General features: G+C 39.3%; 1 protein-coding gene across 1 annotated transcript; it reads left to right on the plus strand.

The window, feature by feature from the left end:
• Positions 1-18,662: 18,662 nt before the first annotated feature.
• On the plus strand, positions 18,663-145,020 carry LOC135715410 (inactivation-no-after-potential D protein-like). Its single transcript, XM_065238692.1, has 9 exons — positions 18,663-18,850; positions 40,229-40,323; positions 40,376-40,445; positions 43,786-43,836; positions 44,949-45,050; positions 68,661-69,059; positions 69,177-69,335; positions 114,900-115,034; positions 144,662-145,020. Exons 1-9 carry the CDS (start codon positions 18,770-18,772, stop codon positions 144,839-144,841), a joined length of 1,272 nt encoding a protein of 423 aa, XP_065094764.1. The 5' UTR covers positions 18,663-18,769; the 3' UTR covers positions 144,842-145,020.
• The last annotated feature ends 75,020 nt before the right edge of the window (positions 145,021-220,040 follow it).

Consider the following 220,040-nt stretch of genomic DNA (forward strand, 5'->3'; position numbering starts at 1 on the left):
CGTAGAATTCAAATCAAATTTGCATTCCGCTCACTCAAATTCGCTAAAACCCAGGATATTCATAGACTGAGTAAAATTTTTCTCGGTTTTCCTCAAATGAGGATTTTTCTCGATTTTGAGGAAAATCGAGGGAACTTTTGCTCAATCTAGGAGTATACCTGAAGACTGTTTTCATTATTATTATAATTATTACTCAGTCTATAAGTAACCTGCTTTCTAGAAAATATAAGTAAATGGAACTCAAATTTGAGTTGAATTCTACAGCCATGTGTATCTCACTTGTGAGAATATCAATAAAGCAGTACACCACAGTTTTACAAGCACCTATTTAAAATATCCTTCTGATACGGATATGAACTTAGTTTAACAGAATAATTAGTATTCCTTAAGTATAATCGCTTATTGCTTTACAATGCATATTATATGGGAGTATTCATTCGCCATTAAGCAGTGGTAGTGGTTAAGTAGCATTGTCATCACGGGCAGCATCCTTCCCACAGCCAGAGTAATAATACGCAGCAGTAGCGTCGAAATACACTGCTCGGGCAGAAACACCATGAAGCTCAAGAAGTGGTAAAGAAACGGAGAACGGAAAACGGCGAAAGTAAACAGTAAGTTCACGTGAGTCCAGTACCCACGATTCAGACTACGAAATATCCATCATCTTAGGTATAAGTTTGATCATTTATTCCCTCCTCCTCGTATGTACTAGCGAAGCTCTTACCCTTATTTATGTATTTACCTGAATAAACGTAACCCTAGCAGCGCTTTTGTCGCAAACGGCAACTCCTATGTGATTTATTCCGGTTACAATCAAGTTGCCTCAACCTTTAGAGACGGAAGTGTATTGCTTGGGAAATTATGCTTAGTAGGACTAATACACATTACAACCTGATCACCCAGTCAGCGTACTAAGGATGCAAAGCACGTGACGATGCTGTGAACAAGCATGGTTCTCAATAACGGGACAGTCATGCAGTGTTACAGCATCGTCATGCATTTTGCTCCCTTGGTCTTCTGACTGATTAAATAAATAGTACCGTAAGACGGGGTGACATTGAAACTAGGAAGTCATATTGGGCCAAAATTGAAAAATGTTTATTGATGCAAATATCTTGAATATACAGAAAATGATGTCTAGTATATGTTTCTTGAGCTTCTGGAGTAAAGTGTAGATAACATTAACTAGTTGTTTTATTTAATTTGTGCTGTAAAGTAAAGTGTCATAAATAGTAGTAGATTTTTTTAAATGTCCACAGGCAAACAAATGTTTGAACACACTTTTATGAATATAGACGAAGGCTACAAGCGATCTTTAACCATACATACGAAGTACATTGTGATCAAAACCAAGTGTACTCCTAATAGCTACGATAAATTTACATATTTTATGATATGTTAAGATATTTAATTAAATTTATGTGTTGGCCCAATGTCAGCCGCCACAAGGTTTTACATTGATCTATTTTTTAATTAATTTTAGTAAAATGAGCTTTCAATTTCAATCAACCATTTCCATGACAGTCGTAAATATATCATTGATGAATATATTCACATGCTTAACATTGTTTTCCTTGCTAAAATGTGAACGTTGTTAGGTAGGGAACGAATTTTTTTGATTTTTTGGCCCAATGTCACCTTCACTCACAGTATCACTGAAACACTTACCAAACAAAATCTTAGACTATCCCATTTAGTTTAAGGGTAGTGTCAAAATGTGCCCCCGAAATTACATTTGAACACTACCCTGAAATGAAAGGGGATAACTTAAGGCTTCGTTGGATGTGTGGCTCAGATATACTGATTTTTTTTATTATCCTGAAATATTTTGTTTGATGATGAAAATGTGTGTCAACCTGTTGGCCAATCGATTTAAATACATGCGATGTTTGTGTGACTTACACACCTACACACTTGCTAACGACTACGCCGGAGCTGTCCTCATACGAAGCAATTCTTTTTACTGATGTTACAATGAACAGCTAATATATAAAAAATCACAATTTTACCACATTCCATATAGTTGCAGAGAAAAAGCAAGGCCTACTTCATAAAAATTTACACAGAAATCAATTTTACGAATGTTCCAGATCTTATGACGGACCATCTGGTGACTACTCAGAGCCAGGGTTCTACAAATTCGAAGCTCTAAAATGAACTCGTGTTTTGTTTCTCTCATACATACGTGTTCGACGCTTCATTTCTATAACGCCTAGCTAGACTATCAGCAAGAAACGAAAATAAAAAAGAAGGACGCTTAGAAGGAAAGGCTGGCTGTGGAACTTCTCGTCGTTGCTTTGCTCATCGCTTTCAATGTAACTAACGTCGATTTTCTAGTTAAACGAACTTCATTATGGCTTTCAATCCCCTTTCACGAACACTCTATCACCGCTCTTTCAATTTGTTTAAAATGCGTTATGTCCCGTTTTCGATCATTTTTTTTAGATAAATATATGGATGGAAGATAAATTAGAAATATGACGTGTAATCTTCAAGTGTTTTGACGTGAGAAATGCTTTAAATGTGTTATTTCATTTTCCGTCATATACGTCATGAAACCTCTGTTGATGTGTTTCATGAAAGAGAAAACTATCAAAGTCGAGCGCTCTTTCGCTCATCCATTTCGACGAAGCTTGAAAGGAAGACCAATGGAGCGACGGGAGAAAGAGAGACAAGCGATTGAACATTTGTTTGTGCACGCCGACTGAGGTTCTAGAATGCTGCGAAGCTGTTCGACTTTAACAGAAAAAGAAAGCCAGCAGTCTCTTCGTCGCATCGATTTGGTCGATTGAAGCTGATATTGTGACGCCCTGCTCAGAGCCATTGAACAGCTAGTGTATCTATAATTATTATTTTACTTCATTTCACATAGTTGCAGAGCAAAATCAAGGCATTTACGCAGCAATAAATTTTACGGATTTTCCGTATTTTCTGGACCACCTGGTGATAACTCGAAGCCAATGACCAGCGAATATATAAAAAATCACCATTTTACTACATTCCATTGAGTTGCAGGGAACAAGCAAGGCCTGCTTTGATAAAATTTACACATAAATCAATTTTACGGATGTTCCGGATCTTCTCACGGACCATCTGGTGACTACTCAGAGCCATTGAACAGCTAATGTATCTAAAATCACAATTTTACTACACTCCACATAGTTGCAGAGTAAAATCAAGGCCTACTTTGATCAAATTTACACAGCAATCAATTTTACGGATGTTCCGTATCTACCAGCGGGCCATCTGGTGATAACTCGGAGCCATTGAACAGCTAACATATTAAAAATCACCATTTTACAACATTTCTCATTGTTGCAGAGAAAAATCAAGGCCTACTTTGATCGAATTTATGTAGCACTAAATTTTACGGATGTTTCGGATCTTCCGGCGGATCATCTGGTGACCACTTGGAGCCATTGAAACGCTTATATATCTAAAATCATTAATTTACTACATTTCATATAGTTGCAGAGAATAATCAAGGCCTACTTTGATAAAAAAAAAATACATAATAATCCAGATTAAGGTTGATCCGGTTCATCGGAAGGCCTTCCGGTGGACGCTCAGTATTGGTATGTTATGTATTGGTAGTATTGGTATGTTCAGATGAATTATTCAAAAACAATTTTTCAATCTCATAGACATATTAAGAGTTGAGGAGGGGCTAACTATGACCCCGCCCCTTACTGATTTAAATGGAAGTAAAGCTTCAAACTGCAATAAATCCGGTGTTTCTGATCTTGTCAAGTTGGTATCATATGTATTCAAAAACATATGCTCCATTTAATAGGCGTAGTTATATGCTCCATTTAATAGCGTAGGGGGGGGGGGCTTACTGTATTCTTTCCGCCCCTCACTTATATCAATGAAAGTAAAGATAAAGATTAAAATAACTTCGGAGTTTCCCATCTCTCGAGTTGTTCGGATGGGTTATTCAAAAACATTTGCTCAATCTCAGAAGAGTAGTTGTAAAGCGAGTACCCCCAGTCCCTTCCCTACTCTTTTGGTGTAATGTACAACGTCAAAAATATTCACACAAATGTGATTGGATTGTAATGATTAAACTTCATTTTAATATATTCTGCGATTTCTCAGGGTACTTTTTTGATGCTGTTTTATCCCCTGAAGCAAATATTGCTGTTGAACTAGGTCTCGGGTGGATTTCTTGATAAGTAAAAAATTAGCTTCACCCTTCATTCAGCCATATCGTTAATGACCATCAAGGAAGCAACTCGTTGTATCGCATTGACATAATCTGTATCATTACTCCACTCGTTTGCCGGTTCTGCATAGTTTAATGCAAATCGGAGGTCGAGCCAAAAATTCGATATTTTTTGTGTACAGTTTAGAAATGAAAAACGCCGGAATGTATGTTTCTCCTAAGTGATTTTCGATAGTCAATCTATTTTTTTGTGATTTTTGAGAAGTTTAATGGTTATTTGAACTAACTCTTAGATTATTTTGGTGCCACATTAATCTTAGACATGCTAGATCGTGCTTCGAAAATTAACAATTTCCCATACATGTTTTATGGCGTCCTTATCTTTATTTCCAAAGGAGAATATTACATTTCCATATATTTCTCCTACGTACATGATGCAATTGGTTCTTTCTTAGGCTAATATTGTAGCATGATAATGTTGCTTCCAAACACACCAAATTATTCTGATCCTTCGAATTGGGAGGAGCCATGCTTTTTTAAGTGTCATTATATTAATTTACACTTGTGTATATCATAACAAATATGATTGGTAAGATACTATAGTAGCTGGAGCACCTAAGATAATTTTTTTTAACTACATAGTTCGTTTATTTGGAAGGGTCAATCGCGTTAGTTTTACGGAGCCGATAGTTCATTGTCTTTTGTTTGTAACAAAATTCACTTAATTCTATGTCTAGAGGAATTGGGCCGAATACTCGCGGCTTACTCGAGGTTAGAGAGGTACATTGTCGAAGGATAGGATCAGGGGAGGAGGTAAGGTTTCGTTGTCTCATCAGAGCGTTGTCACCAGTATGAACGGTAGTGCGATTCTAGTTTCGTCTGGAGTTCGACCGGCTATGGTGACCAGTGGGCTACGATGAGACTCATCGAGACGGGGGACAAGACAAACAAAAACTAATAAAGAGAGACAAAAAAGACAAAGGAATTAAATTCTTATACTAGACATTTGAAGAAACACATAAACCGACTGCATATAGCAGATATCGCGAGTTCCCAACACGTCTTCCTTGGGCCTCAAGGGTATTCAAAAGTTGCTCTCTGGCGGCGTCATTATCCGTACATTGCCAAACTGCGTGATCGATGTCATCGTAACCGTTTCCACACCGAAAGATGTTGCTGTCCACGAGATTTATTCTATTGAGATGAGCATCTAGCGAGTAGTGGTTGGACATAAGTCTACTCATCACGCGAATGAAGTCACGACTTAAGTCCAAGCCTTTAAACCACGCTCTCGAAGAAACATTTGGAATAATTGAATGTAACCACCGTCCACGATTTCCATTGTCCCAATCGGTTTGCCAACTCGAAATGGTACTCTGACGCACTAAATGGTAAAATTCATCGTGTGGAATTTGCCTGTCATAAAATTCGCCTTCCTGCGTGCCTTTGCGAGAGAGTCCGCTTTCTCGTTTCCTGGGATTGAGTAATGTGAGGGGACCCATACAAAGGTAATCATATATGATCTTCCATCAGCACACTCATCTGCTCCCTTACCTTTGAAAGGAAATAAGATGAGTGCCTACCTTGTTTCATCGACCGAATAGCCTCAATCGAACTGAGACTATCCGAGAAGATGATGTAATGGTCTGCGGGCATGTTTGAAATCATCCCCAATGCGAAGTTGATTGCTGCCAGCTCAGCAACAAAAATGGAACAAGGTTCCTGGAGTTTGCAGAAGGCGCTAGAGTTTTCATTGAAGACACCGAAGCCAGTGAATCCACTGAGACGAGACCCGTCTGTAAAATATCTGTTCACGCAATTGACGTGTTGGTACTTTTCAGTAAAAATACGTGGCATAATTATAGGTCGAAATTGATCGAGAATCCCATGAGTTGCTTGTTTTATGGTCAGATCATATTCAATTGAGGAACTGCGATTGGTGAAGTGAGCACGGTCTGGAGTGTAACAAGGAAGACACATATCTAACGATATGTAGTGGTGGTAGATTCTCATAAATTATGTGTTCAGCCCAAGAATTTCTTCAAAATTAGCAATTATAAGTGTGTTCGTAAGTGTGATTAGTATTCTGAGATAGAGCTCCCAGAAATGGTTCTAGAGGGGTGTTACTCCTGCCAGAACCTCGAGACTCATGTTATGCGTTGAGCGCAGACAACGATATTGAATTCGTTCCACTTTTTTTTAGGCGACATTTTCTTGCCGAGAGAAAGCAGAAAGAGCCGTACTCTAGAACAGAGAGAATAGTTGTTTTATAAAGCGTTATGAGGTCTCCCGGATGAGCACCCCACCATGTGCCGCAAATTGAACGGAGAAAGTTGATCCTCTGTTGACTTTTTTGCTTCAAATACATAATATGGGTATTCCAAGTGCACTTTGAATCAAACCAGACCCCAAGGTACTTGAAAGACAATGATTGAGTAATGTTTCTGCCCAAAAGATTAGGATGCATTTGGGCTGGGTACCGCTTTCGAGTAAACACTACCAGTTCAGTTTTCTGCGGCGAGAATTCGATCCCTAGATTCCTAGGCCAATACGAAAAGTTACCTAAGGAACTTTGCAATGGTCCTTGCAAGTCCACGGCATATGGACCTCTTACGGAAACCACACCGTCATCTGCAAGTTGTCTTAGCGTGCATTGTTCTGCCAAACAGTTGTCGATATCTTTGACATAAAAGTTATAAAGAAGAGGGCTGAGACATAAGCCTTGGGGCAGGCCCATGTACCTAATTCTGGAAGTTGTCAGTTGTCCAAAGGAAAAGTTCATTTGCTTTTCTGACAACAAATTGTACAAGAAATTATTTAAAATTCCAGAAAGTCCACATCTGTGCAGATTGTCTGACAGAATTTCAATGGAAACTGAATCAAAAGCCCCCTTAATGTCCAAGAATACTGAAGCCAATTGCTCCTTGTGCGCAAAGGCTAGTTGAATATCTGTGGAAAGCAGCGCTAGACAATCGTTTGTTCCTTTGCTCTTGCGGAACCCAAACTGTGTATTTGATAGCAAGTTATTTGTTTCGACCTACTGATCGAGTCTTCGAAAGATCATTTTCTCCAACAATTTCCTAATGCACGAAAGCATAGCAATCGGACGGTATGAGTTATGGTCAGACGCTGGTTTGCCAGGTTTTCGAATGGCTATTACTTTGACCTGTCCCCATTCAGGCGGTATAATGTTATTTTCTAGAAAGGAATTGAATAAGTCTAGCAAGCGTCTTTTAGCGATGTCTGGAAGATTTTCAAGAAGATTGAATTTAATCATATCGCTTCCCGGTGAGGAGTTGTTCGATGAAAGAAGACCCATAGATAATTCCAGCATGGTGAATGGTCTATCCAGAGAGCCGCCTCTCGGAGACACTTCTTGAAGAATGTGTTGTGCTGGAACTGAGTCCGGACAGACCTTTTTAACGAAATCGGATATCCATCGGTTGGAGTATTCTTCACTCTCATTAGAAGATGAGCGGTTACACATGTTGCGAGCCACCCTCCCTCGATGAAATTGCGCCAGTAACCGCGTTTTTTTGCTTTGATTAATTGTTTCAGCTTTGTCTCAAGCTTTGAATATTCCTCGAAGTATGTGGAGGTTTTGTGTCTACGAAAAGCTTTGAAAGCATCAGATTTTTCTACATACAATGTTGTGCATTCTTCGTCCCATCCAGGTGTGGCTGGTCTCCTTTTGAAGGGCGCACTTGGAACTTTTCTTTTTTGTGCTTCCAGTGAGCTTTTGTATATCAAATCGGCGTGGAATCGATATTCTTCTAATGGTGGAAGCGTATCTATTGATTCGGCACCAATTGTCACCGCCGTTGCATATTTCTGCCAATCTATGTTCCTTTTAAGATCAAATGAAACTCGAGATGGTTCGGCAGAGTGAGGGGCACACTTAATTGAAATGATGATTGGCAAATATATATAAATAATCTTCTTGAAAGTCTTTGAATACAAATTAGCAGACTACGAAAAAATAAAATTTAAATTAAACAGTGTCAATTGGCAATTAATTTTAAGGAATGTAGGAAATGTCGAAATTGGTATAGACGTGTTCTACAAAATTTTAACAGAAATAATTTCGGAACAAATTCCTTTGAAGAAAAAAAGACGCAACAGAAACACACAAAATCCAATCTGGTATAACAGACAAATAAAAAACTTGAAAAATCGGAAGCAAAAAGCACATAAAATTTATAAAAAACACAATAGTAGTAATAATTTATTAATTTATTTGGATATATGCGATCAACTGAATTTAGCTATCAGTACTGCATTTGAAGAATATAATGCAAAAACAGAACATGAAATAAAGTCCTGTCCAAAGAACTTCTTTAATTACGTAAAAACCAAATTAAAATCTGACAATTTTCCTTCAATAATGCAACTCGACGAAAATGTCGGTGATAGCTCGGAAAAAAACTGCAATCTATTTGCAAATTTTTTTCAAGAAATCTATACGACATTTTCTGAAGAAGATCGCGACCGCGATTATTTTGCATTTTTTCCAGAATTTTCAAGGGACATTGGCCTCAATCAACTTCAAGTGCAGGATATTTTGCAGGCTTTAAAAAATTTAGACGCCTCAAAAGGTCCTGGACCTGACGGAATTCCTCAAGTTTTTATTAAATGTCTAGCAATGGAACTTACTGCTCCATTGTTCTGGATTTTTAATATGTCCCTGGAATCTGGAACCTTCCCAAAAACTTGGAAAAGCTCATTCCTAGTGCCTATCTTTAAATCTGGCCGAAAATCTGACGTACGTAATTATCGTGGTATAGCCATTATCTCTTGCATTCCTAAACTTTTCGAGGCAATTGTCAACGAAAAATTATTTCTCCAAATCAAAAATAGAATTACTGACATGCAACACGGCTTTTTCAAGGGTCACTCGACCTCGACAAATTTACTTGAATTTATAGACTATTCATTGAATGCAATGGATAATGGAAACCACGTAGAAGCTCTCTATACAGACTTTAGCAAGGCATTTGACCGCATAGACATACCAATGCTACTTTTTAAATTGCAAAAAATTGGAATTGAGTCAGGGCTCCTAAAATGGATTGAATCATATTTAACTAACCGCCAACAAATAATTAAATTCAACGGAAAGAAATCGAGTCCAATTCAAGCCACTTCAGGCGTCCCCCAAGGCTCTCATTTGGGACCTCTTCTTTTTATTCTATACGTAAACGACATTTCTTTCATTCTCAAAAAACTTAAATTGCTTATTTATGCCGACGACATGAAGCTCTTTTTAGAAATAAGAAATGAAGAAGACATCAATATATTCCGGAATGAAATACACATATTCTACATATGGTGCAAAAAAAGTCTACTGAATGTAAAAAAATGTAACTTAATATCATTTAGCAGGAAAAGAACAACTTCAAATATTTCAATTGCACTAGGAAATCAAAATGTAGAAAAATGTGAAAGAGTTAGGGATTTAGGAATTATCTTAGACTCTAAACTAACTTTCATAGACCATTACAACACAATTATTCACAGGGCAAATAACATGCTAGGCTTTATCAAGCGCTTTTGCTATAACTTTCAGGAACCATACACAATTAAAACACTATATATCGCCTATGTGAGGTCAATACTGGAATATTGCAGCATTGTATGGTCTCCTTTTTCAATCACGCACGAAGAAAGATTAGAATCCGTACAAAAACAATTTCTATTATACGCTCTTCGTAAATTAGGTTGGACATCATTTCCTCTTCCATCATATGAAGCACGCTGCATGCTTATAAACATACAAACATTAAAAGAGCGTCGTGAATATGCAATGGTTTCATTTGTAAACGATATCGTTTCGCAACGCATTGACTCCACAGAACTTTTATCAAATTAAATTTCCATGCACCTACTCGGCAACTCCGAAATCGAAATTTATTTGCCATAAAACATCATCGTACAAATTATGCAAAATATGGGCCATTAAACCGCATGATGGCCTCTTACAATCAATACTGCGAAACCATTGACTTTACAATGTCTCGGCATAAACTAAAACAATATTTTTACTCCATAAGGCATTATAACTCATAAAAAATAGGAAAGCTGACACTGCTTAATTTTTATTAAAGAAAAAATTATACTTTTAACCTTTTGTCCAAAGTTGACGAAATAAATAAATAAATTTAAGAAAACAAAACTGTATTCTAATATGTACTAGTCTACGTTGGTTGACGAAATAAATAAATAAATAAATAAATAAATAAATAAATGATCGCTACCATGCGGATCATTAATAACCTTCCACAGACAATCCAATGATGGCGATCTTGAACACAAAGATAGGTCGAGTCGGCTTTCTCGAGCCGGAGGTTTTGCTATACGTGTCGCTTCACCAGTGTTCAAAATAGTCAAGTTGAAATCGTCGCATCAATCGTAAAAAATAGCCGCTCTATTGTCATCGTATAGATCGCCCCACCCAGTACCATGGGAGCTCATATCACCCAGAATTAATACTGTGGATGGAAGAATCGAAACTAGATTCCAGAGTTGACTACGGCTAATGGAGGTTCTTGGTGGAACATAAACTGAAGCTATGCAAAGGTCTTTGTTCTTCACATTTATTTGGCAAGCAACGATTTCGACGCCTGATAGAACAGGAAGGGAAATTTTGTTGAAAGGGTAGCACTTTTTGATCCCTAAAAGTACTCCTCCATAAGAATCGTCTCTAAAATCGTTGAAGTTGAGTTCTTTATCGGAATAAAGCCATGTTTCACAGAGAGCAAATGTATCACAATCAGAATTGTGAAGTAAAAATTTGAACGAGTCTTGTTTAGGCACAAGACTACGGCAGTTCCACTGTAGCACAGTGATCATATCTTCAACCTCGTTTGACGAATTATCCATCGAAAGATATGATTGATGCAAGGAGGGGCCATGAAACAGTTAATTGCTTAAGATATGATTCTAATGTTGGAAGCAAGGCAGAAACTAAGCTTCTAAGAGGGTCTTGTATGTTGAACATATTTAATATGAATTCCACAATGTCCGAAAAAGCTAGCAAACCTCGTTCGGACCTGGATTTTTTTTGAGAAGTTCGAAGAGCAGCTTTATTATTTTTCTTATCTTTGTTGGGCAATGGTGGAAAATTCCTGCTGCATTCAGGGATTGGTTCAGCTGGAGCCTTCGGTTTCGTTTTTTCATCCCCATTACCCTGGGAATTTGCCAATCTTCTGGAGGTGACTTTAGTTTTCTTACGGCGAACTTTCGGGGAGGGGTATTTTCTTTTTGTGGATCCGTCCATTTTTGAAGGTGCGTGTACCACCTTCATCGGATGAGTCCGATTCTTCAGCTGACAAAATCGAAAATTAGTTTGCGTCTTGGACGGCTGATGCAGCCTTCACCATTTGAGCATATGTCTGCTTGGAGCGTCCTGAGATTGAACGCTGCACTTTATCGGAGTGCTGCTTATACATCGGGCACTCCTGCAAGGGGTGAGGATTCTCGACACAGTAAGCGCATTTTACTGATTCTTGCCATAAGTGTTGCGCAAAAGCGGTGCGCAACCGCTTAAGAAGGAAAAAAAAAAATAAAAACCTTCTCCAATTGATTAATTTTAATTACTTTAAATTAAACTTTTTTGCACGGGTACAAGAAAATTAAAGAGAAAAAAAAAATCGAGAAAAAAAAACTTATAGGGGAAATGTTGGCTTCGGCAATACCTTAACCTATTATCGTCAGGGGGGTAAACAAAGTCCTAGAGCACTCAAATTTGGCCAATAGTTGCTCTGAAACACAATGTATCCACATGTCAAAATTGAGCTCTCAAGGACGTTGTTTACCCCCCTGACGATAATAGGTTAAGGTATTGCCGAAGCCAACTTTTCTCCTATCTAGTTTTAACAAGTTGTCTCACTATGAAGCATACTCCCTTACCAGAGGTGAGAGACAGAGCCACGCGCCACGAGGCAAAACAAAACTACAATAGGGAGGCAATGGACTTGCAAAATGTATTGTCTAAAGTGAACCCCACATGGTAAGAAATATTGTCAATACCTACAAGTATTGACAATAATATTGATGATGTGAATGAATAAATATTGTCAATATCGATGTATTCACGTCAATATAGAATGTATTGACAATACGATTATTGTCAATAAAAATTATCGTGTGGGGTGGACTTAATACTTATACCGGTTGTGTAAACAACCTATCAGCCGGTGCAGCTAGGTATTCCGTTTGCTGCTGCTACGATGCGGCTATTGATGGAGATGGTGCGATGATGATGGTGATGATTGTATGATGATCGATCACTGGGTTAAAGATGGACGTAAGACTCAGCTTACGATAGCTGCTTCCGAAAACCGTGCGCGATTCACTTGAACACTTTTTTTTAAACAACGAGAGCGATGGAAACGCGGTAAAAAAAAACGAGTGTCGTTTGAAGAGGCCAGGACGCTGTTAACTGGCTCAGCGCTCGATACGGAATGAGGGATAAAATATGAATGTACATTGTTTTGCATTTGGAACAAATAATGAGTTAAAAAAACGTCAGCACGTCTCAGAAGCTTAGCGATAACTAACAACTTCAAACCCGTCCCAAATATCGAATGGCATTCAGTAGATTGCATGGGGTTTCATCCCAATTAGCTAATGATAACTGTATTTTAGAGCTCTCATTTATTTAAATTGTTTTAACACGCAAAATAGTCGTTTCTACACATAGTGGGAAATCAATATTCAACCAACTGGAACTCTGCAATTTTTCAACCAGATTTCTAAATAATTTCACAAGCATTTTTTTTAATTCGGTCCATACCTCATGGTGAAGGAATTTTGAAACCATCATGATTTTGATAGTTCTTACTTTCGCAACGAGGTCCAATTTCTATTCGTGAGTCACTAATATAACGATAGCCAACCGAGGTGGATTGGTCATCGTATATGTACACACCGCTCGAGTGTTCATCACTGACTGTGTTCTTTATTCAAAGTTCTTTTACTTAAAAATAGTTCTCGTCCAGAAGTGAACAGCAATATCCAAGTCATTATAATAATAATAAGACAAAACCTAGACGTTGGCGAACCCTGAGGAAGGTCACAAGGGAAGCATAATAATTTATTGCCTCTCACTCGGAGTGTGGCAAACAAACCATAACAACTTACTCGCGCACTCTCGGAAGGTCGTGCATAAATGGTGACGAATAATAATGTTTACCACCCGCATGCAATGAAGGTCGCACACGAAGCAAACCTAAAAGTTGTCTGAGCTGGCGATTGTATGTTCTAGAGAAACATACACATCTGCTCAGCACATTGAGGAATTTGAAGGAAAGTTTATTGTCGACTTCAAACCGTCCGAATGCAAATGGTATGGAATAGCAAGGATGCTACACTAATTATAATTCATTTGACTGCCATCCGATGCGTTATAATTATAACGCAACCACTGTTATGTACTTTCATATGTTAATATTCACTGGTCGAAGTCAAGTAATGATTTCTATTATCGCTATTGGATACAGTCACCCCAGTATATTGGACCAGCTAGTAACTATTATGGGTCAGTCAGTTCTGCGTGTTAATAAAATAGAATTGGCCCATAATACTGAGGTGACTTTTTTTTTGACTTTGAATGATCTATATTTCTTGTATTTGTTTGGTTTACGTGTATGAATTTTCAAGTGACACAGATGCGTCTTTTCAACTTTAGTTATTTTGAAATTTTTAATTATTATTTACTTTTCCTAGTCCTATCAGGCCTGTTAAAGTATGACCACCTTAGTGGGATTGGTTTGTTTTGAATTGGAAAAAGGAGACTACTTAAAACTACTATTTACAGCTACAACTAATCTACAACTACTATATACACCTAACCTACTATATACAAATTGCTTATCAAAGCATGTTCTGATGTATTGCATTTCTGTACAAATTTGTTCCTAGTTTCGTTAATTTGAAAATCTACTTTCGGGATGTTAGCCTCTTGATGGAGGTCGGAAATGCGGGTATCGAAAGGACGATCTAGGATCATCCTCAATACCCTGTTCTGCGCTACCTGTATTTTGTTCCTGTGAGTTTGTGCACATGATTCCCACACCGGAGCTGCGTAGAAGATCGCAGGCGCAATGATTTGTTTGTAGACAGCCAGTTTGTTCAGCCTAGAGAGACGAGATCTGCGGCAAATAAGTGGATACAAGCACCTAACTAGATTGGAACACTTAACTACTGCCCTATCTATGTGCGAGCGGAAAAGGAGCTTTTCGTCAAATAACATACCAAGATATGTTACTTCGGTGGACCACTCAACCCTTGTGCCATCCATTATTACAGTACAAGAGGGAGCCGGTTTTAGTTTGGGAGATTGTCGATGGAGGAACATTATTGATTGGGTTTTGGAGGCATTGATTTTGATTTTCCACGTGTTGGCATAATCAGCAAAGGCGTTAAGGCATCGTTGAAGTTTGTTTGTTATTTCACGAGGCCTCCTTCCCTTGACCGTTATAGCGGTATCATCTGCGAACAGGAAGAACACGCAACCGTTGCCCAAGGGAGGAATGTCGGAAGTGTAGATGCTGTATAGCAAAGGGCCCAACAGGCTGCCTTGCGGAACACCTGCTGGGATGGAAAAGGTGTTTGAATTGCAACCATTCAACGATACCTTAAACGACCTTTGCTGGAGGTAGTTACGGGTGATTTTTACAAGATGTGGTGGAAAGTTGAAGTTACAAAGCTTGTACACAAGTCCGTCATGCCAAACATTGTCAAACGCCTTTTCAACGTCTAGCAATGCCACGGCTGTGGACTTGGATACAGCTTTGTTACTTCGAATGTTATTCATCACCCGAACTAGCTGGTGATTTGTGGAATGCCCTTTCCTAAACCCAAACTGTTCAGGTAGGAGAATGTTGTTCTCCTCGACAAACTTGAGCAAACGATTGAGAATTAGTTTCTCGAACAATTTGCTCAGCGCTGAAAGGAGGCTGATTGGTCTATAGCTGGAAGGTAGTGATGGATCTTTACCGGGTTTGCGGATTGGTATGATTTTTGCTATCTTCCAGATACTTGGAAAGTAGTGCAGTTCCAAGCATCTGTTGAAGATAGCAGTCAAAAGCGAGTACACTTTCGTGCTCAGCTTCTTCAATACCAAGTTGAATATACCGTCAAACCCGGGAGCCTTCATGTTCTTGGTGTTTTTCAGCGCTGAGCAAATCTGCTCCACTGTAATATTTTCTGCCGGAGGGACGACACAAGCGGAGGCATCCAAGTTTTGTACGCATTGCGTCACCTGATTTTCGAGCGGACTTTGGATAGTTGAGCCAAGCAAATGCGATGCAGCAATATGATTGCCAATCGCATTTGCTTTCTCTTGTGGGGTAATGAGCCGATTGTCATCATTTCCGACTCTGAGAGGAGGAATGGGTTTGGGATGAGTTTTCAGCACCTTGGCTACCTTCCAGAATGGACGAGAGCGGTCATCCAGATTCTGGACAACACGCCCGAAACTTTCATTTCGGAGTGAGTCCATTCTGGAAGCAATCTGCCTGTTCAGATCGGCCATTTCATGTTTTTTGCTCAGATCTCCAGTCCTCTGAAACTGGCGTCTACGCACATTTCTCAAGCGAATCAGTAACTGGGTGTGGGAATCAATAGCAACAAACTTACCCCTCACAGGAACTTGTCGAACGCATGTCTCGTCAGCCACGGATATGGCCTGGTGGAGTCCTTCCAGAGCCCGGTCGATGTCCTCTACGGTGTCAAGCGGCGGATTTTCGTTGATGTTCAGGTCTACCACACGTCCAAACTGGACCCAGTTTACGTGGTGGTAGTCTTTTCGTAGGATTGGAGCAGGAGCTATGTTGATGCCGACCTCAGCCACCACCGGTTGGTGATCGGAGCTTAAGTCGTTAATTGCCACCGGCTTGGATAGCCCGAAGTTCGTCAGGAAGAAGTCCAGCGTGGAAGGGTTTCCCGCCGGAGAGATGAATGTCGGTTCATCCGGAAATTGCACTGTATACAGCCCATGATGCGAGTGGTCGAAGAGCAGACGTCCATTCTGATTCCGCTGATAGTTCCGCCATGCTTCGTGGCGGGCATTTAGATCGCCCCCAATGACGAATCGTGAGCTCGTGCGAGTGATAGCGGTGAGGTCGTTCTTGAATTTCATCCTTAGTCCGTTGCTGGCAGCACACTGACGAGGGCAGTATACGGCGATGAACCGGACGTTTCCGGTTGATGATTCCACCTCCACACTAAGGGCCTCGATGATAGAAGTGCGGATATGCGGCAGCGTGTAGAACTTTATTCCTTTCTTGATGATGATCGCAACACCACCCCCCCTGGAGTCGATACGATCAAGCCGGATAATGTGGTGATCAGGTAGCCAAAAACTGTCACCAGATTTAAGGTGGGTCTCTGTTAGGAGGCCCACGTCGATACTTTGCTTGCGGAGAAAGTCAGCAAGCTCGAGTCTTTTTGCTCTTACAGAGCATGCGTTCCATGTGACGACAGTTATCGGTTTAGACACCATACTGAATAATAAACTTACCGAGCACTTGGATCTGTTCGGGCTTGCTGCGGCACTGACGAAGAGCACCGGTCATGTCGACGAAAATCTTCATCAGCTCATCCGCAGAAAAGAGATCAGGATTGGCGTTTTGTGCTGGTGGTTGTCTCCAGAATCCAGGGGGGGATGGAGAGCTTTGTCCAGCTGAGGCACCAGACGTTTCTTGACGGGGGCCGGATTGCACCCGTGGATTTGCTTGACCGTGTTGCGTATCACGAAGAGGCGGGAAGTACTCCACCCTGAAGGCCGGAATGTTTTCCTTCTTCCGTCCTGGTTGACTTCTTGTGGACGCCTGCTTTCGGATGCGCTTGAAATCCTCGCGTTTGGGGCACTGTTTGTCGGACCCTTGATGAGCTCCACCACAGTTGGCGCATTTGCACGTGTCCGACTCGTCGACAACGCACTCGGAGGAGACATGATTTTGGGCGCATTTGCCACAGTGCGGCTTGATATAGCAGTTTCGGGTGCCGTGCCCGAAATTCAGGCAACGCTGACACTGGGTGACGTCGTGACGGCCGCCACGGTATGGCTCCCATCGGACAATGATGGAATTGATGGAGCGAATAGCCTTCAACGCATTAAGCGTCACCGTTCCCTTCTGGAAATGCACCAGGAAAAGGCAATCCGGATATTTATTGACGTTCTCGTCCCTCCTTGTCATCCGGAAGACGGCAGTTGGGGCCAGCTTGTAGCGGTTCTTGATTTCCGCTTCGATCAACTTCGGGTCAAAGTTCGGTAGACCCCTGATGACGACCTTGAATGGTTTCTCACCGGGAATGTCATGGGTGAAGAATTCCACCTTGGAAGTCCTCAGGTGGGCGATGACCAAGTCATACTCCGTTTTCGTACGGAGCACCACCTTGGTGCCGACTCTGCCCAACTTGAATTCGGCTTTGACGCCCAGCGACGCCAGATCCGCGATGAGCTCGTTAAGATGGGCATTTTTCACTACCAGCGGAGGTAGCTTCACTCTTGCCGTGCACCTTTCAGCAGCATTTTCTATTTCGGCAGCGTCACCGAAATCTTCGTTTGTCGCAGAGGCATCCTCACGACCAATTGTGCCATCGGACTGGCCCCGATTCTTCTTCCTCTTCTTGCTGCGTTTTTCCGTCACAGCTGGTTGGATATTCCCATCCATGGGGAGAACAGCAAACCTGTTGGATGTAGGTACACCCGAACTTCCTTCACCGGGGTTCTTGTCCTTCACCGGGCTTCGCGAGCGATGCTTCCCCATATCGGGGCACGCACACACACAAAAAACACCGCGAAAGAGAGAGAGCGCGAACACTTCACCACGAACTTTTTCGAACAACTCGTCAGAGCGAGCAAGAGCCGAACTATACTGCTTGACGATCAAGCAGAGAATGATAATACTGAGGTGACTGTAATCTGCCCATAAAAGCATAACTGTCCCATATGAATATGAAATCAAGCAAAGATGGGACAATTATGCTTTTATGGGTAGTACAGCAAAACTAAAAAAAAAAAAATCAACTGGATGCTCTACAGTTAAGTTAAGTTACAGTAAATGGACACTTTCTGCCAAAATTGTGAAATACCCAAGAAAGGGCAGTTATTGAAACGGAATATTATAACGATGAAACGCTGCTTAAACCTAAGAAAAATGCTCCTTTACTGCAGCTACTCAGATTTACTGTCCTGCTCGTGTTTTTTAGTCAGATGATTGGAGCGACGTGCAAGCGTCTAGAATGAGCTTCCAAAAGAAGCTTCATGTAGAATCTTCTTATGAAGCTTCTTTTTCCTTTGAATCTTCTTTTAGAAGTTTATTCTAGAGGGCTGGTATTAGAAGTTAATCCGGGTAAAGTGGATAGTCATAATCTGTATGCTATTAATACGTGTTTTTATATAATTTTCTGTTAAAACTTACATTATACAATTCGTCTATTAGGCAGATATTACATTCCAACATTATTGTTCCTTTGTTTTTAGAGAAAATCAAGAAACGTTATGGGGCACTTGGACAAGTGCTTCATTATTCTGTTGAACGAAGTAGTGGTAGTGCCTTGGGTATATCACTAGCTGGTCATCGAGATAGGACTAAGATGGCATGTTTTATTGCTGGAATTAATCCCAAAGGTTCTGCATCCGCTGTTCCATTCGCGATTGGAGATGAAATTCTAGAGGTATGTAAATGTAAGAAGCCAACTCTCCGATAAAACCAATAGATGTAGCAAATTATAGTCAATAAAAAAATTATTTAATCTTCCTAATGTATAAGTAAAAATTTACACAGCGTTAGCAGCGCCAGTGGTGTAGTGGTAAGCATAATTACCTCTCACCCCAGCAGGCCTTGGTTCAATCCCAGTCGGCGCTGCCGAGATGTTCTTTTTTTATGAATTGATTTATTTGTACAGGCTCAATCGAATAAACTTTACAGAGCCAAGTTATCATTTTCGTTATACATACTCAATCCTAATCTTAAATCTAGAGTTACAGGGATTGAACCGAATACTCGCGGTCGTCTCGAGGTTAGAGGAGATTTACAATTTTATGGATAAGGAGAGGGAGGAAGAGATTTCACTATTTCTAAAACATAAACTTATTTCAATTCAACTTGTTATCAGCTGTATAATTTTAAAATTATAACCAAAAAAAATTAAAAAAATATAGCCATCGTCCCAAACTCCCTTCACTCCATTTATTCTGCCAGCTGGCGAGCGAATGTTGACGATAAATGAAGAAAATTAATTGAAGGCGATTTGTCGATCGTAAATATCGCCTTGCATAGCGCCCACCTTAGCAAGTGAGTCCGCCATCTCATTACCCGGAATCGAGCAATGAGATGGGACCCATGCAAAGGTTTTTATGTACGTCCAAACGAAGCAAAGGGCAAGTTAGGCGGACTGCGGAACCGAAATAAAAGTCACCGTTTTCGTTGTACTTCCAGAGTAAACTGAGCTCAGCTCTATGTATTCAATGTGTTTTTATGCAGCTGGTCGTGCTGCCAGTTTAAGGTTTATAATCATAGTTTCGTCAATTGACGTTTCGTATCTCGTGAAATGTGCACGTATACAACAATTCTTCCCCTTTCGAAAGTTAACAAATTCTATATAAAAAAAATTGACCATTGTCAAACATTTCAAGATTCAATTTATACAATTCCTTAGTCGTAGTAATAATCTTCGAGCTTTTTTTTCTTTTCTAGCCCTCTTTGACCTTCTTGGTTCCTCCTCCATTGTTCCCAGCTGCTTCCTTTTTCTTTCAACGTCTACATCCAATTCTTTAGGAACACCCTGCTGTAATGGGAATCTTGAACAAAAGTCGGCGTTTCCTAACTTGTTTGACGGCCTATAAATGATATATATATATTGAAGTCATATATTGTCAAGTCCAAAATAATACATTGAAGTCTGGTAACATATATCGAGTTTTTACCCACCTTCCTAAACATTCCTAACAATGGCTTATGATCCGTGTAAACAGTAAAAGGTTGTCCATCAAGGTACTTATGTTTTTTTTTTTTTATAGTGCATACTAAAGCTTACGCTTCCAAATGTAAAATGGGTTATTTTCTTTGTGTCTGATTCAATGAAAAGGACGTGAAGCTCATTGGTTTCTCAACTTCATCCACTACATGAGCTATTAATCCTCCTAGACCATAACTTGAAGCATCTGTAACAACCACTACTGGTTTCTTTCGGTCAAAAAATTCCAAAAGGTTTGCCCTTATCAATGAGGTTTTACTTTCCTCAAAAGCCCTTTGGCAATTGTCATCCCAGATACACTTGACATTATTCTTCAGTAAATTGTATAAATGATATAATTTAGATGATAATTGAGGGATGAACTTATGATAATAATTAATTAAACCTAGAAAAGATTTCAATTCAGATTCATTTGTCGGAGCACTCGCTTTTTCAATAGTAGAGATTTTGTCAGGACAAGGCATCAATCCTTTCTCACTTACAATGTGCCCCAGATATGTGAGCTCCGTAACAAAAAAATTGCATTTTTTTAAATGTACCTCTATGTTAGCAATGGCTAATCTCTCTAAAACTAAAAGGAGCTTGTTCTTGCATTCTTCCCTCGTTTTTCCAGCAATTAAAACATCATCTATATGCAATCCCTTCCAACACTTTATCCATTACCTGCTGAAAAATAGACGCACTGGAAGAAGCGCCTTGTGGCAGTCTATTGTAGGTGACAAACCCTTCGTAGTATTGATCACCACAAAACTCTTGGACCTTTCCGTTAGTTCTAGTTGCGTATAAGTACCTTCCAAATCGAGCGAGCAAAAAAAAAATTGCATCCCGCTAAATTGGCAAAAATGTCCTGTGCTGTTGGTAAAGGATAGGTGTTGGGTACGATTGACTTGTTAATTGATACTCTTCAATCAATAACCAGCCGTATATCATTATTTTTCTTCATCACAATAATGATAGGTGATGCCCATTCGCTGGTATCTATAGGTGTAATGACTCTTTCTTTTTCTAATTTGTCTAAATATTCACCAACTCTGTCCCTCAACCTATATGGAACATCATACGCTTTTTTAAATATGGGAGTCTCATCTCTCAGCACCAATTCTGCTTTAAACCATTAATTGATCTACAAAAATCCTTTTCAAATACATTACCGAAACGCTCTCTTAAATTTGTTACAGTACTTCCCCCAGATTCCAGATTCAAATGATTGATTACCAATGATTCAGTGAAGAAATTCCTCCAACTGGGATAAAAAACGTCTAGCCAAGTTCGACCTAATAATGGAAAAAAATCATTTTCACATTCGAGTACCAGCAAAGGCGTTGGCTCCTTCTTTCCATTAAATTTTACCAAAACTGTTGCTTCGCCCATAATTTTCAACTTAGCACCATTTAAAACAATAAGCTGTTTCCCATATCTCCTCATAGGATTGTCAAAATTAGTTAGATATCTCTTTCTACTAATAACGGAAACGGAAGAACCACAATCTACTTCCATTTCAAGGTCACACATTTACTTGCACTAAACTAGGATTGCTTATTTTGTTAATGGACGAAACCAACATACATTGCAAATCACCTGAGTCACTATCCTCTTCCTCCGACTCGTTTGTGCGCATCCGCTCGAGCACCTCCGTGATGTGCCTATCCGCTGAAGGTCCTGGTCTATAGGAATCCACGAGATTCACTGCGTCTCTGTGAAGGTTTTTCAGTTTAAAACACTTCTTCTTTATATGACCCTTCATCCCGCAGAAATGGCATATCATCTCTGAATAATCCAGCCGCTGTTCCTGTCTACATTTTTGTCCATATCGGAATTCACCAGACCCCGTTGTTGTGTTTCTTCTGTCACTCCTTTGTGGTGTCGTTTGGTAAGGCGTGTACCCTAGACGGTTTTTTACCGGTTTCCTGTTGTTGCCTGCCTCGTGACGCGCCCAATCGTAAGTCCTTTCTAAATTTCCTTTGTGCATAGCCTTTACCAATGGCTCCTATCAGTCCTTCATCCTTATGACCGTCTGCTGTTCCGGCATTTGCTCTAGCAACCTCCCACGTGGCTATCAATTTCTCAGCATTTTTCAAAGTCAGTTTTTCCTCACTTAATAGCTTTTGTCTTAGGCCTTTGTCCCTCATTCCCGCTATAATGCGGTCCAAAATGGACACTTCCTTTAAATTGTTAAAGTCGCAAAATTCAGCTTGAAGCTTGAGAGATAAAACAAAATCTTCCATAGTCTCAGGGTGCATCCATTAAGTACGTCACGCAAATTTTGAGCAAAATTGTCACATTTCGTCGCGAGATCTCAACCCCCCCCCTGGAAAAATACGTCACGCTGAGGAAACCCTCCCCACCCTTTATTGAAAAAAAAAATGCATTTTCATACACTTGGTTTACACTTGGTTTAATATTACTTTAAAACTAATATTTTATGTAAGGTACCGGGAAATCAATAATATCTGCATAGCATAACCATGTTGTTTGCATCTGCGTACCATAGACCGCTATTTAATTTTCTTTTAAACCGGCAATTGTAGATAATTAAAAAAGACAAAATTACGAACTAGATTTAAGAAAACATTGAATACACGAAAAGGCTTGCGCCATTCACTGGTGGATTAATCTGATTTATTTTATTGAACATTAATATTAATTCAGAATCAATGATTTGCATCACTTTTAAGAAACATTTTAAAAATATTGATTGCTCTAATCCTCGATCCAAGGATTCTGCAAATGCTCTTCGATTGCTACACGAAACGAAAATCAATTATTTTATTCATGTGTTTCACTTATACATTTTTGCCAAAACATCAACCTTTTACATTCCATAAGACAAACTACATAGGTTCTATAAGAATGCATAAAAGGTATGTGTGACCGCTTGCTTATACATTTCATTTGACACATGATCTTCATTAACTTTTTGCAAGGCGTCTGCTTATTAGTTGACTTATACATTTAATGAATAATCAGCAATAGAAATTTGCCAAAAGGTATAAGGAGATTTCTATCCGTGTATGATCGGATGACTTGGTGCTTCAGCATCTTCGTAGTTGTCAAACGGCACTTCTTTCAAATCAATGTCGATTTCATCAAGCCACTCGAAATCACCAGTTTCATCTGCAAGCACCAGCCGTTCCTTTTGACGTCTTGCGGCAATTCGTGTCGGACGAACCTTTTTTATAGTTGTTGTCATTTTGTGTACCTTCTTGTGATCCTTCAACATAACCAGAGATGCAAAATAGAGACTGCAAGTGGCACAAACTCTATCCTTCAAAGAGTTCTTAATCGACGGACAATAAAGATTGTAAGGAACAATCTTAAAACCAGTCAGTCTTCGGCAGTATTTTACTGATGTCTACTGAATTCAGGACGAAGACTGAAGGGAAGTGTTGCGGTTCGTCCCTCGTAGCACCTCTTAGTCCATCGGATGATTGCGTGAGCGAAATTGGTGGAGGCAAAAACCTATTAGGAAGTACTTTGGCCAGAGTGCTTCTCAGTGGTGAGCATCATTTCTGAAAACAAAATGTTAGGAACGCATCAGTTGAATGATAAAGTGATATTATCAAAATGATTCTATTACCTATCATCACATTCGATAATTTGCAGACAGTACTGGCTGGTTCTTACGTGGATATCGAACAAATTTTGATCTCAGCTTTCGAGTGCTGCTGGGTCCACTTCAGAAAATTCCGGATCAACGTACTCAGCCACCGTAGGAAACCCGTCAATGGAATATATATTTCATCTGCATACTTAAAATTTTTCCATTCAAGTTGCTCGTCCGTTGTGCGAAGTTGAGAGTCCAAGTGCGATCCGAAATGATCGTGCGGAATGATCAAGCCAGCAAGTTCTTTGCTGAGAGGAGCCATTCTCCTTTCCACGCGATTGAACACAGGCATTCGTGGCAATGAAGATTGCATTCAAATTATGCTCTAAAAAGTGGTGAACCGCAACTTGAATGACTTTTCGATATCGGGGATTTTCGTCCGGACCGCCGTCTACAGTGATCATTACGATCGGTTTAACGAATCCATTCAGCTTCATAACCGAATCGAATTGTTCCAATTCCAACAAACGTTTGAAATCAACAGCATGCGAGTAAGCAGTGGATGATGCGTGTTTTCCCGATCGGATTCCGATGTAAGTGGGACCTGTGTAGTCCACAGCTTCTGCTTTTCCCAATCCATTACGCTTCACCTCGATGCCTGCTGTAACAGACGGGATAAGCTTATGACGTTAGCCACAACCCAATCATGATCCGGTAGAGTCACTTTGTATTCAACGTTCATAAGCATAGGTGCTTGGTTGTTGGCTGCTGTAAGTCCGATTACGACCCTAGCTTTATCATCTTGGCTGAGAAAAGTTATTTCATCCGGTCCGAGTAATGAAGCAACCTGCTCTAGAGAGGTGATAGTTGCGGTACAAAATCGCCCATCCTGGTGGTCATTATGCTTGGTATTACTGGCACGGAGCAGCTTCACCGGTACTGTCTTGATGTGACGTTTTCCTTCATCCCTGTTGACTCGACGAGGAAGCAAACGGAGATACATTGCTGATCTGCTGAGATAAAACCCTCTCTCGTGTAAAACCGCTCTTAGCTCTTCCAATGTTTTGACACTTCGAACACTGTCATATCGCCGCTTTTCTTGAGCTGCTGATCCGTGTAAAGCTATATCACAGCTCGACTTCAACAGCTCCGGTTGTTGTTCCTCCAGGCGTGGGCGACCGATTGTTGTTCTGGCAGTGAGAAAGTTCGCTGGTAATTATATGAAAAGTAAAAATGCATATCATGACACATATTCAGCATTAAAGATACCTGATTCTGGCATTGCTTCTATTAACTTTTCATTTGAACTCTTCACCAAATCCCTCCTCTTCTGCTGCCTTTGCTTTTCACTTATTTTTGTTTTCAAGTCTTTCTCTAGCTTCACTTTTTTTATTAGTAAGCTCCCTGAGTTCATCAAATTCGTCGTTTGTCATTAGGCCCGCTGAGTTTCGCTCCTTAAGACGTAGAACCTGTGCCGTCACATCGTTCAACTCATTTCTGATTTGTTCCTGCACAGGACCGGGACGCTTCAGACAACCGGATGTACTAGGGTGGGATCTCGAGGGGTTTTTTCTCACACACGGGTGGTTCCGGATGATCAACAGCACTTTTCGGTGGTTTGATAGCAGCTTTGCTCCAGAACTGTAGCAGTTTTCCTTGGCGGCCTAAAGCTAGTGCCTCCAATTCACGAATTCTGGACTTTACCTGCTCTTCTTGTTTGCCTCCTGATTCTTTATCCTTCGTTTGATTCCAGTAGCTGACTGCATCAGCCTGGCATATGGATTTTTTTCTTTTCCGGATAGGCTTTGACGAACGCTGTGTACAACGCACTAAATAATTAGTTTTTGTTCATTTTGCAACAGGTTTCGTTAACTTAATGTTCTTTAAACACTTTAACTCGTATGAAGCACCCTGGCCATCACACTGTTTTGATGAATGGATAAATTAACTGACACTTGTCATTCATAAACAAATGTGACAAGGGGTGTTCACATCAACTGAGCGGTGTATGCTCATAAACTGTGTTATGTATTTTGTGCCTTTTAGCGCTTATACTTAACGCTTCACCTCGGTTCCTGCTGTAGCAGACAGGATAGGTAAATAATGTTAAAAAATACGAACAAAAAGGATTTTATTTTGCAATGAATGTTTATTGAGTGACGTCACGCAGTCTTGAGCCCCCCCCCCACCCCCATTCGTCACATTTCGTCACGGTTTATAACAACCCCACCCCCCCTAAAACCGTGACGTACTTAATGGATGTCTCCTCATCTGTGTTTTGCACCGCTAAATTTATAGCGCTGGACCAAATCTGGGTCTATTTTGTCAAGACAACTTTTGAGCTTGGAAATCAAGTCATTAAAATTCGCCTCCTCAAAATTACCCGCGGGATAAAGTAGCTTGATCTCTTCAAACATGTCTGGCCCACTTAACGTGATGAAGTAAGCCATCTTGTCCTCATCTTTCACTTTATTTACCCCGAAAAAATATGTCAGCCGAGTGAACCAATCGCTGAAGGAAGCACCACGACGATATGGTTCAATCGTGAAAGCCACGTTAGAAGAACTCATGATATATGGAAATATTCGAGGAGTTTTTTGATTAGAACACAATTTCAGGCACCAATCTTTGATAATATAACAAAAAAAAAATTATATTTGGTTTTTGCCTAATAATAAAATGATCATATAATGAATTTCAATGCCGAAAACACAATATAGTCGTGATAATAAAAGGGAGAAAAAAAAATAAAATGGACCCTCTTTGAAATATAACTTAGACAAAAAGGATCAGGGAACAAAACGTTTTGACTCACCAAACGATGCACATTTGTTTACAAACAAATAATGTTGATCTGTCAAAGACTCGCGCTTATTCCTGCTTACACTACACCAGTGCTACACCGCAAAAACGAAAACGACATTAACCTCAAGTTCCACCTCCACCGGTGTACTTTGACTGGCAGGTCATAACTAAAGTCGGTATATTTATAGTCTGGCGGATAGAATTTAGATCTATCAAAAAGTGGAACCAATTCAATATATTATAGACCAATAATTGAAAAGGTACTATCATTTTTTTATAATGAAAACTTTTAATGTTGTTCGCGATTGGAGCGAACGTAGTGTAGTAGTAGTAGTAGTAGTAGTAGTAGTAGTAGTAGTAGTAGTAGTAGTAGTAGTAGTAGTAGTAGTAGTAGTAGTAGTAGTAGTAGTAGTAGTAGTAGTAGTAGTAGTAGTAGTAGTAGTAGTAGTAGTAGTAGTAGTAGTAGTAGTAGTAGTAGTAGTAGTAGTAGTTTTATCTCTACTAACCCCGAGGCGATCGCGGGTAAACGGTTCCCAACACTAACACAATGTGTAATTTGTGTCAAGACCCTACAAACAAGCTTTTATCATTTCCTTACGCTGCCGCTGGCTTGGCACGAGCATGCAAGCAGCAGCACCGACCGACCGACTGCAAACCAACGAGTGCGCAGCGAGCACTGATCGGTTTGTGCATGAAAGGGGAAAGGTAGGAAAAATGAAGACAGCCAAACATATTTAAGGCAACGCATTTAGCGCGTCGCGATGATACAGTCCACAAACCTTGTAAAGAAAACACCGAATTATAGCGCCGTTGAAATTATAAACCATAGTTTTTTCCTTCTTGAACAAGCCGAAGTCAAAACAGTCCTTTTCAGGGCTATGAGTTAAGTGTAATTTTCAGTCGAGCTTTTCTGTGTGTTCCTGTTGGCATTCCCACAGGGGGAATTGGCTAAATCAGCTGGAATCCTTCGAGCCGAGGATTGCCACACCATCTCCAGTGTCCGTGGCCGGACAATTTTGGTCCTGCTGAACCGGATCCGTGTGATCCCATCCGTTTCTGTTGCAACCGCAACAGCGTGTCGACAATCTGACGATTGTCGAAAAGTTCCTGCCTTTCGCCTGCCTGCTACTACCTCACGAAAAGCTCGCAGAGTTTTGTTTTAGAATTTTCTTGTGGTTTGGCTAAGAGGGAAATCGAAAGTTTCTTCGAAAGTACAGTCGAGAGTGAAATCGAACCTGTTCGTCGTCGCGTGTGCAAAACAAAACGTACGCGAGCGTCTTACGTCGTGCGCAAGTGGTGGAACGTGTTCGTTCCTGTTCGTTCCTGCCTTCCGTTGTGCATGTGATCGCTGTGCTTGATGCCATTTCAACACACACCTGGGAAGAACGAGAAGGAGAAAATGGCTGAAGTGAAGATTGCTGTTCACCTGCGTGGACAAGCAAAGGCCAAAGTGACGAGGATCCGGAAGGCCATCGAAGAAGCGTCTGGAGCTGGAGCAAGACAATTAAGTTGGGTGCAGCTCAAGGTCTTCACACGCAATTTGGAAACGCACTACCAGGAGTATTGTGATTACCATCGGCAAATCGTAGCTTTGACTCCCGCCGAAAAACTAGTGGACCAGGATGAAACGTACATCACATTTGAAGACCAATACAACGAAGATTGCATGTTGGTCGAAACATTAATTCAGTCGATGACCGAACCGTAACCTCGTCCGATGCCATTGTCCCAGCGAGAAGGGATTCCTCGATTCATCGTACAGCAGCAACCACTAAAGGCTCCCATTCCCTCCTTCGATGGGAAACCCGAGAACTGGCCACGTTTTAAGGCCATGTTTTCCGACGTCATGATAACATCCACCGATTCCGACACCATCAAACTTTACTACCTAGATAAAGTGCTGATTGATAATGCCGCTGGAATCATCGACGTCTGCACCTTGAACGAGAATAATTATGTCGGAGCGTGGGAGCTGCTGGAAGAACGTTTTGAAAACAAGTTGCTTATCGTGGACACACACATCCAGGGGCTGCTTAGCTTGAAGAAAATGAACCGAACAGTGCCAAGGATCTTCGGGAATTAGTCGACGAAGTATCCCGACACATCGATGGACTGAAGCTCATGGATGAAGTGATGAACGGTATGTCGGAGCGTTTCGTTGTCCACCTCGTGGCAACAGCTTTGGATGCCAAAACCCGGATGGAATGGGAATCAACCGTTTTCCACAAGCAAATTCCCGCCTACAAGGACACGATGGAGTTCCTGAAGAAGCGCTGCTCAATCCTGGAGCGGTGCGAGGATGCGATCGCGAAGCCGCCTGTTATGAAGCCATCTGTACCAAGCAAGAATCAAGTGAAGACCATCTCTACCAAAGCTTTTGCTGTAACCGGAAAGGAGTCCTGTGACATGTGTGGAACCGGAGCCCACCCGAACTTTAAGTGCGAGATCTTCCGAGCAAAGCCCTTCATGCAACGCCACGCCAAGGTAAGAGAGATCAAAGCTTGTTTTAATTGTTTGAAAGTGGGTCATTTAAGTAGTTCGTGTACATCGTCATATACGTGTTCTAAATGCAAGGGTAGACACCATACCCTTCTGCATAGTGATAAACCGGTTTTCCAGTCCACCTCGAAATCCAATGTCTCAAACGCTTAATCCCAGTCTGTTTCTGAGGTTTCACAGTCAACTTCAAAGTTTCAACCTTTTCCTAATCTTTCGCAGTCCGTCTTGAAATCGAATGTTCCAAATGTGCAATACCCATCTGTTCACAAGGAATCCCAGTCCAATAGTGCAGTCTCGTGTTCACTAAAGCAACCCCCACGTCTGAGTAATAGTTTGTTGATGGCCGCTAGGGTTCAGATTAAGGATTCGGATGGAAATCTGAAATACTGTCGAGCATTTATGGATTGTGGTTCCCAGGCTCACCTTACTTTTCGTAGTCTGGTTAAGTCTTTAAATCTACCCCGTTTCTCCACTAATGTTGAGGTAGTCGGAGCAAATGGTCAGCGTTCAACGCTATCTGAGATGGTTTGAATTGAGATATGTTCTTGTAATTCTAACTATGCTGCGAAACTTAAGTGTCTTGTTGCTGACAAAGCTACTGGCTTAATGCCATCTGTTCCATTTGATATAAGCAATCAATCTCAATCTTCCACTTGCAGATCCGGAATTTCATAATCCTGGTGAAATTGACTTGCTGATTGGAATTCAGTTGTTTTTCAAATTATTGCTGCCAGGTCAATTCAAAATTACGGATGAACTTCCAATCCTCCAAGAAACTCGGCTTGGATGGGTTGTTGCTGGTTCTATCGATGAGCCTCATGTTTCACAGCATTGTTACTCTGTAGGTCTGCAAAGTCTTGCTGATTCTATGGAAAAGTTTGGTCGTTTGAATCCGTGGATTCATGTAACCCTCTCACTAATGAAGAACAGTTGTGCGAAGAAATTTTCTGCTCCACAACCCATCGCGACCAGGATGGTCGTTACATTGTTCAATTGCCCCTGAAAGATTCTGTTCATCAGGTGGAAGACAATCGTTCGATTGCTCTTCGTCGATTCTTCATTCTGGAACAACGGTTCCAGAAAAACCCTGAGTTGAAAAAACAATATGTAGAGTTCATCAATGAATACAAATCCCTCGGGCACTGTGTTCAGGTTGATGAGTCTCAAGATCCTCCAAATCTTTTGAAGTATTATGTCCCTAACCATGCGGTGTTGAAGCCTACGAGCTCTTCAACTAGTTGTGTTTGATGCTTCGTCGAAGGGTAATGGACCTTCCCTCAATGATGTCTTGATGATTGGACCGGTGGTCCAAGATGATATCTTCTCGATCAACCTGCGTTTTCGAAAGCATCGATATGCCTTCTCTGCTGACGTTAGTAAAATGTACCGGCAGATAGCACTTTCCAGAATCCACACTACTTTGCTTCGAATTTTCTGGAGAGAAAATCCAAATGATCCCTTGCAAGTCTTGGCATTAACGACAGTAACTTATGGTACATCTTCTGCGCCATTCTAAGCCACAGGGGCTCTTCAGCAGCTTGCTATTGATGATGGTGATCAATTTTCACTCGCAGCTAAGATCGTTCTTGAAGATTTTTATTTTGATGATGTCCTGTCTGGGTCTAAATACATAGAAGGAGCCATCCAATGTCTTCTCGAGCTCACGGAGCTTCTCCGTAAAGAGGGATTTCCCATTCATAAGTGGTGTGCGAATAACCCAGCGATTTTGGAGTCGGTTCCAGAAGAAGACAGGGAAAGGTTCCTGTCTTTTGAAGATGCGAACATTAACCAGGCCATCAAGACACTTGGACTTCTTTGGGATCCAACTGAGGATGTCTATCGATTCCACGTGGAACTTCCAAGTCTTTCCAACTCTTCTCCTACGAAACGGAATGTTCTTTCGCAGATCTCTAAACTATTTGATTCCCTTGGTCTTGTGTCACCTGTCATAATAGTTGCTAAGGTGATAATGCAGCAAATCTGGATGAGTAAGCTGAATTGGGATGATGTTCTAGATGGCCAGTTGTTACAAAATTGGACCATATTTCGTGATTCTCTAAATCACATTCACCAAATCAGAATTCCCAGGTATATGTGTGCCTCTGATGCTGTTTATGTTGAAATTCATGGCTTTGCCGACGCATCTGCCTATGCATATGGAGCATGTCTTTATATCCGAACCATAACCCAGGATGGGGTCAAAGTCTCTCTTGTCTGTAGTAAGTCAAAGGTTATTCCAATAAAAGAAATTAACGATTTCCCGATCCGAACTGTGTGCCGCATTGTTGCTAATCAGATTGGCCATGAAGGTTCTTCCGGCAATCAAGATGAACTTCCACTCAATTCATTATTGATCGGATAGTCAGATCGTTCTTGCATGGCTAAAAAAGCCCCTATCTAAACTTGATGTCTTTGCTCGCAACCGAGTTGCAGAAATTGTTAATCATTCTGTTGATGCTAATTGGAATTACATCAAGTCGTCCGAAAACCCAGCTGATGTGGCTAGTCGTGGTCAACCCTCCCAACTCTTTGCTTCGAATGAACTTTGGTGGAACGGACCTCCGTTTCTGCGTAGTCATAGCTATCAGATTGATGAGCCTAATCCGCTTTCCGATGATAAATTACCGGAATTGAAACCAGTAACCGTGTCTAATGCAGTTCTTGTCCCTGAAACCCTTCCAGGTATGAGTGCCTTTAGTTCATTCCGAAAGCTTCAGCGAGTGATTGGATACGTCAGAAGATTTGTTGTGAATACAAGGTCTCCAAAGCCGGAACGTATCACTTCGGAATATCTGACTGTGCGAGATTTGAAAGAGTCGTTGAATGTGATTGTTAAGTATGTTCAAAGAGTTGAGTTTTCAGACGAAATTCGTCGGCTTGAATCAGGTGAACCTTTGCGTGGACTCAGTAGTCTGTAGTCTTCCCAACACTAACAATCCGAGGTTGCTTCAACCATCTATGGGTGATCTACGCCGGATCAGATTCAATTGTTAGGGTTGCAGATGTCCAAACCTCTCATGGTATTTTCCGCCGCCCAATCTCGAAGTTGGCCCCTTTACCTTTTGAATCAACCCAATCTGTTGTCCACCAAGTATCTCTTTGCCCGGGGGAGAATGTTCGCGATTGGAGTGAACGTAGTTTAGTAGTAGTAGTAGTAGTAGTAGTAGTAGTAGTAGTAGTAGTAGTAGTAGTAGTAGTAGTAGTAGTAGTAGTAGTAGTAGTAGTAGTAGTAGTAGTAGTAGTAGTAGTAGTAGTAGTAGTAGTAGTAGTAGTAGTAGTAGTAGTAGTAGTAGTAGTAGTAGTAGTAGTAGTAGTAGTAGTAGTAGTAGTAGTAGTAGTAGTAGTAGTAGTAGTAGTAGTAGTAGTAGTAGTAGTAGTAGTAGTAGTAGTAGTAGTAGTAGTTTTTGTTTTATGTAAATCACCCTACCCGATTACCCAATCTTTTTAAAAACCTCTACTAACCCCGAGGCGACCGCGGGTAAACGGTTCCCAACACTAACATAATGTGTAATTTGTGTCAAGGTGCTACAAACAAGCTTTGATCATTTCCTTACGCTGCCGCTAGCTTGGCACGAGCATGCAAACAGCAGCACCGACCGACCGACTGCAAACCAACGAGTGCGCAGCGAGCGCTGATTGGTTTGTGCATGAAAGGGGAAAGGTAGGAAAAATGAAGACAGCCAAACATATTCAAGGCAACGCATTTAGCGCGTCACGATGATACAGTCCACAAACCTTGTAAAGAGAACACCGAATTATAGCACCGTTGAAATTATACGTTTTTTCCTTCTTGAACAAGCCGAAGCCAAAACAGTCCTTTTCAGGGCTATGAGTTAAGTGAAATTTTCAGTCGAGCTTTTCTGTGTGTTCCTGTTGGCATTCCCACAGGGGGAATTGGCTAAATCAGCTGGAATCCTCCGAGCCGAGTATTACCACATCATCTCCAGTGTCCATGACCGGACAAATGTTCTTTCCTTGTCAACCGCAAATTACCAGCATCATCGGATAGGGGAAACTTTTCTCAATCCGTTGAGTTATTGGTTTGCGTAAGCGAGTCTAGAGTCACGAGTTTCCGAATTTTTGTTCGCAAAAGCTGATGTGCTCTTTTCTGTTGTTGGTCATGATATGCTCGATTGGTTGCGCTATTTGACAGCACAATTGGTACTCGAGACTTTTTTTTATCTAGTTCGTTTATTTGTAAGGCTCAATCGCGTTAGCTTTACGGAGCGGATAATTCATTGTTCTTTGTTTGTAACAAAATTCACTTAATTCTATGTCTAGTAGGAGTTGGGCCGAATACTCGCGGCTTACTCGAGGTTAGAGGGGTACATTGTCGAAGGATAGGAAAAGGGGAGGAGCTTGGGGTAGGGTTTCGTTGTCTCATCAGAGCAATGTCGCCAGTATGAATGGTAGTGTGGTTCTAGATTCGTCTGGAGTTCGACCGGCTATGGTGACCAGTGGGCGACAATGAGACTCATCGAGACGGGGGGATAAGACAAACAAAAACTATTAAAGAGAGACAAAAGACAAAGGATTTAAATTCTTATACTAGACATTTGAAGAAACACATAAATCGACTGCATATAGCAGAGATCGCGGGTACCCAACACGTCTCTGATAGGGATATTGGGTTGTCTTCCTTGGGCCTGGAGGGTATTCAAAAGTCGCTCTCTGGCAGCGTCATTATCCGTACATTGCCAAACTGCGTGATCGATGTCATCGTAACCGTTTCCACACCGACAGATGTTGCTGTCCACGAGGTTTATTCTATTGAGATGAGCATCTAGCGAGTAGTGGTTGGACATAAGTCTACTCATCACGCGAATGAAGTCACGACTTAAGCCCAAGCCTTTAAACCACGCTCTCGAAGAAACATTAGGAATAATTGAATGTAACCACCGTCCAAGATTTCCAGTGTCCCAATCGGTTTGCCAACTGACGCACTAAATGGTAAAATTCATCGTGCGAAATTTGCCTGTCATAAAATTCGCCTTCCTGCGCACCCACCTTTGCGAGAGAGTCCGCCTTCTCATTGCCTGGGATTGAGCAATGTGAGGGGACCCATACAAAGGTAATCATATATGATCTTTCGACCAGCACACACATCTGCTCCCTTACCTTTGAAAGGAAATAAGATGAGTGCCTACTTGGTTTCATCGACCGAATAGCCTCAATCGAACTGGGACTATCCGAGAAGATGAAGTAATGGTCTGCGGGCATGTTGGAAATCATCCCCAATGCGAAGTTGATTGCTGCCAGCTCAGCAACAAAAACGGAACAAGGTTCCTGAAGTTTGCGGAAGGCGCTAGAGTTTTCATTGAAGACACCGAAGCCAGTGGATCCATTAAGACGTGACCCGTCTGTAAAATATCTTTTCACGCAATTGACGTGTTGGTACTTTTCAGTAAAAATACGCGGGATAATAATAGTTCGAAGCTGATCTGGAATCCCATGAATCACTTGTTTCATGTACAGATCATATTCAATTGAGGAACTGCGATTGGTGAAGTGAGCACGGTCTGGAGTATAACAAGGAAGACACATATCCGACGATATGTAGTGGTGGTAGATTCTCATAAATCGAGATTGTGTGTTCAGCTCAAAAATTTCTTCAAAATTTGCAATTATAAGTGTGTTCGTCACTTCGCATTTGATTAGTATTCTGAGAGAGAGCTCCCAGAAACGGTTCTGGAGGGGTATTACTCCTGCCAGAACCTCGAGACTCATGTTATGCGTTGAGTGCATACAGCCGAGAGCAATACGCAGACAACGATATTGAATTCGTTCCAATTTTATTAGGTGACATTTTCTTGCCGAGAGAAAGTAGAAAGAGCCGTACTCTAGAACAGAGAGAATTGTTGTTTTATAAAGCGTTATGAGGTCTCCCGGATGAGCACCCCACCATGCTAGACAATCGTTTGTTCCTTTGCTCTTGCGGAACCCAAACTGTGTATTTGATAGCAAGTTATTTGTTTCGACCCACTGATCGAGTCTCCGAAAGATCATTTTCTCCAACAATTTCCTAATGCACGAAAGCATTGCAATTAGACGGTATGAGTTATGGTCAGACGCTGGTTTGCCAGGTTTTCGAATGGCTATTACTTTGACCTGTCTCCATTCAGGCGGTACAATGTTGTTTTCTGTAAGGAATTGAATAAGTCTAGCAAGCGTCTTTTAGCGATATCTGGGAGATTTTTCAGAAGATTGAATTTAATCATATCGCTTCCCGGTGAGGAGTTGTTCGATGAAAGAAGAGCCATAGAGAATTCCAGCATTGTGAATGGTCTATCCAGAGAGCTGCCGCTCGGAGACGCTTCTCGAAGAATGTGTTGTGCTGGAACTGAGTCCGGACAGACCTTTTTAGCGAAATCGAATATCCATCGGTTGGAGTATTCTTCACTCTCATTAGAAGATGAGCGGTTACGCATGTTGCAAGCCACCCTCCACAAGGTGTCATTGAGGTTTCTCGTGAGAGTCCCTTGATGAAATTGCGCCAATAACCGCGTTGTTTTGCTTTGATTAATTGTTTCAGCTTTGCCTCAAGCTTTGAATATTCCTCGAAGTATGTGGAGGTTTTGTGTCTACGAAAAGCTTTGAAAGCATCAGATTTTTTTGCATACAATTTTGTGCATTCTTCGTCCCATCCAGGTGTGGCTGGTCTCCTTTTAAAGGATGCACTTGGAACTTTTCTTTTTTGTGCTTCCAGAGAGCTTTTGTATATCAAATCGGTGAGAAATCGATATTCTTCCAATGGTGGGAGGGTATCTATTGATTCGATACCGATTGTCACCACCGTTGCATATTTCTGCCAGTCGATGTTCCTTGTAAGATCAAATGGAACTCGAGATGGTTCTGCAGATTGAGGGCCACACTTTATTGAAATGATGATTGGCAAATGATCGCTACCATGGGGATCATTGATAACTTTCCACAGATAATCCAATAATAGTGATCTTGAACACAAAGATATGTCGAGTCGGCTTTCTCGAGCCGGAGGTTTAGCTATACGTGTCACTTCACCAGTGTTCAAAATAGTCAAGTTGAAATCGTCACATAAATTGTAAAAAATTGCCGCTCTATTGTCATCGTATAGATCGCCCCACCCAGTACCATGGGAGTTCATATCACCTAGAAATAATACTGGGAATGGAAGAATCGAAACTAGATTCCAGAGTTGACTACGACTAATGGAGGTTCTTGGTGGAACATATACTGAAGCTATGCAAAGATTTTTGTTCTTCACATTTATTTGGCAAGCGACGATTTCGACGCCTGATAGAGCAGGAAGGGACATTTTGTAGAAAGGGTAGCACTTTTTGATCCCTAAAAGTACTCCTCCATAAGAATCGTCTCTATCCAGGCGAATAATGTTAAAATCGTGGAAGTTGAGTTCTTCATCGGAAGAAAGCCATGTTTCACAGAGAGCAAATATATCACAATCAGAATTGTGAAGTAAAAATTTGAACGAGTCTTGTTTAGGCACAAGACTACGGCAGTTCCACTGTAGCACAGTGATCATATCTTCAACCTCGTTCGACGAATTATCCATCGAAAGATATGATTGATGCAAGGAGGGGCCATGAAACAGTTAATTGCTTAAGATATGATTCTAATGTTGGAAGCAAGGCTGAAACTAAGCTTCTAAGAGGGTCTTGTATGTTGAACATATTTAATATGAATTCCACAATGTCCGAAAAAGCTAGCAAACCGCGTTCGGACTTGGATTTCTTTTGAGAAGTTTGAGGAGCAGCTTTTTTGTTTTTCTTTTCTTTGTTGGGTAATGGCGGAAAATCCTTACTGCAGCCAGGAAGTGGAACAGTAGGAGCCTTCGATTTAATTTTTTCATCCCCATTACCCTGGGAATTTTTCAATCCTCTGAGTGACTTTAGTTTTCTTACGGCGCACTTTCGGGGAGGAGCATTTTCGTTTTGAGGATCCGTTCGCTTTCAAAGGTGCGTGTACCACCGTAGAGTCACCCTCATCGGATGAGTCAGAGTCCGATTCTTCAGCTGACAAAATCGAAAATTGATTTTCATCTTGGACAGCTGATGCAGCCTTCACCATTTGTGCATATGACTGCTTGGAGCGTCCAGAGATTGAACGCTGCACTTTATCGGAGTGCTGCTTGTACATTGAGCATTCCTGCAAGGGGTGAGGATTCTCGCCACAATAAGTGCATTTTACTGATTCTTTGTGGCAAGAATCCTCTTTGTGGTTTTCACCACATTTGCCACAACGAGTTTTGTTGCCGCAATGGCTGGCTGAGTGTCCTAGTCTTTTGCAGTTGGTACAATGATATACCCTCTGTACAAACAACCGCACCGGAAAAAAAGCACCATCAACTTTGACAAAGTTTGGGAGAACACTACCAGCGAAAGTCACCCGAAACGAGTCTGAATGCTGATAAACTTTCTTGCCATCTTTCAAAGATACTGAATGCAGTTGCCTTACATCCAGTACCTGTACCTGCTCACCGATTTTCGAGTTTTTGAAGCAACCCGATGCTTGTTTTAAGTCCTCGACACTCAGACTCGCGTCGGAGACCACACCTTCTATCTCCACATATCGAGAAGGGATGTAGAACCGCTTAAAAAGGAAAAAAAAAAAAAAACTTAAAAAAAAACCCTTCACCAATTAATCTACTTAACAACTAGTTGTTAATATTTTGTTGCCCAGTGTATGAACAACCAAGCAAAACAAAAACAAAATTATCAAAAAAAAAAAACTTTTCACTAGTTGCAAGAAGTTGCACCACTATAGCCCTCACAACCCTATCAGGGGAGAGGGCAAAGCCACGCGCAAAATTTTATAACAAAAGCGCGGCAATGGGCTAGAGAAGACTATTGTATAGTATAGTGTATAGTGTGAGCTGGTGCAGCCACTCCGTTTGCTGCTTTGTTGTTGTTGCTTGCTGCTATGGAGTGGTGATGAGACGATGACGGTGAGATGATAGTCCACCTATAGCGTCGCTAAAGGTGGCTACTTCCTCTGCTGACTGCGGTTGCCTTGGGCACTGAACTTCGTCCATGGTAGGTAAAACGCGCGATATAAAAAAACAACTATGGTGGAAAAAAAACTCCACCGGCTACGAAACCAATACCCGCAACGGACACACGAACAAACTACGTCCGGCTACTTCAAGCTATCGGCGAGGAATGAACCGAGACTCTTTTCGTAAGGCTATAAATATAGCCACTATAGTCACAACTTCTGAAACCAAAATATGCTACGTCATTTATGCATATTCCGTAATTCAATGATCTTTAAGATAAAAATATTCATTAAGAGAAAAGGCTTGTATAATATGATCAAATAAAAATAAACAATCAAATAAAAATATAATATTCTACAAAGATTTTTAAATTTATTTCTTAAAGAAAGCTGAAGCATGCCCATAATTCTGGTGAAGATAAAATACTAAATAGATATACTTTTAATCTATTAAATTGTTTAATGTTATATAAAATTGTATAACACAACCATTTTTTTTTTATAATGCTAAAAATTGAATTCTACATATCATTTTTTATGAATTAGCTGGAACATATTAACATTTTTCCTATGTTCAACCATTATCGACATATTACGAATTATAAAAGTCTGAAATTATGTATTTCAGTTATTAGCCATAGTATTTTAATATCTAGCATTCTTCTCCAGATACATGCCTTCAGATTTCTTCATAAACAAATTTGAAGTGGGAATTTTATGAGATATTCACCTTTTAATATTATAAAAAAAATTTATAGTGAGTTGGTGAAGTCCATGTTTCAAATCCAGGTGGCAACTTTTTTATTCGACATGGAACGTTATCATGCGATCATTTTATGACTTACTTTCACTAAAATCGTACGATTATTCGCACGGTAAGAAAAAAGTTCTCAAAATTGTGTTCCTTTCACCCAACTCGTAGCTTCCATGGAGCTAGTCAAAATTGAGTAATATATTATAACTCAATATTGAGAAATCTTGATCATGAATTCAATGGGTGTAAATTTGCCATCACATTATCGAAGGTGAAATTTACCCAACGTTGGAAGGATAAAAATATCGATGGTTAAACATATCAATAATCATTTTCTTTTCTGAATAGGTTTCTGAACATAAAAAATAAACGAAAAAATAAAAACAAAAATATTATTTAATTTATTTTAACCATGATTATGATTGAAGAACATTTTTACTCAATATATTTAAATTAAACTAGACTTAAACGAGCTCTAAAAATTCTAAACAAAAAAAAAAAAACGGCCACCATTTCCGTAATTGATTGCTGCTTCAAACGCGTGTTCATCTCCGTGGTGGGGAGAATATATATCCGGACAGCTATTTCACCAACTTGCAACCATCATCATACCATTCCAACACTACCACGAACCGCCTTGTAATCTAGAATCTAGTTTTATCATCCGGATATGTAGATACGTTGCCGTCTACATGCAGACAATATCACCAAATACTCTGATTGATTATCAGTACCAGCCCGTGGATCTGTCTAGTGGGGACATTCTTCGGATCATATCGGAAGCAGCAAATGCATATTAGGAGGAATTCTGAAAACAACAATATAATAAAAACAATCATTACTCGCCTACAAATTTCCAACATACACTTTGGCGTGTATCTTTTTTCATATTGCTACGTGCAAACTTAACAGACGATATTAATTTAATATAAATCAGCTTATTTAATCAAACACAGACCCTTTTTACGAGTGTCACTTCACGGTGAAAACGAAGTGAAGTGACCACTTGTCACTCATTTCCGGACCTCAAATGACAGTAACCAACGTTGAGTTTATTTAAACTCAATTTTGAGTACTGTTTTTTTTTACCGTAACGACAGTCAGTGGAGCAGTAATGCTGGGTTTAGACTAGGCAAGTCAAATGATCAACTCAGTTGAATTCAATTGGCTTGCAAAGTTGAGCCTGGTTCAACTTTTTTCAATTCAAGTGAGTTGATCAAGTCAGTTGAATGGCATGGTTTACACGTTCAATTCGCGTTCAAGTCAGTTGAATTCAACTGACTTGATCAATTGACTTGCCCTGTTTAAACCCAGCTTAAGAAAATCTCCTTTTTACGAGAAGTCCCATCCGCTAGAGCGGGAATCGACCGTCGCTCCATTATACGCTTGAACGATAGGTGATGCCGCTATCCACACGACCATAAAGCCCACAGACCACAACAAATTTCAAAATCAATATTTTTTATCTTCTCTTTGCATGCAGGTGAATGGATTAGTTCTTCATGGGCGGTCGCATCTAAATGTTCCTACAATAATCAAAGGTCTTGTAGGCTCATCAGTTAAGTTTATTGTTTTGAGGTAAGCAAGAATATAAATTTCACAAACTGCCAATAATGTTTGCATTCCATAGACGATCAAGCGCTACGGAGGATTTAGCCGTCAAGCCAGTAACTCAATTTCCAGTGTGCATAGATGAGGAGGTAACTTTATTAAAAATAACTTTAGATATAATTTGTTTTTTTTTTTATATTTACTGCTTGCTATTTAAACCTACATGTTCAATACAAATCCAAAAAGTCTTCCTATCATAACATACACACTCCCAATTTATCATTATATTATTGGTGAACGATTGGTAAAATTTTGACCTTCATTTTAAAGCTTTTACTCAAAAATAATTTCATAACACGTTCAATTTTGTTCAAATGATCAAATGAAGATTTAGATTTAAAGTAACTTTATAACCATTTAATTGATTTGCCCAAATTGAGATTTCGGTAAAAATTACCAAAGTCGACGAAAATTTCGAAGTGTTATGTAGAACCACAAATGAACGTCATGCAAAAAGTGATTTATTTATTACTGTCATACTGGTATAACTGCACGGCCAACCGCAACAACTCAGCGACTGAATTCAATTGACTCAGAGCATTTTATTTCCATATGAAATTTACTCATATTTGGGAAAACCTGCAGATACACACAGCTAATGCATAATTGCAGGTTTTTCCAAAATATGAGTAAATTTCGTTTGGAAAAAATGCTCTGAGTCAATTGAATTAAGTCGCTGAGTTGTTGCGGTTGACCGTGTGGTATAACAAGGAACAGGCATTGAAGTGCTGCTTATCGGTAGGTAGCATCTAGAGCAAAGTCAGTCGGCGCCGGTGGTGTAGCGGTAAGCGACTGCCGAGGTCGGTGCGATTTTTCAGAGACATAAAATCTCTGGTCACGCCTTCTCTCAAAAGAGAAGTAAAGTCGTTGGTTCCGGCCCATGTGTATTGATAGTTGCCACATCCTACGCAGGTGTGGAAACTGCCTCGCTGCAGATTCGATTATCGTCAATGGATGGCAATCGATGCCCGTCGGTGATTGGCACTAGATTGCGGAACAGAGACCGACGTTAAATAATGAAATTAAGAAGAGAATAAGAAGAAGAATAAGAAGAAGAATAAGAAGAAGAATAAGAAGAAGAAAAAGCCTACATCTGAGCTTATGGAGTTCTGCGGTCCAAACATGTCATACAGAACGTCGCGATAAAATATGTCAAACATGTCATACAGAATATCGTGTAAAATATGTAACACATACTATATAAAAACTGTATACGATATCAACGGAAATACCCTAAGCTACAATATCGAACCAATGTTTCTAGTTTGGAAAAAGCGCAGCGACTAAATTTAATCTTTACATTATACTATCAAAGCTACCCACATTATCAAAGATACCCCGTTTTACGGAACCTAAAAATTTCCACAAGCGCTAAATACTGGACCAATGGCCACTTACCCTATGAGCAAAAAAAGTCTTGAGGAATAATTTTCAGCGCAGGAGTCTACTTTGGCGCAAAATGCGCACTATTCTTCAGAATTAAAAAGTGCAACTATTAAAAAAAAATTAATGCTGTTGATTTTTAACAACATTTTTTGTATGATTTCGATAATTTTGGGCTGCATGGAAAAGGTATTGTTCTAGCATTTTTTTAAATCTATTTATGCATTTCAAAATAACAAAAAATCTGCTGAGCTGGTTGCACTGTTGGGTCTGTTCAGCCTCTTTGATTTTTAAATGTTATATAATTGTGCATTTTTACATTGGATTCAATAACGCTAAGATTACAAATAATATCGTGGTGATTGTTATGATTAATATTAACAAAAAGTAAATATAAGGATGGAATGCGCAGAATTTGACGCGATCACGGTACTCACCTTTATCTTCTATCATGTTTTGACTGAGATTAATTGAACGAAGGGCAGGATTTGAATTGGATATCACAGAAACTGCAAGCTTGTGTATAAAATCCGATCTATGAAATGAGAAAACAAAAATAACTTTTTACCGTAACGCAAGTGCCTCAAGATGCAGTTTCTCTAACCACATGGATCGTTTTAAAACATGAAGAACTCTCTCCAGGGTTTCCGACGCGTATTGGTAATTTTTAGTCCACAGAAAAATGTGTTATATTCCAATGCCGACACGATAGCCATCAAATCTTTCTGCTCAAGATGATCAAAATCTCGCAGATTTAGGATGCGATTGTCATGCGATAGATAGATGGTATCGATGTCCCATGCGACTTCCTCACGGTACTGTGCGGCATGAAAATCGCACATGCATGCATATTGCATGCTGAACCCTGCTGATAGGATTTATTTCGATCTAGAATAATACAAAGCATATTTGGTATTGTTACAGAGGTATGAAAAGTGTCTTTCCTTATGCTTCGTTAAGTTGGTAGTTTAGAGATTTTTAATAGAATAAAATTTAAGCTGTGGTAAATCGTCTTTTTATTTAGTGTTCACTGTTTATTAATCACTTCATCTGAATAAGAAGCCTGTTTGAGTTGGCTACTAATATGATTGGCCATGCTCAAATAAGCATAGAAACCTTAAATCTGTTCGACACATCATTACATAGCACACCACAAAGTAATCAGGATTACATAATAGAAACAAAACGTTCCTATACATATTAAATACTCACATTTCACAAATGAAGAAACGTAAGCATGCCGTGAAGGTAAAAATCGATGCCCACTAAATTGCTCATGACTGTTCAAGGTTATAATCCAAGTTATAGTTCCATAGTTCCAAGTCATAGCCATAGTTCATCGCATATAGAGTAAATGCCGGCTTCGAAGTGCTGTGGGTAGTGCCGACCGATACGGTCGTGTTTTGTGTTAGCTAGGGGCCTGAAGCGTGAGAATTTATTTAAATTAGCTGTTCGCACACATTTTGTTCGCGAGTGGGTTATGAGTTTTTCGGTTGTGTTTTTGTGGTACGATGATCGATTTTCATTAGCTCCAAACTCCGTAGCGATATTTTAAGGTGAAAGTGACTTAGTGAGTAAATACACATTTCGAAAATGTTTATCTCTGTGACATCACTTCAGATTAGAAAAAGCTCTCGATGTTTTGTGTGAAATAATAAAAGGAAAGCATCGACGAGAACTTTTTTTTGCCTGAATTAAATGTTAAATTCAACGAGATACCAGAACATAGCTTTAATGGATTATTTAATTTTTAATGCAGTAAAGACCTGATATTGTCAGCTCTCCTTTTGAAAATCTTTTTCAATGTTCTGCGAAAGTCATGAGCTTCTTCAGTGGCCTTTTCCTCCAAAGTATACCTTAAAGATCCATCTTGAAGATGAATGAGAAAGATTCTGAATCGAGGCTATGTGAACTTATTAAAAGTATTATGCGCATCGGATAATTACTGTACATATATTGCTTTCAGCTCATTGGAGAAATTTTCCATGTTTTCAGCAATAATCTGATATGCATTGTTAGTATATGACAATATTTTTTTTTTTTCAGGAAGAGCTGTTTTCTGCTTATAAGAACGTCCGGGTGGTTTCAATCAAAAAGGTAAGAAAATCCCATATGGTGTTTTAAATTATCGATAAAAAGTTACTTCTCGTAGAGGACATAAGAATTATCGAAATGATGATGGTTGAGTGATGATGTAATTGTATAAATATATTTTCAAACCAAGCTTTTTTAAATTTTCTTGAACTTTTAGTACAACAAGTCCAGGTGTTTCCAATGGCTTTATGAACTTTATTTTTTTTCCATGTGCTTTGATGTTACATGATGGGTTTTTGTTTTTCACCGTAGGTGGATTAATTTTATTTAAGAGAATTTCTAAAAAAAAAAATGTTTTGTAAGTTTTTTTTTCGTTATTTGACATATAGGGAAATGGATGCAATGTCGGCTTAAATGCCTCTGATTTTGGCCCATACATAAATTCGGAAATCGACTAAATTTTCAATAGCGACCAAAAATATCTATTAGTACCGTCCCAATGACGCGTTCATCTAGATAAAATTGATAAAAGCAGATTTTTAGCGATGGCCCAATCTTAGATCCTTAGGCAAACATTAGAGCCATTTCCCCATTTGATAAAATGATGGATCAAGTCCCCCTGAAGGGCAAACGTGCGGTGCCGGTGGTGTACTGGTAAGCGTGACTGCTTTCTCACTTCAATGGGTTTGGGTTCGATCCCAGCTCAGGTCGGGGGGATTTTTCTGAGGCATAAAAATCTCTGGTCACGTCTTTGGAAGGGAAGTAAAGCCGTTGGTCCCGAACCATGTGTATTTAAATGGGTCTGATATCCTACACAGCTGCCTTCCTGCACATTCGATCGCCGTCAATGGATGGCAATCGATGTTTGTCGGTGATAGGCACTAGATTGCGGAACAGAAACCGACGTTGAATAAAGAGAAAAAAAAATATCTATTAAAAATAATTTTAATGAACTGATATGCACAAAGTGCGTTTTTGGATTTTTTATGTGGATTTCCGCACTTTTATCCGTACTTATAATGTGCGCAATGTGCAGTATGATTATGCATGGATGTAATTATAGGTGTAATTATGATGTTCATAGCATACGGGGTATGATAGAATCGATTTAGCAGTCGATTAAGAATTTAATGTTGTGATAATTAACCTAGTCAACACCTTCAATTTATTTTTAGGGATCTTCTGGATTGGGTATCATGATTATTGAAGGAAAACACGCAGAAGTTGGTCAAGGTATATTCATCTCAGATATCCAGGAAGGATCAATGGCAGATAAAGTATGTGATGTGCCTCAAAACTGAGTAATGCAGGAATAGTATATCTCTACTAGCATTAAAGTTGTGAATATTTTTGAAATTTTATTTACTTATTTACTAAATTTTAACCATTGAAAACGCAGGCATAGCTCTTCTACACACTTCATGTAAAGACATGTAAATTTAAGTGCCTCGAGACCGACACATGCAAGTTCAGTTGAAAAGGACGAGAAAATCAATTTAATAAAACGGCAAACATACTTTTGAACATAAAAACCAATAAATGATCCATAAAATATTGGAAAACGTTCCATAAAAATCATCCAAATGTTCCATAAAACTTCGGAGAAAATCCTTAAAAAAGTGTGAATGATCCATAAAAAATATCAATATGATCCATATTTAATGTAAAATTTAGCAACACAATTGTAAAAATGTACCGCTAAATTTCTAAATAATGAGCATTGAAATGTACGAATTACCCATAAACATATTGCAATTGATCCATAATACATTCAGCAGTGAACCTTAAACTAAAGAAAGTGATCCATAGAAAATCATGTTTGCGCACTTAAAAATATAGCCATGTTCGTATTAATGAAAGCAACTTCCTCAGAGCAGTCTCATTTTGGACAGTTTGAAGCTGAAATAGGTTTTATTAAACTAATATAAAATCAAAACCAATCTTAATGCTTATAAGGTGGCAAAAGGAACCAAGAAGTCTGTCTCAAATAAACCACCTAGCAGAAATAATAGAGTGAGGAGTGATGCCGCAACCGAATCTGGAAAAGGAAGTACCAATGTGGTCAGCCTGGAAGAATCCCTAGACCAGTTGCTGCAGGAGAAAAGCGCAAATAAGAAAGCGCTGGAGGAAGAGAAATTCCTCCATGAAAAGCGATAGGAGGCTGAGCGGGAGATTTTCAAACCGAGAGTTATCTTCCGTCACTCTTTCAACAAAGATTTGGCTAGATTTAGCATTTAGGGATTCAATTATTATTTTAGTTAAGCACGCAAACGATGTAGAATGAGCTACTTACTAGTTACTTAGGGTAAATCATGTATATAGCGTTTAGGAACAAATTGTAGGTTACCAGATTTTAGGATCAAACTGTAGTATCTAGATTAAGCAAATATAGGGGGGGTGACCCGGGCGTAGTGGTTAGCATTCATACCTCTCACGCCAAAGTCACGAGTTCAAATCTCAACCCGGACAAGTCACGAATGACCCAAGAGCGTTAAAGTGACTATAATTAAAAAAAAAAAAAAAAATCAAATATAGGGTTATTAAATTCAATATTTGCACGCATTCCACCTCCAACTAACCTACTTCAGTAGCTACATAGAGGTAACTTCAAGACCAGAAGGTCCCGAAGAAATGTGCTCAACTTTTTGGCTAAGCTCTGGTACTATCTTCGGTCCCAAGCTTATCGATGCACCCCTATAAAACACGAGAAAATCCACGAACCCCTCATTTTACCTGTCAAACTTTCATAGCGAATCAAAACAAACATTGTGTAGTACTAAAATTTTGACTAGAATGAGGTACGTTAATCGATTTGCTTGGGACCAATAGGCAAGTCAAGTAGTGAGCCAATTTAAAATCGTTAGTTTCGTATTGATTGTTGGTAGCTAGTTCACTACAAATAACTACAATTTGATTAAACGATAGGTATATTAACAAATTTAGGCAATTAAAATAATTTAGCTGTAAAACGTTTTTTAAATGGTTTGGAATTGTGTCTTCTTTTCCTCTTTTTTTCTCGTTCATACTCCGACCTATCTAAGGTTTGGTTCAACGGAACTGTGAGTTCACAGTTCCGTTGAACCAAACCTGACGTCTGTCATTTCTGACAGCGACCGTTACCGTAGCTCTCTGAATCCCCCACAGGGTTGTCACTAGACTTGGCGGTACAGTGTTATCCCGATATTCCGAACAGCCATGATCCATAAATTAGACGTATATTATTCACGTTTTGGACACTGTATTATTAATTTTGATCCATAAACCATGAAAAATTGCTCCATTACTGCTTAACTACTTAGATTTACTGTCCTGCCGTGTTTTTAGGTAGATGTGCGGAGCGATGGTCAAGCGTCTAGAATTAGCTTCCAAAAGAAGCTTCTATAATAATCTTCTTAAGAAAAAATGAAAAAAAATGTTACTTTTATGGATCATACCTAGGGTAGGTGTTCCAGTTGTTGGTAGACGTGCTTATTTTGGTGTGTTCCAATTATAGTCTATATCTCGGTCTATATACATATGTTTTTTTAATTTGATCAATAAACCTTGGAAAATTGCTACATTACTGCGTAGCTACTCAGATTTACTGTTCTGCCCGTGTTTTTTTTTGTCAGAAGAGCAGAACGATAGGCGAGCGTCTAGAATAAGCTTCTTAAAAAGTTTCTAAATGAAGCTTCCACAGTAAATCTAAGTAGATAAGCAGTGGAGCAATTTTTCAAGGTTTATGGATCAAAAAAAAAAAATAGTGTCCTAAACATGAATAATATACGTCTAATTTATGGATCATGCCTATATTTTTAAGTGTGCAAACTTGATTTTTTATGGATCACTTTCTTTAGTTTAAGGTTCATTGCTGAATGTTTTATGGATCAATTGCAATATGTTTATGGGTAATTCGTACAATTCCAATGCTCATTATTTAGAAATTTAGTGGTACATTTTTACAATTGTGTTGCTAAATTTCACATAAAATATTGATAATATTGATATTTTTTATGGATCATCCACATTTTTTTAGGGATTTTCTCCGATGTTTTATGGATCATTTGGATGTTTTTAATGGAACGTTTTTCAATATTTTATGGATCGTTTTATCAATTCTAAAGGTGCAAACTTAGGGCTGCCTAATAAAACGCATTTTTCGTCGATTTACATATGTTTCAGTTTCAGGACACTTAATTTTACATGCCATGTTTGTTTACGTTCCATGATTTAATAATAATTTCTAAGTGTGTAAATTTAAGATTGTCATGTAACTCAATAATGACATTACGACACCTTAGCCAGCCAGTATTGGTATGTTTCATGATTGTAACGTATTGTGATATTTTCTCTATTTTCCCATTCACTAATTAATAATACTATACCTATCTACATTTTCATCTCAATTCAAATTATTGAAATTTATCATGTTTTTCAGCATTTTATTCTAAATGAGTAAATGACCGGCTTTGTGTTCGGTATAGCAAAATACGCTACGAGGTGGGAGTCGTAGCGTATTTTGCTATACCGAACACAAAGCCGGTCAAAATTTATGCAGACCCTTCCCCTTTCATTTAAAATTCTACGTCATTTATGAATCGTTCTCTATATGGTTCTCAATAAAAATATCGAAAAAGAATGAGATTTCAATTTACACACTAGTCTTGTTGCTTTGCAAAAAAAAAAGACTCCGATGGTTTGGCAAAAAAAAGACACAAATGGTTTGGATGATACCCAGAACCCGTCGTTAAGCAAATTAACCATACAATTTTAATTAGGGAAATCAGCAAGCTGCCCTAATAAAAATTGTATGGTTAATTTGCTTAACGACGTGTTCTGGGTATCATCCAAACCATTTGTGGAATAGTTCAATGATTTGGGTTATCGTTCGTTTATGGTTATTTTTTATTAGGGTGAGCAAAACGTGGCTTGATGTTCATTTCTTACCATTGCATCTTATGTAATGGGGCAACTGATTATGGTGTGTTTCAAAACATTTTCTGAACAAAGCTATTGAGTTTTTCCAAGATTTTGAAAATATAAGTGATATAGTACCATTTCTAAATTTCAATTATGACGAAAACTCAAATGGGTCGACATACGATGAGCACCCGCATAAACGCGAATAATAACCAGACCTTACCAAAAATGGTTAAAAATTGTTTATAATCTCTGCTAAACTTTAACTGAAATGGTGATGGAACTTTACATGAACGTTTGTGTGATAAAGTTTTAACCTTATGTATTATGGTTCTTTGGAAGTGAACCTCACAAATAATGGGTTGTTAAGAACCATTACCATACAAAATAGTTGTTTTCTCCATATGTTTTCGGAAAGAGAACTATATTAGAACCTTTTTACTTATGGTATGAGAATTTTAATGGTAATGGTTATGGTAGTTAGTAAGTTTCATGTATGGTTTTGTATCGTCGGTCAACTTTACGTGGAATAAATCGCGAATAGGTTGCCTATAAATTAAATATTACCAATTCACGATATATTTCACGTAAAGTTGACCGACAATACAAAACCATACATGGACCTTACTGAAAATACCTATGTATTTATGGGGTATTTGAAACTGGAAATCCAATATGGTGGCTACCGCTATGGCGCGCCATATTGGATTTCGAAATTATGTTATAAACTGACGATATTTTTTTTATATGCTTACTGCTACTATTTTGGCCGTAAACACATTTTTGTCAAATTCCTGAAATTTTAATTTTTACTACTAATGCGCAAAATTTTAGTAAATTTGGTTGTATTGCAAGGTCGCCATCGACTGCCCACGAAGCTTCCCATCACTGTATAATTATTTTTAAAAAATTTCTCGTCACTTGTATATTATAGCAAATGATGATCAATTTTTTTTAACAAGTTTGTTTATTTACATGGCTTAGTCGGATTTGCGGAGCCAAAAATCAGTAATGTAGTTTAGTATTGGGTACCAATTACTCGTGGCGGGCTCGAGGTTAATGGGTAACAATTGGTGATTGGAAGTTCCTAAAAAGCGAAGTGCCCAAGTAGCAATTTTGGTTTTATAAGGGTTCTGTAGACCATGATTTGGACTTGTAGCATGCTTTAAAACTACTATAAAACTTGCAATGTAACTTGGGTGGTTTCCTAAGCCTTCTTCAGATACTACTCTCTGACGGCGGGAAATTGTTTGGAAAGGAGGGGATGATTACATCAAACTCTAACATCAGACAAACAAAGGAATTTGTAGAACGCCTGCATGCAGGGAAGATCTCGTGATCCCAATACATCTCTTATTTCATGGAAAGGCTGTCTGCTTCGGGCCACTAGGGTATCCAACAGTTGTACTCTGGAGGAATCATTACCCGGGCAATGCCAAACTGCGTGATCAATGTCATCATAACCGGTAGTGCACCTACATATATTGCTGTCGACGAGGTTTATTCTGTAGAGATGAGCGTCTAGCGAGTAGTGGTTAGACATAAGTCTTGACATTACGCAAATGAAGCCCCGATTTACATCCAGACCTTTGAACCACGCTCTCGAAGAAACATTTGGAATAATGGAATGTAACCACCGCCCAAGAGATTTACTTGTCCAACAGTTTTGCCAACTTAAAATTGAACTCTGACGTACTAGTGGGAAAAGTTTATCATGTGAAATTCTTCTATTGTTGCCGTTGCAGTCAGGTCTGAAAGGGTTGCGGTAGTATAGACTTCTCTGACGTTTGTGAATTGCTCAAGTATTAGTGCAGAACTTTGAGTAAATTCATCGGTTTTCTTGCACTAATACTTTAAATTCACCCAAAATACTGCACTAATACTTGTGCATTTCATAAACGTCAGAGAAGTCTATAACTACCGTAAACGCGCCCCTTTGATGCGCCCGTTTTTGACGTTTCTTGCCGTCGCTGTAGCAGTGAGGCGCATAGATGAATGTACACGAAACGAAAATCAATTATTTTATTTATATGTTTCCCTTAGAAATTTTTGCCAAAACATCAGCCTTATATACATTCCATAAGACAAACCACATAGGACCACAAGGACCTGAGAATGCAAAAAAAATATGTGTGACCGTGTATGTGATACATTTCATTTGACACATGATCTTCATTAACTTTTTGCAAGGCGTCTGCTTATTAGTTGACTTCTAGATAGAGCTGGAATTAGGGCGTAACATCCTTTGTAAACAACAACTTTTAAAGATGATTTCTAGGAACTCAAGGCATGCCCACGTAAACCATCATAGCCGTCGGGTAGGGGAAGTCGTCCTCTACCCGATGGTGTTGTTGATTTGCGTTGCCGAGCCTTAACTTTCTAGAAATCGAAAGAAATCATTGTTTACAAAAGCTGTTACGCCCTAATTCCAGCTCTATCTAGACTTTTAGATTTTATGAATTTTCAGCAACAGAAATTTGTCAAAAGGTATAAGGAAATTTCTATCCGTGTATACACACAAAGGTGCGATAGTGAGTTGGATACGCTGAACACGACCATCGCTTTCGCAATACAGTCAGGAATCTTTATTGCCGGATTCCTTATTGCCGGTATCCCTTATTGCCGGATCCTTATTACCGGGCTATCCGCGAATAAGGATACCCACAGCTTATGGGATTTTCACTAATGGGGCTGTAGTGGATTATCTCATTTGTTTCAATACATAAACTATACTGTTTTCGACAAAGTTGCTGTACTGGGTTAGACCAACAAGCCTGTGCCATTGGATTCAGGTTAAATTGGGAACTACGCCGCTAGAGGCGCTTCACTTTTATGTTACTTATGACGGGCGCTATAATGTATGGATCCTATTTCAAACATAGAATATTTCGTGATCCTGACCATATAGAAAGTTACTGTCTTCAGAAAAGTTGTTCAAGTGACCAAGTCCTTTTGGATGGTGGCCATATTAGTTCAGAACTATCTCACTACGCAGCGCTAGTGTGCATGTGCAATTCCTATATAAACTGTATCTCGAGAGCCTGGCCATATAGAAAGTTGTTGTTTTGAGCAAAGTTGTGCAGGTGATCAAGGCCTTTTGGATGGTGGCCATATTAGTTCAGAACTCTCTCACTACGCAGCGCTAGTGTGCATGTGCAATACCTATATAAACTGTATCTCGAGAGCCTGGCCATATAGAAAGTTGCTGTTTTCATCAAAGTTGTGCAGGTGATCAAGTCCTTTCGGATGATGGTCATATTAGTTCAGAACACGCTCACTACGCGGCGCTAGTGTGCAAGTGAATTTCCTGTATAAGCTGTATCTCGAGAACCTGGCCATATAGAAGGTTACTGTCTTCAGCAAAGTTGTTCAGGTAACTTAGTCCTTTCGGATGATGGTCATATTATTTCAGAACTCTCACACTACGCGGCGCTAGTGTGCACATGAACTTCCTTAATATGTTATGTCTCCAAAGCTTCTCCATATAAGATGATGCTGTGCAATATGAGAAAAGGAACCGGAAAAAGGATGACGTGTAGAGGCCGGAAATCGATGTCAGATGCCATTTTGGAATCCAAGATGGCGGCCATCGGTTCAAGAAAAACTGTCAAATACCCTACAATGTGGATATTTTTGGAAAGGGGACGACGTGTAGAGGCCGGAAATCGATGCCAGACGTCATTTTGGAATCCAAGATGGCGGCCATCGGGTCAAGAAAAACTGTCAAACACCCTATAATACAGGTATTTCCGGAAAGGGAAGTGTGAGGAGACCAGAAATCGATGCCAGATGCCATTTTGGAATCCAAGATGGTGACCATCATGTCGAGAAAAACTGTCAAATACCCTACAATGTGGGAATTTCCGAAAAAGGACGACGTGTAGAGGCCAGATATAGATTCCAGACGCTATTTTGGAATCCAATATGGCGGCAACATGTTTTCCATGGTCACCATAGCGAAGTTGATTGCTGCTAGCTCAGCAACATAAACGGAACAAGGATCCTGAAGTTTCCGGAAGGCGGTTGAGTATTCATTGAAGACACCGATGCCAGTGGATTTATCAATGCGTGATGCATCAGTGAAAAATATTATATTGCAATTGACGTGTTGGTACTTTTCAGCAAAAATACGGGGAATTAAGATAGGTTGAAGTTGATCTGCAACTCCTGTTTCATGGAGAGATCATGTCAATGTGGAACTGTAATTAGTAAAGTGTACATGAGGGGGATTATAGAACGAAAGGTTAATATCTGAAGACATATCATTAAGATAGATTCGCACGAATCTACGCTCAACTCAAGCATTTCTTCAAAGTTTTCAATCACAAGGTTGTTACTGGCACTACATTTGATGAATATTCTTAATGACAGCTCCCAGAAACGGTTCTGCTGGGGTTTTACTCCCGCTAGAACCTCTAGGCTCATATTGTGTGTTGAATGCATACAGCCAAGGGATTGCCCTTGGCTGTATGCATTTTTTGATATTGAATACGTTCCTATTTAATGAGGTGCCTTTTTCTTGCCGAGAGGAAGCAAAAAGATCGATGCTCAAGACCTGAAAGAATAGTTGTTTTATACAGTCTACCCAAGTAGCATTTCTTGTTTTATTGCACTCTATTAGTGGTTATTGAGATCAATTTCATAAAACCGCCAATAAAATTAATAGCTCCAGCACAACCTTTTGATAACCGCTATAAGATCGTCATACAGCTGTGGACCACTCTTGATAAGGTTTATAATGCATGTTTGAGAATTACAATAAAGCTGTCTTAAAACCTTTTGTCAGGAATCCTCATACTCTACAAAAGGTTCTCATAGCCTCTATAAGAGTAATATTGTTTCCAAGCAGTTTTATTACGCTTTGGTGAAAATCAGTTATAAAGCCAATTTAATTTTTATTGGCTTCAAAGCAACCGCCATAAATTAGCTTGTTGTTGTTCTGTTCTGCTGAAACTTTTTTTCCAAATGGAAATCTTTAGCGGTAAAAATAGGTTTGAGTGTTGGTGTCAATATCACCATGCAATCAATTTTGTTTCATGGCGACATTAGTGAAAATCTTAAAGAAAATATATTACTTTTTAGAAGTTCCAAAACATATGCGCTTGAAATCTTATCGTGTATGTTGAGATAATATGAGCGTTAAATAAATGCGCCTCCAAAATAACTCAAGTTAACAAAAAAGATTGTTTCAGAAATCAAATGAATTTGATGGAATCACCATAATTTTACAGAAAAGAGATCTCAATACATAAATTCATACCAATGCACACTGGAAATCATTTCGGATCTCTTATTTAGCCATTATTTTATTGAAATTTCTTGGATTTTATTCCAAGGCTAATGGCATTTTCATAATGACAATATGGCGACAGAGGACAGCAGACAAGAAAAACACCAAGCGCAATTTCTTAAAATGTTTAATGCTTACATTGCCAACTGGGTCAGGAATGCAACCTAGCGGAGCAAAATTAATAACTCCGAAACGAAGCATTTCCGCGACTTGGTGTCTTGGGCCAAATTTCTCGTCATAATAAGGACCATCTATTGACATAAACAAATAGTTCAAAACTCTTCCGCAAAGATGGTGCCTCAATCTAACTTCTTTCTCTGACGTTTTGGAGACTTGATGTCTTGGGAAAAGTTGGTTATCTTGACAAAATGAACAGCTCTTTCAAAGACGTTAAATTTCCACTGTCTACTGGTTCCAAGTTATATGGAGTTAAAGAAAAAAATTTCGAAAACATGGTTTTATTTTTGGCAACCTCTTACGGTTACCTTTATTAGGTAGCCGCGGTGGAATAGATGGAGCAGCAATTACCAATTCGTTCCAAGATATTTGCAACCTTTTCTGAGTGGGTTTATTTTTTTTCTGGTGCACTCCCAGGGAGCTAGGCGGCTTCCTTTTACTGGAGGCGTGTACCTCCGGAGACTCACTCTCATCTGCTATGTCAGAGTTCAGTTTATTGTAAGACAAAATCTCAAAAATGTTTCCATTTTGTGTGGCTGATGCCGACGAAGCAGAGGTTCCGTTTTGCAATTTGACCATTTCTGCATACGTCAGCTTGGAGCGTTATTTATGGAACGCTTCACATTGTTAATACGCTTCTTGTACGCAGGACAGCAAAGCATGAAGAGGTTCTTTGCCACAGTAAGCACATTTAGTTGCTTCCTGATGGCAAGCACCCTTCAAGTGATCTTGGTTACATTTGCTTGTATTCACAAAAAGCAGCTGAGTGTCCTAACATTTTGCAGTTAGTACAATTATACACCCTTGGTACACAAATCCGCACCAGGAAAAACACATTTCAATATCTAAAAAACTTTGTGAGAACCGATTCAGCGAAAGCCTGATGGGGAATAAATCTTTTCGCCATCTACCGTGGTCGATGAATACAATATCGTGCAATCCAAAACATCCACGGTAGATGTAACAGCATTTTGAAGGCGCTCCATACTTTCCATGACGTCATCATACATCAGGCTCGCTTCAGAACCACGCAGTCTATCTCCACATCTCGAGATGGAATGTAAACGTAATACACTTCATTATTACCCTCGTCGTCAGCAATATCATTTGCGATTTTATATGATAGCGCAGTAACACGCAGTTTGTTCCGATTGACCTGATGAAACTAGGTCCCTAAAAAGTTAGGGGTTTTCTCTTTCTGCCGAAAATAGACAACCCTAAGCGAGGCAGAGGATGGTGCAAAACCGATACGTCCTACTATTTGCCGTTGCCGTTTCTGCTGCTCGAGCCAGCTCGTGTGACTCCGACTGGATTGTTTGCCTATGCGGTGATCTAAAACATCATATGCCGGTCGTACACACCATCAGGGTAACTTCCACTCACTTGCTATAAAAAAATGTTCTTCAGAATTATTAAATCATTAGATGTTATAATGATAATTATTACTTGTAAGTTACAAGAAGAGATTGTGAAGTATGTGTTTGACTCATAAAATCTGTCAATATTGCTTTCAGTGCGTCCCGATTAGCCATCTTACGATATTATTTGAGTCTGTCACTTATCGTTCCGTTTCTTTTTCCGTTTTTTTTAAATTAAATCATTTTATAATATCTTCATTAAGAAGACTGTCAGCCCTGAGCTGGGTTGTCTCCGTTGTATATATTTCATCCCTAATTAATTTTTTTTATCGTTATTCAGGGTATCATTCAAACCATTTAAGGAATATTTATATCATTTGGATTATTGTTCGGGTATGGTGTTTTTTTTATTAAGGAGATTATAAATTATATTAAGTAATTAAATACTTATTCCATAATCCAGCCACGTTTTACGGAATATAATATATTGTTTTTAGTTGATCCATTGCTATTATCCAAAATAAATCATCAACTCTTTATCATCAATAATCTCAATAAACTATCATAACATAACTTTTCAAAATACATTTTCTTATTGAACATCATCACTTTTGAGATAAGTATGCAGTCATTTTCATAATCCATGATAGTTAATGATCTATCATCAGCCATAAAAGTTAATGATTAAAACATCTTTCTATGATTCTACCGTTATTACTAATCACTATCATCATTATTGTCCTTCATCCATCACCATGCTCATGTTTTTCTTCATTATTAGCACATTAATTTTCCATGATTATCATTATTTGCATTTTCAACATCATTTTCATCGCCATTCATACTTTCATGAAATCAGTCTTCCATAAACATTTTTCCTTCAAAAATTCCTTCCGCGGACTGAGAGACCTCTCACTCTTTCCTTTAATTGAATAATGGATTTTTTTATGAATGCCCAAGCCCAAGTGCAAAAGTCCAAAGCATAAGTGCAAGATAACCGTGCATACAAACGATCTGACACCATTCTTGCACTCACACTTCAGCATTCAGCAAATGTCAGAAAAGTCTATTCTAGTCTATTTACCTGGGAGACCTCCAGTACAGTACTGAGTACGGAAAACAAGATCGAGGGAAAAAAATCAAGGAAAAAAATAAAGAAAAACTGTTTATATTTCGCAACTGCAGCATACTTACTTACCTCGAGATTTTCGGAAATGTTGCACTTATTTCCCGAAATTCACTGTTAAAAACAATATTTACGTCGAACGCGAAAAAAAAACTGAATCAAACGAGAACAGTTTTGTGTTATTGTTTACATTTTTGTCCGGGACGAGGGAATAGTTGGTAGTTATTTTTGCAATCATGGTCCGGGGAACGCACCCAACAAATAAATGCTAAATTAAAATGAACTATTGTTGGCTTAATAAAAGAATATTGTTATTTTAACAATAGTTGCAGTTGAAGAGTGGCTTATTAAAATAAAAAGAATCTTATTTTGAATTTATTTGAATAAGTATTATCGAAACAATAAAACGCAATATAATTTCACCCGGAATTGTTTGTTTAAATACAAATCAAGTTTTTTTTTGGTTCAATGCAAACAATTTTCTGTCCGTGTAGGACTACGTCTTTCTTTACTATACTGGGGGTCACAATAAGAAATCGAAAATGAGGCATGTAACGAAAAAAAGGGGATGTTTTCTATCGCATATTTCTCCAAAGAATTAATGCAATATGCCATTCGACGGTGAAGTCAGTCAGCAATTTTGAGGCATATAATACAAATAGTGTAAATAGCTCAAATCTAAGAAATTTACTCTAGCTATTTGTTTGTTTTACTTCTGCGTGAAGTTAACGATTTACATAGTTGAAGATGCTAATTTCAAATAACAGACTAAAGTGGTAATTTTTATACGATAGATGAGGAGATGAAAGTATAGAGTTTTTAGTTCCGTTAGAGTACGGCAGTGTGAAAATTGTATTTAGAGAGTAGAAAGCGAGCAAGGACAACTTTTTACGAAGGCACAAATCGGTTTGATCATCTCTGTTTACCAAATTCCCTCGTTGGAGAGGGATGGTGACGGGTATCTAACTCGCTCACTGTATCCGTGCAGCAACGCCTACAGATCTCAGTATTTCCTAATCAAGACAAAGAACAACCCGGAACCGTGAACCAAACCCGCCGCTACTAGAAGAATACGAACTTGTGTGTAATTCACACTAAGTGTGTCTTCATCATCTCAAAAAACCTCCAGCTCGTTACTCGTATTATCATCCTAGATCGAAGTGAAGTGAAAATCTCATTAAATACTCGATTTTTACCAGCGTGACCTGTTCACAAAAATTTCACTTCGCTTGGAACTATAAACAGATGGTCCAGTGAAACTGAACTTTGTGGATCCACGCATCCAGCTGCTCGTGAAAAGAACCGTAGCTAAGCGAAAAGTTAACGATTCGAGAAAGAGCTAATCTGTCAGACTTTCAATTCACCAGAGCACTGCGGTCTAAAACGGCAAAAAGTGGAACTTTTTAGCCATATAGCGTCTTTGCAAAAAAAAAATTAATAATAATTTCCATAATATAAAACTCTCAAAAATTAGGCATGTTGTAACGGGGTTACAAAAATGTATTTACAATGATATAAATATAATTTAAATTTAAATTTAAATGTACAGAATTACAATGGGACAAGTCCCCTCGAGCACGTTGGTAGCGAGTAGCGACAAGCTAAAAAAATTCATGACGTTCATATGGGGTTACATTCAACCAATAAAAAACGAACACGTCCTCGCGGTAGCATGTACAATAGAACCCAAAAGGGGTTTGGGAAAAAAGTTCGTATCATCGTTCTCAGTCCGGTTTGATCATTTCGATAGAAAGGGTGTAAGTGGATACAGAAAAAAAAAACGTGGTGAGAAAAGAACAATCAATTGTATATTGAACAGTAACTAATTGTGTGAACAAAATTGAAACGATTAAGTGAGTTTAAATAACCTGATATCAATTTTACAAAACCTAAAAATTGTAATAATTTTTCTAGTCAGAAATTAAAGGCAAGAAATTAGTGCGAACAATTAAATGCCAAAGATACCTCTGCGAGTAGTGCAAAACGTTTATCAGGTAATTCTTTTGATACAATTTCCACCAAGTGTTAGATTTTAAAGTACATTCGTCGTTTGAAGATTTCCTTCAAACGAAGGTCGCCGGTTAGGGCATAACCTGGTTTGCCGCCGGAAGTCACCACGGGCGAGATCCCACCCTAGAAAGCCGGAGAGTACCGTCAGGGAACGGTCACGTCGTATACCCGTCATTTCCTTACGACCGCCGTGAGAGAAGATCGTTACATCCCCGGAAGCACGCCATCGGTACGGAAAATTGCGGTTCCCCTGTACTCCACCATTCGGTCCGTCATACTACCGTACGATACTGAAGGTATCCAGTGACGTCACGCTTTCAATCCGTGCTTCCCTTCTCGAAAACGGCATACGAGGACCTAGTAAACGTCCTTATACACCCCGAGAATATTAGCGGTCGAGAAAACGGTCACCTGCTGTACTTCGACCGTCAAGCACCGCCCGCTGCCAGCATAAAGCACACGGGGAGGCGAGTTCATCGCATCTATCGCACCGAGACTTCTCAACATAGTGTTCATCGTCTCGTCGCATCGTACCGGTACGCAACGCTACACCTCCGGAGTCATCGAGTGTAACCAGCCACCTACGGTTCATCAGCCGCCGGAAAAACCCGTTCATTCAGGTGATGTACTAGATTATAAGACAATAAACGAAGAGGAAATTAATCCCATTGGAATAGACGTGTTAGGCTGAGAAGTATAAACGCAGGCGAACGTATTAGGCGTCTTGACTAGACTGATCGAGAATATATGCTATAAAATTTTAAACTTTCTGGGGCTGTCGTATTACTCGTATTTAATGATTTCAGTTAGAATTCTGGACTAGTTTGTTGGATATTTGGTTGCATGTGTTCTAGGTGTTCGGAAGTGATCCTACCAGCAGTCTCATCGGGCATTCGTCACATCGCGGCTTTGCGACAGCTTTGCTGTCTGGCGCGGAAGCAAGGTTCGTTTTTGTTGAGCTTCCACGCTTGTTACAATGTCTTACTATGCAAGAAATAAAAACACTAATTTTTTCTTTGAGGAAATGTAAAAACAAGCAATTTCACTGAAAACGTCAAAATTCTGAATCCTGTATTTTCAGAGCTAAGGAGCTTTTTCTATGGAAGTTCCCTTAAATTTAGTTTTTCATACTTAACTTCTTTAAGTTTCATTTTTCACGTATACAATATTCTAGATAATTATTAAAACAATCAAAACACACGTTTTTGCTGAAAATCATGAATCATTACAATTATTTCTTGTAAAGTTATAACAACTTTTATCTTTATTTTTCCATTACTTTATAACCTTTTAAGAAATAATGGGGCAAGTGAGGACACAAAACCAACTTTTTTTTTCTTGAAATTTCAACTACTATAAAGTTGCGAAGGTTTCATTTGTCGCTCTCTTCCCAATAACCTTATTATTTATGGTTTTCATATATTTTTCACTTTTTTTTTAGGTTTTTTATACATATTTTTTTACTCTTTTATATTTGAAGTATATAATGTTCTAAATAATCTTAAAAACAGTAAAAACACATGCATTTGTAGAAGACCGTTAGTCTCTACAATAATGCATTGCAAAATTATAGCATATTTTAACTTTATTTTGCTTTAATTTTTTTGTTTATATGGGAGAATGTGGTAATGGGAACACAAGACGAGGCTCGGTAGCTCAGTGGTTACCGTTTCTGCTTACTGAGCAGAAGGTCGGGAGTTCAATCCCAGGCCCGTCCCCTTCCTTGCAATTTTTCACTTTGTTTTATTCTATACCCACTAGATTTTGATGAAAACAAATTCTTCTTTAACACCGATCGCATCACTTACCACAGTGTGGGTCCTGATCTAAAAATAGAAATTGGATGAGTGCGCGCGTGTGTGTGTGTGTGTGTGTGTGTGTGTCTGTGTGTGTCTGTGTGTGTGTGTGTGTGTGTGTGTGTGTGTGTGTGTGAGTGTGTGTGTGTGTGTGTGTGTGTGTGTGTGTGTGTGTGTGTGTGTGTGTGTGTGTGTGTGTGTGCGCGTGTGTGTGTGTGTGTGTGTGTTTGTGTGTTTGTGTGTGTGTGTGTGTGTGTGTGTGTGTGTGTGTGTGTGTGTGTGTGTGTGTGTGTGTGTGTGTGTGTGTGTGTGTGTGTGTGTGTGTGTGTGTGTGTGTGTGTGTGTGTGTGTGTGTGTGTGTGTGTGTGTGTGTGTGTGTGTGTGTGTGTGTGTGTGTGTGTGTGTGTGTGTGTGTGTGTATTATAATAGCTCTACCAAAAACGATCCCTGCGTGTGCGTGCAACCTTTCCCCACATCCAACATCCCAGTGATTTCTCGTGGAAGCGCAGAGGATTTCTCGGTTTCCTTCACAGCGAGTACCACGTCAACACATTCCTTCCCATTCCCTAGTTGACCTGCATTCGGACACAGCCGGCGCTGGTATTGCTAAATATTAGATCTCCAGTTCTTACACATTGAGGATGAATGTTAGTCCCAAGCATCATCTGTTGGTTCTCTGTGTAATTGCAGCTGATCTGGTAATAACAGAGCAGCAACCGTGGGCGGTCAATCATGCATGCGAGAATGTGGTAATGGGAACACAGCATCATCTAGCCTTCTTGAAGTCCAAGTACCAAAAAGCTATGCAGATTCAATTCACCCTCCCCTCCTCCTATTTGAGTATGACAACTTTACACTTTTACATATTTTCTTGTTTTTATAGAAAACTTAATATATTGAACATTCGCTGCAATAAAATTATAGCTCAAAAATAATACACAATGTACTCAAGCGAATAGCATAATCAGTTTCTTTCTTTGTCCATCTGCGCACGACACGAAAAGAGGAAATTGAAAAATGTTCCACAACCATTTTGACGTAGAACTACGTCTTTGTCGACTATACTGGGGTGCAAATCAAAAAATATGTGTGGTGAAGGGGTGTTAGGTTTTGAGCGCTTGTATCTTTGTCATTTATAGAGGAAATTAAAATCCAAATAAGCCAATCGATAGGATATTACATTACAAACCTGTTGAAATAAATATTTTTTCCAATTTTTCTGTAATTAAACTTTTGAAACTGTACAAATGATAATTTTTCACTGATTTCATGAAATAAGCCTTTTTCCCAAACCCAGTCATCATAAACGAATACCACTTGGTTGCAAATCATTCTGCTTGAACCTGAAAAGATATAAATCAGCACTGCTCTCATGCCTCTGCTCATTACCGCTTCGGACGGCGTGGCACTAGGTCCTGCGTCAAGCAGGACTAGCTCAGCGGCTAAAGGTGGATCATGGCGTGTCCACCACAATGAGGAATGAGACTTGAAAAAACGTGCATGTAAAACCCCCTTCCGCTTAACAACCCCCTCCCCTCCCACTTAACAACCCCCTCCCCTCCCACTTAACAATAACCCGAAAAAGACATGGACTTTGACGATCATTTTTTTTTTCGGATAATAAAATTTAAGTAAACCCTAATGATGTATGAATAATTAATTTTTTACATGCAGAGCCAACATTTTCAAAAAAAAATATTGCTTAATAGGAGACATAAACTGGATGAATTACCAACAACTGACTGTTAAACATATCTGGTACCTCTATATATCCAATTTTATTAACATCCAAAGTCCATCCTTTTTTACATATTCTGCGCAAAAGAAACTTTTTGCTCCGCCCCATTCATAAAAAACGGCGGGAAATCCTGAACCTGAAAAGATATAAAACAGCACTGCTGTCATGCGTTTACTCATTGTCGCTTCGGACGGCGTGGCACTTGGTCCTGCAGTAAGCAGGACCAAATCAGCGGCTAAAGGTGGATCACGGCGTGACCACAATGAGGAAAAATAATGATGTAAACCCCCTCCCTCTTTCACAACAACATCTCCCCCTCCCCCCTTCACAACAATCTCTCCCCCCCCTGAACAACCTATCCCTACCCCCCCCCCCCACTCATCAACAACCTTTCTTAACCCCCCCCCCTCTCAAATACCTCTCCTAAGCCCCCCCCCGCAACAATAACCCGAAAAAGACATGGACGTTGACGATCACTTTTTTCCGGGAAATAAATTTTAAACAAACCCCAATTATTAGTAAAAACAAGTGTTTCCCTTAATTTCTTCCCACACCGAAACTTTCAAATTTGAACACAAATTGCTTGAAAGACATGTTCGATGACATTCAGTTGGTGAATTACACACAACTGACGGTGAAATTTTTTGGCCATTTAAATGATCTTTATTTCTTCTGTTTGTGTGGTTTACATGTATGAATTTTTTAAGTGACACAGATGCGTCTTTTCAACTTTAGTACATTTGAGATTTTAATTATTATTTACAGTTCCTAGTCCTATCAGGCCTATTTTAAAGTATGACCACCTTGGTGGGATTGGTTTGATTTGAATTGGAAAAAGGAGACTACTTATAACTACTATTTACAACTACAACTAACCTACAACTACTATATACACCTAACCTACTATATACAAATTGCTTATCAAAGCATGTTCTGATAAATTACATTTTTGTGCAAATTTAGTCTTAATTTCGTTAATTTTGGAATCTATTTTGGCAATGCCTGCCTCTTCATGTAAATTTTTTATTCTAGTGTCGAAAGGACGATCAAGAACCATCCTCAGCACTCTATTCTGAGCTACCTGAATTTTGTTCCTGTGAGTCTGTGCACATGATTCCCACACCGGAGCTGCGTAGAGGATCGCAGGTGCTACGATTTGTTTGTAGACGGCCAGTTTGTTCACCCTTGAGAGGCGGGATCTGCGGCAAATCAGCGGATACAGACACCTAACCAAGGCGGAACACTTGACTACGGTTTTCTCCACATGCGAGCGGAATAGAACCTTTTCGTCAAACAACATCCCGAGATAGGTTACTTCGGCGGACCACTGAACCCTTGTGCCATCCATGATTACAGTACAAGAGGGAGCTGGTTTTAGTTTGGGCGATTGCCGATGGAAGAACATGATCGCTTGTGTTTTGGAGGCATTGATTTTGATTTTCCACGTGGTGGCATAATCAGCAAAGGCGTTAAGGCATCGTTGAATCGTTCGTTATTTCGCGAGGCATCCTTCCTTTGACGGCTATTGCGGTATCATCTGTGAAAAGGAAAAACACGCAACCGTCTCCAAGGGGAGACATGTCGGAAGTGTAAATGCTGTAAAGCAAGGGGCCCAGCAGACTGCCTTGCGGGACTCCTGCTGGGATGGAAAACGTGTCTGAAAGACAACCATTCAACGATACCTTAAACGACCTTTGCTGGAGGTAGCTACGGGTGATTTTAATCAGATGTAATGGAAAGTTGAAGTTACAGAGCTTGTATACAAGCCCATTGTGCCAGACATTATCAAACGCTTTCTCAACGTCTAACAAGGCCATGGCTGTGGACTTGGATACAGCTTTGTTACTTCGGATGTTATTCATCACCCGCACTAGCTGGTGATTGGTGGAGTGCCCCTTTCTGAACCCAAACTGTTCCGGAAGGAGAATGTTATTTTCCTCGACAAACTTAAGCAAACGATTGAGAATGAGTTTCTCGAACAATTTGCTCAGCGCTGAAAGGAGGCTGATTGGTCTGTAGCTTGAAGCTAGCGTTGGGTCCTTCCCGGGTTTGCGGATAGGTATGATTTTCGCTGTCTTCCAGATACTTGGAAAGTAGTGCAGTTCCAAGCATCTGTTGAAGACAGCAGCCAGCAGAGAGTGAACCTTCATGCTGAGATTTTTCAACACTAAGTTGAATATTCCGTCAAACCCGGGGGCCTTCATGTTTTTGGTGCATTTCAGCGCTGAGCAAATCTGTTCCACTGTGATTCTATCCTCCGGAGGGATGGCACAAGGGAAGTATTCAAGGTTGAGTACGCATTGCTCAACCTGAACTTCGAGCGGACTTTGGATGTTGGAGCCAAGCAAGTGCGATTTGGCAATATGCTCACCAATCGCATTTGCTTTCTCCTGAGGGGTGATTATGAGCCGATCGTCATCATTTTCATCTTTTAGTGGCGGAATGGGTTTAGGGTGCGTCTTTAAGACCTTGGCAACTTTCCAGAATGGTCTGGAGCGGTCGTCCAGATTCTGGACAAGCCGCCCAAAACTTTCGTTCCGGAGTGAGATCATTCTGGAAGCAATCTCCTTGTTCAGATCGGCCATTTCACGTTTCATCGGTTGATCTCCAGTCCTCTGAAACTGGCGTCTACGAACATTTCTCAGGCGAATTAAGAGTTAGGTGTGGGAATCAATAGCAATAAACTTACCCCTCACAGGAACTCGTCGGATGCACGCCTCGTCAGCCACGGTTATGGCTTGGTGGAGTCCCTCCAACGCTCGGTCGATGTCCTCCACGGTGTCAAGCGGCGGGTTGTCGATGATGTGCCTGTCTACCACGTGTCCAAACTGGGCCCAGTTTACGCGATGATAGTCCTTGCGCAGGCTTGAAGAAGGAGCCACGTTGCAGCCCAGCTCAGACACTACCGGTTGGTGGTCGGAACTGAGTTCGTTCAAGGCTACCGGCTTGGACAAGCCGATATTTGTCAGGAACAGGTCTAGCGTCGATGGGTTACCCGCCGGTGAGATAAATGTTGGCTCATCCGAAAACCAAACGGAGTACAGCCCATGCTGTGAGTGGTCGAACAGCAGACGACCGTTCTGGTTCTGCCTGTAGTTAAGCCAGGCCTCATGGCGAGCGTTTAGATCTCCTCCTACTACGAAGCGGGAACCGTTACGGGTGATGGTGGAAAGGTCCTTCTTGAATTTAGCAGCTAGTCCACTGCTGGCGGCACACTGACGATGGCAGTAGACGGCGATGAACTGGACGTATCCAGTCGACGACTCCACCTCCACACCAAGGGCCTCGATGATAGTGGTGCGGATATGGGACAGAGTGTGGTATTTTATTCCTTTCTTGACGACGACCGCAACACCACCCCCCCTGGAGCTGGTGCGATCAAGCCGGATAATGTTGTGGTCAGGCAACCAGAAGCTGTCGCCGGACTTTAGATGGGTCTCGGTTAAAAGGCCCACGTCGATGCTGTGCTTGCGAAGGAAGTCGGCAAGCTCAATCTCTTTTGCTCTTACAGAGCAAGCATTCCAGGTGACGATACTTAGCGGTTTAGACGCCATACTGGATGATGAACTTACCGAGCACTTGGATCTGTTCAGGCTTATTGCGGCACTTACGAAGAGCACCGGACATGTTGACGAAGATTTCCATCAGTTCATCCGCTGAGAACAGATCGGGGTTGTTGTTTTGCGCTGTTGGTTGTCTCCAGAATCCAGGGGGGATGGAGAGCTTTGGCCAGCAGAATCACCGGAAGTTGCTTGAGCGGAATGCACCCGCGAATTCACTTGCCTTTGCTGAGGAGCACGAAGGGGTGGGAAATCCTCCGTCCGAAATGCCAGGACTTTGTCCTTCTTGCGTCCTGGTTGGTTGTTAACTGACGGTGAAACAAATCTGGTGCCTCTATATATGCAATTATATTAACATCCAAAGTCCATCCTATTTTACATATTCTGCACAAAAGAAACTTTCTGCTCCGCTCCATTCATAAAAAAACTGCGGGAAATCCTATCAGGTTCTGAACCTGAAAAGATATAAAACAGCGCTGCTGTCATGCGTTTGCTCATTGTCGTTTCGGACGGCGTGGCACTTGGTCCTGCAGTAAGCAGGACCAAACCAGCGGCTAAAGGTGGATCACGGCGTGACCACAATGAGGAAAAGTAATTATGTAAACCCCCTCCCCCTTTCACAACAACCTCTCCCCCTACCCCCTTCACATCAATATCTCCCCCACTCATCAACAACCTCTCCTAAACCCTTCCCCACTTATCAACAACCTTTCCTAACCCCCCCCCCCCACTGATCAACAACCTCTCCTAACCACCCCCCCCCCCACCCATCAAATCGCACACATGAGTAATTGCAACGTGATCAACAAATCAATATCTATGTGTCGGCCACATACTTAATATACGTACATATAAAAACCATGCGTGACCACACATACTATTCATTTGCGTTTAAATTTCATGTGTTCTTCTGAGTGGATTCTGTTTATGTTTGGTCAAATGAAAATCATGTGGAATTTCACATGGATATTTGTCAAGAAAAATGTGTACATTGTTTTGAGTCAACCATAACCGAAACATTGAAATACTTGAAAATTTTAAGATGAAGTATAAGTCAAAAATGCATAAAAAACATCAATTTTGTGTGGTTCTACGTCATACTGCGGTCGTGTCTAGGGCACAACCCTTTAATTTTTTTCGCAACCTTTTTTGCCTGTGTAATTTAATTATTTTTCACTTGCTTCAAATGTCACTTCGCTTCGATCTGTATAGTAGGCTAAACCAAACGGCCCTTGTCAAGGCCATCAACAGTGTTTGGAAAAAGAGTAAATTTTAAATTCAAGCTGAACAATGCAGTAACATTGACAGATTCTCTTCTCCTACTTTCTCTTTGCATCCTCACGGACAGCTATGTTCAGCACACAAATCCATGAAAGAAGCTGTTATCTAGCTTCTATACGTACACAACAAGTAATGGTTCTGTACTCAAGTTATTAACGAAAGAGAAAGTCGATGAAGAGAATCGATCAATGTTACTTAGGACGTAATATATTGTTCAGCTTCAATTCGACAGTGATTATTCATAAGGGCGGAAACACGATGATCGATTCTCTTCGTCGATTTTCTCTTTTGTTAATAACTCGCTAGAATTAACGTTTCTCGGGGCGTTTGCTGTTGCTTTTGATAGCCAATACAACCTGTTACAACTCTGAATTGAAAAAATTCTCGAAAATTGTTTCGCTTAGCTGTATCAATGCAAAGAGAAAATCGATGAAGATAATCGATCATTGCGTATACGCCTTTAGGCATGTTCACTGTCGAATTGTTTATAACGTCCGTCCACCTCGCTGCCAGACATACACGTCATCACGCCCAACGCTCGTAGGTAGTCAACCAAGGACAAACAAGTTTGTGGACAGATGTCTCCAATAAATTTGCCGTACCTTCATTGATGGAGCATAAGTAGTAGTAACATTTCGATTATTTCCATTGGCTATGCTATTTTAGCATGGATTTTACATTGCAGTTGATTTGTCTAATGAGATCTTCGTCTTTTATTGAACGGTTGATTTATTTTTAATTTAATTTTCTGTTATTCAATTAGTTTACATTACCTACTCATTTGATTTGAAATTTTGTATATCCTACCAAGTAAAAGAAAATATCTCAGTCATACAAAATTATGAACGTGATACCAGAAAACGATATCGATGGGCATGACATAAGAGGTAAAATATCTCAACATAATACCGAAAACTTATTTCCGCAATTTCGCTTCAATATCAAATTAAACACTAATTACTCTTATCTATCGATTGAGCAAACCAAAATTTACAAAATATGCTATTTTTCAAGATTTCGTAGATTGTGGACGCACATCAATCATGTTGCATAAGAAAACGGTGGGAATTGATTTATCTATCACAGATTTCAGTACCTAGCACATAAGAAACCGAACGGTACCTCTATTTAGGCTGCTCTCCTACATGGAGAATAATGCTATGAAACGGCTTGCCTCGCCCCATCAGCAAAAAATCCGGAAAATTATAATTGAGGCGGGGCCATTCTCCAAGTAGGAAGGACTTACAATGCTAATCTAAAAACATAAATAGAGGTACCGTCAGATAATGTCAGTGCTTGGTACTGAAATCGTCGGTTCCATGCAATGCTGTCACAAGTCAAAATTGTTCATTTTTGAGATTTTTATGGCAAATGCCGGCAATCCAATGTAATCAATGTAATGAAATGTGAAGTTTCATTCAACGTATTTTGAAATTCGTGAAAAAATAAAGTTTATGCTCGAAAGATACAGTGATTGAAAAATAGTGAAATTGAATAAATCTATAGAAAGCGGTTTTAGTTTAAACCATCAGAACAGAATTTTTATCTATGGATTTTATGTAGGCTAACGGGAGGTTTTCCTGTGTTACTCTGGTTTGAGGTATTGTTGTTTTTGAGATTATATTTTTGCATATATAATATTTTTTTTTCAGGCAGGGTTGAATATTGGAGAAATGATATTATCTGTTAACAAGGATTCTTTAATCGGCTGTACTTATGAAACAGCAGCTTCTCTACTAAAAAAAACAGAAGGAGTGGTTTCTTTGAAGATATGTAATCCTAGTAAAACTAATGATACCGATGCCTATGCCAATAATTTGGATCCTAATGTGCCCAACACTGTGTCGGGTAAAAAATCTCCAGTTCCAACTACTGATGTAAAAATACCAAGTAGACCAGTTACGCCAAAACCTCAAGCATCGCCTGCAAAAGAAGTTGTTGATCCATCGAAAGCTGAAATCGCAACAAATGAAAACACTACTATTGAAATCAATACTGAAAAAAATCCATCAGGAATATGCGTCATTGGTGGATGCGATTCTCTAGTTAATGTAAGCTATGAGCAGATAAAGAGATTTACAATTTGATGAACTTTTTTGTTATTCAATTTAGCCAGAAAGAAAATCGTAATGAAATTATTTAAACTAATATTTTTATTCTCCTTTCAGACGGGAGCTGTGATAATTGATATTTTACCCAACAGTGTCGCATGTAAAGATAAGCGACTTCAGGTTTTTGATCAAATATTGGAGATAAACGGTACAAAAATTTCACTTGATCTTAGTGCGAAGCAAATACAAAAGGCTGTGAAGCAGTTGCTACCAAAAGTGAGTACCTTGTATACTATTGATCAACTGATGGGTTAAGGTGATTCTTGTTGAATGATGTATTTGGAATCTAATGGGCTACCCTCCAGTTTGATTCATAACCTCATAAGTCTGTGAAAAAGGTTAATGACGAATCCTTTTAATTTGTCGAACCTCTTAACGGAATCCCTTTATGAAGTGCTTTGAGTGGGTTGGTTTATTTCCTTTAAATTCCGTTATAATTGCTTATCTTTTGAAAGATACGCGTATTTCGTCTACTCGTTACGGTCAACGGTACGGAAAAGGCCAAGTAACCGATGACGAAACACGTCAGCTGATACATTGAAGTCGAACATATAAAAGAAGTTGTTGAATTGCCGGCTGCTTGCTCGAATTGGCTCGTGTTGTGTATAATTTCGGCACCGATTTTCCAATAACAGAAAGTCGCGTTGACGAAGAGGTCTCTCAGGGGCATACATATTTAGCTGAGCCAGCAGTGTTTGACAGTCAATGTCACCCGTAAGCAGCTTTCCAGTGAACATAGCTTGAGCGACCGTCCATCTCACCTCTAATGGTTCAATTCCCAGGAGACGGCAACGCTCCTCGTACGGTGGCAAGTTTGTAGGGTCACACCAGTTGAGGAAACGAAGAGCATATCTCACAAACTTGCGTTGAACGGATTCAATTCTAGTGATCGAGCTAAACTTGACTCCAATAAGGATCGCACAAGCGAGCAGTAGAGTGACCTGAGGCATAGCGGGTCACGGAACTCGTCGGCAATTTTGAAAATAAAAGCTCAATTTTTGATTAGCTCTGGAGATGATGTCATTGTAGTGGATTCTGAAAGTGAGTCTGCAGTCCAAGGTAACGCCGAGATCCGTTATGTGCTCTACACGAGCAAAACAGCGTCCGTAGAGAACATAGTCAAACATGATTGGTTCGATTTTTCGGTGATAGAAAATAATGTTATAATTTTCGATGCTTAGACTCATCAAATTTCTTGAGCACCAGTCAGCAAAAATACCTAACATATTCTGGAGATCCATTCCACATCGAACGCTCAACTGTTTCGGTCCAGTATTGCTTGCACTCCGTAATCGGTACTAGTTTTTTTTTTCCCCTATTGAGGTTTTTTTTCAATCCACTTTCATACGTGGTGTTGTAGTATACAACAGTGTAGTGAGCATCGCGGAATTGCAATTGTCGCTCAATCGTTCGAGAAAGGAAGCAGTCATTTCCGGCCGAGTCCGGCAGATGAGCTGTACATCTCTAACCAATAAGTTTCATCGCATCACGAAACGGCAAAATCGAGGTCATCGAGTTCACCACCTGGCAAGCCAGCCGGTGTTTTGTTGCAAACACTCGAGGGCAACAATAGAACGATCATCACCATCATCCTCACATCAGGATAGATCATCGTCATCAGCCACACTCCGTGCGCTTATGTGGAGAGTTAAGTAAAAAACGGGTATCTTCCGTTCTCCGCAACCTGATTAATCTCCATCCAGTGTCGATTAAATTTTCTGACACCTTTTTGTTTTTTTTTCCTGAGAAAGTTTTCATTTTTTTCTTTTTCTTTTGCAACTTGATTAATCTCCCTAGAGTGTTGATTAACTGTCCTGGCATATTTTTTTTTTCCATTTTAAAGGTTTGTTTTTGCTTTGTTGGATTAAGTATTATTTTTACCGTTATATTTTTTGGATAAGCTTTTTTTTTCATATATATATTTTTTATTCATTTTTATTATTATTTTTTCTTTACGCATATATAATATATTATATATTATATATAGGGGAAATGTAGGTAAAGTCGGCCTACATGTCCCTAATTTGGGCCCATCGCTAAAAGTCTGCTATTTATCAATTTTATCTAGATGAACGCGTCATAAGGACGGTACTAATGGATATTTTTGGTCGCTATTGCAAATTTAGTCGATTGCTGAATTTATGTATGGGCCCAAATTAGGGACATGTAGGCCGACATTACCTACATTTCCCCTATATATATATTTTCCTTTTTTATGTCGAAATCTGTTGCGGAGGTACTTAAGACCCCGCAATGGATGAAACCAATGATGGCGGGGGTATTTCGCTAGCAAATATCTCCGATGATGAGTCTGTTAAATCTCCATCATTCGAAAATCTGCTTCAAACTGAAGAGAAAATGGATACCTCAGGGTATTCGGACCCCAAAAACGAGCACTGGGTGCCAGTGCTGTAAATTTACATATCATTCGATTGAAGATGAATCATTACAACCATTCAATCAATTCTGTGTAAACGAATTCTCACATAACCATAATTTGAAGAGCCCCTTTCTCATTCGAAGCTCATTGTCACTGTCAATTGAGTCACTCACTATCATTTCCAGTATTTTTTTTTCCTTTGATTTTTTTTTTATCTGGTTCGTTTATTTGGAAGGCTCAATCGCGTTAGCTTTACGGAGCCGATAATTCATTGTTCACTGTGTGTAACAAAATTCACTTAATTCTATGTCTAGTAGGAGTTGGGCCGATTACTCGCGGCTTACTCGAGGTTAGAAGGGTACATTTTGGAAGGATAGGATCAGGGGAGGAGCTTGGGGTAGGGTTTCGTTGTTTCATCAGAGCGTTGTCGCCAGTATGAACGGTAGTGCTGTTCTAGCTTCGTCCGGAGTTTGACCGGCTATGGTGGGTGACCAGTGGGCGACGATGAGACTCATCGAGACGGGGACAAGACAAACAAAAACTAATAAAGAGAGACAAAAGACAAAAGGAATTAAATTCTTATACTAGACATTTGAAGAAAGACATAAACGGACTGCATATAGCAGAGATCACGGGTTGCCAACACGTCTCTGATAGGAACATAGGGTTGTCTTCCTTGGGCCTCGAGGGTATTCAAAAGTCGCTCTCTGGCAGCGTCATTATCCGTACATTGCCAAACTGCGTGTTCGATGTCATCGTAACCGTTTCCACACCGACAGATGTTGCTGTCCACGAGGTTTATTCTATTGAGATGAGCATCTAGCGAGTAGTGGTTGGACATAAGTCTACTCATCACGCGAATGAAGTCACGACTTAAGCCCAAGCCTTTAAACCACGCTCTCGAAGAAACATTAGGAATAATTGAATGTAACCACCGTCCAAGATTTCCAGTGTCCCAATCGGTTTGCCAACTCGAAAGGGTACTCTGACGCACTAAATGGTAAAATTCATCGTGCGAAATTTGCCTGTCATAAAATTCGCCTTCCTGCGCACCCACCTTTGCGAGAGAGTCCGCCTTCTCATTGCCTGGGATTGAGCAATGTGAGGGGACCCATACAAAGGTAATCATATATGATCTTTCGACCAGCACACACATCTGCTCCCTTACCTTTGAAAGGAAATAAGATGAGTGCCTACCTTGTTTCATCGACCAAATAGCCTCAATCGAACTGAGACTATCCGTGAAGATGAAGTAATGGTCTGCGGGCATATTAGAAATCATCCCCAATCCGAAGTTGATTGCTGCCAGCTCAGCAACAAAAACGGAACAAGGTTCCTGAAGTTTGCGGAAGACGCTAGAGTTTTCATTGAAGACACCGAAGCCAGTGGATCCATTGAGACGGGACCCGTCTGTAAAATATCTTTTCATGCAATTGACTTGTTGGTACTTTTCAGTAAAAATACGCGGAATAATAATAGGTCGAAGTTGATCGGGAATCCCATGAGTTGCTTGTTTCATGGTCAGATCATATTCAATTGAGGAACTGCGATTGGTGAAGTGAACACGGTCTGGAGTATAACAAGGAAGACACATATCTCATGATATGTAGTGGTGGTAGATTCTCATAAATCGAGATTGTGTGTTCAGCCCAAGAATTTCTTCAAAATTAGCAATTATAAGTGTGTTTGTCACTCCGCATTTGATTAGTATTCTGAGAGAGAGCTCCCAGAAACGGTTCTGGAGGGGTGTTACTCCTGCCAGAACCTCGAGACTCATGTTATGCGTTGAGTGCATACAGCCTAGAGCAATACGCAGACAACGATATTGAATTCGTTCCAATTTTATTAGGTGACATTTTTTTGCCGAGAGAAAGCAGAAAGAGCCGTACTCTAGAACAGAGAGAATTGTTGTTTTATAAAGCGTTATGAGGTCTCCCGGATGAGCACCCCACCATGTGCCGCAAATTGAACGGAGAAAGTTGATCCTCTGCTGACATTTTTGCTTCAAATACGTAATATGGGCATTCCAAGTGCACTTTGAATCAAACCAGACCCCAAGGTACTTGAAAGACAATGATTGGGTAATGTTTCTGCCCAAAAGATTAAGCTGCATTTGGGCTGGGTACCGCTTTCGAGTAAACACTACCAGTTCAGTTTTCTGCGGCGAGAATTCGATCCCTAGATTCATAGCCCAAGAAGACAAGTTATCTAAGGAATTTTGCAATAGTCCTTGCAAGTCCACGGCATGTGGACCTCTTCCGGAAACCACACCGTCATCTGCAAGTTGTCTTAGCGTGCATTGTTCTGCCAAACAGTTGTCGATATCTTTGACATAAAAGTTATATAGAAGAGGGCTGAGACATGAGCCTTGGGGCAGGCCCATGTAACTAATTCTGGAAGTTGTCAGTTTTCCAAGAGTAAAGTTCATTTGCGTTTCTTACAACAAATTGTACAAGAAATTATTTAAAATTCCAGAAAGTCCACATCTGTGCAGATTGTCTGACAGAATTTCAATGGAAACTGAATCAAAAGCCCCCTTAATGTCCAAGAATACTGAAGCCAATTGCTCCTTGTGCGCAAAGGCCAGTTGAATATTTGTGGAAAGTAGCGCTAGACAATCGTTTGTTCCTTTGCTCTTGCGGAACTCAAACTGTGTATTTGATAGCAATTTATTTGATTCGACCCAGTGATCGAGTCTCCGAAGGATCATTTTCTCCAACAATTTCCTAATGCACGAAAGCATAGCAATCGGACGGTATGAGTTATGGTCAGACGCTGATTTGCCAGGTTTTTTAATGGCTATTACTTTGACATGTCTCCATTCAGGCGGTACAATGTTGTTTTCTAGCAAGGAAATGAATAAATCTAGCAAGCGTCTTTTAGCGATATCTGGGAGATTTTTCAGAAGATTGAATTTAATCATATCGCTTCCCGGTGAGGAGTTGTTCGATGAAAGAAGAGCCATAGCGAAATCCAGCATTGAGAATGGTCTATCCAGAGAGCCGCCGCTAGGAGACGCTTCTCGAAGAATATTTTGTGCTGGAACTGAGTCCGGACAGACCTTTTTAGCGAAATCGAATATCCATCGGTTGGAGTATTCTTCCATCTCATTGAAAGATGAGCGGTTACGCATGTTGCGAGCCACCCTCCACAAGGTGTTCATTGAGGTTTCTCGTGAGAGTCCCTCGACGAAATTGCGCCAATAACCGCGTTTTTTTGCTTTGATTAATTGTTTCAGCTTTGTCTCAAGCTTTGAATATTCCTCGAAGTAAGTGGAGGTTTTGTGTCTACGAAAAGCTTTGAAAGCATCAGATTTTTCTACATACAATTTTGTGCATTCTTCGTCCCAACCAGGTGTAGCTGGTCTCCTTTTAAAGGGTGCACTTGGAACTTTTCTTTTTTGTGCTTCCAGTGAGCTTTTGTAAATCAAATCGGCTAGGAATAGATATTCTTCCAATGGTGGAAGCGCATCTATTGATTCGACACCGATTGTCACCGCCGTTGCATATTTCTGCCAGTCGATGTTCCTTGTAAGATCAAATGGAACCCGAGATGGTTCTGCAGAGTGAGGGCCACACTTTATTGAAATGATGATTGGCAAATGATCGCTACCATGGGGATCATTGATAACCTTCCACTGACAATCCAATGATAGCGATCTTGAACACAAAGATAGGTCGAGTCGGCTTTCTCGAGCCGGAGGTTTTGCTATACGTGTCGCTTCACCAGTGTTCAAAATAGTCAAATTGAAATCGTCACATAAATCGTAAAAAATAGCCGCTCTATTGTCGTCATATAGATCGCCCCACCCAGTACCATGGGAGTTCATATCACCCAGAATTAATACTGGGGATGGAAGAATCGAAACTAGATTCCAGAGTTGACTACGGCTAATGGAGGTTCTTGGTGGAACGTATACTGAAGCTATGCAAAGATCTTTGTTCTTCACATTTATTTGGCAAGCAACGATTTCGACGCCGGATAGAGCAGGAAGGGAAATTTTGTAGAAAGGGTAGCACTTTTTGATCCCTAAAAGTACTCCTCCATAAGAATCGTCTCTATCCAGGCGTATAATGTTAAAATCGTGGAAGTTGAGTTATTTATCGGAAGAAAGCCATGTTTCACAGAGAGCAAATATATCACAATCAGAATTGTGAAGTAAAAATTTGAACGAGTCTAGTTTAGGCACTAGACTACGGCAGTTCCACTGTAGCACCGTGATCATATCTTCAACCTCGTTCGACGAATTATCCATCGAAAAATATGATTGATGCAAGGAGGGGCCATGAAACAGTCAATTGCTTAAGATGTGATTCTAACGTTGGAAGCAAGGCAGAAACTAAGCTTCTTAGAGGGTCTTGTATGTTGAACATGTTTAATATGAATTCCACAATGTCTGAAAAAGCTAGCAAACCTCGTTCGGACTTGGATTTCTTTTGAGAAGTTTAAGGAGCAGCTTTTTTATTTTTTTTATCTTTGTTGGGCAATGGCGGAAAATTCTTGCTGCATCCAGGGATTGGATCAACAGGAGTCTTCGGTTTTGTTTTTTCATCCCCATTACCCTGGGAATTTGGCAATCGTCTGGAGGTGACTTTAGTTTTCTTACGGCGCACTTTCGGGGAGGAGCATTTTCTTTTTGAGGAACCGTCCATTTTTGAAGGTGCGTGTACCACCGTAGAATCACCTTCATCGGATGAGTCAGAGTCCGATTCTTCAACTGACAAAACCGAAAATTGGTTTGCATCTTGGACGGCTGATGCAGCCTTCAACATTTGAGCATATGTCTGCTTGGAGCGTCCAGAGATTGAACGCTGCACTTTATCGGAGTGCTGTTTGTACATCGGGCACTTCTGCAAGGGGTGAGGATTCTCGCCACAGTAAGCGCATTTTACTGATTCTTTGTGGTAAGAATCCTCTTTGTGGTTTTCACCACATTTGCCACAACGAGTTTTGTTGCCGCAATGGCTGGCTGAGTGTCCCAGCCTTTTGCAGTTGGTACAATTATATACCCTCTGTACAAACAGTCGCACCGGAAAAAAGCACCATCAATTTTAACAAAGTTTGGGAGAACTGAACCTGCGAAAGTCACCCGGAACGAGTCTGAATGTTTATAAAAAATTTTACCGTCTAGCAAAGATGCTGAATGCAGTTGCCTTACATCCAGTATCTTCACTACCGCGGTAGCGAATGTCGAGTTGTTAAAAGTTCCCGAGGCATGTTTCAAGTCCTCGACAGTCAGACTCGCGTCGGAGACCACGCCTTCTATCTCCACATCTCGAGAAGGGATGTAGATGTTATACTCAACACTAAAAAGCTCGTGTTCAGCAATTTTATTTGCCACATCATAAGTCGGTGCTTCTACACGCAGTTTGTTGAATCTTTCTTTGTGTACCAAGATTCCCGGATACTTACGCAGCAAATCTCTCGTTATGTCGAGAGTTTTCAAAGGTTTATTTTTGGGCCGAAAAAAGACAACCCATGGTCCTTTCGAAGACGGTTCATAGTATCTGGTTCGCGTAACGTAGGTATCGGAAGATGCCATAAGTGTTGCGCAAAAGCGGTGCGCAACCACTTAAGAAGGAAAAAAAAATTAAAACCTTCACTAATTAATTAATTTTAATTACTAGTAATTAAATTTTTTGCCCGACGTACAAACAAATCAAAAAGAAAAAAAAAATCGAAAAAAAAACCTAATATCTACTTGCAAAAAGTTGTCTCACTATGACCCATACTCCCCTACCAGGGGTGAGAGACAGAGTCACGCGCCACGAGGCAAAATTAAACTACAATAGGGAGGCAATGGACTTGCAAAATGTATTGTCTAATACTTATGCCGGTTGTAAACAACCTATCAGCCGTTGCAGCTAGATGGTTCGTTTGCTGCTGCTGGTGGTGATGGTTGGTGTTGGTGGGTCGGCACGATGATGAAAAAATGGCTTGACGACCGGATGGATTACCGGGGTGAATTAAAGCTGGATGGCAACTCCAAGGGGCTCGGCCCATGGAATTCCACTTCCTCTGTTGCACACTGGTCACTTGGGGCACCCAATGGGGGGTAAAAAAACCGCTCGGGCGGAAAAAACACCGAAAAAAAACTAGATGCCGCGCGACTGAGACCGGGACGTTGTTAACCGACTGAGTGTTCAACTAGGAATGACCTAAATCCTTTGATTTGTTTTCCGTCGATCTTGTTTTCCGTGCTGAGCACCAATGCTACCGACGCCAGGAAGGCAGCTCCCACACCTGGACCCTATCTATCGACCCATCAACTCATGAACCGGAGATCAACGGCTTTACTTCCCTTCCGAAGGAAGGCGTGATCAGATATGTTATGTCTCAGAACATCCCGGCGGCGCCGACTGGGATTGAGAGGTAATTACGCTGGGGTGAGAGGTAATTACGCTTACCACTACACCACCGGCGCCGCTTCGTTTATGAGTAGGTTACACTCAATTGAATGATATATAGCGTTTCTCAAATGAGAATGATCCATGCCTTCGTCAAATGACTAAGCAACTGATATCACCCATTCGAAGCAGGTTCCCTTTGATAGCGAATAGCTACTTTTTCCATTTTCATCAAAAATGTTCAAATGATTTTGAGAATTTACAGCACTGACTGGAGCTAAACCAAAGGTGATGTCTAAACAACAGCCTCCTTCACCCCTGCCCCCCCCTCCCTTTCCCTATCATCGCCCCCTCGTCCACCTGTTCCCCCTACTCCAACCATTCCCTTAAAAATTTCTGCAACCCCCCGCCATAAAGCTTACCCAAGCGGCTCTAAAGGTCCGTGGGTTGTTTTTTTTCCGGCCTAAAAAAAAACCTTTGAATATTTCTCGGATTTCGACAAAACATTTTTCGGCCGTATCCGATATCTTTAAGGTGACGTCAAACAAACTGCGCGTTACCGTTGATGACCTGAAACAGGCAAACCGGATTGTTGCCTTTGAGCTTTTTTTTCGATCGAATATCGAGTCTACGTCCCCAGTTGTGACGTAGAAATTGAAGGAGTGTTCACCGAATCGACTCTGACTTGTGAGGATTTCCTACAAGTCGAATCTTTCGGCATTTTCAAAAACCGTGCTCTCTCGAAAGTCAAGATACTGGACTACATTCAACTGCAGTCAGTGGCGCTCATAGACACAAACAAAAAGTATACCCTCTCAGATTTGTTTCGTGTGACCTTTTCAGGATCGGCATTACCTGACTACACGTCACAATTGTGAAGGTTCGACTACCTGTACCCTTGATTGTACCAAAGGTAATGAATTGCTTGAAATGCAAACAACTTGGTCACACCGCGGACTTTTGTTCCAACAAACCGCGGTGCGATCAATGTGGGGAGAAGCATACGGTGGGTCCTTGTCATGCTACCCCATAATGCGTTTACTGTAAGGATGCTCCGCATGCTCTGAGTGATTGCCCGAAGTACAAACAGCAGGGAGAAAAACTAAAGCGGTCTTTGCTAGCTCGCTCTAAGCGCTCGTTAGCAGAAATTTTGAAAACGATCGCTTCATCTTCCCAAACCACCCCAAAAAGCAACAACACATTCCACCTCCTGCCAGATGATGATCAGGGCTCTGACTCACAGGTTGGTGAGAGTAGTCCGTTTGTCTTTAACGGCAACACGAGAACGGCAACACCAAAACAAACGTCACCCAAAAACTTAGTAAGGCCTCTCGTCTATAATGATTCATCTTCCACTCGCTCGGTTGACATCGCGTACGGCCTTACGAAAAACATCGACTGGCAAAAATTTGCGGCCACCGTTCTCGGTGGAATTGAATCGAATGAGAAACTCCCTCCGCTGGATGAGTACTCCTTTTTATCGCGACTTATCGTTGACTGTGCTCTTCAAGCACAGACGAAACGCATTCCGGGTCTTTCCGTTCGCAAACGACCTCTCACTCCCTGGTGGGATAAGGATTGCACTGACGCGAACAGCGAGTGTCCTCCGCGTTTAAACGCTTCTGTAAACACGGTAAGGTCGAGGATTTCGAGCGATACACCGACCTCGAGAAAACTTTTAAGGACTTGATTAAAGCCAAAAAACGCGGTTACTGGCGTCGGTTCGTCGATGGTTTGTCGCGAGAGACTTCCATGAGAACACTCTGGAATGTCGGCAGGAGAATGCGAAACGCGTCATCACCGGTCAACGAAGACAAGGAGTACTCAGACAGATGGATATTCAGCTTCGTGCGGAAAGTTTGCCCGGATTCGGTGTCGGATCAAACCAACGTTCGTGATCGTCCGTCGGGTAGTAACGAAATAGATTCCCCGTTTTCGACTGTGGAATTCTCACTTGCTCCCCTCTCATGTAACAACTAAGCTCCAGAATGGAATCAAGTTTAACTTGCTCAAAAATCTCTCAGACGTCTCGAAGAGACGCTTGTAGAACTTATTCAATCAATTTCTGGAGCACAACATTGTTCCGGATGACTGGAGGCAAGTAAGAGTTATCGCCATTCGAAAACCTGGTAAACCCGCGTCGGATTATAACTCGTACCGTCCCATCGCGATGCTGTCCTGTATACGGAAATTATTGGAGAAAATGATTCTTTTTCGTCTAGACAAATGGGTCGAGTCGAATGGTTTACCTCCAGATACACAATTTGGATTTCGGAGAAGCAAAGGAACGAGCGACTGTCTTGCGTTGCTTTCAACTGAAATTCAACTGGCCTATGCGCAAAAACAGCAAATGGGTTCAGTTTTCTTGGATATTAAGGGGGCTTTTGATTCTATTTGTATGGATGTTCTTTCGGATAAACTCCACCATAGTGGGCTTTCACCAATTATGAACAATTATTTGAGCAATGGAAATTCGACAACTTCACGAATTAGTTACATGGGTCTCCCCCAGGGCTCATGTTTAAGCCCCCTTCTTTATAACTTTTATGTAAAAGACATTGATGGTTGTCTTGATGAAAATTGCTCACTAAGGCAGCTTGCAGATGACGGCGTTGTGTCCGTTATAGGGCCAAGTGCACCGGACCTGCAAGAACCATTGCAAGATACCTTAGACAATTTGTCTACTTGGGCTATGAAGTTGGGTATCGAATTCTCTCCGGAGAAAACTGAGTTGGTTGTTTTTTCTAGGAAGCATCATCCTGCACAGTTACAGCTTCAGATAATGGGTAAAACAATCACTCAAAGTATTTCTTTTAAGCATTTAGGTGTCTGGTTCGATTCCAAATGCACATGGGGAAAAATATTGCGTATCTGAAACAAAAATGCCAGGAGAGGATTATTTTCTTGGTACAATTACCGGAACTTGGTGGGGAGCCCACCCGGAAGATCTGATCAGGTTGTTTCGAACAACCATCCTTTCGGTTCTAGAGTACGGTAGCTTCTGCTTTCAATCCGCGGCGAAAACAATACCGGCGTTCAATACCGTTGCCTCCGAATCGCGCTTGGCTGTATGCACTAGACGCATACGATGAGCCTCGAAGTACTCGCGGGTGTTCTCCCACTGACAGATCGTTTCGCGGAACTGCCCTTCCGGTTTCTTATCCGTTGTGAAGTAATGAACCCATTGGTAATAGAAAGCTGCTCGACCGAAATCCTCAAACAAGATTCATGAGTTTGTACTATGAGTACATGACGCTGGAGGTTGGTCCTTCTTCATTGATCTCCAATCGTGATTGCTTTCAAGCCTTCTATAGCTCCTCTGTAAATTTTGATCCGACCATAATGCAAGAAATCCATGGAATACCAGATCACCATCGGTCGATGGTTGTTCCCTCAATTTTTGCAATCAAGTACCACCATGTAAGTAACGATAAAAGTTTTTTCACAGATGGGTCAACCATAAATGCTTCCACTGGGTTTGGTGTATTTAATCAATTTCATAGTGCCTATAACCTATAAACTGCAACAACAATGCTCCGTATACGTTGCGGAACTCGCAGCTATATTTTACGCAATAAAGCAAATTGCCTCACTACCTTCTGACCATTATTTCATTTATACAGATAGTCTTAGCTCATTGGAGGCTATTCGTTCAATGAGGCCGATGAAGCACTCCTCGTATTTCCTGCCTGAAATACGATCTAAACTGAGTGCTTTATCTAACTGCTTCTATACTATCACCTTTGCTTGGGTTCCATCTCATTGCTCAATTCCGGGTAATGAGAAATCGGGCTCGTTGGCTAAGGTGAGCGCTATGGAAGGCGATATTTTTGAACGACAAATCGTCTACAACGAATTTTTCTCCATTGCTCGTCAGCAAGTCCTCATCAGTTGGCAACAAAAACGGAATGATGGTGAATTGGGAAGATGGTTACATTCTATTCTCCCAAAGGTGTCGAACAAACCATTGTTCAAAGGGTTGGACATGAGCCGCGACTTTATCCGCGTTATATCAAGGCTTATGTCCAATCACTGCTCGTTAGACTCGCATTTCTATCGAATTGGGCTCTCAGGCAGCAAATTATGTGCGTGTGGCAGTGGTTATCAAGATATCGAGCTTGTTGTTTGGTCATGTACCTTACACCGTGTTGCCAGATCTGAGTTATCCACATCCCTCAGGGCCCGAGGAAAACAACCCGCGATACCCGTTAGAGATGTCTTGGCGAGCCGAGACCTCGACTATTTGAATTTAATGTATGTGTTTTTAAAACGGATAGATTTGAGGATTTAGTACCTAGTGTCATCTTGTGTTCTCCCAAGTTGTTAGCTGCCCATCGGTGTACCCCCATGTTTGTCTTTTTCATCAGAGTGTCGCCTAGTTCGAGATCAAGAGCACATTGCTCTCCAAACCTTGTGTTCACGATCCCTACCCAAGCAACACGGCTTGTCATAAAGAAGATGAAAATACTTTGTAAGGACTAACGCAAAGAATCACTAATACTTTAAAATACATCATTTAATACATTTATATAACCTAAAAAGCGCAAGACGCGGAGCTTATAAAACTAAATACTGGTCTTATAACATGTTTTGAAAACATCATAAAAACCAGCGACAAAAAAAAAACAATAAAAAAAAACTTGAGCATGGGATTCGATCACTGGTCCTTGGCGGGGTAGACTTGTTACTACCTAACTAGACCAACACCGCTTGATGAAAGGTTTGTTATAAGTATCTATCATGTTCTTGCCAATGGCATGAAAATTGTTTTCTCGTTCAACACGCCTTCGATCCATCATGAAGACGTTTTGTTAATAGCAAAGCGTACATCTAATTGCCAGAATGTTATTTAAACGTATTTTCAACTCCTTATAAGACAACCTGCGCATTTTCAGTTGTATTAATTTATGAGATGTCATAAAAAAGTATTTTCAACTTTCTTTATAACAAACTTCCGAATACCTCATAAGAAACTGTCAATCAATGCATGTGCATGACAGTCCGGTTCAATGGCACCGTCAATGTTTACGTCAATCTGGATTGATTTTGCATACGACAAGTTTTATAGTGGTATTAAAACAGTAAGATGCACGTTCAAATAACATATAAAGATTAAAGCAAAAGAAAACTATTTTGGAAAATGTTGAATCAAAGAAGTATGAAGAAAACATCTTTAAACCTCATATATAATGTGGGATGTCGATCCTTCAGATTCTTATAGTAATCTGCTTGGAAGTCGATTTGGATAAAAATTTACTGCCGCCATGGCGCCTAAACGCAAAAGAAAGGGGCAAACTCTTGACCCCCCTTCTGATGAAATTAATTTGAGTAATCAATTTGATTTGCTCACGGATGATGAGAATGATCCATCATCCAAGAAAAATTCTAGTAAACTTTCCCGGCTAAATGCCAAGAAGGAAAAGATTCCCCCTATTGGGATAACCACTACCGATTTCCATGCTCTTCGCATGGAACTTTTGAATTTCGTGAAAGTTAAGTTTTCACTACAAATTGGACGTCGGGGTGAATGCCGTGTATTGGCTGAAACCTTGGACGGATTTAAATGTCTTCTCAAGTATCTTACTGAGAAGAAGCACAAATTTTTTACTTACGACACCAAAACTGAACGTGTGTTCAAGGTTGTCATGAAAGGACTGCCCAGTGGTGAATCCCTGGATCAGATCAAAGATGAACTGGCAAAATTACTTGGAGTTGTGCCACTCCAAGTAATCAAAATGAAAATGAAATCCCGTCCTGGCGATTCGCGCAACGGGATTTCTAATGATTTTTATTTAGTTCACTTCAAGTCTAGTGAACTAAACAACCTTAAGGCCTTAGAAAAAGCTAGCCTTATGCTCCATGTCCGAGTGAAGTGGGAACACTTCAGGAAGACTGGAGGAAATTTCCAAAACCTCACTCAGTGCCGTAAGTGCCAGGGATGGGGTCACGGAACTAAAAATTGCTACATGCCAGCTAAATGCATGAATTGTGGTGATTCCTCTCACGCAAAGGACGACTGTCCTGTGAAGGAAGATCCTAAGAAATTTAAATGTTCAAATTGTGGTGAAAACCACAAATCCAATTTTTGGGAATGTAAGACTCGCAAAGCGATCCTACAATCTCGTTCTAACCGACAGGTAGGAAACGCTCCACGTTTCCGACCAGGTACAAATTCCTCTGCTGTTAACAACGGTCAGCGAGGAACAAATTCTACATTCGTACCCGTAGGTACAAATATCACCCCTGCTTCAAATGTTTCATCTATGCCTACTCCCCTCGCTGCTAACAATGTTCAGCGAGTTAATGGAGCTACCTATGCTGCTATTGCAGCGGGTAGAAATCAAAATACTAACCAACGTTCTAACGGAAATTTTGACAATTTTGACTTAGGAAGCATTACTGCTCCTAAAATGGAATTTTTACAGAATTCATTAATTGACATGATTTCTGATATGCTTAAATCTAACTCCATGTTTGATGCTATTCAAACTGGAATAAAATTTGCTAATAATATTGTCATGACTTTAAAATTCAGTAATGGATTTTAAAGCATTAAACATTTTAAATTGGAATGCTCGATCTCTTAAAGATAATGAAGACGAGCTATTTAATTTTTTGAGAGTTCATAACGTACATATTGCCGTTATAACTGAAACGTTCCTTAAACCTGACCATAAGGTTAAGAAGGACGCAAATTACTTGATTTATAGAAATGATCGTCTTGATGGACCCTGTGGTGGCGTTGCCATCATTATTCATAGACGAATCAAACACAAAATACTTTCTTCATTTGAAACCAAAGTTTTTGAAACTTTGGGAGTTTCTGTTGAAACAAAATTTGGACAACTTACGTTTATAGCTGCCTATTTGCCATTCCAATGCGTAGGCCAGCAAAAGAATTTTCTCAAGGGTGACCTTCAGAAACTTACCCGTCATAGGTCTAAATTCTTCATTATTGGTGATTTTAATGCAAAACACCGCTCATGGAATAATGCTCAAAGCAATTCCAATGGTAATATTCTGTTTGATGATTGTTCTGCAGGTTATTACACTATTCAATATCCAAACAGCCCAACATGCTTTTCTTCTGCAAGAAATCCCTCAACTATTGATTTGGCCTTAACTGATTCATGTCATCTTTGTAGCCAATTGGTTACCCATGCTGACTTCGGTTCTGATCACCTTCCAGTAACTTTTGAAATATCCCAAGAAATAATTTCTAATCCCAACAGCTTTACTTTCAATTACCATAGGGCTGATTGGGAGCAATATCGAACATTTATGGAATATAACTTCGATCCAAACATTCCTTTGCAAACCAAAGATGAAATTAATTATGCTCTTGAATCTCTGACTACTTCTATAGTTGAAGCAAGAGCTGCCTCAGTACCAAAATGCGAGGTTAAATTCGATTCAATTATAATAGACGATGATCTTCAGCTCTTGATCCGTCTTAAAAATGTCCGTAGGAGACAATATCAAAGAACACGCGATCCTGCCATGAAAGTTATCTGGCGGGATTTGCAAAAACAAATTAAAAAGCGATTCTCTGCCCTGAGGAACAAAACTTTTGAAAATAATGTTTCTAAATTAGACCCGAGTTCCAAACCCTTTTGGAAACTCACAAAAATTTTGAAAAAACCTCAAAAGCCAATTCCAGCGCTTAAAGAAGGTGGTAAAATTTTGATCACAAATTTGGAAAAAGCTCAGAAACTTGCTAAGCAATTCGAGAGTTCCCATAATTTCAGTTTGGGTCTTACTAGTCCTATTGAGAATCAGGTTGCTCGGGATTTTCGGAATATTTTCTCTCGGGAAAATATTTTTGATGATTCCTGGGGGACTGATTTGGACGAAGTAAGGTCTATAACTAAAAAATTTCAAAATATGAAAGCTCCAGGTGATGATGGAATTTTCTATATCCTCATCAAAAAACTCCCAGAGAGTACCTTGTCTTTCTTGGTAAAATTATTTAACAGATCTTTCCATTTGGCATACTTTCCTGATAAATGGAAAAATGCAAAAGTTGTTCCAATTTTGAAGCCGGATAAAAACCCAGCTGAAGCTTCTAGCTACCGTCCAATAAGTTTGCTTTCTTCAATAAGTAAACTTTTTGAAAAAATAATTTTGAATAGAATGATGCTTCACATCAATACGAACTCAATTTTTGCAGATGAGCAGTTTGGATTTCGCCATGGGCATTCAACTACTCATCAACTCTTGAGAGTTACCAATTTAATTCGTTCAAACAAATCTGAAGGCCACTCAACTGGAGTTGCTCTTCTAGACATAGAAAAAGCATTCGACAGTGTTTGGCATGAAGGTTTGATTGCTAAATTGAAAAAGTTTAATTTTCCACTTTACATTATGAAATTAGTTCAAAATTATTTAACTGACAGAACTCTGCAGGTAAATTATCAAAATTCGAAATCTAATCGACTACCTGTTAGAGCAGGAGTTCCTCAGGGTAGCATTCTTGGGCCTATATTGTATAACATTTTCACTTCGGACCTCCCTGATTTGCCTCAGGGTTGCCACAAATCTTTGTTCGCTGATGACACAGGCATTTCCGCTAAAGGAAGAAGTCTTCGTGTTATTTGCAGCAGACTTCAGAAAAGTTTAGATATTTTCTCTTCTTATTTACAAAAATGGAAGATTTCTCCCAACGCTTCCAAAACTCAACTTATAATATTTCCACATAAGCCCAGGGCTTCCTTTTTGAAACCTAGTAGTAGTCACATAGTCACTATGAACGGAGTTCCAATTTCCTGGTCAAACCAAGTGAAATATCTTGGATTAGTTCTTGACCAAAAATTAACTTTTAAAGATCACATTGAGGGCATTCAAGCCAAATGTAACAAATATATAAAATGTTTGTATCCTCTTATAAACAGGAAATCCAAACTTTGCCTGACGAATAAACTTCTAATATTTAAACAAGTTTTTAGACCGGCCATGCTTTACGCTGTGCCAATATGGTCTAGTTGCTGCACTAGCAGGAAAAAAGCACTTCAAAGGATTCAGAACAAAATTCTGAAGATGATTTTGAAGTTGCCTCCCTGGTACAGTACTACCGAAGTACATAGAATTTCGAATGTTGAGACTTTAGCACAAATGTCCAACAAAATAATTAATAATTTCAAGCAAAAATCGTTACAATCCTCAATTGCAACAATTAATTCCCTTTATACTTAGATAAGATTTAGTTTTAGTTATTTAGTTTTAAGCTATCAATTGTTATACTGACATGCAGGTTTAAAAAACCTGTTTAAAATACTGAATTGCCAAGACAGGAACAATGTAAAAACACTTAGATATATATCATAACAATTAAGGCTGGTAAGTTACTGTAGTAACTGGAGCACCTAGGTTAAAAATGAAATGTAATTTATTTTGAATTTGGAACAAATAAAGAGTTAAAAAAAAAAAAAAAACATTTCAATTGATTAGCCTATCTGGCTCTTCATCTTTGTTCATTGGATATTCTAACTTAGTATTTGCGTATTTCATCTAGTTAACAGAATACCCCTTGGGGGGGTGTTTTGTTTTAATTGAAAAATTTGATAACCTACCTAACTACGAGTCTAACTTAACTAACTTGCCAGATCAAGTATGATCTGAAGATCTGATCTCAGACAGGTGCCTTTGAACATTTCCAAGGAGACCGTTCGTCGCTATTCGAGAGGCTCAAGGCCAGCCAGGCGGTGAACCTCAGAATTTCGGGTCCTGGACTGTTTAGGATCATCCTAAGGATCTTGTTCTGGAGTTTTTATGTGTTCCACACATGAATTGTTGCAACGTGATCAACAAATCAATATCTATGTGTAGGCCACATACTTAATATATGTAAATATAAAAACCATGCGTGACCACACATTCGCGTATAAATTTCATGTGTACTTCTGAATGGATTCTGTTTATGTGTGGTCAAATGAAAAACATGTGGAATTTCACATTAATATATTTGTCAAGAAAAATGTTAAAATTGTTTTGGGTGAACCATAACCGAAACATTGAAATACTTGAAAATTTTAAGATAAAATATAATATTAAAAAATGCATGAAAAACATCAATTTTGTGTCGTTTTACGTCATACTGCGGTCGTGTCTAGGACACAACCCTTTATTTTTTTCATCAGAGTGTCGCTTAGTTCGAGATCAAGAGCACATTGCTCTCCAAACCTTGTGTTTACAATCCCTACCCTGTCATCCATTTGTAACAATTTGTTACCCCTAACCTCGAGATTGCCGCGAGTAATCGGGCCCCGCTTTACTAACGTTAGTTTTAAGTAATTTTGTAATCCAATCTATGAATATTGGTTCCGCAAAGCGACAGCAAATGAGCCTGGAAAAATAAACGCATTATATAAAAAATCTGGAAGTCACAACAGTCCGAGAAACTTTTAATAATTTTGTAGATTTTCGTATCGTCTGCATAGAAAACGCGGCATCCTGATGGTATCAGAAAGGCGACGTCGTTTAAAAATATCGAAAACAGTAGCGGTCCTTGGTTATTAGCAGAGTCATTCCTGAGAAACATGGAACAAGGGAACCCGGATTCTTTACGTTTGGAGTTGACAAATGACCAAAAACTTTTCGGATTCGTGCGAAGGGTTTGCTTCCGTGCGTCTCACGTGTCGATTATAGAGAAAACTATTGTAATTTTAATAACTACGACTCGCAAAATTGAACAGTCGTTTGTTGTACGGCGAGCGAGAGTTACAATACTTTCGGAGGGCACCAGAGCGTTGAGGACACCAGAGCGTTCGGAGGGCACCAGAGCGGACAATGCGGAAAATAGTATCTTTCAGTGCAGCACTGAAAAAATCCACAGCATCATTCACGCTAGCGGCTGTTTCCATAAATTGCCAATCAATTTCCGCAAGCGCATTGTTCAATGCAACAAATCAGCTCGACGAAAGTCTAAAGAGTAGCACTCAGATGACGACGACGGTTGCGAAGTTCATTTCATGGAGACGCATAGTCGTATAGATGACGGAAGGTATGTTGTTATGCTACCTCTTCGAGAGAACGTCGGTGATTTGGGGATGACTCGAAAGCAAGCTGAAAGGCGTTTTGAGCTCCTGGAAAGAAGATTAGACAAGGATCCAGAGATGAAGCGAATGTATAGGGAGTTTATTGAGGAATACTCGGGCACTGTGTAGAGGTTGAATGCAGTGACGGAGATGATACGGACTTCGCTTATTTTCTTCCTCACCACTGTGTGATGAAACCGGACAGCTCCTCAACAAAATTGAGAGTTGTTTTTGATGCCTCCGCAAAGAGCGAATCAGGTCTGTCACTCAACGACGTTATGAAAGTTGGACCAACTGTCCAGAGCAGTCTCTTCGGCATCACACTTCGGTTTAGAACATTCAAGTACACCTTTACAGCAGATGTACCTAAAATGTACAGACAAGTTCTGATACATAGATCACATAGGAAGTATCAGAAAATTCTATTTCGAAAGAAAAGTTCCGAACCATTGAAAGAGATAGAGCTGAATACGGTTACCTATGGGACGGCTGCTGCACCGTTTCTGGCAACACGATCGTTGAACCAGCTAGCCGACGACGAAAAGGACGATTTTCCAGAAGCCAGTGCCGAAATAAAGAAGTCGTTCTACATTGATGATGTCTGATGGATGATAGAACGGCTGATATGAAGCTTATGTGTGGTAAATCGAGGATCGCTCCAATGAAAGAACTGCAGAGAAGTGTAAAATCAGATGCAAATCCTACTGAGATGACTATTCCACGACTTGAGTTATGTGCGGCGTTGCTTTTGGCACGACAAATGAAGCCAGTTTGTGAAGCTTTGGACTTTACACCAGATCAAGTGGTGTTGTGGTCCGACTCCAGCATTGTGATTTATATTTATTTTGTTCATTTATCACAGCGCTTGACAGTTCGATTGATACATATGGCTTCATTTTTAACGGGACTCTCACGTGAACTTTAGAGGAAATCAACCACTCCTCCCCCTCTCGTCAAGTTTTTCCTATACCTAATTCATTGCTTTTCACATATTCGTACCCCTTCCCCCCCCCCCCCTTATACCTTGTTGCACTTAATGGATGCACCCTCGCTTTAATTTGCATTTGAAACTGGATTCCTCAAAGTACGGAATCACTAATAAAAGTGCACTTTTACTTTACTTTGTATCGTCTTGGTGTTTTTGCACACTTACTTCTTATGAACTAAGAAATAAATGCGCCGAAAACACCGGCATTATTTTACTTAAGGTGAAAGTTAATGGTTTTCCGTTGATACTGAATCCACACCTGTTCAAACCACACCCAAATTCGAAATGCAGCAATACCAACGCATTGCAAAATAGAAAAATTGAAGTTTTGAAATTTTGAACATATTCGTAAACACAATATTATTGTATAATTATAATAATTCTACTATTGAAATGACAACTTCAATTCCAAGATTCCAAGTTCAGGGTAGTCCTACTCATGCTCAAGAAAGTCTGGCCGTAGTTCAGGGAAGGCCTGTCGAACTTCAGTGAAGTCCAGATGAAGTTCAGGGAAGCCCTGCCGAAGTTCAGGAAAGTCCTTCCGAAGTTCAGGGAGGCCTGACCGAAGTTCAGGGAAGTCTTGCTGAAGTTCAGGGAAGTTCTGCGGAAATTCAGAGAAGTTCTGTTGAAGTTCAGGGAAGTCCTGCCGAAATTCAGAGAAGCTCTGCCGAAGTTCAGAGAAGTTCTGCCGAAGCTCAGGGAAGGGCTGTTGAAGTTCAGAGAAGTCGTTTCATTTCAATTCTTGGAAATCAGGGAAGTCCTGATGAAGTTCAGGAAACTCATGCCGAAGTTCAGAGAAGGCCTGGTGAACCTCAGGGAAGTCCTGTCGTAGTTCAGGGAAGCCCTGTCAAAGTTCAGGGAACTCTTGCTGAAGTTCAGCGAAGTCCTGCCGAAGTTCAGAGAAGTTCTGCCGAAGTTCAGGGAAGTTCTGCCGAAGTTCAGGGAAGTTATGCCGAAGTTTTATAAACATAACCTCAGAATTTAACGATTAGTAATGCACTAAATTTGTCGTTGAATACACTATCTAAACCGTATATTTCACACGCTAACATTTTTTTTAGCCTCCGCTTTAGCCTTATACTTCTTTGAAGCCGTGATTTTTGACACTAATGCAACAAATGTTGACTTTATTATGTGTAACACTCGAGTTATCAACAAGACATTTCGCGCATAAGTTTTTGTATCCTTTCAAGGAAGAAAATTGGTAATAATGTAGATGAATAGGATCAAAGCAATTGATTTTTGGGTATTGATAAATTCCGAATAAACCATCAAGCAGAATACCACAACCATAACAGTTCTTATGAAAAAAAAAAACGTTCTGTTTTCGATACTTCCTCCTTATCCAAGTATAACTCAGTTTTCTCTACAATTGATCGTGCTTCAAAAAATCTAACTGTATGGATTCAGGAAGGTCTATTCAACAAAATCCAAGCGTAATATTCAAAGAAAGGAGCCTAAATCCATCTTGGCTGACCATAAAACCAAATTTTAACAAAAATACGTAGTTTTGTCAATTTACACCTGGCTTTGGGTGTGCTTAACAAAATAACCACCACATATGAATTCAGCAAGGTCAATTCTATAAAATCTAAGCATAACTTTCAAAGGACAGTATCCAAATCCAACTTAGCAGAAAAGGAAAACCAAAAAAAAACCTTTTGGAATTACAAACCCGGTTTAACCTTCACGTATGGATTCAGCAAGGTCCATTCTAAAAAATACAAGCCTATTTTTCAAAGTTATGAGCCAAAATGTAATTTAGCCGAACCGAAAAACCAAATTTCTATGAAAATACGGATGGACTGAGCAATTTGGTAAAATCCACTCCTATTTTTCAAAGGAAGGAGCCGAAATTCAACTTGGCTGAACAAGAAACCCAAATTTCTATAAAAAAAAACGTACTTTTGAGAATTCAAACACAGTTTTCTAAAAAATTGTGCATGCTTCAAAAAATTTACCATCACGTATGGATTCAGCAAAGTCCATTCTATAAAATTCAAGTCTATTTTCAAAGATCGGAGCCGAAATTCAACTTGGCAGAACAGAAAATCAAAGTTTTTATGAAAATACGTACTTTTGAGATTTTTTTTTTTTTTTGTTATTTATTATAGTCACTTTAACGCTCTTGGGTCATTCGTGACTTGTCCGAGGGTGAGATTTGAACTCGTGACTTTGGCGTGAGAGGTATGGATGCTAACCACTACGCCGGGGTCGCCCCCACTTTTGTGAATTGAAGAAATTCAACCCTCACGTATGGATTCAGAAACTTCTATTAAAAAACAAGCCTATTTTTCAAAGATAAAAGCCAAAATTCAGTTCGCAAAAACAGAAAAATTAATTTTCTATGAAAAAACCTTTTTTTTGTGAATATTAACCAAGTTCGTCCTTCTGGTATTCAGCAAGTTCCATTCTATAAAATCCAAGCACAAATTTCAAAAGATTAAACTGAAATCCAACCTGGCTTCAAAAAAATCTACCATCACGTATGAACTCACAAAGGTCTATTCCATAACATCCAAGCCTGTTTTTCAAAGGACGGAGCCAAAATCTAACTTGGCTGATCAAGAAACCCAAATTTCTATAAAAATACGTACTTTTGTGGACGTAAACCCAGTTTTCTCAACAATTGTGCTTGCTTTAAAAAAAATCTACCATCAGGTATCAGTGATGGAAAAGTTCGCGAAAACTCACTATGACTCGTGAACTTTTCCCTTGGTGAACTTCGTGAAATATCGCGAACTTTTCCAACACTGACAGGTATAAACACACGAAGGTCCATTTTTTTAAAATCTCAGCCTAATTTTCAAAGGATGTGAATCTCAAAAGAACGAGGAAGGGATCTAAGGGAGCGGAATCTACCTTAAAAGTTAGGTAAATCACTGCAGAAAAGCTCAAACTAACAATATAATTCAATCAATCAACAGAAAAGTTTGGACTCCCTAAGGAAGGTTTTGAACCACTTCAGAAAAGGTTGGTCACCATTTGGAAAATTTAAGCTCAAAACATTTTCGGTTTACTTCGGAAAACTTTCTACACTTTCACTAAGCATTCTTTATTACTTCAGGAAGATCATTAATGTACAATGAGAATAAGATTGGCCCCAGAATAGAACCCTGGGAACCCCATATGTTATGGAAATAAATTGAGAAAAAACTCCATTATTAAATACAGCCTGTGTTCGCATACTTAAATAAGAATTAATCAAGTTTGCGGAATGATCGGAAAAACCAAAATTTGATCTGAGTTTTTGACATAAAATTCTATGCGACACAGTATCAAACGCTTTAGAAAAATCTAATAGTATTAGAACAACCGGGCGACCCTTGTCTACTACTAGACCTATATCATCAATTATTTTTACCATAGCTGTTTTAGTACTATGTTTCGAACGACAACCTGACTGAAATTGATTCAGAAGATTGTGTCTATTGATGTGATCGCAAATGTTCATCTTAACAATTTTTTCAAATACTTTTGATAATGCGCAAAGGATGCTAATAGGTCGCAAGTTTTCTAAAGTGTTCAAATTAGCCTTTTTCTTAATTGGTATAATTTTTGATTTCTTCCAAGCATCTGGAAATACACTTGTAGTTACAACAGTGTTAAATAAGTGTGTTATAGGCTCAATTAATAGAGGACAAATAGCCTTTAAGAATTTCATTGGTAGCATGTCGACTCCAAGAGCATTTGATTTGATGGAGTACATGGCATTTATGACATCTACTTGGTTTATTCTATCAAAATAGAAAACATCGTGGTTAAACCCGTTTGAACCCGTGGAACTAAAACTTCGAATATTATTGTCGGAAAAATAATTGCTAAAGTTACGGTTTATTTCATCAGCCGTAAAGCTGTTCGATGATTGTTCATTTGCTTGACCGAATCCAAGTGCCCTGAGATGTTTCCACAATTCCTTAGGAGAAACCTTCGGATCAAGACGAGAAGCAAAATAATTTTGTTTTGCTGTGCGTATCATCTTATTTACGTGGTTTCGTGCTCTTTTAAACTCATGATGATCAACCACGTTGTTACTTAATTTCCATTGTTTGTATAATAAGTCACGATTAACGATGGCCCTACATATGCTAGAATTGAACCAAGGATTTTCCTTTTTCTTACTAATAGTAGTTCGGATTGGAACGAAAGTGTTATGGAGACCTGTCAAAACATTGTTAAAAAATTCTAACTGCAGGTTGGAGTCATCAACGTGATAAAAAGAGCTCCAATCAACCGAGTTAAAAGCCTCCACCAATGAATCAACTTGAATAGCATTGTAGTCACGATATTCGATTTTTTTGAAGTATGCATGACACTGAAATCAAGGGATGCAAAAATTAAGTCATGGTTGGATAATACAGGTACTTCAATTTGGTTAAATCTCAACACTTTTGATGAATCATTAGCAATAATTAAATCCGATTGCGACGCTCCACTTCTGTTGGCTCGTTACCCAATGAATATAGAGAGTGAGTGGTGAGCAGGTTACAAAGCCTTGCAGACTTTCCTGAATGATTGGTCAACAAGTTCGTGTTGAAATCACCCATAAAGAAAACATTTTTATAGGCAAAACCATAAGACGACAGTAAATTATCCATTGTATCCGAGCAGTCAATTTCAGGAGGGTTGTAGCATGCAGTCATTAGAAGTTTTTCATTTTGTACGATAACTTCGACAGTAATAAATTCTGTGCAGGTTACTCCTGTCTGGTTATTTGACTTGGTTATAATATTGAAGGCAATGCCATTTTTTATGTATAGTAGTACACCACCTACACCATTGCAGAAGGTTTGTAAGTTAAGAAATGTAGATCGAATGCAAAAATCTGGCGACTACGATGGGCTGGGCACATCGTAATAATGTCGGATAACGACCCACTGAAAATGGTTCTTTGTAGTGATCTGACTGGGACAAGACGAAGATGTGCGCAACGAACAAGAGGGATCGATCAGATTGAAGGTGGCTTACCTCGTGAGTTGCCAAACAAGATTAGGAAGGATGTTCGATAAAATCCGTTTTCAACAACTGAAACCGGCTGATCCGATTTCAAGGACCTGTCATTGCGTACTGGTCAAGTACAAATTTATGTGAAAATTCTTTAAAAGAACAAGGTGATACAACAACAACATCAAAAACATAATAAAATCTAGCAAAGCGAGTATCTATATCCAAATGAATTAGCGAAAAATAAATATACACTGAAAGTTTTATTTTATTTCCCCCTTGGTGATGTTCCAAAATTTTGAAGGGGGGGGGGGGGTGTGACAAAAGAAAAACTTGATATTTGTTCCGGCGTAAATAACACTTAAAAAAACTGACTGGGGAAGAGTTTAACAGCCGGTAGTGTAGTCGTAAGCGTGGCTGCTTTCTCACCCCAATGGTCTGGGTTCAATCCCAGCCGAAGTGGATGGGATTTTTCTGAGGCATATACATTGCTGGTCACGTCCTCCTTCGAAAGGGAAGTAAAGCCCAAATGTGTTGAATGGGTGCGATATCCTACGCAACTGTGGAAGCTGCCTTCCTGCATATTCGATTGCCGTCAATGGATGGCAATCGATGTCCGTCGGTGATTGGCACTAGATTTCGGAACAGAGACCGACGTTAAATAAAGGAAAGAAGAAGAAGAAAGAGTTTGACCTATCTTACGAAAATTTGTTTGCCCTGCAGCAGTATAATAATATTCAAAACGACAGATTGTGCGCTTCCACCTCGCTCCTATGGTTTTCTGGAGGAATATGCAAGAGCGGAAAATTACATCAGTTTTCATATAAAAAAAAACGTTAAAGTTAACGTTATATGTTATGAAAAGGATTTTTTGAACATATTTGTCAATCCAAGTATATAAGTAACGATTGGAAAAGATGATGGAGAGATAATTTGACCAAATATTGAGCCAAAGATAATTGGTCTCCCAGTTCACCAGGTCTAAATCTCTTGGATTATCTCTTGGATCAGGTGGTCATAAATACTGCCGAAGGTAAACGAATACAGGGTATATAATTTGATCCAATTCAAAGTCATAATGAAACAAATATGGGACGAAATGACTATGAAAGTCGTGCGTGCCATCTGGGACGCTTTTGAGAAACGTCTGAATCTGCTCAAGGAGGTTGAAGGCAGGGTAATTCCAAAACATACGCGGTAATTGATTAATATTATATTGCCTTTCAGTTATTACTATAACTAATCAAATTATGCGATAAAAATAAAGCTTGAATTTGTATGAGAATACATTAGACACAGTGTAAATTGCAATTTTTTTTAATAAAGTATTTTAACATCATAAAGACAAACAGCTGTTACAGTGAAGGTCATCCAATATTACATATGTATGATGTATGATAATTGTCTACCACTAATTGTAACACGGAAACTAAGTCCGATAGCAATGGGCGTTCCTCACTGTTTGATTTCATCAAGCTAAATAACCTCTGATAGTCCTCAACATGTCACTGTATCAAGGGCCAAAAACGGGTTTGGTGGATCGATAGGTAAATTCACCTATACGCCTCCACGGAATGGTACAGAATCTCTTGCCAGCCACATGTTCATACAATTGGTCAAAAAACGAGGCGTCCGACAAAAGGATACTCCAATGAGTGTGGCCGCCCTTTTTCCACGTGATGTGTCGACGGATATTTTCTTAACGAGCATCACTCCATTATCGTACCGGAAACGATATAGCATTATAAGCAATGATTTGATATAACCACAATGGGATGGCCGTTCAGAATGGTTCAACGGATGTGAAATGAGAGAACATTTAAATTTAACACGATTTAACGGTGTATTTCTATTCAACATTACATTTATTCACTAACAATTAACGCATTTTTCAATATGTTATCCTAACTAATTTCTGGAAGAAATTACTTGTGTTTTATACAATTAGTATCAATGTTCCATCATATCGCATCTTCAAGTGATTTTCGCAAGTGCCACATTTCGTTCAGGCTTTTTGGAACTACATGTGATGAAATAATGAACGCACTTTTTAAAATGAATTGCACATAACAATGTTTATCATTCCGTCTCGCACGCTGAGCCGGTCAAGACGTACTGGTCTCGTTGTACGACACTATAGTCCGATATTTTTTGAGTTTTTCCCCACGCGAGGGTTTTTTTTTCTCACCAAAGTTATTTGGCATAGTGTTATAGACAACAAGTGCGCGAGTGAGGAAGCCGTTAACCATACGCCGAGCGCTTTGATTACGGTCCAGCTTTATTCATCATCATCGCAACACCAACATCAGCAATATCATCACCACTATCGGCACATCACACCATCGATAGCAGCAACGAAATTGCTTACCGAGTGGACCGAGGCACACCAGCTACGAGGTTATTGACCCATTATTGGGTCAAACAATTTCATCTCCCCAGTCTGCTGCTGCCTCAGAGTAGAAGGTATAAATTGTTTCGCTGTTGTTTTGTTCTCGTCAGTATCGCATCTCTCTTGTTCCTCTGATCAAATATTAGGTTGGTGCATAATTAGGGTGAGCAAGTTCCGGTAATTGTACGAAGAAAATTGATTCTTTGCTGGCAGTTTTGTTTCACATACGCAATATGTTTTCCCCACGTGCTTTTGGAATCGAACCAGACACCTAAATACTTGAAAGATATACTTTGAGTGATTGTTCTACCCTTTAGTTGAAGCTGTAACTGTGCAGGATGATGCTTCCTAGAAAAAACAACCAACTCAGTTTTCTCCGGAGAGAATTCGATACCCAGTTTCATTGCCCAAGTAGACAAATTGTCTAAGGTATCTTGCAATGGTCCTTGCAGGTCCGGTGCACTTGGCCCTATAACGGACACAACCCCGTCATCTGCAAGCTTCCTTAGCGAGCAATTTTCATCAAGACAACCATCAATGTCTTTAACATAAAAGTTATAAAGAAGGGGGCTTAAACATGAACCCTGGGGGAGACCCATGTAGCTAATTAGTGAAGTTGTCGAGTTTCCATGAGAAAAGCTCATATATTTCTCAGACAACAAGTTGCTCAAATAGTTGTTCATAATTGGTGAAAGCCCACTATCGTGGAGTTTATTCGAAAGGACATCGATACAAACAGAATCAAAAGCCCCCTTAATGTCCAAGAAAACTGAACCCATTTGCTGTTTTTGCGCATAGGCCAGTTGAATTTCAGTTGAAAGCAACGCAAGACAGTCGCTCGTTCCTTTGCCTCTCCGAAATCCAAATTGCGTATCTGAAAGTAAACCATTCGACTCGACCCATTTGTCTAGACGAAAAAGAATCATTTTCTCCAACAATTTCCGTATACAGGACAGCATCGCGATGGGACGGTACCAGTAATAATCCGACGCGGGTTTACCGGGTTTTCGAATGGCGATAACTCTTACTTGCCTCCAATCATCCGGAACAATGTTGTGCTCCAGAAATTGATTGAATAAGTTCAACAAGCGTCTCTTCGTGACGTCTGGGAGATTTTTGAGCAAGTTGAACTTGATTCTATCCATTCCTGGAGCTGAGTTGTTACATGAAAGGAGAGCAAGTGAGAATTCCACCATCGAAAACGGGGAATCTATTTCGTTACTACCCGACGGACGATCACGAACGTTGGTTTGAACCGGTGCCGAATCCGGGCAAACTTTCCGCGCGAAGCTGAAAATCCATCTGTCCGAGTACTCCTTGTCTTCATTAATCGGTGATGACGCGTTTCGCATTCTCCTGCCTACATTCCAGAGTGTTCTCATGGAAGTCTCTCGCGACAAACCATCGACGAACCGACGCCAGTATCCGCGTTTTTTCGCTTTAATTAAGTCCTTAAAGGTTTTCTCGAGGTCGGTGTACCGCTCGAAATCCCCGACCTTACCGTGTTTGCGAAAGCGTTTAAACGCGGCGGACTTCTCACTGTTCGCGTCGGTGCAATCCTTATCCCACCACGGGGTGGGAGGTCGCTTACGGACGGAAGCACCCGGAGCACGTTTCGTCTGTGCTCGCAGCGCACAATCGATCATGACACGCCCGAGAAAGGAGTACTCGTCCAGCGGAGGAAGTACGTTAACCGATTGACTGGCATCAAGAACCGCGGTCGCGAATTTTCGCCAGTCAATGTTTTTCGTAAGATCGTACGCGATGTCGACCGAACGAGTAGAAGATGAACCATTGGTAATAGAAATTTTGATTGGCAAATGGTCACTACCGTAGGGATCTAGAATTACTTTCCACGAGCAATCCAACGATAGTGAACTCGAACAAAGTGAGAGGTCTAATCTGCTTATTTTTGCTGGAGGTTTGGCTGCTCGTGTTGCTTCCCCGGTGTTCAGAATTGTCATTTTGAAGAAGTCGCACATGTCGTATATCAAGGTTGAGCAGTTGTCGTCGTACAGTTCCCCCCAGCCTGTACCGTGAGAGTTAAAATCTCCCAAGATCAACCGTGGCTCCGGCATAGCCGTGCAGATATCCGCGAAACTTTGACGAGAGATCGCGGTTTTCGGTGGAAGATATACTGAGGCAATACTGAGGCATTTACCTCGAATATTAACCTGACATGCAACTACTTCAATGCCTGTCACTGAATGCAGATCGATTCTATAGAAGGAATGGAGCTTGTTGATCCCCAGAAGCACCCCTCCATACGAATCTGCACGGTCAAGGCCCATAATGTTGAAATCGTGGAAAGCAAGATCGTTGTCTGAAGAGAGCCATGTTTCACAAAGGGCAAATGCATCAGAAAGTGAGTTGTTAACTAAAAATTTAAATGTGTCAAGTTTTGGCATAAGACTTCTACAGTTCCACTGAAGAACAGAGATCATATCCCCGACCTCATTCGGAGAATTATCCATCAAAGGATATGATCGATGCAAGGAAGGACCACCTAGAAGCTAGTTGCTTCAAAAGAGTTTTCACCATTGGCAGCACTAAATTAATAATGCTCCTCGTTGAGTCAGAGATATTGAATATACTGAAGAAGCTATCCACAATACCAGAAAACGTGAACATGGGAGCATGTTCTTGCTGATTATTCAGCTGATTTTCTGGCCGAAAAACTGGAACATCTGGGGTTTCAGATGATCCTGGAAGTGACGGAAAGTTCTTGTCATAATTACAAGGTTTATAACCCGGTGGAATGGGTTTCGGTGAATTTCCGCTACCTTTTGATTTTTCCAAGGTGGAAGGGTGGTCCGTACGAGTGGTCTTACGAGGCTTTTCGGTGGTGTGTTTTTTTGCTCGTTTTCTCGTATTGCCTTTAAAGACAAACGGACTACCCTCACCGACCTCTGAGTCAGAGTCTAGATCATCAACTGGCAAAATGGAGAACGTGTTACTGTTTTTTGGTGTGGTCTGAGAAGATGAAGCGGTATTCTTCAAGAGTTCTGCTATTATTCTCTTGAAGCGAGCTTGCAGAGACCGCTTAATTTTGTCTCCCTGCTGTTTATACCTCGGGCAGTCAGTCAGGGTATGTAGGCTTTCCTTGCAGTACACGCATTTTGGAGGAGCACCGCAAGGGCCCTCTTGGTGTTGCTCGCCACACTGATCGCAGCGTGGTTTGTTCGAGCAGTAGTCCGATGTATGACCAAGTTGTTTACATTTCGAGCAGTTCATTACCCGAGGTACAAACAAACGTACAGGCAGCCGAACCTTGCCTATAGCGACGTAGTGAGGTAACGCTGAACCCGAAAAGGTCACACGAAACGAGTTTGACAAGGAATAAGTTTGTTTTTTCGAGCCTACTACGGATACTGACTGCATTTGAAGGCAGTCCAATATCTTCACCTTCGGCAGGGCACGGTTTTTAAAGATTCCGAAGGAATCGGGACCCAAGAAATCATCACTAGTCAAACTCGCTTCGGTGACCACTCCTTCAATTTCTACCTCACTACTGGGTATGTAGACTCGATATTCCAATGAAAAAAGCTCGCACGCAACAATTTGGTTAGCCTGCTTCGGGTCATCAACGGTAACGCGCAGTCTTATTGGTGTTACCTTGATAATATCGGTAACGGCCGAAAAATGTGTTGTTAGATCCTTAGAGATCCTCGGAATGTTCAAAGGTTTTTGTTTGGGCCGGAAAAAAACAACCCATGGGCCTTTCGAGGCTTCTGGGTAAGCCTTTAGGCGGGGGAGCGCAGAGGTTTTTGGGGGCAATGGTGTGGGGGGTGCAGGTGGACGAGGAGGAGATGGTGGGGGAGAGGGTTGTGGGCGATATCTTTTCTTGGGATATGCTCCAGTATTTTTGCTGGAGAGCGAGTCAACTGGAACGTCAAGGGTTTCCATTTCCACAACTTCCTCGAAACTTTCGTGTGAGGTGGAATTAAGAGTTTCGTCGTCTGAGATGGAAAGCGACCATCCCCCGCCTTTATCATTTTCATCCATTGCGGTTAAATATCGCCGCAATGGTGTTTTTGGTACATATTTTACAAATAATTACAGTAATTTCAAATAATACCAAAAATAGAAAAAAAAAATGCAAAAAAAACAAAAAAAAAATTGATATAGTTTTACCACAGACAAACAGACATAACACATTGAATATTTCTCAATGTAAAACATCGTCGCTTAAACATTACCGCCATCTGTTGAGTACACTGTGGTGGGTAGTACGCTGAACAGATGGCAGTAGTGTGTAAACGTCAAACGCAAGGAAATTGACTATGCGCGCCACAGGTGGCGATACTACCAACTACGATACTTTTAAATTGACCGTTAAATGCTTGTTCGATAAACAACTTGCGACTGTTATGTCTGTTTGTCTGTGGTTTTATTCTACTAAAGAGTAATACAAAAGAGAGAAAAAAAACCAAGAAAAAAAATATGTAAAAAATATATATATATACTGAAAATAAATTGGATCACCCTAACTATGCTCTACTTAAAAATAGTACGAGAAAAAAAAATCAAGAAAAAAAAATTATAGATATATACTATTTACAAAATTTTGGATCACCCTAATTATGACCCAACCTAATCTAATATTGGACCACCCTAACACGGAAATGGTCACCCTAATGGCGCAATAAAAAAATACGAGTCTAATATTTTTTCATAAGGAAGAACTATACCAATTTTCATGAAATTCTGAGACCCACTATAACTTTATTTTTTTTTATTTCTATTTTTGATAACCTTATTTTTTTTATTTCTATTTTTGATATTATTTGAAAGTAGTGTAAAAAAATTTACCTAAAGTAGTGTTTAAAAAATAACCTAAAACAACAGCAATGGATGAAAATGATAAAATGGTCGCTTTCCATCTCAGATGACGAAACTCTTAATTCCACCTCACACGAAAGCCTCGAGGAAGCTGTGTAAATGAAAACCCTTGACGTTCCAGTTGACTCGCTCTTCAGCAAAAATACTGGAGCATATCCCAAGAAAAGGTATCGCCCACAACCCTCTCCCCCACCATCTCCTCCTCATCCACCTGCAGCCCCCCACACCATTACCCCCAAAAACCTCTGCGCTCCCCCGCCTAAAGGCTTACCCAGAATCCTCGAAAGGCCCATGGGTTGTTTTTTTCCGGCCCAAACAAAAACCTTTGAACATTCCGAGGATCTCTAATGATCTAACAACACATTTTTCGGCCGTTACCGATATTTTCAAGGTAACACCAATAAAACTGCGCGTTACCGTTGATGACCGGAAGCAGGCTAACCAAATTGTTGCGTGCGAGCTTTTTTCATTGGAATATCGAGTCTACATACCCAGTAGTGAGGTAGAAATTGAAGGAGTGGTCACCGAAGCGAGTTTGACTAGTGATGATTTCTTGGGTCCTGATTCCTCCGGAATCTTTAAAAACCGTGCTCTGCCGAAGGTGAAGATATTGGACTGCCTTCAAATGCAGTCAGTATCCGTAGTAGGCTCGAAAAAACAAACTTATTCCTTGTCAAACTCGTTTCGTGTGACCTTTTCGGGTTCAGCGTTACCTCACTACGTCGCTATAGGCAAGGTTCGGCTGCCTGTACGTTTGTTTGTACCTCGGATAATGAACTGCTCGAAATGTAAACAACTTGGTCATACATCGGACTACTGCTCGAACAAACCACGCTGCGATCAGTGTGGCGAGCAACATCGGTGCTCCTCCAAAATGCGTGTACTGCAAGGAGAACCTGCATACCCTAACTGACTGACCGAGGTATAAACAGCAGGGAGACAAAATTAAGCGGTCTCTGCAAGCTTGCTTCAAGAGAACAATAGCAGAACTCTTGAAGAATACCGCTTCATCTTCTCAGACCACACCAAAAAACAGTAACACGTTCTCCATTTTGCCAGTTGATGATCTAGCCTCTGACTCAGAGGGCGGTGAGGGTAGTCCGTTTGTCTTTAAAGGCAATACGAGAAAACGAGCAAAAAAACACACCACCGAAAAACCTCGTAAGGCCACTCGTACGGACCACCCTTCCACCTTCGAAAAATCAAGAGGTAACGGAAATTCACCGAAACCCATTCCACCGGGTATTAAACCTTGTAATTATGACAAGAACTTTCCGTCACTTCCAGGATCATCTGAAACCCCAGATGTTCCAGTTTTCGGCCAGAAAAACAGCTGAATAATCAGCAAGAACATGCTCCCATGTTCACGTTTTCTGGTATTGTGGATAGCTTCTTCAGTATATTCAATATCTCTGACTCAGCGAGGAGCATTATTAATTTAGTGCTGCCAATGGTGAAAACTCTTTTGAAGCAACTAACTTCAAGGTGGTCCTTCCTTGCATCGATCATATCCTTTGATGGATAATTCTCCGAATGAGGTCGGGGATATGATCTCTGTTCTTCAGTGGAACTGTAGGAGTCTTATGCCAAAACTTGTCACATTTAAATTTTTAGTTAACAACTCACTTTCTGATGCATTTGCCCTTTGTGAAACATGGCTCTCTTCAGACAACGATCTTGCTTTCCACGATTTCAACATTATTCGCCTTAACGGCGCCGGTGGTGTGTGGTAAGCGTGATTACCTCTCACCCCAGCAGGCCTGGGTTCAATTCCAGTCGGTGCCGCCGGGATGTTCTGAGGCATAACATCTCTGATCACGCCTTCCTTCGGAAGGGAAGTAAAGCCGTTGGTCCCCGGTTCATGAGTTGATGGGTCGATAGGTAGGGTCCGGGTGTGGGAGCTACCTTCCTGGCGTCGGTAGCATTTGTGCTCAGCAAGGAAAACAAGATCGACGGAAAACAAACCAAAGGAAAAAAAAAACATTATTCGCCTTGACCGCGCAGATTTGTATGGAGGGGTGCTTCTCGGGATCAACAAGCTCCATTCCTTCTACAGAATCGATCTGCCTCCGGTGACAGGCATTGAAGTAGTTGCATGTCAGGTTAATATTCGAGGTAAATGCCTCAGTATTGCCTCAGTATATCTTCCACCGAGAACTGCGATCTCTCGTCAAAGTTTCGTGGATATCTGCACGGCTATGCCGGAGCCACTGTTGATCTTGGGAGATTTTAACTCTCACGGTACAGGCTGGGGGGAACTGTACGACGACAACCGCTCAACCTTGATATACGACATGTGCGACTTCTTCAAAATGACAATTCTGAACACCGGGGAATCAACACGAGCAGTCAAACCTCCAGCAAAAGTAAGCAGATTAGACCTCTCACTTTGTTCGAGTTCACTATCGTTGGATTGCTCGTGGAAAGTAATTCAAGATCCCTACTGTAGTGACCATTTGCCAATCAAAATTTCTATTACCAATGGTTCACTTCTACTCGCTCGGTCGACATCGCGTACGATCTTACGAAAAACATAGACTGGCGAAAATTCCCGACCGCGGTTCTTGATGCAAGTCAATCGGTTGAAATACTTCCTCCACTGGACGAGTACTCCTTTCTCGCACGTCTTATCATCGATTGTGCGCTGCGAGCACAGAAAAAACGTGTTCCGGGTGTTTCCGACCGCAAGCGACCTCCCACCCCGTGGTGGGATAAGGATTGCACTGACGCGAACAGCGAGAAGTCCGCCGCGTTTAAACGCTTCCGGAAACACGGCAAGGTTGGGGATTTCGTGCGGTACAGCGACCTCGAGTAAATTTTTAAGGACTTAATTAAAGCAAAAAAACGCGGTTACTGGCGTCGGTTTGTCGATGGTTTGTCTCGAGAGACTTCCATGAGAACACTCTGGAATGTAGGCAGGAGAATGCAAAACGCGTCATCACCGATTAATGAAGACAAGGAGTACTCGGACAGATGGATTTTCAGCTTCGCGTGGAAAGTTTGCCCGGATTCGGCACCGGTTCAAACCAACGTTCGTGATCGTCTGTCGGGTAGTAACGAAATAGATTCCCCGTTTTCGATGGTGGAATTCTCACTTGCTCTCCTCTCATGTAACAACTCAGCTCCAGGAATGGATAGAATCAAGTTCAACTTGCTCCAAAATCTCCCAGACGTCACGAAGAGACGCTTGTTGAACTAATTCAATCAATTTCTGGAGCACAACATTGTTCCGGATGACTGGAGGCAAGTAAGAGTTATCGCCATTCGAAAACCTGGTAAACCCGCGTCGGATTATAACTCGTACCGTCCCATCGCGATGCTGTCCTGTATACGGAAATTGTTGGAGAAAATGATTCTTTTTCGTCTAGACAAATGGGTCGAGTTGAATGGTTTACTTTCAGATACGCAATTTGAATTTTGGAGAGGCAAAAGAACGAGCGACTGTCTTTTTTTTATCTAGTTCGTTTATTTGTAAGGCTCAATCACTTAATTCTATGCCTAGTAGGAGTTGGGCCGAATACTCGCGGCTTACTCGAGGTTAGAGGGGTATATTGTCAAAGGATAGGAAAAGGGGAGGAGCTTGGGGTAGGGTTTCGTTGTCTCATCAGAGTGATGTCACCAGTATGAACGGTAGTGTGGTTATAGATTCGTCTGGAGTTCGACCGGCTATGGTGACCAGTGGGCGACGATGAAACTCATCGAGACGGGGGACAAGACAAACAAAAACTAATAAAGAGAAACAAAAGACAAACTAATTAAATTCTTATACTAGACATTTGCAGAAAAACATAAATCGACTGCATATAGCAGAGATCGCGGGTACCCAACACGTCTCTGATAGGAATATAGGGTTGTCTTCCTTGGGCCTCGAGGGTATTCAAAAGTCGCTCTCTGGTGGCGTCGTTATTCGTACATTGCCAAACTGCGTGATCGATGTCGTCGTAACCGTTTCCACACCGGCATATGTTGCTGTCCACGAGGTTTATTCTATTGAGATGCGCATCTAGCGAGTAGTGGTTGGACATAAGTCTACTCATCACGCGAATGAAGTCACGACTTAAGTCCAAGCCTTTAAACCACGCTTTCGAAGAAACATTAGGAATAATTGATTGTAACCACCGTCCAAGATTTCCATTGTCCCAATCGGTTTGCCAACTCGAAAGGGTACTCTGACGCACTAAATGGTAAAATTCATCGTGTGAAATTTGCCTGTCATAAAATTCGCCTTCCTGCGCGCCCACCTTTGCGAGAGAGTTCGCTTTCTCATTGCCTGGGATTGAGCAATGTGAAGGCACCCATACAAAGGTAATCATATATGATCTTTCGACCAGCACACTCATCTGCTCCCTTACCTTTGAAAGGAAATAAGATGAGTGCCTACCTTGTTTCATCGACCGAATAGCCTCAATCGAACTGAGACTATCCGAGAAGATGATGTAATGGTCTGCGGGCATGTTGGAAATGATCCCCAATGCGAAGTTGATTGCTGCCAGCTCAGCAACATAAACGGAACAAGGTTCCTGAAGTTTGCGGAAGGCGCTAGAGTTTTCATTGAAGACACCGAAGCTAGTGGATCTACTGAGACGAGACCCGTCTGTAAAATATCTGTTCACGCAATTGACGTGTTGGTACTTTTCAGTAAAAATACGTGGGATAATAATAGTTCATAGTTGATCTGGAATCCCATGAATCACTTGTTTCATTGACAGATCATATTCAATTGAGGAACTGCGATTGGTGAAGTGAGCACGGTCTGGAGTATAACAAGGAAGACACATATCCGAGGATATGTAGTGGTGGTAGATTCTCATAAATCGAGATTGTGTGTTCAGCTCAAAAATTTCTTCAAAATTTGCAATTATAAGTGTGTTCGTCACTTCGCATTTGATTAGTATTCTGAGAGAGAGCTACTCCTGCCAGAACCTCGAGACTCATGTTATGCGTTGAGTGCATACAGCCAAGAGCAATACGCAGACAACGATATTGAATTCGTTCCAATTTTATTAGGTGACATTTTCTTGCCGAGAGAAAGCCAAAAGAGTCGTACTCTAGAACAGAGAGAATAGTTGTTTTATAAAGCGTTATGAGGTCTCCCGGATGAGCATCTCAACATGTGCCGCAAATTGAACGGAGAAAGTTGATCCTCTGCTGACATTTTTGCTTCAAATACGTAATATGGGTATTCCAAGTGCACTTTGAATCTAACCATACCCCAAGGTACTTGAAAGACAATGATTGGGTAATGTTTCTGCCCAAAAGATTAAGCTGCATTTGGGCTGGGTACCGCTTTCGAGTAAACACTACCAGTTCAGTTTTCTGCGGCGAGAATTCGATCCCTAGATTCCTAGCCCAAGAAGACAAGTTATCTAAGGAATTTTGCAATGGTCCTTGCAAGTCCACGGCATGTGGACCTCTTCCGGAAACCACACCGTCATCTGCAAGTTGTCTTAGCGTGCATTGTTCTGCCAAACAGTTGTCGATATCTTTGACATAAAACTTATAAAGAAGAGGGCTGAGACATGAACCTTGGGGCAGGCCCATGTAACTAATTCTGGAAGTTGTCAGTTGTCCAAGGGAAAAGTTCATTTGCTTTTCTGACAACAAATTGTGCAAGAAATTATTTAAAATTCCAGAAAGTCCATATCTGTGCAGATTGTCTGACAGAATTTCAATGGAAACTGAATAAAAGGCCCCCTTAATGTCCAAGAATACTGAAGCCAATTGCTCCTTGTGCGCAAAGGCCAGTTGAATATCTGTGGAAAGCAGCGCTAGACAATCGTTTGTTCCTTTGCTCTTGCGGAACCCAAACTGTGTATTTGATAGCAAGTTATTTGTTTCGACCCAGTGATCGAGTCACGAAAGCATCGCAATCGGACGGTATGAGTTATGGTCAGAAGCTGGTTTGCCAGGTTTTTGAATGGATATTACTTTGTCCTGTCTCCATTCAGGCGGTATAATGTTGTTTTCTAGTAAAGAATAGAATAGCAAGCGTCTTTTAGCAATATCTGGGAGATTTTCAGAAGATTGAATTTAATCATATCGCTTCCCGGTGAGGAGTTGTTCGATGAAAGAAGAGCCATAGAGAATTCTAGCATTGTGAATGGTCTATCCAGAGAACCGCCACTCGGAGACGCTTCTCGAAGAATGTGTTATGCTGGAACTGAGTCCGGACAGACCTTTTTTGCGAAATCGAATATCCATCGGTTGGAGTATTCTTCACTCTCATTAGAAGATGAGCGGTTACGCATGTTGCGAGCCACCCTCCACAAGGTGTTCATTGAGGTTTCTCGTGAGAGTCCCTCGATGAAATTGCGCCAATAACCGCGTTTTTTGCTTTGATTAATTGTTTCAGCTTTGCCTCAAGCTTTGAATATTCCTCGAAGTATGTGGAGGTTTTGTGTCTACGAAAAGCTTTGAAAGCATCAGATTTTTTTGCATACAATTTTGTGCATTCTTCGTTCCATCCAGGTGTGGCTGGTCTCCTTTTGAAGGGCGCACTTGGAACTTTTCTTTTTTGTGCTTCCAGTGAGCATTTGTATATCAAATCGGCGAGGAATCGATATTCTTCCAATGGTGGAAGCGTATCTATTGATTCGGTACCGATTGTCACCGCCGTTGCATATTTCTGCCTTGTAAGATCAAATGGAACTCGAGATGGTTCTGCAGAGTGAGGGGCACACTTAATTGAAATGATGATTGGCAAATGATCGCTACCATGGGGATCATTGATAACCTTCCACAGACAATCCAATGATAGCGATCTTGAACACAAAGATAGGTCGAGTCGGCTTTCTCGAGCCGGAGGTTTTGCTATACGTGTCGCTTCACCAGTGTTCAAAATAGTCAAGTTGAAATCGTAAAAAATAGCCGCTCTATTGTCATCGTATAGATCGCCCCACCCAGTACCATGGGAGCTCATATCACCCAGAATTAATACTGGGATGGAAGAATCGAAACTACATTCCAGAGTTGACTACGGCTAATGGAGGTTCTTGGTGGAACATAAACTGAAGCTATACACAGGTCTTTGTTCTTCACATTTATTTGGCAAGCGACGATTTCGATGCCTGATAGAGCAGGAAGGGAAATTTTGCAGAAAGGGTAGCACTTTTTGATCCCTAAAAGTACTCCTCCATAAGAATCGTTTCTATCCAGGCGTATAATGTTAAAATCGTGGAAGATGAGTTCTTTACCGGAAGAAAGCCATGTTTCACAGAGAGCAAATATATCACACTCAGAATTGTGAAGTAAAAATTTGAACGAGTCTAGTTTAGGCACTAGACTACGGCAGTTCCACTGTAGCACAGTGATCATATCTTCAACCTCGTTCGACGAATTATCCATCGAAAGATATGATTGATGCAAGGAGGGGCCATGAAACAGTCAATTGCTTAAGATATGAATCTAGTGTTGGAAGCAAGGCAGAAACTAAGCTTCTAAGAGGGTCTTGTATGTTGAAGATATTTAATATGAATTCCACAATGTCCGAAAATGCTAGCAAACCTCGTTCGGACTTAGATTTCTTTTGAGAAGTTTGAGGAGCAGCTTTTTTGTTTTTCTTATCTTTGTTGGGTAATGCGGAAAATCCTTACTGCAGCCAGGAAGTGGAGCAGTAGGAGCCTTCGATTTAAATTTTTCATCCCCATTACCCTGGGAGTTTTGCAATCCTCTGGGAGTGACTTTAGTTTTCTTACGGCGCACTTTCTGGGAGGAGCATTTTCGTTTTGAGGATCCGTTCGTTTTCAAAGGTGCGTGTACCACCGTAGAGTCACCCTCATCGGATGAGTCAGAGTCCGATTCTTCAGCTGACAAAATCGAAAATTGATTTTATCTCGGATGGCTGATGCAGCCTTCACCATTTGTGCATATGATTGCTTGAAGCGTCCAGAGATTGAACGCTGCACTTTATCGGAGTGCTGTTTGTACATCGGGCACTCCTGCAAGGGGTGAGGATTCTCGCCACAATATGCGCATTTTACTGATTCTTTGTGGCAAGAATCCTCTTTGTGGTTTTCACCACATTTGCCACAACGAGTTTTGTTGCCGCAATGGCTGGCTGAGTGTCCCAGCCTTTTGCAGTTGGTACAATTATATACCCTCTGTACAAACAGCCGCACTGGAAAAAAAGCACCATCAACTTTGACAAAGTTTGGGAGAACTGAACCAGCGAAAGTCACCCGAAACGAGTCTGAATGCTGATAAACTTTTTTGCCATTTTGCAAAGATACTGAATGCAGTTGCCTGACATCCAGTATCTGTATCTGATCTCCGATTTTTTGAGTTTTGAAGCAACCCGAGGCTCGTTTTAAGTCCACGACACTCAGACTCGCGTCGGAGACCTTACCTTCTATCTCCACATCTCGAGAAGGGATGTAGATGTTATACTCAACACTAAGCAGCTCATGTTCAGCAATTTTATTTGCCACATCATAAGTCGGTGCTTCTACATCTCTCCTCATGTACCAATATTCCCGGATACTTCCGCAGCAAGTCTTTCGAAATGTCGAGAGTTTTCAAAGGTTTATTTTTAGGCAGAAAAAAGACAACCCATGGTCCTTTCGAAGACGGTTGGTAGTATCTAGTTCGCGCAACGTAGGTATCCGAAGACGCCATGAGTGTTGCGTAAAAGCGGTGCACAACCGCTTAAAAAGGAAAGAAAAAAAAAAGATAAATTTAAAAAAAGACCTTCACCAGTTAATACTTAACTACAAGTTGTTAATATTTTGTTGCCCAGTGTATGAACAACCAAGCGAAAAAAAAAACAAAATTATCAAAAAAAAAAAAACTTTTCACTAGTTGCAAAAAGTTGCACCACTATAGCCCTCACAACCCTATCAGGGGAGAGGGCAAAGCCACGCACAAAATTTTATAACAAAAGCGCGGCAATGGGCTAGAGAAGACTATTGTATAGTATACTTAACACCGGCCGGTGCCGGCTGTGTGAGCTGGTGCAGCCACTCCGTTTGCTGCTTTGTTGTTGTTGCTTGCTGCTTTGGAGTGGTGATGAGACGATGACGGTGAGATGATAGTCCACCTATAGCGTCGCTAAAGGTGGCTACTTCCTCTGCTGACTGCGGTTGCCTTGAGCACTGAACTTCGAACACGGTAGGTAAAACGCGCGATATAAAAAAACCACTATGGTGGGAAAAAAAAACTCCACCGGCTACGAAACCAATACCCGCAACAGAGACACGAACAAACTACGTCCGGCTACTCAAGCTATCGGCGAGGAATGGAGCGACTGTCTTGCGTTGCTTTCAACTGAAATTCAACTGACCTATGCGCAAAAACAGCAAATGGGTTCAGTTTTCTTGGACATTAAGGGGGCTTTTGATTCTGTTTGTATCGATGTCCTTTCGAATAAACTCCACGATAGTGGGCTTTCACCAATTATGAACAACTATTTGAGCAACTTGTTGTCTGAGAAATATATGAGCTTTTCTCATGGAAACTCGACAACTTCACTAATTAGTTACATGGGTCTCCCCCAGGGTTCATGTTTAAGCCCCCTTCTTTATAACTTTTATGTTAAAGACATTGATGGTTGTCTTGATGAAAATTGCTCGCTAAGGAAGCTTGCAGATGACGGGGTTGTGTCCGTTATAGGGCCAAGTGCACCGGACCTGCAAGGACCATTGCAAGATACCTTAGACAATTTGTCTACTTGGGCTATGAAGCCTGGTATCGAATTCTCTCCGGAGAAAACTGAGTTGGTTGTTTTTTCTAGGAAGCATCATCCTGCACAGTTACAGCTTCAACTATAGGGTAGAACAATCACTCAAAGTATATCTTTCAATTATTTAGGTGTCTGGTTCGATTCCAAAATCACGTGGGGAAAACATATTGCGTATGTGAAACAAAAATGCCAACAAAGAATCAATTTTCTTCGTACAATTACTGGAACTTGGTGGGGAGCACACCCGGAAGATCTGATCAGGTTGTATCGAACAACCATCTTGTCGGTTCTAGAGTACGGTAGCTTCTGCTTTCAATCCGCGGCGAAAACACATATCTAGAAGCTGCAACGGGTTCAATACCGTTGCCTCGGAATCGCGCTTGGCTGTATGCACTCGACGTATACGATGAGCCTCGAAGTACTCGCGGGTGTTCTCCCACTGACAGATCGTTTCGCGGAACTGTCCTTCCGGTTTCTTATCTGTTGTGAAGTAATGAACCGATTGGTAATAGAAAACTTTGAGAAGCTGCTCGACAGAAATCCTCAAACAAGATTTATGAGTTTGTACTACGAGTACATGACGCTGGAGCAATTCCACTCGTGTTTGCCTCCAAGACTTTTACAGTTCCTCTGTAAATTTTGATCGGACCATGTTGCAAGAAATCCATGGAATACCAGATCACCATCGGTCGATGGTTGTTCCCTTAATTTTTGCAAACAAGTACCACCATGCTAGTAACAATAAGAGTTTTTTCACAGATGGGTCAACTATAAACGCTTCCACTGGATTTGGAGTATTCAACGAATTTCATAGCGCCTCATATCAACTGCAAAAACCCTGTTCCGTATACATTGCGCAGTAGAGCAAATTGCCTCAGCTCGTTGGAGGCTATTCGATCAATGAGGCCGATGAAGCACTCCTCGTATTTCCTGACCGAAATCCGAGCTAAATTGAGTACTTTATCTAACTGCTCCTATACTATCACCTTAGCGTGAGTCCCATCTCATTGCTCAATTCCGGGTAATGAGAAAGCGGTCTCGCTAGCTAAAGTGGGCGCTATGGAAGGCGATATTTTTGATCGACAAATCGCCTTTGCGGAATTTTTTCTATTACCCGTCAGCACGTCCTCACCAACTGGCAACAAAAATGGAATGAGAGTGATCTGGGAAGATGGTTACATTCTATTCTCCCACAGGTATCGAACAAGCCGTGGTTCAAAGGATTGGACTTGAGCCGTGACTTTATACGTGTCATGTCAAGGCTCATGTCCAATGACTACTCGTTAGACTCGCATTTCTTCCGAATCGGGCTCGCAGGCAGCAATTTGTGCGCTTGTGGTAGTGGCTATCACGATATCGACCACGTGCTTTGGTCATGCACCCTCCATTGTGTTGCTAGATCCGAGTTATCCGCATCCCTCAGGGCCCGAGGAAAACAACCTATGCGGCCCCTTAGAGACATCTTGGCGAGCCAAGATCTCGACTATTGCAATTTAATTTATGTGTTTTTAAAACGGATAGATCTGAGGATTTAGTAGTTAGTGTCATCTTGTGTTCTCCCAAGTTGTTAGCTGCCCATCGGTGTACCCCCATGTTTGTCTTTTTCATTAGATTGTCGCCTAGTTCGAGATCAAGAGCATATTGCTCTCCAAACCTTGTGTTCTCAATCCCTACCCTGCCATCCATTTGTTACAATTTGTTACCCCTAACCTCGAGATAGCCGCGAGTAATCGGCCCCCGTTTTACTAACGTTAGTTTTAAGTAATTTTGTAACGTAAACAATGAACATCGGCTCCGCAAAGCTACGGCAAATGAGCCTGGAAAAATAAACGCATTATAAAAAAAATAACAATGTTCATCACTTACTCACACATGAAATCTGCCTCGAGCAACCAGGCAGAACGCGCCCTAACCCTCACTGAACCAAAGGGCAGGGAAGGCCATCCAATATTACATATCTGCCAATATCTCAGGAGTTTTGCATTAAAATTATTCTGAGGAACCATATTGTCGCCACCTAGCTGAAGTGCAACCTCTGCATAAAAATTAATTTGTTGTTTTTACCAATAATTACACGTCGCATCCAGAGCATTATTTGTCTCGTACCTATGTCCACTCAGCTGTTTGTAGTCCAAAGTCGAATGTGTTCTGTTTTTTTGGGATATCGACCCTCGTGGCTCTGCAGTAGCTCTATTGTCCTGATACCTACTGTTTTACGTTGCACAATGTTCACAGTGTTTGCGAACAAATTTACATCCACCGATGCAATATTGCATCAGTTTCATGCAACTACACCAATATTTGGTACATCGGTGTGAATAACGTCTGACGAGAGCATACTTTTTTGTTGTGTACCTTTCGTAGAACAAAAACTTAGTAATATTTGTGGGTACACATTTTGATTCTATTCATGATTCTAACTGTAAACAAATTTTGATTACTGTCAAAAATTTATTAGCTTACAGCATATTTTTCACAGTTGTCAAATTTTGAACCTTATAAAAGGTGACTTACATGATATTCTTCGGTTCACAGCAAAAAAAAAAATATTTTAGTATCTCATCAAAATGGATGCACTTCAATCGTGTTGAAAATATGATGTAATATTACTTGCCAAAAAGAATAAAATTATCATTGATACAGTACATGAACTGAAATTCCGCTGCTTTAACTGCATTTGTTTATTTTTGTGGCCATAAAAATTACATGAGATTTTCGACATGATTGAAGTGCATCCTCTTGGATGTAATTTTAAAATTTATTTTTTGTTGTGTTGACATTTTTTGACGATTTCCGGGTAATCATAGACTATTGAAGAAAAGAGACCTACTACTATATTTTTCAAATAGTTTAAATATTATAGCACTTTGAATCGAAGAGTGCATACTTCGTGCGAAGTTTATAGATAAAACTTTGATTTAAAAGTAGTTACGGAATTTGTTTTTGTGTCAATAGAGCTATTTAAAGCTTGAAATCACTCAAAAATTATAACATTGATAGCCTTGTTATCTTCTAAGATTGTATTGCAAATTTTCACAGATGCTTATTTTGACATAAGATAATAATTGTTCCTTTTTCCTAAAAGACTGCATAGAATATGGAAATGTTGAATTCCTTGAAATGAAAATTCTCTCCATAAATGACATTCGTTATATCATACCTTTCTTTTTATTTTTTATAGGTGCGGCTTGTAGTGTTTCGACCGAACACAGCGGAAACTGAAAAAGTAGAAATTGAATTACTCAAAAAAGCTGGAAAACTACTTGGTGTAGGATTTCGAACAAATCATCCAAATGGAATAGTAGTTACTGATATGGTAAGCAATTATTTGAAGGAAAACAACCTGAATTCATTCACATATTAGGCTACGTGCACAAATTACGTAACGCATAACAGGGGAGGTTGAACTTGCATTACTTATTGTTATACGGGGGTGAGGAAGGAGCAATGGATAATGATACGTAACTGATTGACCAAACTAAAAAAAAAAAAAAAAAACAAATCAAAAACGAAAAAAAAAAATTATTAGCTGTTAAATATATCCACGTGCTCCTAGCATGAATGCTTTGTTTTCTTGAAGAAGAGGGAGTGAGTTAGTGTTAATTTTTGGATGAGGTTCTTGCTAAGCGCTACTTATTGTTAGGGGGGTTAGTCAAAAAATGTTTCACTACGTGATTTGTGTCCTGGCCCTTCTTATCAATATTTTGTTAAGGTGAAAAATAGTGAGGTATGTGAATAATTTTTAATTTCAGTGACTCCAGAATGGTGTCTGTGTCAGGTTTATTGTACACTGAGACAAACAAAAGAATTCCATATAGTATGACTGGAAAATTTTGGTTTAATAAGATATTCCATAAGCACAACTTGTGAATGTTTATCGTTCTCCAAGGTGTTTTTTGTAGCCTTAACGCTATTCAATTCCCCAAGCGTCGGTAGACGTGACTGCAAATCATAGCCTCGATAATCTCGACCAGGGTTGCTTCAAAACACTTCGCCGCAACGCGTCCGATCCGGATCTAATGTGCGTTGGCCTTAAGCCTTTTTGAAATTATTCGTATCATCTCGCTCACTTCGCATATTATGCTCACTTCGTTTCGAAGCCGAACATCGAGTTTCATAAGACGAATTATATTCGTGTATTTGGAGCTTTCCGAAGCTCAAGTTCAATCAACCTCAGCGCATACAGGACATAAAGTTATTTCAGCTTCCAGTGATGCCAAACACATTTTTGCGACTTCACACCAAATGAAGGTTTATCAAATCTACATTTAATTACTACCATGTCAAAGATACTACATTCTTCCCTTTCTCTACTCAATTAATTAAAGTATATTAATTTCAAAATATGTACCGGCCAGTCTTCAAACTCCATTTATGTGAATATCATACTAAGTTATCCTAGTTACCATATTACACAATTCTCATTAATACACTGTAGAATATACTCATAAATGTTTAATTTTTTTATTATTATTATTATTATTATTATTATTATTATTATTATTTCCTGCCGTAATAATAAATACCTGCAGAATAGTCGCGAAGAGAGCAAAATGGAACGTCAAATGCAGCTAGACGGCTGCTGTCACGAACTGTCATTGGGAGCCAAGCAAATTTATTTTCTTACAGTTGAACAAAAATACAAAACGTGGTATTGAAATCTTGCGTAAAGTAATCTTTGACAAACTGTTGTGTCCAGCTATTGTACAGAATGGGACACAGTTTTTTTTTTTTTTTTTTTTTTTTTTATTGGGTATCAAGCTGGAGCTGCGTGACAGCTTAGTTTTCAAGACTTGACCCATTTGAATAAAATTTGCTTCTATCTTTGACAATACAGCAGAAGGACTAGCCTATGTTGGCCGCTTGAACACTGGATTCCGTATGTATTGTTTCAAGATAGTTATAGAAAATATGCTGTGATGTGTGCGCGTAGATACATTCGCTTAGTAAACCGATTGAATAAGTAAATCAGTTTCGAACGAAATAGAGGAATTTACGTATTCTCGGCAACCTAAGCAGCGACCTTCTTTCTATAGCCTTTTTCTCTAAGGAACGCACACATATGCAGTATTGGTTTGTTTGCAATCTTTTGCTGCCATCTGCTCTAACAATTTCAGTCGAAAGAATTGTCAAAAACTGTTTTGAAACGCTTTTACAAAGCTCCAATCTTCTCTAGTGAGAGCGAGTATTGTCGGCAACCAGTTTTTCTTCGGCAACCGTTCCATTTGAACTGCATGTAAATCTGCTGTTCTATTATCGGCAACTTGAAATCAGCTACAATTTGTAGTGCGTGTGTTGCATTTCAAGAAAACCTTACTAGATTGCTTTTTCTCAGTGATAAAAATATAGTCAAATTGAAGCTGAAAGCATAAAGAATCGTTTGCATGCATTCAGCGAAGTGTTTTCGTAAGAAAATCCAGTGAAAATAGTGTTTCAATTTGTGTTGCCGAAAATAGTCTGTCATGCCGAAGCCGTCATTTCCCCTATCTAAATTATGTAAGTTTCGAAAACAGCGCGAATTCCGATAGCCGTGCGAGACAACCGAAGCGAGAAAAAAGGATTATTATCATTTAAAGAGTGCCACCAAAATAAATGTGATAGCCTATGTTGGCAAGTTGATTAATTTTGGTTTCCTCCCTAGATATTCTACTTATTTACTACTGAGCTTTGTATCAAATTAGTTAATTTAAAGAACGTATCAATCATTTCAAGATTTCGCGACCGCACCGAAAAAAATCTATACTACATAAGCTCAAAGCGTTTGACAAGCTCTTCCGAATTACGTATCACTTCTGCGTAAGCTCCGTAGACGTAGGCGCGTTGAATCCGACAGTCGTCAAAGGTTTAACCTGTACGAACATCGCTTAAGGAACGACCTTGAGTCAGTAAAACCGTTTAGAGCTAAACATCTAAATTACGTAAGATACGAAAATCGCGCAAATTGTGAACGCCACGCGAAATAACCGTAGAGAAAAAACAGCTTATTATCAATTAAAGAGTGCCACCAATATAAATGTGATAGCCTATGTTGGCAAGTTTGGTTTTATACTATTAAGATATAGCAAGATTAATTTTGGTTTCCTCCCTAAATATTCTACTTATTTTACTGTTGAGCATTGTTTCAATTTAGTTATTTTACCGCACGTATCAATCATTTCAAGATTTCGCGACCGTACCGAACAAATTCTATACTACAGAAGCTCAAAAAGCTTTTGGTGAGCTCTACCGCATTGCGAATCACTTCTCTGCGTAAGCTCCGTAGACGTAGGCGTGTTGATTCCGACAGCCGCGAAAAGTTAAACATGCATCAATACCACATAAGGAAAGATCGATTTTACGTATGGTTTTAGATCATAGATTAACATTGACTGCTGTTTAAAAATGTAAGTACTTAAACACTAAGAAATAAGTTAACTCAAATGCTTTAACTGCATATATAAGAGATTTCGCGTATTCAGAGAATAATATAGTAATCGAGTACAACAAACTCAGGGGAATACAATACCTCCAAAAGTTTAAAAGTTATTAATTGTCACATACCTCTACTTTTACTTATTTCCTAAACTCCTTGTTAATCTGCTTAATTCTATTGGTCTGCTTGCGTTTTCTTATTAAAGTTCAAGACTAAATAAGAAGATTTATTCTACAATTTTAAAGGTAAGTTGCCTGCCTAAGCTGACCCCCGCATCCTAATTCTTTTGTTAATCTACCTAATGTGATTAGACTTTCTTAAGTTCATTTGATGATTATGATATCTCGTTAGTCTAATTTAATAAATTATTAAAAGCTATAATTCACCTAATCAATCATAACCCGAGCCTTATTAACCCTCCGTTACTCGCGCCAACTTTCATAACACGAGTACTCGCGCGTTGTACTTTGTACAACAGTGTGAGTTTTCCATTGCCATTTTGCAGTCGAGCTACCAATCGATATGAAACCAACGGGTATTCATTAAAAAACTTGTTTTTAACTAAACAAGCTAAAATTTTATCACAGTTAACCCACAAAAATGCGGATAATAGAGAAAATCTGAATGGAAACCGCGTAAACGGTGTCCGTACTACGTAGGATTTGACTTAATTGGTTACAACATGGAAAATCTCGAGATAGAAAATTACTGTCTTCGGCAAAGTTGTTCTAGAGATCATAATCTTTTTGCTGGTGGAGAGTAGTTCAGAATTTTCTCACTATGTAGCGCTAGAATACATGTGATATATCCCGAGATTATGACCAGATAGAAAATTACTGTCGTCGACAAAGTTGTTCAGAAGGTCAAGGCTTTTTCGTTGGTGGACAGTAGTTCAGCGTTTTCTCACTTCGCGGCATTAGTATACATGTAAAGTTTTTCAGGAAGTCCAGATCTTTTCGTTGGTGGAGTAGTTCAGAAAATTCTCACTACGTGACTTTAGTATATACATGCAATTTTCGCATATACAATAGCTCGAGATCCTGAGCAGAGAGAAGTTACTGTCTTCGGCAAACTTGTTCAGCGTGTCAAGTAGTTTTGGCTGGTGGACAGTAGTTCAGAATTTTCTCACTACACAGCCCTAGTATAAACGTGAAATTTTCCCATATAAGATATCTCGAGATTCTGATCAGATAGATTTCTCTAGTGGACAGTAGTTCAAAATTCTCGCATATATAAAATATTTCTAGATCCTTCCCATATAAAAAGTTACTGTCTTCAGCAAAGTTTTTCTGGAAGTCCAGATCTTTTCGTTGGTGGAGTAGTTCAGAAAATTCTCACTACGTGGCTTTAGTATACACATGCAATTCTCGCATATACAATAGCTCGAGATCCAGATGAGCAGATAGAAAGTTACTGTTTTCGGCAAACTTGTTCAGGGGGTCAAGACTTTTTGGCTGGTGGACAGTAGCCTAGAAATGTTTCACCACATAGCGCTAGTAAACGTGTACAATTCTCGCGTATGCCAAGCTTGAGATTCTGAACAGGTAGAAAATTACTGTCTTCGAAAAAAATGTTCATGAGGTCAATGCCTATTGCTTGGTGCACAATAGTTCAGAATTTTCACACTACGTGGTGCTAGTATACACGCGAAATTCTCGCATATAAGATATCTCGAGATTCTGATCAGATAGATTTCTCTAGTGGACAGTAGTTCAAAATTTTCTCACTACGTAGCGCTAGAATACACGTGAAATTCTCGCATGTGGTTTGTTTCGAGATCCTGACCAGATAGAAAGTTACTGTCTTCGACAAAGTTGTTCAGGAGGTCAAAGCATTTTTGGCTGGTAAACAGTAGTTAAGAATTTTCTCACCACGTGGCATAGATGTACACCTCTCGCATATGCTATATCTCGAGATTCTAATGTAAGCTACTGCTTACAACAAAGTTATTCAGGAGGTCAAAGTCTTTTGGCTGGTGAACAATAGTTTAGAATTTTCTCATAAACTCTAGGCTTTAAACTCCTGGACAACTTTGTTCAAGACAGTAACTTTCTATCTGATCAAGAACGTGCGATATTTTATATGCGAGAATTTCACATGTATACTAGCATCATGAAGTGAGAAAATTCTGAACTACTGTCCACCAGCCAAAAGACCTTGACCTCCTGAAAAATTTTCTATCTGATTAGGATCTCGAGATATAGCATATGCGAGAAGTGTACATGTATACTAACGCCACGTGGTGAGAAAATTATTAGCTACTGTTTACCAGCCAAAAAGTCTTGACCCCCTAAACAACTTTGCCCAAGACAGCAACTTTCTAGCTGATCAAGATCTCGAGCTATTGAATATGGGAGAAAGGCACGTATATACTAGCTCCGCATAGTGAGAAAATTCTAAACTATTGTCACCCAACAAAAAGATCTTGACTTCCTGAAAAACTTTGCCGAAAACATTTACTTTCTATCTGGTCAGGATCTAGAGATATTTTATATGCAAGAGTTTCACATCTATAGTAGCGCCGCAAAGTGAGAAAACTCCACCTGTGAAAAAGCCTTGACCTCCTGAACAACTATGCCGAAGACAGTACCTTTCTATCTGGTTGGGAACTCGAGATATTTTATATGAGAATTTCACGTGTACACTAGCGTCGCGTAGTGAGCAAATTCTGAACTATTGAGCACCAAGCAATAGGCTTTGATCTCCTGAAAAACTTTGTGAAAGACAGTAACTTTTTATCTGGTCAGAATCTCGAAATATATCACATGCGAGAATTTCACATGTATACTAGCGCTACGTAGTGAGAAAATTCTGATCTACTGTCCGCCAGCGACAAGGCTATGATCTCCTGAACAACTTTGTCAGAAACAGTAACTTTCTATCTTGTCATAATCTTGATATATTCCATGTTGTAATCAATTAAGTCAAATCCCACGTAGTATGGTCACAGTTTTCGCGGTTTCCATTAACATTTTCCCTATTATCCGCATTTTTTAGCTGTTTACTGTAATCAAAGTTTAGCTTGTTTAGATCAAAACAAGTTTTTTGAGGAATACTCATTGGTTTCAGATCGATTGGTAACTCAGCAACAAAATGGCAATGGAAAACTCATGTGTGTTGTACAAAGAACAACAGTGCGAGTAACGGAGGGTTAATTACCTGCACTTGTGCTTGTAATCTAAAATTAAACGTGTTTCAAGTACTTTTGAGTTTGGCCTATACCTATTTATTATATCTTAGTTCGACCCAGGTAACACCTTCATGTGACTAAAATGCTTCATTTTGAAGTTAGTTTCCTAACTGATTTTTAAATTATATAGGGTATATGCTCCAACTATGCTCACACGCTTCCACTATGTCGTACCACAAAAATACTTATGGATATGTCACAATAGAAGCACACCACAATGGAAATCCCGAGTCATAGTTCAAACACTTATCCCAAATCAAAAGGAAGCACATATAAGATTACAATACCATGTACAAAAATGGTGTTTACATTGTTCCCTGAGTAATACCTTAATGAAAACAACAATGAAAGCTTGTCACGCAAGTAGAAGGAGCACTGTTGGACACTTTCTGAAATATTTCAATAGTATAATTCCCTTGCAAACCCAAATAAATCTATCTGCGTTAAAATAAATAAAATAAGAATGATTTGCGGCAAAACCCGCCAGTATCACACCCAACGTCAGTGCCTATACGTAAGCGTACTACGACGCGGCTCTCAATCAAAGGAGTAACAAGTGTGATACTATCACTGCTAGACTAGATCTTTGGTTCTCTCATGCAGTGGTTTATCAGAGAGGGGAAGCTTAGTAATCCCCATTGCCTGCCCATGACGCCATTCTATCGTGGCATGAGCCAGCAACGCCGACCATAAACCTACCGTCTCCAACACTCCACTATAAAGCATGAAATTAAGCCCGCCCACCAACAGCAAGGTGCAAAAACTAGCCAAGGGGAGGGGGACACAGTTTCTTTTTAATTCATTCAAAATACACACAAATTAATATTGAAAGATACCATAATCAAATTTTTGTTAAAATATCTAGTGGCATACTAAAATACCAACAGAAAAGTACAGTTTATCACTGCACTCTGAACAATCTCAAACAATCACTACACGCTCAAAGCAAAACACGCTATTTTGCTACGCCTGTTTTGATTTGATTTCAATGCACAAATTTTCATGGCAAGAAAAACAATTATGCAATGAATACCATACTCGAACGATAATCCAAATTATAGATGTATTCCACCAATGGTTTGGATGATACCCTGAACGCGTCGTTAACCAAAATAAGCATACACATTGTATTGGGGTGTGCCAAACGTGATTTTATCAATTTACAAATAAACCATCATTTTATATGATTGGTTTCAGTTTAGTTAAGTTTTCTTTGCTATCGAGAATTTCAGTCGAAGGCTGTTTCATTTCCTATTATTGGTTTTCATAAATATTTATAATATTAATAATTTTATCCGGCCAACAAAGAGCGGCGCCGGTGGTGTAGTGGTAAGCGTGATTACCTCTCACCCCAGAAGGCCTGGGTTCAATCCCAGTCGGCGCCACCGGGATGTTCTGAGGCATAACATCTCTGATCACGCCTTCCTTCAGAAGGGAAGTAAAGCCGTTGGTCCCCGAATCATGAGCTGATGGCTCGATAGGTAGGGTCCAGGTGTGGGAGCTGCCTTCCTGGCGTCGGTAGCATTGTTGCTCAGCACGTAAAACAAGATCGACGGAAAACAAATAAAAAAAAAAAATTCGGCCATCAACAACTTTTTTTGTTTGTTTAATATTTCATCATATTAATCAACTGAATATTTCTTTCCACCATAAAATCCAATAGATGTCACCTCGCCAGTGCAGTATGTATTTTTTTTTTGAAAATCGTCAGGGAAAAAATGTTTATTTTTTTTTTTTTTTTTTGATAATAGCGACATTGATTAATTTAAATAAAAGCGACATTAATCCAAGCATTAATTCATTAATGCATTGAGCAAATCATACTATTATTGATATTTTTTATTAAATTTGAATTTCGTCATACATTCTCAAGTCGACTTCTACCTCTCACTCGCCCTGTGGTGGTGATGTTAGAATCATTATGATTTACCTAATTATGACCATTTTCTATCATCAATTTGCAGTCTCTAACTTTACTTTGCTTTTTATTTATTTAGTTAAAAACAGTTTTATTTATTTATTTATTTATATTTTATATATATTTTAATCAAGCAACATCATTCCCAAACTATACTGTACTTTTCCGTTTCCAAACTTGATTCTAATATGTATGTAATACATATATACGCCCCTTATATATTTTCGTAGTGAGACATCGTTTTCCATAATATTATATTAATTACAGGTATACCTCGATATAACGTAACTGTCACTTGTGACTCCATCGTCAATATCTCGCAAATTATAATTCAAACAAACATAGTACCATCACTATCGGACAGATGAGATAATCCCCCATTTATGCGTAATATTAATTTGTATCATTTAATTGTTTTTTGCGAGATATTGACGATGGAAGTCAAAAGTGACAGTTATGTTACATCGAGGTATACCTTTATCACAAATACACTGAGTCAAGCGTAAATCTTCCATATGAGCAACTGAGTTCTTAACTTATTTCAAATGTTTTGCAAACAAATGAAAACCGTAATCCGAGCACCATTCAACTGCGGATGTTCAAACATCGAATGCTAATGGTAATCTAAAAAAATGACATAAATAAATTCGTCCTCAATGATTTTTTTTTTTTATCCAATAGGGGAAATGGCTCTAATGTTGGCCTATGGATCTAAGCTGGGTCCATCGCTAATACTCTGCTATCTATAAATTTTATCTAGATGAATGCGTCTTTGGGACGGTACTAATGGATATTTTGGGACGCTATTGAAAATTTAGTCGATTGCTGAATTTATGTATGGGCCCAAATTAGGGGCATTTTTTCCTCTGTTCAGGACATAAAACCACTGCGACCAGTAATGTGATCTATTGTAGTATATCCCGTGTCCTTAGTTTAGGGCATGTCGTATTACTCCATCTTTATTAAGAAATGATGAAGTATACGGTTTTGATACAGTTGTCATTCTTGCCTTCATCGCAAGGAATCGATTCTAATTGAAAGTTCCCGCTATTTATACCCTTCGGAGTGTTGAAATACTCTCCAAAGGCGCGCCCCTTTGTCAGTCAAAATAAGATTACTTAGCAACAAAAACAAGCAATGACACCGATAATGACCATGCATCAGAACCCTAGTCTTAACCACTTCAATCTAGGGAACAACGAATATAAGATTAGAAATCATATAGGTGAAGACTAACTAACTCATTTTTTCCTTGTTTCAAGAACATCCTCGGTCCAGGTAACCCGAGGACTTATCACTATCAACAAGGCATAAAATTCGATCGATCGTCAATCGGTTTGGACGCGTCTTTTAATCGTTCCTAGCAACGTGCGTTCTGTGCTTTTTTTTTGCGTTGGGTAGATAGGAGCAATATGGTCCACCTAAGAAAAACACATCATAACACATGAAAAACATTCATAAATGTATGATAGCTGTGATCATGCTCATGGTTTGGAATATGTTTGATAATTTACAATGTTCAAAATATGAATAAAATATGATAGACTCAATAAATTATTATGTTTCAGTTTTTGCTCCGATCAACAACCATACGGAGCAATATGAGCACCCTAGTAAAAGTTAACGTTTTGACAGGTTTTCACTAGAAAATAAAATTTAGGAATCATGTGAAATAGAAACATAAGTTCTTTTAGCAACAGTTACGTGTATTGCTCGCTGTAGAACCAGCGGATTAGTAAAATGTAATATAGTGAATGCAATGCTTGTTTTATTGACTGCATATCTTATAATATTCTAGAGATTTAGCTAATATAACGTAAGTTTCCATTATTATCTTAGACATGTAATTGAATTTTGCTACGGTTTTCATGGAGCTGCATATAAGAAACATTTTCAACAAATTTGTAACAAAATTAGATTCAGTTAATAGGTATTATGCCCAACTATTTATTTATTTATTCGTCAATCAAAAACGTAGACTACATAATAACATTATAACTTATGATCTATGATTTCGCAGTGTTTGGAAATATCGCTCCGTATTTCGCACGATAGCTGTTGGTTCCGTTCATTTCAATATGAATTGTGAAATTTGTTGATTTGACTCTTCCGTTGATTCACTTATCTGGAAATGCACTGACTGCATATGCACATTTCATGCAGCCTGCGTAGGAGTGACCGTGCAGAGGAATTCACTTCACAGGAAGGACAATAAAAAAGTAGGGGATTTTAATTCTTATCTTCTACCATGCTGCGACTCGACTCAAGAGCATCAGCAAGCAAAGTTAGAATTCAATCGATTAGCGGCTCAACCAAAAATTTCTAACGGAGCAACTGCATGCCAACACAGAGGTGACACATCGTTTCACGATGCAGCAAGAAAATCCTCGAATTGTTCACGAAGCTGTCGAAGCGGCGCCGGTGGTGTAGTGGTAAGCGTGATTGCCTCTTTCGCCCCAATGGGCCTGGGTTCAATCCCAGTCGGCGCCGTCGGGATTTTCTGAGGCATAAAATCTCTGGTCACGCCTTCCTTCGGAAGGGAAGTAAAGCCGTTGGTCCTCGGTCCATAAGTTGATGGGTCGGTTAGCTAGGGTTCAGGGTGGGAGCTGCCTCCCTGACGTCGGTAGCATTGGTACTTCAGTACGGAAAACAAGATCGACGGAAAACACATCGAGAAATCGAAGGCCTGGAGGTACTGCTAGTAGGCATAAAAAATGAACTGTCCGCAATTAACAGAAACAGCACCTTACATTACATTACATTGCTTTTCGATACAGCAATGATGGCAACGAAAGACAGTGTGTCTACGTCATTGAGAACTGTAACGTCAGATATATCCACCGAGCTCCGAAATATCAGTAATGAAATAAATCAACTGAACCAGCTGTAGCTCGACATTGCGGCAAGTTGTACCATGAGCTCTAACTCTGTGCTGAAACTCGATATTCTTGACGAGCTGAAGTCACTGTCAGCAAATATAGCCTCAAAACGGAGCGCTGCACCTTTGCAATCGCTATCTGACTCGTGCCTTAGCTCGGAGGTGGAATTAAATAACAACAATGATGACTCAGGCTGGCGTCTACTTGGTACCAGGAAGGTATGGAAGGTAGACTGGACCGAGTACGATGACCGAAAATCACGCCGTTTGATACAGAAAAAAATAGCTGGAAAGGCTAGAAGGCGAAGGAAACAAAACTTGCTCAACAACAACAACAAAAACAAAAACAACAATAACAACATCCACAACAACAACCACAACAACAACCACAACAACAACAACAACAGCAAAAATAATAATGTAAATAATAGCTAAAGAATTCGAACATGTATGGGTAAAAGCGCAAGTAGCAGACGAAACACATGTCTTTGCTTCGGCATACTTTCCTCCAAACAATGCTCATAAGGACACGTATGATAAGTTTTTTGGAAAAGCAGAAGAAATTTTGTCTAGTTTACCCCCTGAAGCAGTGATGCAAAATATCATGACACTCACGTGACACTGGTCTTCGCATCAACCGACTATCGCTGACAGATCGTTTTGTCACGCAGTGAGAGTTAGAGCCATGCCAAACAACAATCACCAATAATGGTCGCTGCAAGCAAAACGTTACACTCGCTGCTGATGATGAAAAGCACAACGAAAACAGTGAAGACTTCTGCAGTACAATCATGAGAAAAAACGAAACGACAGAAGAAAATGAAAACAATGCCTACGCATTCCAAGTTTGTCTCGGCAGGCGCGACTGTGTGAGTTACAATCAAAGCAGGCAAATTTAATCGGAAGCTGTTGGGCTCACTCACCAACACACTCACATAAGCAAGCAAAGCAGCAACTGTTTCAAAACGAGCACAGATGAGTGTCGTGATTGTCGGGAATTACCAGATCGGTGATGGATCACAACAGAAGAGGACATTCACCAGTTCTTTTTACTTCTTTCGTCAACTTTATGGATGGTCATGGAGAGAGCTTCGACGATCACATTGATAGGAATGTACAAAGCGTTACTACCATCAGCTGTTTGACGATCATGATTGTGATAGGTCGCAACTCTGCCCTGAAGTAAAAGTTCATATAGGGGAAATGGATGTAATGTCGGCCAAAATGTCCCCAATTTGGGCCCATATATAAATTCAGCAAAATGACTAAATTTTCAATAGCGACCAAAAATATCCATTTGTACCGTAGATACAATTGATAAATAGCAGATTTTTAGCGATGGGCCCAATCTTAGATCCATAGGCCAACATTAGAGCCATTTCCCCCATATGACTTTAACCAACGCAATGTTGATTTTATTTCTGATATGGACAATGAAAGCATCTTACTTCCAGTCATTGGGGAAAATGAAACACTCAATTTCATTTTTGACAAAATTGCAAATTTAGGACTTAATCAAATTAACTATGAGAAAAATCAACAAAATTGTTATTTAGACCTTTTATTAACAAATATTCATGAAGATTTCTGTGTGACTGAATCTTTAAGTCCCATATGGAGAAATGAATTCGTTCATTCGTTCACATAAATGAAAGAACCAACGACTGCGAATTTGATGAAATCTTTGATTACAATTCAGCAAATTATGATAACTTTCTCTAGAAATAGATTGAACATTGTCGATTGGCAAGCAATATTAAGAACTGCAGGAAATGTTGAATGTGCAGTTGACGTATTCTACAATGTGTTGCTTGAAATAATACTTGAATGAGTGCCAACTAAAAGAAGAAGACGTCAGAGTCATGCAAAACATCCGGTTTGGTACAACAGGGAACTGAAAAAAAAAAAAAAAAACGAAAGCAAAAAGCGCACAAATTTTATAAAAAAATTAATAGTGAAGAAACTTTGGCATACTACTTGGACATTTGCGATCAGTTAAGTTTGGCCGTTAATATGGCATTTGAGGAGTATAATTTAAAAACTGAACTTGAAATAAAATCTTGTCCTAGGAACTTCTTCAACTATTTGAAAACCAAATTAAAATCTGATAATTTTCCATCAAAGAGCATTTGGACGATGGTGAGAACTCGGATGATATATGCAATTTGTTTGCAAATTACTTCCAAGAAATCTATACTACGTTTTCGGAAGAGGACCGTGACCGTGAATATGTTGAATCTTATCCAGAATTTTTAAGTAACATCAGCGTAAGTCAAATCAAGGTTCATGATATCTTAAAGGTCAATTTAGATGCACCTAAAGGTCATGACGGTGTTCCGCCAGTTTTTATGAAAACTTTAACAACTGAACTTACTGCTCCATTATTTTGGATTTTCAACATGTCACTGGAATCCGGAAACTTCCCTAAAATATGGAAAAACTCGTTTTAGTGCCTATCTTTCAATTTTAGCCCGATTTCTGACATACGTAATTATAGTGGTAGGGTGGATGGGGGCAAGAAGACCATACGGGGCTAGATGGGCCACCGTTCGTTAGGCCATAATAACTATTAACTCAATCTATTTTTTTTTACAAACTTTTGAAAATGCTTCTTATATGCATCTCCATGAAAACCGTATCAAAATTCAATTACATGTCTAAGATAATAATGGAAATGTAACATTAGCTCAAAATCTCTAGAATATTATAAGATATGCAGTCAAGAAAACAAGCATTGCCTATATTACATTTTACTGATCCGCTGGTTCTACAGCGAGCAATACACGTAACTGTTTCTAAAAGAACTTATGTTTCTATTTCACATGATTCCTGAATTTTATTTTCTAATGAAAACCTGTCAAAACGTTAACTTTTACTAGGGTGCTCATATTGCCCCGTATGGTTATTGATCGGAGGAAAAACTGAAATTTTTCAAACATAATTTATTGAGTCTATCATATTTTATCCATATTTTGAACATTGTATATTATCAAACATATTCCAAAGCATGAGCATGATCACAGCTATCATATATTTATGCATGTTTTTCATGTGTTTTTCTTAGGTGGACCATCTTGCCCCTATCTACCCTATAGCTATTATCTCTTGCATTCCGAAACTTTTCTTTTGTAAATGAAAAACTCTTTCTTCAAATGAAAAACAGAATAACTACATATTATACAAGACATATTATAAAAACAAAACTAAACAAAGACAAAATTGTAAAATTAGCACTTAATACAACAATTGTAAAACGGTCTACACTGATTGACGGCAATTAAAATAAATTAATAAATAAATAAATAAATAAATAAATAAAATAAAGTAACAAGGACTAAGATGTGTTCCTTTGATTAATGAAAAATCCTGTTCCCCTAGTTTTAAGTAGTCAAGACTAGGAATCGGTAGTAGATCTTACATCCCGTAACGTACCACGGAAAGGTGATCTACCCCCGTTTTTTTTAACTAGTTCGTTTATTTGGAAGGCTCAATCGCGTTAGCTTCATGGAGCCGGTAGTTCATTGTTCTTTGTTTGTAACAAAATTCACTTAATTCTATGTCTAGTAGGAGTTGGACAGAATACTCGCGGCTTACTCAAGGTTAGAGAGGTACATTGTCCAAGGATAGGATCAGGGGAAGAGCTTGGCGGTAAGGTTTCGTTGTCTCATCAAAGCGTTGTCGCCAGTATGAACGGTAGTGCGGTTCTAGTTTCGTGTGGAGTTCGACCGGCTATGGTAACCAGTGGGCGACGATGAGACTCATCCAGACAGAGGGACAAGACAAACAAAAACTAATAAAGAGAAACAAAAGGCAAAGGAATTAAATTCTTATACTAGACATTTGAAGAAACATAAACCGACTGCATATAGCAGATATCGCGAGTTTCCAACACGTCTCGGATAGGAACATAGGGTTGTCTTCCTTGGGCCTCGAGGGTATTCAAAAGTCGCTCTCTGGCGGCGTTATTGCCATTGCCAAACTGCGTGATCAATGTCAACGTAACCGTTTCCACACCGACGGATGTTGCTGTCCACGAGGTTTATTCTATTGAGATGAGCATCTAACGAGTAGCGGTTGGACATAAGTCTATTCATCACACGAATGAAGTCACGACTTAAGTTCCAGCCTTTAAACTACGCTCTCGAAGAATCATTAGGAATAATTGGATGTAACCACCGTCCAAGATTTCCATTGTCCCAATCGGTTGCCAACTCGAAAGGGTACTCTGACGCACTAAATGGTAAAATTCATCGTGTGAAATTTGCCTGTCATAAAATTTGCCTTCCTGTACGCCCACCTTTGCTAGAGAGTCCGCCTTCTCATTGCCTATGATTGAGCAATGTGGGGGACCCATACAAAGGTAATCATATATGATCTTTCGACCAGCACACTCACCTGCTCCCTTACCTTTGAAAGGAAATAAGATGAGTGCCTACTTTGTTTCATCGACCGAATAGCCTCAATCGAACTGGGACTATCCGAGAAGATGAAGTAATGGTCTGTAATGGGCATGTTGGAAATCAACCCCAATGCGAAGTTGATTGCTGCCAGCTCAGTAATATATATATATATATATATATATATCACAATCAGAATTGTGAAGTAAAAATTTGAACGAGTCTAGTTTGGGCACCTGACTACGGCCGTTCCACTATAGCACAGTGATCATATCTTCAACCTCGTTCGACGAATTACCATCGAAAGATATGATTGATGCAAGGAGGGGCCATTAAACAGTCAATTGCTTAAGATATGATTCTAATGTTGGAAGCAAGACAGAAACTAAGCTTCTTAGAGGGTCTTGTATGTTGAACATATTTAATATGAATTCCATAATGCTCGGACTTGTATTTCTTTTGAGAAGTTTGAGGAGCAGTTTTATTTTTTTCTTATCTTTTTTGGCAATGGTGGAAAAATCCTGCTGCATCCAGGGATTGGTTCAGCAGGAGCCTTCGGTTTCGGTTTTTCATCCCCATTACCCGGGGAGTTTGCCAATCTTCTGAAGGTGACTTCAGTTTTCTTACGGCGCACTTTCGGGAAGGGGCATTTTTTTTTGAGGATCCGTCCATTTTTGAATCACCTTTCATCGAATGAGTCAGATTTCGATTTTTCAGCTGACAAAATCGAAAATTGGTTTGCATCTTGGACGGCTGATGCAGCCTTCACCATTTGAGCATATGTCTGCTTGGATCGTCCTGAGATTGAACGCTGCACTTTATCGGAGTGCTGCTTGTACATCGAGCACTCCTGCAAGGGGTGAGGATTCTCGCCACAGTATGCGCATTTTACTGATTCTTTGTGGCAAGAATCGTTTAGTTGCCGCAATGGCCTGCCGAGTGTCCCAGCCTTTTTCAGTTGGTACAATTATATACCATATGTACAAACAACCTCACCGAAAACAAGCACCATCAACTTTGACAAAGTTTGGGAGAACTGAACCAGCGAAAGTCACGCGAAACGAGTCTGAAAGCTGATAAACTTTCTTGCCATCTTGTAAAGATACTGAATGCAGTTGCCTAACATCCAGCAGAAACAGCAGCTACAGAAACAGCAGCAGCAGAAGCAGCAGCAGCAGCAGCAATAGAAGCAGCCACACCCGTAAGAGCTGCATCGCTAATTCGTGTAGCCGTGGCCAAGGCTGGAAACCTCGGTCCTGTCACGACAATGGCGCAGCCGGTAGCAGCATATGGTGTAGAAGTGAGTATAGTGAAACAATAAAAAAAAGAGAAAATTTTCGCAGCATAATTACCATCACCTAATGGATGGTAATTAATAATTGCTATGACCTGATGGATGGTAATTAAGAATTACCATGTCCTGATGGATAGTAAACAAGAATTGCCATGACCTGATGGATGGTAAATAAGAAATACCATGACCTGATGGAGAGTAAATAAGAAATATCATTACCTGATGGATGGTAAATAATAATTACCATGACCTGATGGATGGTAAATAAGAATTACCATGACCTGATGGATGGTAAATAAGAATTACCATGACCTGATGGATGGTAAATAAGAATTACCATGACCTGATGAATGGTAAATAAGAATTATCATGACCTGATAGATGGTAAATAAGATATAATGGATGGAAATTGAAACTGAAGAAATTTACCATGACATAAAGGATGGTAAACTATGCTAATAATAATATTACACTGAAACCTCCATTTACGAACCAAAACGGGGGTCCGTAAATCGAATTAGTGCGTAAAAAAACCTCGTTATTTGGGATTTACTTCGTAAAAAGAAAACTCGTTATTTGTGATTTACTTCGTAAAAAGAGGTTTTTTAAAACATTGTCAAATACCCCACAATATGGGTATTTTTGGAATCAGGGTGACGCCATCTTGGATTTCTAAATGGCGTCAGACATAAATTTCCGATTCTTAAACTTCACTCCAATTCCAAAAATACCCATATTGTGGGGTATATGACAGAATTTCCAAGCTTTTCTGTTACCGGAGCCGCTATCTTGGATTTCAAAATGGCGTCAGACACTCCGATTCCAACAATACCCATATTGTGGGGTATTTTACAGTATATCCCAGTTTCCCAAAATCACAAAAAAAAACTCGTTATTTGGAATTTACTTCGTAAAAAGAAAACTCGTTATTTGAGATTTGCTTCGTAAAAAAAAAACCTCTTTATTTGGGATTTACTTCGTAAAAAGAGGGCCGCAAATTGAATACTGCGTAAAAAAGACTTCGTAAACGGAGGTTTCAATGTAATAAGGATTCTTGAAAATTTCCGGAGTGAAAAGTCTCCGAGGCAAACTATGTATTATTTTACGAAGTGAGAAAATTCAAGGCAAGATAGATAGTATAGTGGATGGTAAATAAGTATTACCATGACCTGATTGATGATACATAAGAATTACCATGACCTGACGAATGGTAAATAAGAATGACCATGACCTGATAGATGGTAAATAAGAATTGATACGACATCATGGATGGAAATGTAAACTGAAGAAATTTACCATGACATGAAGGATGATAAACTAAAGGGTAATACGGTCAAAATTTGGTCAAGGGAAAACGCGTGTAAATCGGTGAAATCGTTTATTTAAAAAATCAAATTAAATTTCTTTTTCAAGTTCAATTAGTATAAAATTCAGGAAAAATATTCAGTTAGACTTCCGCTTTTCCAAATCCGAATTGCCGGGCCTTACGCTTGACCCCTGCCATCAGATTTTGTACAGCCACCTTGTCCACCTTCTTCGCCGCAGAAAGCCAGTTTGCCTTGAACTGCTGCTGGCCCTTAGCAGTTTTTTTGGTCTTCTTTAGGTTCCGCTTGACAATAGCCCAGTATTTCTCAATTGGGCGGAGCTCTGGCGTGTTGGGAGGGTTCTTGTCCTTGGGAACCACCTGCACGTTGTTGGCGGCGTACCACTCCATGGCCTTTTTACCGTAATGGCAAGATGCCAAATCCGGCCAAAACAGTACGGAACAACCGTGTTTCTTCAGGAAAGGCAGCAGACGTTTATTCAAACACTCTTTCACGTAAATTTCTTGGTTGACAGTCCCGGAAGCTATGAAATTGCTGCTTTTCAAGCCACAGGTACAGATGGCTTGCCAAACCAGATATTTCTTTGCGAACTTTGACAGTTTCATGTGCATGAAAACATCTGCTACCTTTCCCCTTCCTTTTGTCGTATAAAACTCCTGTCCCGGAAGCTGCTTGTAGTCGGCTTTGACGTAGGTTTCGTCGTCCATTACCACGCAGTCAAACTTCGTCAGCATCGTCGTGTACAGACTCCGGGATCGCGCTTTGGCCGCCGTATTTTGTTTATCATCGCGATTTGGAGTCACTACCTTCTTGTAAGTCGATAGTCCGGCTCGTTTTTTGGCTCGATGCACGGTTGTAGACGATACACCCAGCTTATTTGCGGAATCTCGGAGAGAGAGGTTAGGGTTTCGCTTGAAACTACCGGCAACTCTCTTTGTCGTCTCAGCGGCTTCCGGTTTTCGATTTCCCCCCGATCCAGACTTCCTGGCTGTCGACAAACGTTCCCCAAACACTTTAATTACATTTGTAACGGTTGATTTGGCAACTTTTAGCGATTTTGCCAACTTTGCGTGCGAGTAGCTCGGATTTTCGCGATGCGCGAGCAAAATTTTGATACGCTGCTCTTCTTGCTTGGACGGCATTTTGACAACTGAAGAGTGAATTCCAAAATCAAAATAGGAGCAACATTCTACACGCACACACCTTCAAAATGAGGGGTGTTCAGGTTTTTTAAATGCAAAATTGAAAGAAATACGTCAAGTTGATATTGACCAAATTTTGACCGTATCACCCTTTATGCTAAAAAATATTAAGAATTCTTGAAAATTTCCGGAGTGAAAGGTCTTTGAGGCAACATATGTATTTTTATGACTTTTCGTCGTCAGTCAGTGTAGACGCGTTTTTAATTCGTTCCCCGCCACGTGCATTTAAGCGTTTAATATATTTTTTTGTCGACGCTTTGTTTTTTTTTGTTTGTGTACTGTTTGTATTGAATATGAGCTGTGAAATTCACTCGCCCGATTCTACCGTTGATACGGTAATGTGGACCTGCGTCGGATGTCCGCGTTTCATACAGCATGCGTGGGAGTAACCGTCCTGCGCGGTTCTATTAGAAAAAAGGGTAAGAAAATTGATCCGCAGTCATATGTGCTGCCTTGTTGCAGCTCATGCCAAACGCTCGTTGCGTTAAATTTCGGCATAAAATCGCTGACGGAGCAACATACACACTAACTTTAGATTACTGGAGTCAGTAAAATTTTACTGGGTTTTTGAATTGCGGATCGCCCAGTAATCATCACAGAAATAATTTGCATTACCGAACTGTCCGTAAAGTCAATCTGTCAAAAATAACTGTTCATTCAGTAATTGGTTCTAGTTGCGTATACTGGAAAACCCAGTATTTTCTTTTTGTTTATTTCGCTGCAATTTAACTGAGAAGACAGTTATTTGGTTCATTATTATACCGAGCTACCCAGTTATATTAAAAGTAGCGAATGTGCAGTAATAAAAGCATGAATCCTGGTGCAATTCACCGTTTATAATATGCCAATTAATATGACGACTTAATCCCTTGACGTACCCCGGAATAGCGCGTCGACAGTGAAAGCAAACAATGCAAACATCCATTTTGTTAATCAAAATTTGTTGGAGATCAAGGAACTGCAAAAAGAGTAAATAATAAGTGTTGGTACCAACGAAATAGGTCTTCAATTTCGCTGTCGAGCTTTCCCAGTTCCGTCATGATATAATTCATGATATTATTCAAATTTTAACAAAACTGCGCGATTCAACATTTGCTCCCGGATTTTACTGAAGCTAAAATGGCGGCGGGAATAAAATTGACAGGTTAGAGTTTACAATTCGTGGTCGGTAAAACAAGGTGGCTATTTTGCTGACCAGTCGGTAAAAAAATAAAGACTACTTTGTGCACAGTAATCCAGCATTTAGTTGTTCGGTATTTTTTTGTACTGGGCTTACACGGTAAAACGAAAGATGTACTGAAAATTCAGTTTAAATCAGGTGAATAACCGACGTTCTGTAAAACACAAACTGAACTTCGGTATCGTTTGATGCAAAATACTGTACACAGAACATTTATTTACTGAGAAAGTCGTTAATTTCCAAATTTTCGTGATTTCACGAAAAGTCAGTAAAAATAATTACTGTGCACATGGCGATGGCGACTTCTGGGTAACAAACGAATATGGAAAGCGGACTGGGCGCGGACCGGACTGCTCGAAAGTTGCATCGCTTGAATCAGCAAAAAAAAAAGGCTGATATGGCTATAAAGCGGAAGAAGCAACAAAAAGCAGACGCACATTTCAATCATAGTCACAGTCGTAATCAAAATCACAATAATTACACATATAAGCACAATATCATCAACTACAGAATGGATCATCACCAGACAGAATACATAAACAGACAGAATGAAAACAACCGTCTTCCTCATGATAGAGTCCTTCTTGCGGCAGCGTTCAGAGTAAGGCTCTTATTTTTATCAAGAGAGCTCTTACTCGTCAATTAGATTGGTTAGAGTTTAATTAAAAATAACTTACGTTCAGTTTGTTGGCGATATCCACTCGCTGTAGATTTTGCGATATCCACTCGCTGTAGTTTGCTGCGATATCCACTCGCTGTAGTTTGCTGCGATATCCACTCGCTGTAGGTTGCTGCGGGTTTTCCAGAGTATTTCCTCACTAATCGCGTGATGTTCACTCGCGGATGCACTAAACGCGGGGGAAAATTACCTCAAAAAAAAATCCTACCGACTGCGCCACTTAAAACCGTTCTACGGAATTTCGGGTTTTTTAAAAACTAAACTACGAACTACACTCGTCGATGGAACATCCGTAAAAGTGGTCAATTCAAACTGATCCTAGAGCTCCTCGGTTTTTTCTTAACAACTCATAAATGTCTTACTGAGTGTTGACCAGAATATGAACCCTGGGAACCAGGGTCCCTGGGGACCCTGGGACCAAACACTGATTGTCGGGCAATTTTTAAGAGATAACTTCCTGATGCCTTCTGAGAAGTTGTTAAGCAGAAAGTTTGCCACCTTTTGTGACGATTCAGTTTCCGGTAGGACACAAGTCTGATCGTATGGAAGATCCGGAATATCGGGTAGAGTGGCCAATTCATGAAACTGATCCTAGAGCTCCGCGGATTTTTCGAAACCACTCATAAACGTCTTATCTGAATGTATTCGAAGTTGTAACCGGAATATGGACCCTGCGGACCACGAGATGGTTCACCGGAAGATCCGGAAGATCAGAAAAAGTGGTCAATTCATGAAACTGATCCTAGAGATCCGTGGATTTTTCAAACCAGTTATAGACGCCTTATCAGAAAGTATTCGGAGTTATGACCTTAATTTGAACTATGGGGACTACAGGATGGTCCACCGGAAGATCCAAAACATCCTTAAAAGTGGTCAATTCATAAAACTGATCCTAGAACTCTACGGATTTTTCGGAACCATTCAATTCGGAGTTGTGACCAAAAAATTGACCCTGAGGCTACGGAATGCCCAAGTAACCATAGGCACGTTATTTCGCCTTTTTGGCTATATACGGGCCTCATCAGAACTTGCAAACACTGGTGTAGCTGTTGTTCAGTTGTATATAGCCAAAAAGGCGAAATAACGTGCCTATGGTTACTTGGGTGGTCCACTATAATATCCCGAACATCCGTTAAAGTCTTCAATTCATGAAACAGATCACTCATAGACGTCTTATCCGAATGAATTTGGAGTTTTGACCGGAATATGGACCCTGGAGACTACAGGATGATTCACAAGAATATCCGGAACATCCGTAAAAGTCTTCGATTCAGGAAACAGATCCTAGAGCTCCACGGATTTTTCGAAACCACTCATAGACGTCTTATCAGAATGAATTTGGAGCTGTGACCGTAATAAGGGCCCTGGAAACTACAGGATGGTCCACTAGAAGTTCAGGAATATCCGTAAAAGTGGTCAATGCATAAAACTGATCCTAGAGCTACACGGTTTTTTTCAAAACCACTCATAGACGTCTTATCGGAATGTATTCGGAGTTGTGTTTGGAATAAAAACTCTTGAGACTACGGGATGGTCCACCGGAAAATCTGGAACATTCTTAAAATAGGTCAATTCATGAAACTGATCCTACACACTTAGATTTTTTTGCCGAGATGGGCACCACCGAGCAGCTCGGCATTTTATTTTGCTGGAAATTTAGCAAAAAATATGTTTGTTAGCTGAGATCTCGGCAAAATTCCCGTTTGTTAGCTGAATCTCGGCAAATTTTTCACTGAGATCCAGCAAAATAAAATGCCAAGATTTTCGGTGGTGCCCATCTCGGCGAAAAAATCTAAGTGTGTAGAGCTCCGCGGTTTTTTCTAAACCACTCATAAACGTCTTATCAGAATGTATTCAGAGTTGTGACCGGAATATGGACCCTGGAGACTACAGGATGGTTCAATAGAAGATCCGGAACATCCGTAAAAGGGGCCAATTAGAAACCACTCATAGACACCTTATCAGCTGAATTCGGCGTTGTGTTTAGAATATGGACTCTGGAGACTATGGGATGGTCCATCGAAAGATCTGTAACATCCTTAAAAGTGCTCATTTCATGAAACTGATCTTAGGGCTCCACGGTTTTTTAGAAACCACTCATACACACCAAACTTCTTAAATCTCGATCGGTACTTTTTTTGTTGGGTTTTTTCGGTGAAATATCATTTTTACCGAATGCTTTGTAAACAATATTACATTACCAATTTTCCGCAATCATAACTGCTGAATTTCCGTAATTTGCAGAAATTTACCGAAAACTGTAAATCAAATTTGCTGATTGAAACTGTAAATGGCTGCGATTCCGCAATTCTGTAAAAATTGTAACGAATGTACTCTAAAAATAATCTCTTACAAAAACAAACAGCAATAAAGTACAGCATTTCCGTAAAATTTACTGATCAGATTTGTAAACCTTGTACAATCAAACTCAACCTTTGTTGCCTTTTCGATGTTGAGTGTTCTTCGGTTCTGTTGTGAAACTTAAGTACCGTAATTTTGCTAGATTCTGTTCAATTAACACTGAAAATTTAATTAGTTTTCATTTCTGGGTCAATTTATTCCAGACGCCAACTCAACTCAATGTCCACCTCAAAAGTGAATTTTTGTACGGTTTGCTGAGTCCGGCTTCACTACTGATTTTTTTTATGATGTTTGTACGAACGCAATATTGAAATGTCTATTAAAAACATATATGGTTTAATAGTCGAATGAATTTTTGGGTTGGTGAATGAAAGAAACAAATAATTAACCAATAAAAATTTTAATTTTCATGATTTATTCTGAAAAAAGTACAGTAGATTCTGCAAAACATATACTGAGCGCTATGGTAAACTTTAATGATCGTTAAGGAAAATTTACAGTCTGTACACGGTAACCGCAAAATACCCAATAATGACTACAAAGTAAGATTTTTTTTACAGTATACTGTAAATTTTTACCGAATATGGAACAGCACGGACCTACACGGTAGCCGCAAAATACTCAATAATGACTACAAAGTAAGCATTTTCGAGGGAGACTGGGACTACACATAAGTGTAAAATTTTACCCATTTATGAGTAATTACAACTACAAAAATAAGTAGTAAGTATTCATTTTTGAGTAACAAATACTCATAAATGGGTAATATGTTTACTCATTTAATGGGTAGTCCCAGTCTCCCTCGAAAATGCTTACTTTGTAGTCATTATTGGGTATTTTGCGGTTACCGTGTAGGTCAGTAAATTTTGACAGCCCACAAGCGAAGAAAATTTACCGAACGGATTGTAAATTGAAAAATTACCGAATGGATAACCGAATGTTCAGCTGTTCCATATTCGGTAAAAATTTACAGTATACTGTAAAAAAATCTTTGTGTGTATACGTCTTATCACAATCAAATCGAAGTTTTGACCAGACAGTTTATACTGGAGACCACGGAATGGTCTATTAAAATATCCGGAAGATCATTGAAAGTGATTTATTCATGAAACTGATCCTAGAGCTACAAGGTTGTTTTTTTTTTCAAAACCACTCATAAATTAATATTAATAATAACTCAATAAGACGATTTTTTTTTTCAAATGGCTTATTGATTAAATGCAGATGTGATTAATTAAAAATATAAACATTGAAGCTAGCCCCTCGTTAACTTGTTACTCCAATGAAACATCTCCAAGAAGTCAAGAGAAATAAGCTAATGAAATCCAAGGAACAATATTCAAAAATTCCGTTAAAAGTGTCTAGAATTATTAAATACTTAAATACCACCTGGAAATCATCCATGATAATAAATAAAAAATGTGTCTATGAGCAGTTCCAAAAAAACCACAGAGTGCTTAGATCAGTCCTATCCACTTGACCTATCCACTTTAACGGATGTTCCGAATATTCCGGAGGACCATCCAATGGACAATGTGGTCCATTTTCCAGTCACAACTCTGAGTTCATTCTGATGAGTTGTCTATTATTTTCCAGAGGAGCGTTTATGAACTCCAGGGTCTATTAACTCCGATTCATAATTATAAGACGTCTATGAGAGTTTACGAAAAAAAAACGGAGTTCACTCATAATCGCCAAAAGTGCAGGAACGCAGTGATGAGTTAAATTTGTCTCATGATTTTTCTGTGGAAAACCTAAAAAATCTGCCGGAAAATGAGGAAATTGACGAAAATTTTATTCAGTCTCGGAGTAGTACCAATAGACTGAGTGAATCCAATCTTTACTTTTCTCAAATTCGGGATTTTTTCCCTGGAAAAACCTGGGAAAACCTGGGAAAACATGAGGCAAATTTACTCATCGCTGAATTCCTGCACTTTTGGCGATTATGAGTGAAGTAAACGCAAATTTGAGTCGTTCTCATTCGCCGTGTTCCTATACACGTAACGATAAAATGTGATGTGCTTGGGCAAGTAAACTTAAACTCAGGAGACCACAAAAACGTCCACTACGTTTATATATTGTCTGTTCTAGAAACTCGTGTTATAGTTTAAATAATTAAACACTTTTTATGTTTAAAAAATTAGCAGAAGAACAATAAAATTATTGAGAATATCCGATTTTGAGTGCTTTCAATCATATAAGTTGTTGAAATTGCCATCACATGAAATGTTTCGTTTGGAAGAATACGACCAAAACCGTGCAAACATACCAAAATTCATAAAGAGGCAGTTCCTGAAAAATGCCACAAAAAAGTAAAGTGTGGTAAAACTTTTCCGCACAAAAAAAATTGTTGCACAGTGTAATCATTGGAGATCATTGTTAGTAAATCGGGCTCCTAGAACAAAATAATTGATTTCAATGTTTATCATTTGAATCTCATTGCTGAACATCAATAGTAAGACTAACATGATGTTAAAAGCACAAACGAAGTGACAGACGACTAACTGGCGAAGAAATCAATTAAAATAATGTGGTTCGCTGTAATAGAATTTTCTTAGAAGCTTGTGCCATCAGCCACCAGATGGGCTAGTATTTTTGTTTTGATTTGAACATAGTTGATTTTGTGTGCAATATGATCTTTGACAGTGTGCAAAGAGTGTATCATTTTTGTCATTTTTTTATGCATTTCAGTTTAGAGTAGAGTGAAAGAGATAGAACCAAAACATTCTAGTACATTTAGTGTTTCCATGTGGTACAATCCATTAGTAGTGTTGCCATGTGGTACAATCCAGTAGTAGTGGTGTTGCCATGTGGTACACTGAAAAATTGCAATAGCAGGTGCGTCACCAAAGTTTTCGAGCCGCTCCGTCTGTCACTTCGTTTGTGGTTAAAAGGGTCAGTTACACTAGTCTTCGGTATTGAACATACAACGTAGTGTTCGAGATGAACGTGTTTTCGCTGTGTTGCTGCTTTTCATGTTTGCACTCACACAGAATCTTTTGAACCTTGTGTTCGATCAATGCGAATGAGCGATCTTTTCCTACTTTCCAATTTACAGTATTTTTCAGTATACTCCCAGTGCCTGTAAATAACAAATCTCACGCAACACGTGAAAAGGGCCCATCATTGTTGATCGATTCTCTTCATCGATTTTCTCTTTCGCGAATAACCCGACTGCAAATGAATTTCCAATTGAGTGTGTTGTTTCACGCGCAAGCTAACATTATCATCTGTCGAACTATGCTGCGAGCTTAGCGAGAAATTCGTTTATGTTGCCGTAGTAAACCAAAAAGATTGATGAAGAGAATCGATCAACGCGGATAGGCCCTTTTCAAATGTTACGCGAAAATAATAGATAAAGTTAAAGACTTAGTGCGATTGTGTCAGTCATATCAATACCAACAATTGAAATGGCCTTAACTCCATTTTGTAAACAAACCTTGTAAGGCCATTTCAGGCATAACATTTGATAACGACACAAAAGCATTTGTAAACAAACTTTCTAAGGCCCTTTACACGCGAACCAAAGTACGCCCATGCAAACCAACAACATCATCGGATAGGGGCAACTATCACCTTTCCGAAAATGGTATTGGTTTGCGTGGGCGTACCTTGGTTCGTGTGTAAAGGGCCTTAGAAAGTTTGTTTACAAATGCTTTTGTGCCGTTATCAAATGTTATGCCTGATTTTCTCGCGAACCGAAGTCCGCAAAGGCAAACTAACATAATGAACAGGTAGGTCAAATTCTCCTCTACCCGATTGTGGTTTAGGTTTGCGAATGAAGGTTTCGGTTCGTGAGAAAACGGCCTTACAAGCGGGTTGCTTCCACTCACTTGCTATAAAAAAATGATTTCCTGAATTTTGAAATCATTAGATGTTATAATGATGTTTTGCACTTGTTAGATACAAGAACAGGTTAAAAGGCAAGTCTTTGCCTCATAAAACCTGTCAATTTCACTACCAGAGTGTAACAATCAGCGATCTTATGATTCGTGAGCGTTCACTCAGAGTGAGCGCTCGCGAGTCGTAAAATCGCTGATTGTGACTATCTGAGAGCAAATTTGACAGGTTTCATGTGTCAAACACTTGCTTTTCAACCTCTTCTTGTATTTAACAAGTACAAAATATAATTATAACATCTAATGATTTCAAAATTCAGAAGATCATGTTTTTATAGCAAGTGGGTGGAAGCAAGCCTGCTTACAAGGTTTGTTTACAAAATGGAGTTAAGGCCATTTCAATTGTTGGTCTTGATATGTTTTAATCAGGAAAGTATTCTACCATAGTCTACCCGCACGAGAATTGATAGTCCGAAAGTGAGGATAAAAATAACAAACTATCATTTTTGGCTGTAGCAAAAGTGAGGATAACAAACTTTGCACTTGAACATGGGACTACGCAAGTGTGCGTGTTATAAACGTCGGAGAGGTCCATGGAAGAAGATTTCCAGATGAAAACATTGATATATACCTACGCCTATCTCGAACACGACACAAGAGGAGGAAAGATTACCGTGTAAGCACCAAATTCCACACTGTGTCTACTTCTGCGCATCAAATTATTTTTTTTTATGTTTCAACATTATTTTTGAATTGTTACCACTTTAAATATTACTTCCCGTGCATTAGAGCTGTAAGTACATGGATCATTTTGAAAATATCTCATAATATGTTGATGATTTTTAAACACTTGAGTTCACGGCACGGTAATCCGTCCAACAAAAGCAATCCGAAGAAAACAAACATCGTGTTCAAACTCCGTGTTTGCACATATGAAAAAGAACACGTGGCTTCAACAAAACGTTCATGCGTGTGTATTGAACAGCATGTTTGAAATGAACATAACAACACAAGGAAGAGCGTGTACGTGTTCAACAAAAACGTTATGTTTTTACATCGGGTGCGAATGTGCGCGTGTTTTTCGGAAGACTGGACACCAATCAAGAGCAAATTTTCATTATGTCGTAAGTAACATTCGTACCGATCCGAGAAAAATAAAGTTTTGTTTTGATGACCGAAAAGTTATTCCTATTTCCAATTAAACACATATAATCTCATAGTGATAGCAATGTTAAACATATTTAGCCGGGTTTTAATCATACAAATGCAAATCGCTAGCTTTCATGCTAAGAAATACTGGTTTTTGAGTCAAAAGTTATTATTCGTCGTTTGGTGGCCCCTATTGTTACTTAAGTCAAAGTGTATTTACCAGGATATTCGAGAGAATTATCAATTACGTCTCCTTGCTTGCAGCCCATTTATCATTTTAGGACCACCGAAATCATCTTAGTAACAAACAGTTCGATTTATTCACTTTAATAATGAGAAAGCGAAACGACGAAAGTACAATTTTCACGGGTTTCTCAGTGCTGTTACTTAAGGCAAACGGCATCTCCATAGAAATCGGGTGACTTAAGTAACATCGAAAGCTATTTTGATCGGAAGGTGATTACGTCAAAAAGCAATTTGACTGTTAAATAAATTTAAAAATGGGATGTGATCCTATATTTGGACAGTATATAGTGTAATAGCAGGAGCATCGATTGACACTGATAGCTCGACTTTGTTTACCTTTGTTACATTCGACGTAATGAAAATTTGCCCTTGCAATATAGTTTTTTATGGAAAATAACGTCTACATCAGCTGCTCTACCCAGGCATGGAGAATCATTTACATTCATTTAAATTCATTTGCCTCTAACTTTTTTCATCAACAGCATTCCGCAAAATGATGTTTAGAGCTTTTGTAGGTTTGGTTATTAGCTACAACTTTGGCTCATAACTCAAATCTGTATCTCTTATGCCTATACCTATTATGGCTAGAAATTAAGTAAAATCCTTTTGCGTTTACTTCTCACAATGCATCACGTGTATTCCGTTGATGGATCAAAATTTATTTTAATATTTAAAAAACAAATAACTGCCGCAAATAGGTACGATAACCGACGAATTCGTACATAATCATAGTTAGATATACCAGTCATGCCTATTATGCTCAATGGACATTCCATATGTCAGAATTGGAACACACCATAATAGGAGCGTTTAGCCATAACTTTTACATCCTATCTTTATATAAATTATATATGCTTGACATTTATTTCACAGCTACCAGGAGGAATAGCGGAATCTGACGGAAGAATACAGAAGGGAGATATCATAAGTAATTTAAATTCAGAAAGCATAAGCAATATGTCATTTGAGGATTGTTCAGTTCTCATGAAGACAACTCAAGGAAAAATCACTTTCACTATAGTAAGACCAAAGCCAAAAACACGTTTATTGTAGATAAAGATAGAAAGTATTTTGTTTACCTATGCAGAATTTTAAAATATAACAAAATATGAAGTATATCAGCATGTATATTTTGAGTTTTTATGTAATGCTTTACGTAAATATGTATGTAGAAGTTTAATTGTAAGAATGTTATACTACGTTTTATTTTGATTGGAAGGTGAAATCAATCAAACCGCTTTTGTTATTAAAATATAATATTGCAAAAATAATCCAATTTTTATGAGAAATATTTTTATGAAAGAACTATACCATAAATTCTATTATTCGTGTGAGAGCTACCAAAAATATATATTTTTTTTTTTTTTATAGTCACTTTAACACTCTTGGGTCATTCGTGACTTGTCCAGAGGTGAGATTTGAACTCGTGACTTTGGCGTGAGAGGTATGGATGCTAACCAGTACGCCGGGGTCGCCCCCACCAAAAATATTTTTATTTTTTATTTAAAAGTCTGAAAATGGCTATTGAAGCTTTGTTATTGGATGGCATATGAAGTGTTTGTTTGTTTACATTCATTTGCGGCTCAGGGGCTGTTCATAAACTACGTAGAACAATTTTGAGAGGTTTTAGACCCCCGCGTAAAAAATCGTCCATAAAATTTGTTTGAAATTTGTATGGACCGTAGATACTCGCGCATTCGGTCCTGTCGGCTCGTGTTGAAATTGTTATCACCAGACACCAGCTATTCCACACCATGCACCGAGATCATGCGCTGTCTTCAGCTGGAATCCTTGTCCTGTAAACTGTCGCCTGTGTTTTTTTCCTCTGCTCGGGAGAGTAGTTTTATCTATTGTAGTCGCCTGTGGTTATTGCCGCCATTGCACCACTTGCTATAGCACTGTCGATTTGTATTTGACTGTCATAGCTCTGTTGCACTCATGAATATCTTGTTGCCAGTTATGGTCGTTTTGAATGCAACTGTTAACATAATGGAAAGTTCAGTAGATGATGGTGTTACCGTATTTCGTATTCTGTGTTCATCATGATCCAGACTTGCTGTGACCTCAGTATTTGGTTCATTTTTGATTCTACTGGCAAATGAAAAGATTTTTTCCGTTCTTGACTCATTGTCGATATGTATTTCTCAACCTCTTCCAGTAACCTTTTCACAGAACCCTGTGCAGTGCATTGGCTCTAAAGCGCACAGATACATTCTCTTGCATCTAACAGGCTAGATGGGACTTGGTAAGTCTTCGTGGCTGGGAACGTCAGCAATGTTTGGATTCTTTGTCGGGAAGTGCCTAACTCTACCTAACTTTTCCACTTTTCAAAGACTCATGAATCAATTTTTTTGTTTATATGGATGACGTTATTGTCTATGCAAATTATTTAAAGAACACAATGAAACAATATGTGAAGTTGTTGATTGTTTAAGAAAGTTCAATCTTAAACTTAAAACCGATAAATGTAATTTTCATGAAAAATAATTTTTATATTTAGGACACCGAAGATGCCAGATGAAACAAAAATATGTGCCATTAAAAACTTTCCAGTGCCTAAAACCCCAAAGGAAATCAAAATGTTTTTAGGATTTTTAAGTAACCATCGCAAATTTATTCCAAATTTGGCAAATCTAGCAGATCCAATCAATAAATGACTAAGGAAAGGTCAAAGATTTGTATGGAGTCAAAATTTTCAACAATCTTTTGACGAGTCAAAATCGTTGTTGATAAGATATCCAATGTTACAATATCCTGATTTGGAAAAGAAATTTGTGTTAACAACAAACGCAAGTAATGTAGCTATTGGAGCAGCCCTCACAAATGAAGGTTCAAACTTGCCCATATCCTACGCTATTAGAATTTTAAATCCAGCCGAAAGACATTATTCTACAGCCGAAATAGAGTTACTCGCTATAGTATGGGCAGTAAAACACTTTAAGTCTTATATATATCCCAGCCAACAATTGTGTTAACATTACTGAATTGCTATTCTGCTAAGTGAATTCAACTATACGTACAAATCTCGAAGTCATATACGTACATGTACTCCTACATTGTATGATTTCATAGTATAACTTGATCTTGCATCTAATATAATTTGTATTTGCCGATATGTAACTTAAAATATTATTTGAGCGACTATCAAACTACATCTCTAAAATTATGGCAATCCATATAGTCAGACCAAAAAGCCAAAACCTAGAAAAAATATCTTTTTAAATGATCCTTCAATTTTTTAAGTTGGTGGTACCTGGTGATATTGGTTTGAATAGAAGATGGAAATTGAAATATAATGAATTATCTTTTGAAATTATGAACACATTTAAAGCTTAAAGTATATATTACCTGTATTATTATCATTGTGCTTGCCACACAATGTACAAATTCATGTATTGGTAATTGGCATCGAAAGCTCTCAATTAATAACTGAGGAAGTGCATTTAGAACACTAAGTTGTAAGCACGCAATAAGCTTATATGCACTAAGCAATAAGCTTGAAATGCGAATAAGAAGAAGAAGATATATTACCTGCAATAACTAGTTTGGAACCAAAGATAATTAGCTCCGTAGTCCGGCTGCGATCCTCGCTGTCATATGAGCACGTATATTCGGAGCAATAAATTTCAAATTATGATGCCTCGCGTGTATACGTGATTAAATCTAATTCGATCTGGCGTATTATATTATATCATTTCTCCCCTAGCTGAAACTACTTAGAGCAGCGCAGATTGCATTATACAATCTTGTTCTGCATGATATATGACCTTGTATTTAAAAATCATTTTCGTGTTTTTCGCCTTTTTTAAAAAGCACTCAAACCATCACTTATTAAATGTATTTCCGATACAGCCATCACAAATTCAATGTTGTATTCTTATTGTTTATGAAGTTTTCTGATTATATACTCATTCAAAGTTTCATATTTAAAGAACTAAATTGTTTGAGTTTCACTCATTTTTTTCTAAATTCATCGAGCATTACCAAATCAAAATACTGAAGTTCGGTCACAAAACTAAAAAAATTGTGAAAATGCTTTAATTTTCGTTCAACATATTACTAACAAATTAACTCTTGGATCTTCAGTACTTGTTTTAAAAAAATAAAATTTGAAAAACATTAGTTGCTGTAAAAAATATTTAGAATATACTTTAAAAAACTATCAATGTTACCCCGTTTTACGGTACTCCAGAATGCAAAAGTAGTAGTAGCTCTTGTATCATCGGCGACAAACATTCATCAGCATCCACGGGTTTACTCACTCCATAGTAAATTCCGATAGTCATTGGCTGCATGTGAGGAAGCTCATGCATATTGGCAACAATTGCCTAAAAATGATTTGCACTACTTTTGTAGATGAGAAGTCTATCAATATTTATGTTGATGGATACAAACATATAGGTGGTTACGTGTTTAAGTCGATTTTGAAGACTTTTTCCTAAGCCGTGGTGCCAATTATTCCCGTTATCCTTCATATCTATTATTTCTAGATATCTAGGAGCTCTCATCAGTGTCCTAGGCTATTTCCTTTGAGTGTTGAGAATATCAGTCAAGGATTTTAATGTGGACTGTGATATTTGGAATTGAGATGCCTATTCTCGGATTGCCGACGTTAGGTTTGTTGGAAAATGTTAACACACAGTTATTGTTAATTGGTAAAATACCTTCAGAAGGTTGATGTTTAAACGTCATATCAGTAAGCTCATCAAGTGTAGGCAAATCATCCACACGACCGTTGAAACTTACTGTTGTGGTTGAGGTGAAAAATCGAAATTTTCTTTTTCTGTATTCCCCCCTCTATTTTTTTGTGCTTTTGCAGCAATCGGCTGTATTCTCCATTTTTTTTCGAACACGTGCCAATTTATTTTTCATCACAAAGGAATACATTTGGCTGTAATTTTTTTTTTTTTGTTATGGTCCAATAAATTGTTTTGACAACAAACGATATGATTGAAACTAATCTTATGTACTCATATGTATGATCTTCAACATGTTTAAAATAGAATGCGTTAAATAACTCCTTATTGACATCAAACGAACTCATATACAATTCCGCAAAGAGGATTATAATCTAATCATTATTTTTCTTCTTTAAACAAATTACATCCAATTTGGAATTGCATCTTATGCATTTTCAGCTTGATTTGGATATTTATACGATTTTAAACGAACATCATTATACGATTTGTGGTTTCCTGAGATATATATATATATCTATATATAACGGCGCCGGTGGTGTAGTGGTAAGCGTGATTACCTCTCACCCCAGCAGGCCTGGGTTCAATACCAGTCGGCGCCGCTGGGATGTTCTTAGGCATAACATCTCTGATCACGCCTTCCTTCGGATGGGAAGTAAAGCCGTTGGTCCCCGGTTCATGAGTTGATGGGTCGATAGGTAGGGTCCAGGTGTGGGAGCTGCCTTGCTGGCACGTCGGTAGCATTGGTGCTCAGCACGGAAAACAAGATCGACGGAAAAAACAAACCAAAGAAAAAAAAAATATTTATATATATATATATATATATATATATATATATATTTATATATATTTATATATATATATATAAATATATATATATATATATATATAAGTTAAGCCGTGATATCTCGGGTTAACACAACAAAAAACTTTATTTCACTTAAACATTTGTTTAATTACCGTTCACTACCATGTCACACTCAAAACTAAACTTAATTGTCCTATCATTAAACCTTTTATAAACTAAAGCTACCTATTCAGCAAAAGCCAACAGTCTGTCTTCCACGTTGATCGTCCACGTTGCCTTCACGGGTTGTTGCCAAGCTGCATTCCTCCTGGCTCATCATTTCTGCGGTGCATCGATCAATGCGTTCGGTCGATGTGGCGCGTTGGCGTCGGTCGTCTCCGTCGTTCATGGTTTGTTGCTACGCTGCAGAATCGGTTCTGTTGCTGTGGCTCTGGATGAATGTATTGGTGTTTGGCGGTTGCTCCGGTTCCTTTGATCCACCGTTTTATAACTCCTCCCCTTCAGGATGGTTGACCGTCCTCGGTTGACTCCTTGAAGAATTGAATTTCGGTAGATTAATGAATCCAGTTACCTTCGTTTTTCCTTCTGTAGTCTCCTCTATTGTATTTTCGGAATCTCCTCCAGGATTGCTGGTCGTCTTCAGTTGGCTTCTTGAAGAACTAAGTGCTGGTATCTTGATGAATCTTATCGTTTTCGGTTTTCCTTCGTCTGTCTTCTCTCTTGCATGTCCGGAATCATCTTGAGGTTTTCTGGTTATGTCCTTGGCCTGTTTATGTTTCTTCTTTCTAATGGTGATCACTAGGAAGAGAAAGCTTATCATGATTATTGCTATGATGATGGTTGTACCTCCGGCGATAGTGGTCCTCTGGTACAACTGGGTTGTTAGCTGTATTTCCTTTAGATATTTCAAATTATGGATGCTAATATCTTCAGGTTGGTCGTAAACGTTGTTGACTGTTTCTGGTTGTTTGTTGTAGGTTGGCACAAGATACTCTTCTTTGGGTATAAATCTTTCCTCGCTATGAAAAGTATAGTTCAGGACATTTATGGTACAATTCTTTGTTTCAATAACAGTGGGTTCTGATAACACCCTGGAGTCTCCACAAGAGCTGTAAACTTCCAAATTGGTTTTGGTGTCAATGAATATTATACCTCTCATGATTTCCTTTATGCTAGTTTGTTGTTCTGTTCTGATCATCGAACATTTTGGCTTTTGATGTGTCAAAATATTGTAGATGCATTCGTCCTCTAATGGTGTTGATTCATCGCAAATTTTGCACTTTTTCTTCTGCCGTATTATAATGTGCTGTTTTTTTGCTACCCATTGGATATCCGTGTTGATTTTGGTTTGGTTGATGCTAACGGTTTGGAGCTCTAGTAGTTCGTAAGGGTCGTCGTCTAGTATCGGAATCTTCACCAGGATGATGACGTTGTCTTTGCTGATTGTTATACTCCCTGAACTATATTGAAAAATTTCATCTATAAACTTTAAATTCATGTCCTGCTGTACTAATTTTTCGAAAATATATTGTTTGTCGTCTAACGAAAGTATGTTCTTATTTATCATGTCTTGCTTTGAAAATTCAACTTGTTCTTCTATGTCTTCTAAAGCATGGATAATCAAATCAGTATTGAATATTAAATTTATATGTTCCATAGCATCATCTTGTCTTAATGTGTTATTAATAAATGAGATTTTAGAGCTTATTTTCCTGAGAGTGTTTGAAATGTTATTTATTCTACCTTGGAAACTATCGTTTATAATAATTTGTTTCATCTGATTGCTGGTGAGTTCGTTAGCACGGGTTTGTAAAGTTCCTAGGCTTTGCTGTATAATTTGTAAATCTTCTTGGTCTGGATTTCCTGCTATATATTTTACTACTGTCCCTAGTGCATTTATAAGTCCTCGTTTTCGTCTGTGAGGCTGAAGGCTTTTTAATTTTCCTCTAGCAATTTCGATTTTTCTGCTTAGTGTTTCGTGTAAATGATCTCTTATCTTAAAAGACGAAGCTATTTTTTCTATATGGTTGAGATTTAGTTCGATTGTTCCAAGGTTGATTTTCTTTATTATTCGCTCATACCCTAGCCTTATCCTGGCAGTATCTATTTTGAATACAACTAACCCATTGTCGTTTGTTACGTCTCTGTAGGTTGTCGAGTATGTGTAGTGGAAGAGGATTAATCTGAAAGGGATGTCCTTGATTACTGTTTTAGTCGATTTTTGTGTATTTTTACGTTGTTTGCGTCAGTAAACGTTAACATGTCATTAGTCTTTACTTTAGTCGTTTTGTACGGGTCTTTGTCTTTAGTCTGTCTCTGTGAGTTTTTTATGTACTTTACTTCGTTTGGTTTCAAGTCAGGTGGTTTTTGCTTATTTTCGTGTTTTTCCTCGTGTCTCTGTTTATTTTTTAGTAATTGTATTTTAACTGCTGATTGAAGATTATCGGCAGCTTTCTGTAGTTCTTCTACGTTAGTGGAATTTGAGGAATTAAAAATAAGATCCCTCGGTTTCCGTTTCGTAACCGAATGTATTGTATTATTATAAATGTCGGTTAAAAGGTTCATAGTCTCAAGTGTTGATTTGTCGGGAAATTTTGAATTGAGGGTTCGAAAAAGTTCAATCATTGTTGAATGAAATCTCTCAACTATCCCGTTAGATTGAGAGTTGCTGGCATGATGAAGTGAAATGCCAAGATCATTCAAGAAACCTGTAAAATCAATTGATGTAAAAGAAGGCTCTTGATCGCTGACAATAGTTTGTGGTCTTCCAAAAATTCTTATGTGTTCGCTAATTGCACGCTTCATATCAACTATAGTTCTTGTTTCTAATGGAATAATATTTGCAAATTTGGAAAATGAATCAACTATTGTCAACCATTTTTGACCTTTCATGAAAAATACATCTATATGGACTCGTTCAAAAGGTTTTTCGCCAAAAATGCTTTTTTGAATTAGTTGCGGTGGCTTTCTGTCGTATTTACTTCTCTTACATGTATCGCAACAATCTATAAGAATTTTCACCTTTCGATCGAGCTGTGGGAAATAATACCTTTGTAGAATTTGCGCTTTATTTTCTTTTATACCTCGGTGCGCGAATTCATGCGTTGCCTTCAGCAGCCTGTCTTGTTCTGATTCCAATCTCACGTCCTCAAGAAAAATTTCTGAAATGAAAATCTTGTACGTGCGGTTAGATTCGAAATGTTTTTTGTATGTTTCCTGAACCAGTTGCCTTAGTTCTATCGGAACTCTTAAGCAATTTATCCCTCTAGGGTTGAGGAACTTTTTAAAGATGTTGACTACATCCGTTTCTGTGTAAGCTGGCTTAAGAATTGTTGTACGATGACGTTTCGGGAATATTTCCTCTGTTACTTCTGAGTCAATATTTGAAATTTTGAAAATTATTTGGGTTTTGAACATGTTTATTGGTTTTTCTGTCCACCAGATGTAGTAATTGTCACTAGAATCAGCAGAATGTACAGTTACTGCGTTGGATTTTGTTTCGTCGTCATTTGATTCATTTTGAGAGTTGTTATTTATTTCGTCTAATTTTATCCTTGATAGCGCATCTGCTACCACGTTATTTCTACCCGGTTTATATATTAATTCATAATCGTATCCCTCGAGTTCTAGTTTTCCTCTGAATATGCGTTTATTTGTGTTCTTAAGCGAGTATGTGAGAGGTTGGTGGTCTGTTACAAGTTTAAATTTTCTACCCCACAAGTAGTGTTCAAAATGTTTAACTGCCCAATACATCGCCAAAAATTCTTTTTCCGTCGTCGAGTAATTCTCCTCTGTTTTATTTAAGGTTCTAGAGGCATAAGCGACTGGACGGTCTTTACCAATGGGTCCTTGGGAAAGAACGGCCCCTATTGCGAAATCACTTGCGTCTGTCGTCAAGATGAATTCCTTCGAAAAATCTGGATGGATAAGAACTGGATCTGTCATGAGAATCTGTTTGCATTTTTCAAAACAAACCTTTATCTCGGAGGTAATTACAAAATCGTTGTCTTTTCTTAAAAGGGCGGTAAGTGGTTTTACTAACTTAGCAAAATCTTTTATGAATCTTCGGTAGTAACCTAAGATGCCAAGAAATTGCCTCACTTCCTTTTCTGTTGTTGGTAATGGCCAGTTCTTAATTGTTTCAATCTTGTCTTTATTTGGTCTAACACCGTCTTCAGAAACCGTGTGTCCCAGAAACTGGACTTCTTTTCTGAAGAATTCACACTTGTCGAGTTGTATCTTCAAGTTTGCTCCCTTTAATTTATTCAAAATTTTGTTCAAGTCAATTTTGTGCTGTTCGAGTGAGGGAGAAAATATGATTATGTCGTCCATATATACAAGACAACATATTCCTAATTCTTCTCTCAGCACGCAATCCATCACGCGCTGAAAAGTCGCAGGTGCGTTTTTCAGCCCGAATGGCATACGTGTAAACTCATATTTTCCTGAGTTTACAGAAAATGCTGTTTTTTCGATGTCTTCATCATCAAGTTGAATTTGATGAAAACCTGAGACCAAATCGATGGTAGAAAAGTAGTTTGTTCTACCCGATTTATCGAGAATATCGGTTATTTCCGGTATCGGGTATCTGTCGCTGATGGTTTTCTCGTTCAGCTTACGATAATCGATGACCAACCTAAATTTCTTTTGACCCGAAGCGTCTGACTTCTTGGGCACTACCCAGACGGGTGACGTATACGGAGAGATTGATTCCCTCACAATTCCGTCTTTCAGTAGTTTATCCACTTGTTGCTTTACTATTTCCTCATAAATCTTTGGGTATCTGTATGATTTTGTATGTATTGGTAGATTGTCCGTTGTCCTAATCTTGTGTTTAATTGTATGGGTGAAGCTAAGGTTATCCTCTTCGCAGTAAAGAACTTCTCTGTTATTGTCAATAACTTCTTTCAAAGCAGTTCTTTCTTTTTCATTCAGATGTTCCCCTCGAATATTGTATTTGAAATCGTTGTTTTTCGATGGTATTTTTTCAATTTCGTAGTAATCTTGTCCAAATTCGAGCTCATTTACGTTTATTTCGGCAAGATATTCATTTAAATTTTTACGTATAGCCATGAAGGCTTTACCGTTTTTCCCTTGATATAATCCTGGTAGAATTGTAAAATGATTCAATGTAACCTCTTTATCTATTACAAAAGGTCCACTTTTCTTCACGGGAACATGAATAAATTGAAATTCTTGTTCAGTCAGATTTATTCTTTGTTCACCGGGAATCATTTTCTTCATAGTGATAATCTTCTTTCCAATTTTTAGAGTATTGTTTGAAGTGTTCAAAATTGCCTTTAGGTCTCGGAGCGATTCATAGCCAATGAGACCATCGAAAAATTTGTGAAATTTGAATACATAAAATTTTAGTTTTTTCTTAATTTGGAAAATATCTATGGAGGCTGATTTATTTATTGAATGCTGTCCTGAAATGTTCGTTACAGTAGATGTTGGTTCGTCTTGGCAATTTTCTATGTTGACATGCATCGGAGAGATATAGTTTTTATTTGCACCTGTGTCAACTAAAAACTTAAGCTCTCCTTTTGTTGTTTGGATCGAGATATAAGGAATGAAGCTCGCATTTTTTATCATCGCTTTTGATTTTTTCCTAGGGCAAGCTGAAAATTTATTTCCTCTGAGATGAGGTATTCATCGTCATCGGAATCAAGTTTTGAATTTTCTGCTGCTTCATTAATAGTGTTATATTCGGGTTCGTCATCTGAGTTAGCTTCGGATTCTTTCTCTTTTTGGCTATGGTTATTAACCTGCATTTTTAAGATGTGTGTTCGCATTGACACGTCGCCATCTGTTTGCTGACGGTTTTTAAATTTGCCCGATGGTGTCTTATCACCATAACGTGAATAAGAGCTAGACGTACTTGGTTTATTTTGTTCCCCATTCTGCTGTTTAATGTAAGGTGTCGGGTGATTTGTTATTCGATCCAACTTGTTCCGGTATGCGGCATTGGAGTATTGCTGTGTGATTTCGTAAGCATGCTCCAGTGTTTCTGGTCTACAACTTCTCACATGCATTGAAATTTCCTCGTTTAGCCCATCTACGAAACGGGTAAGTGTAAGCAAATTCACAAAGGAGTTAATGACTTTTGTGGAGGCCTTGTAATCTTCCATGTTGGCTGCGGATGATTTAATAGCTGTGTCTATGGATCTGATTTTGTTATAATATTCTGCAAGAGTTTTCTTTCCTTGTCGGATATAAAACAATGATTGTATATGGCTTGTAAGATCTCTACGATCACCATAGGTGCTTATCAAAATTTCTTTAATTTAGTCCCAGGTTGTGGGATTTCCCGAAGCGATTAAGATTTCTCGAGCTTCGCCGATCACTTTATTTTTAATACTGCGAACTATTTGACTGTAGCAAATGTCATTTTTATAATCTTCAAACAATCCGAGTGTTTGCTCTGTGTCTTGCACCCACGCAAGAACTTCTTTCCTACTTCCGCTAAAATTTGGAATATTCCTGATCGGGTCAGGAGTGGTAAAGTTGAAGAATGGATCCTTTGCTCGGGTTTCCATTGCTTTAATTGTTAGAATTAACTGTTCTTGATTTTCGGTTAGAGATTTAACCTGTTCAAGTAATAATTGAGCATCCACTACTTGTGGTTTCCCTGGATTCGACATTTTTCGATTTTTGTCGAAACGCTCACTTTTTTTTCACAATTTTGATTCACCTGTCTTGGGAATTTAAACGGTAGAATATCGTACAAGGTTTATGACCGCCAGTGATATGCGCTCACGGTGGGGGTCTAATAACACGTTTCCGATTTCTACACTTGTGTTTTCTTCAACACTGTTTGTCACTTATTCTCGAATCGAGCCACTCTGTAGCATTCGACCGTATTTAGTTTCACTTTAGGTAGTTATGAAATGTTACTTACAAGATGATTCCTTTCATCAGGGAGTCTGAAGATGGTGTGCGTAGCGATGGTTGGGGTAGGTTCCAAATGGCGGGATCAGTCCTCCTGACAATCGCGAATTCTGGATGTGCCCTCCAAAATAGCTGCTGCTGGATTATCCGGTGTCCGGTTGAACGTAGGAATGGTCCTCTTTGTAAGCTCGGTGAATGTGATATTAGATATTCGCTCCACTAACACTTTACACTAAGCTTAACCACTTGAACTACACGACTGCGCCAGTTAAGCCGTGATATCTCGGGTTAACACAAAAAAAACTTTATTTCACTTAAACATTTGTTTAATTACCGTTCACTACCATGTCACACTCAAAACTAAACTTAATTGTCCTATCATTAAACCTTTTATAAACTAAAGCTACCTATTCAGCAAAAGCCAACAGTCTGTCTTCCACGTTGATCGTCCACGTTGCCTTCACGGGTTGTTGCCAAGCTGCATTCCTCCTGGCTCATCATTTCTGCGGTGCATCGATCAATGCGTTCGGTCGATGTGGCGCGTTGGCGTCGGTCGTCTCCGTCGTTCATGGTTTGTTGCTACGCTGCAGAATCGGTTCTGTTGCTGTGGCTCTGGATGAATGTATTGGTGTTTGGCGGTTGCTCCGGTTCCTTTGATCCACCGTTTTATAACTTATATATATATATATGGTCGAGAATTTTCCGTTAACTCTGATCACAAACCGCTGGTTTGGTCCTAGCAAGAAGTACGGTCGACTTAGTTCGCGCTCCGCTATTTTGGAAGTTTTCTCGCTATTCGCTTGATTTAAATTGTCAGTTTTTTCTCGCTTAGAGTTCCCAGCAAAATAATTAACTAAAAGTGAGTTTTTTTCTGAGAAGAAAGTGTGTTTTCGGCATCATCGGAAGGAAAATTGTTTTTACGATTGCCAATTCGCCAACCATTTTGCGCACCATCGGTGCGTGGTAACGCACACCTGCACACGGATCATCGTCATCGAGTGTCAGCATCTGCCTCCGCATTTACACCGCTCATCTATCATCGTGTGTTCAGCTGAGTGCCGACCCTCACATAAGCACACACCAACGAAGACCGCCCGCACACGCTGATCGAAGATCATCCACGCTGCGCGTCGCTCCGCTGCTGCCGTTTAAACTCGGTGGTAGTAGTATAGGATTATCAGATAAGTTTTTGTTCTTGTTTCTCTCTTTCGCCCACAGTTAAATTTTAAGTTTGTGTTCTGTGTTTGTAGTTTTTTTTGTGTATTGTGTCCGAGTGATTATCGTTTCAGTGGTAGAGCGTTTTTCGCTCCCACTAGTACGGCAAAATGGACATTTTGTCGCAAGACGAAATGGACGTTTTGTCGGAAGATGACACCACTTTGCCACGCGATGGCAAGAAGGGTCGAAAACGTACGTCATCTCTCCCTGGTTCATCGTCTCAGTCTGGCAAAGGACAGGCTCAGATAAACCCCCGATCGCGAGCCTATCCAGATGACTCGACTGGCCCATGGGTTGTCTACTTTCAGCCCAGAAACAAACCTTTGAATGTAATGCAAATTACTAATGATCTGACGAAGCGATACTCGGCCGTGACTGAAATCACGAAGGTTAGGCACAATAAACTTCGTGTCTCCGTCTCTAACCTGAAGCAGGCTAACGAGATTGCTGCCTCCCAGCTCTTCACGCTCGAGTACAGAGTTTACATCCCAGCTCGTGATGTGGAGATCGAAGGTGTGGTCACCGAAGCGAGTCTGACCCCCGAGATCTTGGAGAAGCAGGCGGTTGGCCGTTTCAAGAACCGTTTGCTTCCTCCGGTGAAGATACTGGATGTCCAAAAACTGGGCTCAGTATCTGTCAGCGAGGGTAAAAAGAGTTTTACCCCCACAGACTCGTTCCGTGTGACCTTTTCTGGTTCAGCCCTTCCTCACTACATCGAGCTGGGAAAACTTCGACTACCTGTGCGTTTGTTCGTTCCCCGGGTCATGAACTGCCAAAACTGTAAGCAGTTGGGACATACGGCCTCCCACTGTGGCAGCAAGGCACGCTGTTCCAAATGCGGAGAGAAGCATGGGGATGACACCTGTGCAGCTACCGCACCAAAATGCGTGTACTGTAAGGGAACTCCTCATGGTATCTCGTCATGCCCAGTGTACAAACAACGCGGGGAGAAATTACAACGCTCACTTAAGGAACGTTCCCGGCAGTCTTTTGCAGAAATGCTTAAGGCGGCCACGCCATCGACCAACGACAAAAATCCCTTTTCTCTTTTGTCAGATGACGAGACTGACTCTGACTTGGATGAGGAGGGAACTTCTTTCTGTTTTTCAGCACGGAAACGAAAACGCATCCGTTCGCGGAAAGTTGAGAATGAAGAACCCCAAATCAGCTTGCCCAGATCAAGGAGTGGTGGAAAAAAGGAAGTTTCTACTCCTCCTGGATTCAGAAGAACTGACTATACCCAGGATTTTCCACCTCTCCCGGGGACATCCAAAACCCCTGATGTCCCATTTTTAAGAACAGAAGCCCCTTCTTCATCTGGGTTGTTCTCATTTGATAAAATTGTGGACGATATTCTCAAGTACCTGAATATTTCTGATCCTCTCAAAAGCATTGTTCTGGCAATGCTTCCTACTGTGAAGACCCTCTTGAAGCAATTGACATTGAAGTGGCCCCTCATTGCAGCAATCATTTCCTTCGATGGATAATTTTCCAAACGAGGTCGGGGATTTGATCACTATTCTACAGTGGAATTGTCGAAGTCTTATTCCTAAATTAGACTCTTTTAAGTTTTTAGTTCACAATAATGATTGTGATGCATTTGCTCTTTGTGAAACTTGGCTCTCTTCAGATATAGATCTTCCTTTTTATGATTTTAACATTATTCGACTGGATCGTGAGGATTCGCGTGGAGGAGGGGTACTTTTGGGGATCAAAAAGTGCCATTCTTTCTATAGAGTGAATCTTCCACAATTTACAGGTATTGAAGTTGTCGCATGTCAGGCTATAATTAAAGGTAAGAGCCTTTGTATTGCTTCTGTTTATATTCCTCCTAGAGCCGTTGTTAATCGAAAACAACTTTCAGATATATGTTCAGTACTTCCTGCTCCACGGTTGATTATGGGAGATTTTAATTCCCACGGTACAGGCTGGGGGGAACTGTATGATGACAACCGTTCTACTTTTATATATGACCTCTGTGATAACTTCAATATGACAATTCTTAACAATGGAGAAGTAACACGTTTGGCTGGACCATCTTCGAATGGAAGTAAATTAGACCTCACACTTTGCTCTAACTCATTATCGTTGGATTGCACGTGGAATGTGATCCAGGATCCCCACGGTAGTGATCACTTGCCGATCAAAATTTCGATTGCCAGTGGGTTCAATCCGTCGGAATCCGTTAACGTCGCGTACGACCTCACCCGTAATATCGATTGGACAACGTTCAAGACCGCGATAGAGGAAGCCGTGTCGTCGGTAGAAGGGCTTCCACCGTTGGAGGAATATAACTTCCTCTCCAATCTGATCTTGGACAGCGCGCTTCGAGCTCAAACTCGGCCGGTTCCTGGAACGTCTTTGCGTAGGAAACCTCCTTCCCCTTGGTGGGACCACCAATGCACTGAGGTTTATCGTAAAAAGTCTGACGCGTTTAAGCTTTTCCGGAAACGTGGAACACCCGTGTATTTCGAAGCGTACTCGGCTCTTGAACGCGAACTCAAGAGCCTCATCAAAGCCAAGAAACGCGGATACTGGCGGCAATTCGTGGACGGATTATCGCGCGAAACGTCGATGAATACGCTTTGGAACGCGGCGCGAAGGATGCGTAACCGGTCTTCGAACAACGAGAGCGAGGAGTACTCAGATCGTTGGATTCTCAAGTTCGCGCGAAAAGTATGTCCTGATTCCGTGCCGGCACAGATGATTCCTCGCGAAACGACGAATTCTGTAGACGAGATCAGCCAGCCTTTTTCAATGCTAGAACTCTCACTCGCGCTCCTTTCGTGTGGCAATTCGGCTCCGGGGGCTGATAGAATCAAGTTCAACTTGTTGAAGAACCTCCCAGACGTCGCTAAGAGGCGCATGTTGAACTTGTTTTGTCAGTTCCTGGAGCTCAATATTGTTCCGGATGATTGGAGGCAAGTGAGAGTTATAGCCATTAAAAAGCCTGGAAAACTCGCTTCAGATCATAACTCGTATCGTCCCATCGCGATGTTATCGTGCATTCGAAAATTGTTGGAGAAAATGATCCTTTTTCGCTTGGACAAATGGGTTGAGACGAACCACCTACTCTCAGATACTCAATTTGGATTCCGTAGGGGCAAGGGAACGAACGACTGTCTCGCGTTGCTTTCCACAGAAATTCAGTTGGCTTTTGCTAAAAAAGAGCAAATGGCTTCTGTATTCTTGGATATCAAGGGGGCTTTTGATTCAGTATCCGTTGAAGTCCTTTCAGACAAACTCCACGCTTGTGGCCTTTCTCCATTAATAAATAACTTTTTGTACAATTTGCTGTCAGAGAAACATATGAGCTTTTCTCATGGAAACTCTACAGCTTCACGATTTAGCTACATGGGTCTCCCCCAGGGCTCATGTTTAAGTCCCCTTTTGTATAATTTCTACGTCAGAGAAATTGACAATTGTCTAAGTGACAACTGCACGTTGAGACAACTTGCAGATGACGGCGTAGTGTCTATGACAGGGCCCAAAGGGGTCGACCTGCAAGGACCCTTACAGGATACCTTAGACAATTTGTCTACTTGGGCTATTCAGCTAGGTATCGAATTCTCCACGGAGAAAACTGAGTTGGTCGTTTTTTCTAGGAAGCATAGCCCAGCACAACCAAAGCTTCAACTTTTGGGTAAACCGATCACTCATTCTATGTCCTTCAAATATCTTGGGGTCTGGTTCGATTCAAAATGCACCTGGAGATCCCACATTGAGTATCTGAGACGAAAATGCCAACAAAGGATCAATTTTCTCCGAACAATTACCGGAATGTGGTGGGGAGCCCATCCGCAAGATCTTCTAACGTTGTACCGGACAACGATTTTATCGGTTTTAGAATACGGTAGTTTTTGTTTCCAGTCGGCGGCTAAAACTCACATCATCAAACTGGAACGTATCCAGTATCGTTGTCTTCGTATCGCATTAGGATGCATGCACTCGACTCATACGATGAGTCTAGAAGTTTTGGCGGGCATGTTGCCACTATCGGATCGGTTCTCGGAATTGTCCCTCAGGCTCCTCACCCGTTGCGAAGTTATGAACCCACTGGTAATCGAAAACTTTGAAAAGCTTCTTGAGCTGAACCCTCAAACTCGTTTTATGTCATTGTACTACGTGTACATAACTCAGGATGTCAGCCCTTCACAGCATAATCCCCATCGTGTATGCTTCTCCGACTTCGGCAATTCAGTTAGTTTTGATTTATCTATGACGCGGGAGATTCATGGGATCCCAGAACATCATCGTTCCATGATTGTTCCGTCAATTTACGCTGCAAAGTTTGGCCAAGTTGATTCCGCAAGATCGTTCTTCACAGATGGATCACTAATAGAGTCGTCCGCTGGTTTTGGTATTTTTAACGAATTTCATAGCGCCTCTCGAATGCTTCAAGCTCCTTGTTCCGTATATGTTGCTGAGCTGGCGGCAATACATTATACGCTAGAAACGATCGCCTCACTTGCACCAGATCATTATTTTATTTTTACGGATAGTCTCAGTTCTGTCGAGGCTATTCGCTCTATGAGGCCGGTAAAGCACTCCTCGTATTTTCTCATGAAAATACGAGAGCTTTTAAGTGCTTTATCTTTAAGATCTTTTGTCATCACCTTTGCATGGGTCCCATCTCATTGCTCGATTCCGGGCAATGAGATGGCTGACTCACTTGCTAAGGTGGGCGCTATGGAAGGCGATATTTACGATCGACAAATCGCCTACGATGAATTTTTCTTCATTTATCGTCAACAGTCACTCGTCAGCTGGCAGAATAAGTGGAGTGAAGGGAGTTTGGGACGATGGCTATATTCAATCATCCCTAAGGTGTCGAAGAGTTCTTGGTTCAAGGGGTTGGATGTGGGTCGAGACTTCATTCGTATGATGTCTCGCCTCATGTCCAATCACTATTCGTTAAACGCTCACTTGTTCCGTGTTGGGCTCAAGGACAGCAATCTCTGTGAATGTGGACAAGGTTACCAAGACGCCGATCATATTATTTGGTCTTGTGCTGAGCATCGCGGAGTCAGATCTGAACTGTACGATTCCCTTCGGGCTCGAGGTAGACAACCTAATGTTCCAGTTCGGGATATTTTGGCTAGACGCGATCTGGAGTTTATGAAACTCATATATGTTTACTTAAAGAATATTAACATTAGGTTGTAAGTTTTATTAACCTTGTGTTTAGTTTGTATTTTGTACGTGTGGGTTTTTTTTATGTTTGTTTTCAAGATGAATAGGAATTAGTTCATGTTTTAGGATTAATTAAATATTTGTATCGTAAACCACATTTCAAACCTCCCTCTCCCTTTTCCCATCCAAAAAAAATTGTAAATCCCCACTAACCTCGAGACAACCGCGAGTATCCGGTCCAGCTCCTTTAACTTTAAATATAAGAAATCAATAATGTATAACAAAAATGATAACTCGGCTCTGTAAAGTTTATTCGATTGAGCCTGTACAAATAAAGTAATTAATAAAAAAAAAAAACAAACCGCTGGTTTATTTATTCAATATAACGTAATCATCCCATTAATGAGACGGAGGATGCAAATAGAAGAATATGACTTTAAAGTCATGTTTATACCCGGGAAAGGCAACGTTGTAGCAGATACGTTAGGCACGTAATCTAGACCCTGCAGGTCATATTACGGAAGAAATTAGTGACGAAATCAAATCACATAAAATTAAGATTTCAAAGCGCATAAATGTGAAAAAGCGCAAAAAGAAATCAGGCGAGAAATGCTAATCAAAATCCAGACAATAATAATGAAAATGGAATAGTCGAGGATTATTCATGTTTTTAACTACACAATATGAAATTAAAACTGGGAGGTCATGAAGGGTTAGAGACAACAATGAAACGCATTAAGGAAAGATATGTTTGGAAATTTTACACAGATGTAAAAGGTTATATTGAGAAATGTGAATCTTGTCAAAAGAATAAAATTTAAAGGAAAAACAAAATTTCAATGAAGATAACATCTACATGTTCCAAACCTTTTGATAAAATATACCTGGACGTTCCTCTACTTATTACTAAAAATAAAAACAATTATATTTTGACTATTCAGGACGATTTAACATAACATTTTTTGGCAAACCCAATTCCTGAAGCTACTGCAGAAATAACATGCAGAGCATTCTTAGAGATAGCAATTTGCACATACGGCGTTCCTAAGGAATTAGTAACACATCGAGGAACAAATTTTGCAAATTACTTAGTGTAGAACAAAATCAAACAAGCTCTTACTATCCTCAGAGCAATAGTACTCTTGAGAGATGCCATAGAACAATGAAAATATTTATTCGATCATTTGAATGTACGCAATTAGATGATTGGGATGAAATATTCGATTTTTTTGCGTTTAACGCCTGTACTCGAAAAAAAAAAGCACCAGACAAAAGTGTTCGCCGAAAATTTATTTTAAGTCGGATTCTCTTAAAACTTTCAGGGAATGAACTAATACATATGGATTATGTTTCGGCATAATTACTTTATTCAATTTCCTTTCCATCACTGAAAGCCCGCCCCTTTCCCTTAAGACCCCTCATTACATTTTGTGCAATCGTGGAGCCGACCTTTTTGGTCACTTTCATCCATTATTTCTTCAACTCCAGCTCGTTCTTAAACACCTTGGACTATTTTCGAACTTCGGCCTTCAATATGGCCCAAATTTTTTCCACCGGACGAATCTCTGGTGAATTTGGGGGTTGGCGGTTTTTGGTACAAAAACAACGTTATTGTCTCTGTACCAATCCAACGTCAATCGCGCGTAATCTCATGATGCCAGGTCCAGCCAAAATAATGTCTCGCCTCCGTGGGACCGCAGGAAGGGTAACAGACGCTTCTGGAGGCACTCGGTGTGGTAAATTTCGCTGTTGGTGGTACCCATTGTGATGTACGGTTTACTCAGTTTACCGCATTGTCATATGGCCTGCCAGAGCAAGTATTTTTTGGCGAATTTGTCTACTTTCTTCTTCTTTATGTCTTCCGGAACATCAAACCGTGATTTGGCAACGTAGAACTCCAGCCCCGGTATCTGCTTGCGTCTGCCTTGATGTAGGTTTCGTTATCCATAACTACACACATCGGTTTCGTTAACCACTCTCGATACAGCTTCCTTGCGCGGGATTTGGCCACCGTGTTTTGTTGATCACGCCGGTTCGGTGCCTTCGGGACCTTGAATACACGAAGCCTAGCTCGTTTCATGGTTTGCTGAACGAACCAGGCGGAACACTTTGCCTTCAGAGCCGCGTCGCGAATCGAAAGGTTCGGATTACGCTTGAAATAATCCAACACCTTCCGGGCCTTCACAGGGTCAGCTGTCTTCGATTTTCTTCCACTTCCAGCCCGCCGTTCGGTCGTCTGGGACTCCTTAAACACCACCCGAGACACAATTGTATGGGTGATTCCCAGTTGTCTTCCGATCCATCTCATGGTCGCAGTCGGATTTTCCATGACGGCGCGCAAAATTCTCCGGCGATTTTCTTCTTGTTTCTATGACATCTCAATAACCACTGAGCCGATTATTATGCAATTTTGCATATGTAAACAATTCACTCCAAACTATTTATACCCAGATTTTCATCAATTTTTACCCACGGATAAAAATTTACACACGGATAAAAATGCCAAGTACAAACCTTACAAGCCTTACACAACCGTTCATTCTTCAACTGGGTTCACACCCCATGAGCTGATGCTCATGGAAGCTGACTTCCTCCATGCATATAATTTCTGTTTACCAAAGGAAGGAAATATATATTTCTTACCTTGAAGAATTGAGGCGTAGTTTAGAATCTATGCATAAAATAGCAAAAGAAAACTTGTTAGATAAAAAAGCAAAACGAAAAGATAGTAATGGCAAGCTGTCTAATAATTGGGTTCCTTTATGGGGAGACAAAGCTCTCCTAGAAAATGTTGCAACTGGAGCTGGCAAAAAATACAAGGAATATATAATGGTCCTCATTAAGTAATTGCCATAAACAATCCACAAACCTGCACTATTTTTATCAAAGGAACAAATAGGAAGGTAACAGTTTACAATGCTCGTTTGAAACGATACATTGAATAAATTAAACTGTTTCTTCTTCTTCTCTATTTCATAAATCGTAGTAATTGTGAAAAATTATAAAATCACATTTTCTATATCTTTTGTCTTTGCATGCAATGGATACACTATTCTGGTTCATCATGCTGTTCATCGATAACCAGATGGCATAAGGAGCAAAATCAGTGGAAAATGAGCCCTTATACAATCATGGGCTGTATTATGAAAAAATGAAAAACGTAAAATTCCGATTTGGAGAATGGATGTTTCATTCTTCACTTAAACTTGATGTTCTAACAAAAGAAATTCGCGTTGTTGAAATTCTGTCCACATATATAAACGAATCATGTTCCAAATTGGATCCTGATTTCGGTATTGATTGTCAACAAATCTTGAATGAAGTTAACTACGAAGTTAATAATTTTGATGGCACCAAAAACATCATTGGCGCTCAATGCAACATTGATGTTTCGTCTCGCACAAAGATACAAATACATTTTATTGGACATATTTTTAAAGAAATAACTGGAATTATGGATAGTGAAGATTCTAAAAGAGTAGACAATGATGCGATGAAAATTCGTACTAATAAACAACAGTTAATGGAGCAATTGCACAAACAGACAATTGCTATCGATTCCATTTTTGGAGATACGAATCACACGATTTTCAATGTCCAAAATAAATTGTTAAATTTCTTGATTCGCTTAATAAACAAAAAATAAAAAATAAATTTAAATGTGGCAAGAAATCATTTAAATGATTTGCTTAGTAAGAAGAATCTAATTTTAACACACGTCAAAGAAAAGATTTAGTATTGACATTATTGAAAACTGGGGAAATGGATCTTACTCCGAATCTTTTCAACTCAACAGCTTACATGTATGAAATTTATAAAGCACAAAAGGTATTGACAGTCCATTCCCGGTTTTTCTGGATTATAACAATATAATGAAATTTTATAAATTCAGTAAGGTTATAACTGAATTTAATGGATGTGAGTTACTAGTGAACATACTTGTTCATATTTGTAGTAATGTTATTTTTTAAGTGTATAAAAGCACAAGTGTGCCAATGATTAAAAATAACAAATTATTTATTGTTGCCATTGAAAATGACGTAATTTTAAAGGCTTTCAATAGTAGTATGGTTACTACCATGACATTTTCGGAATACGAATCATGCATATCTTTGAAAGATTTCAAACTCATACTTTTGAATCAATTATTAAATCTGAAAATTGTAATATTCAAATGTTTGTTAATATTGGCAGCCCTATGTGTTTATCAACCATTGAATTTGAAGCATCAATTTTGGATACAGATGGCAAATAAAAATTCATGGGTATATGAATTTCTAAACTCCACAGTTATAAATGTTCTTCCTAACAATAAACTGTTAAATTTAGAACTTTCTGGAGTTGGAATTCTGAGAATTATAAAACCATGCTATGTATTTCCATTATTTTGCAAGCGGAGATTCTGATTTTGAATTTGAGAAAATGAAAATAGATTTTCCTCAAGCTCCACAAGACACCAAACTAATTGATGAGAAAATCCCAAATACCATCATAGATAATACCATATCTAGATACAATTAAAAAAAAAACACTTTTTGATGTAATTAACGATTTGAAGGCAATGAATGCAGGACAAGTCCAATTAATGAATATTGAACTAGAAAAAAACATCCATTTTCCTTTTGAAAAACGGTTTTTATCATAACATTGATCTCAATTTTAGTCTGGATGATTTTTTAGCTATACAAATATTTGAAATTCAAATTTTGGGGAGGAGGATACTCGGTAATTCGGCTCCACCCGTTTAACAGAACCTCTTCAAGTTTGTTTTTACACAAAATGATAGATCAACGGAAAGTTATACTGACAATCCTAGAGCTATCGTTTCTTTGAAGCAAACGAGTATTAGGCCCACCAGACAAGTGCTGGGACAAATTTAGGTTATACATCTCATTAATTTCAATACTTCTATATTTTTTTACAACAATTTATTACATGTAACTGAAATTATCATGCCGAAGGTAGCAAATAACTGAAAACAAACTCAACAAAAATTAGGAATTTTTCTATATAAAACCTTTTTCTCTCAAGGGGATAGTGATGTGGTGAGACGTTGCCGCATCCTACCTTCCTAGAAAATGTATCATTAAAGGACAATAAGGCGAGTCGCGTCGCATTCCTATGCTTCGGTATAATAAACTCTTTTATGCTAGAGCAGGCGCAGCTGCATAAGCATCTACGCCGTTGCTTATCTATTTCTCACGTCAAGCGCATTCGTTGTATGAGTGCTGTGCTTTTATCCATCCCTATTCTTGGAAGGAATAGAATAATCAAATAAAATAACAACGAAGCGTGGGAATGTATGAACGGATCGCCTCCAACCGTGGTAAAGGGCTCTTAGAATAAGTTTTCTTAAAACCAAAATATGTTAATAAAAACTAGTTCCAACCCAACCTCTGTCGAATTAACTTCTCTTCATATCACATTCCACAATTGGGTAGTTATTGCGTCGTTGTATGTGATAAAGTTCACAAGAGTATTTTCACTGAAAGATAATTCCAAAATTGGAAAAGTGATTTACATTGGCTAAAAAAAAAATATTTAAAATTTATTGTGAATTTATAGAGTTCGTAAGGAATTGAAATTTTTGAAACAAATTGGAATTTGATAACGACTAACAGTAAATCAGGTAATCCTCAGTGATATCAGTTGGACCAATGCCTGCAAGAATATAGTTAGAAATTATTGGTCCTTGTATGTTAAAGTCCTTAGGACAATTGTTGCTCAATTAGTCAAATTCAAAAGCTAGGTTTGTCCTGATCAAAAAAATTAGGAATCGAACTTTGAATAAATTCTGAATATTAGGCCTTTGTGCAACTCCATAAATTCAAATTTTTAAATGATTCCTTTTGTTGCGAATAAATGGTTTGAATCTATTTTATTATTTCTAGTTTTGTTTTGACCAGATCGTGGTCGTCAAATGCTGAATATTGTCGGAGTTGTTTGTGTGTGAGACACTTTTCTACCATTCCATTTTGGAGTTCGTTTGCCTTTAGATTACCGTGCCTTTACAATAGAGAAGATGCCACACGGACCAATCACCCGATCGGGAAGGGTGCAGAGAGGTGACCGTTTATCAGCAGACGAAACAAAGAAGCAGTTGCTATACGAGAAAGCAAACCTACAATTAATCATGTTTTGTTGTTTTTGACATCATCTACATCCAGAGGGCCAGTCATTTTCGAATGTATGGGAATGGTAAGAAACCATTTGGAAATGCATGAAAATTTTAAGTTTTTAGTAAAATTATGTTTATTTCTGTTGATTATGGTAGTACATTGATTTACCATTTTAATTGATTAGCCTACCTGGCTCTTCATCTTTGTTTAATTTGATATTCTAATTTAATATTTGCGTTTTTCAACTAGTTTACAGAATATCCCTTTGGGGATGTGTTTTATTTTAAGTTTTTATTCATTATCGTCTTTATGAGCAGATTTAGATGCACAAAAATTGCACGAGCACATTACTATGGTGATAAGATAAACACTCGTTTATTTGTTTCCTTCTGTGAAAGCATGTTTAGTCACAAATCGTGGATTTTCTGATATTCTCCATACTGCAAAAAGTTTTTTCCTACCACTGAAGGGGCGACATCTCTCGGATCTCACAGTTCGTAGAAGCCCGTGGAGCCGTTGTTTTTCACGACTGAAATCTTCGAAAGCGAGCTTTGATTTCCACCTGAAAAAAAGATTGTGTTGGGCTTTGCGCACGGTAGCCACCATTCCATCCATGACGTGAAATTGCGACGTTGGCGAGTCCAATATTGCCACCGTATTTGGAACTCGTCAATATTTTCAGCTGTCAGTGGATGGAGACGGAGCGACCAGAAACCACGACCATGCGCTCTGTCAGGGAGAGGAAGGCATATTCTTACAGTGACGGCTTTATCATCCGAGAAGCAGCACACATGAACAGCTCCCAAGCAGCACAGTTCCATCGAAATAAGCTGTTTAAACTTGATGGTGACTGGAATAAGTTGCACACAAGTAACCACAATTGTTCAGTCACAAGTGTGCTGCTAGGGCTGTTGTCGAAGACCAGCACTTAAGTAAAGTCGCTCGAGCCTGGACGAAGGGTTGTGCGTGATATACATGTATTCCATCTCACTCGGTTGGAGCTGCTGCCATAAGTCATGCAGATGAAGTTGCTGATCGGTGGCTTGGAGAGCGGAATTCGTGTCACACAGTTGAAATCGCCTCCTAGGACGATATGATCGCTGCGATAACGAAGATAGTATGCGATTATGTTGTTGAAGAACCGCTCTCGTTCGGCACGCAGAACGGAACCCGACGGGGCATATACATTGCAGAGCGTAGTGTTGTGTACACGCAGCGCAAGCAGTCTTCCATCGAGGCTCTTCTTTACTTGGGAAAACTTGGTCGACGTTGCAGACAACGTTGTAGCCGGGCAAGGTCAGCTGGTCGTTTTCCACTTCCTGCAGGAATGGACACAGTTCCATCGTGTGAACGAATGTGCGAAGGGCGTTTAGCTTGGTTGAGTTGGTGATTGTATTGATGTTGATGGTTCCGATATTGCAGCTCACGTACTCCATCTTTGTTGCATATCTTTATCGGAGACGACGTGTTCGTGTTCGGTGCTGGTGATTGCTTCTCCAGAGTGTCGCATTTTCTTGCCCGGTGGTTGTCTACGTGAACGTCGGCTGCCGTTTGAAGTTTGCGAGCTGTCCGTTTAGTGTGCTGTTGTAACTCGCGTCTCACTTGCTCCAAGGAGATGTGGAGCCATGCCTGAAGCACCTGGCTGTTCGATTACAAGCGGACCTTTTCTCGCCAGTTTGCGTTGCTCCGTTACGTACGGTAGAGGTTTGCTCGGAAGAGGTTTGTTTGGTTTACCTTTTGTAACGTTAGCGTATCAACGGCGCCGGTGGTGTAGTGGTAAGCGTGATTACCTCTCACCCCAGCAGGCCTGGGTTCAATCCCAGTCGGTGCCGCCGGGATGTTCTGAGGCATAACATCTCTGATCACGCCTTCCTTCGGATGGGAAGTAAAGCCGTTGGTCCCCGGTTCATGAGTTGATGGGTCGATAGGTACGGTCCAGGTGTGGGAGCTGCCTTCCTGGCACGTCGATAGCTTTGGTGCTCAGCACGGAAAACAAGATAGACGGAAAAAAAACAAACCAAAGGAAGGACGTTAGCGTACGATTGATCTGCTGCAAGCTTCTGTACCAGAAGTTTTTTTGTTTTGCCCACGTGGGATGCCAATGTGCGCAAATTCATGGCAGTGTAAACTGGTTTACCTCTGCCCCTTGTATGTCACTGCCAGAGCTGGTAAATATCACCACCGTCATATGAGAATGAGAAAACAGGTCCTCTCACTATCACGAGACGAAACTACCTACCATTCGTTTTATTGTCATTTTCCAATGATCAAGCACTGATGAGAATAATTCTATTGCGGTTTTTACATCCACATTTCTAACTGATTTAGATTATTTCAAGCATGTGACCGTATGTTACCGGTAGAGTGAATATAATATTACGATTTTCTCGGTACAAGTAACTTTAAAGGTATTAAATGAGCTAGTAATTACGATTTTGAAGAAAATCTTTATCATCGCTTTCTCATCCGATGGATGTATCTCTGTAAATATCGCGTGAGATATTTCATTGAAAATGACATTTACCAGGGCTGGTAACCGCACCCAAGTAACCAAAAGTTCTGATAAAAGGCTTTTTAAGGCTTAAGCAGCTTGGTTGAAGGTGGTCTTTAGAATTCTTAGCAGCCTCACTTTTAAGTCGTTATAAGAACTTGAAAGTTCCGGTACCATAATTGAAGAGCATTCTAAGCAGCCTCTGGCGGAACTTGAATGGAACTTTCAGAAAATAAATTAAAAAGGGTTTTTTTTTGTCGTCTACACCAATTCTATATTTAAGTTCGCACTTTTATGAGAGTTATTTCTAAAGACAGGTATTAAATGTGTATTGATTATTTATCAGCATTAGTAGTAGTAATGGAGCTATTTGAAGAATTAAACCCAGTCCTTCTGCGTGAGAGTCTCAGCACGAACCGCTACGTCATCTGAGATATATTAAAGTGAGCTGTTGTCCCGCCTATTGTTGGAGCTTTCTGAGCCACCTGACTGACTTGAATACGACACACAACACCTTGATGAATTTTAAAATGGTGTTTGCCCGCATAGTATTCCATCACAATTGTGGCGCAGTGGTGAGCAATCGTAGATCGCATGCCCGAATACACGGGTTCGAATCCAGGGAATTACTTTTTATTTATTTATTTTTTTTGATAGAATGTTGCATAAATATAAGAAAAATGATTTTTTTTTTTTTTTTTTTTCTTTATTATAGAGATTTTTAGCCTGAGGCTAGTTCATCTCTTTAAGAAAAATGATTTATTCGGGCTAATCATTTCATATTTACGTACATTTAATTTTGTTACAAATAAAGACTTGTGCGGATTGCTTCATGTGGCTTGAAAGTTCTTTCGGAACTTTATTTGAACTTTATGGAACTTGATAGTTCTGTCAGGACTTTATTCGAACTTTATGGAACTTGAAAGTTCTGTCAGAACTTTATTCGAACTTTATGGAACTTGAAAGTTCTGTCGGAACTTTATTTGAACTTTATGGAACTAGAAAGTTCTGTCGGAACTTTATTTGAACTTTATGGAACTTGAAAGTTCTGACAGAACTTTATTCGAACTGTATGGAACTTGAATGTGCTGTCGGAACTTTATTTGAACTTTATGGAACTTGAAGGTTCGGTCGGAACTTAATTTGAACTTTATGGAACTGGGAAGTGATTTTAATCGTTGAATGCGGAACTTTTGGTTACTTGGGCAGTTTCTTCGCCCTGAATCGTAACGAGAGAAGGAATGTTCTTCGTTACCACTACACGCGTGACACGAACACTGGTTTTAACACCACCAAAGCCATTATAACGAGTATCCCATTGTAGGTCACGAAGTTGTTATTACGGTTATAAATTATACCTTCATCGTTCGATTGTCTGTTTATGTGCTACTGCATTCAAGTGCCGTTAATTTCTTTCGGTGTGTTGTGTTTTCGTGGTGCTGTTTTAAAGTGAAAGTGAAGCATTTTGAACATTGTTTACAAACACTTTCATAAGCAAACGCCACGCGATTTTTTTTTCAAAGCGCCATCTACCAGCAAAATCTTGAAGCTTGCGAGCTTTTGTTGAGCTCGTGGTGAAACTGTTGCAAACATTTTGGCGCATTGCTATCGCCTGGATTCTACCGTTGTATTGCACTTTCGCCGTCAAGCTTACCTGCTCTGTTGTTGCATACTACTCTAGGCGCATTACATTAAACTGTGTAGTAGCGCTGCTTTGGCAATCGCATCAAATCCTGAAAATGACTTCTACTTGCCACTCCTGTGCTACTGATGTCATTGACGATTCCATTTCATGCAGCGGCTTCTGCAAGGCGGAATTTCACCTCAAATGCGTCAATATCACTTCAGCTGTTAACGATGAGATGAAAATGAACTCGCAATTGTTCTGGATGTGCAGGTGATGTACCAAATTAATGGATGACATTCGTTTCCGCAATTCCATTTGAGGCGCTTATGAGGCTGGGCAAGAACATGTCCTTGGCGATTATAATGAGATCGTTCAAGAATTAAGTCGGAAATCATGAATGAACTCAAAAGTGAACTTCGTCTGAACTTCACCGCTTTGATCAATTCCAGTGCACTTACACCAAAATCATCAACTCGTAATACGAATGCCGCTGGGTCTTTGCGAAGCCGACGATTGTTCCGTAAACCTGAAGCTGCTGAACGCCATCAACAGGATCTGATGTGTGGAACTGCAAGCTCAATATCTCCATCTATCGGCACTTTTGCTGTACCACCTCCAAGGCATAAGTTTTGGCTCTACCTTTCGCGTATCTCTCGTGACGTCACAGTGGAGCAAGTATGTGAACTGGCGATGCAGAGGTTAGGAATAAATGACGTTGAGACATTCAGACTAGTCGCCAATGGTAAGAATGTCAGCAGTCAGTCATTAATTTCGTTCAAAGTCGGTATGAGTCCTGAGCTGAAAGCAAAGGCTCTTTCGACTGCAACGTGGCCAAAGGGAATACTATTCCGTGAGTTCAAGGACAACAGGAATGTTACAAATTTTTGGAATCCTTCTCGAACGCCAAATGCCAATTTATCCCCCAGCAATAACCCGGATCACCAAGACAACACCATGAAATAATAAATGACAAATCACATCGCTGCACATAGCTCGTCAACCAACCTGTTCCTGAATGGCCGGTTTTGTCATTGCCATCTTCTTTGACACATGTTTCACTTGTCTCTACCGAACTTCATCCAAACTCTTTGCCAGTCCAGCAAATTCCATTTGGCTTTTCTTATCAGCCACAGTTAGGCAGCTGTACACTGGGACGCACTGAAGTTGGCCTCATGGAAGCCCTTGTACTTCCCACCGCAGTCGAGCCATTCCAGCCAGCGCTCAGCAGTCGTCCCGGCCCTGCGTGTGGGAGTAGTGCAGGGGTCTTCCAACTCAACGTCAAAGGCAAGTACTCGATGATTCCTGATCCGTTCATCACTTGCAGCCAATTTCCGACAGCCTTACCTCTTCAGCCATCACAATTCAACCGAACACTGGGACGCACTGAAGTTGGCCTCATGGAAGCCCTTGTACCTCCCACCACAGCCGAGCCATTCCAGCCAGCACTCAGCAGTCGTCCTGGCCCTGCGTGTGGGAGTAGTGCAGGAGTCTTCCAACTCAACGTCAAAGGCAAGTCAACTTCTGTTATCGATTCAACGACTCCTGATCCGCTCATCGCTTCCAGCCAATATTCGCCTACACCATCAATTGATTTGAAACTATACCTGCTCCTTCAGACTTGCTGCTGTATTATCAGAACGTCGGTGGTATCAACTGTGATGTCGACAATTTTCGCGTAGCTACCTTGGATCTTTGCTGCGACATCATTATTCTCACGGAGACATGGTTGGATTCACGCACGCTCTCTCGTCAGGTGTTCGGCGACGATTATGAAGTTTTCCGTTGCGATAGGAATGCTGCTGATAGTCGGAAAGTTAAAGGTGGAGGTGTTTTAATGGCTATAAATTCTAGGTTTATGATGATGATGATGGTCCCACCTCTTACCCCTACAAAGGTTTGAGCTGGACGAGTTATCTTTAAGATAATTATATATACACATTTTAACCAGGTTTGCAAACAAAATCGAGCTGGTTACAATTACAGATATAAATGTCCTGTTAAATATGCTATAGGCATCAACCAAAAACATTCAAAGGTGTAACTAGTTATCAAAAGTCCAAGTATAGTCCTCGACAATACTTCCATTTACACGTGACCTGGGATTTACACGTTTAAGCTTCCGCAGTGCCAGGACTATATCCAAGGAAACGACTTCCAGCCAACCCTTTACTAATTCAAGGCTTTTGCCACAATTTCCACGTATTAGTCATTTATACCTGTATTCCGCGCGCGAGGAGACTACTCAAAGCTATTTTTACTATTACTACTACAAAATCAAAAAACTAAAAATCCATCATCACCATCGAGGCGAACAATGTAGTTTTTTGTTTATGCTACACAAATTACTAAAATGTCTTTATGACAGTCTCCATACAAAATAATCCGTTAGAGATAACTTTGTCAAGATGAAAGATTTATCCATTCATAAAAATTTAACTGCTCAATAAACAGCTTTTACATGTGAAATGCAGCGTCTCTTGAATTCTGTAAGTGTAGTTGCACGCTTGATGTGTCTAGACATCGAATTGAAAACATTTATACACGGAGAACAAATTATAGCAGACGCAATTATTTTTCCGGTCAAAATAACTATATTGTTCAATTGTTTTAGAGATAACCCGAAACTATAGTTGATTTGACTATATATAGAGTATAATGAGAGAGAGAAGGTTTAGTATTTTCCATTTAATTCCACTAGTAGTGGAATTAAATGGAAAATACTAATCCTTCTCTCTCTCATTATACAGGTATTCCACTAAGACGCCCACATTCATCAGGATTTATATATAGAGGGCAACAACTATAGTCCATAGTTGGCTCCTCGGTTGGCTCAACTATATTTTTCAGTAGATGAACAAACGCCAAACTTCAAAATACAACTATGCGTTAGTTGATTAAAGAAAACTATTGTTAGAAAAGCAAAATTTTACAATGTTCATTAAACGAACTGCTCTTCATTATCGACATATTAAATAAAGTTTGTTTTGCTTCTTTATCGATCTCAAAAACACAACTGCAAAATCATAAAAAAGTGAACAAGAACATTCAACTTAGATTTGAACCGTGTTCATCTGCGTGAGAGCCAGCTATCTTATGGCCTGCTCTACGCATCACAAGTTAAAAGTATGTGGATTTATGATGATCACTTGAAACCAAATTATATAAATAAATTAATTTGACGGTTGTTATAATTGATCAAATTATAGTTGAATTGAGTATAAGATGAACAGTTGAATCTATTAGGTAGATAAGATTGATTTGACGGTCAGAGCACCGTAGAGAGTTCGTTTGCTTCACCGGGGAGAATCACCCCAGTGAAGACTTTGGTTGTTAGTTTGTTGCATACAAAGATTTTATAAAGGTTACTTTTTATATTAACGTCGATACTGAGGTATGGAGGTCCAGTCTAGGTTGCAGAGCTGGAAACGAAGCACAACCAAAGGAAACCAAGTAGTACGTTCCGGCTCATGGCCATGCAAGCCGTGAGTGCGTACAGAACCACCTTGTCGGAAGATCCCTATCGGCATCACCCTGGCGGAGGACAGCGAGTGCTACAGTTGGAGATAAACCGGAAGAGTACGGAAAGCTGTGAGAGCGGAGTCGTTGGCTAAGTGGCAACAGGAGTTTGGGAACACAGCCAAGAACAGTTCAAGTTGAATACCGTGTCCACCGTGTCGTCAAACCGTACTTTTTTCTATGTGAAAAAAAGTTCGCACTTTGTCCCCTCACGTCAAGCTCTGCCGGAATCTTTGGAGAAACAATAACGCATTTGCACTGGCATCTTTCTCACGGAAGTGAGTGTATAAAGAGACAAACAGTGAACTGTCAACTCATCACTCTCTCGTGCTGTGACTAACAATCTCTCCAGTGGTGCCACGAAAAATCTCCGAGGAGACAAGTGATTCTCCCCAGAGAATATTCAACCCTGAATTGGACCTGTAGCTGGCCAGCCGGAACGGAAAAAAAACCGTTAAAGTCCCGAGCAAAATGCGCGTCGATTCATGTTACTACATGAAAATCTCCTACACACTAATCCAGCATTTAGTTGTTCGGTATTTTTTTGTACTGGGCTTACACGGTAAAACGAAAGATTTACTGAAAATTCAGTTCAAATCAGGTGAATAACCGACGTTCTGTAAAACACAAACTGAACTTCGGTATCGTTTGATGCAAAATACTGTACACAGAACATTTATTTACTGAGAAAGTCGTTAATTTCCAAATTTTCGTGATTTCACGAAAAGTCAGTAAAAATAATTACTGTGCACAGAGTAGTCTTTATTTTTTTACCGACTGGTTAGCAAAATAGCCACCTTGTTTTACCGACCACGAATTGTAAAACTCTAACCTGTCAATTTTATTCCCGCCGCCATTTTAGCTTCAGTAAAATCCGGGAGCAAATGTTGAATCGCGCAGTTTTGTTAAAACTTGAATAATATCATGAATTATATCATGACGGAACTGGGAAAGCTCGACAGCGAAATTGAAGACCTATTTCGTTGGTACCAACACTTATTATTTACTCTTTTTGCAGTTCCTTGATCTCCAACAAATTTTGATTAACAAAATGGATGTTTGCATTGTTTGCTTTCACTGTCGACGCGCTATTCCGGGGTACGTCAAGGGATTAAGTCGTCATATTAATTGGCATATTATAAACGGTGAATTGCACCAGGATTCATGCTTTTATTACTGCACATTCACTACTTTTAATATAACTGGGTAACACGGTACAGTAATGAACCAAATAACTGTCTTCTCAGTTAAATTGCAGCGAAATAAACAAAAAGAAAATAATGGGTTTTCCAGTATACGCAACTAGAACCAATTACTGAATGAACAGTTATTTTTGACAGATTGACTTTACGGACAGTTCGGTAATGCAAATTATTTCTGTGATGATTACTGGGCGATCCGCAATTCAAAAACCCAGTAAAATTTTACTGACTCCAGTAATCTAAAGTTAGTGTGTGTGTACTTTATAGATAGATGGGAACCATACACAAATCAGATTTTTGTGCACGCTAAAACGAGACACTCAATTTTTGAAACCATTTTTCTTACACGCTAAAACCTACACACTAATCCAGCATTTAGTTGTTCGGTATTTTTTTGTACTGGGCTTACACGGTAAAACGAAAGATTTACTGAAAATTCAGTTTAAATCAGGTGAATAACCGACGTTCTGTAAAACACAAACTGAACTTCGGTATCGTTTGATGCAAAATAATGTACACAGAACATTTATTTACTGAGAAAGTCGTTAATTTCCAAATTTTCGTGATTTCACGAAAAGTCAGTAAAAATAATTACTGTGCACAGAGTAGTCTTTATTTTTTTACCGACTGGTCAGCAAAATAGCCACCTTGTTTTACCGACCACGAATTGTAAAACTCTAACCTGTCAATTTTATTCCCGCCGCCATTTTAGCTTCAGTAAAATCCGGGAGCAAATGTTGAATCGCGCAGTTTTGTTAAAACTTGAATAAAATCATGAATTATATCATGACGGAACTGGGAAAGCTCGACAGCGAAATTGAAGACCTATTTCGTTGGTACCAACACTTATTATTTACTCTTTTTGCAGTTCCTTGATCTCCAACAAATTTTGATTAACAAAATGGATGTTTGTATTGTTTGCTTTCACTGTCGACGCGCTATTCCGGGGTACGTCAAGGGATTAAGTCGTCATATTAATTGGCATATTATAAACGGTGAATTGCACCAGGATTCATGCTTTTATTACTGCACATTCACTACTTTTAATATAACTGGGTAACACGGTACAGTAATGAACCAAATAACTGTCTTCTCAGTTAAATTGCAGCGAAATAAACAAAAAGAAAATAATGGGTTTTCCAGTATACGCAACTAGAACCAATTACTGAATGAACAGTTATTTTTGACAGATTGACTTTACGGACAGTTCAGTAATGCAAATTATTTCTGTGATGATTACTGGGCGATCCGCAATTCAAAAACCCAGTAAAATTTTACTGACTCCAGTAATCTGAAGTTAGTGTGTATACACTCAGGTCTTTTTTTACACGGGGAATACGGTCCGTGTAAAAAAACCGTGTAAAAAAAACCTACGAGATTTTGATTTTTCGCATGCTTAAATGTTTTTAAAAATCGGATTTTGATCAGATTTGTAATTAAAGCATGATATGGTCCATATAGACATATTTTAAAAATTTCTGTATTTACACCAAAAATTGTGATTTTTGTTTAAGTATGCCATTCGATTACAAATAGCTTGAAACGGATAATGTGATTGGAATCAAGTCGATAGGTTGTATCGTTGTCGAGAAATCGTTAAAAACGTACCGTGTAAATCGTGGAAAACCGTGTAAAAAAAACCGTGTAAAAAAAAACCGCGTAAAAACAACCGTGTAAAAAAGACTTCAGTGTATACCTAATTTTGAATTTTGTATAAAGACGTACCCACACACTTAGAAATTACTATTTTTAAACGTGACGTAATTCATCTTTGACGTAAAGCATGGGACGTAAACAAACATGTCATGTAAAATTAAATGTTCCCAAACCGAAAAATATGCAACTCGTCAAAGGGGCCACTTGCATGTATCGGTGCAGAGCACCGAGATTTCTGAATACTCGTCTATGAGAGGTTTCGAAAAATCTGCGTATCTTCCGGTGAACTATTCCGTGATCCCCAGGGTCCATATTCTGATCACAACTCCGAATTCATTCTGATAAGTCGTCTATGAGTGGTTACGAATAAATCCGTGGATCTGTAGGATCAGTTTAATATATAAAAATTAATAAATTCACCATTTTTAAGGATGCTCGGGATCTTTCGGTGGCTCATCTCGTGGTCCTCAGTGTCCATATTCCGATCACAACTCTGAATTCGTTCTGTTAAGACGTTTATGATTGGTTTGGAAAAAGCCACAGAGCTCTAGGATGAGTTTCATTAATTGGCCTCTTTTGCGAATGTTCCCAATCTTCTAATTGACCATCCCATAGTCCCGAGGGTTCAGATTTCGGTCACAACTCTGAATTCATTCTGATACAATGTTTCGAATCTTCCGGTGGACCATCCCGTGGTCTCCAGTGTCCATATTCCAATCACAACTCCGAATTCATTCTTATAAGATGTCTAGGAGTGATTTCGAAAAATCTTCTGAGCTTCAGGATCAGATTAATGAATTGACCACTTTTACGGATGTTCCGGATCTTCTGGTGGACCATCCCATGGTCTCCAGTGTCCATATTGAAGTCACAACTCCGAATTCATTCTGATAGGAGTGATTTCGAAAAATCTGCTGAGCTTAACCACTTTCAAGGATGTTTCGGATCATCCGGAGGACTATACCGTGGCGTCCAGGGTCCATAATTGGATCACAACTCCGAATTCATTCTGATAACATGTCTAGGAGTGATTTCGAAAAAATTGCTGAGCTCTAAACCACGAAAAAATCACTGAACTCTAGGATCAGTTTCATGAATTGACCACTTTTACGGATGTTTCGGATCTTCCGGTGGACCATCTTGTGGTCTCCAGTGTCCATATTCCAGTCACAATTTCAAATTCATTCTGATAAGACGCCTAGGAGTGATTTCAAAAAATCCGTTGAGCTCTAGGATCAGATTCATGAATTTACCACTTTTACGGATGTTCCGGATCTTCCGGAGGACCATCCTTTGGCCTCCAGTGTCCATATTACAGTCAGAACTCCGAATTCATTCTGATAAGATGTATATGAGTGATTTCGAAAAATCTGCTGAGTTCTAGGATCAGATTCATGAATTGACCACTTTTACGGATGTTCCGGATCTTCCGGTGGACCATCTTGTGGTCTCCAGTGTCCAACTCCACAGTCACAACTCCAAATTCATTCTGATATGATGTTTAGGAGTGATTTCGAAAAATCTGCTGAGCTATAGGATCAGATTCATGAATTGACCACTTATACGGATAATCCAGATCTTCCGGTGGACCATCCCGTGGTCGCCTGGGTTCATATTCAGGTCAAAACTTCGAATTAATTCTGATAAGACGTCTATGAGCGGCTTCGAAAAAAAACATGAAGCTAGAATCAGTTTCATAAAATGACCACTTTCACGGATGTTGCGGATCACCTGGAGGATCATACCCTGGCTTCCAGGGTCCATAATTGGATCACAACTCCAAATTCATTCTGATAAGACGTCTATGAGTGATTCGGAAAAATCACGGAGCTCTATGATCAGTTTCATGAATTTACCACTTTTACGGATATTTCGGATCTTCCGGCGGACCGTGATCTCCAATGTCCATATTCCAGTCACAACTCCGAATTCATTCTGATAAGATGTATAGGAGTGATTTCAAAAAATCTGCTGAGCAACTTCGAATTCATTCTGATAAGATGTCTATGAGTGATTTCAAAAAATCTGCTGAACTCTACGATCAGATTCATGAATTGATCACTTTTACGGATGTTCCGGATCTTCCGGTGGACCATACCGTGGTCTCCAGTGTCCATATTCCAGTTACAACTTCAAATTCAGTCTGATAAGACGTCTAAGAGTGATTTCAAAAAATCTGCTGAACTCTACGATCAGATTCATGAATTGATCACTTTTACGGATGTTCCGGATCTTCCGGTGGACCATACCGTGGTCTCCAGTGTCCATATTCCAGTTACAACTTCAAATTCAGTCTGATAAGACGTCTAAGAGTGGTTTCGAAAAATCTGCTGAGCTCTAGGATCAGATTCATGAATTGACCACTTTTACGGATGTCTTGGATCTTCCGGTGGACCATAACGTGGTCTCCAGTGTCCATACTACAGTCACAACTTTGAATTCGTTCTGATAAGACGTCTATGAGTTATTTCAAAAAACCCGCTGAGCTCTAGGATCAGATCCATGAATTGACCACTTTTACGGATGTTCCGGATCTTCCAGAGGACCATCCCGTGGTTCTCTAGGTCTATATTCAGGTCAATAATCCTAATGAATTCTGATAAGACGTCTATGAGCGGTTACGAAAAAAAAACCGCGGAGCTCTAGGGTTAGTTTCATGAATTGACCACTTTCACGGATTTTCCGGGTCTTCCGGAGGATCAGACTCGTGACTTTCCGGATGCTAAGCTTCTTGTTCCTACTCAGCGAACCGAATGACATGACAATGCAAGGTGTTTTAATATAAGGTGAAGTGATACACTCAAAGAAATAGCAATGTTACAACACCTGGATTCAGTCGTATATTTAGTTGAACGCCAGCAAATTGTAAGATTCAACGAGAAAACATCTAAGACTATTCAAGTCACGTCAGGCGTCCCCCAGGGCTCGCACCTAGGTCCCCTTCTTTTAATTTTGTACAACTAATGACATCTCTCTTATTTTAAAAAAAATATCAGAGTACTTACGCTTACGCAGAGTATACGCTGATGACATGAAGCTATTTTTAGAAATAGGAAGCGATAACGATATGAATGTAAAGTAAAAGTTTATTGAAACTAAATATTAAAAAATGTTATCTTATAACGTACAGTACAAAACTAAACAAACAAAATCTTCGTATTACGTTAGGTAATGAATATGTTAAAAAATAAGAAAATATAAGAGATTTAGGTGTCATTCTAGATTCTAATTGACATTTGTGGACCATTACAACACAATAGTTCATAGAGCAGGCAATATGCTCAATTTTATAAAACGTTTCGGTCTCCACTTTAAAGATCCTTATACAATAAAATCACTTTACGTTGCTTATGTGATAGAATATTGTAGCGTTGTTTGGTCACACTGGCGTGCACAGGGTGGGGTAAGGTGGGGCAATTGCTCCTCCTTTTATAAATAAAATTTTTATTCCCACATTTACAAAATCATGATATAAAATAACTTGATTCCTTGATAACTTCATTTCATAATATAAGGGCTCTGAAAACCTTTTAATGCGTCAATCCCTTTGAGATGGTGCCTGAAAATTGTTTCACAAAGGTGCATGAAGGGACAAACTTCAATGAAATTCATACAAAACATTTTAGTGTAATTCTTTTTTTTTCAAGGTGGTTCATGGAGGGCTAAAAGAAGAGGGTAAATTTAAGATTGATAAAATTCACCTTCGTGGTGGTAAAACGAAGAAAAAGCTTTTTATTGAATATTTCTGGTGTAAATATATCATCAAGGTGGTGCATGGAGGGACTAATCAAAGCTTCATTTAAAATTTATGGTGGAAAATTTTAAGAGGCAAAGCCTAAAAATTACACCACGAAGGTGCATGGTGAAACAAACTTCACTGACAATTTTTGATGCACCTGGTGAATGGAGGAGCATATTTTATTGAAAATTTCTGGTACAAAATTTGCATCGCCGTGATGAATGAAATGAACAGAAGATTTATGGTGGAAAATCTGCACCGTTCTGGTGAACGGATGGGCAAGCTTTTCGGAAAAGATTTTGGTCTTAAATTTGGATCCTTCTGCTGAATAGAGATACAAACTTTAATAATATTTTCTGGTGTAAAATTTGCATCATTCTGATGATTGGAGGGAAGCTGATTTACTGAACATTCTCAAAATATGAAAATAGGGGCAAGCTTTATTTGGTGGAAAACTTGCAACATTCTGATGATAGGAGAAGCAAGCTATATTGAAAATGTCTGGTGGAAAATGGAAAAAGGAAATCTGTACTGATCAGAAGATTGGAGAAGCAATTTTTATGGAACATTAACGGTGGAAAATTTGCATCGTTCTGGTTAGTTGAAATTTTATGGGGGCAAGTTTGTTTTGAAAATTTCTGGTGTGAGATTTGCAACAATCTGCTGCATGGAGGGGCAAGCTGAATTGAAAATTCCTGATGTAAAAATTGCACAGTTCTGATGAATGAAGGGGCAAGCTTTATTGAACATTTCTGGTAGAAAAAATATAACGTTTTGGTGCATGGACGAACAACTTAAACTTGACTTCCGAGAAGAACCTCAAGGGTATTGAATTCTGAGGACAGTTCTAGAAGAAAAGATTTCTTGGGCTGATTTTATGAAAATTCTGCGAATAATTTCTAGTGCATCCTGCCGATAGTTCTAAGATAATTTCAAAAAGAATACCGAGAGAATCAAATTTTGAATGAAATTCCAAAGGGATGTAGGGGAAAATTTCAAGGAAATAACAAGGATAATTTCAAGCTCATTTTGGGAAAAAATTCTTGAGAATCCAGCGGAAATTCTTCTGAACTTCAGGGGAATTTCAGTTTCAAGGTGTTCTGAGAAAAAAAAAGTTCTAAAATATTCCGAAAAGAACCTATGGATATTGAATTCTTAGGATAGTTCCAAAATTTTTCTGGGATGAATTCTAAGAAAATTCTGCGGATAATTTCTAGTGCATGCTGCAGATAGTTTCAAGATAATTTCGAGAAGAACTCTACGAAAATCAAATTTTGAGTGAAATTTCGAAGGGATTTTAAGCAAAATTTCAAGCGAATTCCGAGGAAACGGGAAAGCATTTCTGAAGGAATTTCAGTTATAAGGTGTTCTGAGAAAAAAATCATGAGGAGTTCTAAATATAATAGCAGTGGACTTCTGAGAAGAATTTCAAAAGAGCTATTGGGAGAATTCTTCAAAATCCGAGAAGAACCTCAAGGATATTGAATTCTGAGGACAGTTCCAAAGGATTTCTGGGAAGTATTCCAAGAAAATTTAGCGGGTAATTTCTAGTGAATCCTGTAGATAGTTCCAATATAATTCCGAAAAGAATACCGAGAAAATTAAATTTTGAGTGAAATTCCAAAGGATTTTGAATAAAATGGCAAAGGAATATTGATAATTTCTAGCTCATTCCGGGAATAATTTCTGGATAGTACTGAGGAAATTCTTCTGAAACTCTAAGGGAATTTCAGTTCCAAGGTGGACTGAGTAAAAGTCAAGAAGAGTTCTAAAAATAATTTCAGATGACTTCTGAGAAGAATTTTAAAAGAGTTCATAGAGTTCTAAAAATTTCGAAAAGAACCTCAAGGAATTCTGACAGCTTTTGGATTCCCTATTTGAAAAAAAGGTATTAGTTTGCCATTGATCCCTGGTCGATTGTTGTCTCACTAAAAATTCGTGTAAGAATCTTCTCTGAAAATTTCAAGTCATTTGTTACCGAGGTTAAAAATGTACAGCTGTTTATGTGCGTTGCAATAAATTCGGGTTTGTCCTAAATATCATCTCTAAAATATGTTGAATGTTCGGCATCATTTTCTGTTACCCCAACTGGCGGTACTTAGGGACAGGGTTGACATGATCAATCCTTCGCACATGTCGTCATTCCGTTAACAATCATGTACTCGCTTGTCAAAATAGTTTGGTGCGCTTTCGTTCCAATCGTTACATATTTTTTAAACCTTTTTAATGATCCGCCTTAGCTTTGAAAAAATTAAAACTCCAATTTTCGCTGAAAATGGCCAAGTTTAACGTACTCGCAACGGTAATAGTAAAGTGTAACTACAACAGCATATAAGGGCTTAAAAAACCTTGACCTTGACCTTGTCAAAAATAAACTGTAACGATGCCTTCAAAATATACAAACACGTACAGCACAAAATTTCAGAAAGGTAACTGAATACAAGATGAAACCAGTACCTTGAAGAATATATTTTCTTTGGTTTATATTTTTAACCTGTAAATAAGAGCATGACGCAAAATATTATTACAACATTTTTCTATCAAAATATTAATCGAACTGTAACTTTAACTTCCAAGAAATCTTAGAAACTTTAAAAACTATTTTAAATGATATTCTGGATTTTCAAAGCCAATATAAATATACAAAAACATTATGCTGCCGATCTTTTCGGGCGATCCAAACTGTCCGAATCCTACAGGGTTCAGAAATTGGAAGAAAGCGACCGAGTTGCTGGACAAACACAATGGCAGTGATACCCATGTTAGTAGTATAGAAGCGTGGAAGAATTTCAAAACCAGGAAGGGTATCGACGAAGCACTGGACCACCAAAAAACATCTATGATTGCTGTTAGAGAGGCAAAGCGGCTACAGAATTGCTCTATAATGGAACGTTTCATCGATATTGTGCGCATACTTTGCAAAGGTGGCCGACCACTTCGTGGACATTCAGAAGGAGCGGAAAGTGTGTCACCCAGTTGGTGGCTAACTACGATCCTGTGCTGGAAAAACACTTGGCGGAAGGTGCCTAAAATAGCCAGTACACAAGTACCGTATTCAAAATGACATGATTACTTCATTGCACAATGTAATGACGAACCGATGTTCATCGATATCGTCGATTGGATTAAATTGCCAATTTCCATTGGCTGTCTGAAGGTAGTTTGCATTGAAGAAGATAAATCACCACCGGAGCAAAAAAAAAATAAAATTAGCTAGATTAAACAGTAGGGAAATAGTGGGAGGTGGACACTATACACCACGCACTTTGGAGTACTCCCCATCCCCAGATTAAATGCACCATAGAAAAAAATTGCCCCTCCTTAACAAGATTCCTGTACACGCTAGTGGTCACCTTATATGAAAAAGAATGAAGATCGAATATAGTCAATCCAAAAGCTTATTCCGCATCGAACGTTCGAATGTTTCGGTCTTGTATTGCTTGCATTCCGTTATCGGTACTAGTTTTTTCCCCTATTTTTTTTTCAAACCACTTTCATACTGAGTGTTGTAGTGAGTATCGCGGAATTGCAATTTCCGCTTAATTATTCGAGAAAGGAAGTAGTTGCAAAATCAAGGTCATCGAGTTCAGGTGCTTTGCTGCAAACACAACTTTTCTGACATCTTTTTGTTTTTTCCTTACTGGTTTTTTGTTTGTTTTGATATTATTTTTTATTATTATTATTTTATTTTATTGTTTGTTTTCTTTACGCATATATTTTTTTTCCTTTTTTAATGCCAAAATCTGTTGCGGAGACCCCGCAACGGATGAAATCAATGATGGCGCGAGTATTTCGTTTAGGTTCTGTTCATTAACTACTTAGATGGTTTTTTAGGATTCTTGACCGGGGGGTCCCCCTGCGTAGACAATTGTCCATACAATTATTTTTTAAAATTTGTATGGGCCGTGGATAATTGTCAACCCCCCCCCCCCTAAACTGTCTAGGTAGTTTATGAACAGCCCCTTAGCCGATATCTTCGATGATGAGTCTATTAAATCTCCATCATTCAAAACTCTGCTTCTCACTGAAGAGAAAATGGTTACCTGAAGGGATACTACTTCGGTCCCCAAAACGAGCACTGGAGGTTACCCAAAGGTGATATCTAAACAATAGCCTCCTTCACCCCTGCCCACCCTTCTCCACCATCCCCCTCTCGTCCACCTGTCCCCTCTACTCCAACCGTTCCCTTAAAATTTTCTGCGTTCCCCTAATTTAGTGCTTCCAATTGCGAAAACTCTTTTGAAGCAACTAGCTCCTAGCTGCATCGATCATATCTTTTGATGGATAGTTTTCCGAATGAGGTCGGGGATATGATCTCTGTTCTTCAGTGGAACTGTAAAAGTCTTATACCGAAACTTGACAATTTCAAATTTCAATTTTTCAATGATGCATTTGCTCTTTGTGAAACACGGCTTTCTTCAGCCACCGATCTCCCTTTCCATGATTTTAACATTATTCTCCTTGATCGACCAGATTCGTATGGAGGGGTGCTTCTCGGGATTAATAAGCTCCATTCCTTTTATAGAATCGATCTGTCTTCCGTGACAGGCATTGAAGTTGTCGCATGTCAGGTAAATATTCGAGGTAAAAGCCTCAGTATTGCCTCAGTATATCTTCCTCTAAGAACTGCGATCTCTCCCCAAGGTCTCTCAGATATCTGCTCAGCTTTATCTGAGCCTCGGTTGATCTTAGGTGATTTTAACTCTCACGGTACAGGCTGGGGGGAATTGTACGATGACAACCGCTCAACGCCGATATACGACCTTTGCGATAGCTTCAATATGACAATTCTAAACACTGGGGAAGTAACCCGAGTAGCCAAACCTCCAGCAAGAGAAAGTAGATTAGAACTCTTCCTCAGTTCGAGTTCACTCTGGTTGGATTTCTCGTGGAAAGTAATCCAAGATCCCTACGGTAGTGACCGCTTGCCAATCAAAATTTCTATTACCAATGCGAAACGCGTCATCACCGGTTAACGAAGACAATGAGTACTCAGACAGTTGGATATTCAGCTTCTCGTGGAAAGTTTGCCCGGATTCGGTGTCGGTTCTAACCAATGTTCGTGATCGTTCGTTGTGTAGTAACGAAATAGATTCCCCGTTTTCAATGGTCGAATTCTCACTTGTGCTCCTCTCATGTAACAACTCAGCTCCAGGAATAGATAGAATCAAGTTTAACTTGCTTAAAAATCTCCCAGACGTCGTCGTGAAGATACGCTTTTTTTATCTAGTTCGTTTATTTGTAAGGCTCAATCGCGTTAGCTTTACGGAGCCGATAATTCATTAATCTTTGTTTGTAATAAAATTCACTTAATTCTATGTGTAGTAGGAGTTGCGCCGAATACTCGCGGCTTACCCGAGGTTAGAGGGGTGCATTGTCGAAGGATAGATAAAGGTGGAGGAGTTTGGGGGTAGGGTTTCGTTGTCTACCGAGAGACACTTGTTGCAAATATTCAATCAATTTCTGGAGCACATCATTGTTCCGGATGACTGGAGCCTAGTAAGAGTTATCGCCATTCAAAAACCTGGTAAACCTGCGTCGGATTATAACTCGTACCGTCCTATCGCGATGCTGTTTTGTATACGGAAATTGTTGGAGAAAATGATCCTTTTTCGTCTAGACCGACCCATTTGTCGAATGGTTTACTTTCAGATACGCAATTTGGATTTCGGATAGGCAAAGAAACGAGCGACTGTCGAGCGACTGTTGATTTCAACTGAAATTCAACTGGCCTATGCGCAAAAACAGCAAATGGGTTCAGTTTTCTTGGACATTAAGGGGGCTTTTGATACTGTTTGTATCGATGTCCTTTCGGATAAACTCCATGATAGTGGGCTTTCACCAATTATGAGCAACTATTTGAGCTAACATGTTATCTAAGAAATATATGAGCTTTTCTCATGTAAACTCGACAACTTCACGAATTAGAAACATGGGTCTCCCCCAGGGCTCATGTTTGAACCCTCTTCTTTATAATTTTTACGTAAAAGACACTGATGGTTGTCTTGATAAAAATTGCTCGCTAAGGCAGCTTGCAGATGACGGCATTGTGTCCGTTATAGGGCCAAGGGCACCGGACCTGCAAGGACCATTACAAGATATTTTAGACAATTTGTCTGCCTGAGCTATGAAGCTGGGTTTCGAATTCTCTCCGGAGATAACTGAGTAGGTTGTTTTTTTTTCTTCTAGGGAGCATTTACCGCGCGTGGCGGCAATGAAATTGTCATCTGATTAAAGACGCGACACACGTCTACGGTTAACAATCCACCGAGCATAGAGCACTTTTTATTATTCATAATTATACTTCTATACTACCCTTCTTTAATGCTACGCAATAAACATGAACTAAAAGAAAGCCATCGTAGAACAAACAACGCCTTGCACTTGAAATAAGTGCCGTTAAAGAAACAGCGTTCTACACCCTTGGGGTGGCATACATCCCTTGGGGTCATCACAGCATCGTCCTGCGCAGTTACAACTTCAGCTAATGGGTAAAACAATCACTCAAAGTATTTCTTTTAAGTATTTAGGTGTCTGGTTCGATTCCAAATGCACATGGGGAAAACATATTGGGTATCTGAAAAAAAAATGCCAGCAAAGGATTAATTTTCTTCGTACAATTACCAGAACTTGGTGAGGAGTCCACCCGGAAGATCTGATCAGGTTGTTCCGAACCACCATCCTTTCGGTTTTAGATTACGGCAGCTTTTGCCGTAAATGCTCAAACAAGATTCATAAGTTTGTACTATACTTGTACTTGTAAGTACATGACGCTGGATGTTGGTCCTTCGTCATTAATCTCCAACCGTGATTGCTTTCAAGCCTTCTATAGTTCCTCTGTAAATTTTGATCTGACCATGATGCAAGAAATTCATTGAATACCAGATCCCCATCGGTCGATGGCTGTTTCCTCAATTTTTGAATTACGTTCCACCATGTAAGTAACGATAAATGTTTTTTTCACAGATGGGTCAACCATAAATGCTTCCACTGGATTTGGTGTATTTAATCAATTTCATAGCGCCACCTATAAATTGCAAAAACCATGCTCCGTATACGTTGCGGAACTCGCAGCCATATTTTACTCAGTAGAGCGAATTGCCTCACTACCTTCTGACCATTATTTCATTTTTACGGATAATCTTAGCTCATTGGAGGCTATTCGTACAATGAGGCCGATGAAGCACTCCTCGTATTTCCTACCTGAAATCCGATCTAAACGGAGTGCTTTATCCAACTGCTCCTATACTAGCTTGGGTTCCATCTCATTGCTCAATTCCGGGTAATGAGTAAGCGGGCTCGTTGGCTAAGGTGGGCGCTATGGAAGGCGATATTTTAGAGAGACAAATAGCCTTCAACGATTTTTTTTTCCATTGCTCGTCAGCAAGTCCTCATCAGTTGGCAACACAAATGGAATGATGGTGATTTGGGAGGATGGTTACATTCTATTCTCCCACAGGTGTCGAACAAGCCATGGTTCAAAGGGTTGGACATGAGCCGCGTTAGACTCGCACTTCTATCGAATTGGGCTCTCAGGCAGCAATTTATGTGCGTGTGGCAGTGGTTATCACGAAATCGAGCATGTTGTTTGGTCATGTACCCAACACCATGTTGCGAGATCTGAGTTATCCACATCCCTCAGGGCCCGAGGAAAACAACCCGCGATACCCGTTCGAGATGTCTTGGCTAGTCGAGATATCGACTATTTGAATTTAATTTATGTGTTTTTAAAACATATATATCTGAGGATTTAGTAGTTAATGTCATCTTGTGTTCTCCCAAGTTGTTAGCAGCCCATCGGTGTTGTCTTTTTCATAAGTATGTCGCTTAGTTCGAGATCAAGAGCATATTGCTCTCCAAACGCTGCCATTCATTTGTAACAATTTGTTACCCCTAACCTCGAGATAGCCGCGAGTAATCAGCCCCCGCTTTACTAACGTTAGTTTTAAGTCATTTTGTGATCCAAACAATAAATATTGGCTCCGCAAAGCTACAGCAAATAAGCCTGAAAAAATAAATGCATTACAAAAAAAAAAAAAATCCAAAAGCAGTTTTTATTATACGCACTACGTAAGTTAGGTTGGACGGCTTTTCCTCTCCCGTCATATGAAGCACGTTGCTTGTTGATCAGCATTCAAACATTGAAGGTACTTCGGGATTACGCAAAGATTTATTTATTAAACAATATCATTTCGCAACGCATTGACTCAGCTGATCTATTGTCAAGATTAAATTGGTTTGCACCTTCCCGACAATTGACCACTTTGTCAAGCAGTTTTGGCGTGACTTTCTACCAGCGATTTCACAAAACTGGACCAACTAATTTCTATTTTTTTATGAAACGCACAAATGTTGGCTACTTTTCTAGAGGTTCTAGAAGAAAAAATCTCAAAATAATGTTCCATTTCAAAGTTCGAGTGGTAGTAAACGTCATTTTATCTGCTCGAATGAAGTGGTTAATTACGCAATCGACACTTCAGGGGAAACATGTCATAAGGGTATAACTCGAAACGAAACAATGACGCGATTTCTCTTGAATGAGCCCACACCCACGGAATCTGGCTACACCCGCTCATAGAACAAACATTGCTCTGTCTGATGATTTAGTTAGTTTGAGTGGGTGTGTTGTCATTCGTAAGAAAGCGACGATCCAAGTTATTGTTTACGTTTCGAGTTAGACCCTTCTGACATGTTTCCCCTGACTTGTTCGCAGAGATCGCCATCGGACCAATTACGCTAAATTTGGGTAAATCAGATGATGACTGTTCATCATTGTGAAATTATTGACATACATATGCCCTCAACAGAATTAAAAGTATATTTCAGAACACTGTGAAGTCGTAGAACATATGTCCCAATGTTAGTATGTATTTAGTTTACGATTTGATTTATTGACGAATAAATAAATAAATAAATAAATAAGATGATGAGGAGAAGAGTGAGGACGAAATTGAAGAGATAATCCAACCGGACAAGAGGAAAAAGAAGTCTAAACGACAGTTGGTATGGAAGAAAAGTGATCTGGATTGGATGCACTCACTGCACGCAAGGATCTTTGACCTTGAACAGGAGTTGGCTAAACGAAAGGAAGTTATGGATATGGCTGTGCAAACAAGTGCTTCCCCTCCTTTTTTCCAAATCCTTTGGATTCACACAATTCCAACCATAATTTTCCACCATTCAATTTTTCGGGAAGTTTTCATAATCCTCGAACTGATTTAAAGCCCTTCCCTTTTGACCCAAACCCGTTCCCTCCCTACGTACCTCGTTATCGTAATCATACTCCTGCTCCTGTTCCAGTTCCTAATCCAGCACCTGCACCAGGACATGTACCGAACCCCATTCCCTCTCAGTATCCAACGGCCTATCCATCACGCCATACTTTGCCGGTATCCAGATGAAATATTACAAAGTACAGTGGAGATGATCAGGGGTTGAGACTGAATGAATTCCTGGAATTAGTTCAAGCCCTGTCCCTCGCAGAACACGTGCTTGATCGGGAATTATTCGAGTCTGCCGTACATCTCTTCACGGGATTATCCCTGAAGTCACTTCAGTGAAGTAGTACATGACCCAATGATCAACCGGACGGTTGATGAATTGGCAGCATGTAGTGTTCGAGTTTAGACGAACCCGGACTTAGTTGCACTGATAAAAATAATGATTTATCAGCGGCGACAACAGAAGCAAGAATCGTTCCATGAGTATTACTTTGAGATGGAGAAATTGTTTAGGAAGATGTGTGCGCGGATTCCACCTCATGAAAAGGTCCAAATCTTGCAACAAACAAGAGAGTCGACTACAAGAGGCAGATGACGTTTATTCCGATAGTAGACCTAGAAACTCTCGTGGCCGCGAGGCAGAAACTAGACGCGCTAAATTTCTCGGCCTGCAACAAGATCTTTGGAACCGATAAAACAGTGCAAGCGATCGGAAACCAGGATACAACCGGTAGGAATCGTCAGAAACCAGTTCAGCCACCAACAGAGCAGGTCCATTCAAGAAATCACAGGGTAACCAGAACAGGAATCAACCAAATTCACCAACCAGTCGCGAAATCCACCACCAAATTCTACTCCTGGTACCTCTCGAAATCAACCAAAACCACATTTGAATCCAAATTTCGGTAGGATTTCTTAGCAAAAATCACCAGTTGCAGGTCCATCAGGCACTTTTTCTCGTCCTCAGGTTTCGCTTGAACAGGTGGTTCAGTGACAAAAACCATCGTTATGAGTCGTCAACCTCGTCGTCTTTTATGCGAAAACTGTTGCCTGCATGGATGCCCTACAAACTTTTTTTATTTATTTTATTTATTTATTTATTTATTTTGTCGTCAATCAGTGTAGACCGTTTAACAATTGTTGTCTTAAGTGCTATTTTTACAATTTTGTCTTTGTTTATATTTTTTATAATATGTCTTAAGAACAAGTTAAAACATTACTTCTAGTTGACGTTATGCGACGAATTAAAATATTGCTTTAATTTGGTTTTTGTCATTGTAAAGTCAATGTTATCGCAGTGCTTATTATATGTATCCATCATTTGGTTCAAGGGTCCACATTTGGCATAATTCGTACGATGACGATTTGTAGCAAATATATTTCTATTTCGTAAATGCCTAGATGGTGTATATAAATTTAAGGATGACAATAGTTCTATTGAATCAATTCGATGTGATACGATATCGTTTACGAAAGAAATCATAGCAAATTCACGAGGTTTTTTCAATGTTTGGATATTTATGAGCATACACCGAGCTGTGTAAGATGGCAGAGGAAATACAGTCCAACCTAACTTGCGGAGTGCATACAATAGAAACTGCTTTTGAACGGACTCTATTCTTTCTTCGTGTGTGATTGAAAAAGGTGACCAAACTATGCTGCTATATTCTAATATCGATCTTACATAAGCTATGTACAATGTTTTAATCGTATACGGATCGTGAAAGTTATAGCAGAAACGTTTTATGAAACCAAGCATGTTGTTAGCTCTGTTAATAATTGTGTTATAATGATCGGTGAAAGTAAGTTTTGAGTCCAAAATAACACCTAGATCCCTGACTCTATCACACTTTTCTACGATCTGGTTTCCTAAAGTGACTGTTATATCGGGTAGCTTTTGTTTTCTACTAATGGTAATGGAGATACATTTTTTTATATTTAATTGTAGCAGGCTTTTTTGACACCAAGTATGGAATATTTGAATTTCCTCTTTGAATGTGATGATGTCTTTGGCATCTTTTATTTCCAAAAAAAGTTTAATGTCGTCAGCATATATTAAAACTTTCAATTTCTTAATAATGAAAGATATGTCATTGACGAAGAGAATAAATAAAAGTGGTCCTAAATGGGAGCCTTGAGGAACTCCTGAAGTGACGTCAACGGGATTTGATATCTTTCCTTTGTATTTTACTATTTGATGACGGTCAGTTAAATATGATTCAAGCCACTTGAGGAGTGCGTAATGAATTCCCATTTTTTGAAGTTTAAAAAGAAGCATGGGTATGTCAATTCGGTCAAACGCTTTGCTGAAATCTGTATACAACACTTCTACATGGTTTCCGTTATCCATTGCATTCAAGGAATAATTAATTAATTCGAGCAAATTCGTAGCTGTTGAACGGCCTTTAAAGAAGCCATGCTGCATAGTAGTTATTCTGTTTTTAATTTGAAGAAAGAGTTTTTCATTTACAATCGCCTCGAAAAGTTTCGGAATGCAAGAGATAATAGCTATCCCACGATAATTACGTATGTCGGAATTTTTACCCGATTTAAAGATAGGCACTAAAAACGAGTTTTTCCATATTTTAGGGAAGTTTCCGGATTCCAGTGACATATTGAAAATCCAAAATAATGGAGCAGTAAGTTCAATTGCTAAAGTTTTCATATAAAGTGGCGGAACACCGTCAGGGCCAGGATCTTTAGATGCATCTAAATTGTTTAAACCCTTTAAGATATCATGAACCTTGATTTGACTTACGTTGATGTCACTTGAACATTCTGGATATGATTCAAAATATTCACGATCACGGTCCTCTTCTGAAAACGTAGTATATATTTCTTGGAAGAAATTTGCAAACAAATTGCATATATCATCCAAGTTCTCACCTATCCTATCGTCCAAATGCATCTTTGAGGGAAAATTATCAGATTTTAATTTGGTTTTCACATAATTGAAGAAGTTTCTAGGACAAGATTTTATTTCAAGTTCAGTTTTTAAATTATACTCCTCAAATGCCATATTCACGGCGAAATTTAACTGATCGCAAATGTCTAAATAGTATGCCAAAGTTTCTTCACTATTATATTTTTTATAAAATTTGTGCGCTTTTTGCTTTCGATTTTTTAAATTTTTCAGTTCCCTGTTGTACCAAACTGGATGTTTTGCATGACTCTGACGTCTTCTTCTTTTAGTTGGCACTTCTTCAAGTATTATTTCAAGCAACACATTGTAGAATACGTCTGCACATTCAACATTTCCTGCAGTTCTTAATATTGCTTGCCAATCGACAATGTTCAATCTATTTCTAGAGAAAGTTATCATAATTTGCTGAATTGTAATCAAAGATTTCATCAAATTCGCAGTCGTTGGTTCTTTCATTTATGTGAACGAATAGAGAATATTCTATTGCTGTGTGAAACATTTCATTTCTCCATATGGGACTTAACGATTCAGTCACACAGAAATCTTCATAAGTATTTGTTAATAAAAGGTCTAAATAACAATTTTGTTGATTTTTCACATAGTTAATTTGATTGAGTCCTAAATTTGCAATTTTGTCAAAAATGAAATGGAGTGTTTCATTTTCCCCAACGACTGGAAGTAAGATGCTTTCATTGTCCATATCAGAAATAAAGTCAGCATTGCGTTGGTTAAAGTCCCCATATATATGAACTTTTACTTCAGGGGGTAAACTAGACAAAATTTCTTCCGCTTTTCCAAAAAACTTATCATACGTGTCCTTATGAGCATTGTTTGGAGGAAAGTATACCGAAGCAAAGACATGTGTTTCGTCTGCTACTTGCGCTTTTACCCATACATGTTCGAATTCTTTAAGTTTAGTAGCCATAATAATTTCTGAATTCAATTGGGTCGAAATCGCTATTAATACTCCACCTCCCGATTTTTTTCCAGACCATTGAAAATTGCGGTCGTCTCTATAAACGTTATAATTGTTACCAAAAACTTCTTCACTTCTCACACTATCATCCCAACTTGTTTCATTAGCCATTATGACAGAGTAAGTAGAACTTAATATATTTTTGTTAATTTCATTCATTTTACCGGCGCTTCTCATGCGGTTAACATTTTGGCAATATACTAAAATTTCTGTACTGGTCTGAAGATTAGGTGAAGAAGTTGATGGTAACCTGTCATTCATAAAACTATTATCAAAATTATTTACCCCTGATCCATGTTCCGAATTTGTTTCGTTCTGCAAAGTGTCGTGATCTTCGTTATTTACTTCCTCTATGGAGCGTGTCAGTTTTTTAGAAAAAACGAGTGCCTCTCCTTGATGTAGAGAAGTCGTCAAGTCCTGGATAATGTCGCGGTCTGCCGGATCATTGTCTTCCTCCAAGGGGTGCGTCAATTTCGTACAAAACACGAATTCCTGCATACACACGCCTCGCATGATGCAGTTGCAGCCATCCCGTTATGCAAGTGCGCTGGAACGGTACGTGGGTAAACATCGCACGCCGGGTAGGGGTTTAAGATTTCCCCTCGTTGGAATTGCATCGTGGGACGATAGTTAGCCTGCGGCGGTCTGGAAAACCGATATTTCGCTGCCGCAAGAAGCTCTCGATCAGGTTGTTTCTATTCTGACTAACACTGCTGCGGAAACTGTTACGGTTAGTGTTGTTGTTTCGATGATTGTTAGATATGTTATTGTTGTTGCTGTTGCCAAAATTGTTGTTGTTGTGGTTGTTGTTATTTTTGCTGTTGTTGTTGTTGTTATGGTTGTTGTTGTTATTGTTGTTGTTATTTTTGTTGTTGTTGTTGTTGTTGTTGTGGTTGTTGTTATTGTTGTTTTTGTTGTTGTTGTTGAGCATGTTTTGTTTCCTTCGCCTTCTAGCCTTTCCAGCTATTTTTTGCTGTATCAAACGGCGTGATTTTCGGTCATCGTACTCGGTCCAGTCTGCCTTCCATACCTTCCTGGTACCAAGTAGACGCCACCCTGAGTCATCGTTGTTGTTATTTAATTCCACCTCCAAGCTGGGGCACGAGTCAGATGACGATTGCAAAGGTGCAGCGCTCCGTGTTGAGGCTATATTTGCTGACAGTGACTTCAGCTCGTCAAGAATATCGAGTTCCAGCACAGAGTTAGAGCTCATGGTACAACTTGCCGCAATGTCGAGCGATAGCTGGTTCAGTTGATTTATTTCATTACTGATATCTCGGAGCTCGGTGGATATATCTGACGTCACAGTTCTCAATGACGTAGACACACTGTCTTTTGTTGCCATCATAGCTGTATCGAAAAGCGATGTAGTGTGATTTTTGAGGGCAACGACACTGCCAGCTAAGGTGCTGTTTCTGTTAATTGCAGACAGTTCATTTTTTATGCCTACTAGCAGTACCTCCAGGCCTTCGACAGCTTCGTGAACAATTCGAGGATTTTCTTGCTGCATCGTGAAACGATGTGTCACCTCTGTGTTGGCATGCAGTTGCTCCGTTAGAAATTTTTGGTTGAGCCGCTAATCGATTGAATTCTAACTTTGCTTGCTGATGCTCTTGAGTCGAGTCGCAGCATGGTAGAAGATAAGAATTAAAATCCCCTACTTTTTTATTGTCCTTCCTGTGAAGTGAATTCCTCTGCACGGTCACTCCTACGCAGGCTGCATGAAATGTGCGTATGCAGCCAGTGCATTTCCACATCAGCGAATCAACGGAAGAGTCAAATGAACAAATTTCACAATTCATATTGAAATGAACGGAACCAACAGCTATCGTGCGAAATTTGTATCCGAAGGTGGAATCCAGGTGTAGTAGATGGGATCTTAATCTACAGCAACATAACATGTCGGTAGTACATCGAAAAGGCAAGGAGAATGTTTTCCCTGATGCCCTATCGCGAAGTGTTTTCGTGGTTTAAAAAGCACCGGACACACCTTGGCATACTTCCATGTTGCCGAAGGTAAAAGATCGACCGGAAGATTACGTCGACGAAATAGAAAATTCTAGTTTATTCAATTTTTTTTTCCACACAAGATCACCCGTACGACTCACGATTTGAGTGGAAGCAGATTCCAAAGGTAACGAACATTGCTCAGATCCTGCAGGACTGCCATGACGTGTTGTTTCATCCGGGTTACGATAAATCACTCACCAGCATACTACAGAGATTCTAATGGTCCCTGATGGCAACCAAAATACGTCGTTACTGCCAGCAATGTGCGACCTGCAAAGAGGTAAAAGCAGCTTCTGTACCGGTAGCGCCAGAAATGGGAAAGATGCGCTTGGCTATGCATCTCTGGCAAATTGTTTCGGTCGATTACATCGGAACCCTCCTTCGCAGTCGGCGCAGAAACCAATGGTCGTGGCCGATTACTTTTCGAAGTGGAGCCTGTCAGAAATATCACGAGTTCATCTTTGAGTTCCATATTAAAAGATCAGTGGTTTCTTAGGAACACAGTACCTGAAATAATTATTACGGATAATGGGAGCAGTTTCCTCTCGAAGGAGTTTAAGGCACTGTTGGATCGGTTCAAAATTACGCATTGGCTAAATTCTCGATACCACTCGCAGGCGAACCTACGTAAAGGACGATCAGCGATTATGGGACACGAAGATTCCAGAAATCGAAATGGTCCTCAACACTATTCCAGAAAACGGAATGGTCCTCAATACCAGTCGACACTCGTCGACCGGTCACGCTCCGTTTTTCATAACGCGCGGTCACGAGTTTTCAGAAGTCGGAAAAGATCACCGTTTGGCTCGTCACGACAAAACACTCACTCCTGAGCAGAAGAACGTAAGAAGCAGATGTTTGCTGATCGGTATGATATCGTTAGTCTGAATTTAGCTAAGCCCACGCATCTTCCAATTCAAAATACAATCTCCGTCCCCGGGCAACTTGTTTATCGCAAAAACATGAAGCAATGAAAACCTCGATGAAAACTACAACGCCAAGTATGCTCTTCAATTCCTTCCATGTCGGGTTAAAGCCAAAAAGGGGATGTCCTCTTATGATTTGCCTCAAAGGCAAACATCTAGTTGAAGCCCGGCTAGAAGAACACTGCTTTGAATCTTTAATTTTGACCACAGTAAAAATAGCCTCCGAGCAAGGAATTGCGTGAGTGCGATGCCATCCTCTACACAAATCAAGCTCAGCTCCACCATATCGACCTTGTTTGGAAGAAAAATCATCTGGAACAGCTTAAAAAAAACAAGCAACTTATTTTGTTAAAACATATGTACCTACCTGTTCGGAAAATAGCTTCAATAAAACAAAATGTCTCAATCGAAACGAAATGGCTGAAAAATCGTTTTGATGTTCTCCTCTGAGAACTGTCCGAGTAGCCCTGGGGGGGGGGGGGGGGGGGGTAGGTGACTGTTAAATACGAACAATCGTCCGAACTGGTTCCAGACGACAACAAAGCCGTAAGCAACGATGATTTGTTATTTTTTTTTTCCTTGACTTGTTTTTCGTCAATTTGTTTTCCGTGCTGAGCACCAATGCTACCGACGCCAGGGAGGCAGCTCTTACACCTGGACCCTACCTATCGACCCATCAACTCATGAACCGGTGACCAACGGCTTTACTTCCCTTCCGAAGGAAGGCGTGATCAGAAATGTTATGCCTCAGAACATCCCGGTGGCGCCGACTGGGATTAAAACCCAGGCCTGATGGGGTTAGAAGTAATCACGCTTACCGCTACACCACCGGCGCCGCTAATGATTTGTTTATGTTTGGAACCTAATTCACGTATAGAAAATCAATGAGCGTAAACAGGTGAGGCCCAGTAAATATATCGTCTCTTTCGTTTTCTGGCTGATTAAATGGATGACGGAGTTTGACGTCACACTCCTACAACCGTTTAAACAGCGGGAGAATGAAAGAGATGAGAAATTCACTGAGCCTTACATATTTACATCTCATTGATGGATTTTCAGTAGGCCGATTTGGCAGAACATCCCGTCCCTGGAGTAACCGTCGCGTGAAAAAAATTACAGAAGATCAGAAACGTTATCGAGTCGAAATTCAGGGTTGTGTTGTAGTCTACACATGCAGCCACCTTCATAGAACATTTAAATGCCCAGCGGTTTATTCAGTGTTGGCGAACCTGGATGAAGCGGCGGTGGACACGGCGAACAGGGCAACAGCAAAGCAGGAACCAGTGGTCAGCGAAGCATAGGGTTACCATATGGTATCCTAAAGGAGGACATGTCCTCCTTTTTCAATAATTTTTCTACATCCTCCTTTTGCCCGAAAATGTCCTTCTTTTTAAACCTTGCATTTTTTTCCAGTAACATATTCATAAAATTGTTTTCAAAGAGCGTTGTTTGCAGAGCTTATTTGTTTAAATATGTCGCAATCTCATCTTATCTGGCAAATGCCATTCGATGGTGGGACTAGGAATATACTACAGCTGTCAACCCCCCTACATTTAGGCTGCGGTTTATTTGGTGAATTTTAACTTATATTTGACAGATGGAACATTTTAAATTAATGCTGCTATTCTACCAGACATTTCAGACAAACCAGGAATAATTTTGGCAAAACATTTCTCGAAAATCGGACAACAACAGAGGGTTTTTCGAACAGTATAGTGGGGGGAATACCCCTCACCAACCCTCTCCAACGGGGGAGTTTGGTAAAGAGAGATGATCAAACCGATTTGTACCTTCATTCATAAAAGTTGTCCTTGCTCGCTTTCTACTCTCTATATAAACAATTTCACACTGCCGTATTCTAACGGAACTATCAACTCTTTACTTTCATCTCCTCAGCTATCCTATAAAAAATTACCACTCTAGTCTGTTATTTGAAATTAGCATCTTCAACTATTATAATTTATTTTACTAAAATTTGATGTTTTGAAAATAAATTATAACGTTTGAAAATCGTTTGATTTTCCAGAAGGTATTTGTCAAAATTGATTCCTGGTCTGATACAATAGCAGGTTTAATTGAAAATTTCCTATCTGTCTAATTTAAGTGAAAATTCACCAAATGGAACACAGCCTCACAGATTGAATCTAACATGTGTTCGATTTTGACGTTCTGGTTCACTGCAATTTCAGGTATTTTGTTTAGGCTGCTGCAATATTGAGACCGAAGAGGCACGTGAAGCGTGAAATCGAATGTAAGGAATAATATCAATCATAGGAATTCTTTTGTATAGAACGCTAAGCGCGCGTCTTCGCTTCCACTATGCCCGTGGCCTTAGAGTCCTATGCTGAAACAATGGTTAAATTAACAGGTTGCTTAGATGTTCCATGTTGGTATCAATCAGCGATGACATGTATCCTGATTTTTGTACACGATAAAAGTTGGGATGGTTTTAAGGCTGTAAAGCTGTAGTTGTCATGCAAATCAGCTAGACTGCATCATTTGCAAGTATCAAAATTGATTTATGAAGGCTAGTTTTTTGCATTTTTCAGAAGTATAACGAGAAGATGAATTGAATTGGTAACGATTAAAAGTAATGAGCAATCTCAATTGAAACTTTTCAATTCATGAATTTTGTGATGGCGCACATATTATTAAAACGTTTGATAAATGCTCATTGGCTTCATTTACTGTTAAGAAAAGGAATCATTGTCCTCCTTAGTCTCCAAACCTCAAATGAAATGTTCTCCTTTTCAAGTTTTTGATATGGTAACCAAACTAGCTAGCGAAGCAGGAACAAACGGGGCAACTAATGGCACAATTTGTTGAATATTTTCTTCCATGCAGTGAGGAACACGAGAAAGGTTTTGTGTGTGTTTTCGCTGGAGATCAATTTACTACTCATTTAAAGAGGGTCAACCGATCATTATCTTCCCTAGCTGGTTGAGTTCGGGGTTTATTAGGCACGATCGTGAAGCGATCGCATCTAAAGGAGATAATGATATAGAGTAATAAGCTAGTCTATACTAGGATTGGGCGATCTTGGATCGATCTTTAGAAGATCGATCTTTTTCATTCAGATTTCCGATTTTTCGGATCGATTCTTTGTCCATGAAAAGATCGAAAAAAATCGATCTCTTCTTCCGATCTTTTCGATCTTAAAAAAATAAGGTTTTAAATTTTATAACAACAATGACGTCACTATTTGTGTTTCCGATATTAACGAATACAGCAACATTTTACGGATTTAGCAACCTCCCTCCTGTGCTCATTGCTTCTTACCGTCACGATAATATTTAATTGAATATTATATAGGAAATAATTTCTTGGGCTACCGTACGTAAGCCCGAAAGTGAGGATAGCAAACTACCCTAATAAAAAATTACCATAATAGAACGATAACCCAAATGATTGAACTATTCTCCAAATCGTTTGGATGATACCCCGAACACGTCGTTAAGCAAATTAACCATAACATTTTTATTAGGGTAAGCACTTGAAAATGGGATTACGAAAGTGTGTGAGCTATAAACGTCACAAAGGTCACTTAAAATAAAAACCATGAGATCGATCTACCAAAGATCGATTCTTTGGTTCCGATTTAATCAGTGGATCGATTCTAGAACCAAATATAAGATCGATCCGTCAAGATCGATCTTTCTCGCAAGATCGCCCAATCCTAGTTGGTGCTAGATAATTCCCGCGATTAATGTGTTGAGATGCTTCAAATGTGGAGAATTTGCTCACAAGAGCATGGATTGCAAAAATTGTGAGAGATGCTCTAGGTGCAGCCAACAACACAAAACGTCGGAGTGTACGTCAACTGTATTGAAATGTTTTAATTGTTTGAAAATGAATAAAGAACGGTAAAATGGACTTGGACGTCAACCATGCCGCATTAAGCTCTTTAAAAGACTTTTTGATCAGAAAAAAAACAACTTGCGTTTCAATAAATAGCAGCCAAGTTCCAGGAATGTGAACTCATATTTTAGAAACAGAAGCTTTTGATCAGTATAGTATTCCGGGATATATTGTTGCTGCTTGTTTATCACATTCTAGGCACACTGGCGGTGTTGCTATTTATGTCAAAGAATCAGTTCAATTCAACTTTCGTACCATCGAAGTTATTGGTGGCAACTGGTTCTTGGGCATTATAGTTGTACGTGGCATGAAGATGGGTAATTATGGTGTTTTGTATCATTCTCTTAGTTCTAGTTACCAGCATTTTGTTTAAGTTTTAGAGAACTGACTCGAGGCATTCCTTGATTCTAGTAAATTAAATGTATTAGCTGGTGATTTTAATATTAATTGGCGTGATAACTATAATTCGAATCATTTGAAGCTTTTTGCTGATTTCTTCAATTTAAAACGGTAGATGAATATACGTGTATTTCCAGGCACAGAAGAACTTTAATTGACCATGATTATTCCAACTTTAATATCATTTGTTCAGTTACGGATACTGATTTTAAAATAACCGATCATGAGACCTTAGTGATTAATGTATTAGAGGAATTAGTAAAACTGAAGGGCTGGAGGAAATATTCATAACAAGCTGTTTCGAATCTTGTTGATAGGAGCGTGGATTTTCCATTCGATGAATCTACTACTACTCTTACTAACGCGTTGATAACGTGTACTAATCAACTAGTTGAGCAAAAGTTTGATTCTTTGAAAAACAAGAACAGCTGGTACAATTTGGATCTTTTGCGTCTTGAACGAAAAAACGACAAATGATACAAAAAGTTTTGTTGATCAAATAATGACAATAATTGGAATAGGTACACAATCACGCGTAATAAGTATTCACAATCGATAAAGAAAACTCGTTGTGAATATGTTCAAAGGAAGATTGATCAGCATCAAAACAACAGCAAAGTGTTATGGAAAATTTTGAAATCTTTATTAAAACCTAGTAATTGTAAACCACGGTCCATTACTTTTAATGGCACATTAGAACAGTCTGAACAAGTAATTTCATCTAAGTTTAGTGATTATTTTGTCGAAAGTGTTTCATTGATTAATCAATCCATTGAACTGGTCGATGAACCTGACGAAATAAAACAGCCAGTTAATAGTAGTTGAAGATTTGAAGTTTTTCACCCAATTACATTAGATGAACTTAGAGTTATTTGTTTTTCATTAGGAAAATCGGTTGGAGTAGATAATGTTAATGCTAGAGTTATTCAAGATTGCTTTCATGTCATTGACCACATCTTGCTGGACCTTATTAATGAATCATTACAAACTGGACATGTGCCACAAATTTGGAAGGAATCCTGAGTGGTTCCTATTCAAAAAGTTGCTGAAACGATTAAAGCCGAATAGTTTCGCCCTTCAACATGTTGGACAAATTAAAGAAAATTTTAGAACTTGTTGTTATAGGCCAGCTGTTGGAGTATTTCAATAGTAATAGTTTGTTGATACCAGAACAATCGGGATATCGGGAAGGTCATTCTTGTGAAACCACGTTGAATTTGGTATTAGCGAAGTGGAAAAATAACTTGGAGTAAATATACGATTGTTGCTGTTTTTTGGATCTTAAACGTGCTTTTGAAACAATTTCTAGGCCCTTATTGTTGAGATCAATCAAGCACTTTGGAATTACGAGTACTGCATATAAATGGTTTGAAAGCTATTTGTTTGACAGAACTCAACGGACTGTTTTTAAAGATTATGTTTCCAGTCCCATGGGGAATAACCTTGGAGTGCCCCAGGGAAGTGTATTAGGGGCCCTGTTCTTTATTATGTATATTAATGACTTGCGACGTGTTATACGATTTTGCGACATTAATCTTTTTGCAGATGATACTGTGTTATTCATTGCAGCTAAGGATTTAGATGATGCCGTTTTACACTTGAATGAAGATTTGCGTTCTCTAAGAAGATGGTTGAAGTATAAGCAGTTTCAATTGAATACAAGTAAAACTAAATTTATGGTAATTTCGTGGAATCGAGTAATCTGTTGTAATTGATGATGAGACTATTGATCGCGTTCGGGAGATTAAATATCTCGGCGTGATTATTGATGACACACTTAAGTTCAACTTTCAATTGACAATTTCATCAAGAAAATTGCCAAGAAGTATGGAATTCTATGTCGCCTGAAAAACGATTTAACTATTGCCAGTAAAATACAGCTATACAAATCAATCATCTCTCCTCATCTAGACTTTTGCCCTTCCATTTTATTTCTGGCCAATGCAATACAAATATCGAGATTACAGCGCTGGCAGAATAAAATAATGCGTTTTATTTTGAAATGTAATAGATTCACTTCCTCAACTTTGATGCTAGATGCCTTAAAATGGTTGTCGGTGAAGCAAAGAATTGTATATTTGACTATGGTGTTCATTTTTAAAGTAGTTAACGGTTTGCTACCTCGATATTTGTGTGATCGAATTGAAAGAGGAAGTGACTTTCATAGATATAATACTAGAAACGCGGCTGAAATAAGCACACCACATTTCTTGACTTGCGCCTCACAAAATTCATTATATTATAAAGTAATAAATGTTTTCAATTCGATGCCTAGACATATCACACGTTCAGCAACACTTACAGAAATTAAAAGACACTGCATTTCACACGTTCAAACTGTCTTTTGAACAGTTATCCAGTGATTTTTTTTTTATTAATTGACAAATTATGGAGCTTGACGAAGTTATCTCTAACGGATTGTTTTATATGGATAGCTGTCATAACGAATTTTTTTTTTAATAATTATTGTAGCACTGCAAAAACTAAAACCGTCTCGATGGTGATGATGGATTTTTGATATTTGATTTAATAGTAGATTAATTAAAAAAAAAGTAGTCTACACAGGTTTGAGCCTCGCGCACGTATTACGGATATAGAGGACTGATAAAAAAAAAAAAAAATGCAATTTTGAAGCTTATTTGGAAGATACCTTGAGTTCTTCTGGGGGTTCGTGAGCATTGCTGACATTGCTGAAAATTTCGATAGCATCAGATTACGGGGTTACTAGTATAATAGGATGCTTTGTTGATTGTTAATTAACTCTTGATTGCTTGCAATACTTAAGAATATTTTAGGTGGACAAAAAGGCTAGCTAAGAGGTGGACGCCTAAGCTTTTCCACATTTATATCGCTGTGAAGCAACTATAAACTCTAGAGGAAATTTATATCTGTAACTGAAACCAGTTCGATTTTGTTTGCTAACCTGGTTAAATTGTCATATTTAATTATCTTAAAGATAAATCAGCCAGCTCAAACCTTTGTAAGGGTAAGAGGTGGGACCATCATCATCATCATCATCATCAGTTACCAGAGGCTTAGTTGACTTCTGAAAAAAAAAAAAACATTTAATTGTATCCCGTGTATCAAAATATTTGTTTTGATTTTTGTTGTTACTCCGGCTGTAAATTTTAGATTTTTTATTTACTTATTTATTTATATATTTATTTATTCATTTATTTATTCAATATTTTTCGTATTAATTTATTTATTTATTTGCGGAAGCAAGTGTTAGGGATTTTGAATTTTTTAGGGCTATGCATGCAGGCACTTTGTCGGAGTAAATGAGTAATTTTGTTTGATACCAACCGAAACCATTCTAGTGTGTAAGTTTTCGCCCTTGTTTTCGTACCGTCATCACGCCTGTCATCGTTCCGTCATCACTCCCGTCATCGTTCGTCCATCATCGTGATTCATCGTCATCTTCTTCATCTGTATTTGTGATGATAATCATGATGGGGTCGCTTCAATGCGCTGACTCATCGACCACTATAAAAAGGGGTGGTCCAATAGGGTCAGGCCTCTTATAAAAATTAATAGTCCGGAGGAGTGACGTTCGGTGTCGGTTCGCGGGATAGTACGTTTTATACTAGCCGCCAATAGTTCCTCGTAAGTGTGTAGTTTTATAAATGAAAGTTAAAACTACTGTAAAACCACAGCCTAAAAATACCATAAATTTTATCACACGTTAAAAATAGTACGGGTCAACGTGAGATACACCACGAACGGTTGGAAAAGAACAGTGCACCATAAATTAAATTCGTAAGATCTAACCGCGCTAATCTCGAGTTGACCAAATACGTACACAAAAAATCAAGTGAGCCCGTGGTGTAAAGTAATTGCAGTGTAAATTGTGAAGAGTGGTCGAGCGGGCAGAAAAGTGACATGGACATTTAAAAGAAATTGGTATTTCGCCAAGACTGAGGCTGCCCTGCTCAATAATGGTGCAGGCTCGCTTGGTGGACCACTAGAAAAATTTTCCGCGCGCGTAATTGTACGACTCCCCGGACCTGGAACTATGGCTATCGCTACATTGGCCTTACCGACAAAGTGAAGTGGTTCCCTTGTCAAGTGTGGAAATAGAATATTTTAGTAGCGATGGAACTCCAGAAGAAGAATAAAGAGATTCTGAAGAAACGTTCCAGAGATTACACGGAAGCAGTTAACCCTGACGCCCCAGCATGTCAACCATCGAACGGCCGCAACGGTGAGCTCTCGAAATTAAAAATAAAAGGTTAACCTGAAATTAACCCCATTTACTTTCCACTAATTTATTGTGTGTTAATAAAAATGTCTGGCCTTCTAAAACCCAACTGACTCTCTGTTTTAATTGTTGTTTGTTAAGAAAATCTTGTTTTCCGCCATCTTCATTGTTAATTCCGCCTTTTCACCAAATATCGGGTTGAAAGTTTGCCCCATTGTAATTTCTCCTGGAGATCGATTGTATATACGACCCTGAATGGCAAGGTAGGTAAAGCATCCCTTACACGCCTCAACCAAGCAAAGAAATCACTATCAATTCAAGAGCAAATTTTCATTATGTCGTAAGTAACATTCGCACCAATCCGAGAAAAATAAAGTTTTGTTTTGATGACCGAAAAGTTATTCCTATTTTCAATTAAACTCGTATAATCTCATAGTGATAGCAATGTTTAACATATTTAGCAGGGTTTTAATCATACAAATGCAAATCGCTAGCTTTCATGCTAAAAAACACTGGTTTTTGAGTCAAAAGTTATTATACGTCGTTTGGTGGCCCCTATTGTTACTTAAGTCAAAGTGTATTTACCAGGATATTCGGGAGAATTATCAATTACGTCTCCTTACGTGCAGCCCATTCATCATTTTAGGACCACCGAAATCATCTTAGCAACAAACAGTTCGATTTATTCACTTTAATAATGAGAAAGCGAAACGACGAACGTACACTTTTCACGGGTTTCTCAGCGCTGTTACTTAAGTCAAACGGCATCTCCATAGAAATTGGGTGACTTAAGTAACATCGAAAACTATTTTGATCGGAAGGTGATTACGTCAAAAAGCAATTTGATTGGTAAATAAATTTAAAAATGGGAATTGATCCTATATTCGGACAGTATATAGTGTAATAGCAGGAGAATCGATTGACACTGATAGCTCGACTTTGTTTACCTTTGTTACATTCGACGTAATGAAAATTTGCTCTTGAATTGTTATACCTCCAATCCAGAATGAGCCAAACGATAAAATACGAGAGTAGGTATAGACTAGGATTGGGCGATCTTGAGAGAAAGATCGATCTTGACGGATCGATCTTATATTTGGTTCTAGAATCGATCCACTGATTAAATCGGAACCAAAGAATCGATCTTTGGTAGATCGATCTCATGGTTTTTATTTTAAGTGACCTTTCTGACGTTTATAGCTCACACACTTTCGTAATCCCATTTTCAAGTGCTTACCCTAATAAAAATGTTATGGTTAATTTGCTTAACGACGTGTTCGGGGTATCATCCAAACGATTTGGAGAATAGTTCAATCATTTGGGTTATCGTTCTATTATGGTAATTTTTTATTAGGGTAGTTTGTTATCCTCACTTTCGGGCTTACGTACGGTAGCCCAAGAAATTATTTCCTATATAATATTCAATTAAATATTATCGTGACGGTAAGAAGCAATGAGCACAGGAGGGAGGTTGCTAAATCCGTAAAATGTTGCTGTATTCGTTAATATCGGAAACACAAATAGTGACGTCATTGTTGTTATAAAATTTAAAACCTTATTTTTTTAAGATCGAAAAGATCGGAAGAAGAGATCGATTTTTTTCGATCTTTTCATGGACAAAGAATCGATCCGAAAAATCGGAAATCTGAATGAAAAAGATCGATCTTCTAAAGATCGATCCAAGATCGCCCAATCCTAGTGTGCGCCCGTGGTGGTGATTGAGTTTGGTGCGATTTATATGGTTAACGTTGTGAAAGATGGTGTTGGAAAAGACGGGAGTGGAGCATACATTTTTTGTAAACCGTATTATAAGTACGATTTCGAAGCAGCGAAGAAATTTTAAAATGGAGTACTATGCCCGTGCTACATGATCAAGAGAGAAGAATATGTGAAAATAGTAGTGTGCGAATTTCGCAAGTGATAGTATGACATGTACATTCGAAGGGGTATTTGTGCATAGCAGTGAACTGACATCGGAGAAAAGAACGTGTGTCTGAGATAGGACAGAAAAAGTGCAAAGAGTGAGAAACGATAGATTTTTATACTGTATACCCTAGAAGATGGAAGAATAAAGGAAGAGTTTAAAGTGGTGTGAAGTGGTAACTTCCTGCTTGTGACGGGTTTGATTCGTGTGTGGAAGCACGATTTGCGTTGCAGTGGTAGTATCGAGGAAGTGTGGAAGTGGGGTTTTTTTTTGTTTACGAGTGGTGGTGCCGCTTCATACTGCGTACGCGAGGTTTGTGACGAGTGGAGTGGTTTTAAGCTCGAAAATGCTTCAGAAGAATACGGCACTAAACTGACACTGCCGTACAGCTGCAGACAGGTTGAGTTTCCGGCATAATGCGGCTTAAGGGTGAAAGGAGAGTAACATTTGTACAGATAAGTCAAATTTCAATTATTACTATTTATTCCTTGGGTGTTATTATGACCTTTGTCGCTGGTGAGGTGAGGGGGGTCACGTCTTGTTGACGTCATCCTCCGTTTGATTTGGACAGAGTCACGTCATAACGACGTGACTTTTCTCGCTTCACTGGTGACGGGGGTCATTTCGACTCTCGGAATAACCCACTTGCATTGAATTTTCTCTATTTAGTCTTCCAAGATTCCTTTTCGATCCACCCTACTTAATTACATCTTCACAGCTTTCAGCAGTATGCGTGTGAGTGTGAAAGAAATGGCTGAGAAAATGTGTTTGTGGTTGTAGAGTTCTCCAGATGCACAAAAGTGTTACAAGTACACTTCACTGCAATGATAGTAATTGTGATGTCGCGATACCGTTGTGTTTCTTCTTTTTCTTCATTTTTATAATTGGATTTTGATGTTTGTGAGATTGCGCTTGGAGATCTCTATATGGTTCGATGAAAGAGATCGACAATAGCGAATTCGTTTATTATCGGGGTTGGAACTGGTTCAAACATGCGAAACCGAACTTTTTGTCAGTGCGAACCTCAACCTGAGCTAGGTTTTATAAACAAATGAGCAAACTGACGTTTGTCAGAAAACAAGCAGACCCAATCTGGATACCCGATCCAGGTTGGAACTGAATAATAAACGAATTCGCTATAAGACAGTTTTATAGTTTTTTGTCATAGGAGGCGGCATGGTTGCAGTTAGAGGTATGCGCTGATTTAAAAATGGTCGATGATGGTGTGTGGAGTAATTTTTCTCAACGGGATAGGTGTCATCGCTATACCGTTTTTTTTCACCCGGTAATTAATTTTTATAATTTATCCTCAAACATTTATAGAGTATCAAAAGACGGAAAAATATATTTAAATAGAATACTTTTACCCTTTTATACATATCACACTGCATATGCTTTTATTTTACAGCTGATAATAATTAGAAGAGAAGAGCAGAGTTTCAAAGGAATCATCATTAACTGCGACATGAGTTAGTTCTTTTGTAGTTGTTTGTAGTTTCCGACATTGGAAGATTTGTTATTGATGGCGGCGTGGCACCTAATATCGGCTCGGTTATACTTCACTAATCTCTACTTTATTATTGCAGTGTACATGCTATTAAAATATATATGTTTATATACCCTTCATAATTCTATAACATAGTGAACTCTCTACAACTCGATATTGAGCTATAAAACAACATTCCAATACAGAATAGCAACCACAGAAGCCAAGAAATTCATTTTTATTATGGTTCAATAACTTGATATCGTATTAGTTGAGGAGAGTTGACTGTGTATAAAATATGATTGCACTGCATTATGTGACTCTAAATTCATACACATTATACAACATTTTACCTTATTTTAGTATATTACATGACATTGCATGTTAATTTCAAATATTATATTTATAAGTACGTACGCTGCGTATTTTTCATATTTATTATCATTATATTATCATTTTTAACGTTTTCTCAATAATATAGCGAGACAACACCAAAGATTCGGCTTTTAGAGAAGGCTGAGCCATCAATCGCACTCTTCGGGAAATTACTTATTCTTTTACTAATTGCTTAATATTTAAAAGTTACATCCATCTGCCATTGTGAGCTGACGAGACAGATAACTGCATCTTATCATATGTACAATAATTATTATTTTCATTGCAGATTATCAACTATATTATCCATAAAATGTATTTTCAAAGTTTCATATTTATTGATGTATTTAATTTTCTCCATTACATATAATTACATTATACAAATAAATACTGGGTTGGAAGGGAGCATCAGGGTATCATTTGACCTGGAACTGGACGATGGAGTGGTATGACAACCAGAGTCTAGGAGGGAATAAACACTATCACCACATAACAGAAGGGGAAGTGCAAACAAATCGGTGAATCAAAAAGTGCTCGTTTTTCTGCTCAACGAGCGATGTCATGTGGTAGCGTTCCACATGGGCTTTCTATGTGCACTCACACTATCATAGCATGCTGCCTATCTTAACTGCAGGCCGAAGATGCCTTCTACCGCTAGGTGCGCTAGTGTTCGCAAATGACCAGTGGAGCCACTTTCTGATTTGAAGTTCCACTCCTGTGCTATCACTTTCTTTATCCTACCGATTCGATTGTGGTGGTGTGAATTCTATTCCAACAGTTTCAGTGAAATTGACGCACCTTTCTTAACAAACCTTCCTGTAGGAAGCTTAATAAGTATTGCGAATTGCGGTATTGGATTTGTTGGATCGTATCGTTGGAAGAAGATTCTTAAATTCCCGTGGATTTTGCGTAAGAGCTCTTCTTCGTTATATTGTTTTACAACCTGTAATGGCGCGCTAAGCGTTGATTTACCTAAATGTTGCTTGATAACAATGCATTTACAGGATGAGAGAAGGAAGGCACCATTTTATTGTTCATTGTATTGTAATTCTATTGTATTGTATTACTCATCGAAATTAAAATTAAGCAGATGAAGCAGAGGAAGCACAACAATACTTAACATTATAGAGCATTTCCAGCCCAAAACGCAAACCGGTTGGTCATGAGTGTTTCCGATTTGAATGAAACATTTCTCACGTGTTCGCTGCTACTTATGGTTACATTTTTCATTTATATATGTTTTTTTCCTCCAGAGTAACTTTTGAAAAGGGCGTATAAAAAAATGGATTATTTTTTTTTCAAAAAATCATTACTTGAAAACTATTGATCTGATTAAAACGGCATATGAGAAGAAGTTTTAGGTAATTGAATTATCTTTGCGGAAAAAATACACTGAAAGAAAAAACTTCGTAAATTAGTATTTAAAAAACGTAAAACGATGATTATCTCAAAACACCCCCCCTTCGATATTTATATTTTTTTTTTTTCAAAAAAACTGAAATAATGCCCTAATATTTGGTGAAAAGTGTATGCTGGTAACTTTCTTAAAAAAAAAGCTATAATTTTTTAAATTTTTGTTGATTTTTACAAATTGATGAAAATGCATATTTTTTTATAAAATAATAATTTATTTGGATTCTACGCATAAATTTCGATAACTTTGCATATAAAAACTTTTTTCCTAAGTCCAGCCGTTCTCAAGTAAATGCAATTTAAAAAAATAATTATAATAATTTTCTACATTTTGGGCCATTTTCAAATGTTAGTCGTGATGTCCAGCAACGAGATGTTTTTCCATGAATATATATAAAAAAAAACAAACAATTCATTCTCAAATATGGTAGCTGTCAGACTTACCCGTTTCTATTTAGACGCAGCAGAAAAGAAACAAGTTTATAAGTAAATACTCTCAAATATACCCAAATAATCAACAAACCCACTCATGTGCCTTTTTTCTGTCCTCTATTAGTTGTATACCTGGATAGAATTGTGTATGTCATAACAGAGGCTCAAAACATTAACAGGTAAACAAATATGTTATTAAACCTGAATTGAGATAAATTCTCTGGGTACTTCTCTGACGTATACCATATTGTGCCTTAAGAGCACCCCGTGGAGGCTTCTTACACTCACACTTAAAAAAGTTTGCATTGTACCTAATGAAGATAGGTATAATGTCAACATTGTAATTATTCTGCTACATATATATATATATATATATATATATATATATATATATATATATATATATATATATATATATATATATATGGAACGTTCTTCACCTGTTCTGTATCCGCTGATTTGCCGCAGATCCCGCCTCTCAAGGGTGAACAAACTGGCTGTCTACAAACAAATCATAGCACCTGCGATCCTCTACGCAGCTCCGGTGTGGGAATCATGTGCACAGACTCACAGGAACAAAATTCAGGTCACTCAGAATAGAGTGCTGAGGATGGTACTTGATCGTCCTTTCGACACTAGAATAACAAATTTACATGAAGAGGCAGGCATTGCCAAAATAGATTCCCGAATTAACGAAATTAAGACTAAATTTGCACAAAAATGTATTTTATCAGAACATGTATATAGTAGTTGTAGGTTAGTTGTAGTTGTAAATAGTAGTTATAAGTAGTCTCCTTTTTTCAAATTTTAAACAAACCAATCCCACCAAGGTGGTCATTCTTAAAACAGGCCTGATAGGACTAGGAACTGTAATTAATAATAATTTAATTGAAAAGGAACTAAAGCTGAAAAGACGCATCTGTGTCACTTGATAAGGTATACATGTAAACCACACAATACAAGAAATAAAGATCATTTAAGTCAAGTTCTTCACCTGTTCCATTCAGTTCATCTCTCTTAGCGTTTCAAGTTAAAAAGCAAGTAGTTTTTTACGATGGATAACAATTTCAAGTGTTGTAAACCTCTACCTAAATCAATTTCAAAGCATGACACAGTAGCAGTTCAGTTGTTTATCTCAAAATTATTAGAATTTTTAAAGTCGCAAATAACAGTCCAAAAGTGTATTTTTATGTTAGATAGAGCAGCATCACAATACAAAAACATAAAAAAAAATTGCTAGCCTTTGTGGATTTAAAGATAAGCATAATGTAGAAATGGAATGGCATTTTTTTGCAACTTTACACGGCAAAGGTCCTTGTGATGCGATTGGCGGTACCCTTAAGAGAATGGCTACCAGAGCAAGTTTAGCTAAGCAACACGAGCACCCTATAACGAACCCTAAACAACTGTACGACTGGGCAAATAGTCGTAAAGAAGATCTTCAAACAAAAATGTCATTTTGTTATGTTTCTACGGAAGAATACAAAAAGGCTGACACGGAATTTGATCCAATTTTTAAGAAAGTGAAACCAATTCCTGGAACTTGAAAATATCATTGCTATATTCCAGTTTCAAACAACCAAATTGCAGTAAAAATATTCTCTAATTCAAACGATACACCCAAATTATTCAATGTATTCAAATAATATGAGTTGTAAATTAAATTAATAAATATATACTGTTTCTTATCTCAACAAATCTTTCATTTGACCACATCAACGTGCTTCACTTCCGCTGCCTCTAGATAGAAACGGGTAAGTCTGACAGCTACCATATCTGAGAATGAATTGTTTGGTTTTTAATATACAATCATGAAATAAAATCTCGTTGCTGGACATCTCGACGAACATTTGAGAATGGCCTAATCTGTTGAAAATTGTTATAATTATATTTTTTTTAATTCGCATTAACTTGAGAACGGCTGGACTTAGGAAAAAAGTTTTTATATGCAAAGTTATCGAAATTTATGCGTAGAATCCAAATAAATTATTATTTTATAAAAAAATATGCATTTTTATCAATTTGTAAAAATCAACAAAAATTTAAAAAATTATAGCTTTCTTTTTAAGAAAGTTACCAGCATACACTTTTCACCAAATATTAGGGCATTATTTCAGTTTTTTTGAAAAAAAAAATTATAAATATCGAAGGGGGGGTGTTTTGAGATAATCATCGTTTTACGTTTTTTAAATACTAATTTACGAAGTTTTTTCTTTCAGTGTATTTTGTCCGCAAAGATAATTTAATTACCTAAAACTTCTTTTCATATGCCGTTTTAATCAGATCAATAGTTTTCAAGTTATGGTTTTTTGAAAAAAAAATAATCCATTTTTTATACGCCCTTTTCAAAAGTTACTCTGGAGGAAAAATTCATATTTAAATGAAAAATGCAACCATTAGTAGCAGCAAACACGCGAGTAATGTTTCATTCAAATCAGAAGGGGTCGAGACAAAATTGACATTTTTTTTAACGATTTGAGCTAGAAATGCTCTATATGCATATAATTTTTATACAGGTACCCTTTTTAGACTAGATGCTACCAATGACCAATGATTTATAAATAGCAAAACTTGTTTATTTTTTTATATTTTATATTTCACTACATATCTGGCATAACATTTGATAACGGCACCTTTCCGAAAGTGGTATTGGTTTGCGTGAGCGTACCTTGGTTCGCGTGTATTATATGTATATAATACTTAAGCAGGTTATTTCTCATCATGTTAGTTATTCATCACAATTTTGAACATTATTGTTAGTATCATTCGAGCAAAGTATATTTAATTGCTTAATATATCCTATACATTTCAGTGTTGCATCCACCTGCCATTGTGAGCTGAGGAGGTATAGAGCAGCATCTTATTATATGTAAAATACTTCTTCATTGCAGTAGAAACTATATTATCCATATAAATGTATTTCATTATGTCACATTTTAATGTTCTGATATATTTCATTTCTCCATTGCAAATATTTTCATTATATAAATAAATACTGGGTTGGGAGGGAGAATCAGGGTATCATTCAAACTGAAACTGGACGATGGTATGATTGACAGCCGGAGTCTAGGAGGGAATAAACACTATCATTTTCTTTATCCTACCGATTCGATTGTGGTGGTGTGAATTCTACTCCAACAGTTTCAGGGCGATTGACGCGCCCTTCTTAACAAACCATCCAGTAGGAAGCTTAATAAGTATTGCGAATTGTGTTATTCGATTTGTTGGATCGTATCGTTGGAAGGAGATTCTTAAATTCCCGTGGATTTCGCGTAAGTGTCTCTGCTTACGGGTCCGCCCTTCCGTTTTTGGCCCTTCATACAGCGATATTGTGAATTCAGATCGGTAGCTCAAATTGATCTTGCTATTAAGTGGAGCTGCATACAAGACAAGTCTTGAAGGGATGGTGGCTACCTTACATACATACATACAAAAGTGAGTTTTTTTCTGAGAAGAAAGTGTGTTTTCGGCATCATCGGAAGGAAAATTGTTTTTACGATTGCCAATTCGCCAACCATTTTGCGCACCATCGGTGCGTGGTAACGCATACCTGCACACGGATCATCGTCATCGAGTGTCAGCATCTGCCTCCGCATTTACACCGCTCATCTATCATCATGTGTTCAGCTGAGTGCCGACCCTCACATAAGCACACACCAACGAAGACCGCCCGCACACGCTGATCGAAGATCATCCACGCTGCGCGTCGCTCCGCTGCTGCCGTTTAAACGCTCGGTGGTAGTAGTATAGGATTATCAGATAAGTTTTTGTTCTTGTTTCTCTCTTTCGCCCACAGTTAAATTTTAAGTTTGTGTTCTGTGTTTGTAGTTTTTTTTTTGTGTATTGTGTCCGAATGATTATCGTTTCAGTGGTAGAGCGTTTTTCGCTCCCACTAGTACGGCAAAATGGACATTTTGTCGCAAGACGAAATGGACGTTTTGTCGGAAGATGACACCACTTTGCCACGCGATGGCAAGAAGGGTCGAAAACGTACGTCATCTCTCCCTGGTTCATCGTCTCAGTCTGGCAAAGGACAGGCTCAGATAAACCCCCGATCGCGAGCCTATCCAGATGACTCGACTGGCCCATGGGTTGTCTACTTTCAGCCCAGAAACAAACCTTTGAATGTAATGCAAATTACTAATGATCTGACGAAGCGATACTCGGCCGTGACTGAAATCACGAAGGTTAGGCACAATAAACTTCGTGTGTCCGTCTCTAACCTGAAACAAGCTAATGAGATTGCTGTCTCCCAGCTCTTTACGCTCGAGTATAGAGTTTACATCCCAGCTCGTGATGTGGAGATCGAAGGTGTGGTCACCGAAGCGAGTCTGACCCCCGAGATCTTGGAGAAGCAGGCGGTTGGCCGTTTCAAGAACCGTTTGCTTCCCCCGGTGAAGATACTGGATGTCCAAAAACTGGGCTCAGTATCTGTCAGCGAGGGTAAAAAGAGTTTTACCCCCACAGACTCGTTCCGTGTGACCTTTTCTGGTTCAGCCCTTCCTCACTACATCGAGCTGGGAAAACTTCAACTACCTGTGCGCTTGTTCGTTCCCCGGGTCATGAACTGCCAAAACTGTAAGCAGTTGGGACATACAGCGTCCCACTGTGCCAGCAAGGCACGCTGTTCCAAATGCGGAGAGAAGCATGGGGATGACACCTGTGCAGCTACCGCACCAAAATGCGTGTACTGTAAGGGAACTCCTCATGGTATCTCGTCATGCCCGGTGCACAAACAACGCGGGGAGAAATTACAACGCTCACTTAAGGAACGTTCCCGGCAGTCTTTTGCAGAAATGCTTAAGACGGCCACGCCATCGACCAACGACAAAAATCCCTTTTCTCTTTTGTCAGATGACGAGACTGACTCTGACTTGGCTGAGGAGGGAACTTGTTTCTGTTTTTCAGCACGGAAACGAAAACGCATCCGTTTGCGGAAAGTTGAGAATGAAGAACCCCAAATCAGCTTGCCCAAATCAAGGAGTGGTGGAAAAAAGGAAGATTCTACTCCTCCTGGATTCAGAAGAACTGACTATACCCAGGATTTTCCACCTCTCCCGGGGACATTCAAAACCCCTGATGTCCCATTTTTAAGAACAGAAGCCCCTTCTTCATCTGGGTTGTTCTCATTTGATAAAATTGTGGACGATATTCTCAAGTACCTGAATATTTCTGATCCTCTCAAAAGCATTGTTCTGGCAATGCTTCCTACTGTGAAGACCATCTTGAAGCAATTGACATTGAAGTGGCCCCTCATTGCAGCAATCATTTCCTTCGATGGATAATTTTCCAAACGAGGTCGGGGATTTGATCACTATTCTACAGTGGAATTGTCGAAGTCTTATTCCTAAATTAGACTCGTTTAAGTTTTTAGTTCACAATAATGATTGTGATGCATTTGCTCTTTGTGAAACTTGGCTCTCTTCAGATATAGATCTTCCTTTTTATGATTTTAACATTATTCGACTGGATCGTGAGGATTCGCGTGGAGGAGGGGTACTTTTGGGGATCAAAAAGTGCCATTCTGTCTATAGAGTGAATCTTCCACAATTTACAGGTATTGAAGTTGTCGCATGTCAGGCTACTATTAAAGGTAAGAGCCTTTGTATTGCTTCTGTTTATATTCCTCCTAGAGCCGTTGTTAATCGAAAACAACTCTCAGATATATGTTCAGTACTTCCTGCTCCACGGTTGATTATGGGAGATTTTAATTCCCACGGTACAGGCTGGGGGGAACTGTATGATGACAACCGTTCTACTTTTATATATGACCTCTGTGATAACTTCAATATGACAATTCTTAACAATGGAGAAGTAACACGTTTGGCTGGACCATCTTCGAATGGAAGTAAATTAGACCTCACACTTTGCTCTAACTCATTATCGTTGGATTGCACGTGGAATGTGATCCAGGATCCCCACGGTAGTGATCACTTGCCGATCAAAATTTCGATTGCCAGTAGGTTCAATTCGTCGGAATCCGTTAACGTCGCGTACGACCTCACCCGTAATATCGATTGGACAACGTTCAAGACCGCGATAGAGGAAGCCGTGTCGTCGGTAGAAGGGCTTCCACCGTTAGGGGAATATAACTTCCTCTCCAGCGCGTTTCGAGCTCAAACTCGGCCGGTTCCTGGAACGTCTTTGCGTAGGAAACCTCCTTCCCCTTGATGGGACCACCAATGCACTGAGGTTTATCGTAAAAAGTCCGACGCATTTAAGCTTTTCCGGAAACGTGGAACACCCGTGTATTTCGAAGCGTACTCGGCTCTTGAACGTGAACTCAAGAGCCTCATCAAAGCCAAGAAACGCGGATACTGGCGGCAATTCGTGGACGGATTATCGCGCGAAACGTCGATGAATACGCTTTGGAACGCGGCGCGAAGGATGCGTAACCGGTCTTCGAACAACGAGAGTGAGGAGTACTCAGATCGTTGGATTCTCAAGTTCGCGCGAAAAGTATGTCCTGATTCCGTGCCGGCACAGATGATTCCTCGCGAAACGACGAATTCTGTAGACGAGATCAGCCAGCCTTTTTCAATGCTGGAACTCTCACTCGCACTCCTTTCGTGTGGCAATTTGGCTCCGGGGGCTGATAGAATCAAGTTCAACTTGTTGAAGAACCTCCCAGACGTCGCTAAGAGGCGCATGTTGAACATGTTTTGTCAGTTCCTGGAGCTCAATATTGTTCCGGATGATTGGAGGCAAGTGAGAGTTATAGCCATTAAAAAGCCTGGAAAACCCGCTTCAGATCATAACTCGTATCGTCCCATCGCGATGTTATCGTGCATTCGAAAATTGTTGGAGAAAATGATCCTTTTTCGCTTGGACAAATGGGTTGAGACGAACCACCTACTCTCAGATACTCAATTTGGATTCCGTAGGGGCAAGGGAACGAACGACTGTCTCCCGTTGCTTTCCACAGAAATTCAGTTGGTTTTTGCTTAAAAAGAGCAAATGGCTTCTGTATTCTTGGATATCAAGGGGGCTTTTGATTCAGTATCCGTTGAA

Source organism: Ochlerotatus camptorhynchus, unplaced genomic scaffold (assembly GCF_037179485.1).
Source record: "Ochlerotatus camptorhynchus isolate MF236.1 unplaced genomic scaffold, CSIRO-AGI_Acam_v1.1 ptg000892l, whole genome shotgun sequence".
Classification (NCBI taxonomy): Eukaryota; Metazoa; Arthropoda; class Insecta; order Diptera; family Culicidae; genus Ochlerotatus; species Ochlerotatus camptorhynchus.

Bases quoted from the DNA above. Each gene is read 5' to 3' on its own strand.
- LOC135715410 (XM_065238692.1), top strand. From the start codon at position 18,770: ATGGCATGTTTTATTGCTGGAATTAATCCCAAAGGTTCTGCATCCGCT. The intron at 18,851-40,228 runs GTATGTAAATGT...CTTTGCATGCAG, and splicing joins TTGGAGATGAAATTCTAGAG to GTGAATGGATTAGTTCTTCA. The intron at 115,035-144,661 runs GTAAGCAATTAT...TTTATTTCACAG, and splicing joins GAATAGTAGTTACTGATATG to CTACCAGGAGGAATAGCGGA.